Source organism: Crinia signifera, chromosome 7 (genome assembly GCF_055691185.1).
Source record: "Crinia signifera chromosome 7, ASM5569118v1, whole genome shotgun sequence".
Taxonomy (NCBI): Eukaryota; Metazoa; Chordata; class Amphibia; order Anura; family Myobatrachidae; genus Crinia; species Crinia signifera.
The window spans coordinates 38537413-38825770 of NC_139223.1; the positions used below are offsets into that span (position 1 = coordinate 38537413).

A 288358-nucleotide genomic window follows, 5' to 3' on the forward strand; every position below is an offset into this window, starting at 1 on the left:
TCTGCAACTAATACATATAAACAGCAATTGATTACTATGTCAAAACAAGGTTAAACAATCAAACATTAACATAAGTGATAGAGAATCTTCTCAGGGGTTAAGGCGGCTCCACGGTTCAATGCACAGAGGGTTGAGTGTGGGGGATTATGGGTGGCCGCGACCTTCACCGGTCCCTGCTCCGGTGCTGGGAGCAGGGAAGCTATCCCAGCACCGGGGCACACCCCTCCCTTCATCTTTGTCCTTCTTGGGGGTCCTGAGCCTGCCACTCACAGTCACAGGCTCCGACAACAGACTACCCAAGGAGCTGTTGATTCTGCATGAACCTGTTTGGTGCTGTCATTGTTCTATGATGGCTACTTGATGAGTAGCATCGATAAGTGTGTATACTTTATGTCACGATCCGGGTATCACAACAAACTTATTTACCGTCCAAATGCCTGAGAAGACTGGCGCTGCGCTCCAGACATGGTTTCCACTTGCTCCGTGTCTACGCTGCCTGCACTGTATAGCATCTGCGGATACCCGGTGCCGTGGTCTCTGCAATTGCGCTTCACTCCCTGCCTGTCACTCCCAAGGTTCAGCTTCAGCCTCCTGCGGCTTCCATGCCACCGCCATTACAGTAGCTCAGACCATGTACCAAACAAACAAGGCTTCCCGCCTTTCCCAGACATGGGAGCAGCCATGTCTTTCCTGTCACATGTTCCAGTCCCAGCCAATCCTGGCAATCCCTCAGTGTGGCTCAGTGCCCCACCTTTCCACTTCCACTGCTCCCTATAAATAAGCTGGGTGAAGTCAGAACAGGGCCAGTGCTACTGATCTTATCCTGAGGTTATTACCTGTTGGTGTGTTCTGTCTCCAAGCTGTGTTGCAGGTTCCAGTCACTGAGGATTCCACTCCTTCCAGGTTGTGTCATCTCCTGCAAGCAGCCGCCTGGCTTCAACATCGGTGCTCTGTCATCGTTCATCTCCAACATTGGTGCTCTGCTATCGTTCATCTCCAACATTGGTGCTCTGTCAGCGTTCCTCTGCAACATTGGTGCTCTGTCATCCTTCCTCTGCAACATCGGTGCTCTGTCATCCTTCCTCTGCAACATTGGTGCTCTGTCATCCTTCCTCTGCAACATCTGTGCTCTGTCATCGTTCCTCTGCAACATCGGTGCTCTGTCATCGTAGCACCAACTTCATCAGTGGGCTCTTTATCCTTCCACGTCACCATCGCTGTCATATCATCACAGCTGATCACACAGGTGCCTTCTACATCGATATTCACTGTCACGGACCCACCGGTCGCCTGCTCCGATACGTCAATCTGAGCAGCGCCGGCCGTGACTGGGGTTCACTCAGGACACTCGGGTCCTTTCCTTGAGGTACACTGCCACCAGCCAAAACCTGATTTTAGCGCCTGAAACTGCGCAAGGGGCGGCTTGGCTCGCCCCTGACCACACAATACAAGATAACAATGGTAACGTTTTCCAGCCTTTCTCTCCTGAGGCTAATGAGTCTTAAGAACACAGAACCAGAACTGGGAATATGTATTATTTATTCCTAGAAATACTACAGAGCTTTAAAACAAAATGGTTACAAGACATTACAATGATTTTAAAAGTACACACAACGATTTAATGCAAATTTCAGAAATAAAATAAAAAGGTAAAAAAGACAGAACCGTATCTTACAATCCTGAAGTGGGGGGGTTCTCCACAAGAAATCTCTCGTCGCCTACAGCCTACTTGCTAGACCACCAGGTAGTGACACTGACTATAGGGAGAAAGGTCTTAGTTATACCTTGCAGACTCCCTCATCCCTCCCACCCTTGGGATTCCACTCTTTCCATGCTGAAGGAGTGTTGAAGGTCCCTGGCAATGTATCTTCACAGTCTGCTGTTTTCAAAGTGATTGATCCTCCTTCCTTGCATAGCAGACCCACTGATAAGAGATGTGAAGGAAGGGGACAAACTCTAACCTCTTCTCCTGGACCATGGTTTATGAGGGGCTCAGATCTTATCTTACATCCTGACTCCGGAGGAGTCCACAGATGTCACACTGAGGAAATACAGGCCTCAAACTCAAACCAGGGTCACCTACAGTTTACATACAAGACATGTCCTGATTCCAATACTCCCAGGAGACATAACTATTACACCAATATCAGACATACATTCACTGGACAGATAATCATAACAGGAGGCATACGTTAATTTGATCGATCACCTGATCTGATCGTTACACCTCCCCCTTTTAAAATGGCGCACAGAGGCGGTGACCCACGTCACCGTCTCATCAGTGCGCTATTAACTACATCACCTGGACAGGTAGCAGTGGTCTCTGTGCTGAGACAGACTGCCACTGATTCTGCGGGATCTGTACTAACACTTCACTATACTTGACGTCTGTCATGGCACCACCTGACGCCATAGCCGTGGCTAGGGTGGGCAATGGGCATAGTCCCTGTCCCTCTCGCAGGAGATGGCAAACTAAAAGCACACAGGTGTCCTCGAACCCATAGTCTGTGAGCACACTGATATAGTGGGAGCTGTGTCCATCCCGGCTGGCAATGACACAGCCCACCACAGCTGTGCGTCCGACTCCTGGACACGGATTCTCCCCTGCAGCTGGCAGTTTGGCCTTACTCACTGAGATCAGTACCAGGCCATTCCTCCACACCCCAAACGGCCATCCCCCTGGGACTCGTAACTCGGCACGTTTAACTATACCACAGGTGTGGGGCATTCTCCCAGCACTATATACAGACTTAAAAATGTCTTCCCAGCACCTCTCCTGGGCTGACTGACCCCCCCTCCCCTTCACTGGGGGGAAGGTCCACTCACTCAACACCTCACACCTCATCCTTTTGTGAGGAGATTCGCCCTCTGTGTCTGTGTGTGTGAATTGTGAAGGGGGGCACGTTTCTGCAAGGGGGAATACCCGCAGGTCCTTGTCCCCTGTCTTGGGAACATCCCAGCTCAGCTTTTCTGAGGTTAATGGAGCTGAGTCTACCTGTGCTTCGCGGGCCCTCCCACCCTTCTGGTTGCACACAGCAGCTTCCCTACTAGCCACTGGCTCTATTCCTGAAACAACCCTCTCACTGTACCCAGGGGTATCTTTCCCACTTCCCAGGTATGGGGCAGCCTGTGCCGGGTTGATTCTCAGTTCTGCGTGGAAAGCCAAGCTTTCCATGTCAGTCCAGGACACCTTCCTGAGCCTGACCTTCCCTCCCAGACCCGCAGGTTCTGTGCCTGGGGTGGTGCCACTGAGGTTCTCAGGAGAGGCATCCGTTATCCAGTGATGCTGGAAAAATGCACTCTCTGGAGGATTCTCAGTGTCTGGAGGGGACCCCTGCTGTGTTCCTGTATCTGTGTTTGTGTGTCTACAGGAAGGAGGGGGGTTTGGGGGGAAAGCTGCAGTAAGGGACACTCTCTCCCTATCTGACAGGTCTACAGTGCACACAGGACCCACCGGGTCACTTATTATACCTGGTACCACATTTCCCACAGTAGCGCAAGACATCATAGTATCAACAGTAACATCAATATCATAACCTGGGGAGACATCCTGCAATACCTGCAAATTAGCCTGTGCATCTTCCACAACACATGGGGCCCATCCTGCTGGCTTACAATTGCACCGTGGCAAAAACTCTATATCTGGGTCCCATTGTCTCTGAGCAGGAATGGGGTTATCTGAGCATGTTGTCACCAGTAACTTATTGGCAGGTACATGCGCTGCCTGCAACCAACTCAGATCGGTCCCATTTGTGTAGTTAGCGTCCCCGGGCACCATGTCACAACCAGACATCACTGGAGGAACAGGGTTAACGTCTAGCACAGCAACCTTAATGACATCACCAGCAGCACTCCTACCACTGGTGAGTGAGGGTGTCTCATTCCCAACTAGATTAGGGCATTCATTTAACCCCACAAACTGGCAAGGATTACCCACTATACCTGTCTCTAACTCACCCTCCACCTCTACCGAAGGTACGGCACTATCACAGATCATCCCAGGGGCTTCACACAAAATAACAACATTGCAATGTTCAGAATGGTTACATACTACCTGAGATGCATCATATGGTTCAGAAGGGTTAGCGACAGATATGTGTGGAGTTAATAAAAGTCCCACATCAGTAGTCCCACACATACTTGTGTGCATACCGTCAGAAAGTCCCATTCCTATTTCCGACATAGTCTCTCCCCTGCATACTTTCACTATGCAGCCAGCCTCTCCCGGCAACAAATCTGGAGCAACGGGTGGGAACATGCTGCTCACATCTTCCAGCAGTTTAAACTGGGCCTTGTGATGTGAGGTCTCCTGAGCAGGTTCCATGACTGCTGTAGTAGGCAGAGGCACCTTGTCCTGGTAGGGCACCCCTGGTGAGAGCAAGCTGCTGACATCCTCAGATTCTGCTTCTCCCAACCGTTTAAACTGGAACTCTGCTTCCAGAGCTGGTAACAGCAGCTGTTCTAGGCGACGCCACTCCACACCTATCCGGCGGCACTGATCTCCCCAAAATGGGGTATCCAGCTTTCTCCAAGCATCGACCTCCTGCTGCGCAAATTTGTAACATTGTCCCAGTTCTCTCAGCAGCACCCAAGGAGACGCGGATGGACCCCAGAAACGAAATGCTGCACGATACTGGCTGAAGGCATTGCACTCATCGTCCCTGGCCTGGGTGAGCTGCGTGATCATCTCCCCACGAGTATGGTTGTGGCAGGAGATACCTTGCAGCTGGCATTCTTCCGTTAGTTCCTCTGTGCTCAGTAGGGTAAACATATCATCATCCTCCACTGGGTCAATATACCCACTGGGCTCTTCTGGTGCTGTAGGGGATTGGTACTCTGCAGTCTCCCTGACTGCCACACATCCTACAGTCTCCCTGGTGCTAGCAGAGATGTCACCTCTCTGAGCATCGGTTGTAGTGTCCAGGGCCAGCTCATTACTCACAACCAAGCTGACACTCACTTGGCTTCCTCTGTCTGCTTCCAAGACAGGGAACTGTGCATGACGCGGTCCGGTGAAATTCGCGTCAGCGGTCATTTGGGACCTCTGTCCCTTGTTAGGCTCCCCATGATTGATAACAGAGTCCACACCATGATCCAACACATTATTTACTTCCGCAGACAGTAAAAGTTCAGTACGAAGCCCATCTCCTGCTAACTCAGTAGCCACGGCAGATAAAGTCTCACGTAAAGGTTCGCCATCATGATGCCCTGTATCATCCTCCACTGGTTCACCAACAGCGATCAGCCCCCTGAGCCTCACCAGTTCCAACTGGTACTCACGCTGGGCCTGACGCTCTGCAGCCTCTCGTACGGCTTTGCGCTCCTCAGCCTCTCGTACGGCTTTGCGCTTCTCAGCCTCTCGTACGGCTTTGCAGAACTGCACCAGCTGCAAAGCGAATACGGGGTTCACATTCTCCAATTGCCTGCTAGCAGCTAGAAGGTCGCTCTGCAGTGTAGACTTGCTGGGTCCAGCAGAAGTGGTTGACCCTGGCGCGGAATCGTTTGTACTGTCCAGTGCTGACTGAGCCCCTGGGGTAGGATTGTCCATGGACTGGTTTCCTCCAGCAGCTAGAGTCTGATCGGCATCCACTAGTGCCTGAATCATACGTTTTCTACTCTGGCCAGACCAAGGGATATTCCTCTGCACACACACGACCGCCAGGTCATCTCTCCTCATCTGCTGGTAATCAGCCATCCTGAGTCTCACACTTGTCAAATAAAATGATAGGAAAGAAAAACAAGAGGAGGGAGGGAACAGAAATTGCACTCACTGTGTGACTTTTAAAACTATAGTAAAGCTCTGAGTTCTGATTCTGGTGATGTGGGTATTTCTCACAAAATTCTACCCACACTCACTTAAGTTCTTAAAGAGAAAAATGAATTCTCCACCCCACCGCTTGCCACCAAATGTCACGGACCCACCGGTCGCCTGCTCCGATACGTCAATCTGAGCAGCGCCGGCCGTGACTGGGGTTCACTCAGGACACTCGGGTCCTTTCCTTGAGGTACACTGCCACCAGCCAAAACCTGATTTTAGCGCCTGAAACTGCGCAAGGGGCGGCTTGGCTCGCCCCTGACCACACAATACAAGATAACAATGGTAACGTTTTCCAGCCTTTCTCTCCTGAGGCTAATGAGTCTTAAGAACACAGAACCAGAACTGGGAATATGTATTATTTATTCCTAGAAATACTACAGAGCTTTAAAACAAAATGGTTACAAGACATTACAATGATTTTAAAAGTACACACAACGATTTAATGCAAATTTCAGAAATAAAATAAAAAGGTAAAAAAGACAGAACCGTATCTTACAATCCTGAAGTGGGGGGGTTCTCCACAAGAAATCTCTCGTCGCCTACAGCCTACTTGCTAGACCCCCAGGTAGTGACACTGACTATAGGGAGAAAGGTCTTAGTTATACCTTGCAGACTCCCTCATCCCTCCCACCCTTGGGATTCCACTCTTTCCATGCTGAAGGAGTGTTGAAGGTCCCTGGCAATGTATCTTCACAGTCTGCTGTTTTCAAAGTGATTGATCCTCCTTCCTTGCATAGCAGACCCACTGATAAGAGATGTGAAGGAAGGGGACAAACTCTAACCTCTTCTCCTGGACCATGGTTTATGAGGGGCTCAGATCTTATCTTACATCCTGACTCCGGAGGAGTCCACAGATGTCACACTGAGGAAATACAGGCCTCAAACTCAAACCAGGGTCACCTACAGTTTACATACAAGACATGTCCTGATTCCAATACTCCCAGGAGACATAACTATTACACCAATATCAGACATACATTCACTGGACAGATAATCATAACAGGAGGCATACGTTAATTTGATCGATCACCTGATCTGATCGTTACATTCACCACCATCGATAAATCACATTGATTACTGCCATCATCGATGTTGCATCAGTGACTCTCTGTGCTTTCCAGTGACTGTTTGAGAAGTGCCCATTACCTTCAATACCTTCATCCCATGACCATCCTCCTTGGTATCCAGCTCCTCACAGTGGTCAGTAATCTTTACTATCTGCATTGCATATTAATCTGTGTTCTTACACAGCTCCTTCATATATGCTCTGGACTTCATCAGTGCGTTCAGCACTGCACCAGCTTCCTTCCATCTATGCTATATGTTAATGGTCTTCATCAGTGCGCAGCTAAATACCAATCTACCTATTGCCATTTATGCTTATTTATTACTGCCTGTGATCCTCTGTGATATCATTCCTCAAACTTACCAGTTGTTTATCTGCTATAGTCAATAAAGACTTTTACTTTTATCCTACAGATGTAGCCGGACACATTTGCAGGGGATGGTGATTCTACCGCCATCCCCCGCCAGTGGCCGGCTACCGCCGTGGCAACGGAGCTTGGCGGGGGTCCCCGCTGCTTCCCCCGCCGTCGCCACCGGTCCCCCTCGCACTTCCCAGTCTCTATCGCCGGCGCTCGCCAGTGCAAGGGATCTGGCGAGCGCTGACCAAAGACGAGCCCTGCTACATCTGTAAGTGGTCACGTCTGCTACTGTCCGAGGGTCCCTGGCATGCACCACACCCTCATCAAGGCTCCCAGGTTCCAATACCCATCAGCCCTTACGCCTGTGGTTACTCCCAGTCAAGATCTAACCACAGGCGTGACACTTTACTGTATATGTACTGTGTGCATTGTATATGTGGTGGGTGTGTGTACTGTGGGGACGATTCTGGTTGACATGCAACCTGCAAAATTCGCAGCTTTGCGTGTCATCTATGCGCCACTCACTAGAAGTCTGGACTCCTGCCAGCCGACTACCAAGCACAAGTCCGCCCCTCAGGCACTAGTGTAGGAGGTGTTCTGTAGCTGGAGTCAGTCCTCTTTCTTCAGGAGATGGATCCCTATCAGAAGATCCCCCTGTTCGGCGGCACGCTGCACACTTCTCTGCTCATGATAGGGGGGAATCCTAGTTACTGAAGCCTGGGAAAGGGCCTCACTGCGGTCTGACGTATCTGTTCAACATACCTCCAAACTGTTCAGATTTTCACGGGACTGTCCCTTTTTTTGGGATGGTCCTGCCCTGGGCTGGCAGTGTGCAGAGGTTAGGGGGTGGGGCAGCTGATAGTCCCCCCTGTACAGGCGCAGCGACAGGGGGGTCAAGGGGTACAACTGATGATCTTAGGGGCCCCATAGGCAGAGCATCGCTGTGGGCTGCGGCAGAAGTGATGTGGTGGTGTTGTGTTTGTGTGCAGGGTCAAGGGGGGCCCGCAGGGATGTCAGTGTACCGAGCACCAAGATCAGAGCAGCGGGGAATAGACTCTATACACATGCAGGGAGTCTGAGGGGCTGGGGGCAAGAAAGATGTCATCAGGAGGCATGGCTCATCGGAGCATCATCCCAACGAAGCCACCTTTTGCATAGGCCATGCCCCCTTACAAGATCAGTCTGATCTTGTGACACCCACCACCAGTGCGGGCTGGGCTGGGGGGCAGGGTGACATTGTGGTGTCAACATTCTCAATGTCGACCTAATGACTACTTACCATGGAAACCTCTTTTTCTGCTTATCAGCCCCCAATTGAGCAAATCGAGGCGCATCATAAGGGATTTTGAGACAAACAAACCCATATAGAAAATAACTGCTATATGTATGGTATACAGATGGAGCGCCTCTCAGCCGGGACTCGCCAGAATGCCCCTGCTGGCCAGCGGAGAAGCACTCCATCTGACTGGGGCGCGCGAACCCTGCCTGCCTCCACTTCAGGGAGATGGGCAGGGTTGGGGGGGGGGGGTGAGGGAAGTGGCGGGGAGCTCCGTCGGAATGGGATGCGTCTCATGCGCGCACATCCCCTTCCGGCGGCTGGCGATTGGCGATCCCACCGCCAGACCCCCGCTGATTGAGAGCGTCTCCATCTGTAAATGGTGCTTGCAAAATGAATCACCCCCTCACTGCCTACAGTATATGCATACCACGGGGGGTATTCAATGTTGGACGATATATCCGTTAGTCGGAAATATCGTCCAATACCTATTTGCTGCTGCAGATCCGACCTGTTCAAAAGTTGGATCTGCATTGTCGGAAACAGCCAAAAAGACGCAGGTTTGCCGATCCAGGACGGTTTTCGGAAAGTTTATAAAAGTCAGAAGATCAGAACAGACATTGAATTGGTTGAATTTACAAATGACCTACAGTATTTATAAATGACCTATTCACCTGGCATTGAATACCCCCAATAGGGATTACATTCAATGAAATTACGGCGATGCATTCCTAGCAAGTAGCAATCAAACACATTTGTTGAAATACATTTATACTTATTTAATTTCTGATCTCATTAATGTTTATTACTTTTGTTGTTTCTCCTGTAAAGCTGTGGACACACGAGTCGATCTGGCAGCCGTCGATTCGATATCAGGGGCAGGCGGAGTGCCTGCATCGGCTGGTGGGAAGGGAGTGAGGGTGCGGTAGGTGGAGCGGGGGCCATGCAGCTATCGTTCCGAGATACATAGTAGAAATACACTGACATCAGCGCCCGCCCCCAATTCAGCGTTCTGCCCGCCCCCTCCCCTCGGCCAGAATTCCGTATGCGAGGGGATGTGTTCGCATACGGAATTCTGGCCCGGGGGAGGGGGCGGGCGTCCAGTCACGCGGTGTTTACCTGTTCGCTAGGCTGTGATTACACGCAGCCTAGCAAACATTTCTGAATCAGGCCCTCTGTGACTATATTGTCAAACCATTGCAACCTATAAACATGCACCAGCCAATCAACTCCTAACTGTCATTTTTTAAACACAGTTGATTGGCTGGTGCTACTTTATTAGGCTTAATACATCTGCTCCAATATTTACTAATTGTGCTTTTAAAAAGAAACAAATGCAAAATATATAATTATTATTATTATTATTTGTATTGGGTTTCCATTATGCAGCAGCAGCAGCAGCAAGATCCAGCAAGGGTTTACCATAGATACATTTATACTGATGTATGTGATGTTATTTCAGGGAGAATTTGATAAGAGGACACACAGGCCTCCCTCCCTGAGTGCAGCCCAATTGCAAGCAGGCAATGGTTTTGCAGTGCAGGAGATGCTGGGAGTGAATCAGCTGTATTCATCTCTCTACCCATAATGCAGACAGCCTGACGTCAGATCAGCAGCAGCAGCAGCCTTGTCAGAGAGCAGGGAGGAGGGGAGGGGAGGGCAGAGCAGAGCCACTGCCAGCCTCCTATTCCCACACTTCCAGCAGATCTGGGAGGTACCGCTATCTGCCAGGAACCAGCATCACCTCTATAATGAGCTGGAGAGGCTCCTGTAACACCCCAGCAAGGCAGCATCATTAGAGGGATCACCCCAGGACCACTGCAGGTGTGTGCAATCCATTGTAGAACAAGCACCCTTTATCTAGGGTATCCCTGCAGGGTGGGGGAGGGAGGAATCAGGTGCATCACACAGAGTAGAAATGCATCCTTTGACTGAGGTCTGGCCAGCTTGAGAATGGATGATATTCCCCTCTAAGCTTCATCTCATGCACCGATAAGACAAGGGGAGAGCAGGATGTGTTAGAATTCATTGTGTATCAGATTGTAGTATTAATAGAATATATGTAAATAATGCCCCATTGCTTCATCAAGGTTGCATGGTGTTGCTGAGGATTCTGGGTGACTACAAGCACCGTACATAGGATACGTTTGCAGTTGTTACATCTTATTATTTACCTGCGCTAATTTGGCATGCTAACAAAAGCAAGGATGATCATAAATAATATTATACGTGTAGGAAGATACCGAGTGCTATAAAGGTCGGCTTAGACTGGGAATTCTTGCTTTTGCCCATGGGGAGAGGTGCTGCATTGCACTGGCACAAGTGTAGACTCACAAGGTGGCAGCAGAAGGCCAGATCCCCGGGCACATACACCTCTGTAAATAATGTACATGTACATTTATTATAAGCATTGCTGTAGAGCTAATCGGGAGTAAGTTCGTGCCCATGTGGTCCATACCAGACTAGTCATTTTAATGAAGAATTTAAACATTTAACGAACCCCAACAGTCTTAATATTGATGCACCTGATTCTTCCCGGTGTAGCCCGAGGACAGAGTCCCAATATTATTTAAACAGGAATTCCCAAGAAAAACAAATTGAAAGAGAACACTATAAAAGAGTAGTATCCCAGCTTTAGTGCCTGACATCCCCGGTGGGACCTGTCCTGCTGTCAAGATGATGGAGATACAGATTGACGATGGGGTGGTGTACCAGGACGACTATTGTTCTGGATCTGTTATGTCCGAACGGGTGTCGGGGCTGGCGAACGGTATCTACAGGGAGTTTGAGCGGCTGATCCAGTGCTACGATGAGGAGGTGGTGAAGGAGTTGATGCCATTGGTGGTCAATGTCCTGGAGAACCTTGATGCTGTGTTGACTGAGAATCAAGAACATGAGGTGGAGTTGGAGCTTCTGAAGGAAGATAATGAGCAGTTGCTGACTCAGTATGAAAGGGAAAAATCCCTTAGGAAACAAGCAGAGGAGGTGGGTACCAGAACTGTACATTGTCTACTTACTTGCTGAGTCGCTGACTCAAAGTTTACTCATGAGGCTATTGTATTGTATTGTGCTGGTTCCCAGCATTCCTTGCCACAGTATTGCTAGTAGGACATGCTAAAACTGTGGCAATGCATGCAGGGATGTGTAGTTTCACAACAGCTGGAGAGCCACAGGTTGGCCAGGCCTGAAATAGTGAGTCACTGGGTCACACAGCTCACACTCTACTCCTGAGAGGTCAAGTGTCAATTTGTAGGCAGTATAAGAAACTTTGCTTTTCAGAGTGCATTTCATAGGCAATATGTGTCTGGTGCTGGAGTAAAGCAGAGGGTCCCAAACTTGGTCCTCCAGGTACCCTAACAGTCTAGGTTTTAAGTCTATCCATGCTTGGCCACAGGTGACTTAATTATAGCACCTATACTGCTGAGCCATGGATATACAGAAAACCTGAAATGTTAAGCTAAGGACTGCATTTTGGAACCACTGGTCATTCTAGACTTTGTGTTCCTTATATGTCGATGTTCCGGCAGACTGTTGTGGCAGAATTCCTGGCGATTATTGTCTATTAGATAGATCACTATTATAAAACTTTGTTGTGCTTTTTACACCTCCTTTATACTTTGAACCCTGGGAACTGTCAAAACCCGGTCAGTGTTTAGGGTTTGCTGTGTTGGTATTGGCTTATTGGTTTCGTGTCTAAAGAAATGAGTCTTAAATAGAGATATACTAGGCCTCTGCACTGTTTAATAGTTCCTGAAGATCGGAACTTAGGGGCCAATGCAGACGCGTTCATTACGGGCCAAATTTGTCCCCGTCCCCAATGTTTGAGGTTTGTATGTGCGTATTTGTCACTACATACACACTGAAACATGTATAATATAATATTTTTTATATGTCATTTTAAACTATTTAGGAATTCTACCTAATGCTGAACAGAGAAGGGGCAATTCAGTTCCGGAGTTTCCAATCCTGCCTACTGGAAGTGCAAGTGTCCTCTTGCTTCTCAGGGAGGTGCAGGGGAAACTGGCAAAGGACAGGTTGCCCGAACTGGCTGAAATGCTTGTCGGCACATCTCCATGATTTCATTGGCCCAAAGAGGCATATGTCAAATAGCCTGCAAGATGAATGGAGATTAAGTAGATGGTGATAAAGGGGGTTATTCAGTCCTGATCATTGATCGATTTTCGAGCAACTGCGCGTGGGTATGGATTATAGCGCACATGCGCAAGGCGATATAGCGTCAAAAATCTAAATGCTGTTTTCTGGGAGTGTCCAGGAAAATGCAGGCAGACACGTCCCTTGCACAGACCGCGAAAATCATTTGATTTTCGAGTTGCAAATGGATTTGCGGATGCCCAACGATCTATTCGTAAGTCATTCTAAGGCTGGCGGGAATTAAGTCTATCTGATCGCAAGTATCTGCACATTCACACAGCAGTGATCTGGTCTGAATCAGACCCAAACTAACAGCCAACCCACTCCTTACTGTCATTTTTCAAACACATCCTGTAACATGGCAGCCAGGAGCTGATTGGCTGGTATATTATCTCTGTCCAATACATCGTAAATAGACCCCACTGTCTTTATACCTAAAAGAACAATTTTGTAAAAGGTAAAACTGTGTTGCGTTTACCGTTTTAAGAAATGATTTAGTAAATATATTTGCTAAATTGCTGAAATCTTGCGGTTGCCGCCATCTCACAGGTTATTATACATACCCCGATATACTGTATGTGCAATGAAAAAAAATAAAAAATAATAAGCTCTAAAACTTCTTCTAGAAGTTACATATTTTACTACTGCTATTTGAGGTTGGACTTAATTGATTGGAGCCAACCTGTTTATAATGAAAGTATTATAATTAATTGTAAGAAAGATATACATGCTTGGGTCATGTCTCACAGTTTAGTGCATTGCCCCCTAACCCCCCCCCCCCCCCCCAAAAAAAAAAAAAAAGCTTCATCGTGAAGATTTAATCCAATCAAGTCTAGGAAAATGTTATTGAAAAAGTATAAGGGCAAAGGTATGAGAAGATTTCAGACTTTTAATAGGCTCGTTATTGTTGTATAGTCTAACATAAATAGATACATTTGGAGGGGGTATATAAGGATGACCGGCGGTCAGAACACCAATGCCATCATCCTGAAGAAGGGAATCTCGGCATGGGACCCCCAACCCTCACTGCTAGTGGCTAACTCTAACCTACACCCCGCAGCCTAAACCTAACCTTCCCCTGCCTGCAGCCTAATCCTGTCACCCAACTAGTGCCTAATCCTAACTCTACCTTTCCCCAGCCTGACTCTAACCCACCACCCAAATTCAGCCTCCAAGATGCCGGATATCGGTATTCCGGCATCGGCATCCTAATAGTGTGTACACACGGTTCGATATGGCTTCCGATGTTGACGATATCGTCAACATCGGAAGCCATATCGCATACATATCGCATACTGATTGTATGCATTGTAAGGGCTTCCTAGCCCGATGCGCGCTCCCGTTTAAGGAGAGATCGGAGGGGAGATAGAGTGGGCAGCACACTCTATCTAGCACAAATCGCAAGCATATCGCATGCATCGTATGTGCCTTGCGATATGCTTAAGATGCGATGTGCTATACGATTTCCAGGGCCCTGTCAGTCATCCTGTTGTTAAGTCAAAATCGCTTAGTCAAAATCTTAAGCAAATCTTAAGGCACATAGGAAATCGCATAGTAAATCAAATAGGAAATCACATAGCAAATTGTATGGTAAAAAGTCAAAATCTTAAGCATATCTTAAGGCATATCTTAAGGAGTAGAGAAAAAAAAAAAAAAAGGGAAAAGTAAAAATCGGACAAAACATCGAATCGTACATCGGATCGCACAGAACATCGAACCGTGTGTACACACTCTAAGGCTTTCAAAGTTCTGGTGTGTATCTTCTGAAGGCAGCTGAGAGGAAGGCATCTGTATACTGAATGCCGGCATCCTGCTGACCGCATCTAATTTGGAGAATGTGGCATAACTGTGAATTTGTCTAGAACAGGTCAGGTCCCAAAACAGAGCATCTGCTATACAGAAGGGCACTTGGTAGGCAATGACCAACAGGCTCATGTTATCTCTCCCCGTTGGCCGATGACCAATACCATGGTATTCCGTGGTAGAGTTAGGAGAACCTCCTCTTGTTGGTTTTTCCATTGCTGCCTTTTCAAAACTATTGGAACATCTATTTTTACAGTAACCTCATAATTATGATGTAATGATACTATAGTTACAGGTTTAATCTTAGGGGCAGAGGACTTGGCTGCTCTGAGCTATTCAATAAAGTTTCGGGACCCGGCCAGTTATGGACCTTATTCTGATCCATGCGTAACGATGTGAATTTCGCAGCGTTACGTTTGGACCAAACGCCGCCCGCAGTGCCGGCCACCCCCACCCCCCCCCCCTCCTCGCCCGGGCCGATCTCTAGCATGGCTGCAAATGGATGATTTGCATTCGCAGCCTGGGAGAAGTCATTTCTCCGGCGCTCGCAGATCAGAGACAACTCTAGACCCACCACACACGCATCTCCTCCCGATTTACCATGGGAACGCCCAGCATTTTCATGGGAACGCCCATCAAACGCTGACTGATTGAAATGGATGGAATTAGAATAGGGTCCTACATGCATTCTATAGTGTGTGGTGAACCCACCACTTAGGGGGGTATTCAATGTTTTTCGTGCTCCCGCAGCCATCTCCCAACGGGCAAGATGGCTGCGGGGCCCTATTCAATGCTGTCTTCACCGACAGCACTGAACAGGGGTTCTCGGCAGAACGAGCCCGACATCACAAGCTGTCGGGCTCGTTTTGCCGAGAAAAGCCGGAAATAGGCGAGCTCCCGGCCGGAGCTCGTCTATTTCCGGCCTCAGCTCACAGGCCATGCCCCTTTCTCGCCGCTCGGCTGCCGGGACATTGAATCCCGACCCCGGAGCTCAAGTCGAGCAAGAATGGGACAGGGGCACGGCTGTCGAGCTTGCTCGACAGCCGTGCCCCTGACATTGAATACCCCCCTTAATCCAGAATCTATTGGTTAATGCACATTAGAATTGAATAGCTCAGAGTGTTCACCTACTGTAGGTGTGCTGTAAACAGCAGCTAATTGAATCTGCCCTTTAGGGGGGTATTCAATGTCAGGGGTACGGCTGTCGAGCAAGCTCGACCTCTGTGTCCCGTCCCGTTCTCGCTTTGCTTGACTTGAGATCGGCGGTTGGGATTCAATGTCCCGGCCGCCGAGCGTCAAGAAAGGGGCCTAGCCACGAGCTGAGGCCGGAAATAGACGAGCTCCGGCCGGGAGCTCGCCTATTTCCGGCTTTTCTCGGCAGAACGAGCCAGACAGCTTGTGATATCGGGCTCCTTCTGCCGAGAACCCCTGTTCAATGCTGTCGGGGAAGACAGCACTGAATAGTCAGGAGATGGCTGCGGGATCCCGACAAACATTGAATACCCCCCTTAATCTTTTAACAATAATACATAATTAGGAAAAAATAAGAACAAGTAGTAAAGCAAGGTATTGGTAATTAAAAACTGGAATAAAGGACAAAGGTGCCCTAGAAAGAAACATTGGGCCACCAATTATCAGTGGATCTATTTGAGTTTTGTTCTGAACGTTTCATCTCCTGAGGTGGAAGTTGTGCTGTGTTATCATTGGATAGTAATGAGTTGTTCTCTTCTGTGTCGCTTTGAAACAAGAATAGTTTGTCAGTCTTGCCAGAGATTTCACACAAATCTCCTCCAAAAGGCTAAAGCCCCCCTACACACTAGGCAACTCCCCGCCGACACCGATATTGGCTGCAGCAGGGACCTGGCAGGGGTGCCAGCACTATACACTTGCTGATAAAGAATGAAAGGGAGCAACGGCGGGGCGGGGGGGTAGGGGTGGGTGGGGGGTGGAGTGACGGTAACGATATATGGTCTAAGCCTATTACATAAATACACACCCGAGTTATTAATTTTCATTATTTTCACTAGTGGCATCTGACACAATTATCTGTAAAGACAGTATTTAGGACCTAATTCGGACATTTGTTCTGAAAGAAACAAAACCATGCTGCACTGCTGGTGGGTCAGATGTAACATGTGCAGAGAGATTTAGATTTTTTGTAAAAAGCAGCCGGTATTTACCCCGCACAGAAACAAAATAACTCTCCCAAATCTAACTCTCTCTGCACATGTTACATCTGCCCCCCTGCAGTGCAGCATGGTTTTGTCATTTTGAGAAAAAATTTGTCTTGCGATTACTGTCAAATTAGGGCCTTAGACAGGTGGGTTTTTCAAGTGCCACTATAGCCACTTTCCCATGAGCCTGTAGGCCAGAGTGCGTCAGCGCGTTGCGTTTATAGCAAGTGAATGCAAAGGGGTCAATGTAAAGTCCTTCACTAACCCTGTGTCTAACTGCAGGTGTGAGTGCTGCTTACAGTCTGTGGTGTTCGGTGTGCTGTGCTAGTGGCACTTTTATTAGCAAGGGAGATCCTCACAGCCCACAGTGCCGGTTCACAGTGGCTGTGCTGTCATCTCTCCCCACTGTTTGGCTCCTGGTCTCCTCTACAAAAGACTAACACTGCTCCTTACATCTATAGGGCTCAGCATGATGGAACCCCAGGTCCCATCACATCATTTCTCCTGCTAGTGGAGGCATGCGAGGGGGTGTGTTCTTGTATGCATGGTACCGATGGAATGTGGCGGTGGGTATCTGGCCAGGCGGCTTCTCAGGGGCTCAGTAAGCTGCGATGTTTGCAGCTTACTGAGCCAACATCCTATTCCTGTAACATTAGGACTCCATTTATTAAGGCAACACAACCCATAGTATCTGTGGTTACTGTCTATGGACTTATGTCATTTACACAAGCTTGTCCTGCTTTCCATTGACGTGTGTGTGTGTGTGTGTGTGTGTGTGCAGCACTGCAGAGTGGTGCAGATTTGGCATTCTTCCATTATGGATCACTAAGGAGACGCGGATCTGGCGAGGCTGAGTGACGGTTATCGGTACATGCCGTACCTTGGAGTTATCGTTCAGTAGAACCCACTCTGCGCTAGATTATGTGGAATACTTCTACCATTTGTGTGTGTTTATCATTATGTTTACTTTCCCCACAGGATTCTGCATTTAAATATTAATTGACTGGGAAATATTATGTAAATGCCTGGCAGTGCTCCAACTGTGGGGATTATGTGCTATCCTTGCTGACGTTTGGTTGGCCTTTTATGTACAGTATAACTGTTCCTATGACTTACACATTAGGATGTGACACACATACTTGTCACCTGGCTGTCCATGGCACGGGGACAGGGATCGCAGTTTTGTCATTGGCCTGTCTTTTGTGTTCATTTTCTGGGGATTTTGACTAAGGCGCACACTTGTTCCTGTCCTCAGGTCAGTAGAAGGCTGAGTATTATAGGAGTTGTGTGTATTGGGTTTATTTACTAAGAGGGGAATTCTATTGAAGGTGGGATGTTGTCTATAGCAACCAATGAGTATCTAAGTTTTATTTATTTAACACTTTCTAGAAGGTAATAGGTAACATCTGATTGGTTGGCCATAGCAACATTCCATCTACAATAGAACTCCCATCTTAGTAAATAACCCCCCCCCCCCCCCCCCCATTTTGCTTAACTGTATGTGTGTTCTACCAGAACTCTTGAAGTGACATCACTAACACATACTTGCCTACCCTTCCGGAATGGCCGGGAAGGTCCCGCAAACCCTCTCCTGGCCCCCTGGGAAGGTGGGCAAGTCTCTCGCATTATCGCCACAACCCCTGCTCACCCCTTTCCCCCGCGGTATAAAATTCCAAATTTCGCGGGTCCGCGGGCGGCGCAAAAATTACGCAAATCATGTCATTTTAGCCCCTTCCCCTATCCACGGACCTGCAAATTAATGCGGCTGCCTATCCTGGGGGGTGGGGCTTGGTGATGTCAGCCTTGCCCACCCCGAAAGGTAGCCTAGTCCCGCCCCCCTTTCACTCCTACTGTGAGAGGGGTCAGAGTTCACCCAAATGTCACTACATGACAACGTGATGACATAACGCAGTTATATTCAGCTTTATATGTACAGTAGTACATGGGCCTGGCGTATGCAGGGTAACATCGGCAGTGCCAACTTGTCACACCCATTCCTCATTTCACCCTGCTATATTTCACTGTGTGAGGTGCAATGGTCCTGCTCTTGGGATACAGTCACTAGATCTACAATAATTAGGTGGCCAAGCAATATGTCGACATGACTGAAGGTAGACATGACTGAAGGTCAACACAAGCAGTAGGTAGACATGGGGAAGGTCGACAGTCAAAAGGTCGACATGGGGTTTTTCACTTTTTTTTTAGCCGACATGTGCCGACAGGCAGTATTTCATGCCCTACCACCCACCTGGGCGTGGTGGGAGAATAAAATAGTGTGCCGAGCGTAGCGAGGGGACGCGGTGCTACGTTTCAGTGTCCATGTCGACTGTGTTGAAATTCAGGACATAAAAAAGTAAAAAAAAAAACATGTCGACCTTTTGGCTGATGACCATCCCCATTTTGACCTAATGCTTGTGTAGACCTAATGACTCTGTCGACCTTCAGTCATGTAGATCTTTCTGCGCGTCGAACTTCAGTCATGTCAACTTTCATGTATGTCAACCTAGTGGTGTCGACGTAATGCTTGTCGACCTAGTTGCTGTCTATCCAATGATCCCATTCCCTCCTCTTCAGCGTGTTCTCTCCAGTTGCTGCAGAGCATGCCCAGGTTCCCATTAAATATGTATGAGATGGGCAGACCGCTGCCATTTATTATTATACCATGCTGCAGAACCAAGGCAGCTGCCTAGGGTTCCAGAACAGAGGGGCACCTTTGACTCTATCACAAAATGGTACGTTTTCAGCGTAGCCCAACGGCTGCCTAGTGTAGTCAGCGTAGTGTCCCCGTCAGGCAGCTAGTCACCGTACTGTCCCTGGGAGCTGCAGCTCCACCCCCGGCATCCCTGGCAAGCCTAGTGAGCGCCTCTCACACAGCGCCGGTGCCCGCAGGATCCGAAGAGTGGATCGTGTGGGCGCCGGTGGAGAGGCGCTCCATCTGTCTGAGATGCAGGAGCGTCTCAGATGCTTGAGCATCTCAGTAAGTATTGCGTCAGGGTACGGTAACCCTGCCGACAGGATTAGGGGTTCGGTAGCGCTTGCATCAGGGTTAGGGGTTCGGTAGCGCGTGCGTCTCCTGCACAAAGGGGGTGAATTTCCGCAAGTGCATCTCATGCACAATAAAGGAGGCATTTGCCAGTGCTCCATGTTACATACTGGCAAAATGCGTTACGCATCCTCCCGACCTTTTTCATACCCCCACTATCCACGTTGGCGTGGAGTTGATTTTATAAAGTGTGACGAGCGCAGTGAGTCACCGAGCGAGGGGATGCAGATTTCTTTACATGTATTCCGCGTCCGCTCGCCCTGCTTCGAGCTCGGTGGCTCACCGCACTTTATTAAATCAACTTCACGCTGATGTGGATAGTGGGGGTATGAAAAGGTCAGGAGGACGCGCAACCAATGTTCCCTCTAATTTTACGAAGGCTGTGTGCGGCAAAAGATTTTGTTTGTGCAACTTTGGAAGGAAATTCTAATTTTTGTGTGTCACTTATATATAACTGGAAAATGACGCTCAGCATTTGGGTTAACTTTACTTCAAAATGGTATTAAACATTTAAAACACAGCCCACAATGTAGTTAATGGGCGGAACACACATTAATTGAATCCACAACTGCAAAAAGAGACCACTGCTGCTTTGTGCGCTCTATTGTAATGTCTGTGCGCACGCTCGTCGAGGGGCTCGCTACAATTCGGGCTGGCGAGGATAATGGTGGTGTTTCAGGAACACATTCACACCTGTCATATCAGCCAGGTTAAAATGGTCAATGGTTCCCACACAATGTAATAAGCGCTGACTGACTAAGCTAACTGTGTAACTCTGACTGACTACGCTAACTACTGTACGTAAGCTCTGATTGGCCGAGAATGGGCGGGAACACTAAACTATGCTGACTACACTGCCTACACTGGCCGTGGGAACATTATGCCTATTCTGACAGGGACGCTACGCTAACTGCGTAACGGGCGCCGTGATAATACACAAGTACCCACAAAATTAAATATGACTCTGGGAAAGCCATTGTTGAACATACAGTGATGTAACGCAAACACGACTGCCACACTTTCAACTAAGGTTCTGGAAAGTCGGTATTGGGGTGTAGGTGGTGGGAGCAGTAAGTCATACTTACCTACCCTCCGCGGTTATTCTATGAGGGGGCGTGTCTAAAATGACACAAATCACAGCAGCTTAGTCCTGCCCTTCCCCTGAAGAGACACGAAGCACAGCAATTACTGTAGTGGTGAATGTGGGCGGGGCTTGATATCAAGCCCCGACCCCAAAATCCTGCAGAGTCTCCTGTCTGGCTGCAGTAAATTGAAGCTTTGTCTAGGGGGGCAAAAAATGCTTGCACACAGTGTCTATCTCCTTCAGGCTAGGGGGACTCCCAACTGCACCCCCTCTGACTGCCCCAGGGTGGGACACGGGAATGTCCCCAAAAACTGTGACGTTCCCGTGGTAAGCGGGACAGTTGGGAGGATTATTTACCACACGGTATTGCAGTCAGGGGTAGATTTATGAAGCAGTAATAAGGTAGGAGAAGTGATACAGTGCCTGGTAATTTATCACCGGCCAATCAGCTTCTATTTAAACCCAACCTGTAACTTAACAAACAAAGTAAGAGCCATGGTGGGAATCTAACCCATGACCTCAAAACAGGAAAGTGAGCTACTCTGAGCTCAAAATCGCTTAGTGTGTATGTGCCTTAAGTGTCAGGAAGATGCCATTTTAATACTGGACCCCCCCCCCCCCCCCTCCTTCTGTTAGATAAAAAATGTCTCTATAAACCGTGGCAACGATGTAACTGAAGCGGACTCCGTAGCAAAATAGGCATAAATAGGCATAAATTACTTAAAAGGAACATAATAAAATATTGCATTTGCACACTTGTATGTCTGTTTTTTTATATTGTTATTTTTGAGGATTAAGCAATTCTTCTTATAAAACACTGCAAGGGATTACCAATATCGTTAGATTCATAGTAGGATTTGTAGAGCGCTGGTATATTGTTTTGTCACTACCCACATTATTGAAAAAAAAATTCTGAAGGGTACGGAAGTTTGTGGAACTGAAATCATACAGTCTGCGGCAAACGTGCGCATGCATTGCGACTGCAACCATCCAAAAATATACTGTAGGCTAATTGGCTCCCACCCAAAAAAAATAACCCTACAATGTCTGTGTGTGCGTGTACATGTGGTAGGGGAATATAGATTGTAAGCTCCACTGGGGCAGGGACTGATGTGAGTGTGCAAATATTCTCTGTAAAGCGCTGCGGAATATGTGTGTGCTATATAAGAAACTGTTACTAAATGATAAATAACTGATTACGCCCGTGAGTAAACTGTATGCAGGAGTGTACGCACCACCAACTAAACTTGTGGGGCACGGGTTTCAACGTAGTACATACAAATATTTGCAGAAATACCAATTGTGCCCGCTTGGCCTCAAATATTTGCAGTTGTGGTAGCACCTGTACCAGTGTAAAATGTAAGTAAAGCTTGACCCATACAGTATACACACAATTACTGTATACACACACTTACAGTATACACACACTTACACATACAAATGTGCTCACATACGCCTATTGCATATTGCGCCAAGTAGTTGTATTTGAAGCGCCATCGACGCCAAGCACCTCGCCACCCAGCTTTGTACGGCATATGCATGGCTTAAGCCGTGTACTCACAGCGCGGTGTGCTAGCTCATTGGTCGACAGGCCAAATGTCGACACACAAATAGGTTGATGTGCATTAGGTCGACATGAGCAAACGGTCGACATGAAAAGAGTCAACATGGTATTTCTACGATTTAAAAAAAAAAAAGTACTTGTTCATAATTTACCACCCCAATGGATATGAAGAGGGAATATATTTGTGGTACACTTATATGGTGTCCGTGTCGACATCGACATGTCAACCTTTTCCTTGTTTTGACCTAAGGCATGTCGACTTGTTTTTGTGTTTTGACCTTTGGCTTGTTGGCCAATAGTGATGAACCGAATGACTGTTGACCTTACTACTGTCGCCAAGTCGACCTATGCCAAAATTGCTTTGCCTGACTGCTATGTGCACACCTCTTTATTCACATCGCTATTGCAACACGATCACAATGCAGCTGCTGTGTGCAACTCGCACACTAAACTGATTCAAAAGGCAAAAGGCTAAGGACCCATATGAGTGAGCCACATGTTTACCTGCGACTTTACACCAACTCGCTTGTGACAAATATACTAATCCGGGTCACTGTCCGCAATTTCAGATACAGTTATGATGCGAATAATGGTGCCCATACACGGTACAATTATTGCATACAATTTTGACTAGATCACATCGTATCGCATAGGTTTTGCAATGCAATGAGATGAGATCTAGTACATAAAGTACGTGCAGCACATACTTGTGGAGCTGTGCGATAAGATGTGTGACGAGAGCGTGCATCGCACCCAGCAATTGTACCGCGTATGGCCACCTTAAAAGTCTGGAAATGGTGGCGCTTCTAAGGGGCATATTCAATCTCTGCCGATATTTCCGGTAGGCGGAAATATCAGCAGTTTCACCTATAATAGGTCGAATTTACAGTCAATGTATTGGCCATTATTCCAACAATCAAAAGATATGTGGATCGGGGAATCCACATCTTTTTAGTGAAAACGGACTCTCATTGGACAATTTATCAGGCGTTTTCGACAATGCAGATTAAAATTTTAACGAAGTCACATCTGCAGCAGCGATTCCAAGCCTAAAAACGGATGGGATTGAATAGGTCCTGTCTGATATTTCCAACTATCGGAAATATCGGCCAGGATTGAATATGCCCGAAAAACTGCACTGGGGATAACCTAAATATAAACTGAATTTATTATTCACTATAAACCACTGCCCAGTGATATTCCTAAAAAAAAAACAAAATAAAAAACAGAAAGAAACATAAATTAATGTAACAGGCAAGAAAAAAATAAAAATAACAGTTGTTCTTTTTGATTTTTTTTTATAAACCCATTCAATGGCTACTAACAATTGCTGCTTTTCAAATGATTGGATAATAAAAAAAAACGGATTTATTACATCCTCCATCAGGCATTTAAAAATCTGCTAACAAGATTAACCACAACTGTTATTTTTATTTCTTGCCTGTTACATTAATTTATGTTTCTATATGTTGTTTTTTTTTTTTTAAATATCACTGGCCAGTGGTTTATAGTGAATAATAAATAAAAAGTAATTAACAAATAATCATAAAAAGTGACTGTTTTTAAGAATAACTTTGATCTTTTAATTCTTGTTTTATAATACGCTGAAAACCTATTTGTCACAAACGTAAAGAATGCCAGTTATGACAATATTTTGTGAACTATACAAAATACAGACGTCCATTCATTGGCCCTTATTCTGGTTCACTTGCAAAGGCAAATTCCTTCTCAAATGGACAAAACCATGTGCACTGCAGGTGGGGCAGATGTAAACATGTTCAGAGAGATTTAGATTTGGGTGAGTTATTTTGTTTCTGTGCAGGGAAAATACTGACTGCTTTATTTTTACACTGCAATATAGATCTCACTTTGAAGTAAGACCCCACCCAAATCTATTTCTCTCTGCACAAGTTGCATCTGCCCCACCTGCAGTGCACATGGTTTTGTCCATTTGAGAAGGAATTTGCCTTTGCTAGTGAACCAGAATAAGGGCCATTGTTTCTGTCCTGACTAAGGCAGCGCGTGTAATTTAATAGAAGTGTTTTGCAGCAGAATTACACAAAGCCTCTCGTGTGGCAGAGCACTCTGGGAGTGAAAGGGTTACCGTGTGTGGGTGTGTGTGATGATGTAATATAATGCATGAAGGTCGATGGATCAGTCCCCAGAGAGACTAATATGGGCTTGGTTTGTACATTGATATCCTGGCTGTTAGCGTTTCAGGCAGTCAGCAATTATAGTGAGAAGACAGACAAGGAATAATAAATATACATTTATTTGGATTAAAAATTATGTATAATTGACTTTAAATGTACTGTAAACATAATGGGTTTAATAACACAAAACGTGTCCTCTACAGTATATGACAGCATGACAAAGGTGTTTTAGCCTTTGTGTGTTTGTGTTAATCATTTGTCTATATGTTGCAGAATTCTACTGAATTTGTTGTGGCAAAAAGTTGACATTTATCTGGTAACAAAAAACGGTACTTGTTTCCTAGCACGGCCACAATCGCGGGCATCGGGTGTCATTTTTAGTGGTCTGCGACGCGACCGACGCGATGCCCCCGATTTTCCCATTGAAATGCATTGAAAAAAGTCAATATCGCGTCGGTCGCGTCGTATGCGGCTAAAAAAGCCTTAAATGGTCCAGACGCGATGCCCCCGATTTCCCCATAGGGAACAATGTTAAATGCCTCAATTTAGCCGCGATGCCCCCGATTTCCCATAGGAATCAATGTTAAATGGCTCAATTTACCCAAATCATCATAGGGAACAATGGTAAATGGGCCAGAAAACCCAAAAAACACCCCTGAACAGTGAAATGTCCCCACAAAAGTAGTTGACGCCACCCCACGATCAACGCAAACCCGAAGCGTGGCGAGCGCAGTGAGCCCGCGAGGGGCGCCGGTACGCGTCCTCCGACCTTTTTATACCCCCACTATCCACGTCGGCGGATTTGTAGCCAGGGAGATGTAAAGTGATGGAAGTTGGAATTCATCCAAACTGGGATTTTTAAGGAGGTGGCGTTCCTCCAAGGTTTTATGTGTTACCCCAGTGGGTCCGAGTCCTGGAAGGATGGCTAGTGCCAGAGGAGTAGATGCAAACTCTGATTAGTGCTGGAGAGTCTTTAGAGGTGATAAGGCTATCCAGTTCCCAAAAATGGTCAGTGGGCAAACCGTGAGGCACCTACGCATTTCGTCGCCTCAAGCAGCTTTTTCAATTTGTTAAATTTTTATCTTTAACTTTAATTATGTTTTTATACTCATTAATTAAATGTATTTGATTTTATCATATTCTACGTGCCTGATATTAATTCTTAGCGCAGTTACCCTCTTCCTGATCCTTTCTATGGCTCCACAGACTGGATGTGTCAGTCGCAAAGCAGGCGCCATGTTCCTCTGAGTACACTAGGAACATATGCTAAAAACAAGGCTTGTTTAGCATTAATTTCTATTGCTGTTTTAAATACATTAGTCAAAACCACTGATAATTGATAACGTGCTCCTTAGTATATGTTATGACACGTATGCGTATGCACAAGTCCTCTGTTGCAGACCCCTAGCTGTCCTGATTGCCTCCTGCGAACTAAGGCTTCGACAATAACAGCTGGGTTCGAAGGGGTCGATTACTTCCAGCCCAACCCTGGTGCCGCCTGGTCTTATGGATGACAAGGCTGCTACAGGAGGCAGGGATACCGCAAGAGTAACTGGCTGGAGTACAACAAAATGCAACAATGCAGGAAGATGACCATAAAACACAAATGCTAGGTGTAACAATACACAAGATGGAAACGTGGACAGAAATACCAACAGATTTATAAATGCAACAATGCAATAAGATGGTACAAAAAATAATAAATAAATGCAATCAACCCCTGACTTATCTGGAAGATGGAAACGTGGACAGAAATACCAACAGATTTATAAATGCAACAATGCAATAAGATGGTACAAAAAATAATAAATAAATGCAATCAACCCCTGACTTATCTGGAAGATGGAAACCACAGGAAGCACAGAGGTTGAGCAGGCTGACAAGCTGTACCTGGAACCTGGAGCAAGCTGACTGAGGCACAGCACAAGGCAGGCACACAGGATGCAGAATACAGGATCCTGGAACCGGGAACACTCTGAGGCAGAAGACATGCAAGCAGAACTATAACCGGCGTCTGTTCCCAGCAGATGCCGGCCTTATATTCTAAATTGCTGCCCTGCGGCATGTGCCGTAAGCCGCAGCCCTCTGGTGTCGCACGGCTGCTTCGTGGGTCAGAAGTTCGGGACGTTGCCTAGCAACGAACCCGACACTTCCGTCCTGTCTGCCCGGCTGCAGCCGGAAGAAGATGGTTGCTGGCCGCCCTGACCCTCCAGCGATATCACGGACCGTAGTGCTGACGGAGGCAGGGGATGAGCGGCTGGAGGGGCGCCTGACATTATATCTATACCCAACGTCTGCTCTATCCCCAGAAGGGCGTCCATATATATAATCAGTTATTGTCCACAGATTTGATTGATTTTAGTCCGTGCTGACTCTATAAGACTACTGTTAAAATCTTATATCAGGGAGGTAAAATATTTTATGTTGAAGATAAATTCTACATTAACCCAACTTTTCATTTATTTATTTATTTTTCTGGTATATCAATTTGGTACCTATGTCGACATAATAACAAAAAACAAAAAAACATGTCAACCTTGTGACTGTAGATCACGGCTTGCGTGGCCCCCATCCACTAGTCAGATTTTTTACCTGTTTTCGTCAGATTCAAATGGATCTGACAGACCGATCTGATGAAAAAAGGCCAAATCTGAGCTTCCTCAGATCAGATGTGCGGCTGAGTCTCAGATCCATCTGACAAAAAAAATCCTTGATGCTGCATCAGAGATCCATCTGATCTGAAGCTGACGGGGGATTTAACATAGAACTGATCAGATGTATCTGACGTGAATAGAGTGAAAAAATTAGCCCAGGGTCAGATCAGATATCTGGGAGAGTTCAAGGGAAATCTGACGAGATTTGTAGCATCAGATATGTCTGCGAAGTGGATTGGAGGCTGTCGATCTAGACTATATCTAGTCATCTATCTTTAGGCATCTAACTAGACGCATTGGACAAAGAGTGGTCGATCTATTCTAGACCCTCCTCTATGGGATTTGATGACAAGTGATCGCATACATCACCAATGAGTGTCTTCGCCATCATTCTGGTAATCTGGAGGCAGATTACATAAAACTAAGATTATCCTCAACAGCGCTGGTACTGAGGCTCGCACTTTGTGAAACAAATAAAATAAGGTATTTTGCTGTCGACTTTAGACCAGGCATATCCAGCCTGTGACCCTCCAACTGTTGTGAAACTACACATCCCAGCATGCCTTGCCATAGTTTAAGCATTCCCTAACAGCAAAACTGTGGCAAGACATGTTGGGACTTTCACAACAGCTTAGAAGGCCGCAGGTTGTACATGCTTTAGAAGATGATGTGGTCTCCCTGGAGATGGTTACGGTTCTCCATTGCACAGAAGTACTGCTGTTTGCACATTTCAGCTAAGTACTGCTAGCTGAGCGCACAGATGCAAGTTAATTTGGCAGAGGCGATGTTAATAGCAGCACCTGATGGTCTGGAGTTAAAGTGCAGCCATCCGTCTGCTCTGGGAGAACTCGCAGCTTGGAGTAAGCAGTTGTGATGCATGTTCCCACTGTAAATTATTAATCGGAGGCAGTTCATATTACCTTAATGTGCATTCTCCATCACACTGAGGAATATGAGCACTGATGCTCTCGCACGTGCTGCCTAGTCATTTTTATTTATTTTATTTTATATCTACCTTTCAATTAAACTATGCAAATTAGGGTACAGATGGGAGTAAGCAAAAGTGTTTTTTAAATGAATACAAATATAAAACTGTTAAACAAAATCGCCCTTATGATAACATTGCAAAATGAAAGGTATATCTTGTCACAAATGGCCTGATTCAGGTATGTACACAAATGCCGACGCAGCTGCCATTTAGTAGGGTGGGCCTATGCAACAATATGCAAATGTCTTAGTCACCAGGATTGTATTGTGACGCTCACTGGAGATGTTTGGGATCTGCCCTTTGGGTACAGACACAGACTTTGGATGCACATTGTGAAGTCTGTCTGCTCTATAGTTCTTTGTGTTCCCAGAGATGGAGGTAGTGAGGCAGGGGTAGAAGTCCTGACAAGGAAACTAGGAGGGATTAGAAGGTATGCTTATGGTTGGTCAGACAGGAGTCAGCTGACTGCAAGTGTCATGGCAGCTCCCATACATCAGAGATGGCGGCATCACCTCAGAAACCTGCATGGGGACTGAGAGAGGTACCCACTGAGACAGGATTGCACCCCAACAAGCAGCAGCGAGCCACACAGTATTGGCCCATAGCCTGAAAAGGCTTTCTGACCGATTTATTTTACTATATCCTCTTGTGTGTGCACCCAAGATATGTCTTCTGAACATGCAGGTCAATTTGGCTGTATAGCCAATGATCAGCATGTTCAGAGTGTCCCGGTGAGGTCACTGAACGATATCGTTTACCAATATCGTTCAGTGTGTTTACTCAAAATCGGCGACCCGCGGAAAATATTTGTAACTATCGGCCGCAGCCAACATCCTATAGTGTGTATGAAGCTTTATATTTCGGAGGGGTGTGATCAAATGGAAATCTAAATTGCAGTGTTAAAATAAAGCGCACACATATTCCACATCGCTTTACAGAGAATATTTGAACATATATATATATATATATATATATATATATATATATATATATATATATATATATATATATATATATATATATATATATATATATATATATATATATATAGGAAAAGAAAGAAGGAGCGCACAAAAGAGCCAACAGTTAAGATTTTACAAAAAAATCTGTATCAATGCTCATACATCACAGTAAACATAGCCAGCATGAGAAGCATAATCACCGACAATTAATGCACGCTACGGGTACGGGATCTGGGGACTCCAGGTGTTCCGTCCAAGATATGCAGCGGCAGCAGCGTTCTCTGGATGAGAGACACGTGTGGCACGGGATCTGGGGACTCCAGCAACCTCCGACCAGGATGGACAAGCGGTGACAGCGTACTCGGTCACACCACGCTGAAGGTACGGGTATACACAATATATAAAGCAGTCTGCCTAGTGTGGAATGGATGTTAAGTCTAGCACAAGCTAGCAGAGCTGGGGGCTGCAGGTGGACGACCTACCACTTAGTCCACTTAGTACAGCTACTTCCTCCCCCAATCTTGTCATTATAAGAGAGTTGTTCCCATTTCAGATCTCCTGAGTCCTCTTAATGATTTCAGTGATACATTCTCAGTGCCCGTTACCGAGTGATTATTCATTTTATTTAATGATACATTTTTTTCTTGGCTACTCATCTGTCTTAATGGGTTGGGATCATTTGGTCTACAGCATGATGGTCGACACCATTAGGTCGACATGAAAAAAGGTCGGCATGGGCCTAGGTCGATATGGAAAATCGTCAACATGGTTCTAGGTCGAGAGGTCATTAGTTCGACAGGTCATTAGTTCGACAATGTCTATGTCGACAGTCAAAAGGTCAACATGGGGTTTTTCACAGTTTTTTTGACCTGCAACACAGTCAAAAAAGACACAGTTTCAAGTGCACCGCATCCCCTCGCTATGCGTCGGGCACGCCGCCACACACCTTACCATTCCCACACCGCCACACACTTTCCCATTCCACCACCGCCGCACACTTTACCATTCCCCCACCGCCACACACTTTCACATTCCCCCACCGCCGCACACTTTACCATTCCCCCACCGCCGCACACTTTACCATTCCCCCACCGCCGCACACTTTACCATTCCCCCACCGCTGCACACTATTTTATTCTCCCACCACACCCTAGTGGATGGTAGGGCATGAAATACCGCCTGTCGGCTCAAAAAACAGTGAAAACCCCCATGTCGACCTTTTGACTGTCGACCTAGACATTGTCGAACTAATGACCTTTCGACCTTTTCCCATGCCGACCTTTTTCACATGTCGACCGAATGGTGTCGACCTAATGACTGTCGACCATCATGCTGTAGACTAAATGACTGCATTCCATCTTCATATCCTCTGTAGTAAACAATAATTTGTATTTTCTTATTGTTTATCAATTCCTTCAGTCTGGAAATCCCTGTTGTAAATCACATTACAGGTCTTATTACTGTCATCAGTTATGAGTATGGTTTGGTTGGAACCATTACCAATATGGGAGTGACAGCGGCCGTTTAAGGGCCGCTGTCAGGAGGGGCCCTGTGTGCAGATGGGCCCCCTTCGACTCTGCGCTACAGTAGACACTGGCATTGTTCCAGAGTATACCATGCAAGTCTTCGTAAACATGGTGCCCGCCATGTCCCGGAGACTAAAATCAGTACTGCGCAAGTGTCCGGAAGCATTTCACAGATCACTCGATTACCTAGCGAAAGGATCCCTGAAACCTTATATTTAGGGGTTCTTTGATTTGGAGGATTATCCTGATATCACCTGTCCGTAGAAAACCTAGGCCTTGCCCTGAGACTATAGTCCAGGGGTGGCCAAACCGGTCCTCGAGATCTACCAACGGTCCACGTTTTCCAGGTCACCTAGCTGGTGCACAGCTGCTGTAGTCATTATTAACTGTCACATTTTCAAACCTGCTGCATTCATTCCTACTATAGATCCACAGGTTGCCTGGAAAACATGCACTGTTGGTAGATCTTGAAAACAGGTTTGGCCACCCCTACTATAGTCTATCTATGTAATGTCTATCTACCATCTGGATACCTCTAACATCTCCGTAGGGTAGTACACTTTCTGAGAGACAGCATTGATGCATTAACTTAAGATCAGAACATGTCTTGCTAGGAGGTAATCTGAAAATAACACATGTACCATCAATTTAAAATGTCAACGTTAGAGAGAAAATACCCCAGACATGTTCTTAAAGTAACTGAGCAAAATATATGGCCATGTATACTGTATTTACAGTGTTAAAATGACGTTACTGTCTACAGACATTGACAGTACAGACTCTCTACATAATCTACATAACTATAATTTAGTAATTTGTGTGTGTGTGGATGGATGTTCTACGATAACTCTCAAACGCTTTAACTAATTGTCTTCATACTTTGCACACTACCTTATTATCTTAAGACAGAGGTTCCCAATCTTTTTCGAATCATGGCACCCTAGAGTATCAGAATTTTTCCACGGCACCCCTAGGTCCCCAAAAAATATGTAAAATTAAGTAGATTGTGTTTATATGTGCTTCTTAGGTTCTGTTATGTGGCAAAGGGCAGGATTTGCTTCTGTTTGTACATATATTTTAAAATTGGTAGCCAACAGCACTGGTTTTGTCCATAAATAATTGATCATAAATAATTTAAATTGGTCCTGGACCACCAACCTGGGGCACCCCTGTAAGTGTCCCGAGGCACCCCTGGGAGCCACGGCACACAGTTTGGGAACCACTGTCTTAAGAAACAGTCTAAGTTCAAAGATGGGTTTAATCGGACGACCCCTTAAGGGTGCTGTCATAAGGGTCCATGCTATTTCTGTTGTTTTCATGCATTGTGATATGTCGTTGGAAAGCTTATGACTTTCTGAATACAACCAGGGCCGCTGAAAGTGCCGCAGTGCCACGGTAAAAAAGGAGCGTGATCAACGGGAGGGGCATGACCAATGGGAGGGGGTGTGGCAACACCCCTGTAAAAAAAGAAAACCACAATTTGCAGGGGGTGCTGTGTGCCGGCGCAGCTTCTGCAGCTGACTCTCTCCCCCGCTCAGTACACGGCACTGAGCAGCGTGTGCTAAGCGGGGGAGAGAGGCTGTGCTGCTGCGGCAGACTCTGCTCTCTACTCCCACTGCCCGGTCTGTGCAGTGGGGGAGCGGGACCCAGGCCCCTCTAACAGGCCCGGGTAAAGAGTACCCCCCCCCCACACCTGACGGCACTGAATACAACACAATAAACAGACTCCCTTGAGTGGACCCTTAACCCCTTAAGTTGTGGGGTTTCCTGGGGCAGGACAAACCTACCAGAGCAGGTTTGTCCTGCCCCAGAAAAACTCACCACAGAGGGGCAGCCGCTTCCTTCTGCAGCATCCCCTGCTCTTCTGGGGCTGCTGCTGCCGGCTTCGGCTGTTTGCCGCTGCTTGGAGAAGTTCGGGGGCCACTTGGTGGGGGTGCTCGGGTGTCCAACCATTCGTCTGTGTTTGGACACCCGAACACATGAACGGCCGAACCTCCCCAACCAACCCTGGTCTAGTGGTGATGGGGAGGATCAGCAATGGGGTGGGGGGTGGGGGGGGGGATCAGCAGCAGGGACGATGGTGGTGCACCAGTGGTTCACTGCTGGAGGCACCACTGGTGCACCCTTTCTTTACAGTGGTATGCACAAAAATATTTCAGCAGAACCCGCTCCTGCAGCTTAGCCTGAGAAATTTCCAGCCATACCACGAAGGGGTTAAAGGCCTGTAAGGGTCTATTAACTGGAAAAAAATTCACTTTACAAAACTGAGAATTGCATAAGCATAAACTTTCCCCTGGCCGTCGGACGGACCTTAAGACCCTTAGTATAAAATAAAGTCCCCAGTAGCTGCCTGTCTGTTCGGGCTTATCTTGAGCACCACTAGGAAAATGTAAGTCCATTTTTTTGAACAATTCTATAGAAAAATTGTGGATAAAGGTTTAGGTGTATGAAACATTAGCCTATGACAAAGGGGAGCCGAGCAGTGATGATTTTTGTACACCAGGTTAAAGAAAAAAACATCCTCCTGAGAACTTTTTGGCTTACAATAAACCATTTGAGATCTATAACCACAATGAACATTATTTCATACTATGTAGAGACTATGGGGGGTGTCCAATCTGTGACTATGGGAAATATCGGCATTCTCTGATTGCCCAAGTAATTGCACCCATTTTTATCTTAATAATTGTTATTTTTTACAATTTGATCATCAAAACATACACATGCGATGACTAGCAAACAAGAACAAGAAGTTGGACAGGCGTTATGGGAATATTGGGTGAGATTTAATGGGATGAGAGATTCAGAAAGTGAGAGATTTGGTGAGAAATCTCCAGGTTTTTTTAAGCGGCAATCATTTACACTGCTAAACCAGTTTGATTTTGCAGTGTGAATGATTGCCGCTTTAAAAAAACTGGAGATTTCTCGCCAAATCTCTCACTTTCTGAATCTCTCATCCTATTAAATCTCACCCCCTCGGTTCAGCGCCATAATAGGAATCAATGGCAGTGGTGTCCAAAAAGGTGGTGGAGGCAATGAAAGAGTTAACAGTAGAACTTGGTGAAGCAGACTGCATGATGCTGTTCATTGTGACAATAAACCAATTCAAATTGTATGTCAAATCTCATCCGAAAAAAATGTTTTTTTTTAAGGTATTTAGTGAGACACTGGGCTGATAGTTAGGGGTTGTACACACCCACACTGCATTGGCCACACCCACACAGTGCCACAAACACACAGCACTGGTCACACCCACATCAGTGACACACCCTCACTGTCCTGCCCCAGAAAAACTCACCACAGAGGGGCAGCCGCTTCCTTCTGCAGCATCCCCTGCTCTTCTGGGGCTGCTGCTGCCTGTGGTTGTGGCACTGTGTGGTCACATCCACACAGTGCCACAACCACAGAGCACTGGTCACACCCACATCAGTGACACACCCCCACTGCACTGGCCACAACCACAAAGCACTGGTCACACCAGCTTCACTTCTCACAAAAGGCCCTCATTTACAGGCCCAGGCCATGGACAGAATTTCATGACATGTAGTCTACAGCAACAAATACTTGAATGTAAGTATAGGGGGATAGCCTATTAGCAGCAGGGCTTCACCTCTGCTAATAGGCCAGAACTATTTTATTAGCTTCAGTGCTGATATCCCTTTTGCCCAATGCCAGCTGTTATCATACAAAGCATATTCCCCAATAAGTAGCCACTGGGACCCGCAATAACACATGGGGTTGGGGATTATGCCCAATCCGATATGTTTTCAGATGCTAATTGGATACTGCGATAATGACAATCGGTCATTCATCTCGATATCCATTTTTCTTCTCAAACTAAGGTAATGCGGGGCTAATAGGATGTCCGTCTATAAGTGGATCAGGGATGATCCAATTTTTCAAACTGATTCAAAATGTAAAAAGATTCAAATGGTTAGGATGTTGGTGAAATTTATGGTTCGGTTCTATTTGGTTAACACAGGTGCAGATACGTTTGTAGTTTAATCAATAAACAATGTTACAATAAAATAAAAAATATTTCTTGTTCTAGTTTAAATGTCAACATATTCATATTCAAACAGTGAACCTTACTTTATTCTAGTTTCAAGCAGGGCCGGACTGGCCATCTGCCAGATCCCAGAAGGTCCTATGGTTTGATGGGCGGTTCGGCTTAAAAGCCTGGCTGAGTTGCTCGGCTCGGCCTCATGGCACAAATAGAGATTATAGCTGGCGTAGCGATTTCACCTTCCGTCACTCTGCTAAGAATCAACATTTTTGTATAAAATAATGGTTCATCCTTCTTAGGAGTACATGAGGTACATTTCCTTTTAAAAGTGTGAAAGTATAACTCCAGTTATCCAACCCGGGTAACTCTAAAGCCATGTGGTCTGGTTGTCTCACAACATTATTGGCTGTTTCTCATTCTCCATATAAAAACTCAGTTGCTCTGCATAGCACGGTGCGCATGACCTCCCGACAGTCGGGATTCTGATGTCTGTATACTGACCGTCGGAACCCCAACTGTTGGGTCACCATACCACATCCAGATCGGGTGCCGGATGACCTCCCAATAGTCAGGATTTCATTGTCGGTATACTGACCACTGGAATCCTGACTTTCGGGCCACCACACCACACCCAGAACGGGTGCCGAATGCCCTCCCAACAGTTGGGATTTGGACGAGCAGTATACGGACATTGGAATCCCAACTGTTAAATGCGAGCCAACGAGGGACTTCAATGCACCCACCCCCTTATTGGAGTACCAACAGTCTGCTGTGTTATTAGAGGGTTTTTATAAGTCCTGTTACAGACACAGTGTTGTATTTGTCCGGTACACTTTCTGACCAGCATTTGTTTTGCACCAATTTCGATGTGTGCTGCTTGCAGAAATTTGAATCTTAAATGCTCTGCAAAATACTGTGGAGATTTGTGAGGGCTCATAAGGCATAAATGCCATCATTTATAACCGCTCCAAAAAGGGACATGGTGGAGGCACAGAGTGTAGCTACAGATGCGTATTGAACTGCCTCGCCTTTGTATTGCCTGTGCAGTGTTGACAGAACACATGGCATCCCATCCTTTGACCTGGTATGCCTCAGTGGCACCCAGGAATAGTGTTTCAGAAAACAAAATGGTGATTTGTATGGAGTTTTAAAATAAGAGTGGAGTTGCCCACATATATATATATATATATATATATATATATATATATATATATATATATATATATATATATATATATATATATATATATATATATATATATATATATATATATATATATATATATATATATATATACAGATTGATTTACCATGAAAAAATAGGACACTGAGCATCCCTATGAAAGTGACTGTGGTGACGCCATTTGTACAGTATCGAGCAGCATATTTGACCATGTGATCAATATATTGATATTACAGACTCATACTGCTAATACTGTATAACCTTTCTGTCAGTGGAGCGAGGGGAAACAGTTTCACCTATGCATGTTTGCTTTTTGTTTCCTGCAGAAATTCATTGAGTTTGAGGATGCGCTGGAGCAGGAGAAGAAAGATCTCCAGTACCAAGTGGAAAGCCTTGAATTTCAGTCCCGGCAGCTGGAGCTGAAGATCAGAAACTATGCTGACCAAAGTACGCTTTCTTATGTGTTGCTGTACAGTCCTTTCCTTCACCATCTATCTAGTCCTCTCACAATTTACCCATGTACTGTATGTACACCCACAATTTAGGTGATGGCAATTAAATGATCAGTTTCTTCAATGCTTGCCAAATTAAAATAGAATATGTGCTATTTGTAAATGTAAATCTTCCCATACCAAGGCAGATGTGTAAATCCACCTTTTATGGAGAATCCATTTTGTAGCTGTGTGAATGCAGCATTTGAATTCTGAAGTAAGGATGTCTCTAGTTCATAGTGAAATGTTATGCTTGGAACACACCACGTGATGCGTGTACCAAGCGACACCACGGCAGGGGGAGCGAACATTGACATTTGACAAGTACATACACACTTGCGAATGTTGGCAGCGCCGGGGCAGCATGGTCCTCTCTTGTGATGTTGTCCGTCTTGCCTGTACAGAGAAGGGAGGATGTCACTGACAATGCACAGGAGCATACATCATTGGTGACCTAGTGCCTAATGAATTGAACTGGTTCAGACCACAAAATGGCTGCCTCCACACTCTAGGCAACCAGTAACCCATTAGTCATTACTGTGGACACACATTCCAGCAAATCCAAAAGTTTCTTAAATAAATATTGAGGCGGGAGGGGGTTGATTTATCACAGCTAGGAGAGAGATAAAGTGGGGAAAGTGAACGTTCCAGCCACTCAACTTCTAACTAATTTTTTCGGCCCGTAACATGGAATTTTTACCCTTTCACTGGAGACTGATCCAAATTATTGCCAGGACCGACCCAGGTAGTCATTGGTAGTTTGCAGTGTGAAAGTATAACTCCAGTTATCCAACCCTGGTCACTCTAAAAGCAGCAGAGAGTCGGAACACAGGACCCTGGAGACTGTATCTCCAGGTTCCAAGTGGCAGCGAAAGGACGTCCCAGTATTAACAAAGGGGGTTATTTTGGTTAATTCGGAAGGCTGCCTTGCGAGTCCACCAAACACCCCCCCCCCGCAGTGTGTGTTCACACGTACTGGCTGCAAATGGATGTTTATCCTAAACATGGCAAAGTCCAGGAAACGCTGGGCGTTCCCATGGGTGTGTGTCCCGGCCCGCCCGCAATGCTGGATGCTTGCACCCGGCGAATAGTTTGTTTTCCAGGGCCGCACGCACCCTGTGTCTGCACATGCGCACAAATGTAAAACATCGGGCCCCATGCAAACGAAGGGGCTGATGAGAATGGACCAGAATAAAGTCCAAAGTCCCGTCTGAACACAGTTTTAAGCAGCTGTGACACATGTATTTTGTTAAATCATCAAGATTCAGTGCAGTATTCAATGAGAAAAATTTGCCGTGCATGGCGAGAGATTTTTTCTCTCGCCATGCACTCGCGCTGTTCCGGAGGGCTCGCTGCCACTCCTGCTCCCACTATTCAATGTGGTTAAGACTCGCCGCCACTCGCGGCGAGTCTTAACCCCTGCAGCGGACGAGCGTCCGCAGCAGGGAGCTGGCAGGGAGCCGGGGGACGGTGGCAGCCAGGGAGATTAAAGTCTCCCTGGCTGCCCCAGAACATATGTGGAGGGGAGGAGGGCTCCCCGGGACCCAGGCAGCACAAGCTGCCCCCCCCTATAGCCAGCGGGGGACCCAGTATTCACTGCACCCGATCGTGCATATGTAATGATCGGGTGCAGTGAATATATGAATATCTAATGAGCGGCTCGAGAGCTCCAGCCCCCTGCTGGCTGCACTGTGTAAAAAAAAAAAATATATATATATTTTTTAATTAAATATATATTCATGTGCTATAAGCACATGAATAAAAATAACATGCCCCTTCACAGAAAAAAAATCCTGATTTTTTTACACCAAAATTAAAAAAAAACAACTTTTAGTTTAAAAGTTCACATTTCAGTTCTCCATGAAAAGATGGAGAATTGCTACACGGAGAGACACGGCGAAAATCACTTAAAAAGATGGCGAAAATATCACATTGAATAGGGTGGTTCACTTTTGGAGAGCAAAATGCTCCTTCCAACGCGAAAATAGCACAAACTTGCCATAAAACACGGAGAATTTTTCTCATTGAATACTGCCCTCAGACCATATTATACAGTGGTTACATTTTTGGGAGGAAAAAGAAAAAAGGAAATACGAGATATATACAGTACATTCAAATGGTTTCCTCAATACCATTTCCCAACATTGGTTATTATAAGGCACAGTGTCCTTTCGTCAACAAGTATAGTAGATCTCACTACTGCTTTGGGGCTCATCTACATTTAGATGTAAGTCATTTGTTGACATGCCTCTTGGATGTAACAGTGCCCATCCATGCTTCTAGGTGCCACCTTCCAGGGCCTGCCCAAGAGCCCAGCGCAATTCTGGTGCCTCCTTTACAATGTCCATGAAATCATTTCTGAAAAGTAGCTAAGTATGGTTAAATTGCATTTGGAAGTTATTGCATAGGCATCACATTTATTATCACTTCTAATATGCTGAGTTACAAGAAACTATGTATCACTCCGGCCAAACGGGCCCCACATGACAGGGGGCACTGACACCTTGGGCCCCCTCACTTAATCTGACTCTGGTCCATATATGGAACTGGACACACCTTTTGGGTGGAGCTTGACACGCCCCCTCAATGGGGCACCATGCTAAATTCTAATACCAACTCTAATCTCCCTGAAACTAGTTTTCAAAAGTAGGCAAGTAAGCTTTACACATTGTCAAGTTTGTCATTGATTCTGAATAGTTCTGTCTGCAAACTTATCTCAGTTTCTAGACTAGAAGAGCGGGAATCGGATATGAAGAAAGAGTACAATGCCCTGCACCAGCGGCATACCGAGGTGAGTGAGGGCAACTGTGCTTTACAACTGCATGTTACATAATGAAAACAAAGTCATATTTTATTGCTTGCTGTACAGCACTTTGGGGTTTATTCTAGTTCATTCTTTCTGACAAAATCCTTCTTAGATGGACAAAACCATGTGCACTGCAGGGGGGCAGATGTAACATGTGCAGAGAGAATTAGATTTGGGTGAGTTATTTTGTTTCTGTGCAGGGAAAATACTGACTGCATGATTTTACACTTCAATATAGATCTCACTTTGAAGAAAAACCCCACCCAAATCTAATTCTCTCTGCACAAGTTACATCTGCCCCACCCGCAGTGCACATGGTTTTGTCCATCTAAGAAGGATTTTGTCAGAAAGAATGGACTAGAATAACCCCCTTTATCACTGCAGCGAGAAACCGCATCTGGTCAAGTGACTGACTTTTATGGCAAAGATACAGCTTCCCATAAATTGTATATTTCCTTGTAATTTCTCTTTAAAGACGAGATGTACTAAGCTTTGAAAAATGATAAACCGCCAACCAATCAGCTCCTTTCTTTCCTTTTTCAAACCCAGCCTGTAACATGGCAGTTAGTAGCTGATTGGCTGGTGGTTTATCACTCTCCATTTTATCACTTTTCAAGCTTAGTAAATCTGTCCCTAAGAAACGGAGGCGGAATGTGTTTCAGCATGTGCTTAATTATAATTATTCCTCAATTCCAGTACTTTTTGTCTAACAATGACTAAGGCAGCCATTTTGTTTACCTGTAGATGATCCAGACATACGTGGAGCACATTGAACGGTCTAAACTGCAGCAAGTAGCTGGAAATAGCCAATCCGATGGCGGCGTCACAGGCAGAAGGTGGGAATTTCACGAAGAGCTTAATATATATCTGTGTACAGTGTATGATCCGGATTGAACTTATTTTTTTTTTATTTTTTTTATTTTGTTGCTTGGAACACCATGCCTGTAAAATTAAAAATGCCATGTAAAAATAAAACCGCTTAGCGAGGCTCTGCAGAGTGATGTATTGGTGGTGGCACTTATTGGGTGTGGTATAGCGGCCCGACAGTCGGGATTGCGACTGTCAGTATACAGACCTTGGAATCTCGACTGCCAGTACTTCAACAGGGGTCAAGCTCATTGAAGCCCCTTGCGAGCTCGGCGGCTCGCCACTGATTCTATTCTCCCTCATGGGGGTCGTGGACCCCATGAGGGAGAATAGCCCCTGTAAGTTGGGATCCTGACGGTCGAGCATTTAACAGTCTGGATTCCAATGTCAGCAGTGTATGACCATCCGATCACCATTAAGCATGCGGTCCTTTCAGATGCAATGTATCGCATGAGACCCGTTCCCCACTGCAGGGAGGCCGTCCGGTGCTGCTGTTATACACGTGCATCTTGGTCGCACAAACCTGATTTGTAAAGCGATGCGATCTGATGTTTCTGTTGTCACGCTGGCTCGTGTTCTTTGTTTTGTGCATGCACTGCGCATCTAACCGCTGTTTTCTTGTCTTGCTTCATGTGCTGTGGCCGCTGTGTTTTGGGTGTGTTGTCTGTGAATTGTCACTGCAGTCACCGCCAGTCATGGAGGAAGAGGTAAATGTCTCTCTCGCCGTGTGAATAAGAGCAGCGGCTTATATGCCGGGGTATATCCAATGCTAATCGCAGGGTCAGTTGTGCTAAAGTTGCTCTTTTTAATCCCTTTTCGCATTCGGCAAGTACGATGCATTTATTTTAACTTGCTACTTAACCCTTTGAGTGCCAATGCTGCTGTGAGAGATCTTCAAAGTATTCATTAAAAAGCCGGCGCCGCTCACAGGGACTGTTCTCCGCTCACAGGGACTGTTCTCCGCTCACAGCGACTGTTCTCCGCTCACAGGGACTGTTCTCCGCTCACAGCGACTGTTCTCCGCTCACAGCGACTGTTCTCCGCTCACAGCGACTGTTCTCCGCTCACAGCGACTGTTCTCCGCTCACAGGGACTGTTCTCCGCTCACAGGGACTGTTCTCCGCTCACAGGGACTGTTCTCCGCTCACAGCGACTGTTCTTTTAGTATAATAAATACAAACGCAGCCAAAGTCAATTCATTGACGTTTAGTTAAATATCGCACCCCAAACAAAGAACAGTCGCTGTGAGCGGCGCCGGCATTTTTAATGAATACTTTGAGGATCTCTCAAAGCAACGTTGGCGCTCGAAGGGTTAACCGTGACCGGTAGAAAGACTGAAAGGATGGGGGTTCACGATAAATTACTCCTGCACTGAATTCCTCCGCTTTCACCCCAGGGTTATCAGCCGGGGATGGGTCATAGCGTCGACACTATGAAAGTTGACATGCCTTAGGTCGTCAGGGCTTCGGTCGACTTGGCTATGGTCAACACAAGCAGTAGGTCGACAATGGGAAGGCAAACAAAAAGTTGACGTGAGTTTTTTTACGTTTTTTTTTTCCCCCCGAATTTCTACAAAAGTCGACATGGATACCATATCAGTGTGCCATGTCCCCGCGCATTGGCAAGCTGCACTCGCCATGCCTCGGGCACACTATTATATATTCTGCGTCCATGCCCTAGTGCAAGGATGGGGAACCGTTGGCCCTCCAGCTTGAACTACGCATCCTATCATGCTGTAGCATGGCATGCTGGGATGCGTAGTTCAACAACAGCTGGAGGGCCAAAGGTTCCCCATCCCATACCTCCTAACTGTCCCGCTTATCGCGGGAACGTCCTGTTTTTTTGGGACATTCCCGCATCCCTCCTGCGGCCGTCAGTGTCCCACGGAAGGGTGGGGGGCAGTTGAGTGTGTCCCCCCCCCTAACACCCTGAATAGTATGCGCACAGCGTCTATTCCTGCAGCTTGGAGGGGCTGGAGACATAGCCCCTGAGCTGAGCTGCTGGGCATGCCCCCACAGCGGTGAAAATGGGGACATTTTCTACACACCTTTGGCAGGCTTATGACTGTCCCTCCTTTGGAAGGAATAAAGTTGGGAGGTATGCCATCCCTGCCCATGTGGATGGTAGGGTATGAAATACAGCATGTTGGCTCAATTAAAAAAAAAAAACCTCATATCGACCTTCCCATTGTTGACCTAATGCTTGGGTCGACCTTTCAATCCTGTCGACCTATTTCATGTGTCGACCATAAATGTGATTATATACCCCCAGCATGACCCCTTCCACCAGGTACAAAATGTTCTGCTCCTGGATTTACTCACTTTATACACATACCCTCCAACATGACCCATTCCATTCGGTACACAATGCTCTGTTCCTGGATTTACTCACTTTATACAGTCAATTCAATTAGGAGAGAGGGGCGAGTTGTCTTTGCAGCATAGAAAAACACCAGTGTCAGCAACGGGAAGTCGGGAACTTATTTGCGTACAACTGTGAATCGGGGCTTACAATCGCACTGCGTCAGGGGTTTCTAGGTACTGAGGGCCTTATTCTAGTTCACTCTTTCTGACAAAATCCTTCTTAGATGGACAAAACCATGTGCACTGCAGGTGGGGCAGATGTAAAATGTGCAAAGAGAATTAGATTTGAGTGAGTTACTTTGTTTCTGTACAGGGAAAATACCGGCTGCTTTATTTTTACACTGCAATATAGATCTCACTTTGAAGTAAAACCCCACCCAAATCTAATTCTAATTCTCTCTGCACAAGTAACATCTGCCCCACCTGCAGTGCACATGGCTCTGTCCATCTAAGAAGGATTTTGTCAGAAAGAGTGAACTAGAATAAGGCCCTGAGTCCAATTCCAAATCTTTTCTGTACAAGTTTTGCTTGTAAGATTTATTTGGCATTTGCTTATTACAGAATGGCAAATCCCTCTCTGCTTTTTTACCTCAGATTTGGAGCCATTTTGGCTTTTGTGGAACCCCAGGCTCCATTGACCACAATCAAGGGAGATGAATAGAGAGAGAGATAAAGTTGCCCAAAGCAACCAGTTAGGTTTTTTTACTTCAAAAACTTTTGTTTCAAGATGAATGAAGCGGATTGGCTGTTTTGGGCACCTCTTCAACTTTATCTCTCTCCTGGTTCTATATTTATGAAGCGCTTAAGCAGTGGGTTGAAGCTGAAGTTTTAAAGCTGAACTACCGTTAAGTGTGAAGCGTACCTGGCTTTATGTAATGTAGCACTTGTAGTGCTACATTTACCCTTGGAGTGCCAACTTTTCTGTGAGAGATGCGCACAATATCTGCTAGAAATGACAGCGTTGCTCAAATTTGTTATATCAATTCAAATACAAAAAATGGGGGGAAAAAATATATAGCACCTATATACAGTAAGATAACCTCTACAGGTCATTATGATGACTAAAAAGGATTGCTTGGCAATTTACATTCCTATTTTGACAAATTCCCTTGGCACTCAAAGGGTTAATTATACTGAGGCAGACTGAAGTGAAGTGATAAAGTGCCAATCAGCTCCTACAGTAACTGTCATTTTCATTAAACCCAGAAATGGAATTTACATTTAACTACTCTAAACAATAAAATGTATACACACGTATAGCTATAACTGCATGTAGGTGTAAAAGAGAGCGCCACACATCTGGAGAATTTATGAATAAAAATAAATGGATATATTTATTAGTTAGCTACTATGGTACTTGTTCCTGGTCGTGTCGGAAAAAATCGTGTCGGTCGCGTCGGGTGCATACCAAAACGCACACGACGCGACCGACGCGATGTACCCGATTTCTCCATAGGCTTCAATGTTAAAATAATTTAACATTGAAGCCTATGGAGAAATCGGGTCCATCGTGTCCATAGGCTTCAATGTTAAATTATTTTAACATTGAAGCCTATGGAGAAATCGGGTCCATCGTGTCCATAGGCTTCAATGTTAAATTATTTTAACATTGAAACTGAGTCCATTTAACATATAAAAAAATGGGAAAAGGCCGAATAAGGGCCATTTCTCATTGGGTATGGCCCGGTCATGTGTGTAAAAAATAATGGTCCCCCATTGTGGCCGCCACCCCCACGATCGACGCGAACCCGAAGCGTGGCGAGCGCAGCGAGCCCGCGAGGGGCTGCGGTGCGCGTCCTCCGACCTTTTCATTCCCCTACTATCCATGTCGGCATGGAGTTGAGAATAGATTAGTGTGGCGAGCGCAGCGAGCCACCGAGCCCGAAGTGTGGCGATACCTTCACAGATCCCTGCGTCCCCTCGCGGGCTTCACAGGTATCAGCGTCCCCTCGCGGGGCTCGCTGCGCTCGCCACGCTTCGGGCTCGGTGGCTCGCTGCGCTCGCCACACTAATCTATTCTCAACTCCACGCCGACGTGGATAGTAGGGGAATGAAAAGGTCGGAGGACGCGCACCGCCGCCCCTCGCGGGCTCGCTGCGCTCACCACGCTTCGGGTTCGCGTCGATCGTGGGGGTGGCGGCCACAATGGGGGACCATTATTTTTTACACACATGACGGGGCCATACCCAATGAGAAATGGCCCTTATTCGGCCTTTTCCCATTTTTTCATATGTTAAATGGACTCAGTTTCAATGTTAAAATAATTTAACATTGAAGCCTATGGACAAATCTGGTCCATCGCATAGGCTTCAATGTTAAATATTTTAACATTGAAGCCTATGGAGAAATCGGGGGCATCGCATCGGGTGCGCATAGGCTTCAATGTTAAAATATTTTAACATTGAAGCCTATGGGGAAATCGTGGGCATCGCGTCGGTCGCGTCGTGTGCCTTCTTAAGGCACACGACCGACGCAATGTACCGAGTACTGCTTTTTTCCAAGGAAATCGCGGGCATCGTGTGCCTTAAAGTTAAGGCACACGATGCCCGCGATTGTGGCCGTGATAGGAAACAAGTACCGCTACTATTCATTCTAAAAAAACAATATACATAAAAACTGAATAGTAAGATAAAATTGATAGTGCAACATATTAGCTCCTTAATAAATTGACAGCAATTGATATTCTTATGCTGTATTAGCTCCGGAGTGGTACCACCTTTTTAATTAATGAGTAAATGGAGTCTCTGAATACTCAAAGGGCATAGTATTAGATGGGCAGTTATTTGGGGATCCCGTAAGTTGAAAAATCAGGTGGAATGGTGGTTTAGCCCACCTGATGTGAGGTTATAAGCAATCCTCAGCTTTTTAATAGGGAGATAAATGAACAGCGGTAATACTTCTTACTGAATGAATCCAATCCTAAAAACGAGTGTCAGGTGCTGCTCAAGCTACACCCGCACAACGGTTTGCATAGAGCCGGCTGGCCGCTGTAGATGTTTGAGCAGGGAGCGAGCAGCACGAACCTGTGATGGAATGCAGGTATACTGTGAACGGCTCCGGAGGTTATTAGAATGGATAGTAGGTATCGGCAGAGTTCGGCAGTTGGGAAGAGGTACCGGCTGTTGTTTAGAAGGGGCAGGCAGTCCGGGTAGAAGATATACAGTGTGCCTGTAATGTAGGGTACACACCAGGACGACCCGCTCACGATGCACATCGTGAGCGGGTCGTCAGTGTCTCGTCCGACCCGCTCACGGTGACGCGGGGGGGCACGACCCGCTCACGATGTGCACCGTGAGCGGGTCCGATCCGATGGCGACCCGCACCCGGCTGTATGGTCGTCATTGAGATCCTACCTGCAGCAGGTAGGATCTCAATAACGACCGACCGACCCGCGGGACCGCGCATCGGATCGGTATCGGTCCACACCAGGACAGAAAAGGGCCCAATCACCACACAATCTACATCCAATTGATCGGAATTGGATCTAGATTGTGCGGATCGGGCCCTAGTCGTCCTGGTGTGTACCCAGCATTAGTCTGTTACACTATTGTTCATGTTACAGTACTTACTAATCCACTCAGAACCAATACCTCATAAATATGTCCAGTGTTATCAATACTATCATGGTCCCAGTGATGCCACTGGTTTTCAGCAGATCAAATCATGTCCACAAAATGGATGCCTTCACTATATATACTGTAAGATAGTTTATCAGCCAAAAACAGTGGCTTTGTAGAGGAGTTATTTGACCTCCTGAAGCCATGGAAAGCTGCCCTTTTGTGATGCCGGCACTTCCAGATTTCAGCCCCGGGAGTCCCTCTGCACATGCGGGGTATGCTGGGAGGGATCCAATAAGATCCCTCTCAGAACACACTGTAGAGAGAAGGTTATAGGCTTCTATAGTGTAAAGCCTGCAAAAGCTTCAGCACCAAAGCCCAGCATCACGTCCAAATCACGAAAACTGGCTTTTACTGTACCTGCATTTTCCCTTTAGTACATCCTGACCAGTGAGAGACAGACATTTCATGACTTGAACCATTATTCATGATACTATAACCCAAACATTAAACAGGAATCAATTAAACCACTGAGGCATAATGTACCTCACGCCTCAGTGATCCTTAGCAACTTTATAGCATGAACTCTCGTGAATTTTTATTCAATATACAAACTGGCTACTTCTGCTGAGTGATAGATACTCAGGGCCACATGTACTAAACTTTAAAAGTGATAAAATGGAGAGCGATAAACAGCCAGCCAATCAGCTCCTACCTGACATGTCACAGACTGTGTTTGAAAAATGTCAGACAGGAGCTGATTGGTTGATTTTTTATTACTCTCCATTTTATCACTTTTGAAGCTTAGTGCATCTGGCCCTCAGTCATTCAGTGTTTCCCCTTTGATGCTTATAAAGCACCTTTGTCAAAAGTTTTGTCCTATAGTTGTGTGTAGTAGTAGTAAGAAAGTTGTGTGTTGTAGTAGTAAGTATATAAATGGTATTGTGATGATATTATACCTCTAAAGTCCCTGACTGAGTTTTATTCTCTGTCTCTCAGCCGAAAGGAGCGACCAACTTCTCTCAACGTCTTTCCACTGGCAGACGGAATGGTACGTGGGCAGATGGGTGGCAAGATCACCCCAAGCTCGGACCACTGGCACCTGAGTGACCTCAGCCAGCTGAAGTCCAGTTTCCGCTACAAGGTTGGCTCAGACAGTCATGGGAACAGAGTTTCCGCCATGTGTCTTCATGATCAAATCCATCTCGCTTACCCTTGCAGTGGATATGAAAAGGTCATGTGACTGTATTATATAGTCCGTACAGAGGTTGACAAGATCCATCCGTTATTACATCCATGTTCTGTCATAGTGCGGTACTATACAACATACAACAAGCAGATCTGTTTCATACATCACATACATTTGGACCCACTTTACATCCACAAGTCAGCTTTTTAACATCTGTTATTTAGGACAAACATGTCAAACATACCCAGAATCCTTTGCAGTGCATCCCATTAGTCCTTGTTGTGCGGTGTAAACCACATTATTACATTTCTTTCCAGACTCATCGTGTTCATTACCTGTCTGTTTGGTGTCAAACCAACTGGGAAATGGTTGTGTCAAATTGCGTTTGTTGCCTATGCACATTAAAGGCAGCCATTTTTTGGGAAGAACCAATGTTCAAACATAGATCTTAAGGAAACGGAGTTCATTGGCTGACCTTGAATATTGGTTAAGTCCATGAAATGCCTACAAATCTTGGTGATGGGACTCAAACAATACTCCCCTCCATGACTACTGACCCCTGTTGTATTATTATTGTTTGTTCCACCTTTTGTCAGGATGAGATGTCTGAGTCTGGTCAGTCTTCGGTGGCCGCTACCCCGAGCACTACTGGTACAAAATCTAACACCCCCACCTCATCCGTCCCGTCGGCAGCTGTGACACCACTACACGATAGCCTCCATCCCCTACAGGACTATGGCATGACGGGCAAAAGCAAGAGGTCACGTGAAAAACGGAACAGCCATAACATGGAAGTTCAGGTTACCCAGGAGATGAGAAATGTTAGCATAGGTAAGACCATCATCTTTTAGATCTAGGCGATGTCTTCTTTTACCTGGCATGATCTCACGGGGTCAGTATGATTTACTGACGGAGGTTTGACCGACGGTCATTCTACCAACACCCATTGACCCACAGTAAACTGACACGGTGAATATAATGACATTCATTATACCGACATGTTCAAATGACCACCATGGTAAAAATACTGACATTTAACATGCCTACAGGTCGCCATGTGTTTCTATTGTTTTTTTGGTGTCCACGTAGGTCGACATAGACATCATCTAGTGTACCGGGTCCCCTTGCTGTACTCGACACACTATTATATTCCTCCTCCAGGTCTCTTTTGGGGCAATAATTGCTTGAAAACTCATGTCGAAATGTTGACCTGTTGGCATGTTGAATTTCTGTATTTTGGCCATGTCGGTCAATTGAACATGTCGGTATAATGAATGTTGGTATATTTACCGTGTCGGTCAATGGTTGTTGGCATAATGACCATGTCGGTCAATGGTTGTTGGTATAATGACCATGTCGGTCAATGGTTGTTGGTATAATGACCATGTCGGTCAATGGTTGTTGGTATAATGACCATGTCGGTCAATGGTTGTTGGTATAATGACCATGTCGGTCAATGGTTGTTGGTATAATGACCATGTCGGTCAATGCGTGTTGGTATGATGATCGTTGGTGAAACGTTCGTCGGTAAATTGACTGCCTCCCGATCTCCCCATCAAATTTACAGAGCACTATATTCAGATTATTGGTCATTTTAGGCATTTTTTTGTGCGTCATTTTAACAACAATAGAAATGAGGCTGACAGAGTTTTATGCATTCATTGATAACTCAAAAAGATGAACAAAAATGGGTCATTGGCTAGTCTTTCTCGATTTGCACAACAAGTGTGTTTTAGCCCATTGTCCAAGAGATGGTTCACGATAAGAAGTATTAGAATTGTTAATGTTCTCAGGTAAAGAAGTATTAGAATTGTTAATGTTCTCAGGTAATGTCATAGTTTAGGTTTTTACTAAAATATCATATCAAGCTTATGAATTGCTTATTGCACAGGTATGGGAAGCAGCGATGAGTGGTCCGATGTCCAAGACATCATTGATTCAACCCCAGAGGTGGACATGTGCCAGGACCCCAGGCTGGAACGCTCAGGGAACAGGTAAAAACTCAAACAGTGGATAGTTTAAAATAAGAACCTGGTAATAAATAGTGTTGTCTTGATATAGAATGTGAGGCTTTAGTTAATCCCATTGACGAAGAGTATTTCCAGTATACCTTTTTAATAAAGTTTTAATCTCCGAGAAAATTGTAGACCAGCGCGTTTTCAGTGATAGCCATTAAGGGCCTTATTCTGGTTGGAGCGGCCGGGCCGTACGCGCACGTCCCGGGGTTTTTAATAATCTGCGCATGCGTACATTCGCTAATGCGCAGGCGCGAACACTCCACAACGCTCACGGACGGGTCTCTACATGCGAAAAAACCTGTACGCGAGTGTACGGGCATTGGGGGCGGCATAGGGGCGTGATGAGGGGAGCGGCCGAAATAATGAGGGAAAATGGGCGTAAATATGGGCGTACACGGGGGTGTGCACCAAAAATGAGCGGTGCTACTACCGCACGATCGACTAAAGCACCGTTCATTTCGGACACAAAACAGGCGGCCGCCAACCGCCATCTCAAACCACCCCTACAGATACCGCATGCCAGCGTGCGCCTGGGTTAGCTAATTTACGCGGATTACTACCAAACACATACACCTGAATGTAATAACCAATGCTGCAGTCTATTAAGTCCAAACCATGATTTCACTACCTGCAAGCCACACACAGCACTCTAACACATTGGAAGCTTATCTTTCTATACTTCTCTACATTTAAAGGTTTGTTTAATTTAAGGTAAGAATCTTTGTAAGACCTGCTTATATATGCAAAGGTAGGTATTTGTTAAACAGTTATACACATTCACTACGTGCTTTCATAGACTTTACACAGTAGCACACTCAATCTACACAAGTCGACATGTGTCAACGTGTTCACTCTAATACAAACATAGGTTTTGTATTTATGATACAATAACATAAACCACATCTAACACCTACAAAGGATGTTTCAGCAATGTTTTAATCCCATGGCCACTATTTTGCACATTAATTAATTCAATTAATTAATTATTTTTCATAATTATAGTTGAAAGGGAAGATATGCTGGTCCATATATGTGAAGGGTATGTCAGCGTACACGGACGTACGCTCACTCTCACGAGCGGTGACATAAGCTGACTTTTCTATTGAAAACAATAGGGACCCGTCCGTGCAAGCTGGCGTACGCTCAGATAGCCGCAAGAAGTCGGTGGGAAGACGGCCGAGAGACGTCCGTAAACGGGGGCGTACGCTCAATTGTACGCCAGTTGTCGGAGTGTAAGGGCTGGCCCGTCCGTGTACGTTGGCGTACGCTCATTTGTACGCCACTCCCCTTCGACGTTGTTTCTGGCCGTACGTATGCGGCTGAGTTGTGGGTGGACTTAACCCCAACGGCCACGTGCGGATAGCGTACGTTAATAGCGAACGTACGCACGTTTGGCCACTCCGATCAGAATAAGGCCCTAAGAGTGGTAATCAATCCGGGATCCCGACTATAAGAACATCCCGACATTCGTAATTCCAGGCCGTTTTCGGTCTGTTCCACTGTAACTCAACAGTTAGAATTCAATGTTCTGGCTGTCGAGCGCCGGAAACTCTACAGATCAGAGAAAACGGCCACGGATTGTTGAAAAACGGCCATGACTCGACAATCTGTGTCCGTTTGTTTTAAAGTCGGATCTGTTTTGACAGAAACTGCCTTCAATGCTGTCTGTAACGGCAGCATTGAATAGTCGAGTGCCGCTATTTTTGCCAGCGGAAATATCGGCACAGATTGAATACCCCTCTTACATACTGATGTGTCCACAAACATTTAGCCTCCTTGCACGATAACCCTTTGAGTACCAAGTGAAATTGCCAAAATATATGTGAAAATTGCTAAGCAAACAGTTTTATTTATCATAATGTCCTGTAATGTTTACCTTATATAGGAAATATAACCTTTTTTTTTTTTTTACACTTTTTTATTATTTGAATTTATATAGCAAATGTGAGCGATGCTGGCATTTTTAGCGAGTATTTAGCACATCTCTAAAAAGAGAAGTGTGCATTCAAAGGTTCAACGACCCTTCTCTCAGCGGTGGATGGCGGAAACCCTGCACGTCTCCACTTCAGGGAGACGGGCAGGGTTAGGGGGGGAGGGGGTGTGGCGGGCTCCGTCAGAACGGGTCGTGCGAGCACCCCCTTCTGGTGGTTGTGAGCGGCGGCGGATGGCGATAGAATCGTCAGGAGCAGCTCTAATGGCGTCTTAAGTGGTAAGATGTCCATTTCAGACTTCTTTGACCTGCTGTTGTGTATGAAGATGCAGCATCAGATCAACCGCGTGACTATCGGACATCTGAGATGCAGCATCCAATCAAATGCGTTATCTGGTTAAATCACGAAGCTGTAGCCAATAAAATTGCACCGAAGGACGCATCCGCTGTCTTCGGCAATCCTAGAATACTGGTCCGACATGCAGACTGGCTGCAGGCTGTCACTCTTTTGACTTCTGCAGCTGCACTGCGTCCCTCTTTGCTAGTCCTGATCTGCATATGCACAGTGTGGCTCCTGCACATAGGCAGATGATTCACAATTGACAAACTACAAAAACATTGCTCCAGCATACAGCTCGGACTAAGACCTGAAGTCCAGTGTTGTCACATCTTCTCTTCGTATAGGGGTCGAGGTACAGGTACACTAAGCCTTGAAGAGTGTTAAAAAGTGGGGAGAGATAAGATGCCATGAGTTTTTGGTTAGTACTTTATCTCTCTCTCCCCACTTAATTGCTCTCTAATGCTTAGTACATGACAGGAAGGCGATGCTTATGTATAATTTGTTTAGCTGTCATTAGCTTAACTATACTTTTCTGTAATAAATCCTTATTTCCTTTCCGGTGTTTGATATTTTCACTATCATTTATTGGCCAGTCCGACTCAAGGAATTGTAAATAAAGCCTTTGGAATCAACACCGATTCTTTGTACCATGAATTGTCAACGGCAGGGTCGGAGGTTATCGGTGATGTTGATGAAGGAGCTGATCTACTTGGTAAGCAAAAAAGTGCGGTAATTACATATAAACATCATCTACTATGGGGGGGGGGGGGGGGGCGTTGTCACAGCTTGAAAAATCATCACAATGTGTTTTTTCTTGCCTTTGTAAAGAAACGCAGTGCTATTTTTCAGCCCATATTATTGGTAGATCTGATTTTTTCTGCACGGAGGAGAATTATTTTTCAATTTAATCAAACTCATTATAAGATTGCAGTCATTGCTCTTCTTTTGTTTGATTGCAATCTAAACGGTCATGACCGAACCTTTGGAACGCACCAACTGAAATAAAATGAGATATTTCCAGTTCCAGTCCGCTTGCGATTAGCTAGAACTAAAATGTATTAATTGCCTTAAAAACAATATTGGATCAACTCCCGGAAATCGGTGGAAAAAGGGGGGTGGGTGCTGATGTCATGTGACGTCAGCCACCGGCCAATGCAGGCATCGGGCGATGTGTTCCCAGAGGAATGGTCCATACTGCCTGCCAGCGGCATCCATAGCTGTGCCTACTGGTGTCTGGTGGAATCTATAGTAACGTTGTATTAAATGTTTCAGCTAGGTCGGCGACCATCGAATTATATTTTGCATGCAGTCCTTTAGCATTCGATATATTGCTTGCGATCCCAGCCAAGGCTCGGTCCCCGATATATCTATAGTGCAGCAATAATGATCTAGGGGCTCCGCAGGGGACCGCGCATCAGATCGGGTCTAAAACACATGCAATTTGCCACTTTTCTCCCGATTCCTCAGCCTGATGCATTGGAATCTGTTGAAATCGGGGAAAACCGCATAAGTGTCTGGCAAGCTTTAATTTAAAAAAAAAATTGGTCATCACAAATAAAAATTTCAGTCATGGAAATATAGTTTTTATTTAAATAAACATCAACATATCAATAAAATCATCCTCAGAAATATCATAGGTTCACTTTCAATGAGTGCTATTAACAAAAGCAACCGTTAATAAATATTATCATTTTTACTTTAACAGATAAACACCCAAACATAGGGCCTAATTCAGACTTGATCGCTGCACTGCAATAGGTAGTTTAGCCTCTATATCAAATGCAGTCTTGTTTTTTTTTTTTTATGGGATTTTAATTAATTGCAGTTTGATCAGGGACAGTAGAGGGCAGTAGAGAGACAAATAAAAGAACCCTTTTATGTTTTTAATATTTAATATTATTCAGTAGTATTTGAACCAAGCACGTCATTTGGTCGTATTAAAGGCATTCTATTAGCCATAACAGCATATTGAATCCAAAGCTTATAGTCCGTTATTGCACTTGCATTACATGTCACCCTGTGATCTGTGTTCTGATGTGAACGTTAAGGGGCATACACACGGTGCGATTCTGGTTATGACTGATTTTGGTTACGCAATTCCCCCTTTAGGTGCATGGAGCCGATTTTGACTACATGCACTTGACAAAGTAAAAATTGCCTTGCCTGCACAGTCTATTTTCCTTGCGGTCCACGCATCTGTATCGCAAGCAGGGTAAACACTGTGTGATTCTGGCTAATGTTTCATTTGATTTTGAATATGTAGTCAAAACTGTAAGCCAAAATCGCACCGTGGAGGTCATTCTGATCTGCATGCCTGCGGGGAAAATCTCCTGTGTATGCACCCTTACATACCCATGCACGCTCTACTTATTAAGCGTACTATTATTATTTTGTTGGTTGAAACCATTGACTGACCCAGTCTTCCCCTCTGTTTCCCTTTTCTCCCTCCCCCATCCCACATGTCACGCTGGACGGTCCTCGCAGGAGAATTCTCAGGTGTGTATATTCTATCATTGCACCTCCTTTCTGTTCACTCCTTGCTCTGTTCCCATCTTCCTCTTTACTCCTGAGTGAATGGCGTTTTCCTCTCCTGGCTGGTAAATCGCTGTTGTCTGCAATGCATCGGCTCTACAGAGGCTGTACTTACTAACTGGCGCCAGACCCATTCACATCAGCTGTAGCTATCTCACTGCTGGTTGAAGGCTTATTACCTTGTATCCATAGTCAGCCATCATTGTGCACGTATCATTGTGCACGCTGGGGTGTCCGTCTAATAGAACTCATTGATTAAAATGTGGCCTTTCCATTCGCTGGTGACAGGGTGGCTCCTGGTTTCTAGAAAACTATGGTTACCCCATTCTTGCACATAAGTTTAGGAACATTTTGGACATTTATTTCCCAACCTGTCCAGGTTTTACGAACATCCATGCTTGAGCACAGGTGACCTAGGGGGTCTATGTACAAAGCATTGGAGAGAGATAAAGTAGACCAAGGTAACATACCCACCAATCAGCTCATAACTGTCATGCTACAGTCTGCATTTGAAAAATGACAGTTGAGAGCTGATGATGTCTATGTACTACGCCTTGGATAAAGTACCAACCACACAGCTCCTAATTGTCACTTTCAGACACACCCTATGGCATGACAGTTAGGAGCTGATTGGATGTTGCTTTATCCATGGCAGTCCACTTTATCTGACGCACTATAGTGCTTAGGAAAGAGGGGGGGGGGACTGGACTGCACACCATATTTTTAAACATAATGAGAGGTGCTACCAAGTTAAGGCTTCTAGTACCATACAGGAAAAAAGAACAATACTGATGCACACTCTAGGTGCTAAGAACACTGATAGTAAAAATAATTTTGATAACTCTTACAATTAACATGGAGTATAATTGAAGTTCTTAGCACACATTTGCGCAAATATGTGGGCCCACCCACCGCGTCCAGGTGAACTTCATTAGATGGGTCCCTAACATTTCTAATACTAACACATTATATAAATTTATCTAGGTATTACCTTCAAATAGAGCCCATATTAACATGCAGTCTGCAATGTAGGAACATTAGAATAGAATCCCTTTATTCGTCTCACAATAGAGAAACATGTGCTAATTAAAACACCTGAGGGTAGATCGGAGGGGTGCCAGTGCCAGAATGAAGGAGCCTTATGCTGGGTACACACCAGGACGACTAGGGCCCGATCCGCACAATCTAGATCCAATTCCGATCAATTGGATGTAGATTGTGTGGTGATTGGGCCCTTTTCTGTCCTGGTGTGGACCGATACCGATCCGATGCGCGGTCCCGCGGGTCGGTCGGTCGTTATTGAGATCCTACCTGCTGCAGGTAGGATCTGAATGACGGCCATACAGCCGGGTGTGGGTCGCCATTGGATCGGACTCGCTCACGGTGCACATCGTGAGCGGGTCGTGCCCCCCCGCGTCACCGTGAGCGGGTCGGATGAGACACTGACGACCCGCTCACGATGTGCATCGTGAGCGGGTCGTCCTGGTGTGTACCCTACATTACCTTCAGTGTACAATATATACAGAAATATTTGGGAAAGAGGGGGGGACTGGACTGCACACCATATTTTTAAACATAATGAGAGGTGCTACCAAGTTAAGGCACTATAGTGCTTGCTGTATATGGTTACACACAGTGACACAAAGAAGATATGAGGGTCTTGGCGACAGTAGCCATAGTATTGCATGGCATTAGTTGCTATATCGGCTGGTCTACAATCACTTGCTAACAGCTGCTCTGTTTTTTTTCCACACTCTCTCTCTCTCTCTCTCTCTCTCTATGCCGCCTCCCTCTCTCCTCCCAATGTGGCTGCACTCCTAGTGAGGGATGATTTCTTTGGTAAGACCGAGGCTTGCGTTTTTCCTGTCAGTCCAGGCATCCTGTTTTTTTCTACGTTCTTTTTATGTTTCTGGTGATTTCTTTGGGGAAATTAATAGCAGACAAAGCTTTATCGTCCTGTTTATGTTGTGGGGAATTATAGTTTCTTTTCACCGCTTTAGAGTGCATATCGCTTTGAGGTTTCAAGATCGTATTTTGCATCCGTCACCTACTTACAGAGTAGGCAGCCATTTTGTGTCTGAACCAGCACAGATTACAATGCAGCCTCATCAGTGTAATGGATTTGATAGGCTACATACTGGTTTAGCACACAAAATGGCAGACAATCAGGTTTGTAGAGGAGGAGAACACTTTTGTTTCTTCGGCAATACAAATTTTGTTAAATCTTAAATAATTTACAGGGATTCTGGTGCGATTTTAACTTTTAAGCTCTGCACATATAATACTGGGTCTTAGAGGATTGCGGAACACTGCAACCCATATCACGTCATGCCCCATTTTTGTAATATCAGGATTGAATTTTAAAATGATATCCTCTCTTTCCCCCCTTTTTGTTTTTGTGTTTTGAGGACAAATTAGTAAAATTAATCTGCTATGGATTACCTTTAGCAACTGAGGTGGAGAATGGAGTTTATATAGAATGTTAGTTTGCTGAAGGTGCCCCTAAACACAGGTCCAACTTGTCTGAGGCAAAAGTTGGACCTGTTTTTTCCCTTAAACTCCCCAGGCAGTTTGTTGATAGGGCTTCCGGGGAGCAATCCCGGGATTCTGGATTATAAAATGCTCAATCCCAGGATTGAATCTCCCCCTCCCTAAAACGTCTGCCCTGCAGTTTTACTAACACGGGCTGGCCATCAGCAGCATGGTCTGCATAGGTGGATTTAGCGGGAGTGGGCAGTGATGGTCAGCGAGGTGCGGCGGTGGGTGGTGAGGATCAGCGAGGTGCTGCGGTGGGTGGTGAGGATCAGCGAGGTGCTGCGGGCAGTGAGGATCCACAAGGTGCGGCGGTGGAGCTGCGTGGTATGACCTCTGATGTCACGTCTCAATGTGCACAGCCGCGGAGCCACATGCTTAGGGTCAGGGGCAGCATATGAGCGGATGCTCATCACTGCTCGGCATTAGATTTGTGCATGCGCAGGTTAATCCCGGAATCACATCGATTTTGGGGCGAGATCCTGGGATCTAATGAGGCCTATGTAGTTCTGAGTGGGGCTAACCTACCTACTGTAGTTCAACCAGTAAAAATAATGCAATTATTCCAAATTAAACTCTATAATTGACTTGTCATCCCTTGATCCAGGCTAAATTTGGCCCAATACGGCATATATAAAACTCGCTCCCTTAATCATTATAACCCTCAGTTTCCCAAATGAGGTCCTCAGATGTTTTCAAAACTTCTTTCATCATGCATAGGTGATAAGGTACTGAGGGTCTCTCATTTATCAACCGGTAATAAAAATTCATTGATAAATGGCACCCCTGCCAATCAGCTCCTAACGATCATCCATGTGTTTAGAAAAATGACAGTCGGGATTTGATTGGCTGAAGCACCATTTATAGTTCACAGTTCTTTTTAACCCTCATTGATAAATGGGCTTCTTTGCCTTGAATAGTGTTAAGGCGGAGAGCAATAAAGTACCAGCCAATCAGGGCCTAACTTCCATGCTATAGGCTGTGTTTGGGGTAAAAAACGGGAGCCAATTGGCTGGTCCTTTTTTTCTCTCCACTTTATCCATCTCCACGCGTTAATGCATAGGTCATCTATACAGCATGTCTGGGTCAGTAATTTTCCATAGCAGTTTCCACAGACAGAAATCCTGAAAACATGAGCTGGATTCGTAAAGGTTTGTTTTTGTGAAACACTGGTGCAAACGCTCTTGAAATCTCAGTGATACGTTTATTTGGTTATTGGTTATCTTTAACTAATCTTTTTGTTACGTGCAGCTCTAAGGGGCCCATTTACCTACTGGATCGCATATGCAATGTGATCTGGGTGGGATTTACCGTCCAGGAGCCCGTCCCTGCGCTCGGCATGTGCAGTTAGCCCTGACCCAACCGGCAGTACAGTCTGTAGCCTACTATGGGCTACCTCCATCTCAGAATGGCGGTAGCTCTGGGCTCCACTGCAAGGCTGCCCGTTATAGATACATCAGGCAGCATCCCAGACAGAAAACCTATGGGTGATGCGGCTGGCGGTGGGGCATTAGCGATTGGAGATTCCTGCTGCATTCCCTCCTACATACATTCGGGGGATACTTAGTATTTGTGGCTAAAACCCGAAAACGGTTGTTTTCGAGGAAAGAGCCGCAAATGTTATATGATAAATGGGCCCCATAATCTGTCATTTTAAGATGGAGAATAAAAGAAGGCTTGGATATACTAGTTATATATTCAGAGCTGAGGTATTATCAATATTATATACCAGCTAAGTAATTGTGGTGCCCTGGGGCCTAATTTTATGCAATTCTTACAGGGATGGGAAAGGAAGTGGGCAATCTACTGTTAGAGAATTCCCAACTTCTTGAAACCAAGTAAGATTATTATTATTATTTTACTGTATTGTAAATATGCTACTTGCTTATTTCATCCATGTTGTGGTTTTTTTTAAGCATTTGAGGTGTTATTTATTATCATAGTGCCATAAAGGACATAAATACATTATACTTCGCAGCAACCAATCCGGCTGTGCTTCACATCAGTGCACCACATCTTAAACTAAAAGCAGATGTTTGATTGGTTACATATCCTGTATACTACTTTTTACAAATGTGTTGTGGTATTATTGTACTTCTTTGAAGGTATATGAGTGATTATTGGTCTTAATTTAGCTTTGTGTATCATTTTTGGACGAATCTCTCTACTCTTTATTTTATTCTTACCTGATCTCCGTAGGAATGCATTAAATGTGGTTAAAAATGACCTGATAGCCAAAGTGGATCAGCTGTCAGGGGAACAGGAGGTGCTGAAAGGGGAACTAGAGGTCACAAAACAGGCCAAGATCAAAATGGAGACCCGCATAAAAGAACTTGAGGAGGACCTGAAAAGGTATGTTGGATATATGTACTGCAAGCAGGGAGGGCCTGGGGATTTGAGGGCTGCACGGTGCCGTGTGTCTTCCTGATTATGTCGGCTCTCAGATTGTTCTTCTGCACCAGCTATAGCACTGGTGCCAGGGAACACTGACCGTTAACGACGACTATGAAACCAAGCGTTGGGTTAGAGGTGTTCCAGCCACAGGGAAAAATTTCCGTGGGAAATGCATTTCCGTGGGAAGAATAATGTCCACCTTGTGTTCAGCTGTGCATCAGGCCCTTAATGTACATAATGAGTGGTGCCTGTCAAAAAATGTCTGGCACCCCAACCAAATACATTTATTATAATTGTTTTACCTAAATGCTGGTTGCCAGGGGTTTCATGCTCGCTACCAGGGTTTACATGTTGCTAGGTGTTTAATTGCCAGGGGTTACAGGGATTTCTCATTCATTGACAGTGTTTTTTTGCTTGTTGCCAGAGGGTTACATTCTCATTGCCAGGGGGCAGCGGCGTAGCTACGTTTTGGGCGCCCCCCCCGCCGTTAGGGGGGGGGCGCCCCCCGCCACCCATTCAAACCCCCCCAATCCCCCGCAGCCTTACCTTTCACGCTGGTCCCGGCGGCTCCGTTCTTCTGCTGAGGACCACCACAAAATGGCCGCCCCCATACAGCAGACAGTTTCAGAGAACTGTGTGCTATATGGGGGCGGCCATTTTGTGGTGGTCCTCAGCAGAAGAACGGAGCCGCCGGGACCAGCGAAATAGGTAAGCCTGTGGGGGATTGGGGGGAGGTGTAACTATAGCACCGCAGCCCCCGGCGCCCCCATATGCACAGCGCCCCCCCACGGTAACGGGGGCTGCAGTGCTATAGTTACGCCACTGCCAGGGGGTTGCATTCTCATTGCCAGGGGTTTACATGCTCATTGCCAGGGACTTTATATATGTCTCCTCCATGACGGCAGCCATTTTTGGAGGGACATTTTCAGCAGATTCCATACGGACAGCTAGATCATGCACCCCCATGGCGCATAATAGGGTTCTTTGTACTTCTATTTACGGTAATCCACCTTTTAGTATATGGTTTATCCTCAGTACATAATAAATACTATTTTTTTCCCCAAAATTGATTTTAAGGATCAGATCTGAAGCCATCGTCGCCCTACAAGAACCTAAAGAGGAGGTTGACGAGGTAAGCACAGCTGGCACCCAAACATTGACGTATCATTGTCATTTGTACTGCTGATATCTTATTCTGTGTCCGGTAAGTAAAGGGAAGAGGTTTTCATGCATATGTTACCTACACACAACATAGGCATCCATTACAGTTTATCATCTCTCTGGAAAAATGGCCGCCTTCACCGCGTGTTGTTTGCGATACCTGTAAAAACCCAAGCCTTCAAGCATGCAAAAAGATTATATACAAAGGCTGTTCTAGAGTCCATTCATTATCATTATTCATTTATGCTGTAAATTAAATATAAAGCATTAGCAGAACTTTTCGGAAAAAAATTGAAAACTTCAATTTGAGGAGAGCGGATGTTCTAGAGCAGGGGTGGCCAAACCTGTCCTCAAGATCTACAAGCGGTGCATGTTTTCCAGGCAACCTGTGGATCTATAGTAGGAATGAATGCAGCAGGTTCAATATCACCCTTGATGTGGTTGCTCTGGGGCGACCTGTGGGGTCCTGCTTGTTAATTACTGTTCGTATGCCAAACCTGCGCTACAATCAGTAGGCTCGCTCAGAAAGATTATATACAAAGGCTGTTCTAGAGTCCATTCATTCTCATTATTCATTTATGCTGTAAATGAAATATAAAGCATTAGCAGAACTTTTCGGAAAAAAATTGAAAACTTCAATTTGAGGAGAGCGGATGTTCTAGAGCAGGGGTGGCCAAACCTGTCCTCAAGATCTACAAGCGGTGCATGTTTTCCAGGCAACCTGTGGATCTCTAGTAGGAATGAATGCAGCAGGTTCAATATCACCCTTGATGTGGTTGCTCTGGGGCGACCTGTGGAGTCCTGCTTGTTAATTACTCTTCGTATGCCAAACCTGCGCTACAATCAGTAGGCTCGTTAAGACAATAGCTACCAGTAAAAACCTACATGATCACTGTCACACCACTGCACTGAGCCACTACCAAGCCACAAAAACAGAGCCCCATTATTAGTAATGTTTGTACGTGGGAATTGGGTCCTTATATATGGATTTAATTGTCTCCGTTAGACCTCCTCGCCCCTGCAAGATAACATCCCTATCGCACAACGCCGGAGGTTCACACGTGTGGAGATGGCTCGTGTCCTAATGGAGAGGAACCAGTACAAGGAGAGGCTGATGGAGCTGCAGGAGGCTGTCCGGTGGACAGAGATGATCAGGTGATCACTAAGACCGTTTACTAAGGAGAAAGTCTTTTTCGTCATCACAATGCGGTCACTAGTTGGTGGTTTCTGTATAGGAAAAGACAATGGCTATTTTGTGTTTGGGATGGTTCTTCATACTTCTCTGTTCTCCCATTTTTATATATCGCTTCATGCTGTTCTTATGCTAAAGTGCCCAGGCTCATTATGGACCAGATGTACTAAGCTGGAAAAGTATAAACTAGAGAGTGATAACGTGCCAGCCAATCAGCTACTAACTGCCATACTACAGTCTTAGTTTGAAAAATGATAGGAGCTGATTGGTTGATGGTTTATCACTCTTTAGTCTATCACTTTTCAAGGCTTCGTACATCTCGCCCTTAAGGCCACAATATAACATCACTATTACAGAAGACCCGTAGGGGTCAGCTCCTTTCTGGACAAGTGATTTGTATCTTACATGTGATACCAATTAGGGGCAATACACTAGATTTAGTGCCCTGCATGGTAGTTCCAAAATCATATATTTTAATAGCACCTCTATGGGGCGCCAAACTAAATGTGCAATTTAAGGAAGAATTTGTCGCGCTATGGGGACCACTGGTGTTCCCTAATTGAATTGACTCCATAATGTACTCTGTCAGGAATTAAGGGCTCTATGTAATGATAGCAGGGGAGGTTGTGTTTGGGCAGTGGGCTAGGGAAGTTAGAGATAGGCTGTAGGGAGGAGTGGGTTAGGCTTAAGCAGTAGGAAGGAGGGGTTAAGAGGGGTCCCTGTATATTTACCAGACCCGTTTCGGGATTACCTCCATCAGGATGCCAGCTTCTGTATTCTAACCGGCGGTATCCCATCTGCCGGTCAGCTATACGTATTTCATTGCCCACTGTGTTTGAAAAATGTCAGGAGCTGGTTGGTTGGTCCTTTTACATCTCTTCACTTTATTTTTCTAGAAAAGCTAAGTACATATGGGTCTATTTACTAAGCTAAAATGAACTGCGATAAAGTACCAACAAACCCAGCCTGTTACATGACAGTTAGGAGCTGATTGGCTGCCACTTTGGGGCTCATTTGAGGCATGATCGCATGGCCGCCAATTGGCAGCGGTCAATATTCCCGTACAGTACATGCCGCCCCGCCAGAGGGAAATCCTGCCTTGTGAATGAATGTGCGCGCAGTGCGGATGGATGTGTACCGCTGCAAATCTGTTCACTATCACTTTTTCTTTTTGTCGTTTTCTGTTTACTCCTTTGTGAGTCACAATGTTTGCTTGTCCGTCAGTGACACCACTAAACACCTAATTGAGTTCAGATCACCGAATCAGGACTACGGATCCGTCCAGAACTGCTGACTAGCACTGTTTCTGTAACTTGTAATTACCGCTATTGGCACAAACGTCTGTCTCATTGCAGGGCCTCCCGGGAACATCCGTCCGTGCAGGAGAAAAAGAAATCTACGATCTGGCAGTTGTAAGTATGAATGTTTCTGGTACGTGTGTGGCAGTGTGACATGTATAAGTTCTGACAGCTTTGTGCACGACCTTCGGGCCTCAAGGGACGTGTTGAAACTTTCTGCTCCATCTGCAAACATATTTTTGACAGCGGTGCGACTCTAATTAGATGAGACGAGCGCAGATTTTGTAAGCCCGGAGATGCTTTTGTGATATATATATACCGCTTCTCGTCTGTACCCAGAATCCTTCTCTGCAGCTGCATGAATTGTACTGTAAATGTTTTGGTAAAGGTGAGGGCGGCGTTTCTACCATACGTTGCTGTAAAGTGCAGCCTTGCAAACAGTGTCGGACTGGGGTATAAAGGGCCCACCAGGGAAATCACTCATAGGGGCCCACCGAGAGGCGGGGTCATTTGCTTTAAGGGGTGTGGCTGCCAGACCAAAGGGGTGTGGCCTCCTGACCAGAGAGGTGCGTCTGCCCATGCATTTCCTGTATCCTAATGCACTTTAACATAATGCCACACACCATAATCCTCATTAAACATAATGCCACACACCGTAATGCCCTTTAACATAATGCCACACACCATAATCCTCATTAAACATAATGCCACACACTGTAATGCCCTTTAACATAATGCCACACACCGTAAAGCCCATTACAAATAATGACACAAATCATAATGCCTATTACATATTATGCCACATAACTTCCTCTTACCTACATGCTCGTTGTCAGAGGTATATTGCTCAGTGCCAGGGGATACATGCTTCTTGCTAGCGGTTTAATTCTCGTTGCCATGAGGGATTACATGCTCGTTGCCAGGGGGAGGGGGGACTTTACATGCTCATTGCTAGGGGAAATTACATGCATGTGGCTATGGAGGGTTACATGCTAGTCGCTAGGGGGATTTAGTGTATATGCTTTTGTCAGGGGCAAGGAGGGTTTGCATGCTCATTGCCAAGGGATTTTACATGTTTGCTCGTTGCCAAAGGGTTTTACATGCTTGTGGCCAAGGGGGCTTCCTTTCAAACAGCATGCCAGCTCTACCGGAATCTGCACTTCCGGGTAGCGCTGCGCTCCTCCGACAGGCACTAGAGGTATGGCAGTACAAGGCGGCGGACATTTTTGGAGGGGCATTCGCCATAGAGACTCAAAGAGAGGCCGGGAAGCCTGTGTGTTGTGGCCTGAAGCTATCGGTGGCAGCATGCACATTGTCCAGCGCCAGTGGCGTAACTTGAAATTTAGCTCCCCCAAGCCAAAAAAGTCGTCGTCGTCCCCCACCACCCACCCACACAAGCAATTTTTGGGTAACCAAGTCAAAATTTTTGTGCCCCTTGATGGGATAAACATTTTAAAGGGATAGCACATGCCGAAGGTAAAAGGAGTGTGGCCGCACAACGGTACCGCCAAAAGTACAGGGAGGCAGGGGTGACAGGGAGATAGTGGGTGACAGGGGAACCATATAGGCAGTGGCGTAACTATGGAGGGTGCAGGGGATGCAGCTGCTATGGGGCCCGGGCCCTTGGGGGGCCCCATAGCACAGCAGGCATCCCCTGCACCCTTTTTCTTTATTAGTGCCGCTCGCTTGAGAGTGTCAGTGGTGCCTCTGCCCCCTCCCCCGCTAGCGACGATGCGCTACATATGAAGGGGAATGTGATAGTCCGGCTGTTGCAGCCTTCCCCCCTCTCCCTTCTTTGATGCTGCCGGGGACTGACGTCACTACTATCTAGTGACCAGCCCCGGCGTGACACACGCTGTGCTGCTTGAAGTTGCCTGGCCCTGGGAAACAGGAGACACGGAGCTGTCAGTGCAGGAAGACTCGGCACTGACAGCATGAATTATACTGGTAAGGGGGGGACAGGGTTAACTGTGGGTCGGAGGGGAGAGGATGTGAATAGGAGAAACACTGTGTTTGTGTGTCTCTCTCTCTCTGTATGTCTGTCTCTCTGTCTCTCTCTGTCTGTGTGTGTCTCTCTCTCTCTGTATGTCTCTGTCTGTATGTCTCTCTCTCTGTCTGTCTCTCTCTCTCTCTCTCTGTATGTCTCTCTGTCTGTATGTCTCTCTCTGTCTGTATGTCTCTCTCTGTCTGTCTGTCTGTCTGTCTGTATGTCTCTCTCTGTCTGTCTCTGTCTGTCTCTCTCTCTGTCTGTCTCTCTCTGTCTCTCTCTCTGTCTCTCTCTCTCTGTCTGTATGTCTATCTCTCTCTGTCTCACTCTCTCTGTCTGTCTCTCTCTCTGTATGTCTATCCCTCTCTCTGCCTGTCTCTCTCTCTCTCTCTGTGTATGTCTTTCTCTCTCTCTCTCTCTCTGTATGTCTCTCTCTCTCTCTCTCTCTCTGTATCTCTCTCTCTGTATGTCTCTCTCTCTCTGTATGTATCCCTCTCTATTTGTCTGTCTCTCTCTGTCTATGTCTGTCTCTCTCCACCTCCTCTCATTTACTCCCTCCCCACCATGTCTCTCCTCTTTTTCTCCCTCTCTTCTGCTACAACCCCCCCCCCCTTACACCTCGGCCCCTTCCATATAATCTCTCTCTATCTCCCCCCCCCCCCCCCCCCCCCAAACACACACACCTGTCACCAGGGCCGGCGCCACCACTAGGCAAATCTAGGCATTTGCCTAGGGCGCTGGCCACTGGAGGGCGGTATTTTGCCCCCCCATGCCACCCGGGTACCTGTCCTGCGGCGTATATGTGCGTAAAAGCTGGCGGCAGCTGGGGGGTCCCTGCAGTCAATAAGAAATATTGAGCGCTATCCGCCGGGCTATGCGGAAGCGCTTCTGTTTTGGAAACACTGGCCGCACGCTGATTGGCTGAGATTCAGCCAATCAGCGTGCGCCGTGCAGCAAGTGTTTCCAAAACAGAAGCGCTTCCGCATAACCCGGCGGATAGCACTCGTTATTTCTTATTGACTGCAGGGACCCCCCGCTGCCGCCGCCAGCTTTACAGCGCCGCAGGACAGGTACCCGGGCAGCAGACACCGGGGCGCCCCCACCCGACTTGCCTGGGGCGCTCTGGTGCCTTGCACTGGCCCTGCCTGTCACCCTCTCCTCCTGTGGTGGGGGCCCTTTCAAAATTTTGCTATGGGGCCCAGAAGGTAGTAGTTACGCCTCTGCATATAGGGCAGGCATGTCCAAACTATGACCCTCCAGCTGTTGTGAAACTACAAGTCCAATCATGCCTTGCTACAGTTTTGCTATAAAGGAATGCTAAAACTATGGCAAGGCATGCTGGGATGTGTAGTTTCACAACAGCTGGAGGGCCACAGTTTGGACATGCCGGATATAGAGACTCTGGGGCACTAAACATGGAATAATAGAGTATTCTTTACAGTATATGCAGCAGCAGGTGGAATATGTGCAGTTCTGCTTCGGAGGTGCACAGCGTGATCACCCCACTATGTACGCAGCACCTGGGGTCTCAAAGTCTATACAAAATATATAGGGAAAGCTATATTGTTGCTATACACACACATATTCATATATAAAACAAGAACCACATTATATACATTGATGTAGCCAGATCCACATTGGAAAACCTATGTTCACCATGAATGAACCTCAATGGTATAATTATGTACCACTAGAAGGGAGACAACTTGAATACGAGAACATTTCTCTAACGCCTCATTGTGCAGTAATTTGCAATGCACTTATTTTTAATTTTAAAAAAAGTTGGTCACTCTAAAAAAACACATACCTATAGGGGGCAAATAGAAACTGGATTAATGAGGGTTTTTTGTCAGTATGGTATCACCAAGCTTGGCCCATCTCATCCATCAAACATGTGACTTCACTACTGATGCCCCAGATCCTAAGTATTGCTCATGCAGCATGAGAGTGACACTGTGCAATGTGCATGATGATACACCCTAACCCCCATCCATTGCTGCTATACCAGGGAATACATTCACTGGCAGTTAGGTCCACATACTGTAGTTCTGCAACTAAATCCAGAGTCAGCACTGCAGGGGCAACCCAGATTCTGCACATACAGTACCTGCGGATGCTCTCCCGGCGTCTGGCGCTGTGCTACAGGACATTTGTCAACGCTGGTCTGGGTGCCCGGAATTAGATCCTGGCATTAGATCCTTCCCTTGCCGAGCAGCAGCACAGCAGCAGCGGAGTGTGTCCGACAGCGAGCTGCTCCTCCTACTGACCTCTTCTCCTTCTTTTGTGTCCATAATTACCGGCTTGCTCTGGGACACAGAGAACTGCAACTTGTAGTGAAGTCCCGGACCTCCTGCATCTCACAGAAGCGGCTTCCGCTACCCTGCCTGGGCAGCTTCTGATTGGTTGGCAGATGACGCTGAGAACAGATGTAGCGGAGGGAAAGGATGGGAGGAGGATGGCTCCCTGCAGGATCTGGGCTCTCAGGATGCCGGCACTCTGCCTCTCACTTCTGACAGACCCCGCTGCCCGCTGCGCTCCCCCCCTGCTTCCGGTTTTTGTAGCGCGCCCCAATAGTTTTTTAGTGTGCACTAGTTACGTCACTGTAGGGCGCACTGCATATGGAGCCTCCTAGCTGCCCTCTCCGCCTCCTAGCTGCCCTCTCCACCTCCAGCTCACTGCCTCCGCCGGCAGGTGAGTCATCCGCTACTAGTAGCATAGTAGCGGTTAGCTATTGACTAACCAGCAGCGTATAATGTATAGTGTTAAGCCCCGCCTTGCTTTTAAAGTGGGCGGAGCTATAAATCAAAGGGGCCCACCGGGGAATCCCCCGGTTCCCCCCCTGGCCAGTCCGAGCCTGCTTGCAAATCACTGTAGATGACTGTAACGGAACACTGCTTTCCTACGCACATTGATGGAATGTGTGGAAAGAATAGCGATGCTGCGGTTTGCGGGGTGACTATGCCCCACTGGTTGTGAGGCACGATAGTCGAATCTGCCCCATCTGGGAGTATTACATGCACATGTGGATCTGCTTGTCAGGCCTTCCTAGCTGCGGGCCTATGGAACGAAACTTTTGATCACCCCCAGTAAAAGCAATTTGTGGCGGGCTATGAAATAAATCAAAGTCGAGTCTGCTTTGGCTTCCATTCATTTGAAATGTTCTCATTAAAAACTGTTGGGTTTATGGGGTATACACACAGGGCGATTTTCGCCCTATTTCTAAGCGATCTGTCAAGATCGCTTCTAAATTAAGCACGCATCACTCAGTTAGTAGTGTTCAATGCTCCGGCGTTCGCTGTGCATTCACTGTGCATTTTTTCTACCCCTCGCCATGCCTCCTGCTCACCCTATTCAACGTGTCAGCTGCTCACCGCCCCGGATGGCGAGCATTGACCAATGCGGTATACAAGGAGTTAATGGCTACTTTTGTAGGCAGTGTTGAAATATTGCAGATATATGCTGGAAAACGCAAATGAGCCTTAAAAAAATATATTCCAAAGCAGCTAAATCTGTGTGAAATGCTGTGTATTTCCAAACGAACGAGTGAGGAAACAGAGGTGAATCCTGGGTAAAATACACAGTGAGAAAAAATCATGGGGGGTGGGGAAAATTACCGCAAAAAAATGAAAATATATTAATGTGCCACTTCGAAAGTAAAAAAAATATATAGATCCTTCAAATAATAAAAAATATATATTTTTAAATAATTGTTATAATTTTAAATAATTTTTTTATAAGTACGTAAGTTCAGTTCACCTAAAGAAAAATGGCGACAGCAAAACGGAGAGGCAAGCCAAAAAACAGTGTACATCATTCTCCATTTTTGCATTGAATACACAAATGGGGAAGTACACAAATTTCCCATAAGAAAACAACGTTGAATATAGGCGATGACAAACGGTGAACAGGGCAAAGCTCTGTTTTTTTTGGGCAAACCGGAAGTGTTGAATAGGGCGAGGACCATTTTTGGAAAGAGGACTGCCCTTCTCGCCCAAAAAAAAGCAAACCTCGCCAGAAAAAAACACAAAATGGGAGCATTGAATACTGCCCAGCAAGGGTGTAACTACCATAGGTGCAGGGGGTGCAGCTGCTATGGGGCTCAGAGCTGAAGGGGGCCCATCTTTGCTGTCTATGTATATATTTTACATACATTTATCACCATCAGTTACTAAATAGGGGGCCCTTACAAACTTTTGCTATGGGCCCACGATTATCTAGGTACGCCCCAGTGTGTATGTCCCATAGACTAGATATTGACTACATGTATTCAAGATCTATCAGATTGCCAGTGTTCTAACCAGAGAACACTTATTAGCACAGATCGCCTATACACACATCGCTACGTGTGTATGGGCGATCTAGCCGCCAGGAAGCACAGGGACGATTTCATTAGCCTGTATCGCTCAGCATTCAGGCTAACAGAAATTGCCCTGTGTGTACAGGGCTTCAGCCTCTCCTGCTGCCTAAGTTAATCATGACAGCATTGAGGTATCAGGACTTGGATGACGGGCAATTGCTTCGTCCAGGGCTATCCAATTAGCCATCATAATGCTTATCAGGGATTTTGTTTCACCTGCCTCAGACAGATAAAAGCAGCCCCTTTCCATGTGAAAATGGGGCAGTAGCCGCCTATAACACACGTGCCACTGAAACTGTGTAATTTCGTAAGCAAATTAAAAAAATTTGGGTAGCCAAATTGGATTGTACGAAAAATAAATATCGGAAATACATCAAGAAATATCAAATTTTTAGCTCCAGATGTTTCTTCCGAGTTAATTGGATACCCCCTTTGACTTTAGCAGACCTTCTAATAACAACACATTATTTGCCTGTCCCTGTTTGCAGCTTCAGCAGGCTGTTCAGTTCTTCATCCAGTCCTCCCCCTGCAAAGAGAACATACCCACCTGTCAACATCCACTACAAGTCCCCTACTCCTGCCGGCTTCAGTCAACGGCGCAGCCATACAATGTGCCAGATATCCACTGGGGGGCGCACAATCGAATTCTTCCCTGATGAGTAAGTATAATGATCTTTTGCACAGATACAACCCCTTGAAAGTGGAGTCACACATTTCTGAATGTTATACAGTACATGGGTAGGGCAGTCTGGGGATGGAATCTCCTTTCATGCCCTTTGAGCATATATTATTGTGTATGTGTTTTTTTTTTCCATTTAGTGTTAAATACCCTTTTTTCCACTGCTGCATAACCTGGGTTGAGGCTCAGTGGAAAAGGGTACCAAAAAAATAACCCGGGTCCATTTACTCGGGAATACGACCCGGCGTGGACCAGGGTAAGCGTGCAACGTAAGCCTATGGAAAACCAGATCATTAGCTATTGGAGATTAAGGGGGGGTATTCAATCCCCGCCGCTATTTTCAACAGAGGAAATAGCAGAAAATAGCGGCGGCACCTATTCAATGTCTTTCCCGACAGTATTGAACAGGCAGATCGACAAAACGGGCCAGACTTTAAAAGCTGTCGGACCTGTTTTGTTGCGTCAGTTCACGGACAAATCTTGTCAATGCACGACCGTTTACGCGGACACGCCCCCTTTTCGATGATTGGCCGGCGGGACATTGAATCCAACCTGGCCGTAAACGGACCAGGGGCGTGGTTGTCGGGACGGATCGACAGCCGTGACCTGGGATTGAATACCACCCTATGTCATCTAAGACTGCACATGGGTGCAGTGTAAATGGGGCCGTCATGGGAGTAACCCCGGTCAACGCTGCGGTGTGATACAGGTCTGACCGGGTTGGATTCGTGTTACAAAATCTGGGTCAGACCCAGGATTTAGGTAAAAAAAAGGGTTATACTGGTTACCCAGGTGGACTATCCAGCCATACAGAAGATAGGGCAAAAGGGCCTCCATTATTTGATATGAGAATGAACCTTAAACCGCAAGATATAGATCCCGTGACGTTTAATATTTTAACTCGCCATGGAAGGGGCTTATTATTTTTATTTACTGCCCTATTTACTACCGCGTGATTTTCTTGTTATCACTCGTTACTAGTCTTAAATGGTGCGCCAACCAGTCTGCTCCTGTCATGTGTTTGAAAAATGACAGTTAGGGACTATTTGGTTGGAGCACCGTTCAAGATTCCTAACAAATGATAACAATAATATCACTCCTTATTAAATATGTCCCTTATTATAGATAACGCTATAAAGAAAAAAAATATTTGGACATCTGATTTAACTGTAAGAATATTTGTTTTAATGAATTGTCTTAGTGGAATACTGCAACATTATGATTTGCTTTAATTAACAAATTAAAATAAAACCTGTTTATACACTGGTAATTACATATTTCAATCTGAACTTTCCATCTCACTAATTACCCTATTATAATGCAGGCTTTAGCTTTTATCTTTGCATAAAATATTCTAATCTACTAATCTACTCATACCATTTTTTTAATTCCATATTAATGAATGCACATATTTATTATGTAATGGACTGAGATTATTCATATTAATTACTAATATAGGTTCATTTGTATCCATGGTAACAGTGTAAACTAGGCATCTGTAACCTGCTGCCCTCCAGCTGTTTGTAAAAATACAAGTCCCATCATGCCTTGCCACAGTTTTGCTAATAGGGCATTCTAAAACTATGGCAAGTCATGCTGGGATATGTAGTTTGACAACAGCTGGAGTGCCGCAGGTTGGCCATGCCTGGTGTAAACCTTTCTCAATGCCCACTGAGGATATATTTGGATCAGTACACAGCGATTGGAGCTTGCCACGGCGTCTGCGTACGCTCCACAAAGCTTTAGCCATTGCTCTTGCACACTGTTCCCTCTATGCCGACAAGTCGGAAAATTCCAGGGTTGCCTTGAACAGCAGACTCTCAGTTCTTCACTTTATCATATCATTTTCACTTTTCCAGATGGCGTAGCTTAGAAGGAACATTGCTCATGCATCGCCACTAACCCTAGCTGCTTTGCTTCATGCTGCTGACGCTCTGCTCCCCCCCCTATCCCTTTCTCTCTTTCTAGACTGAGGAGTAACACTGTGGCTTCTCTTCTCAGCGACTGCACTTCCACAGCTCGCCGTGAGCAGAAACGCGAGCAGTACCGCCAAGTGCGGGAACACGTGCGTAATGACGACGGGCGCCTGCAAGCCTGTGGGTGGAGCCTACCCGCTAAGTACAAGCAGGTTGGTGGCCCTAGTTAGTAAACTGGAAAAAACTATAAGTATTGAACCGAAGTTAGCCATGTCGTGGCTGCTATTAGCCACATAAATTCATAAGGAACGGGTGACATTGCTGAGGCGCGAGGCACAAAATGCCTCAGTGATATCACCAATTCCTCGATAATCGGTGAGTTGTTTTCTCATAAATATTGGATCTCTGTATGTGACTGTGTGTAGGCCACGGTACGCTATTCATGGCTGTAGCCACCTACAGTATGTTCGTATTTGAGAAGATTTTCACAGAACTCCTTTATGTGTGTGTTGTTTAATAACCTATCAGCTGAGTCCAAATGGAGGCCAAGAGGACAACCGCATGAAAAATGTCCCGGTGCCCGTCTACTGTAGACCACTGGTGGAAAAAGACCCTACTATGAAGGTAGCGTTACATCCCTCTGTTCATTCCATTCATTCAGCCTATAATGCCTCTAGCAGCTAGATAAAGATTCCTATGACCCTCCTCGCAGTTGTGGTGTGCGTCCGGAGTGGACTTAACGGGCTGGAAGCCATTAGATGAAGAGTCTGTTACCGGGATCAAATCCGTGTCTTGTCGGGATCCTCTGACTTCAGACCGTGAAGTGGAAGGCGAGAGTAAGAGCACACACACCTCTCCGGAGAAGAAAAAGGTGAGGGGGTAACGACAGCAGAACACCTACCTTGGTGTACTAATTTGTTCTATGTTCAGAGTATGGCCCTCGAGCTGTTATGAAACTACAAGTCCCATCAAGCCTTGCCAGAGTTGTACTATTAGGACATGCTAAAACTATGGCAAGGCATGCTGGGATGTGTAGTTTCACAACATCTGTAGCGCCACAGTTTGGTCATGCCTGGGTTAGGTGCAAGGTTCTGTCTTATGGGCCCTACACACAGAGCGATATTCAGCCATTACAAAATCGCTCAGAAAGTGGCTGACTATCACTGTGTGTGTAGCCCACACAGCGATAGGAATGCGCGGCCGTGCTGGTTATAGTTGCTCAGAAAGCCCACACGTCTCTGCTTATGTGGGATTGAAGCTGCCTGCTGCTGGGCATGATGTCGGGGGGCAGTACTGCTCGCCTGATGCCACTTTGCCCCCTGCGCTTTTCAGCTTACCAAGCACTTGCCGTGGCCAGGTGAAGGTTCCCGGCGGCATCAGGCAGGTGAAGGTTCCCGGCGGCATCAGGCAGGTGAAGGTTCCCAGCAGCGTTGGGCAGGTGAAGGTTCCCGGCGGCGTTGGGCAGGTGAAGGTTCCCGGTGGCGTCGAGCAGGTGAAGATTCCCGGCGGCATCGGGCAGGTGAAGGTTCCCGGAGATGAGTGCTGCTGCTGCCCGGCCCAGCCGCTCTCTCCTGGCAGACGTTCTGGCGGATGCTTTTGATTGCCACTGTGCAGTGGGACACAGGGGCACCACTCTGACCCCGTCCGGAGCCCACCACTGAGATGGGCAGCGTCAGAGATTGTTAGCAGGATACATCTATTAGTGATGCCGGTGATAGAGTTGCCTTCCTCTGATTGAGCTGGCATAGTTTTAGATACTACTACTGGTGGTGATTCATCCACCTAATGGGCTGTTATTTGGTTGGGGGAGGGGAGACACACTATGCCACCAATGTTTATTTTTTGGGGTGAGGGGTGGGCACTATGCCACCAACATTTATTTATTAAGGAAATTTATTTTATTACGTTTATTTAGGAAATTATTGTCTATACCATATAACATTATTTTTGTGATGAAGTGCAGTTTTCTACGTCACTTTCTGTGACAGTTGTGACAGATTTGAAATCTCCCATGCTGAATCTCCCGTTATGTATCTCTGACACAAATCTCTCTGTATGTGGCTCCGAGAGAGTGAAATCTCTCATGCTGAATCTCCCGTTATGAATCTCTGACAGAAATCTCTCTATATGTGGCTCTGAGAGAGTGAAATCTCTCATGCTGAATCTCCCGTTATGAATCTCTGACAGAAATCTCTCTATATGTGGCTCATTATCGTAGAGAGTGAAATCTCTCATGCTGAATCTCCCATTATGAATCTCTGGCACAAATCTCTGCATATGTAGGGCCCTTTAGCCTGGTCATAATGCAGGTAAGTCATGAGGCAAAGCCTCAGTTTTGCTTGCAGCTTTAAGAAAGGGAAAGTGTACCCTGCTGGCATAACCTGCATTATGGAGCTGATGGAACAGGTAACTCATTAAATTAGCCACATACAGTAGATATAAAAAGGTGGATGCTGACCTCTACTGGTAGTCTGTGAGCCATGTTTATATTAGGCATACCTCACACATATAGGAAATCCTCATATGACATCACTCATGTTTGCAGGTAGGTCCACTTACTATGCTGCCTTCATCTATAATGTGAATACTTTACCTCCCTATCTGCAGACCAAGGAGCTCCATGAAGCAGATGCCACTTCCAGCCGTGTATGGATCCTTACCAGCACGCTATCTACTAGCAAGGTTGTGATAATAGATGCCAACCAGCCGGGCACTCTGGTGGACCAGTTCACAGTTTGCAATGCCCATGTGCTCTGTATCTCCAGTATTCCAGGTAGGAGAGTGACCTAGAACCCTTCTACTGTGTACACAGGCTGTAACTTGTCATGTCCGTGTTGTGCAGCGCCAAGCATTGTGCAGTAATGTCCTAAACCTATACATGCAGACCTGTACAATAGAAAGCTTAGTTTTGTATATGACCTGCAGATTCTGTCTGACTGCACCCAGTATATGTGTGTGTGTGCAAACCTATTGGACAAGTCGCCATTGTTCACCCTGTCCTATGGAATGCAGCATATTCACTGGTATCCTGTCTCCCCTGAACTTAATGCAAGCAGTACAAGTTTACATAGAATCAGTGTGTAAAGGTGTCCCACCTCCTCTGTGTCCCACCTCCTCTGTGTCCCACCACCAATGCCCCCACTGCGAGGAGATGGAATAACCTTAGGAGGGGAGGACTTTCTGTCAGTGTAAGCAAGGAAGCTGGGGGTGTCAGCATGGCGTGGAACAGCGTGGTTTAAAGATGACGTACGATGTGGCGGAAGAGCAGGAGGTGGGTGTGGCCAGCCAGAAAGGGTGAAAAGCCAAGGAGGGGCGGACCCTTACATGACATGGCATAATATTGGGCCAGTTAGACTAGTCTGTATAATGCGGATTGCTAGTCCAAACCAGAGCAGCATTCAGAAACAAGGGACTAACAACATGGTAACACAAGTAAATGGTCAGGGCAAGTGGCTAAGGAACAAAACAGGCTCAGGGCTGGAGAATAACATGTAAACATGCTGGGGCCAATCAGAAGCATGGCTAGAATAAAAACAATACCAGACTATAACCAGTAAGCTGTGAGAGTTACGGGTCTGTATATAAAGCACATGTGCTCAGCCTCAGCTCTCCAGATAGAATCTAGCAAATATCACAGTGGCAGACAGGTAGCTGCATCAGGGAATGAGCACAGCGGGCAAAATGCAGGGTACAAAAAGTGCCCACACACCAGCAGTGTATTGGGGCAATCCCCTGGTCACATCGGGGGATTGGGGATTTTAAATGTTTAAAAATCCCGATTCCCCCCCCCCCCCCCCCCCCCACCCATCCTGGCGGGGAACACGGAATCAAAAAACCTTTTAACATGCCTTATATCACAGATCCCCCAACGGATCGTCAATCATAATTGGCCACAGATGACTGCATCCTGTCAGCGGACTGAGAGTGCCAGTGGATTGGGAGATTACGACTGTATGGGCGATTTAAGCCTTAAAAATCGATTTAACTAAGAAAAAGAAACAACAGATCCTAATTGTCATTTTTTAGTCACAGCCTATAACATGACAGTTAGGAACTGATTGGCTGGTACTTTGTCACTCTCAGCTTTATCACTTTCAAGGCATGGGGGGGGGGGGGGGTATTCAATCCCAGCCGATGTTTTTATCCTCAGAAATGTCATCCGTTTTTGCATAGAATAGATTGAATTCGCATTCGATCTATTCAATATTCTCCCTTTTTCCCCGACTTTCAGAAACATTCCGAAAGACGTGGATTGCCGAATCCGTGTCTTTCTCTGCAGAAATGGACGCTGATTCCCAAATTTAGCAGAAGGACATTCGGCTTTTCAAGGAGCCGAATTTGCCGAGACGAGACCTGGCCAAAAAAGTCCGGGTTTGAATATGTCCTGACCGATATTTTCACGGATCGGAAATATTGGCCAGACGGGAATACGCCCCTTAGTATATCTGGCCCACAATGAGTAATGAGATAATATTGTCCCTGAGCTCCTACGTCTGACAGCTGAATATCTGATCTGATTCTGGCTCAGGGGTTAGCTTTGAGAACCTCTAGTAAGATATGACCTATTCCGTAGCGAGGCTACATACTGGTCACTAGAACTGGACATCTAACTGGACACTGATTTATTGGCAAGGAAAGCATAAAGCATGTTGGAATAAGTAGCTTAGATCTTAGAGAGGGCGTACATACATGGAATAGGGATAGGTGGTGAGGAATAAGAGGTCTTATGGGTTTGCGGGCAAGATGCATCAACACCAAAAATGTGCCCATACCTCAGATGATGCAATTTTTTGAAGTTTGGCTACATTCCACATATGCACCAAGCTTCTTTTCAAGTGAAACTTTATGAATCCTGGGGCCATTCAGACCCGTTCGTTTCGGTCTGAATTCGGCCCCTTCCCCGATGCTTGGGGTCTGCGCATGTGCAAAACCAGGTTAGTTTCCGACAAGCCGTTTGCTCCAGACAGGGAGGGCAGCAGCAGAGGAACGCCCAGCGGTTTTTGGGCATCCTCATAAAAATGCTGAGCTTTTCCCTGAGAACACAAGCATGTTGATGCCTGCTCGGGGCGGGCAATTGACGTCAGCGGCCGCCCCGAATTCTGAGATCAGCGGCCATTTGAAAAGTATTGGCTTACTTTTACTTGGAGTAAAATAATACCCTGTAGTTGTGCAAATGAAAGGATAATAATTATCACCGTGTACTTTTGCTTTTACCATGTTCTCCTCATATGGAGCCTCACCCTGACATGTTGTGTTCCGCAGCTGCCAGTGACAGTGATTACCCACCGGGCGAGATTTTCCTGGAGGGCGATGTTAACCCAGAGGACACAGGTGACACTGACGGAGTCTTGGCGGGAATCACTATTGTAGGGTGCGCAACAAGATGCAACGTGCCGAGGAGCAATTGTTCTTCTCGTGGTGATACCCCGGTACTGGACAAGAGTCGAGGTTAGTTGTGCTAGTTCCCGGTGAAAGCAGACATTTTGTACCTGTGCCGCAGCTATTAATGCACTTGGAAGTAAAGACATCACCCAGACACTGGGTACTACTTACTAGTGTGCAGACCAGCTGCATTCTCATCAATGGTCATCTCCTCGAGTAGGAGCCGAGTTAATATGTTCACCAGGTTTGTCATCTTTTATTCAACAACTTTATTTAACTGACAGATGAACACATATCTTGTGGTCCTTAAATAACCTGTTGTTAAAGCTATGCATATTTCATTTCTATAAGTGCAGTCATAGTAAAACACTTCAATGCACTTTCAGGGGAGGTCTCTACGGTAAGTAATGGAAAACTCAACCAGCACCAATCAGCAGAAGAAGCTACGGAAGCCCTGGAGGTACCTGATTCCTCCACTAATGAAGCAGAGCCAACGCAGGTTCGACCGGGAGCCTTAACAGAACATGTCTTCACTGATACCGCCCCTGTAGCGAATGGCAGGCTCTGCAGGTACAGTCCTACTTAACGTAAGGTCTACACACAGCCACACAGGGCTACAGTGGGGTCCTAATAAAACTATGATGTTCGCTACTGTTTTGTACTAAGAATTACTCAAAGTGACACTTATTGTGTAATCTCTTTATCTTTGTGTTCCTGATACTAGCGAAAATGGTCACCTCAAGCCTGAAGTGAACACAGCACAACAAGAGATCGAGTCAAACAATGAGAGCCCAGCTGGTACTAGTGCTGCACCCACCATGTGGTTAGGAGCACAAAATGGCTGGTATGTCCTCCTGAACCCAGATCGTTTGTCCTGATATGATGCAGTTATTGTTGAATTCAACGCATTTCTCCGCGAGAGGGAAGGTCAATGCATTTCATGACATACATGACTTTTAAAAATATAAATAACTCATAGAACATTCAGTAAATATGAGCACTGAGTGAGTTGTGTAAAATCAAAAAATAAAAACAGATGACAGCCGTGCAGCTGAATGATGGATCTTGAAAAAGTGCGCTTGAAACGTGTGGATTCTCTCGAGTCCTGCAGAAGCCGCCGACAGTCACCCTTGTTTCCTCGACGGACCACTTGCCGCACCACCAGCAGAGGCCTCCAGCCGCTAAACACTTCACCGCTCCGTGCCACGAGCGGACACCAGCAACTGTGATCCATCATTTAGCCGCACGGCTGTCAGCGCCACACCCGCGGTCTCATGAAGGGCAGGAGGTTTCCTCCTACAGCGTCCGGCACCTTAGAGGTAGGGAAAGTGTAGTGTTGTCCCATCTCTGAGGACTACTTATCCCCACACAAGAGATCTGTATATATTGCTAACCCTTTTATCTTACAGGTGCCCTCTTTTCTATTCACATATTCATTATTAAAAAAAATATATATATTTTATTTTATATATTTTAGTTTTTTGTTTTGTTTTTATTTTACACAACTCTGCACTCATATTTACTGAATATTGTTATTAATTAACTGAGCTGCTATCCGTATCTTGAGCACAGTAGACCCATCTAATTTACAAACTCATAGAACATGTTCATCCTGTGACAGGAGGCCGCCATCTTTTCCTCTCATGGTAGTCACCACCTTCTGTGTAATATGTATATGCATAGATCAGTAATGCAGATGATGTCCTTATCCCTCAGGTTGTATGTTCACTCTGCTGTCTCCAACTGGAAGAAATGTCTACACTCTATAAAGCTAAAGGATTCCGTGTTGAGTCTTGTGTAAGTATTTTCCTTACCCGTCAAGTTGTCGCAGTTATTATTTTGTTATATCGAAAGGGATAAAATGGCAAGTGATAAACCACCAGCCAATCAGCTTCCAGCTGTCATGTCACAGGCCATGTTTGAAAAATGACAGGTAGGAGCTGATTGGCTGGTGGTTTATACTGTAACTCTCCATTTTATCACTTTCCAAGCTTTGTACATCTGGCGCTATAACATACATGTAACAGTAACATATCCAGAAAGTCCTGTAAATAATATCTTTATAAACAATTGGGGAATTTTATAAAGGGCGAAAGCTGATATACAGAATAAATACACATTTGGATACACTGTGCATGTTGCCGTGCCTAGAATTTCCCCAAGGTGCAGAGGATTGGACGTAGCAAAATGGCCGCTTTCTCAGAGGAGCAGAAACATTTACAGCCAGTGGGAAGGAGATGGTGGAAGACATTTTGACTGACACCCAAAACCGTTCCTCTTCATGTCACAGAGCACTGCAGAGAGGGACGTACATTTTGCAGAGCATATTGTAATGAGATGAAGGAGGGCGCGGAGCACATCTTCACAGACAAACTTTTATTTTGCTGTACAGATATCAATATTCCCCAAAATGAATCTGGTATCATCTCATACCATACACCATAAAAGCTGCACTGGCCCTTATTCAGATCTAATCGCAGTACAAATTTGTTCTCAAAATGGGCAAAACCATGTGCACAGCAGGTGGGGCAGATGTAACAAGTGCAGAGAGAGTTACATTTGGGTGGGGTGTGTTGAAACTGAAACCTAAATTGCAGTGTAAAAATAATGCAGCCAGTATTTACCCTGCACAGAAACAAAATAACTCACCCAAATCTAACTCTCTCTATACATGTTACATCTGCCCCACCTGCAGTGCACATGGTTTTGCCTATTTTGAGAACAAATTTGTTGATCTGAATAAGGGCCAATAAACAGCTGCACACACATAAAACTGGCAGATTCAAGACAATCTTCAAGCCCCCTCAGTCTCTTGATTTAGAGAAGCCATAATTAGGAGGCATGTATCCTTAAGTGTAATGGATGTAAGGTGTTCCTGTCCAAAATATAGCCTTCAATAGGAGAACCTGTGTATTAAAGGAGACTCCTTTTTGTCCCTGGTGTTAACTGGGTTTTTGTGAGTTTTTGTGTTCTCCCTACTCCTATTCGTACTTCTTACTATAGACCTGAATTATATATTTTTATGTGTAGATTTTTTTCTGTACGGGCAGTTTTAGCTAATTCTGAAGCCCGGGACCAGTTAAACAAACTGGCATGTACCAGGTCACAGGGAGCTGAACACTAGGCAGGCAATCGGCAGGGCGGTATTAACCTGTTTGCTAGGCTGCAAATACACGCAGGCCCTAGGTTCCAAGCTAAATTCTCCAGCATTCCTGCAGAGCACTTACCTACTGAGCAGCGCTGTGTTCCTTGAACATAAATCACATTGTGAATGAGCCATGTTACGGTGTGAGTAATGATTGTGGATGAGGAATATGACAGAGACCTGTGATATGCTGCATTGTGACTGATGCTCCAGATTCTAAGCTCCGGGTTGTCTTCTCAGGCACGTGAAAGGACGGGTGCTTGTAGCTTTGGCAGATGGAACGTTGGCGATTTTCCACAGAGGAGAAGGTAAGGACAGCTTGTACCTTTCAGCATTTTAAGTACTCATTAAATAATAATTATCTGCACATTCCGTTTTAATTGTTTTTAGTAGTTACTCACCCCATTTTGCATAATCAAAGTAGACATTGGGACTGATTCAGAGGGAGCTGCGGAGGCTTCTCTGTGTGGCGATGGTGGCAGCCTGCTTACTCAGGTCACTAATGTGAGAAGCCACCTGTGAGTTTTTAGAAATTAGAGACGTTGCCCATAGCAACCAGAAAGATTCTACTTATAATTTTCTTATCATAATCTACGGGATCATAGGTAGAATCTGGTTGGTTGCTATGGGCAACATCTCTCAGATGGTAAACACTAGCGATCTCTGATGGTGGATACCGGATAAAGCATACACGGATTGTGTGACTCCGACTCCATTATATGAATATAATCACAAGGCTCTGCACCAATAGTAATTATATCACAATGAATGATCGGGGGCTGATCCAGCTAGCCACAGGCCACGAGATATGCAATGAAATGGCATGGAAAGGCAGCAACGGCACATCAACAACCGCCCCCCCACACACACAAACAAACATACCTTGCCCCAGACTTGCAGATTTTGTAAGCAGCCCTGTGGCCCAAGAGAGAAAAAATTTTTTGCAAGTGAACCAGAATCAGGCCCAATGTGTATAAAATACTGCTGGAATAGTAAAGCTGTTAATGGCTCTAAATTGACGCATTGCAAACAAAGTATCCGCTAATTCAGTAGAAGGGACTGATCACTGGAGGCGGCATGCAAACGTCAGGGTGAGGGGCAGGAGAGCTGAAGGGAAAGATGCACAGTAGGTGGCTATTTAATTGCCTGTTTAAAGGATAGTAACAAATGCTTTATTTTGGAATTTAATCTGAATTATAGTTACTCTGTCTCAGGTTCTGTGAATTTCTGAATACATTTATTTTTCATTTTAAGACCGACAATGGGACCTCAGCAATTATCATTTGATGGACCTCGGGCACACTCATCACTCCATTCGCTGCATGGCCGTAGTCTATGACCGAGTGTGGTGCGGCTACAAGAACAAAATACATGTGATTCAACCTAAAACCATGCAAATAGAGGTAAGTGACCAGATCAGATGGATGGTTAAAGTGACGTTAGAGGACCACCTTACCTAAAAGCCAGCCACTCTTAGAAGAGCTACTAATAAGTCACTGACATAGGGTAACGGTTTCAGTTGGGCACCTGACATTTTCCCAACATTATTCACAACAGAAAAATCACTGGCAAAATGGCCACCACCCCATTTTCCTGGATACCGGCACATGTACAGTAGAATCTAGCACTGAGCAGGAGTCTACTAGTGCTCACTAGAGAGGTAACTGCACGTGGGCCCATTACTGATTTCCTCAAATATAAGACTATCTACAGTTCCACTCCTACTGCAATGCTTTGGACACTGCCCAACAAACATACATGTAGTTCCAATCTCTCATCTCTTCTCATGCCACCAATCCTAAGTGGCTTTTTAACACACTTAAGTCTCTTCTGTACCCTCCTCCTCCTCCCCCACCGGCTACCATCAGTGCACTAGAACTTGCCTCCTACTTTAAGGACAAGATTGATAACATCTGAGATTAAATCGTATGCTCTTCCACAACCTCTAACCCACTTTTTTCCCCACCTGAACCTTCTGGCACGTTCCCTTCATTTGAGCCCACAAATGAAACAGAAGTATCCGCACTCGTCTTATCCTCCTATTCTACTACCTCTCCTCTAGATCCTATACCTGTGCAAGTCATTAAAATTCTATCTCCTGTGCCTATCCCAACCTTAACTAGAATCTGCAATCTCTCGCTTGCTACTGGTTCTTTTCCTTCTCTGTTTAAACATGCAGTGATTACTCCCATTCTGAAAAAACACAATTCTGACCCTAACTCTATCTCTAACAACCATCCTATCTCTCAGCTCCCATGCCTCTCCAAGCTACTGGAGAGACTTATCTACTCTCACCTCACACACTTTCTTAACTCTCACACCCTATTAGACCCACTTCAGTCAGGCTTTCGTTCTCAACACTCCACTGAGACAGCACTGACTAAAGTGGTGAATGATCTGGTCACTGCTAAGTCTAAAGGCCATTACACACTACTCATTCTGCTAGATCTTTTTCCTGCATTTGACACTGTTGATCACACTCTTCTCATACAAAACTGCACTCCTTAGGTCTTAATGATACAGCCCTTTCCTGGTTCTCATCTGAGCTATCTGATCGCTCTTTCAGTGTTTGCTTCTCTGATTCTACCTCCTCTTCACTACCTCTGTCAGTTGGAGTTCCGCAAGGCTCAGCCTTAGGGACTCTGCTTTTCTCAATCTATCTCTTGGCAAACTAATTAGCACTTTGGGATTTCAGTATCACTTGTATGCGGATGATACTCAAATCTATCTGTCAACCCCAGAGTTGTCACCAGTGGTTTTAGGCCGAGTCTCTGAATGCCTATCTGCCATCTTATCTTGGATGTCTTCTCGCCACCTCAATCTCAATATTTCCAAAATGGAATTAATTATATTCCTGCCAGCCAAGAACAGTTACCATCCTGATATCTCCATAACTGTTGGCAACTCGACAATCTACCCTACCTCTCAAGCTCATTGCCTAGGGGTCATCCTCGACTCTGAAATTTCCTTTGTTCCCCACATTCAATCTAACTCCGAATCATGTTACATGCATCTAAGAAATATATCCAAAATAAGAACCTGTCTGACACAAGACACTACTAAATCTCTTATCCATGCCCTCATTATACCAACTCAACCACGGCTGCCCCCACCCTATGGAATGCCCTTCCACGCACAAAGGGACTCTCCACTAGCCTCCAAACTCTCAAGCGTTCCCTGAAAACTCACCTCTTCAGGCAAGCCTATCATATTTGAGTACCACACACATAACCCTCTGACGCACTTTTGTATTATATAGCTTTTCTTCTGGACTAGCAACTTGGTGGGACTGCTATGCTATTACTGATGCCTGTCCTTGTGTTTCCCTCCTATATCCCTATACATTGTAAGCTTCCAGCAGGGACCTCCTACCTACCGTACATGTCTGTCTGTTGTTACCCAGTTTTTTCTATCACTGTTGTACAATTGTAAAGCGCAACAGAAGCTGCTGCGCTATATAAGACTGTAAATAAATACATAAATAAATTACTCCCATAATGCACTCCTGCATGGCTGGCATCTAGGAAGTAATCTCAATAAAGCCAGCCTTTCAATCACCCATTGTGAAACATAGCTGACTACAGAGAGCAATCGCTTACACTTAACAGCACAGTACATGTAACTTTGATAAAACAGCAAATATAGTTTCTCTGTATGTACAAATGCACCTAATTGACTGTCTAGTTTGTGGTCTAGACTTACTCGATGCTGCAATCATCATAGGGAGATGGAGGCCGTTGTTGCCGTCAGCAGCCCTCCCTCCCAACGGCCGGGCATTGCCTGAGTTTTTAGGTGGCACTCCCAGAGTACGCTTGGTGGTGCCACCTTGAAACCCCCCTCCCCCCCTGGCTGTCAATCAACTTGGGTACATCCATCGCTGGCTGTGATCGCATGAAGGGCTGGCGCTTGCACACAGGGGACCATGCGGATAGCGGGACTTTGCTAATTGCTCGTGCTACGAATTTGCAGCCCAGCGAGCGGGGCTTAATTAGCCCCCATATTTGTATGATGTCGAATAACTGAAGCACAAATGTGATAATTATATGACTTTTATCCCTACATAACTTTCAGAAGTCATTTGATGCCCACCCCCGAAGAGAGAGCCAAGTGCGGCAGCTGGCATGGATTGGAGACGGGGTATGGGTATCCATCCGACTAGATTCCACGCTCCGGCTGTACCATGCCCATACCCATCAGCACCTCCAAGATGTAGATATTGAGCCTTATGTCAGTAAAATGTTAGGTGAGCAATGCTATACCCTAATTACACTCATGTATAAAAGTAAGCGGCACCCATGTGCCCAATGTTAGGGAGCAGTGACAATGACAGTTCAATTTGAGCAGTTAGAAAATTGAAATGTGAGCAAGGGACAGATTCCTGAGTGTAGAGGCGCAAGACTACTTCCACTCCACAAGAGATAAAGTCGGTGGAGACCCGTCTTGTCCTGTTCCAGCGGTACTGTGGCAGAGAAACATTATACTAGATGCATTGTCCATTGTAAAATCAAGCTTAAAGAAAAGTGACAGATGTAATAAAGATTGTCCTGTAGTCCTCAAATAAACCCATTGGGCTCATGACTTCAGTTCCTGACCTGGACCTTGTCTGTATGGAGTTTGTATGTTCTTCCAGTTTGGAATGGATTTCCTTGATGTACCCTGTATGGGTGTGAATGGCAAATATTCTGTCTATATACAATACTAAGCCTTAGGGACAGATGTATCAAGCTTCCAAAAGTGATACAATGGAGAGTGATAAACAACCAGCCAATCAGCAACTACCGGTCATTTTTCAAACGCAGCCTGTAACATGGCAGTCAGAAGCTGATTGGCTGGTTGTTTATCACTCTCCACTTTATTACTTTTTGAAGCTTGATACATCTGATAAAAGTGGCCGCAGAGACAACCAACTAGCTCCTAATGGTAATTTTTTAAATGACCACCTGTGATGTTACAGTTAGGAGCTGATTGGCTGGTGGTTTATCTGCATTCACTGTATCTTTCTCGAAGGCTTAGTACATAGGAGTCACAGAGTGGTAACCTCTGATGCTGTATTGATGCCCTAATAATTACCACTCAACTTTAACGGATTCTTTCTGATCTGCAGGCACTGGAAAGCTGGGCTTTTCATTTGTACGGATCACAGCGTTACTTATCGCCGGCAATCGGCTGTGGGTGGGAACTGGAAATGGTGTGGTCATCTCCATACCACTAACTGAAAGTAAGTTGTGGAAGATGCTGGGTACGGTGAGAAGCCACTGAAATGAGAGCTTTGCATGATTCAACCGCGTCCACACAATATGCTGGAACCATTTTCAATGCAACAGGGCAACAGACACGATGTATTTTTATTACTACACATGGGGGCAGATTTATTAAGCTTGGAGAAGAGATAAACTGGAGATAAAGCAGAGAAAAGGTAAAAGGAGATGAAGCACCAGCCAATGAACTGTGTTTGAAAAAGTCAGTTGGGAGCTGATTGGCTGGTGCTTTATCTCCTTTTACCTTTTCTCCACTTTATCTCCAGTTTATCTCTTCTCCAAGCTTAATAAATCTACCCCTATATCACATGTCTAGACAGCTGTTAGAAAAGTGGATGGGACAATATACTAAAGTTCTATAACCAAGAGTGGTGGACATATAAGTATTAGAGGATGGTAGACTAAGAGTAAAGCCATGAACAGACAGACGATGTGCATGCCTCATTACTAGCGGTCCATGTAGTAGTAGACTAGTACCTTAGATTAGTGATTCCGGGGCAGATGTATGAAGCGGTGATAAGGGAGGAGAAGTGAGCCAGAGAAGTGTCCCATGGCAACCAATGAGCACTGAAGTAACAACTATAACATGCATAATATAAAATTATACAGAGCAGCTGATTGGTTGCCATGGGCCACTTCTCCTCTGGCTCACTTCTCCTCCTTTATCACTTCTTCATACATGTCCCCCTCTGTTACACCCTTTATATCCATAATATACACATTGAGGACCTTCTTAGTCGTTGCATCATAACCGACCCCAAAATATAGATTTACCTCCCTGAAAATCCTGCCAATAATTTCTTATTTTTGTGTTCTTCATGCTTTATCCTTCTCCTTCCCGAACGCCTCCCTTCTCTTCCTTTTGATTGCTTCCAACCCTTCCACCTCTGCTAGCGGTAGTCCTACATCGGGGCCAGCTGCTGGGGCTGAGGGGTAAGTTCAGAACCAGTCTGTCTCACCTCATCCCATCTTTCCAACACATCCTGTCTCCATCCTCATCTTCTCATCAATCTGTGGTGTTCACTAAGCTACGGCTTCATCTCCCTCCCGTTTACTGGGAAGGGTGGTGGTATATATAAATGTGAGACTTACAGCGCTAATTAAAGACCATGTTTACAATTACAATATGTCACAATTTATAGTCATTGGCTTTCCCATAACCATGGCTAAAATTGGGGTCTCCTTTCGACTGTATTTAGAAAATGAGCACAATTATAGCTGAATATTCAGTTGCCTATCAAAACTGGGCCTGGAACAAGCACTGCAATCATATGTGGCTGTCCAACACTGATGACATCATTACAAAATGACATAATTTCCTCGAGGTTTGATTCTAATAATCCCATCTCTTGGCCAATGGATCTTTCTTAGTGAATACCAATCCCAGTTTTAAGTTTTACATACCATACAAGCATCTTCCAAAGAAGAGACCAGATTTTGTTGTTGGCTTGAGGACTCTAAATAAAGGAAGGTTGAACGGCATCTCCTATATGGTCCCATGTTCTCTGAGAACTGTTGACTTAAGCCCAATACACACTAGGCGATATTGACACTCCATGTCGTTATCGACCCCCTCCCTCGTCTGCACAAGTGAGTCCTCGTGCTGCAGCAGCATGACCGTTGCTCCCTCCGCCGTTGCTACCTGACATCCCCGGCATTGTGAAGTGTGTATGCACTTGCCAATGCTGACTCATTAAGTGTGTATGGGGCTTAACTAGACAAAGTTTCCTTGTTTCACAGATGAGAAATGCTATATAGTTTCATACAAATCTAATTGATGGGTCATGTAACATTTATTTTAAACAAATTGCCATGTATTATGATACCACAACATTTAGGTGTCCGCCTCCACTGTTGTCTGCAAAAAGTGGAGGCGGACATTTTGTGGGGTCATCAGAAATGCACCTTAAGTGTTTACTCGGAATGAGTGACGTCACCAAAGTGTATCATGACCAATATTCATAAGATATGATCAGTATTCGTGACATACAATCTTGGAATACTTGTTTGTAGTGAATCAAATATTGGTCTCGAAAATGAAAAAGTCTATATCCTGCAAGCCATGAACTATACCTGGGCTCCTCTCTATTTATGCTATATTTAGTCTTAGTAATGAGTAATGTACAGAATTATTTATTTTATCTTACAGCAATTATGTGTTTGGCTTTACCTTTTTTTTCTTGAACTCCAATATCTGATAAAAATCTTGACCACTTTCGCTATCTCCACATGGCTGTGGAAAGCAGCCATTTTGTGTTCTGTAATGTTTGGTTTGATAAAGCACAAAGCTTATGAACATTAGTTAAATGGGTCCCCTGATAACTATGAAGAAAAGAAAATCTTTATTGACCAATTAGACCTGTTTTTATTTTTAATGTGTGCTATAACAGTGACAGAATCTGATTGGTTGATATGGAAGCACTACTTTGTCTTTAGTCTGTGAAAGTTTCCATAAATGTTCTCCAGTGTATTCTGGGTATTATAAAATAGCTTGCCATGCGCCGGCAGCACAGTAGACTAATGGCTTAGTATTTCACATGGTTCTAAGCTTCTAATAACCTGTTTAATAGGAACTAACAATGGCAGATGGCTCCGGTATATAATCGTTTCATTGGCTGATTTTTAAGGCATATTGTTGATATTTTAAACAGTATAAAGCGTGAGTTTCTGCGGTATTTTAAATATGTCCTTTAAAAGCGGCCACAAAGTAGTTTGCAGTACTGTATATATAGTATCAGAGGGCTCTCTTACATGTATGATTAGTAAATAGCTTATCTACTAATCCCTATTTTTTTTACATTGTGCTCTTTACATTCAACAAAATGAAAGCTAGAATCTGATTTTTGGTTAACTTTTTCCCCTTTTCTCAAAACTTTTTAAGAAGACGGATGCAACAGATTCTAGCTTTCATTTATGTAGTAAATTCTATAAAATAAGAGACACAATCTGCTCAGTTGCTATGGGCAACACAACCATTTGACCTCATTAGAAAATTTTAGGAATGTCCCTTATAACAAATTACAGTATTGGACTCTCTCATCCTATATATACGGGACATTGGTATACTTTGGGATTCATAGGGCACTAAACTAGGAGCAGACACACAATTCAAAGTAAACTTGTTAGGCTCGCTCATTACCCTACATACATACATCAGACCAGGAACCCTCGGAAGTCCGCTTTTTAAGTTTTTATTTTCTTTTTAACCCCAAGGCTTAATAGAAATAATTAGTCATTTTTGATTTCACTAATTAGCATAATGGCATAATGAAACCTTGTTAAAGCGCGTATGTATGGGGGCTGCTACTTAGTTTGGACTAGGTGCATAACAATATACAGCTGGGTGTAGGCCATGTGTTTTTATTGTGCTAAAAATGGCTTAGAAAAGAAGGACAATCTCAGACAGTGTCAGCTTATCATACCCAAATCTGAGACAGGGGGTGGGGATGTAATGAAGTCCGAGTCCGGTAGCCATGCGGAATGCCGGTCCAACTCGGACGTTTTTATAAAGGGGCAATCACTTACAAGGCATGGTTTTGCCTTGTAAGTGGTTGCCCCTTTAAGAGAACATCCGAGTTTAGCTGGCATCCGGCATGGCTGCTGAACTTGGACATAGTTACACGCCGCCTCATGTGCCTGAAGGTTTCCTGAATGCGTATCTGTGTCTCCAGCCAACAAGACTTCTCCAACATCTTCTGGAGAGGGAACGCGGCCTGGGGGAGTCATCCATGTGTACAGTGATGAGAACAGCGACAAGACTGCAGGGAGCTTCATCCCGTACTGCTCCATGGCACAGGCCCAGCTCTGCTTCCACGGTCACCGTGATGCAGTCAAGTTCTTTGTGTCCGTGCCAGGTAAGTAGCGTAAACTGTTTTAGATCAGCGTTTATGTGGAGCATGGAGTCTGGAATCCTTAGTAATACTTGTTTTGCATACAGATTTCGCGATAGAAAATTGTCACGTGTTTGTTTGCAGGTAATGTGCTGGAAACTCTGAATGGCAGTGTGCTGGACAGTCCTTCGGAGAATCCGGGAACCCCATCCACAGAGAGCGAAGAACAAAAATTGAAGAATGTGCTAGTATTGAGTGGAGGAGAGGGGTACATAGACTTCCGCATTGGTGAGCCCTCTCTAAGAACGTATTTCCTTTTGTGCTGGTTTGATAATTTAGTTAAAACAATTGTGTCCAGCAGAAGTTTATGTTGTACTTATGTTGCGTCTACTTACAAATCTGGCATTAAAATAAGTCGGTCTAGATATAAGAATGATCTCATGACCTCTGGGCGTTGATAACCCCGATCTAGATATAAGAATGATCTTATGACCTCTTGGCGTTGATCACCCCAATCTTGATATAAGAATGGTCTTATGACCCCATGAGGTGGATAACCCCGATCTAGATATAAGAATGATCTTATGACCTCTTGGCGTTGATAACCCCGATCTAGATATAAGAATGATCTTATGACCTCTTGGCGTTGATCACCCCAATCTTGATATAAGAATGGTCTTATGACCCCTTGAGGTGGATAACCCCGATCTAGATATAAGAATGATCTTATGACCTCTTGGTGTTGATAACCCCAAACTAGATATAAGAATGATCATATATGACCTCTTGTGGTGGATAACCCTGATCTAGTTACAAGGATGATCTCATGACCTCTGTAGGATTCTTGAGGCTTGTCATTGGTAACCCTGATCTAGATATAAAAATGACCTCATTCAAGCAACATCCATGAGATATTGATCATGTAGACAGGTACAAAAAGTGGAATTGGAGTTTTATTTGGTCAATTTTCTGTATTTTAGGGGATGGGGAAGATGACGAAACAGAAGAACACTCTGGAGATGGTGAAAACCAGACCAAACCAGTGCTTTCTAAGGCTGAAAGGAGCCACATTATTGTCTGGCAGGTCTCCTACATCCTTGAATAACTGCATCTTTAGCCTTTTTCCCAGAATGCCAAGACCTCAGCTTCCCTGCACCCGCTGGAAAAACCAAACTGGAACGTGGACCCAACTCTGCGTAATAATTTCTCAGCCCATGCTATGCAGGTCTTCTCACCCTATATTTACCTTCTGATGTGCCCAGCATCTCCTGTAACTCTTTAGAAATTCTTCATATATATATGTATTTTTGCTGCATTCCAAACAAATTCTCGCATTACCTGTACAAAGCCTTACACAACGATAGTAATAAGAGTGAAAAACTGGGTTCTGGAGCATCTTCGACAGTGTGGCAGCATAGTCTTCTTGGCCCTTCTGGCATTGAAAAGTTCTGGTGGATTCCAAAAATATGAGCGTAGGATTAAAGGAACGATGAATCCATCACACTTCACAAAGGTTCAAGGTTAGCCTGCTCTGGGATGAAGCATCCAATTTTTTGGTTCTATGCCAAAGTCTTCTCCCCTATGATAGCTTATTCATATTTATGTAACTAGCACTGACATTTGATAAAGTATCTCCATTCCTGACACTACGGTTTGATCAGTATTAATTTTGCTTCTTTTAGAAAAAAATTGTAATGTTTGATAAATTGTTTTATTTTTTTTTTTACATTTTTTGCTCACAAAATAAAAGTGATCCAAATGCCGGGGAGATGTTACATCATTCAAACTTTTTGACAAGACTGCCAAAGTTGATACATTTGGGAGATTTAACTAAGCGCCAGATCCCGTAGGAGCCTGGCGCTGGGTGGTGGCCTGCACACATTTAGCGTTATTACGGTGCCAAAAACATCTGCCGTTTTTGTTTGCACCTCTACGAGGTGTAATCAGCATTGTTTCGTACCCGTCCTTTCCTTTCGAGGACGCATAGAACCAAGCTCCTTACAAGACCTTGCACTTAATCTCCCCAATTGCAGGCGGTAGCCTGTCTTTGTAGCACTCGCCGGTCGCCCTGCATTAATTGTGGAAATTTTAGACCAAGAATGCTCAACCAGTGGCTCTCTGACTATCGCAGAACCACACAAGTCTGGATGCTTGGTCAGCTGGAGGCTGAGATTTGCACAGCGGCAAACTACAAGTTCTAGACGAGCTACAGCAAAACTCTTGCAGTTTCAGCCATAGTTTTTGAATGACGAACATACATCTTCCAATAATGTTTTATATAACTTTAATATAAATGCAACAGAATTTTAAAATGTAATTGCCGACATTATCAAAAATGTTTTATTTGCTAAAAAGCCCAACCATATTGTTTTTTTTTGATCTATCGGCTGAAACATTACTGTTGTATTAAAATAAACTCTGGTGTCTTATGCATGAACGGTCCAAATGGCAAATTAAAAAACGCGGAGAAAGTTTAGGCATTGGAAACATGGGCGAATGGACTAACTGAACAGAACAGTGATTTATAACCTAAAGGCTTTGAAAGAACCTGCATTATAAGCTTGCAGTGCATACTCCATTGTAATACTCCTATTACCAACAGCAGTGCTGGGACTCAACCAATGAATTACTTCCTGCATGTGATCCTGCGGCTCCCCCCGCTGCCAGAGTGCCTACAATACCCTGTGTTGCAGGACTTTCTGGGAGTTCAGGGGTAAAAATAAAGAAGCACATACTGACCAGCCAGCAAACTACAGTATACAGTGCTTGGCGCTAACAGCTCATTCTACCTATGGTGGTGACGTATGTAAAGAAAGTGTCACAAGGGGGGGGCTCTCCGATGTGTCTCTACAAAGGCTTGTAAACTCCGCAGTGTGTGTCATTTGTCTTCTGGGTGGCATTATGTAAAGACAGCTGTATGAATAATGCTCTCCGCTTTCTCTCTATCTCCCTCTTGTGACATGAACACCATGTAATTGTTATGTATGTAATAAATATATTACAAAATGAAAAGCTGGATATTGTCATCGTGTCGCCTGGGATCGTTCATGAAATCCAGGGATCCTTTGTTTCCCAAAACCTGCCGGTGGCACTCCCAAATCCAGGATGGTGGCAGATCGGCATCACTGTCAGTGGTTGAAAGTCTGATGCCACTGAAGGGCAGAGACTGCCTCAATTTCTTGTTGAGGGGTAGGGACGATGCCAGGATCTCCGACAGATTTCCTGGCTGTCTTTGTAGTTGGTGCGTTGGCCAGCTTGCATGAACACATGGGTCCTAGGATGCAGCAAGGAAAAGACAGGACGCCACCTGCTGGCATTATAATAGTAATGATTCCATGTAAGCGGCGATCGCTACTCTCCACATGAGATTCTACATGTTTGCATTCTACTTAAGGAGGAACTATATTACCACAAAACTCCAATGATATAGAGCAAAGCAGTCACCCCGGTAATATTGAATCTCTAATAATAATCTATTGTAGGTTATAAACATTTACAATAATGCAAGCCTAAAGAAAAACAATACTGATACCCACAGAGCAAAACAAGAATTCTGCCCAGGATGACACAAATAGACCTTCACCCAGAAAAAGCCTCTGAATATACCAACAAACAAAATCTGTGTAGTGTCACCCACTGGCAAAATATTTTAGAATAAATATATAAAGTCCAAGAGTCTTTGATACAATAAATGTGTAAAGTCCAAAGTCCATTTCAACATCTTGACTGTCAAAGAGTGTGACTGTCAATATAAAAGGTTCATACACGTTTTCTAGATCACCTAGCTGGGGCACAGGTGCACTCATTACTCACTGACATCATGAATGATCCACAGGTTGAGCTAATTACTTCACTTGTGATTCTGTGAGGAGACCTGGAAAACATTAACTGTTGGTAGCTCTCGAGGACTGGAGTTGGCTACCCCTGGGCTAAGAAAAAAAAAAATAGTAGAAGGCTAGAGGTATGGATTAGGTTTAGGGCTGGGGTAGCCAACCCTAGTCCTCGAGAGCTACCAACAGTACATGTTTTGCAGGTCTCCTCACAGAATCACAAGTGAGCTAATTAGCTCCATCTGTGTATCTTTTAAAATGTGTCAGTGATTAAGGAGTGCAGCAGCTAGGTTGTCTGGAAAATGTGAACTGTTGGTAGCTCTCGAGGGCTAGGGTTGGCTACCACTGGTTTAGGGCAATAATACTTGCTGCACGTCTAAACCAGAAGCCATACTGGAGCCGTCAGGAGCAGGTAAGTCCCCATTGGGCTACTGTAACATGTAATTATTCCATCACTGTCTACACCAGTGGTTCTCAACCTTAGTCCTCAGGACCCCCCAACAATTCACGTTTTCTAGGTCACCCTGCAGGAGCACAGATGCACTCATTATTCATGGACACAAAGTTTAAAAGATGCACAGGTGGGGCTAATATTACTTCACTTGTGATTCTGTGTGGAGACCTGGAAACCGTGAACTGTTGGAGGGTCCTGAGGACAGAGGTTGAGGACCACTGGTCTACATGATGAATTTCAATATTATGACAGTGTCATGATATATTAACAAAATTATATCGCATTCTGTAATAAACATGGGGGTTCTAGGTCACAGAACACACAACCTGCAAAACAAAAACACACCTGCCATGCTCCATTTTGCCACCTCCTAACAAGCCCGTTATGTAGGTTAGTATGCAGTCAGGATTGGGTAGCGTGATGTTCCTTAGGAGATCATTATGAAGCTCTAGCTCAGAGATAGAGAATATTTGTCCCTCCAGCTGATATTGAACTACACATCCCAGCATGCCCTGCTACAGTTTTGCCATGCTAAAATGGCTGCAGGGCATGCTGGGATGTGTAGTTCAATAGCTGGAGGGCCAATGGTTCTCCATCCCTGCTCTAGATGTACCACACGATGGGCAGTCCATTTTTAAGCCTACAGCATAAATCCCAGGAAGATATTCAATGTACTTCCGACTTTACGAAACATTCAATTGTGCCCATGTAACCCTATCAGGCATGTTATGGGACCTTGGATATTGTACCAGCGCTACACCCCTCGTACTAGCTGCTGTGAGCAGCACACCTTCTCCATACCGCCTTCATGTTATAGGACCTCTCCACGATAACATTGGTGCATTGCTAATTTATAATGAATGGAGTCAAAAAGTTTTTTGGAACAGATTTTATTACAAAAAGGGACGGAAGGATTACAAAACACTGTTTGCGATCTCCACGCTGTAAACAGATTTTACATTCTCCGCAAGTGGTCTCATTACTTATGACAAGGATTTAAAAGTGTAAAACATTTGACTGGTTTCCAACTGCCCGCAGCTCTGTGTGTATTGTGCCTAACAGCCGTTGCGAGACCACCATCCTGTGGGCTGAAGCAATGATTCTCAGAAGACAGCCTATCACCCAAACAAAAACTAGTGACGTCACTCATTCCGCACTGGTAACTGGTCCTTCGTACATTCTCATTGTATTGGTTTAGTACACTCAAGAAAAAGGAAATCTAGGTTGTACAGAACATGTAGAGATTTCATTACTCAAAAGCTGGCCCATACATTACAGCAACGTCTCCAAGGGAAACAGTTGATGGCGACCTGCCCAGCAGCTTCCCGGACAGCAGGATCGCATACGATACACCATCTGTGGTCATTTTGCATACAATGTATCGTATGCAACCCCAAGTGCTGTCGGTGGCTGTTCAATTTAACAGATCCTATGTGTAGCACTTGCGGTCTAGCATATCTGATGCACACAGGATCGGCTCTAAAACACATGCGGTCGGCAACTTTACACCCAAAACGGCGTAAGTGTATGGCCAGCTCAACTGTGCATCAATCAGGCACTGTATACAGATAGTACAGTTATCATTGTGCTGGAGCCTCATACTTTACTTTTACCATCAGTCGTTGTCGCTGTCCAAGTATGGACGCACTTTTTACCATTGGGACAAAGCATTTTTTGTTTATTATATTTTATACAAATATACATTAAAACAATAAAAACGATTAAGTCCCAATGGCACATGCAACAGTTATGGCATGTCGGTATGAGCCACAACTTCCAATATTTGAAAAAGAGTTAAAGACCATGTATTCTTTCAGGACCTGGGACAGTTCCGCCTACATAACTGGAAATTCTAGCGGTTATGGAGTGCCAAGGTTCTCCATGATTGCGCTATATGTTATGCAGTTACAAAAAGCCCCACAGGTTTTATCCTATAACTGCGCTAATGTCAATGAATGATATGACAGAAGACTGATCCTCTCACATCACCAAAGGAGGATTTTAAAAATGACATTAAATAAATACATTCAATGTTTTGTCATCTCGGCAACTAGAAGTTTCAAGAATGTCATAAATGGATATATATCCCAAGTGGGACAGTGTAAAGCAGCGCTACCTTCTTCCCTTTAGGACGAGGGGGCTGTCAGAGCTGCAGCCCGGAGAGGAGACAGTACTTCTGCCAGTACAATATATTTGGAAGGTTCGGGGATCGGCGCATATACACATACGCTGAGGGCTGCATCAGCTGCAGCCCATAGTAACTGGAAAGGGCTGACTGTAAGGCAGGGAGCAGCTTCCTATTGGAAGTGTTCTCTCTGTTAATAGCGGACAGACTAGCAGGTGAGAAAACACTGCCCCCTGGCACCGTCAGTCTGGTGTTTGATTACCAGACAGCAGTTCCAACGGGAGCTTCCCTGCCACCTCTGTCCCACTGCCTTAGCCGCCTGTCACATTCAGCAGTGACGTCGGCGGCAGGCTGGGGGATGTTCGCGGCAGCTCGGGAGGACTCGGGTACCTGAGCGCTCCCGAGTCCTCCCGAGCCGCGCCGACCATACCCGAGCCTGCCGCCGACGTCACTGTAAAATGAGTGATGGCTGACTCGCGGGTCAGGGGAGCTCCGGCGTACCGATCGCCAGAGCAAAGGTGATGGGTGGGACGACGACACTACAAGGTTGTGACGGGGGGGTGGGTTCTAGAGGTGCTGCGCCAATTGTGCACGCCTGGACACCTCTGGCGCGCACCTACTGTATATTAGTGGCATGGCAGTAAATTTTCCGGGACAGCTCGCTGCGGCAGCGCAGCTGAGCCCGGAAAATTTACTGCCATGCCACTCAAGTGGTTAATAATGCTTAAAAAAAGAAATTCTGACCATTAGGAAGTTTTTCCCCTGTGGCTGTTGCAGTAAAAAAAATGTTTTATCCTTTATAAAAGAAAGGATTAAGTACTGAGAAGAAAAAAAAAACACACACACACACAAATGAATGCTATTTGGACAGAACGTGTGCTTGTTTCTACCTGATTAAATTGACATTGATCCCCCTTACATTCTGGTGTCCCTGAATCTTTGTAACTGTCCACGTGTGATCTGTAACAGCCCCATATCTCCCTGTAGTCTCAGCGCCTTATTCGTAGATCCAGCTCTCAGCATGATCATGCCAGCAGGTGACCTCATCAGGCTGGAACCAGAGAGAAATCTCGCGCTGAGCGCTCTCCCTGGAGTCGCTGCCATGGATCACGTTCCTGCAGAGAGAAACCGTGTAGTAAGGGTAGACAAAGACAGGGATGGGGAAATGTATCAAGCCTTGGAGAGCGAATGTAGAGAACTGGCCCAAAGCAACCAATCAGCTGCTGTCATTTAAAAGCCTTGTGCAAGACAAATATAGAATCTGATTGGTTGTTTTTGGCAATTTCTCCACACTCTGGGGTGAATTTATGAAGCTTGGAGAAGTGTTATCTATCCCCATAAAGAACGTTATGAGCAAGGTGATAATGGTTCAGCCAATCAGCTCTTACCTGTCAATTTACATATTGTAGCTGATTGGCTAAACCATTATCACCTTGCTCATAACGTTCTTTATGGGGATAGATAACACTTCTCCAAGCTTCATAAATTCACCCCTCTGTCCCTTGCAATATCTCCATAGCCTGGCCCGTACAAAGAGATAAAGTACCAAGCAATCCGGTCCTAACTGTCAGTAAAATGGCAGTTTGGAGTTGATTGGCTGGTACTCTCAATCCAATTTACCTCTCCCCAAGCTTTGATACACAAGCACCCGTGTCACAGGTATACAGTGTAGCTTTCCTTTTTTTGTGAGTTAATGGCAGGAGAATGCAGCACATTGGATTCACTCGGAACAGGCAACACAGAAATCCATTGAGAGAAGACATTTTGTGGTCCTGCCAACACTCAAATACCGCCTACATCATCACTAGAAACCACTGACATCACAAGCAATGTCATGCCCTAGTGATGTCATCACGCCATGTCCCAAGTGAGGGCAATGCTCTTGCTGGATTGACAAGGTACAATCCCAGCAATAGTGGTTCAAGCCACTAAATGTCTGTCTCCGTTGTGTTTAGGGACAATTTAAGATTGGTACAGTTAGTATGTATTATCTTATTTAGCCATTATAATGTGGCTTACATTATGTTCCCCCTAGAGATCACGGTAAACATTTCACTAAACAATGACCCCTCCTACTCATACAGAATTACACAGAATACATCTCTCGAAATGGCAGGTTTATATTCTTTAATATATGTTACGGTACTGCATATCGTACTATGCTGAACATATATTAAAGAAAAACAAAACTGCTACAGTACTTCTAGAAAACATTTTACTTTTAAACAGACAGAGTGGTTGTGAGAGTTAAAGTTGAATTCCCAGTCTACCTGCTGACATCCACACAGAAATCTCCCCGTATGGTCCCCGGCAGGGAGTCCGCTGGGTTGGTCTCTCCCAGCATAACCCGCGCCGTCTTCACCACATCCAAACCCTGCCAAACCTGCAAGAACAAAAGGTCCCGAGTTAGATAAAAGGCACAGGAACACATTGCACTGGCTTCACTGGCAGCGGCTTCCCAATGAAAGTGCTGTCTGCTAATTATATAGACCCTCGCCAAAAACAAGCCACCCTCTCCGCAGAAATCCCTTAGCTGGCGGCATTGAATACTGCCCAAATATGGTTTACAAAAGGAAAAAGTTAACACATAGGTGAACACATGAAAAAATATATATCTTTTGGACTATTTCCACGTGGATCCTGACTGGGAATGGTAAAGTGCCCACATGTAGCAGAGCGAGCCACCTTGGCTGGGGCATGGTGATCAAAGCAAGCCATAAGGGGGATACAATCGACTAATTTGGAGAACACATGATAAGATCTACAACCCATTGTACCATAACAAAATGGATCACTTTCCAAAACGGATACTAGGACATGTATGTGCATTGGAAGCTGATGCAGGTTAGGTCCCTTCACTTCCATACCAGACATCCCCTCCATCCTATAGTCCAGGATAGCTTCCCAAATGCGTATGGACCTTCAGCTGTTGCAAAACTACAAGTCCCATCATGCCTTGCCACAGTTTCGCTATTAGGGAATGCTAAAACTACGGGATGTGTAGTTTCACAGCATCTGGAGCGCCATCGTTTGGACATGCCTGTTTTAAGGGTACTCTGTATGTATTGAAGGAAGGGAGGCTGGGTTTACACCTGATGGAACGTGGGAGGCAGGTGCTTCCTGTGGTACGCTATTAGTACTGTATATATTATTTATACTGGGGAAGAAGGGAACACTCAAGCTCCAGAGCTTTAAAAGCAAACACTTAGAAATGTTAGTTGACATTGAGTCTGCTGATTTTTCCAACAAACACTGATCAGTCACACACTAAGGGCAGTATTCAATGAGAATATTCTCCGTGCATGGCGAGAGTTTTTTTTCTCTCGCCGTGTTTATGTGGAGATTCTCCATGTTTGGAGATTCTCCGTCACGGCACTTTAGAGAGTATTCAATGTGGCTGACACTCTCCGCCCCTCGCGGCGAGTCTCAGCCAATCCGGCGTATGAGGTGACGCCGCAGGGAGCCTGAGGAAGGCGGCAGGCAGGGAGATGGAAGTCTCCCTGCCTGCCCCAGAACATATGTGGGGGGGGGGGAGGAGGTGGGCTCCCTGGGAGAGCCAACAGGGGACTGGGTATTCACTGCACCCGATGGTGCATATGTAATGATCAGGTGCAGTGAATATATAATGAGCGGCTCTCGGCCCCCTGCTGGCTGCTCCTACACGGAGAGACACGGCGAAAATCACTAAGAAAGACGGTGAGAAGTGCACGTTGAATAGGGTTGCTCGCTTTTTGAGAGCAAAAGTCTCCGTCCAATGCGAGAAAAGCACAAACTCGCCATAAAACACGGCGAATTTTTCTCATTGAATACTGCCCTAATAGTGGCAGATGGGGATGCTCTGTGGTAGAAGTTCCTAAACCCTTTATAGTGAAATGAGATTTGTGGTGAGAATTGTTACTTGTCCTCTGTTTAGTTTTGTTACTGTAATGTAATATCGCGTTTATCCTGTGTTGTTCTTTGTGCTGTATGTAGAGTGCTGCAAACCACTTGTGGGGCCTTATAATAGCAATAGCGGGAAGGGGAGAGCATATTCCTCACCATGGCAACCACGGGTCCAGAACTCATGTACTTCACCAGCCGTTCATAGAAAGGCCTATCTCGCAAAGCAATGTAATGTTCCTTTAAGAGCCCCTCGGACGCCTGCGGAGAGAGACAGAGTTAAAAAGAGCCGTACATGTGCAAATCCACACAGCAACAATACACTCATTCTGCTAGTGTTACAGTGACCATAATGGAGAACCTGAGCTGGTGGTGTGAGGCCTGATAATCATAGACTGTATATAATGCAACATGTATGGAGATCTCTATTCATAGCCTGAAGTGGGGTGGATTGGGCAGGACTGGCGATACTGATCGAGTCTCAGGCCGTAAACAATCATCCAGTACAATATGCTGAATGATAATCTATTAGATAAGAGGTCTTGCATCAGTAGGGGCCCCAGCCGAGGGCTGCAGTGCAGTTCAAAATTTAAATAGTGGAGCCACACCACACCGACACCAACTGCCATTCCAACCTGTCTATGGCAGTTGGTGTTCCTCCCATATTTAAATTTTGAACGGTGCTGCAGCCCCTCCTCTGAAACCTCCACTGGCCATTCATCGAATGCAAAACCCTTTCAGGTCCAACGCCTAGTCAGACTCAACAGCCCTAGCGCTAGTAGCCGATCCAATGGCGAGCCACTATAAAATAAGAACATTAACATCGTTCAACATTCAATGTAGACCATTTTTGAATACAAAAAAAATAAAAAATACAATTCATTTAAACCAGACCGCTTGAATTGGGGGGAAAAAATTGGACTGCAAAGGGTTAAATGGCAACCTAAAGTTTTCTTCTTCATCGGTAATATAAAATACAAAAGGCATACTGCAACATTCTTTGCGCTTTTTTTTTTAAAATTAATTGCGCTTTATCTTGTTTAAATTTCCAGTAACCTTCCTCCCAGCAGCTGAAACATCCTTTATAGTACAAAACAAATACCAACTTTCCCAATTTTACCATTAGAGCTTGAAGAAAAAAAAATTAAACACACGCCCACCTGCATCATCTTCAGAGCAACCAGCCGGAAGCCCTTCCGCTCAAAGCGCCTGATAATCTCCCCAACCAGACGTCGCTGACACCCATCAGGTTTGATGGCTAAAAAGGTGCGTTCATTTACCCCTGTCCAAGCTGCAGAGAGGACAAGGATGGTAAGATAAAGTCACAGCCAGTCACGCATGTACTTAGTGGAGGGATAGGAGATCCAGGTGTAAGGTGGCACAGAAAGGGGGTTAAGGCAAGATGATCCCAATACAAAACATGGGTGTGGATTATTATGCGCCATACACAAGGGGCTACTGAACGTCTGTGCTTAGCGATGCAGTTGCGCACAGATCGCTCAGCGCACAAGGCTGCACCAGTGATGCATCACAGCCAGTGTTCTCTGATCGATTGTGTTTTGATGGATCAGGCAGGTCCAAACTATGGCCCACCAACTGTTGTGAAACTACAATTCCCATCATACCTTGCCACAATTTGATATTAGGGAACTATTGCAAGGCATGCTGGAGGGCCACAGTTTTGAACATGCCTGAGCTGACAGTCAATGGTCGACATGCGATAGGTCAACAAGTAAAGGTCGACAGGTTCAAAAAGTCAGCCTAAGTTTTACACATTTTTCTTGTCATAGTCGACATGAATCCCCAATTCGTTTATCGCTCGCCATGCTTCGGGCTTGGTGCCTGGCTATGTTCCGCACACTTTTCGCTCCAACATGAAGTGTGAAAAAAAAAAAAAAGGATCATTAAAAATTCATGCTGTGACCTAGCATGTCGACTTTGTGGTGTAGACCTATTGACTGTCTATATAGACACTGTAGCTCTATCAACCAGAACCACAAGAGCGTGCAGTTACACATCACATCAAAACAGAGCAAAGTGAATAAAATAATGCTCCATTTCACTTATTCCTTAAAATCAAATATACAGGTACACATGAGCCTGATACTACTGACAAAATGCCATGCAGAGGCTGGGATAGTGGCAGGACAAAGAGTCCTGAAGCACCCACAGAGCTGCCTTCTACATGGCCTCCAAAAACCAACAGAACTATAATCACAGGGTGATGCTGATTTATATATCAGCGAAGAGAAATAAAATAGATGATTGTTGAGGAGGATGGTGGAGAGTTACAAACCTGGTAATTACGTATATATCCGTGCCTAGTGGGGCAGTACAGATGGTGTAATGGTTAGCATTACTGCCTCACAGTGCTGAGGTCATGGGTTCCATTCCCACCATGGCTCTAAGTGTGTGTACACACGGGGCGATATGGCTTCCGATGTTGCTGATATAGTGAACATCGGAAGCCAGATCGCATGCTTTTTTAGGGCTTGCGAGCCCGATGCGCGCTCCCGTGTGAGTGCAAGTCGGCGGTCAGATAGAGAGGGCAAGCAAGACTATATAGTGCAGATATGCACTAAATAGTCTAAATTGTGCCACTGACTGCATGCGAGTCCCGATGCGATCTGATCGCATCGGGACTCGCATAGCACGGCAAAGCTACCGTGTGTACACACCATAACTGTGCGGTGTTTGTATATTCTCCCCGTACTCGTGTGGGTTTCCCCCGGGTACTCCGGTTTCCTCCCACAATCCAAAAATATACTGGTAGGTTAATTGGCTCCCAACAAAATGAACCCTAGAATGTCTGTGTGTGCGTGTACATGTGGTAGAGAACATAGATTGTAAGCTCCACTGCGGCAGGGACTGATGTTAATGTTCAACTATACTCTGTAAAGTGCTGCAGCATATGTGTGCGCTATATAAGAAACTGGTAATAAATGAATAAATAAAATAGTGGAGAAACCTCTTCTAGAGACTAGGGGAGAACAAACCCTGCTGTGCACAAGTGTCCTGCGTGAGCAGGTGGCAAAGGGAACAAGCTAAACGGGTCATGAAGGTCGGCCTCTGGTGGGGGGGCATGTCTGCCTTTCCTGGTCATAGAAAAGACACCAGCATAGGGCAATGCCAGGTCTCCTGGACAATGACGGGCATGGCACATGTGGATCAACGCCCTTCAGCCGATCATAACTGATACCAAAAAGTAAAAAATTGGGCTGCCAGATGCACAAAGAACAAGCCAGAGGTGGGTGCCAGTGTGGGGGGTGTCAGGTTACTACTGGTGATATGCAATGCAGGTGGACAGGTAGGGGCAGGTTGGTCCTCACTGCTCCCTCACAACGTGTTGCAGAGCGAAGAACAAAGCAGTGTATTCAATATATAGCACATCTGGTTGTGCATCCTGCAGAATGCAAAATATTATTATACAGTACACTCATATCCATCAATCTATATCTCCTCCTCCCTTTACCAGGGATGCCCAATGCCACTCAATGCATAAAACTACAGTGTATACCCCCTCCCCTCTCTGGTAACCCGAGCCCACGATCCCCAGTTACTCCCACTCGGCCCTTGCTCATCTGCCCCGGGGGCTCTCACCAGTAGGGAAAATGTGCGCAAAGATGGTCAGCACCAGACAAATCATGGCGAGAACAGCGGCGGCAATAGGATTCGGGAAGGCGCACGGAGCCGCGCACGCTACCGTAGCCGGCACACAGGCGGCGGAGGCGCGCACGTCACCAAAGCGAGCGCTCTGACAGGCCAGGGGGGGCGCGCACGCTGGCTTCCTTAAGGAGCCGCCCCCTTCCACGGCGCAGGTACCGGTAGTATAGTAGTGACCGGAGGTTTGGGAGAGGACCGGTGCAGCCCTGCGCTGGCCGTAGGTATCCTTTGGGCGGCGCTGTCCTAGACCGTTCTTATTTCTATCCTAGTGTACAGCAGCTGTCGTCAGTGTTCAGCACTGCCAGGCTGTGCATCCACAGTTGTTGTAGAACTACAAATCCCAGCAGACTGACAGCATACTTGGATTAGTGCCTTTGTAAAGTTGGCCATACTGTACAATGATATTAGGTCCGAATGCATAATTTTGATGGGTTGTGCGATCGATTGTGTGCACATCGTGTGGTATATCGGTACAATGCGTGGTCTCACCGGTCGAGAGGTCGCTCCTGAGTTCATACATGCTGCAGTCGGCTTTGCTTGTAGCCGTAAGCAGATCGTATGTGCTTTTAAAACACATATGATCGCTAGTTCGTATACTTTCGGCAGGGTTATATATGTTGAGCCCCTTCAATCCTGCCCTGTGAGTAGCAATAATCAAGAAGGCACCGCCAATGGCTGCATAGGATGTTTGTCCCCTAGCCAACATTTTTGTGTAACCCCTGTCCCCCCTGTCATGTCCTTATCTGTACTGTTACTTGTTTTTACCTATCTGACTGTTGCAGTGACCAAGTGGCGCTGCCTAGGTGCTGCGCAGCTCAGCAAATATATGTTCCCCTTGTTCATATCTTAACCCACATCTGTACGTGTTTTATACATATCTGTACTGTCACTGTTGAACTGTTACCTTCCTGGCTGTTACACAGCAATCCAAATCTAATTCCTAGTATACATAAGTATACCTGGCCAAATAAAGCTGATTCTTACGACATACAATCAGGTCGTTCCAGTGTACTGTAATGTCCAGCTCAACACCCAAAGGTTGTTTAAGCTTGCATGATGACTATAAGGTCCTATATGTGCAGCAATGACTTTGATGCTAATAATGTAACAATGGCGCCATTGGTTTGAGCTGTAAATTTATTTATTTACAGTTTCTTATATAGCGCAGCATATTCCGTTGCGCTTTACAATTGAATGTTGTGATTCCTGCTATTGGGGGTTATGGAGTTCTTGAAAGCTGTGTAAGGTGTACGCTGTTACGTTGCATATATATATATTAGCAGTTATAATTATGACATAATAGTACATAAATTACTACACACACACACACACACACACACACACACACACACACACACACACACACACACACACACACACTAGTGATTTGGACCTGCTTATACGGCATGCTCTTGCTGTCCCCACAGGCCGTTCCTCTACAATGGACTTCTCAAGGTTCCTAGCCGATGACTTTGAGGTGAAGGAGTGGGTAAATACTGCGTTTAAGTCTGTGCAGAAAGACGCGCCTGGGAAAGTAGATGCACATGCCGCAACCCTGGTTATGAAACTGCAGTTATTCATCCAGGAGGTGAACAACTCGGTGGAAGGTACGTAAGATTAGCGTTCTCTCTGAAGGAACAGCTATCTTATTGGTGTGGAAATGCGTTGGTGACCGCCATGTTTCCCCACAGAGAGTAGTCACCAGGCCCTGCAGAACATGCCCCGTGTGCTGCGTGACGTGGAAGCTCTGAGGCAGGAAGCAACGTTCTTGAAAGAGCAAATGATTCTGGTCAAGGAGGACATCAAGAAGTTTGAGCAGGACACGGCACAGTCTATGCAGGTGAGCAGCCAAATGTAGGCTTGGGGAATTTTGTGCGAGTTACATACTGTATATTTTAAATGGCAATCATTTACGCAGCAAAACAAGGTTGGTATAAATGATTTCTGGTTTATGGTAGTAGAGGTCTCGCTTCTATTACATTGTCTACTTGAGGGCCAGGTATAATGCATTTCATCCTGCAAGGCCGCCGGACTCGAAACATGTTATACCCAGCCTGAAATCTCTTGTGTTCTTTGACCAGGTCCTGGTGGAGATGGATAAGGTAAAGTCCCGCATGCAGCTGGCTTCAGACTCCCTTCAGGAAGCTGATAAATGGAGTACGCTTAGTGCAGACATTGAGGAAACCCTCAAATCACAGGTAGGTTCATTGTCGAGGCAAGGTGCAACTTTGGAGCTTGCCTCATTGCCCTCACTGAAGATATACACACACTGCTCATGTGTATCACATTGTTCATAACAGAGGTCCCAAAATTTAGTTCTCAAAGACCCCCCACAGCTTACGTTTTCTAGGTCTCCTCACATAATGACGAGCAAAATAATTAGCTCCACCTCTGAATCTTTTAAAATAGTAAGTAATGAGTGCACCTGTGTACCGGTTAGGTGACCTGGGAACCATAAACTAATGGGGGTCCTTGTGGATCAAGTTTGGGAACCATGGATTTAGAATATATTATATGGTGGAACACTAATCTACATTTTTAGTCCCACCCCATAACCTCTTTCTGCTACTGCCCCACCGCCTTCTTTGCCTTCTGCTCTGTCCCCTTTGCCCCCTACAGTGTTCCTGGAGGCGGCAGCCCTGGTTCTACTCTTCATACTATGAAACATGGGGTAAAGTAGACCAGTGGTGGAAAAATTCCTTTACACAATGGCTTTCTTCCATCTGCTGTCCGTATGTTAAATGTATGAGTGGGTATAGGAAACCTAATGGTAGTTCCACCTCTGAAGCCTTATTATATCTTCATGGGTTTGAATAGTGGGTTCTCTCTATTCCAGAACATCACTGTAATCTCTGAGAAGCTGACCGGTATGCAGGTGAGCCTTACAATGCTGGTGGATACTCCGGATTACTCCGAGAAATGTGTGTACCTAGAGGCTCTGAAGAACCGCTTGGAAGCTATGTGCAGTCCCCAGATAGTTGCTGCTTTCAACAGCCAATCTACAGGTAAGAATATAATGTGTATATAGGTTGGCTTCTGCTAAAATAGATTAAATGTTTTTTTTTGTTTTTTTTGTGTAGGGTTCTTATTACAGCTTCTACCGCTAAAAACAACTTAGGATAGACCACACAGTTGTCTGTATTAGCATTTACCCAGTGCCAGATCAATTTCTATAAAAAAAGTAACGGAATTACATGAGTGCGCATAGTTACTGTGCATGCATACAGCTCCAGTATTGGCGTAGGTAATGAGGTTGAATTGTAGATGGGACACTAAGGGCCAGAGGGCGATAATTGTGAGTGTTTGCATTCTAAAGGTGGCCATACACTACTGCGAGAAGTCGCAGCAGTGTATGGCCAGCCGATTCCCCCCCTTAAGCTGCCCGCAACCTTCCCGGGCAGCAGGATCGCATGAGATAAATCGCACGCGGTCCTTCTGTATGTGGCAGATCGCATGCAATCCTGTTACCCGCTGCAGGGAAGATTTGACCTCCGGGACCATGCACTGGATCGAATGTCAGACCCATCCGATTTGGCCTGTTTTCACCCATCTTCTCGGCCCGAATCGGATAAAAACAGGCCAGATTGGACTAGTGTATGGGGAATTCCTTCATAAATCACAAGAATAGGACCCTGAGGAATGTTATTCTTTCAAGTTTGTATGGTGGTTACTTTTTTTTTTTATAATTAAGATATTTGTCACAGTCACAACTTAAGTTTATGTGAAGGGGCAAAGTTCAATATCCCTAATTTCTAGTGTGGTATCCAAATAACTTATTTTGGTAGCACTGCGACTACGGGAACATTTTGAACCAAACTTGTTATGCATGGTGTGATAATTATAATTACTGTCTCACCACACTGAGGGCATGAGTTCAATTGCCACCATGGCTCTAATTGTGTGGAGTTTGTATGTTTTCCCCTTAATTGCATGGGTTTCCTCCGGGTACTCCTGATTCCTCCCACAATCTAAAGATATGCTGCTAAATTAATTGGTTCTCTAAAAATAATCATTGTGTGCGCATTTGCAAAGAAATGGGCAAAGTAATTATTATCTGCCTTCAAATTCCGTGTTTCCAAGATAGTCTATATACTGCCACCCCAATGCAGCGTTCCTTAAATAGCCACGTATAAAGTTTGGCAAATCTTGGAGTGAACCTGTTTCCCATGGCGGTCCTGTGCATTTGTAAATAAATTTGTGTCTCAAAAGAAAAATAATTATGATGCAAAATAAACCTCATGGAAGATAATAAAAAATTACTTGACGTCTCTAACAAATCTTCCGGTAAATAATATTCAATTACTGATCTCTCCAATTAATGTGGAATATTGGTATAAAAAGCGGTACTTGTTTCCTAGCACGGCGCTCATCGCATACCATAAGCCTTACAATGGTGAGCGCAACCTTTTCATACCTCCACCATCCACATCGGCTCGCCACGCTTCGGACTCGGTGGCTCGCTGCGCTCGCCACACTATATTAAAATCAACTCCACGCCGACGTGGATAGTGGGGGTATGAAAAGGTCAGACGACGCGTACCGCCACCCCTCGTGGGCTCGCCATGCTTCGGGTTGCATTTAACATTGTAAGCACCCATTATGGTGCTTATACAATTTAAAATTGTATAGGGGGCCATTTAACATTGAAAAAACCCATTAGGGTGCTTATACAATTTAAAATTGCATCACATGCGGGCATATGGCATGCGATGCGATACAATGAAAGAAATGCCATACGATTGAATATTGTGGGCGCCGTGCTAGGAAACAAGTACTTAAAAAGCTTTTACAAATTAAATGAATCTTTCCGTTCTATAGTAAAACCTTTTCGAAGAAAGTGCTTTGTATCTCAGATATAAGACTCTAAAGAATCACATAATTTTGTAGGTGAGAGCTTAAAAAATATGATAAATTTGTGGTCGTTGATCAAACACTTGAAATTATGATAATGTGGCTTGATGAATTGATTGTAAGATTACAAAAAGTTTTTTTGTTCTCATTCTCCCCAAATATACGGATTCATTTTCTACTATTTTTATATTTATTACTAGTACTTCTTACTTACTGGGGCTTAAATGAAGCTTTAAACCTTAATTGATAATTAAATTAGATCATGCGTCTTTTCCCTATAACCTTATGAATAAAATAATATGCAGATGTGAGAGTGTATAGCTTCATAATGTGATTTAAAAAAAACTGCAGGTTTTTAATAGTGTAGTGTGTGTCTTTTTTTTTTAATTATTATTATTTAGCACGAATGTAGATCACTTTGTATGTGCATCTTCCATTATACTGTCACATAGCGACATCTAGTGGCAATTAATGTTAATGGTCTTAATATTAATTTTGAATATTGGAATATAATATGGAGTAACCCTTAGAGTGTTTCAAGATGATAGCAGCAGCTCTATAAGTCCCCCCTGTTAGTGGAAGACGACAAATAGTTAGATTATATAGAAGTAATACAGTGCCCTGTATTAATACCACCTCCTTTTCAAGATGACGCCGCTTGTACATGGGGGAATTTAACACCTTTATTGCATAAGAATCACAATAATTATAAAAACAGTATTTTCTAAAACAATATAAAAATGATCTTTCCAATGAAGTTGATGCTTGAAACCCTACGCGTTTCATCTCAAAACGCGTAGGGTTTCAAGTATCAACTTCATTGGAAAGATCATTTCCAATGAATCTTCATCAGGGGAAGATTCAAAGCAAATAAATAGATTTAATGACTCCCTTCAAATAGGTTCTTCAGTGACCTAAAAGTCAGGAAAAAATCCCCAAAGGTTGAAAGACAAAAAGTATATGAAAACACTACAGGTTTTTTCAAGCAGGATGGAGCATTCTGGTGGAACTGGCACTCCTCAGTTTGAATCAGCTGCCTGGGTGCCTTTGTAATATAGACACAAAGCACTTAGGTAAGGAGAGAGCCACCTGCAGGGATTTCTCCCCTGCATGGATTTCTCCCCAAAAATGTATTTTGGATATTTACTGCATTTGGACAGTGTTCCTCATCATATCATTTAGGGGGGTAACTTACTGGCCACGGTAGTCATTATTAGACTTATAGCCCTTTTTCATGTGACAAATGTACCTGTTTTCACAAAAAACACATAGGATCCTCGAAAAGCTTGCAGACTGATGTGTTTTTGTCGAATACTTATCAAGGATTCGGTTTTACTTGCGCAAAGCAGATAAAATAAAATCCCAGAGAAGTGGTGGCCTCGGGGCTAATTGGATATCCCGGGTTAGTCAATTAGCCGAAGTGGTCTAATTGAATAATAGCAAATACCAAATTACTTAAATCTGCTACCTAGTTCTGTCGTAGAAGGTATAATTTTACTTTACCAGTCTTGAGATAAGTCTGAAGAGAAACAAAGTCTGCTGTAATGTGTTCCAGGTCAGCTAGTAGGATAAAGGCATAAACGCGACATTACAGAGTTTCACTGGTGATCCACCTCAACCCAGAACCTGCATACGGGGACAGACCTGGCTAACTTCAGGCACACAATAGGGTCAAGAGCTATTATTGTTATTAACGTTTATTTATAGGATGCCACAAAATGGCCGCAGCACCATACTCTTAAAACAAAATGACAGAAATATTGCAAAAATATAAAGACGATCTATAACTTAAACCAAAGTCAAGGGTATAGGAGACAGGAATGTAAGCAATCTCTCAGCAATCATTGAGTCTGAACTCACTTAATGGAAGGACAGAGAGTCACCAGTGGGTATCACGGAAATAGAGGGAGTAAACAGAAGGATGAACATTGAAGGAGGATGGGTGTACAGTCAGAGGTGATGATCACTTATAGGTTTGTAAAATAAATTATGGATGCTGGCCTGTAGAAAAACATAAACTTTAAAGGAGTGGAAGGTGGATGATTCTGATAGAGTGAGGGAGGGAATTCTAGAGTAGCCGGGAGACATGTGGGAGGAGTTTATACTGTATGTTGTGGTAGATGGGGAGCCAGTGCAGTCATTTTTAAAGGGGTGAGAAGGCAAACAGAAAATTAGCAAAAGTAGTAAATAAGCCAATGGAAGAGTTTGTGATAGCTTGAAGTTAGGAGATACAAGTAAATGGTTGAGTAGGAGGTCACATAGGACGAGCTTGCAGTAACCTAGAATGGTAAATGACAAGTGCATGGATGAGAGTTTGGTGACGAGCTTGCAGTAACCTAGAATGGTAAATGACAAGTGCATGGATGAGAGTTTGGTGACGTCTATGTATGGTATGATGTGAAGGTGGAAGCAGCAGGATAGTAAGGCATGTGGGGAGTGAAGGAGACGGTGGAGCTGAGGATGAGACAAGATGGGCAGTTGGAGAACAGAAGTGAATGTTGTGTTAGTGTAAGAGGGGGAGATAAAGGGAGTCCTAGATGGAGGAACACCGTTTGGTTTTAGTTCTAGCTTTATGAGCTGGTATATAGATAGAAAGAATAATTAAGGTGTGCTTACACATGATATGGGACACCATCAGCAGAATCCGAAGTTAGATGTGGCCTTTGGATATAGCAGAGACCACCATAGTCAATGCAGTATCCGAGGAGTGTTGAGAATGAAGGTCTGGTTGCAGAGGGCTTGCTAGATTGTGTAAGCAAGTGTAGGCTGTGGCTTACACAATGGGCCGTATTTAATGTGGCCAGCGAGGGGGTTAAACGGTGAGTATGGCCGAAAACAAGCGACTCTCGCCGTTTAACCCCCGTGATGGCCGCTCACCTAATTCTACATTCCGGGGGAGTCCTCGCTGTCAGAGGACGGCAAGGATTCCCCCAAACATCGAGGCTTGTGGCTAATGCAGAGAGCCTGCTGCATTTAGCCGCGACCTCGCTGTTTTAGCGGCTGCACACACTGTTTCCCTGTTGCTGCAAAAAACAGCGATGGAGAAATCAGCACTACTCGCTATAACTGCTTGTAAAAACCATTGAATACTGTCCAATGAGGGAAAGCCACCAGTGGGAATAGACGTTAGTTAGGGTAGGGATGGTATGCGCTGCTCACATGGGCTCTGATTAAGACCTGATCGCTGGGCTTCGAAATCCTGCCGCTGCACCGATCACCTTGCCTTCTCCCATGTGCTCAGCTGTGACTGCGATACCAGTCGTGCACATGAGGGGAAAACCATTCAACAGTACTCGCCATCTAATGGTTCCCCCTCGCGTCGCATCGGAGAGTAATCCCGGACTTACTCAGTACTGCGATGGCCGCGGGGAGATGGAGGCCCGGGTAATGTCGGCAGCCCTCCCGCCCAACAGCCTGAGAACACCTGTGTTGTCAATCACCCTGCGGGCTGCAGGCTCCTGTCAGATGAGTGGCTAGCGGATGACATACTGCGGGCCGTAGGCAAACATGGTAATTTGAAAATCTATTTCGGTTTGCGAGGGGAAGGAGAAGGGTCTGCGGGTCTCAGGAAGCAATTGAGCAGGTTTCTGCTTGTGAAAGGGGATACAATTCTTATCTTTTGATCTTCTTAAGTAGAGCATTTTGGTGCAGTGGCGGTAGATATAGAACAGTATTCAATGAGCATTTTGGCGATGTGCAGCGAATCCTGTTTAGGATTCGCTGCACATTCACCACTGCCCGCCGCGTTCCGGAGCCTCGCCGGGTCCAGTATTCAACGAGTCAGGGGCTCACTGCCCCTGACCGGCGAATTTTAACTCCTGCGGCGATGCCGCAGGGAGCCTGAGGACGGCGGCAGGCAGGGAGATGGAAGTCTCCTTGCCTGCCCCAGAAATGTTTGTGGGGGGGAGGTGGGCTCCCCGGGTGCCAGACAGCACAGGCTGCCCCCCGGGATAGCCAACAGGGGACCGGGTATTCACTACATCCGATCGTGCATATGTAATGATCGGGTGCAGTGAATATATGAATATCTAATGAGCGGCTGAATAAAAATAGCATGCCCCTCCTCAGAATAAAATTCCTGATTTTTTGACACCAAATGTAAAAAACAAAACACTTTATTTTAAAAGTTCACATTCCACTTCACCATAAAAAGATAGCGATTGCTACTCGGTGAATCATGGCGATAAAAACCTTGAAATGTATTCACCATCTGGTCATTGAATAGGGTGATTCACCGTTTTAGTAAAAAAATCGCCGTACAGCACGAAAATAGCACAAAATCGCCATAAAACATGGCGAATCAGCCTCATTGAATACTGCCCATAGGCTTTGATGTGTGAGGGTTTCGAAGAGATTTACATTTATTAAACAAGTTCTGATCAGAGGGGCATGGATCACTGGATAGACAGCAACTAGGTTGCCATGACTGAAGGTTGACACAGGCATTAGGTCGACATCAGGTTTTTCACGTTTTTTTTGTCCCAAATGTCGACACAGTTGGGCACACTATTTTGTTCTCCTACAAGTCAGTAGTTACAAGTTAGATAGGTTGAACTCGATGAACTAACGTCTTTTTCTTCTACGATCCCCATGGCAGCCATACTTAGGGATATTTCCCCTTTCCTCAGCTTAGACAGGGTGATTTTTTTCCACATAGGCTCCGCCCACCTCAGGTACATAGGCCTACTCCTCCCCTTCCTCTATGTCTTTTTTCCTGTCTCCTATTAGTTTAGACAGGGCAGGGTGTTATTTTAATTTTCAGGGCTCACCTAGCAGGGGGGAAGAAGAAGCTGCAGGGAGACCTGTTTTCAGCTCTACCCTGCACTTATGGATAGACGCAGCGGCGCATAGGAGAAATTCACCTGTCAGCGGCGATGGTTCTCCGGCTGTCACGGTAAGCTCCGGGTCAGCTGAGCGGCGAGTCACATCCCCGTTTCTGCGGCCAGCCTGTTGCAGAGTCTAGCGCGTCTCCTCTGGCGAAGCTCACAGGGAGATAGCGGTACATGCCGGCAGTGGTACACGCCGGAGCGCGTCTACCGGAAGTAGAAGTCCCGGATATTGCGGCTCTATGAGGGGCATTTTAACAGGTCTAGTGACCTGCGTTACAGAGTACTTCCGGGTATACAGCTGGGGATAAAAATCAGGCAGCCCATGCTGGTTTATTCAGTTGCACTGGTCTCTGTATGTACTGGAGTGTCTGCTGTTGCTGCGCATCATGGATCCTTCCCCCCATAAGACTGATACTGCTCTAGCGAGGTGAGTCTGCAGTTTGTTTTTTGTTCATTAGAAAGATATTTTATTTTTAGTCAGTAATAGATATATATATATATATATATATATATATATATATATATATATATATATATATATATATATATATATATATATATATATATATATATATATATATATATTGCAGTGTGCCTCCTTCTCCAAGCAAGAAATGTTCTTCCAAGAAGAAGCATACTACAATCAATTGTGTTACCGGGTTCCTACAAAGGCAACAAATGTGGAGAATGTACTAAAACTCTGACACAAGACAACCAATCAGAAATGTTATCCCAGCTGATGGATTGGATGAAGAAATCCTTTGTGACCAAAGAGGAGCTTACTCAGTTACAGTCTTCTAAGAGGTCAAGGTCTCAAACAAGTTTAGATTATGATAATAGATCTGAAGATAAACAAGAGGAGGTCTATGTTTCTTCAGGTGAAGAATCCGGGGAAATTAAAGAGGAAAGCTCTTTTAATTTGGAACTGGTTCAAAGCGTGTTAAAATACATACATAAAGCTATTGACTATAAGGAGCCTGATAAGCCTGTGGATAGTCAGGATATTCTGTTTGAAGACCGTACTAAGGCTGGCAGATTCTTTCCATTTCATCGGGTGATGAAGGAGCTGATTGCCAAAGAATGGTTGTCAGTGGATAGAAGATTGGGTAAGATACCCAGGATTGAAAAGATGTATCCGTTTAAGGATGAGCAGCTATTAAGCTGGTGCGAAGTTCCCAAAGTAGATGCTGCGGTGGCGGAAGTTACCTCTAAGACCACGATTCCTTTAGAGGATGGTGCTTCCTTTAAGGATACCATGGAGAAAAGAATTGAGAATTCATTGAAGAAAACACACATGGCATAATCCATTTCTATGAGAGCAGGCATAGCAGTGGCGTCGTCAGCTAGAGCGCTCAGATTATGGAGCACTGAAATGCACAAAGATATAGAAGAGAAAATATCTAGGCAGTACTTGTTGAAAAATCTGGAGATTATGCAAAAGACTATACAATATATATGTGAAGCTTCTCTAGACATAAATTCTTTCTCTGCTAAATCTGTGGGAGCAGGGGTAGTGGCTAGAAGAGCTCTCTGGTTGAAGAATTGGAGTGCGGATGCAAATTCAAAAAATCGACTAGCATCACTACCCTTTGAGGGAAATTTTTTGTTCGGGGCGAAATTGGATGCTATGATCCAAAGAATAACTGGAGGAAAATCTGTTCGCCTGCCCCAGGATAAGAAAAATAAATTTCCTATTCCTACTTCGTCTAGACAGCAATTCAGAGACGCCAGAAGTTACCGACCGGGGCGACAGTATAATAGAAGAGGAGGTGCTCTGTCACGTAGTTCCTTTCGAGGTGCGAACAGAGGAAATCCAAGACAATGACTATCGTCAATCAGGTCAGGTGGGGGCGAGACTCTTAGAATTCGCAAGCATTTGGGAAGAGTCTATCCACGACAAGTGGGTGATCACAGTTGTGAAACAGGGTTATCATTTAGAATTCCAAAGTTATCAACCAGCAAACAAGTTTATGAAGTCTCGTCCTCCAGAGAACAGGATGGAGAGAGTAGCTCTAACAAAGATAGTGGACCAACTGATGCAATCAAGAGCAATAGAAGCTGTACCAAGAGCACATTGGAAGAAAGGGTTTTACTCAAATCTTTTCTTAGTAAAAAAGCACTCAGGCGATTTCAGATCTATCCTAGATCTAAGAAGATTAAATATGTATCTGAAAAAGACAAGATTCAAGATGGAAACCCTAACATCCATACTGGTAGGGATCAAGAAAAACGATTTCTTAGTCTCTCTGGACTTAAAAGACGCCTACTACCACGTACCCATATATCAGTCAGACCGAAGGTTCCTCAGATTCTACCTGTTGGGTCATCATTTTCAATTCAGATGCCTCCCCTTTGGCCTCACTTCGTCGCCCAGAGTGTTCACAAAGATGCTGATTGTCCTAGTGGCACAATTGAGACTAAAAGGAATACAGATATGGCCCTATCTGGACGATCTTTTGATTGCAGGAAGTTCTGTCAATCAGACAAGACAAAGTTTGTCGATAGTGATACACTACCTGGAGAAACACGGCTGGGTTATAAACATCAAGAAGAGTCAACTACAGCCATCACAGAAAATACAGTTCCTTGGAGTGTTAATCGATACTGCTCAATTTCGAATCTCCTTGTCCAAGGAAAGGTGTGTAAAGATACAAACCTTGGCTGCAGAACTTCGGCACAAGAAATCGATCAATCTAGGCCTAGGCCTTCAATTGTTGGGAATGATGACCTCGGCGATAGGAACAGTGCCTTGGGCACAATGGAACATGCGTCCTCTTCAGTGGAAGCTCCTGCCGTATGTGAGGCTGTCAAAGAACAACCAAGAAAGAATTCTCTTGGGAAGGGAGGTAAAAGACTCCCTAAAATGGTGGATACAAACCTTGGCTGCAGAACTTCGGCACAAGAAATCGATCAATCTAGGCCTAGGCCTTCAATTGTTGGGAATGATGACCTCGGCGATAGGAACAGTGCCTTGGGCACAATGGAACATGCGTCCTCTTCAGTGGAAGCTCCTGCCGTATGTGAGGCTGTCAAAGAACAACCAAGAAAGAATTCTCTTGGGAAGGGAGGTAAAAGACTCCCTAAAATGGTGGACACAAGATCTAGAACTCAAGTCAACAGACCTTCAACTACCTCGGTTCATCAATCTTACTACAGATGCAAGCCTGGTGGGTTGGGGAGCGCATATTGCGGAACACAACATTCAAGGGAGGTGGTCTCAAGAAGAATCAGAGCTGACGTCGAACGTGAGAGAAGCCCTAGCAGTATGGCGAGCTATTTGTCAGTTCAAGTCCCTGATAGAAGGCAAGCATCTCAAGATCTTCTCGGACAATATATCGGTGGTAGCACACCTCAATCATCAAGGGGGTACGAGAAGCAGAGACTTGATGGACATTATGCAAAAGATAGTCCCTTGGGCGAGAAAGAACTTGATATCCCTTTCAGCACTGTATGTGCCAGGGAAGGAGAATATAGTGGCAGACTATTTAAGCAGGAAAGAAGTTCTACCTGGAGAATGGGCGCTGAAAACTTCAGTCTTCCAGAAGGTCGTAAAGAGGTTCGGGAAGCCAGATATAGACCTTATGGCCTCTCATATGAATCACAAGGTAGAGCGATTTTACTCAAGGTTCTATCTTCCAACAGCGACAGCAACAGATGCGTTCTCAGTCAAATGGGATTGTCAACTGGGCTATGTATTCCCACCGGTCCAGATGATAGGTCGAGTACTGAAGAAGGTGCAGGAAGACGGAGTGTCAGTAATAGCAATATTACCATTCTGGCCGAGAAGACCTTGGTTTCCTGCAATACTCAAACTAGCGATACAAGAATCTATGATTCTCCCAATATCTTCAGATCTCTTGAATCAGGGACCTTTACATCATCCCAATCCAGGGATATTCTGTCTCAGGGCTTGGAAGCTGAGAGGCAATTCCTGATGCAAAATGGCATGTCTGAGCAAGTTGCTGATGTTCTATTGAAGGCCAGGAAAGAAGTTTCTTCCTTGGCCTATTATAGGGTGTGGCGTAGATTCCTGCTATGGAAGAATGACTCCACTCTCATTTCACAGACTGATACAGCTCGGATCCTACAGTTCCTGTATGAGGGGTTCCAGATGGGCCTAGCAGTCTCCACACTGAAGTGTCAGATATCAGCCTTGAGCATATTGCTAGATCGCAAGTTGGCAAAAGAAGAGATAGTGATCAGATTCTGTAGGGCCATAAAGAAGATGCGGCCTCCCAGAAAATCTATGGTAGTACCTTGGGATCTCAACATTGTACTAAATGCTCTCATGCAAGCACCGTTTGAACCCTTGTCACAAGCAGAGCTTAAATATCTGTCCTGGAAAGTCGTTTTCTTGGTAGCGATAACATCGGCCAGAAGGATTAGTGAAATCCAAGCCTTATGGGCAGAGGAACCTTACCTGAGTATGTTTCCAAATAAGGTGGTGTTAAGAACACATCCAGACTTTCTTCCAAAAGTTGTATCCAGATTCCATTTGAATCAAGAGATTATATTACCAACATTCTATGATGATCCTACTAATCCTGAGGAAGAAGAATTGCATTCTTTAGATTTAGTACGAGCCATTTCGCTTTATCTACTAAGAGTTGAAGAAATTAGAAAAACAAAACATTTGTTTATTGTTACGGAAGGAACAAACAAGGGGTTTGTGCCTTCTAAACAAACCTTGGCAAGGTGGATTCGAAATCTCATCATCTTTGCCTACGAACAAGAAGGAAGAACTGTTCCACAGATCGTAAGAGCACACTCGACAAGAGCGATGGCTGCCTCATGGGCTAGGAAGGCTCAAGCTTCCCTCTCCGACATCTGTCAAGCCGCGACTTGGTCGTCTGTGCATACCTTCACTAGGCATTATGCCTTACACATTCCTTCCGCCCACTTTGGGGGAAAAGTGCCTTAAATAAATAATATTGCATTGATATGGTCTCCCGCCCTTTTTTGCTTTGGTATGTCCCTAAGTATGGCTGCCATGGGGATCGTAGAAGAAAACATCGAATTATACTCACCGATAATTCCTTTTCTTCTTAGAGATCCCATGGCAGCCACAAAAAAGATCCCTCCCTATGTATTGGATGATTTATTTCCGAGTGAGTAGGAGACATTCAAAAGACATAGAGGAAGGGGAGGAGTAGGCCTATGTACCTGAGGTGGGCGGAGCCTATGTGGAAAAAAATCACCCTGTCTAAGCTGAGGAAAGGGGAAATATCCCTAAGTATGGCTGCCATGGGATCTCTAAGAAGAAAAGGAATTATCGGTGAGTATAATTCGATGTTTTTTCAGCCTTTATTACTATGTTACTACGTCCTAGTAGAAGGGCATGAAATACCGCCTGTCGGTTCCAGAAAAAACGTGAAAAACCCCATGTCGTCCTTTTGACTGTCGACCTTCCTCATGTCGACATAATGCTTGTGTTGACCTAATGACCCTGTTGACCTAACACATGTTGACCTAATGCTTGTAGACCTAGTGACCGTATCCCGATCAGAGATAAGATGGGGAAGGTATAGCTGTTTAACAGTGTCTAGAGCATTTTGAAGAATGTCTAGCGTATTCTGAAGAATGCATATTTTTAGTGTGGCTGTGCCACATTGTCAAAGTCACGGGCATAACTAGTGCTGGTGGCTGCCATTCATAAAGCATGTGGACTTCACAATTTACTTCAACCTAGGGGCGCCATGAAAAGACATGCTGATACTCTCTGGTGCTGTGATTCATGAAGTTTGCAAACCACTGGTCTATTGCATAGAATTACAGTATAGTACAGTAGGTGGACAATACCAAGTGAAGTCACGGTCTGTGCAGAAGAGGGCGCTGTTGTACTTCAGAAAATTGCTGACCACTTTACATCATGTATAGAAGTGAATTTGTCCAAATCTTCTGTTTCCTAGGAATTCATCTTTTCTTTCATACAGTATATAATATACTTGTTTGCCAGGGACACTTACTAAATAAGTCCAATAACAAGTTCAGTGATTTTACCCTTGAGCTGTCAGTTTTAGGGGGGGCATGCAATCCCGGATCACAGTTGTCGATCCTTCCCAAAAGCCGTGACCCAGGCCCGTTTGTGGTTTGCCTACAGCAAATCGGCAGGCGGGATTCAATGTCCTGCCTGCCGATCGGCGAAAAAGAGGGCGCGTCCGTGAAACCGGCGGTGGATTGTCTATCTAAGGACGGGATCGCGACAATCCATGCCCGTTATCGGCAGAACAAGCCCGACTTTAGAAGGTGTCGGGCCCGTTCTGCCGTGATCCCTCTTCAATGTTGTCGGTAAAGAACGATATCGGTGAGATTTGCCATATTGGAAAGACAAATCATGCATATAGTCTATGTAGGCCGGATTAACCAAGCCTTAGATTGTGGCCTGTGGACCACTGGTATTTGATGGTCAGTCTGGCTAGGTGGAATGACAAGTTGAATCCACCAGACACCAGAGGAAGAAGCACCCTGCTCTTCTGAATATCTGTGAGAATAGGAAGGCTTTTCCCTAACCCAGGGGTTCCCAAAGTTTTTGAATTCCGGCACCCCAAAGCGTCAGAAATGTTTTCACGGCACCCTTAGGCTAAAGGTTTCTCATTAAGAAAGTCAGAAACAAATATTAAGTTAAATAAATGAATAGTGTTTATATCTCATCCTTAGGATCAGTTATGTGGTAATGGACATGATTCCCTTCTGTTTGTCCACAATTTGACTTAGAATGGACATAAAAACTTGAATTGGTCCTGGACCACCAACTCAGGGCACCCTTGCAAGTCTCCCAAGGCACCCCCAGGGTACCGCAGCACACAGTTTGGGAACCACTGCCCTAACCTGTTCCCCAGGATTCCTAGTTTGAATAGTACCAACGTACGGCCTGTCTACATCAAAGAGCCATGATGTCCTGTAGTCTGAACCTGTAGAGTCAAGAAATAAATAAATGTTTTGTTTACACCATATTTAACCCCTTCCCGACATTTGACGTACATTTACGTCATGGTCGGGATGTACTTCCCGACACATGGCATAAATGTACGTCATGACTGTAAACTGTCACCGCGTCTATAGACGCGGTGACAGAGGGACGATGGCTGCTGTCCCTGACAGCAGCCATCTTCCCTCGTGGCCCGGGGGGGCAGCGATGCCCCCCCCCCATCGGCGATCGCTGTGATTGGCTGTTCAAATGTGAACAGCCAATTACAGCGTTTTCTGTGTACCGGCGAATAACGTCGCTCGGTAACACAGGGATCGGTGGTGATTGGTGCTGTTAAGTACAGCACCAATCACCACCGGGTGTAAAGGGGTCACTGGTGGTCACCCCACCTGCCCCCAAGGCTGTGATTGGTCCGTCGGACCGACGGACCAATCACAGCCATTACACCTCACAGAAAATAACGGAGACAGCCCTGCAGCCGCCATTCCGGTCAGGAACAGCGTGCAGAGCGGTCTCATCTGTCCCCTTATACTGACCTGATCAGCGTTGGTGGCATCCGTGCTGCCAGCTGCTGGTGCTTCCTGGTTGCTGTTGCTTCCTGGTGCTTGTGCTGCTGCTGCTGCAGCGTCATTGTGTCATAGAACATAATATTGTATAATATAATTTTGTCTCTGCTGCCCCCTGCTGCCCCCCTTTTGTGCTGATCAGTATAAATTAACTGATCAGCAACTTTTTTGGGGTGCAGGTTTTTTTTTTATATATATACCCCGTCAGGTTGCACCAAAAGTTGTGTGCCTGCTGCCCCTCACTGCTAATCAGTGTTGCATCACTGATCAGCAGTTTTTTTTTTTTTTTTTTTTTTTTAGGGTGTTGTGGTTTTTTTTTTTTTTAGTTTTTTTTACACCCACGGTGATTTTGTGGGTGTCCTGTGGCCGCTGAGCGTTGATCAGTGACGTACATCACTGATCAGCATTTTTGGCACAGGGTTGATCTAATTTTTTTTTTTTTTTGGATCAAATTCCTGTTGCCTTTGACTGATCAGCAGTTTTTTTTATTTTTATTTTTTTTTAGGGTGCTGTGAGGTCTTTTTTTTTTAAATTTTTTTTACACCCACGGTGATTTTGTGGGTGTCCTGTGGCCGCTGAGCGCTGATCAGTGACGGACGTTACTGACCAACATCTGTGCTCAATTTTTGGCACAGGAGCTTTTTTTTTTTTTTCTTTGCACTTACACGTGTTAAAGCACTACATACACACTACATACCCCCCGTGTTGAAATAAAGTTTGTACCCCCCCCCTACACTATACACGTGTTGAAACACTACACTTACACAAAAATAATAAAAATGTCCCAATCATCGCAAAGACTGTTTTCAGCGGAGGAGGCATATGCCCTTATTGCCTCTGACACTGACACAGCCAGTGAAGTAAGCGATGAATTTGCATTTGTCTTAAGCTCCTCTTCCTCCTCTAGTGATGAGGGACCCCCTCAAAGACGCCCCCGTAGAGCAGCTGAGACCCCCCCCCCAATGATTGATCTCGTATGGACCCCACCACCAGACAATTTTGAGCCCCAGGTTCCTGAGTTTTTGGCCAACCCAGGAATCCAATTTGATACTACAGGCCTCAAAGAAATTGACTTTTTCAAAGTCTTTTTCTCTGATGATTTTATAAATTTAATGGTGGACCAAAGTAATTTATATGCCTAGCAGTTTATTGCCCAAAACCCCACGTCATCATTTGCTAGGTGGACCCCTGTAGATGCAGTAGAGATGATGACGTTTTGGGGTCTGGTGTTACATATGGGCATAGTTAAAAAGCCAGAAATTAGACAATATTGGAGTACAGATGTTCTGTACAGCACCCCACTTCATCGTATGGCCATGACCCGGACTCGTTTTGAGACGATCCTTAAATTTTTGCATTACAACGATAATGCACAGTGCCCACCCAGAGATGATCCCACCTTTGACCGGCTATTCAAAGTCAGGCCGGTCATTGATCATTTCAGCTCCAAATTTGCTGAGATGTACATCCCCGAAAAATTCATTTGTGTAGACGAGTCACTTATACATTTTAAAGGAAGGGTTAAATTCCGCCAGTACCTTCCCAATAAAAGGGCAAGGTATGGCATAAAAATGTATAAGCTGTGCGAAAGTACCTCAGGGTACACCCACAGGTTTAGGGTATATTTATTTATTTATTTATTTATTAGCAGTTTCTTATATAGCGCACACAGATTCCGCAGCGCTTTACAGAGAATATTTGACCATTCACATCAGTCCCTGCCCCAGTGGAGCTTACAATCTATATTCCCTACCACATGTACACGTACACACAGACATTCTAGGGTTAATTTTGTTGGGAGTCAAATTAGCCTAGCTGTATATTTTTGGATTGTGGGAGGAAACCGGAGTACCCGGAGGAAACCCACGCAAGTACGGGGAGAATATACAAACTCCGCACAGTTAGGGCCATGGTGGGTATTGAACCCATGACCTCAGTGCTGTGAGGCAGTAATGCTAACCATTACACCATCCGTACTGCCCGTGGTATATGAAGGGAAGGCCACAAGAATTGAACCGCCAGAATGTCCCCCCTCCCTCGTAGGTGTTAGTGGAAAGATTGTCTGGGATTTAGTGCACCCCTTCCTGGATAAGGGTTATCACCTCTATGTGGATAACTTTTACACCAGCATCCCCCTGTTTAAGGCCCTTGGTTCAAGAGGTACAGCAGCTTGCGGTACTGTGCGCAAGAACCAAAGAGGCCTCCCAAAAACGCACGTTGCCCAATTACTGAGAAAGGGTGAAAGCAGGGCACAATCCACCGAAAATATGTTGTTGGTCAAATATAAGGACAAGAGGGATGTCCTTATACTGACAACAATTCACGGAGACAGTACCACCTCCGTCCCTGTGCGAGGTACCAGTACGCACACCTCAAAACCTATTTGTATCCTAGATTACAATAAGTACATGGGCGGAGTGGATCTTTCAGATCAGGTACTGAAGCCGTACAGTGCCCTGCGGAAAACAAAAATATGGTATAAGAAGCTGGCCGTGTATATCATCCAGATGGCACTGTATAACACTTACGTACTATTCCGTTCTACCAGCCAGACGGGGACATTTATGCACTTTCAAGAGGAAGTCATAAAGGGCCTAATATTTGGGAACCAGCAGGCAGAGGGCCCCAGTACTTCTAGTACTGGCCCCAGTACTTCTCGTACTGGCCCCCGTATTGTATCAGGGCAGCATTTTCCTAACGAAATCCCCTCCACTGGAAAAAAGGGCAGGACACAAAAAAGGTGCAAAGTTTGCTATAAAAAGGGAATAAGAAAGCAAACTATTTTCCACTGTGAAACTTGCCCCGACAAACCCGGCCTATGTATGAAGGAGTGTTTTAAAATATACCACACATCTATGGATTATTAGGTTCATCATTTCACCGTGCTTCGGGGGTCTTGCTAATGCAACATAGCACCCACCATTCATTCCACCAGAATCTGTGCTGCAAAATCCAAATATCACTCCCTCCCTTCTGAGTCCTGCCATGCACCCAAATGGTATTTTTTGGTCACATATGAGGCATTGCCGTACTCGGGAGAAATTGCGGCACAGATTTTGGGGTGCTTTGTCTCCTTCATTCCTTGTGAAAATGAAAAATTTTGAGCCAGAACTGCATTTTTGTGTAAAAAAATGTAATTTTTCATTTTCACAGCCCAGTTGTACCAAAATTGGTGAAACCCCTGGGGGTTTGAAATGTACACTGTACCCCTAGATGAATTCCATGAGGGGTGTAGTTTGCAAAATGGGGTCACTTGTGGGGGGGTTCCTAACTTTTAGCATCTTATGGTGCCTAGAAACCTACATGGTGCCTAAAAAATAATCTCATAAAAAGGAGGCTCCAAAATCAAGTAGGTGCTCCTTCTATTATGAAGCCTGTGGTTTGGTCAACGTGCACACTAGGGCCACATATAGGATTTTTATGAAAACAAAAGAATTGGGGGAATCAATTTTTAGTCACATTTCTCTAGTAAAATCTACTGTGTTCCTTAGAAAAATGTATTAAAATTGAAAATCTGCAAAAAAAATTAAATTTCACCTACACTTTGTTTTAATTCCTGTGAAACACCTAAAGGGTTAACAAACTTCCAAAATGCTGTTTTGAATACTGTGAGGGGGTGCAGTTTTTGAAATGGCATCATTTATGGGGGTGTCTCACATACAAGTCCCTCAAAGTCACATCAGAGCTGAACTGGTCCCTAAAAAAATCAGTGTTTGAAATTTTCTTGAAAATTTGAGAATTTGCTATTCATATTTTAAGCCTCCTAGTGTCCAAAAAAATTAAAAGGAGGTTGAAATAATGATGGCAACATAAAGTAGACATATGGTCTTTGTTAGTTATTAACTATTTTGAGTGGTATGATTATTTGTCTCACAAGCAGAAAATTTAACATTTTGCAAATTGCAAAATTTTCAATTTTTTTACGACATTTTGGTATTTTTCACAAAAAAACACAGACTGTATCGACCAAAATTTACCACTAACTTGAAGTACAATGTGTCACGAGAAAACAATCTCAAAATCACTGGGATAAGTAAAAGCAAAAAAAAGTTATCCTCACATAAAGTGATACATGTCAGATTTGAAAAAAAGGGCTCTGTCAGGAAGGCAAAAACAGGCTGCGGCGGGAAGGGGTTAAAGTGTAATTCCATAAAAAATTAAAACAATGAGAACCCGATTAGGGGGGGTGTTGCTTGGCAACAGCGAAACCTGTGCATTAGAAGTATAAAGAACAGTCCAGGAAGCCGCTTTGTATGGTTAACCATTGGAGTGCCAACATCTCTGAGAGATGTTCAAAATATCCGCTAACAATGCCGGCGTCGCTCACATTTGTTATATAAATTCAAATAAAAAATGATGTGCAAAAAAAAGATGATATTTCCTACATCAGGTAATCATTACAGGTCATTATGGTGAATACAAATGTTTGCTTGACAATTTTTACACCTATTTTGAAAAAATGTATTTGGCACTCAAAGGGTTAATAAGACCGCCATATACTATGCAATTCACGTGCAATTTGGGCTCCTTTCCTGCGATTGCAGCAATCAATCGCAGGAAAAGAACCCACATTTCAGGTGAATGACAGCAGGTCCGATTCAATGCTCCCCTGTCTCTTGTATTTCTTCTTTCATCCACTAGGGGGCACACAGGCCCTGATAATAGCCTGGAATACCCAAAATTGTGTATTTTTGTTTTTTTGTGCCATTTAATGCTACTGTTATACTTTTTCTATCTATATCCGCTTATATTGTAGTATACCTATTACTTACAGTAGGATAAGTATTTTGACCAGGCTTAAGCCAGGGACATACTAGAGGATATAGCGTCCAATATGTTGTTCCAATCCACACCGGAACATCATGTTCTACCATATCGTCCAGTGTGCCCGTGCGATCCCTGGCTCCCGCGGGTCATTTCCATGGTCATTCCATTAGGTGTGCTGCACGCCCTACGGGACAATCCTTGATGCTAAATGTGAAAGATCTATTGCGCAAATGTGCAATATATTGCTCAGTGCGTATCGCACATCCGATATATCTCTATCCCAGTCGAGCTGTCGGCTAAGGTGCACCTTATGTAATGCGTACCCAGCATTAGGTGGCAACTTCTGTGGTGCCCTAAGTGGGGCTAGTTGATGTGATTGTGGCTAGGTATAAGGAACACATCTGTATCTCCAGAAAGAAACCACTAAAGACCAGCGGAAAGCCAAAAATAAGGTCATCCCCCTTCACAGTCAGTGGGGCAGATGTATTAAATCTTAAAAAGAGATAAACGCAAGGGTGCTAAAGAGTGATAAATGTCCAGCCAGTCAGCTCCTAACTGCCAGGTTACAGGCTGGGTTTGAAAAATGACAGGAGCTGATTGGCTGAACGTTTATCACTCTTAATTGCCTTCGTGCTTACCGTATATACTCGAGTATAAGTCGACCCGAATATAAGCCGAGGAACCTAATTTTACAACAAAAAACTGGGAAAACGTATTGACTCAAGTGGGACCCTCACTCGAGTATAAGCCGAGGGGGGCTTTTTCAGCATAAAAAATGTTCTGAAAAAGTAGGCTTATACTCGAGTATATATGGTATTTCTTTTTTTAAGGCTTCATACATCTGCCCGCATGTTCATTAAGGTAAAAGGGAACGGAGTTAGAGGCAGTATGTGAGACACGAATATCCCCTACATTGTTATTTCTGTGTTTTTCCAGTTGTTCTACCTGTGGAATTTTAACAGTCTTTGTATTCACAATGCATTGCTCTGCTCATACATATGGATACTTGCTGCACCCTTGTTTCCCCACTGTGTCTCTTATTTCCACAGACCAGGCTAAAATGTTTGTGAAGGTCTTCGGCGAGATTGACCGGATGCCCCAGTTACTGGCGTACTACTACAAATGTCATAAGGTATATTTCTTCACAAAAAATCTAAAAAGATTACCTAGCCTTAAGCTGGCCATACACTAGTGCTGGCCATACAACTCAGGCTACAACTGGCCATACAACTCAGGCTGAGAAATCGGTTGAACAGTAGCAAATCGTGTGCCTCCAATTCCGATCCGGTGGCGCTCCCGTGCAAATCGGATCAGAGCCAGAGATCGAAAGTGGGATTTATCGGAACCGTCAGCATGTTTTTGCCTTTTAAAATATTGCTGCTTTTAAATCTAGCGGCTGAAATAATGAGAACTCTAAGGGGGATATTCAATCGCCGTCAAGCATCTCCCGTGGGGGAGATGCTCGACGGGCCCTATTCAATGCTGTCTTCCCCGACAGCATTGAACAGGGTATCCTGGCAGAACGAGCCCGACATCTCTAGCTGTCGGGCTCGTTCTGCCGAGAACAGCCGGGAAGTGACGAGCTGCCGGCTGCATCTCGTCACTTCCCGGCCGCAACTCGCGGCCACGCCCCCCCTTCTCGTCCCGCAGCAGGCGGGACATTGAATCCCGCCTGCATGTTCTCGGTCGAGCTGACCGAGAACGGGACTGGGTCACGGCAGGCGAGCAAGCTCGTCTGCCGTGACCCGAAGATTGAATACCCCCCTAAAGCTGGGTACACATTAATAGCTATATCTGCAGACAGATCGGGCAGCGCGTTCTACATTCACACTGCCCGATCTGTCCGGAACTAACATCACAAGTGAATGGGCGCATTTGCATGCACCCGCCCACTGAGCTGTCAATCGCCCCCGGCTCCCAGCGCTGCTGTACTGACGGTAGGCGGATACACACAGCATGATGCCCGATTATGGGCGGTATTCAATGCCCCGGCGAGGGGGTTTTCTATGAAGAGGATGGCTTATTTTCGACGAGGAAAAGCCTTGCCTTCAAACCCCATCGCCGTATTCAATGTTTGGCCAGAATCCTCGCCGTCAGGACGACGAGGATCCCCTTAAACGACGAGATTCACCGTTTTATTGGCCACACTCGCCATTTCCACAACGCCAACCAGTGAGGTGGAAATGCGGAGTGAAGGCGAGGGAGTGGAATACTTGATGGCGAGCTAGTGGCACTTCTCGTTGTCATAGCTCGCCATCAGGGGCATTGAATCTCTAGATATATCAAGCATCGGCTATGTTGCAGAGCCCACGCGATTTATCTGTGAATGACTCCGTATCGATGTATTCAATCGAACGGCCAATATATCTGCCAGTGTGTATGCACCTTAACCCTATCAACATACTGTCTGACTATGTTTTGTTTGGCTCCGGTGGATAGGTCGATAATTGAAAGGTCAACCACTATTGGTCGACAGGAAATCAGTTAACATGCAATAGGTCGACATTGGGTGAAATGAACCCAAATCTGAGGTTTTTTTATGTGGTCGGATCCGATACGTGTTCACCTTAAACCCCCGGGATACGGTCCCGGGGGTTTAAGGTGATTTGGTACGGTCATTTGGTCTACAGTATGTTGGTTGACAAGCATTGGGTCGACACCATTAGGTCGACATGGGTCAAGGTCGACAGGTCATTAGGTTGACACAAGCATATTAGGTCGACCGTGCCTGGGTCGACAGTCAAAAGGTTGACACGCAGGTTTTCACTGTTTTTTGAGCCGACATGTGCCGACAGGCAGTATTTCATGCCCTACCATCCACTGGCGCGTCCACTTCAAACTGTGTCGACATCCGGGTAAAAAAAACTGTGAAAACCCCGATGTCGACCGAATGCTTGTGTCGACCTTGACCCATGTCGACCTAATGGTGTCAACCTAATGCTTGTCGACTCAACATACCGTAGACCAAACTACCCCAACCCCTCTTACATGTAAAAAAATGGTTCATCAAGTGCCAAGTCACAAGGAGCCCTCCCCGGGAGCTGAGGGGAAAACAGGTCTGACCTGTGCCTCAGACAAGTCGGACCTGTGTATGGGGGGCTTTAAACATGTGTGCCCTAGTTTTATTCTATTTGTTAGCACAGTGCCCATTCTTTTAGTAATAGCTGCATTGCTTCGCAGCGACAAAAGTCAGACAACATTGTGTCCCTATTACTTACCATTGTATCGTGATTTAAATTACGCAGACCACAATAAAGCATGATTGTCAGCCACCTTCCAGCGTGGGGTAACTGGTTGGAGCGAGTTACCCTTATCAGCGATGACTTGCAATATTCTTGCCTAGGCCCAGTTTTTAGAAGGGGCGTGTTGTGTCCCTGCTCTGTACAGTACCTGCCGTCCCGTAAAGATGTGAGCTCAGTGACGCACCGCTCCCCAGTGCCAGGTTACAGGTGTGTGTGCTAGAACGGTGACCTCTTCCCTGCTAAGCTGACCATACATTACCTATAACACTGAGATCTCTTATCCGTGCTTCCTATAAAACACTGGGCACGTTTCCTGCCCTGTGTGGTAAGGACATGACCAACCCTTGGATGCTTCCCAATACAGTACAATATGCTGCCGCAGCCAAGACCCCAGGGCGTTCCTTGTAAGTCACTATAGGCGTAGCTGAGTGATCAGTCTGTATTCGGGCAGCTGCTCCAGTTATTTTCTGATTTATTGCTTTTAATAGAAATCCAGTTTTATTCTAAAAAAATAATAATGTACATTGATTGGAGTTGCCGTTCAGAAGAATCCAAAAAACTTTGATGGTGGCTTTAGCTGCGACAGCTGGTGTCATAGGGTCCGGGCTGCCTATCGTATATTATTCTGGTTCATTTTCTCGGATGTGAATGTGCATCCTTGCGAGTGACCCAGATCCCGCCTTGCGAATGGTGGTACGCCGGCCCATCATTCGCAAGCCGCGTGCGTTCGCAATGGCTGAGAATGGATTTTTGCATAAACAGCCATACGCATGCCACTGGGACCGTCCCACATCTTTCGGTGGTCGCCGACCATCGAAAGATGTGGAAGGTGCGCGCATATGTAAGGTTGCTCTAGGCAACCTTCATATGCGTGTACGCTCAGGGGGAAGTGGGCCCCCCACATGTCTGTCAAAGCCGCATGAGAATGGGAGCACCCGAAACGCATTTATATCTGCTGATATACTCTGTGCTGCTTTGGGGTCCCTGCCCCTTCCACTGTATAACGCTCAGTTTGGGACTCCCTGATTGGCCTTGGTACTTAATATTTCTACTAGTGGGTGAAGGGTGGGGGTTGTCCGGTGTGGGGGCACGTGCCTAGGGTGTTATAGAGCTTTCTTCCTAACTTGCTTGTCATTTGTGCCTTTACCATTAGGTGCAGCTGGTGTCCGTGTGGCAGGAGCTTTGCCAGAGTGAGATGTCCCTTGACCGACAGCTGACAGAGTTCTATGACACCTTGCTGAGCACGTGGCACACACAGCTGCAGTGGGTCTCCCAGGTACGGTGCCAGTCCTCATTGAAACCATTCACACCCCCCGCATGCCCTTAAGCATTTACGCCACATAAACAACTTGTTGGCAGCACCAGCATTGATCCAGCTAGAAAGGTTTCTACATCAAACCAGACACATGTGTATTTGTAAATCGGGCTTCATATTAAGTAAAATGCAAATAAATTTTGTTAATGATTGAATTGCGTCAAGAACACTTAAACTAAAACTTACCCAACATGATAATATGCATCTCTTTTGAGTGCCAACATCTCTGAGAGATGTTCAAAATATGCGCTAAAAATGCCAGCGTCAGTCACGTTTGTTATATAAATTTAAATAAAGAATTTTGTGTAAAAAAAAATTATATTTCCTATATAAGGTAATCATTACAGGACATTATGATGAATGAGACCGTTTAATCGTGTTTTCAGTTGACCTGGCCCAGCCACTTTCACTAGTTAGATCTAATTTGGAAGATGTATCAATGCTTCTGAAGCAGGGCTTGACAAACCCTGGGGGCCAGGTCACCATGGTGGCCAGATTATGCTGCAGGGAGGTAGTATGCAGAATCTGGTTGTGAGCAGATCAGAGCAGGCAGCGGTGCCCGACCCGTCTCCCCCTCCTGAGAGACCAGCGGCAGCGGTGCCCGACCCGTCTTCCCCCTCCTGACAGACCAGCGGCAGCGGTGCCAGACCCGTCTCCCCCTCCTGACAGACCTGCTCTGAGTCTGAATACAGCCGAGCAGCCCACCGCTCTCTGCCTGGCTGTCACCGCCTTCAAATCTGCCCGGCTGGTGGCTGTTCTCCTTACCGCGAGCAGAAGCTTTTCACTCCCCACCCCCCTGTGGCAATGAGCATGTCACCACCACCCCCCCACATTAGATCACAGGGTAACATCTATAGATTTTCTCACGACATGAAGATAAACTGCAGTGGTTGGTGGGTAACCGGTTTGCCCACAAAATGTTACAGCAAATAAATTGTAAGCCAGATAAAATGTCAGTATGTCGGAGAGGGTTGGATTGGCCCTGGGAACGTGCATCTAATGCAAGTATTCCTGCTCCCGCTACGAGTCTCCCTTTGCTGCTCCACGGTCCCTGCCGATGTCACCAGATAAGTTTTATGACCGTCCTCTAGGCATTTGCTGTGTGAGCCAACTTTTCTAATAGATTCTTATTTCTGCTAACTGTGTGTTCCCTACTTATTCTGCAGGCACTTAAAGATTAAAGTTCCATGTGAACCCCATACCCTGTGTTCAGACTCACTGTAAATTATTTCATGTTGTTTTAATGATGCATCTCTGTCAGACCAGGTTTATGGTTGTAGTCTTTTGTATGAAAAGTACTTTCTCTGGTTTTATTTTTATTGTCTATGGGGCCTGACCTGAAAGATTGCTATCAGTATTACAGGAATGTAAAGCAGATATGAATCTATCTTTTGTCCTTCAGCCAACCTATAAGGAGAACAGCTGGCCTCCAACTTCAGAGACCAGGAAAATATTCGGTACTTGTGGAGTATCACGGCTCCCACGATGGCCATCGTACATGAAGAAATCGCATCGCATGCGATTTTTAACAGAAAAGCATCCAAATGTATTGAAATTAGTATGAAACCTGTTCAATGGCCCCCAAATGGCATTTTTGAGGCTGTACCACCCCCACTATCAACGCGAACCCGAAGCGTGGCGAGTGCAGCGAGCCCGCGAGGGGCGGCGGTACGCGTCCTACGACCTTTTCATACCCCCACTATCCACGTTGGCGTGGAGTTGAGAATAGTAAGTGTGGCGAGCGCAGCGAGCCCGAAGCGTGGCGAGCGCAGCGGATACCCGCGAGGTGACGCGGATACCTTCACAGGTATACGCGTCCCCTCGCGGGCTTCACAGGTGTCCACGTCCCCTCGCCGGGCTCGCTCTGCTCGCCACGCTTTGGGCTCGGTGGCTCCCTGCGCTCGCCACACTTTCTATTCTCAACTCCACGCCGACGTGGATAGTGGGGGTATGAAAAGGTCGTAGGACGCGTACCGCCGCCCCTCGCGGGCTCGCTGCTCTGGCCACGCTTCGGGTTCACGTTGATAGTGGGGGTGGTACAGCCTAAAAAATGCCATTTGGGGGCCATTGAACATGTTTCATACTAAATTCAATACATTTGGATGCTTTTCTGTTAAAAATCGCATGCGATCAAATCGCATGCGATTGCATGCAATTTTGTCAAAAACGGCAAAAATCGCATGCCACTATATATGGCATGCGATGGGAGCCGTGATAATCCACAAGTACCAAATATTCCACCCATGTCGTGGAAGCGATATGATTGGCTAGTTCCCCAAGCTGATGTGTGTCCATTATCTTTTAAATGCATTGCAGAAGATTGTTTATCTTAAGGCAGGCATGTCCAAACTATGGCCCTTCAGCTGTTGTGAAACTACAAGTCCCATCATGCCTTGCTACAGTTTTGCTATTAGGAAATGCTAAAACTATTACAAGGCATGCTGGGATGTGTAGTTTCACAAGAGCTGGAGGGCCATAGTTTGGACATGCCTGTCTTAAGGGGTTAAGGTGCCCATACACGTTACAATTATTGTATACAATATTGTATACAATATCGCATCTCATCCGATCTCAGTTTTGCGATGACATCAGATGAGATGAGATCTAGTACAAAAAGTATGTGCAGCACGTACTTTTTGTACTAGATCTTATCTCATCTGATGTCATCGCAAAACCGAGATCGGATGAGATGCGATATTGTATACAATATTGTATACAATAATTGTAACGTGTATGGGCACCTTTACACATGGTGAGATTTTGACTAGATAGTCAATATCTCCTAGAAAGTTAGCCAAAATCTCCCAGTTTTTCTCCTGCTTAGTCAATATTGTCTAGCATAGTGCAGGCAAGGCAATTTTGACTAGATCATAGATGATCATTAATAAGACAAAATCACTTTGTTAAAATCTCCAGTGCATCTAGCCAAAATTGCTTAGTCAAAATTGTCCATTAGCCTATATCTCACCGTGTGTACGAGGCTTTAGACACGTTGGAAGGAACTTATGACCTCTGAGGCAGGAGGCTTGGAGTCCTGCTTGCCTCCATAATGATAGCATTTGCTAGTGAGATGCTAGGCTGTGTTCTCATACTGTTTAGTGCTGCTTCAGAACACAAAAGGGGAAATATCGTCCCTCACCTATTCAATGCTGCTGTTACCGACAGCATTGAAGAGTGTCGGATCCGACCTCTTAAAAAGTCAGATCTGTTTTACCGCGGATTGACGCATCTGCAGCCACTTTTTGACGACACTCAACAGCCAGAATTGAATTCCAACTGTCGAGTTACAGTCGGAAGAAACAAAAATGGCCCAGGATTCTAACTGCTGGGACGTTCCGACAGTCTGAATCACTGAAACAGTCAAAAAATGTGAAAAATATAAAGTAGGTGCTATTCTCCCTCTGAATTTAAATGCCAGGGCGATTTGTAAGCTGAATGTCCTCATATGGTTATTCCCCGATTCCACGATCCTGCCGTAAACACCGACTGGCAGCCATCGATTAATTGTCAATCTGAGAATTGTGGAAATGGTACTTGTTTCCTAGAACGGCCACAATCGCGGCCATCATGTACCTTTTAAGTTAAGGTACACGATGGCCGCGATGGACACGATTTCCTTTGAAATCAGGTCCATTTTGCTGTCAAAGGGAAAATCGCGGGCATCGCGTCGGTCGGGACCATTAACATTGGCCCCAACGCGACCAACACGATGCCCCCGATTTTGCCATAGGCTTCAATGTTAAAATATTTTTTAACATTGAAATCGGGAGCATCGCGTCGGTCTTGTGCCATTAAAATGGCACAAGATGAGATGGACTTGATTAAGTCCATCTCACATAGTAAAAAATGTGAAATGGGCCAATATGACCCATTTCACATTATATATGGCCCCGTCGTCACCCCACAATTGACGTGAACCCGAAGCGTGGCGAGCGCAGCGTGCCCGCGAGGGGAGGCGGTGCGCGTCCTCCGGCCTTTTCATTCCCCTACTATCCACGTCGGTGTGGAGTTGAGAATATATAGTGTGGCAAGCGCAGCGAGCCACCGAGCCCGAAGCGTGGCGAGCACATGCGTATACCTGTGAAGTTATACGCGTCCCCTCGCGGGGCTCGCTACGCTCGCCACGCTTCGGGCTCGGTGGCTCGGTGGCTCGCTGTGCTCGCCACACTATATATTCTCAACTCCACGCCGAGGTGGATAGTAGGGGAATGAAAAGGTCGGAGGACGCGCACCGCCGCCCCTCGCGGGCTCGCTACGCTCGCCACGCTTCGGGTTCACGTCAATCGTGGGGTGGGGTTTACGCAGTAAAATTAGGGGTCTAGGGAATATTTAACATTGAATCCAATGTAAAATCGGGTCCCAGGGACCCTATTCACATTTGATTCAATAAAAAAATCGGGTCGGTCGCATCGCATGCGACCAAATCGCATGCGATGCTATCGACGCGATTTTTCCGACACGACCACCCCGATGGAAATTGGTGTGGCCGTGCTAGGAAACAAGTACCGTGGAAATTAACCATGTTAAAAATGCCCGATCCTGGCCATTTCCAGTAAGGATGGAAAAAGGGAAGTTTGAAAACAGTATATCTTAGATGTATGGGGGCTTTATGTCAGCTTTTTTCTTATGGCTCCCATGCATTCATGTCCTGATCCCCCAACGGCCCGCTCAGGGATTTAAGAATATTAAACATGATTTCTCTGTGGTCCATCCTGGTGACACAGCTAACCATGGGATGTAGGAGGGTCCGGAGGAGCAAGGCACCTATGCTGACTTCTTTGAGAGGCAGGCTCCTCCCTTCTGCATCCCAGAATTACTCAGTTCGTTTTAGGTGCCCACGGAGTGGGTGCTGTGCTGACTGGCTGTGTGCTGCAGCCATTTTGTGTTAGAGTAGCTAGGTGTTTGTTATTTTATTAATATCCACTAGTTAGTGCAGGCTTTCCAGTGTGTAACTTCCAGAGGACGTTTATGCAAACAGATAGCAGCAGAGGCTGACAGAAGTGCGTCCAGTCAGCTCTCTGTGTGCAGGAGGACACTGTCTGCCCTCTCTGCACAGTGCTTTAACCTCCAGGAAGAGAGGTTTCCTGGGCCCCGGGGTGAGTCCTGAACCGGCTCCCTGCTTAGGGAGGGATCTTGGGGGATGGATCTCTCGCTATGGCGGCTGCCATTTTGGGGGGTTTATAGGCTGAAATCCAGAAATGGAGTTGATGCCTATTACAGGAGTCCAGCGTAGCTGGAAACAATGGAGGTGAGGAGAAACACTTGGTAGGAGCGGCAAAAGGGGGAAAAGGCGCCAATAGGCTTCCTTCCCCGCTGAAGCAGAGACTTGGTCTCTTCCTGCTCTCTGTTCTGGCGCCTTTTCTCTTCACACTGTGGAGCTGAGGGAGGATTTACACTGCAGATCAGAGTGGAAGTTTCTCCTGGTGATCGCTGAGGATCCATTGCAGCAGCGCAGACAGATAAGTGCACGGTTACATTAGTCTGTGCAGACGCCTGACATTGTGCACTGTGCATATTATGACAGAAAGGTGTAGTGCTGCTGCTCTTGGGGAGGGAGCGCCTGCCATGTTAATTAACTGCAGATTTTGTGGTGTTAAATTAAATGTGATTAATTATTAAACAGATGGATCAGGGGGATTTGTGCCCCTCATGTGAGTGTGCCCAGTGGGGCTCAAGCCCAGAGGTCTGAGCAGCCTGAACCTGCGTGGGCGGCTGTCTTGGGGAGATCTATGAATGCTTTGGTGCAGGCTTTAAATAGGCAAAGGAATGATCTTGTAAAATCCCCTGGCCCTTTTCCCCACTCTCAACAGTCTGTGGGCTCTATTACCCCATCTCAGGGGACCCAGCTTTACTGCAGGTTATGCAGAACACTGTGTTCATAAAATGAATGCATTTATGGAACAGCTTGCCAAGACCCCTGAGGTTACTTCTCCCAGACACCCCCTTATCTACACCTCCCCTGTTGAATTTAGATTCTGATGATGAGGAAGGTGTGTGCGCTGAGGATGTCTTTTGGGACCAGAGGGAAGAAGATGAATCTTCTGTCCCTGGTATTGAGGATTTGATCCTTGCAGTTAAGCAGACTGAATCTATCAGATGAGGATAAAGTGCCAGCTCATTCTGTATTCAAGAAAATACGCAGAGATTCAGTTACTTTTCCCTCAGATGAGGGCATGATGGCTTTACTGGGAGAAGCACAGAAGACCCCTGATAAGAGGTTCCTTATGCCTAAAAGATTTCCAAACATGTATCCAAAGCCAGAGGAGCATGTCAAATTATGGGAAAAGACCCCTCTGGTGGATGCGCGTGTTGCCAGGTTGTCTATATCCATGGCTTTACCGGTTCAAGGGGGTGCTGCATTTAAAGAAGATTGAGGGCTGTCTTAAGGCTGTGTTTGAAGGTATGGGCTTTACCTTACGCCCTATTATTGCCTCTTCTTGGGTATCGAAGGCCATGATGAAATGGGCTGATGCCTTATGTAATCAACTGCAGCCTGACTCTGAAGCTTTTGCCTTGGCTGAAAAGCTTCAGTGTGCTGCAGAGTACGTTTGTGAAGCTGCGGAAGAAGGCACCAAGATGGCGTCAAAAGTGTCGGCCACATCTGTGACAGCGAGGAGACCTCTTGAGCTTAAAGCCTGTGAAGCAGACCGTGAATCCAAGAAGTCTCTAGAGTCTTTGGCTTTTAAGGGAGAACTTCTTTTTGGGGCAGAACTTGAGTCCATTATAAAAGCAGCCACAGGGGGGAAAGAGCACTTTCCTGCACACCACATCTAAGCACTCAGTGTCTAAGTTTGGGGCCTTTAGGCCGTCCTTTTGCTCCTCCTTTCGAGGGGGTGCGTCCAATAGAGGACAAGCAAGAAGAGGAAAGTTTTCCTCCAGCAAAAGGAGGGCACCCAGATCCCGTTTCGGGGCCTTTGCTAAGAAACACCCTTCCCAGAGTCAGGATAAATCCTCAGCATGACGGAGTGGGATCAGAGTTGGGGGTCGCCTCCTGCAGTTTCGGGATATGTGGAACATCTCCACCCCATACCATTGGGTTCTCTCCATCTTTTCTCAGGGTTACAGGATAAATATCAGGGGTTCTCCCCCAAAGTTATTTCTCCCAACACCCCTGCCGCGGGAGGTTCGCTTGCGGAAAGCTCTCTTGGGGGCGGCAACGTCTCTTCTTGAGAAGGGAGTGGTGGTTCCGGTACCACAGCAGGAAAGGAAGAAGGGATTTTATTCCATTCTTTTCTTGGTCCCCAAACCAGACGGGTCTTTCAGACCCATTCTAAAATTAAAGTCTTTAAACCTTCACCTGTGGGTGGACCATTTTGGATGGAATCTCTTCGATCAGTGCTTTTAAGCACCGGAGAATTTCTAGCATCAGTGAACATCCAGGATGCTTATCTTCTTGTGCCTATCTGCAGGGAACATCAGTCTTTACTGCGTTTCGCCATAGGAGAAACTCCTCTACAGTTCCAGGCCCTACCATTTGGCCTGGCCACAGCGCCGAGAGTCTTCACAAAAATGATGGCTGTCATGGCAGCGGCTCTCAGGTTAAGGGGAATAGTGATTATTCTGTACTTGGACGACCTCCTATTCAAGGTGAAGTCAGCGGAGAAGTTGCAGGAACATCTGACCATTGCAATGTAGTTTCTTCAAGACCATGAGTGATTTGTTAAATCTCCAGAAGTCTTATTTAACAACCACTCAGACGCTTCAGTCCAAAGTGGTGGACATTTGCCAGTTAGTCCTCTTGATTCTCCAGTCACCAAATTCATCATTTTAGCAGGGTGTGAAGCTGTTAGGCAAGATGGTGGCAACCTTTGAGACTCTGCAGTTTGCGAGGTTGTTTCAGCAGCTAATTACCATCGAGTTTGGAAAATTTATCAGATGGTGTGAACATCAGAAGGTACAAACCTCTAGGTTCAAGGTCACTAGACTCTTGGAGTTCCTCCAGGATGGTTTTTCAGCAGGGCTTAGCCTGCAGTCCTTAAAGGTACAGCTGTCGGCCTTATCCATATTCTTTCAGAAAAGAGTGGTACAGACAGCAGGGAGTTATGAGACTTAAACCCCCATATAGGCAGCCGGTTGCGCCTTGGGACCTGTCTGGTTTTGTCAGTTGTACAAAAACCTCAGTTTCAGCCTTTATCTTAAATATCTTTCTTGGAAACTTACCTTTTTATTGGCCATAGCCTCGGCTAGGCGAGTTTCAGAATTGGGGGCCTTGTCTTGCAAGTCTCCATTTTTTGTTTTCCATGATGACAGGGCTGTTCTTCGAACAGTGCCTAAGTTTCTATATAAGTATTGTCAAATTTTCATTTAAACCAGGAGATCGTGCTCCTGGTGTTTTTTCCTCCAGAGGAGGCCAGGAATAGGGACAAGTTGAAGAAATTGGATGTAGTTTGCTCTACATGTTTATTATCCTTAAGAAAAGACATATATGTCTTGAAACGTCGATATGACTAAATAAACATCACCATCTGTTTCACTACAAGCCCACCGAGTGCCGCCTGCAGTCCTTCCCAGTGAAGTACCCCTCTGTTTATGTGTGTGTGTGTGTGTGTGTGTGTGTGTGTGTAATAAAGCTCATGGACAGAGATGATAAACTGTTACATGAAGTAGATTATGTGGAGAATTAGACAAGTGGTCCTTGCTCTCTGTAGTACCCTCCTACATTGAAGCATCTCTAGCATTGGGATTAGGATGTTTCTTATAATATGTAAATGTTCCTAGTGAATGCTGGTGACCCTGGTTCCCCAACAAGTGTTTATACAATTGTTAACACTATATACACATTGCATGCATTTATTGCTTTTACAGGTATTTAAGAAGCCGCATGAGGTGGTGACTGTCCTGCTGATCCAGACCCTGGCTGCCATGGTCCCATCCATCCCGGTGTGCCTGAGCACTGCCATGGAGCGGGCCAGTCCCGAACACAAGCTCAGCACACTGCTGGAGCTCTACCAGACCACCAGTCACTTTGCGAAGGCTCTGGAGGCGGCGATCACCCCCAATATTGGTAAGAGACTTTTATGTTTTTTATTTTACTTCTCAAATCCAAATGAAATCATAGATCGCCATAGAAGATCATAGACCAGGGATTTCCAAACGTGGTCCTTGAGGCACACTAACCATCCATGTTGTAAGGATAGCCATGCTTGAGAACAGTACAGTACTTCAGTTATTTCAATGTAACCATCTGTGCTCAACCATGGATATCTTTGAAACCTGTTTTTTTTAGTGTGCGTTGAGGTGCAAAGTGTGGAAACACTGTCCTAGACCATAGGCCTTGAGCCATCATAGACAAATGGTCCATTGTAGACCATAGTCCATCCTAACCAATTGCTGTGATCCTCAACATGAAGACAGACTAATTCCTACACGGAGAATAGTCATGCAAGAGCATCATCCTGGTTATTATGGCTTATTGCTAACCCATTCATGACTCAATGCCTATAGAACGATTTGTAGACTCATTCCTCTAGAGCTGGCCATACATCTACAAATTGATTGTCAGATTGGGCTGGTTGGGACAAAAACCTGGTAATATCTGAGTGACCGTTTGGCAGTTTTCCAGCATTTCAAAGCAAATGGTCAACTGTCATTTGCTCTCATCCATTACCAGGTTTTTGTTCCAACCAGCCCAATATGACAATCTATCTGTAGATGTATGGCCACCTTAGGGTGGGATTTCTTTTTGTGCACTCAATGGATTGGGACAGAAATAGAATAGGCTGCAACCAATTGCTGTTTTATAATATCCACAATACAAGAACTTACCATGCTCTTTGCCATGTCCTTCACACAGTACCCATACTCTGCTTGAGAAGATTGCAGGAGGAAGGGATTCCTGCGGCAGCACTGTGGGTCAGCAGGGGGAGAATAGGCAAAATGGTTAAGGAAGATGGGGATAATTCCTAATGTGATCATGTTCACTGGCTGAGGGTCAGCTGCAGGGTCCCGGGTGTTGTTGCTAGTGTAGGGCCATCCTGAAATCCATAACATGCACAATCTGGGTCGAACACCAAAATGTAGGTAAACCCAATGTTTGTACACCAAGTTCTTAGATCTGAGCACCCACAGTGTGCGTATTCCTATCTGGGACAGTGCCTCAATTGCTGCAGCTTGATTGACATGCTGCTGGCTTGTTGGGGGTGCAGAAAAGGAGGTAGTACTAGCCCCTTTTTGTTGTGTGTGCCGAAGCCAGTGGCAGCCTCACTGAGCAGATCATGCCATGTGTAGTGGCGAAGTGCATCGTATCTAAACATGCCAAAACATGCCCAATTTACCTACAATCAACATACAATCGGTCAGAATTGGATTGAAATTGGGGGAAGTCAGCAGTAAATGAAAATATTTGTCTTATAATTATCGAGGACATTTCTAGATATATATTCATAAATTGGCGTAAGAAATGTATTGCTCACAAAGTAGAAAATCTTTCTTTACTGAAGAAACATAAGAACAAAGTGGGACCATGCCTGTCTTTTTTTTTTTTTTTTTTTTACCAAAAAAAACCCCTTTCGCAGTTAAAATACTGTTCCATGATAGCAGGGCCATTTTTTATGTTGCAGGTGCATGACACGTGTATAACTTCTATAGTTTTATTTAAAAAAAACACAAAAATACTTTTTTTGTGTTTCTATAAGCCCATCCTAGTTTAATAAAAATCCATTATATAAAATATTTAATTAGTCTATCATAATTTGTGCATGCAATGGTTCAAGCTTACCTGGCTCGATCCGTTAGAGTTGAATAGTAATTTTCTGACTCATGCAGTACAGACTTCTTTAAATGGATCATAAGCTAAATAAATTTTTTGATAACTCATAGTGTGATCTGTCAGAAAGTGAGTCACTTGGTAGTGCCATATTTGTGTAAAACTCACATTCCTCACTTCTTTTACATGTTTGCATATCACAACTAATAAAAAAATGGCAAAGTATTTTTATTGCACAAAATGTAGTTGGCTGCAGCACATTATCGCCCACTCAGCCAAAGCTGATGCTTGTGAACCTGAGGTTTTACTATATATAACCTGTTGCTTACTTTAACATGTATCAATAGATATAGATATTTGTTTTCACTGTTAGCAAATAGACCATGAATAAGTTGCAATTATAAATTCTTTTGTAATACAGTTTATAGGGACATTGTACAGTAAACTAACTGACCTTCAGATGCAGATATCACACTTTTTTTTATTTTTTTTTCAGTCTCTCTTTGTCTGACGGACTGTGTATCCGTCTCTCATAAAGGGGGTTATTCTGGTTCACTCGCAAAGGCAAATTCCTTCTCAAATGGACAAAACCATGTGCACTGCAGGGGGGGCAGGTGTAACGGATTTGGTATGAAATCCCGAAAGGGTCAAAATCCCGACAAGGACAAAATCCCGACATTTAAAATCCTGACAAGGTCAAAATACGACATATACAATGTACAGGTGAAACAGTCAACATGACTTTCGGTCCCCAGGTCGACATGGGTTTTTTCACAGTTTTTTTTACCCGAATGTCGACATGGACAAATTAATTTGGAAGTGAACCGCAGCCCCTTGCATTGCTCACTTCGCTCGCAATGCTTCGGGCATGGTGCCTCGGTGCGCTCGGCTCACTTTTTTATTCTCCCACCACGCCCTAGTGGATGGTAGGGCATGAAATACCGCCTGTCGGCACGTCGGGTCAAAAAACAGTGAAAAAACCCATGTCGACCTGTCGGGATTTGAAATGTCGGGATTTTGTCCTTGTCAGGATTTTAAATGTCGGGATTTTCTCCTTGTCGGGATTTTCTCCTTGTCGGTAATTTGATCCATTCGGGATTTTGACCCGGTCGGGATTTTGACTGCATCCCGCAGAGAGAATTGGATTTGGGTGGGGTTTTACTTCAAAGTGAGATCTATATTGCAGTGTAAAAATAAAGCAGTCAGTATTTACCCTGCACAGAAACAAAATAACTGGCCCAAATCTAAATCTCTCTGCACATGTTACATCTGCCCCCCTGCAGTGCAGCATGTTTTTTTCCCATTTGAGAAGGAATTTGCCTTTGCGATTGAACCAGAATAAGGGCCCAAACTATACTTCATAAACAAACAATAGGCCTAATTATATACTCTGGGTTCATTTCTGCATTATCATCTCTCCTGAATTTGCACAAATATGTCTTTATTCATGATCAGAGATAAAAGTATAGATTTACTGTATTAACCCTTTGCAGTCCAATTTGTTTTTCTTGCAATTCAACCAGTAGTTTAAACGTTTTTTTAATTAATTGTAATTGGTTATTTGTTTTTATTATTCAAAAATGGTCTACATTGTTCAACATTCAATGTCAATGTTCTCATTTTAAAGCGGCTCACCAATGGATCTGATACTAGCTCTAGCGCTGTTGAGCCTGACTAGACGTTGGACCTGAAAGGCTAGTTACACACACTCCGGTTTTGACCGGACGGCAAAAAGTCGGACACACTTTGTCCGGCTTTTTGCCTGACAGTTGTCTCTTTGGCTGGTTTCACACTGTCCGGCTCCTGCCGGACGGGAAATTACCGCACGGCTTAAAAGCCGTGCCGCCCCTACAGTGTGTAATGGACAGCTATGTGTCCATTCACACAGGACGGCCACGGCACGGTTACCGGGTAGCAGCCGGATCTTTCCACTGCAGTGTCCGGCTGCCGTGCCGTGGCCGTCCCGTCCTCACAGGTCAGTGTGTGCTGAGGGCGATGGGGGCCTTTCACACACACCGGTCATTTGGTGTCCGGTTTTAGCTCTCCACCGCCCCCAAACTGACGTCACTGCAGTTTTTACCCTCAAATTTACATAGCACTGGCTCACGGAGCCGGTGCATGTGAAAGAGACAACTGTCAGGCAAAAAGCCGGACAAAATGTGTCCGGCTTTTTGCCTTCCGGACAAAACCGGAGTGTGTGAAACCAGCCTAACACATGCACCGGCTCCGTGAGCCAGTGCTGTGTAAATTTGAGGGTAGAAACTGAAGTGACGTTTGGTGGCGGTGGAGAGCTAAAACCGGACACCAAATGACTGGTGTGTGTGAAAGGCCCCCATCGCCCTCAGCACACGCTGACCTGTGAGGACGGACGGCCACGGCACGGCAGCCGGACACTGCAGTGGTAAGATCCGGCTGCTACCCGGCAGCCGTGCCGTGACCGTCCCGTGTGAATAGACACATAGCTGTCCATTACACACTGCAGGGACGGTGCGGCTTTTAAGCCGTGTGGGATTTTGCCATCCGGCAGGAGCCGGACAGTGTGAAATAGCCCAAAGGGTTATAAATACAGAATTGTCTTTAAAGGGGTATTCTATCCCGAGTGAATTTTCCATTTTTTTTTTTTTTTTTTTTATTTTAGGCGAATTTGACTTGCCTTATTCAATCCCAGTGCTGATTTTTCATTTGGGCGTATTTTGCCGCCGCAAATGTCCGTGATTGAATACTGATTGGTGGATTATTGCTGATTTTTTTGCTTGGCCAGGAAATTTGTTCGAGATTGAATACCCCCATAATTCTCTTCAATTTGAGAAATATGTTTTTTTCCTACTTTGTTTAATTTTATACATTTTGTTTTCTGTTCGATTTGTTGTGTGTATGTTTTACTATTCCTAGGAGCAGAATCACTAACGTGTTCCTCCACATCACAGAGGACCCTATGGCACCCCAAGTTAAAGTCCATTGTGTGCACTAACTGTAATAAGTTTGTGTCCTGTAGCTGAATTGTTTAAGAATGAAAACTTGGGCCTCTTTGCTTATTGAAACTGTACTGTACGATGGTTTCCTTGTCAGGGGAGCACAATGTGGTGAAGGTGACGGAGCTGGTGGACGCAGTATACGGCGCATATAAACCTTTCCAGCAGAAGTATGGGGACCTGGAGGAATCTCACCTTCTGATACAGATCAGTGCTATACCTCTGGTAAGTACTTAGTGGGTGATTCAGACCTGATGGCTGTTGTGCGAGTTTTCTGTGAGGGCCTTTGGCATCTGCTTAGGCCCCGATCAGTCTGTTTCTATCGCAGAGCTGTGGAAGGTTCCGGGTTCTACACAGACACACACTGGTAAAAAGTGACAGTGAGTGAGTTGTGAATGGATTTGCAGCCGGTCGTCAATCAGCAATATTTTCACAAGCCGCTCGCAGACTTGTATGGAACAATAATTCACTCTGGGCAGCTGCAGTCCTGACTTGCAGAGTAGCGGTCAGGACTGAATCAGGCCCTTCATGCATTGTATGCTTGACTGGGGGAACTGGGATGTCTACCTGGTGAGCTGCAAGCATGGAAGGCAGTGGTGTTGCTGGCTCCTAGACAATGGTCCAGAGAATGGTTTCCAAACTGTATAGGAGACAGATGATCAATTGTATTTTCTATACTGTGACAGAGGACCCTGGGGCAGCCGCTGGGTGGGTGTGGCCCTGCGCCATGCATTGTTTTTTATTTTGGAATGGGAACTCCTCTGGCACCGAAAAGTAGCTGTTAGCTCCACAATTGTAGATAAAGCTGAATACACAGCTATGCAATCGTTGGTCTGATTACCCAATGTCATTTTGTATAGGTGTGTATGCATAAGAAACGTAGAATTTGACAGCAGATAAGAACCACTTGGCCCATCTAGTCTGCCCCTTTTTTAAACCCTACGTTACCTCAAACCATATTTGATCCTTATTTTTTTTATTTCTTTGTTAGGATATCAATATGCCTATGCCAAGCATGTTTAAATTGCTCTACTGTATTTGCCTATACCACCTCTGATGGGAGGCTATTCCACTTATCTACTACCCTTTCTGTGAAGTAGTTCTTCCTCACATTTCCCCTGAATCTTCCTCCCTCTAGTTTCAGTGCATGTCCTCGTGTTCTGCTGCTCCTCTTCCTGTGAAGAATGTCTCCCATCTGGACCTGGTTAAAACCCTTGATATATTTGAAAGTTTCTATCATGTCCCCCCTTTCCCTTCTCTGCTCTAAAGTATACATATTAAGATCTTTTAGTCTTTCCTGGTACTTTTTGTGATGTAGGCCATGCACCATTTTAGTTGCCCTTCTTTGTACAGTCTCTAATGTATTTATATCCTTCTGGAGATATGGCCTCCAGAACTGAACACAGTACTCTAGATGAGGTCGTACCAATGACCTATACAGTGGCATTATTACTTCTTTATTTCTACTGCTGATACCTCTCCCTATGCAAGCAAGCATCTGACTTGCCTTCCTCATTGCTTTGTTACATTGCCTACCTGCTTTTAAGTCCCCTGAAATAGTGACACCTAGATCCCTCTCTTCCTCAGTAGTTTCCATTATAGTGCCATCTCTTATATATTTAGCCAGATCTGTCAGTCAAGCAGTGTGGCAAACGGTGGGCGGGGTTTCACGGGTGATTGACAGGCCCATCCACCGTCAGCCACACTGCAAAAGCAAGGCACCTCCGTCCTACTGTTCTCCACAAGCACACACCCCTCCTCGCACACCACTCCCCATGTCTGCCCACTAACTCCATCCACGCCTGCTCACCACCCACAACCCCTCCCCTAACACACTAATCCCCTGCCCGCCCATAAGGCATCTACACCCCGCGCGGCGTCCCACCGCCCCACCGGACATTTCACCCGCCCCCTTTCTGCATACCCTCCAACTGTACCCTGTGAAAAAGTGCATTCCTTCTCCTCCTGGCTGCCGCTCGGCTCAGCAGTTCCTTGGCCCCGCTGCTTGCTGCCCTGTTTGGTTCGCCGGCTCTCCCCTCCCTCCGTTCCCATGAGTGCATTGCGGCGGCCATTGCATGACGTCGCCTGCCGCCAGCAACACACACTGCGCTCGCAGGGGAAGGATGAGAAACTCTGACCTCACTGTCTGCGCATGAGAAGTTAGGCCGCGAATCATGTGAGGCGGCCAGAGACGGTGCGGTGGCTAGCCGGGGTGAACATGAGGGGGGATCTCTCCAGGAGGACGAAGCAGCCGGGTCACCGTCCCGGTCCGGAGCCGCTGCCTGCCACAGCTGATCGATCATCCTCCAGAGTCTGCAGCAAGTAGGTGTAGGCTGCACTGTAATTATCACTGCAGCATCGTGTTACACCTGTTTCTGCAGAGCTCATGTTACATGGTGGCTTAGTAGTGGGCTGCTGGCATATTAAGTATATTAAATATGCTGATTTAATATGCCAGCAGCCCACCAAGCCACCATGTGACAGTCACACCCCTCACAGGGCCACTGTGTTACCTAACACTGTCTCGGTCCACAAGAAAAAATAATATGGGGGACAAAAACTGCCCAGTACACATTCGGGAAGGGGGCCTGACCACGCCCACTTTACCTGTGGTCACGCCCCCTTCCTAAATGTGTACCGATTTCTGCCCCTCAAATGTTGGAGGGTATGCTTCTGCCTCACACCTGCAGCAACATTACCACGCCCCCCCCCCTTCTGCCACAGCGGTCCCTGGCTAACACCGCACACCCACACGCTGATCTGGATCGGGCGACGGCTGGACCACGCCTGCGGCACATCATCATTATCCCACATTTCGCCCGCCCCCCTGCTGCCTCACACATGCAGCAACATTACCAGGCCCCCCCTTCTGCCACACCGGTCCCCGCCTAACCCCGCCCCCCGACACGCTGATCTTACCATGCCCCCCCCCTTCTGCCACACCGGTCCCCGGCTAACCCCGCCCCCCGACACGCTGATCTGGGGCGCTGCGGCACATCATCTTTATCAATGCCACAGCGCTCCCCGGCAAAGGCAGCTAAAAAAAACCCGCCCCCCACACACGCTGATCAGTGTCGGGCGACGGACGGTACACGGCTCCGGCACCAATAATAACACACAGTCGGAAAATGGCTGCCCCCATACAGCATTATGGGGGCAGCCATTTTCCGAGGGTCTGTTATTATATTACCACTGCACCCTGAGCCGGCTACCGCCCGTCACCAAATTAGATCTCACACTCACATATATTTCCACTTCAAATGGGGCGAAGCCCCTCACGACGGTGTGAAGAGCACCCGGAGGGCGCGATGAATCACCTAGTTTATACTATATTTAGTCTTTGGATTTCTGAGACCCAAGTGCATGATTTTGCATTTTTTGGCATTAAACTGTAGTTGCCATGCTCTTGACCATTCCTCTAATCTTTCTAGATCATCAATCATTTGTTTTACCCCTCCTGGTGTGTCTACCCTGTTGCATACCTTTGTGTCATCTGCAAAAAGGCACATTTTACCCTCCATTCCATTTGCAATATCACCAATAAAGATATTAAAAAGCACCGGTCCAAGTACAGATCCCTGGCAGCGGTGTAGCTAGGTGCCATGGTGCCCGGAGCAAGGGCATATTTCGCGCCCCCCCCCCCCGGTAATGATTTGGGGGCGTGGCTAACATGTGTTGGCATGTTACATTTGAAAAGAAAAAACTAAAAAAATAAGACAATATATAAGACACTGTAACAGGATCTGCTGCGCTATATAAGACACTAACGGAATCTGCTGCTCTATATAAGACACTGTAACGGAATCTGCTGCTCTATATAAGACGCTGTAACGGAATCTGCTGCGCTATATAAGATGCTGTAATGGGATCTGCTGCGTTAAATAAGACGCTGTAGCGGGATCTGCTGCGCTATATAAGACGCTGTTACGGAACCTGCTGCGCTATATAAGAAACTGTTAATATTTAATAAATAAATAATAAATAAATATAAGACACTGTAACAGAATCTGCTGCGCTATATAAGACGCTGTAACAGAATCTGCTGCACTATATAAGACACTGTAACAGAATCTGCTGCGCTATATAAGACACTGACGGAATTTTCTGCGTTATATAAGACGCTGTAAAGGAATCTGCTGCACTATATAAGACACTAACGCAATCTGCTGCGCTATATAAGACACTGACGGAATCTGCTGCACTATATAAGACACTGTAACGGAATATGCTGCGCTATATATGACGCTGTAACGGAATCTGCTGTGCTATATAAGACACTGTAACGGAATCTGCTGCGCTATATAAGATGCTGTACCGGAAACTGCTGCACTATATAAGACGCTGTAACGGAATCTGCTGCACTGTATAAGACACTGACGGAATCTGCTGCGCTATATAAGACGCTGTAAAGGAATCTGCTGCGCTATATAAGACGCTGTAACGGAATCTGCTGCGCTATATAAGACACTGTAACGGAATCTGCTGCGCTATATAAGACGCTGTAACGGAATCTGCTGCGCTATATAAGACGCTGTAACGGAATTCGCTGCGCTACATAAGACGCTGTAATGGAATCTGCTGTGCTATATAAGATGCTGTAACGGAATCTGCTGCGCTATATAAGATGCTGACAGCTGTAAATAAATATATATACAGATAATGATATATCCCCCAAACCCCAAGTTTTTACTATGTTTATTATGAACAACATTTATTAGCTGTATAAAAAAAATCCACCTTGAATAATTGGATAACAGGGCGGCACGGGCCGCAGCAGAACAACTTCTCCTCCTCCAGGCTACAGCCAGCGCTTGGGAAGGATGATGACGCTGCTGTAGCCAGGGGGGAGGGCGTGAGTCACTCTGCGTAGCAGAGGCAGGTGACTCTGGGAGAAGTCTTTAGTGCTTCTATGCTGCGCTGCCCGGAAGCCGAACCGAGCAGCAGCAGCAATTGAGGACAGAGAGGAGTGTCAGCCCGCCTTCTGGCCTCACCGTCCGTGACGCTTGGCGGCAGGGACAGGGGCGAGCAGGGCAGGGCAGCCGCCGGAGCATGCTGCCCGTTAGATAGTATTATACTTGAACTTGTGTCAATGGCGTAACTAGAAATTTTGTGCCCCCCTGCCAAAAAAAGTTTTGGGGCCCCCATACATTAATTATAATTTTTTTCATACATATCCTTCCTTTTCACCCATCACTACTTCCCCTCCTATAACAATTATCCCTCCTCCTGTCCCTCCCATCAAAGTTATCCCTCCTGTTCCCCCACTGAACATATAATCATAGAAGTTTCAGACCTGGTCCTGGGGTGGCAGGCAGGCAGGCAGGCTCCAGGTGCAGCTGTCCGGACTCCGGACACAGACAAGTTCATGTGATTGTTTGTTTCAGCTCACTCAGACTGTGGCAGCCTTTATAATCAATCTAAAGCCTCACTGTAATATGCTTTACTGTGAGGATTTAGGTTGATTGTAAAGCCTGCCACAGTCTATAAATCAAGTGAAGTGTGGCAGGCAGGACTGGAGTGAGAGCGAGATCGGAGGTCACAGAGACAGGCGCAGGCTGCTATGGGCAGTGACAGCACTGAGCGCACCTCATCTCAGCAAGGGAGCAGAGCAGGGAGAATTCCTCCTTGCTTCGCATACCTTGCTGAGCAGCTATCGCCGCCAAGGACTGAGCCCCGGCATTCTCCTCCTGCCTCTACAGGTACTGCTGCTGCACTCACTGACACTGCGCCCACGTATGGCTGACTCCCCCCCGCAAATGCTTGGGCTACGGAGTACAGAGCCTTATTTACGCCACCACTGACATGTGCAGGCAGGGATCATTTGCGGAGAGGGGAGGGGGGGGCGGGCCGGCGGCGCCATTTGACCAATCGCCGCCCGGAGCATGAGCTCCGGTGGCTCCGCCCTCCCTACGCCTCTGATCCCTGGGGTACCCCACTTGTAACCTTTCCCTCCTTTGACTGTACTCCGTTTACTACAACTCTCTGTTTTCTGTCCTGCAACCACGCTCTTATCCATTCAACTATCTTAGAATCCAATCCCAAGCTTTCAAGTTTATTTAACAGTCTGCGATGTGGGACAGTGTCAAAAGCCTTACTAAAGTCTAGATAAGCTACATCTACAGCCCCACCTTGATCTATTACTTTAGTCAGCCAGACCGCTGACTTGGACAACGTGGACCGGTGGTAGATCTCGAGGACTGGTTTGGCCACTTCTGCTTTAGAGCATCACAAATTGTAGGAATACCTTTTTGTTCTCGCTGAAATCTCTGTAGACAATTGATCCCTTATTCTGGAATTGCCTTTCAGGAACATGGTGAGGTTCTAGATTGTGTCCAGGAGCTCTCACAGTCGGTGTCTCGGCTCTTCAGCCTGGCTTCTGGTGCAGTGGAGCGATGTATGAAATTAACCGATGGACTGGGGGTGTGCGGTCTGCTACAGGCTCTACAGGCGCTGTTTAAAAAGTAAGTTTGGTTAATCCAGGCATTTTGAGCCACTTGTGCCAGACAGTGGCTGCTCCAGTGGAGGGGCTGAAGCACAGTTCAAAATTCAAATAGGGGAGACACACCAACTGGCATTCACAATTGACTCACTGGCAGTTGGTGTGGCTCCCCTATTTGAATTTTGAACTGTGCTACAGCCCACCACCCTCTGGAGCTAACACTGGCTACAGATGTTTGGGCACACACCTATCCTCAAAACACCCTGCGTCAGGGTGTCTTGTGCGGGTGAGCCATGCCTGGAGTTTTTTGCATCTTTTTGAAAGATTGCATGTTTTAATAGTAATTTGATATGCGCCCCTTGTATAACTGTGCCCGATGGTGTCTTAACCTGTATAGGAAGCACAATGGAACTTACCATGGAAAAAAGCTGCAGCCGCTGCATTGTAGAACGTTGTATACAGATTCAGACTGAGTCGCATACGGATATGTAAATGTCACATTATTCAGTTCAGTCTCAAGTGGTATCGTCAAATGACACCAAGACTAAGAAGCACATTCTGCACAGAAACTCAAGTTGTACAAGACCTGGCGCATCTGGGGGGGGGGGGGGGGGGGGGGGGGGGGGGGTGTTTGGCACAACGGCAGCAATAGTGTATGAGAACACATAGGGCCTTATTTTGGTTCATTCTTTCTGTCAAAATCCTTCTTAGATGGACAAAACCATGTGCACTGCAGGGGGGCAGATGTAACATGTGCAGAGAGAATTAGATTTGGGTGAGTAATTTTGTTTCTGTGCAGGGAAAATACTGACTGCTTTATTTTTACACTGCAATATAGATCTCACTTTGAAGTAAAACCCCACCCAAATCTAATTCTCTCTGCACATGTTACATCTGCCCCACCTGCAGTGCACATGGTTTTGCCCATCTAAGAAGGATTTTGTCAGAAAGAATGAACCAAAATAAGGCCCATAGAGACAAGTGTTCCCTATAGTTGTTCTTCTCAGCCTCCAGAAACCGCTCTGGCGTACAGTGATCTGTGTATTCTAGAAGGACATATGTGACGTTTGTCCAGACATTTCATTGTCATTGTTGTATCAGCACCATGTCCCAGTCCATTGTAAAATTTGGCTCCTTTACAATATGGGCCTGGAGCCAGGATCTGCAGCTGATCTATCGGGGGAACGTTTGTGGGTATCATTAGCACTTACTGGCATTGTGGTTGTTGTCAAACAAAGGTAAAGCCCATCTTTTGCTTACTTAGCGCCTGCTGGCAGGCAGCGTGAGTGACATACAGGTGTGCTAGATCAGTCACGCTGTGCTCCGCTATAACACCTTCTGCTTGTTGTACTTTTATATCACAGATATGTGTCGGATTTCACAAACACGCTACAGTCAATAAGGAAGAAGTACAAGCTGGACAGTGTCCCTGCTGATTCCTTATTCCTGGAAGATTGGACGGCGTTCCAGAACTCCATCAGGTGAATGTACCATGGGCCCAGGGCCCTTGTAATATGAAGCATAGATGGACAGGAAACCAACAACACCTTTTACCACATAAAGGGATATTCAATCCAAGTGATGATTTTTTTTCCAACCTATTCAATCCAAGTGTCGATTTATCCAACCTGTTCAATCCAAGTGATGTTTTTTTCCAACCTATTCAATCCAAGTGACAATTTTCCCACTGACTGTAAAATCGTCACAGTCAGAAAACACGTAGTTCGGCAAATTATTTGCCGATCCACTTGTTTTATTCGTAGATGCGACAGATTGTATCTACTTTCCAACTATGCAGATTCGACTTTTGACAAAAACTTATGCCAAGAACCTCAATTTTACTCCATGTTAATTTGAAGAGATTATTGTAGTTGTTCTGCTCTGCAGTGTTTTTAGGGTCCCCATATACAGGTCTGACTTGTACAAGGAACAAGTCGGACCTGGTTTCCCTTGAGCTCCCCCAGCAGCTCCCTGACAGGGCTCCATCTGATTGAATGTGATTTATTGCTTGTAAAAGAACTCCTGAGAGCTGTCTGGGGGAGATCAAGGGGAATTGAATGTTCTACAGTATACAATCCGCATGGGAACACGCATCGGATTGGATCTCATGTTAAATGCCTCTGGCCCAAATTCATCCGATATATCGGCCCAATCAGTCAGAATCGGATGAAGTCGGACCTGTGTATTGGGGACTTTACTTCAGCATGGTAGACAGCACGGAAGCAGGGCAATGCTCCGCATTTTATGGGAGAAGCCATGGAAACCCTGGGTATTCCCCTGCTTGGGTTGGGTGGTTGACATCACATGATGTCAACCTCTCAGCGCCCATCCCGACTTCGGCCATCTCCAGCCAGGATTACTCAGTCTAGACTGACTTTTAACTGCAAACTTTTATCTGCGAAAAATATCATTCGAGGGCAAGCAATCATCAAATGTTTTTTTTGCCCAGGCGGCTGCAAACGAGTGGATATGTAAGAGAACTTGTCATTGGCCCTTACCATTACTATGTAATAGATATTCATATGATCTACTGTACTATTATCTCGTAATGATCCTGCACAGGTTCCTATACTCACAAATGAGTTATGCAGGTATCCTCCTGAGAACCATGTATATAAAGTAAGGGTACATGAGCCGTGCATGCACGCAGTGTGTTAATAAGAGAATTGGTGCACTCCATGTAATAGCCAGTACTCTGTGGCTGTGTAACTAGTCATGTCTAAGTTTTTTTTCCACCAGCATTCAGAGAACTTACCACCCTCATCGCCATGCTCATATTCCTGTCTGTCGCCTCTAGGATCATTGCCACTTGCGGAGAGCTCTTACGGCAGTGCGGAGACTTTGAACAACAGCTGGCAAGCTGGTAAGCAGCGCGTTCCTTAATGTGGTTGACTTCTAATCCGTGCAGAGGGTCGGGGAACTGTTTGTGTATATGTCAAAATAAATCGTAAATCTCGTAAAGAGGTGCGGCAACGGCAGCTACAGCAGTAGGTGGAGGAGGAGAGATGGTGTTTGTACTTAAAAATAACTGACACTTCCAAGGGTACGAAACCAAGATAGCGGCATCAGTGGTGAATATTATATTTGATTTGGCCTCTTTGATTGCAGTGAGACCTCCACCTCCTAATGAAAATTACTAGTCCATAGACCATAAGCCCTGGACCATGCTTTGTAAATGACTGGCTCTTTAAAAAAAATAAAACCCTCCAAGTTCGGCCGAGATGCCGCCGGACTCGCACTGCATTATATCCGGCCTTTGGTGTGAACTACTGGTAATTTCATACGGATCATCAGAAGCACAACCAAATATGTGTCGCGGTAATGGGAACGATATCTGTTTTCATTCATCTCATTTCGCGAGAATGTGATGCATGAGCATGTGAAACGCTCGTGCTTCCCTGTCACGGCAAATGGCGCGCCGCGACGCCAAGACACAACTCACTGTCGGGATGAATGATAACAGTACCACCTGTACCTGCGATTGCGTCGATCACTCGCAGAAAAAGAGTCCGAATTATGAGTGGATGACAGCAGGTCCGATGTGATGCGCAGTCCTGTGGGGATAGCACAGGAAATCGTAATGTCACCAGGGATGTCCAAGAATGTAAGGATGGCCAGTTTGCCCAATGATGGCTGGAGCTTGAGCTACTGTCACATGCAGGGTACATAGAATATACGAGCGCCTGCCACATAATAGACCCGACACCAACTCCAAATTAAAGTAAAAGTATAAAAGATTTCCTGTTTTACATCTTTCATAAAGGTTATTTTTTACATGGAGACTATGGGTGGTATTCAATGCTGCTGGCGAGGGGGGGGTCTGCGTCGAGAGTGGCTTGTTTAAACAACATGGACACTAAACCAGTAGCATGGCACACTGTTTTATTCTCCCACCACTCCCTAGTGGATGGTAAGGCATTAAATACCGCCTGTCGGCTCAAAAAACAGTGAAAAACCCCATGTTGACCTTTGGACTGTCGACCTAGACCCATGTTGACTAAATGGTGTTGACCCAATGCTTGCCGACCTAATGACCATATCCCTAAAAGACTTTCTATTGCAGTGGTTGAACGTCTGTTGTAGCTGCTGTTTGCTGGGGTGATACAGTCCAGCAGCCATGAGCATATAGACTTACTGCATGCTTGGGGGGCCGGGGGTTCCTTCTAAGCAATTCATGACCTGGCATTGCATCTGCCATATAAAAATAACAATTAAATAGAAAACAAGTTTTGTTTTTTTGTTGTTTTTTTTAATATGGTCTTTAAAAAAAAATCTTCTATATAAATATAATGCATCATTTTTTTCTATGTGGCCATTGGGAATGTGTCATAGGATCGACACAGCTAAGGTCGACATGCATTGGGTCAACCACTGAAGGTCGACATGGGCTTAGGTTGACAGGGTCATTAAGTCGACACAAGCATTAGGTAAACATGTTTTTGTCCCAAGTGTCGACATGGGTTTTTCATGTGTTTTCTTTTTGTCCCAGGTGTCGACATTGACACTGTATCGGTGCACTGTGTCCCCTCGCATGGCTCGCTGCGCTCACCATGCTTCGGGCACAGTGGCTCACTACACTCGGCACACTATTTCATCCTCCCTCCACGCCCTAGAGCAGTGATTTTTCAACCTTTTTACCTTGCGGCACACTAAATTGCCAAGACCATGAGATCCCCACAGGAAAAAAACAAACCTATTGGCTCCCTATAAAAAACAATCACATTGGTCCCCAGAGGTAACAAAAATAAGATACATTGGCCCTTTACATGAAAAGAAGAGTCCAGTAAATAACAGTTGAACTGGTGGTGGCTGTAACTGGTTTGGGCCTCACTAGGGGCCTTATTTTGGTTCATTCTTTCTGACAAAATCCTTCTTAGATGGGCAAAACCATGTGCACTGCAGGTGGGGCAGATGTAACATGTGCAGAGAGAATTAGATTTGGGTGGGGTTTTACTTCAAAGTGAGATCTATATTGCAGTGTAAAAATAAAGCAGTCAGTATTTTCACAGAAACAAAATTACTCACCCAAATCTAATTTTCTCTGCACATGTTACATCTGCCCCCCCTGCAGTGCACATGGTTTTGTCCATCTAAGAAGGATTTTGTCAGAAAGAATGAACCAAAATAAGGCCCTAGATCTGGGGGCACACTGGAGAACAGATCAAGGCACACTAGTGTGCCACGATACAGTGGTTGAAGATCACTGCCATATTGGATGGTATGGCATGAAATACTGCCTTTTGGCACATGTCGGCTTAAAAAAACCCCATGAAAAACACATGTCGACCTTTTTACTTTCGACCTTGCCCATGTCGACATAGCAGTGCCGATCGCTTGACAACCCAGCTCGCGGGTCAGTATTCAACTGACCCCCCTTTTTTTCGCTGGGGTTTTCCCAGTGAGGTGGAAATGGCGAGGCTCGTGGCTAAATGCAGCAGGCTTGATGCATTAGCAGTGAACCTCAGGGCATGAGGGCGGCGAGGAGTCCCCTGGAACGTTGAATGGGGCAAGCGGCCCTGCGGGGGGGGGGTTAAACGGCGAAGATGGCTTGTTTTCGGCAATCCTCACCAAAAATAAGCCACCCTTGCTGCAGTCACGCCCTCGCCGGCAGCATTAAATACCGCCTATTGTCTGGTCACAAACACAAGAACCTGGCTCTGAAGGTGTTAAGACACCAATACCGAATTGAAAACCGTTTTATATTTCTGTAAGGTGCTGTGACTACAGATTGCTTTCATCATATCAGTGTTTCCAGTTATATCAATGTCACAGTGCGGTTTTGTTGTGTCAATATTTTCCCTACACAATCTATTGCTATTCTACTAGTGTTTTGTATAGCTGTGCTGTTTGTTCTTGCCAGACACCATTGTGCAATATAATGCAGCACTTTGGGAGGCTGTGTGGTGGTTTGCTGTACGCCTTCATCCTTTATGTCCTGGAACTTGGAGAATCGGTTTCAGCTACCTGTAAGAGGGCACATTCACAGAGCTACGTGGCTGCAGGAATACCCCATGTGTAGGGTCATTTAATGTGACCTGTGCTAGCTGGTTTCCTAGTAGATTTGCAGCAGCTATGCTTGGTTACTCTCTCACCTTTTTTAAACCCATAAGTCCTGATCCAGCCTAGCAAACAGGTAAGCGCCACCCCAAACATCGGGGAAGCGGACTAATTCGTCCCGCTACAATCTGGCTCTGAATCTGCCCACACTACAATTGGATTTAGTATATGATGAACCAAAACTGTTAATCACGCAAGGACGCCAACGTTTCAGTGATTTATTTCGGCAGGACAGAAATAACAGAGAATATACACTCACCATTTAAAGTGCCGGCCATCACCACCTTGTTTGTCTGGGCGCCGCCTTCCAACTGTTGTGAGTCCCGTCTAGATGTCATCACTGCGTGCTCCCATCACCACCATGTTGGTTACTGGCAAGAATACATAGAATGGGATGTATTGTATAATACATAGGGGGAAATTCACTAAGCAAAATACGGTAGGAATTGGCGTATCCGGGCACATATTGGTATTTGTGTCATTTACGAAGGTGAAATAACGTTAGTATTTTACGACCGTAACAACTTGTCGTATTCGTATTTTTACAATAATCCGAATTAATACGCCATCGAAAGAATACGCTTTGAATTTTACATTACTCCAATGTCATTTTGAAATTGACTATCTAGTCCTATATCAAATACGAACATATACTAGGCGTATTCTAGTACAAGTTGTAAAAAAATACAACTCCATATGACATGGAAAAACACGAATCTCAAAAATACGACACCTTTGTAAATGATGCTCCGGAATACGAATGTGGAAATGAAATACTCAACCAATAACAGTCGTATACAAAATACGAATATGACTGAGACATAGTCGTATTCTTAGTAAACCGCTTACTACTCCTCACCTATATGAGGTAAAGTACCACCACTGACCACTAGAGGACACTCAATGGAGTAATATCTCCTTTGTGCACTAAAAGATGTCAGAACAGAAAGTGAAAGCACATTTTGCAGGGACACTGATCTGTTTCAAACTTGATGGATATGGAGAGAGGGAGCTGTGAAGACAAGAGATTGGAGGCAGGAGCAGATAGGGACTGGGGGTGGAGAGGAGAGTTTGTGGGCTACAACTGTCAGAGCTGAAAGTGAAAGTACATTGCAGAAGCCGCCATTTTGACTGGCTTTTAACTAGTATAAAATAGAGAGACTTTTTCTTTTGTTAAATGATGTCAGTAAACGGGTTGTGAATAGATGATATTTGTAGACATAACAGCAGTCTTTTGTGTGGCATTATTTTGTGTTCTAGGATCCTGTCCACAGCAGGGAAGCACCTGTCTGAGTCTTACAGCCCCCGCAGCCTCAGCGGCATGCAGGACTTCAGTGCCGCTGAGCGGAAGAGCAGCAGGAACCCCTGGCAGGAGTACAATTACCTGCAGAAGGGTGACCCGGTGGAGTATGGCAGCCTGATGGAGACACTGTACATGCTGAAGGTGAAGTGGGCCTTTTTCTCCTTTTGCTTTTTGAGGCCCCTATAAGCTACCTGATTTGGGCCCGATTCCGGCGGATTGGGTCGAGAAATCAGGGGTGGAATCGGCCCAAATACAGTAGCATGTGTCTTTAGTCACCTTCAGTGTGAAAAGCCAACATCTAACCAGGACAATGGTTCCCTGATCAGATCTGTAGTTTCTTACACAATGATTACTGTTATGACAGGGCTTCGTCTCCACATGGTCATGCAGATGTATCTTCTTTCATTAAATAATGCTCTTTCCATTGCCAGGAACCTTGTGTCTCCCTAGCAATTACCGGGAACAGTTCTAAAACATCAATATAATGTTTATCATCTGTACAGACTGTTCTGCTGCACATTGCCGAAGTTTACTGCAGCTGGCGGGAGCTTTATTTACCTGCTGTAATTCTCCACTATGCCCACACGTATTCCCTGTCATTGCACTTAGGTGACAGACCTACAGTAGGTGTAGAGGGCACTTTATCACTGTTCAGAATGACTATGGATACAGTCCATGTTTAAGGATCCACGTATTTACTGGATGTGAATTCCCATTTCAGTTTGAAATCAGCCGATTTATCTATTTAGGTTTATTGTTACGAATGACAATCTCCAGTACATCAATTACGACCTTAAATTATAGTTTTTGATTCCCCCTCCCCCTTCCGCCAAATCCCCTTGGTACCATGCAAGAGAATGAGTAGGCGAACACATCCCATCGCTGACCATCGAATGATTTATCTCCCCTTTGGTAATAAGTCAGTCTATGCTGACTTTTATTGCTGTTCGCTGAAGACGGGACGGTCGCTGATGTCATGTGACTGCTGCTGCCCCCTACACGCCCCCAGCCCTCTATCACCGCAGCACACGGCTTCGGAGAGTGTGTAACTTGCCAAAGCCGTTTACTGCCGGGGTGTGCAGAAATGCACAAGGACAAACCCTGACCATCAGGGCAGGGGCTGCAATCGGATCGCAACGAGCGATCCTGAATTGGCCCCTTAATCTTTTGAGTCTGTGGTTTAGGTCGGCATCCTAGCATAGCGTTATCAGTAGGTTACACATACGCCTGCTTGGTTCCTGCCGTCAGTTAAGTAGTTATCAGCGGTTCTATTGTGTAGCTGTGCTTATATTAGTAAGTATGGTAATATGATGTTCTAGTAATAATATAATGTGTTACAGGGAGCTCATTTGGGACCAAAGAAATGTCGTTTTAAGTGAAACGATTGCATATGATGAGAAGAGGCTAAAACGCATGGCTTAGTGTGTAAAAAGTGTAAAAAAGTATAACCTATCACAGTGTTGTCCCACCACTCCGTTACAGACTGCTGCGGCCACCTGAAATATTATTAGGACATTGACCTTGTAGGATCTTATCTAGAACCACGAGGCTGCAGTCACTTTAGCTGCTGTAACATTGCTGTTCCTGTATAAGTCTTAACGAGGCTTTACTAAAAAACATGTTTGCAATGTTGCAGAAGTGAAGGAGAGCAGGAAGGACATTTAATTCTATTCCAATATATTATAGTGTATTATTCAGCTCCATACAAGATCAGTATGCGGAAATGTCAAATAGTGGCTTCAGTTGCCCATTCTAGCCTACCCGTCGTCTATATGTGGTCAAGACAGCCCTTTAATCATCTAGGCCAATATTCAGGAGAACAAATGCTTTCCTTTCTATAGAAACCAGTACCTCGCCCTTCATTCACCTCACTGGCTCCTTGTACATGCATAGAGGTGTAGTCAATGGTTTTTGCAAGCGGTCACAGCTCGCAGGGTCAGTATATAACTGACCCCTGCACACGCTGTTTCCACGTTGCTAGGTTTTTACAGTGACGGGGAAACGGCGTGTTTGGGCCGCTAAAACAGCTAGGCTCACCGCTAAATGCAGTGAGCTCCCTGCAATAGCCGCACGCCTCGCTGTTTGGGGGAATTCTCTGACAGTGAGGATTCCCCCGGAACGTAGAATAGGGTGAGCGGCCGGCGTGGGGGTTAAACGGCAAGGGTCGCTTGTTTTTGGCGATCCCCGCTGTTTAACCCCCTCACCGGCCACATTGAATATGGGCCCTAGGCTACTCCTCAATGAATGTACATGATGGCGAGATATCTGCTCGGTATGATTCAGTGACTGATTACAGTATATTTTTGCATGTTCTGGACCTCTATGGAATTACCTCAGAATTTCTTAAGCCCCGTACACACGGGGGGATATATCGCTCAGTGTCCCGTTTGCATCAGCGACCAGAGATGGTCGCTGATGAAAAAGAAACTGCCGGGGCAGTGGAAATCAGCTGGTCGCAGGAGCATGTTCCTGCGACCAGCGATCGCTACGGGGGAGAAAATGGGAGTGCGCACCCGGCGATATATCGCCGGTGCACACTCCCATCTTGGGCAATATGGACGCTCAGCGACCATATTGCCCGCGATATTAGACAAAATCACCCCCATGTGTACACAGCCTTATCCAAAGAGTCTATTGATGTCCAATTCTCGGTATACACCTCTTTCAGGAGAAGGGAGCAGTCAACACCAGTCTTCTTTCTGCCGCCCGCACTTCCCTCACGCGTCAGAATCAGGTGGCTCACCAACTGGCGTTTGACTCGGTCTTTCTGAAGATAAAGCAGCAACTTCTCCTGGTGCCCAAGATGGAGGTAAGGGCTGAGTTCTACGTTCCCTTTGGGGGAGCGATCAATGTTGCAGTGTTTAGAAGGTGTGGATTTGTGGTAAAATGTGTGCACATAACCACACCTGATTGTTCCAAGACAGGCCCAGATTAGCCACACATGAGGGGAGATCTATATTAAACTTTCAAAAGAGGAAGATGCATCGTTGTGTGGAAAAGATTTTGGGAAGAGATGTTTGGTGCAGATGTAACAGTAGTGTACGGAAACGCATCTTTTTTTCCCATGAGCTTATCGGTAGATGAAGAATTTATTACAGGTAGGGAGCTAGTGATGACATGCAGCCAATCAGACAGGAGGGTGGAGAAATAAATCCTATTATTGTGTATATGCACTGATAGATGGATGCATGCCTTTATGTATTACACATGAGATCAGTTTATTTATAATAATAATATCCGTATGAACAATAAAGGCCAAAGTCATGTTTGTACTTTATGCTGATGTTCACGCCATTTTCATTAGTCTGTGCACAAGCTGCGATCGCACCAAGGCACCTTTGCAATGCCGCTCATAGGGGGTTATTCTGGTTGATTCGCTCAGATGCGAATTCGCACCCTTGTAAATCAACCAAACCTCACCTTGCGCACGGGCGCCTCGCTCGCAGAGGCCTGCTAGTGGATGTTACACAGTAACATCCATCTGCAGGGCAGGGGGAACCTCCCACATTTTTCAATGGTCGCCGACCAATGAAAGATGTATTCATATGTAAGGTTGCTCTGAGCAACCTTACATATGCTTGCACGTTCAGGGAGAAGTGGGCGGGCAGCTGATATCCGGTGATGTTAGCTGCCCGCCCCCCGCCTGTCTGTCATGCCCACATTGGCATGAGAACGCCCAGTGGTCTCATGGGAAAGCCCATGAAACGCTGGGTGTTCCTATATGGTAAAGGGGCTGGCCGGCGCCCCCCGCCAGCTGTGGTGGGTGGGTGCGTTCGCTGTGGGTGCGCACACCCTGCGTATGCACATGCGCACTAACACTACATCGGTTCCCGTGCGAATGCAGCCGTGCTGCGAAGAAACCTGAATAAGGTCCATAGTGAGCATTTAAATGTAGCGATTGGCAGAAAGTGACAGTGTTGGGGGGGGGGGTACTAAGGGCTGGCTGTGCAAATGCGTGTGTCATGGCTGTTTTCGGTAAGTATCTACTTTCAGCTGCAATCATGTATGCAGAAAAAACTTGTGTAACCACAGACTCGGGGAGTAGATGTTTTTCATTGATGCTGCGTATATGTACGCAGTTGCCGAGTTCGTTACGATGGCGCTGATGGGGGGCGACTATTATTCACAAGTCCGGTTGCCATGGATATGTGGGGAATGTACAGATACGGTTTCATTCCATTGCTTCTGACGCTGTGCACCTTTTCTCACCAGAGCTGGGGCTATGAAGAATCCGGGGAAACGCTGACAGAAGACCTGCCCACATTTAGCCTCACTCCCCTGGAATACATCAGCAACGTAAGTGTGTAACGGAAGCAGCTGGTTGTATTACGCATTCCAGATTATAGAGACAGACATTTCAGAGGCAACAACGCTCTCGCCAATTACATATCCTCCTCCGTGTGCAATAGGCACCCATAGCAATTATTGCTATTAAAATCATTCCGATACCCACCATGAGGTCCGCTTCCAGCTGTCTGTACAAGGTGGTTAATGTTGCCCTTGTATTTTTAGATTGGCCAATACCTCATGTCTCTGCCGCTACACCTGGAACCCTTTGTAACCCCAGAAGACTCCACTCTGGAACTAGCGTTGCATGCTGGGAAACTGCCCTATCCTCCTGAACAAGGTGAGTGCTCCGTAAGTGCAACTAAGCCAGGTATGTCCAAGCTGTTGTGAAACTACACATCCCAGCATGCCTTGCAATCCTTTTAGCATTCCCTAATAGCAAAACTGTGGCATGGCATGATGGGACTTGTAGTTTCACAACTGCTGGAGGGCCATAGTTTGGACATGCCTGACCTAAGCGGTTGAGAGCGGTCATTTAGCTGGATGATTTATAGGTCTAATACACCTGCGCCCATTCACCTCTTAATGGCTTTCAGCTGCCAAGATGTTTGTAATATTAGCAGCCAAATAAACATACTGTACAGTCTCCCGGAGCGGATACACCCAGAGAACATGCAAATATTAGCACTTTCCAGAGAAATCAGAATCTCCCTGCTCCACAATGTTATCAAAGGTGCACTCACCAGGTATGTTATGGTTGTGTTCAGCAGCAAGGTGTGGAATTCTATTTGGGTTACTTAGATAAACATACATACATAAAAACAGTTTTGGGACCACTGTGTGTGTAGTTTGTGTGTTTTCTACATGTTTTTATGGGATTCCTCCTGTGTACTGCAGTTTCCTCCCAAGTCCAGAATCATCACCAGTATATGTTTGAGTATGTGTTAGGGGATGACGATTGTTTGCACCACCGGTGCAGGCAGAGGCGGATCAAGGGAGGGGTGATCCCAGTGTGCAGCCTCCTTACAGGCTCCACCCCTCTCTTGCTGCCAGATTTCCTCAGTAGACTCGGCAACCTGTGCGTGGCCTCTGGGAAAATGGTACAGGCACCCTTTTTCTAATGAATTCTGTAGTGTGCCTGCACAGATCTCCAGAAACATGGCTTGTAAACGATTACACTTTATCTGTAAAACTACACTATGTGTAACATGTATGCGCTATACAATTAAAGGCTAATCCAATATTAAGTGCAGCGGAAATTATTTTGCGTACATTGCAGGGGAAGAGACCCCGGAACTGGACAACATGGCCGATTATTGGCTGGGATCACTGGCGAGAGCCACTATGCAGACGTACTGTGATGTCATCCTGCAGGTGTCCGTGCTGACACCACATTCCAGCAAGCAGCTTGCCACCGATATAGGTGAGACTGCTCTGTCTATATTACACTTCCCTGACACAGACCCTTGTATATCGCTATGGAATTTCCCTTTTTATTCTGTACCTTCTTCCATACTAATGATGCAGCTCCTAACCTTCTCTCCATTATACATTCCTAGATTATCTGATTAACGTCATGGATGCCTTGGGCCTGCAGCCCACACGCACTTTGCAGAACATCGTCACTCTGGTTAAGACCAAACCTGAAGATTACAGACAAGCCGCAAAGGCCTTCCCCAGGAAACTTTCCTCATGCATTGCAGCAATGAGAAGCATTGAGTACTGACCTGGCAGTGACCCACAGTCGTACACACACGTCATGCCTGGTTATGTGGTAACAAATCTACAATCTAGCATTCAACGGACTGCGGTAGTCGGAGATGTAGCCTCTCTATCAGACAAATCAAAGTACTGTCATCTTTACTGCCAATCACCAATAAATATATTATTAGGGACTTGTATAGAAAAAAAAAATCCTTTTGAGTATATTTCCACACAAAGTCTATCTATACATGTGAGCCACATTACCAGACTACCACCCTTTTTTACATGGATTTATATTACATAACAAATCCACTCTCATAATGGGATGTAGTTGGCATCCTTCCCAATCCAATGGATGGGATCCAGGCAGTCAGAATACCAGCACCAGAATCCCAACCGCAGGAATCTTGAATGCAAGTAGAAGGGGAAAGATAGGGTCAGTTGAATGCACCTGTTAGGATTTTAGGCAGTTGGAATGCTGGTGTAGGCGGCATCCTAACTGCCGGTATCATATACACCAACCCCTTATAATACCCCCCACAACCATGTGCCTGTGAGTGTCTATCACCTTGGCCCAAATGTATTTGCCTTTATACAAAAAATATATATATATATATTTACTGTTTGAAATCTAGAGGCTATATTGCAGAAATCTTACTGCTGCCAGAAACTCTCAGGTAATTAGATTTGGGCTTCTCCACTGCTCCAGAAAGCTTTCTACGAACATCCTCTTCATTGCTTTCCTGGCCAAGAGGCTCACTGTCCGTAGCATTTGGAACAGAGGCCCTGATTCATTATAGATCACTAGTTAGAGAAAAAGCAGTTGCCTGCGATCAAAAAGTCATCGCCCATACAGAAAGAAAAGACGCAAGATTGTGAGGGCATCGCAAATAGCGATGTACTGGCAGATCCATTTACAAAAAAAGAGATCCACCCAACAATCTGAGTATCTACGTCTAGGGCTTCCAGTAATCTGCTCAAGAGCTAGGCAGGAAGTGGTCGTCAATTTTTTTTTCCCTTTCAAAATCAATTGGAAAATGTCTTTTGTAAGAATAAAAGGAAAGTCGAATAGACACAAATTAATCTATAATAGTCACAATGATGATGCAACACTGTCAGCTGGATGGGGCAGCACACAGCCAATCAGAATGCACACATATCATGGCACAGAAGATGTATGGTTTCTCCTACACTGTCCACCGGTTCTCAAACTGTGGGTCCTGACCCCAAAGTGGTTCCCGACCTTCTCAGCATGGGGTCATGACTCCATGTTGCTGACCCATCAGGCTGATGACTCTTCTAATCTCAGTCATTGATTCAAAGAGTCTAAAAACTGTTATGTTAGACTCCTCACATCGTTGAGTTCCTCCACGATATTGCCATGTATGTGCTGTCTGCTGACCACACATGTGATGTGATGACCTTCTGCAGTCACTTTCTGGGGTCCCGTAATTATTTTTATTGTTTGTTGGTGTCCCATATCAAATAGTTTGATGACCCCTGCTTTAATTAAATTGCATTGTATGCTCTCGCAAACCTGGACCCTTTTTACCATTTGTGACAATTTGTATAGGACAATACAAATGTGTTTCTACTCTACAGAATATTGTTCTTGGAAATAGATTATATTCAAATAAATTCTTATTTTTAGGTTTGTATTTATATTTCTTACAGCGGTTATGTTATGGGTTTTCCAATGTACTCGGTGAAGTTAATGGTAGTCTTTAGCAGCGCTACCCAGGGTATGGATCATTTGGTCTACAAGAAGTTGGTCGACAAGCATTGTGTCAACACCTTTAGGTCGACATGGGTCTAGGTTGACAGGTCATTAGGTCGACATGTGGTTTTGCACTGATTTTTTAACCGAATGTGGACATGGACACAGGTTAAAGTGCACCGCTTCGCTATGTTCGGCATGAAATACCGCCTGTCGGCTCAGAAAACAGTGAGAAACCCCATGACAACCTTTTGACTGTCAACCTTGCCCATGTTGACCTAATGCTTGTGTTGATCTAATGACCTGTCGACCTAATGGTGTAGACCCAATGCTTGTCGACCATCATGTTGTAGACCAAATGACCGTATCCCACTACCTCAGCCATGTTTTCTGCACCATTTTATTGTGTATTATACACTGTTGCCACCAGTGATATAAGGTTCTAGGAATAAGCCAGGTTTGCACCAATACACATTTATGCTTTGTGCAGCTCTAAATGAGTCAGGACACAAACCCACTGTTTTGTGTTCCACCCATAAACTGCCAAGGAAAAACTGTCTTTTTATGTCCAGAACGAACATCTACATAAGTATAATTGAACAATTGTGTGTGTGTGTGTGTGTGTGTGTGTGTGTGTGTGTGTGTGTGGGGATGGATGGATGTTCCACGATAACTCTCGAACGCTTTAACTAATCATCTTCAAACTTTGCACACTACCTTATCATCTTAAGGGACAATCTAAAAAATGGGTTTAATCGGATGACTTCTTAAGGATGCGGTCATAAGGGTCCATGCTATTTCTGTTGTTTTCAAGCATTGTGATAGGTAGTTGGAAAGCTTATGACTGTCTGAATACAACACAATAAACAGACTCCCTTAGGTGGACCCTTAAAGGCCTATAAGGGTCCATTAAATGAAAAACATTTTCACTTTACAAAACTTTTGACAAACTGAAACTAATAAGAGACTCATTGGCAGAGTGGTCTGTGAATCGAACACTAGATATCGTTGTGAACTCCATGTGAGATCAATCCCCAGTCCATTCTTTTTTTTCTCTTGATTGTTTGCTTATTCATTGAGGGTTTTCGGGATCTTCTGTACCTGCTGCAGCAGCTCCCCTCCTTGGAAGGTGGGTGGTTCTGGCCGCTGCAGAAGCTCCTGCCCTTCTGTGGTTGGGAAGGGGGTTGTAGACTTGCTCTGGCCACTGCAACAGCTCCTGCCCTGCTGTGGTTGGGAAGGGTAGGAGACTTGCTCTGGCTGTGCAGCAGCTTCTGCCCTGCTGTGGTTGGGAATGGTAGGTGGATAGTTGGAGACTTGCTCTGGCTGTGCAGCAGCTTCTGCCCTACTGTGGTTGGGAAGGGTAGGTGGATGGTTGGAGACTTGCTCTGGCCACTGCAGCAGCTCCTGCCCTGCTGTGGTTGGGAAGGGTAGGTGGATGGTTGGACACTTGCTCTGGCTGTGCAGCAGCTTCTGCCCTGCTGTGGTTGGGAAGGGTAGGTGGATAGTTGGAGACCTGCTCTGGTTGCTGCGAGAAAACAAGAAATGGATAAAGTTCAAGTAATGCAAATTACACAACCAAACCCAAGCAACACTGGGTACCTCAGCTAGTATATATAAAATACTCCTTCACCACTGTGGTGAAGTACCACCAGTGACCACTCGAGGCCACTTGATGGTTCAAGTTACTCCGTAACAGAAAGTGAAACCAACATAATGGGTTTCAAACTTACTGGATATGGAGAGAGAGATTGGAGGTAGGAGCCAGTGTATACATTGGTGGCCAGTGTCTGCATTCATGCGTTGTCTGATATACATACTTTTCTGGTGCCACAATCCGATCAAACCACTGTCTTCTCTCTCCTGCTGCCGTCCCTCGTGCTCACTCTTGCTGCTTACTCCGGCTGCTCCAGCACATCACAGGCGATATATCAAGGGAACAAAAAGCACTCCTTTTTCCAACCAACGATAAATCACCTGTGCGGTCCGACCAACCTAGAGGCTCCTATCCGACTCTCACGGGACTGCGCATCGCATCGGATGGAAAACACAGAAGATGTTGCACTTTTCAGACGATATATCGACCCGAATGGCCAATATAGTGCAAAATTGTTCTAATGTAAGGGGGCCTTAAGCTGTTATTTTGACATTTTGAATAGAAAAGGAAAAATGCTGATCAGACCCTTGCAATAATGCAATAAAATGTTATAGGGGATATTTACTAAAAATGATGATTACTGCTGATCCGGTATACAACCAGGATCGGGCATAATCAAGCCGAATGGAGACTACAGCTAGTTTACAAAGCTGCCACATTCTCCGATCCGTATTCTCCCCACAAGGTATCCTCACACAGGGCCAGATTCTCTAAGCTTCAAAAGTGATAAAATCGAGAGTGATACACAACCAGCCAATCAACTCCTGCCTGACATTTTTTAAACACAGTCTGTGACATGGCAGTTAGGAGCTGATTGGCTGGCTGTTTATCACTCTCCATTTTATCACTTTTGAAGCTTAGAGAATCTAGCCCAGGCTTTCCTAACCACGGTCCTCAAGGCACACCAACAGTGCAGGTTTTAGTGATATCCAGGCTTGAGCACAGGTGACTTATGCAGCCCATACACGGTACGTTTTCGCCGGCTCCGTTTAGTACTATGCGATGCGTGCTCCCGCGCATCACATAGTACGGTACAAAAAGTATGTGCTGCACATACTTTTTGTACTAGGTACACATCGCATCGGATCACAGTGCATGCACAAGGCATGCACTAGGGATGTGATCCGATGCGATGCGATGCGTGCTAATTAAGTGCCGAACGGATCCGTTAAACGGACCGTGTATGGGCACCTTAAATTAGTACCTGAGTGATTCTGATTAAACCATCTGTGCTGCAGCCTGGATATCACTAAAACCTGCACTGTTGGTGTGCCTTGAGGACCTTGGTTGGGAATGCCTGATCTAGCCCATAGTAGGGTGACACCAAAATGCTGGGACTTGGGTGCTGCACAGTGACATTACCATGCAGCACTCAGCTTTTGTCACTAAGGAGAAGCCAAGAAACAAAACAATTGTCCAGATGTGTGCGCAACAAAATCAGTGTGCAGCTATTCTCTAGTTCAGAAGGTAGAAACACCTTAAACTACCCAAGATACAGGTGCACAAAGAGAAAAAGTGGATCAGAAATGATAGCGCTCACAGATAACCATGCAACAAGGTATTCAAAACCTTGCTTAGATATACAAAACCAGATTGAACTTGGCAAGGTTCACAGGTGTATTGTCAAGAATGATCCAAATATATCAATCTTTCTCCGAATTCTCCCCTAGTACAAACACAGGGGAGACCTAGTAGAAGGCAACATAGTGCAGATCAGTAAAATCGAAAAAAAATTTAAAGTGTCAGATACACTTACAATAAAATGACTTGATATAAAAGCATAGACAATGTGTCCCCAGGCAAAACAGCATGCAGATAGTGTCCACTGTATCCTCCCTCAGGCTGGGTCCCTTGATCCGGACACAAGGGGGGCTCAGTTAAGGTCTCACCGCTCCAGCACAGCTGTATCCACAGGTCCACAGATTGACTAATACATGCAGTCACGCTTAAATGCGTTTTCGGAATGAATCCTTCATCAGAAGCGTGAAGGGCATGTCCAGACCAGGGTGTATATATACCACAGTAAATAAAAAAATACAGGTGTACAATTTGGCGCTAATCGGCATCCAGCGTCCGGCCTCCACGTGAAAACAATATGGCGGTGCGTTAAAAAAAACAGCGTCACCGCATGCATCCCCTTGTGTCCGGATCAAGGGACCCAGCCTGAGGGAGGATACCGTGGACACCATCTGCATGCTGTTTTGCCTGGAGACACATTGTCTATGCTTTTATATCAAGTCATTTTATTGTAAGTGTATCTGACACATTAAAAAAATTGTTTGATTTTACTGATCTGCACTATGTTGCCTTCTACTAGGTCTCCCCTGTGTTTGTACTAGGGGAGAATTCAGAGAAAGATTGATATATTTGGATCATTCTTGACAATACACCTGTGAACCTTGCCAAGTTCAATCTGGTTTTGTATATCTAAGCAAGGTTTTGAATACCTTGTTGCATGGTTATCTGTGAGCGCTATTATTTCTGATTCACTTTTTCACTAAGGAGGAGCCGACACTGCACGTAGGGTCTATAGGGGCAGCCTGGTATCTCCAGGAATACTGCGCATGCTGCCAGAGCGACCATGCCCCTTCCTCATAGGGCCACACCCCTTTTCAGGCAATCATGCCTTCAGCACGCGGATGGTCACAAGTTGGGGTTTAGTTACACAACAATACGCACCCTCATTCAGCGAGACCAGGACAAGACGGAAACTTTTGACAAAATTTGGTAATGGGGAAATGTTTGGTCATCCACTGTCTTTTTCAGACCTCGCACCAAGTAATTTCCAACTGTTTCCAGTGCTTAAAGGAGCTGTGTGTCACAAAAGTTTCAACAGCAACGCTGAGGTAAAGCCATGGCTCAGATCCAAGGGCACGTTTTACAACACTACTGATATTGACAGACTGATGTTATGTTACAAGTGTTTTAATCTTAACGGTATTGAGAAGCAGCTTAAATGTAGGCAAATAAAATAAATGATTTTCATAACTCCTTGTTTTCATTTTTCGTTCCTGGGATAGGGGAACTTACTTTTGGCATCCTATTGTACAAACTGCACACATTTATCGGGGTCTCATATTACATACATCCCATAATCACGTTGCTTTTGACTACTTTATTAAACACATTCCATAAACACATAGATAATGAAGCAGGTTTTCAGTAGCCGGATAGCTATTCTAATAAGAATTACCACATTTATTTCCTAGAATACAAAGCAGACCTCCAAGCTGATGGGTAGTTTATAAAGGGGGCCTAGGATACAAATCAGACCTCCAATCCGATGCCTAGAATGCAAAGCAGACCTCCAATCCGCTGCTTTAATTAAAAAGCAGACCTCCAATCAGATGCCTAGATTCGAAAGCAGACCTCCAATCTGATGGCTAGTTTATAAAACAAGCCTAGGATACAAAGGAGACCTCCAATCAGCTGCCTGGAGTGTTAAGCAGACCTCAAATCAGCTGCCTAGGGTCAAACGCAGACCTCAAATCAGCTGCCTAGGGTTAAACGCAGACCTCCAATCAGCTGCCTTGTATACAAAGCAGGAACCCGATCTGATGGGTAGTTTATAAAGCAGGCCTTAAATACAAAGGAGACCTCCAATCAGATGCCTATATTACAATGCAGACCTCCAATCTGATGGCTAGTTTATAAAGCAGGCCTAAAATACAGGAGATCTCCAATCAGCTGCCTAGAATGCGAACCAGACCTCCAATCAGCTGCCTAGGATAAAATGCAGACCACCAATCAGCTGCCTTGGATACAAAGCGGGCCCCCAATCTGCTGCCTAATATATAAAGAATGCCCCCAATCTACTGCCTGATACATAAAGAAGACCCTCAATCTGCTCATACAGTATATAGAGCAGGCATCCATAGAAGACTCTTATCCGTGTTGTACTGTAAATGTAGCACAGAGAATATAAAATAGGAGACCAAGTATTGAGACAGATGTGTGGAATAGAGTCCGAATCACAGACTGAGCTAGAGCCACAGAATCCAAGTAGGCAGCATAAAAGAGAGAGACATAAGCATTGACGTACAGGGTCAGGGCAGGTTGCAGACACAAAATATAGTCAGAATCCATTTACAATTTCAACCACAAGGTCTGACAGGCAACACAGCAGTCATCAATTATCAGTGCCGCCTGCTGTTTCAAGGAGTGCCATTTGTACTCACCACCTGTTCCGAGTAGTGTGGCCTTCACATTTTGGTAGCGCAACAGTACAATAAGACGTGCACTGCTCATTACTAGATTGCAACAATACACGGCACAGAATGATAAAGCGTACGAGAAACATGTGTTAGGTGCCCCGCGTGCAATCTTGTCAAAAAGCAATAAAGTTACTACAAAAATAGTAACCAAAATCATTTAAGAGTCACCTTGGAATGAATAGAAAAATCCCACCCTGGATATAAATTCCATCCAGCATAAAGTTCTTGTTGGGTAAGTCATAAAACATTTCTCATAATACATAATGCTTTCCAGTCCGCATGATCTTGCCTTGTTAAGGAACTATTCGGGTGTTCGGTCACCCTTTTTTTTTTAGAAGTATTTACACTCTTCTCTTTCCGTTCACTTGGGTATAAATTTTAATGAAATTTTTTGCTTACACAAATGATAATGGCCTGGCAGGTTTCTGATAAATGATAATACAGACTTAACTGTGTCCCCTAAAACATTCTCGTTTGCATGTTCACCTTCATTTCATGTTAGATTAATACTGAAAATGCCCCGGTACTCCTCTTCTTTTTCTCCAAAAACACATAAGATTACTTTATTCCTATCCTATAATTTAGGCTTATAACATATGATTAACAGTCTGTGCAGATGTTCATTAGAATATAAACTGATTGATTGATAAAATAATAGATGTTAGTTGTAATGAATAATCTTAAAGTTGTGTTAGTCCTCATCACTGGATAAGGCCTCAATGGCGTCTACCTCTTGCACCCGTAGGGAGTCGTACTTCGGAGGTGGGGTGCCTGGTATTGGCATATTGATATGGTCTACAACGTCTGGGTGGAAGCCGACATTGCTATAGGACTCTACCAGCTCAGATATTGTAGGTGGGGGTTCCGCGTAATCGGGACGGCGTCTCTTCTCTTTCCTCGCTCTCCTCCAGGCAAGCACCTTGAGTATGGTTATCCAGATGCAGTCTATGATGATCTCCCCAAACTCAATGATGCAGAGGACCGAGCCGCCCATCCAGAATCCAAACTGACCTCCCAGATTTGATAGAAGCCACACCACCTGTGGAGTGATGGATAGATCTGAGAATACGAGGGCTAGATTTATGCAACTAGACATGGTGGCAATCCTACAAAAATGGAGGCTTGGGCTCTTTAAGAAGGAGATGCCTTAACAGATATCAGACCAACCATCGCTGCTGCAATCTCCATAGTCATATCTAACGGATATAATAATGCACCGCCTGCCAAGCTCTCAAAAGCTCAACTTTTGGGCAGGGGTGTAACTCCAATAACAATATATTGAAGGGGCACCCAATAATTGTTGGTAGACACCTCTCCGCAGCAGTTATTCATTTTATGCCGCATAGTTGTACCCAAGTTCGTTTTCTGGACCATAGTAGTGCCCTAAGTTTATGTTATGAACCATTATACTGTAGATCCTTAGTTTACATGATGTCACATAATAGGGCTGCCACCACAGTATCCCCAATTCACATTATGGCATTGTGTCCCCAGCTCATATTATGCCACACTATAGTGCCTCATTACAGTGACCCAGTTCTAATTATGTTCTAGTGCCCTCCACATTACAATGAGAAGATCAAATTATGACCTGTTACAGTGCCAATAGGTGTTACTACAGTACATCTTTCACCTACCGCAGTGGTTCCCACCCTGGTTCTCAAGTACCCCCAACAGTGCACGTTTTCCAGGTCACCCGGCAGGTGCACTCATTATTCAGGCACGTTTGAAAAGATCCACAGGTGGAGCTAATTATAGCACTTGTGATTCTGTGAGACCTGGAAAACGTGCACTGTTGGGGGTACTTGAGGACCAGGGTTGGGAACCACTGACCTACCGCATAAACATACATGTACTGCATTTAACAGCACCAAATTGTTTGATAAATACCCTTAATGGCTTCAGTAACAGCCAAGAAGACTGAAAAAGATTTGTAGAACGCACTATTTGCCTGATTCGGGCCAGTTCGCTATGCTGCATATACTCGCAGCCTAGCCAAAAGGTCAGCGCCGCCCTGCCCCTGTACGAGAACACATCCCCCTCTCATGTGGCTGAATGGGAGAAAAATCATTCAATGGTCGACAACCATAACAATGACTTATTTCTGCCATAGATATCCGCAAAAGGGGACGGGCAGCCACCCATCCTGAGCAGACATCGATGTGCCTGCGTTCCCCTGCCCCAGATCCCTGTCCACCCCATCTGGAGCCAACGGCCCATCGAGTGTGAAACTCGTGGAAGCCATTCGCTCTAGGGGTAGCCACAACCCCCCCCCCCCCCCCCCCCGGCCATCATCATAGATGGGCCCAAACCAACGTGCCTGAATCGCTATGGTATCTACAGAGAGATTCGGAGATAGATTTCCATTACTTAGAACCCCCCCTCCGCCATAAGTTTGGTGGCTTCCACAAAAGGTGTTCTTATGACAGATGTATACTCACATTGGTGGTCGCTGACTCTGAAATAGTGCGGTAATTAAATTCTTGGAAGTAGATGTTCAGCAAGAGGATGCCGTCTCTGAGGATAAAGACATTCAAAAGTGATCACTTTTACCGTTACTGTTTGCTTTTCATGTTTGCTTACGTTTCTTTTATTCAATACAGGCAACAAAGAGATTCAGCACTTCACATTCTGGCCGGCGTGCACAATCACTGGTGTCCAATCAGATACACCCTGAGCGGTGCATGTATTCATATTAGACACAAGCCATACTTTGGGTCTGATTCAGACCTGTCGCTATACTTGCAGCCTAGCGAACTGGTAAGTGCCGCCCCGCTGACGGCCCTCACCTCCTGCCACCAGAATCCCCTCTCTAGCATGCAGCCACCTGGATGAAAAAAAAATTCTCTGTTTTTGGATAAAAGAAAAAGTCAATACTTACTTTTATCCTGGAGTGGAGATGGCCAAAAAGGGGGCAGGCGCCGACGTCATGTGATGACGCCCATAAAACACTGGGCGTTTCCCCACTGTCCGGAGCAAACGGCTCACCAAGTGGGAAACTCCCCAAAGCCGTTCGCTCCTGGGGATTGCGCCTGCGCATATTCACACATGCACAGACCCCAAACAACAGGGAAGGGGCTGAATTCAGACCCAAATGAACAGGTCTGAATCCTCCTCTTTATTCTTCCGGACCACACCCAGTTCATCTGAAGCCACAACCTCATTAGAAGAGACGACAGAAACGACTGAGCAGCTTTGTACACAGGGCCGTATGAATCTGTATACCTGTTAACAGTGATGTCTCGGCTAAAGTCTTTCTCAAACGAAAGGACGTGAAAAATCCAGTCCTGGAAGTAAAACAGAAAATTAAATAATATCAAAGGGGCCACACTGTAATATAAAAATTAGCCTTGGGGAATGTGCAGAAAATGCAGCCACTGGGACAAGTAAAGGTTCTTCTCCCTATGATAAAGTGGTCCCTAAGTGCCCGGGGGATCTTGGCCAAGGGCCCGGCGCCGGGGGATCTTGGCCAAGGGCCCGGCGCCGGGGGATCTTGGCCAAGGGCCCGGCGCCGGGGGATCTTGGCCAAGGGCCCGGCGCCGGGGGATCTTGGCCAAGGGCCCGGCGCCGGGGGATCTTGGCCAAGGGCCCGGCGCCGGGGGATCTTGGCCAAGGGCCCGGCGCCGGGGGATCTTGGCCAAGGGCCCGGCGCCGGGGGATCTTGGCCAAGGGCCCGGCGCCGGGAGATCTTGGCTAAGGATCCAGCATGGAGATTCTTGGCTAATGTACTAGCTATGGAAAATCTTGGCTAAGGGCCGGGCCCCAGGCGTTGTTGGCTAAGGACCTGGCACTGCAAGCTTTATGTACACATATTGAAGTTATTGGTGGTCCTTTGAGGACAGCATGCTAAGATTGTTGCCTTACCTCTGCTGCAGCAGACGGCCAGTCAGCCATAGAGATGGTCATTTTGTAGTTACTGTCACTGCAATACAGAAATACCAGGTGAACACCGCATATTACTCATCTGCTCACCCTCTAATAACGTACAGACATCTTCCATGAAAGAACAAATGATGACGGACTCTCTAAATATAGATCTTCATGCATAGCTCTGAAATGTGATCTAATGCAGTTTCCTCGTGTTAAGGTTCTTTACTGGATTTTCTTTGATAATGAACAGGAAGGGGAAATAAAGGAAGAAGTATCTATATGGGGGGGGGGGGGTACAGCACATCAGCGAGTATCACAGGGTGATTAATACATATAACACAGCGGGTTTGATGCAGGCTTGATTGGGCGCTGTAAATTCTGCAAATATGCGCTATACTTGTGTAATCCAAGTATACTAAGTAAATGTACACCTGAACTCAGAGGAAGGCATGATTCCTATGCTGTATACAGACTGATTATTTACAGGTTCCTCACGGCTGCTGGTCCTCGCTAGCCACGGTCATGGCAAGGGGGCGTGGCTGGGCAGCACAGGGGTGTGGCCTGTACTTCCGATGTTGCAAAACAGCCCTATTGCGTTACTTTTCAGTGTCACAACCACCCTAGCACTACTGCTATGCACCAATCGGAGAGAAGCGACTTACTTGCAAGGCTGCTTACAGAGATCAATGCAGCCTTCTCTCACAGTTACCGAGTCCTTCATATGGTAATAGCAGGATACTGCGAATAGAGACAGGGAGAGACCGTTAGCTATTCTTTACACACAATTCACAGAGCATGGTCACTGGTATGTATTGCAAACGTGTCTACTGTCCCGGGAGGTTCTCAGGGATTCACAGGCCCGCAGGCCAACTTCTTTCTCTTGTGAAGTGCAATCCTTGCCACAACTGAAATGCATCATTGTGCCTCAATGGATCACAGTAAATTGCCCCTTGGACTTTCATTGGCTGATCTCTCAGAGAGGAGGTGCAAAAAGTAGGCGTGTATTATGTATAATTTACTACACCCATTTTCCTCGGTTTGTGTATGAAATTGGCAGCAATCATATACTTTTTTTTTTCCCAGACAACCAAATCTTTACCCGTGTCTGGTACAACAAACATGTGATCAGGAGTTATGAAATCTGTATGTTATTATCAGTAGCCTGCATTGATCCAGACCCAGTTACTCTGCCTATTCTATATTAACAATGTACAGCACATTTACCTACCCCAGTCCGGATCATCCTGGTTATTACAGTAACTGGCCCCATCCGGTAGCGGGTACAGGTAATGCGCACAATTACATTGTTCCACCATCCTTTCTTGAAAACAGGATCGCATGCAGGACTGGGAAAGAGTAAGATAAGTCATGGTTATATTAATAGATATAGGAAAGGGCCAGTGCACCCTAAGTGTCAAAAACTATCATCCACTTCAAAGGCATAGTAATAAAATTTGAGAGCAATCCTAGCGCCCATGAAAATACAATTAGTAATAATAAAGTTAGACACCAATATCAAAAGGCTGGCATTAAAAGGCCTATTTTATTTATTTATTTGTTTCCAGTTATTTATATAATGCACACATATTCCGCAGCGCTTTACAGAGAATATTTGAACATTTACATCAGCCCCTGCCCCAGTAGACCTTACAATCTACTGTATATTCCCTACCACATGTACACGCACACACATTCAATGTAGTGTGGGAGGAAACCGGAGTACCGGGAGGAAACCCACGCAAGTACGGGGAGAATATACAAACTCCGCACAGTTAGGGCCATGGTGGGAATAGAACCCATGACCTCAGTGCTCTGAGGCCTATTAAAATATACAATGCCTGGTCTCGGTTCATACTGTCTGCTCCAATACACTCCTGATTTGTACATGCTACATCTCATGCTGGGCCACACAGAGCCGTGATTTTCTGTTCTGCTGATGCCAATCCGATGATCGTCTATGAAAACCGGCGATCAGCGGACATCGATGATCAGCTATTGGTTGCGAATCTGCAAAATCCTGCATGTTAAAATCCCTAACTCACCAATCACAATAACTTTTTGAGTGAAATAAGCTAGTCCAAACTTTTTGTAACATATTGGATTTCCCTGATGCCCCCAACCAGGCAACAGGAGAACAGAGATTTGTCCCAATTCTACCCAGATGTACAAGTTTCATACGGACTGGAAAATATAAAGTCACTGACACTGCATGACGATCACCAAAAACTGGTCTAAAAGTACAAAATATAATTTAAATAAAAAGATCTTAAAAGATTTAAAAAAAAAATAATAATAATTACCGAAAAACTATTACTTTTAATTTCTGAATCACAATGAACCCCGTATAAATATCCCATTAGCTTAGTTTATATTGATTAACTAAAAATAAAACAAATTATCGCTTTTAAACAGTTTTGTTTATTTGGCTGCTATACAGTGGGGAACGTGAGAACATATTTAACCCTTTAAAGTGGCAATAGCTCTGTGAGAGCTGTGCAAAATATCAGCTAAAAATGCCAGCGTCGCTCACATTTGTTATATAAATTCAAATGAAAACTGTAAAAAAAAAGATTATATTTCCTATACAAGACAAACATAACATTTTATTATGAGGAATATAAATGTTTGCTTGGCAATTTTCACAACAATTTTGATAAAGTCACATGGCACTCAAAGGGTTACGAGACATAGCACCAGCATATTTTTATTGGATTTCCGGTTTCTACTTGTTAATGACAATTAAAAAAATTCTATTGGCTCAGAATGTCCAAATTAAAGGTATTGCAATATACATATATACAGGTCGGTTCTCCCTTATCCGTGTATTCCAAAACCCAAAATATTCCAAAAACCGTAATTTTTCAGCTTTTTTGTGGAGGGGAGGGAGGTTTTTTTTTCATACTTACCTCGTCCCGATGGCCTTCAGGCCTGGGACCGGATATGCCCCTGAAGGCCACCGTGGATGTCGGGGGACCAGCGGGGCACCACCATGGGACCAGATAAGTATGGGTTAAAAAAAAATCCAAAATCGGGAAAAATACCTTATACAAAATGCTTGCAGTCCCGAGCTTTTCGGATAAGGGATACTCAACCTGTATTGGCGTTCGTTGACCTTTCATGTTTAAACGTTGTTGTCTCTTTAATATAGGTCTCAGGATCTGTCGAATGCCTCACTGTTAGTATTGCCGCTCTTGCAGCACTATAATTTGGCTGGCATGGAAGACCGATCACAGAGTAAAATGGGCATCATTACAAATATTTGTCTGTGCTCTTTGCCAGGTCTGAACACATCATTGAACTCTTTTGGATCGCATTCACTTACACCAGGATTTATGTACGGTACATTGTGTTCTTGTGCGAATCCCCTGTGGCTTGACAAGAGCTTCTACAATATGTCTCATTATTTTAATTATTTTCAACACAAGAGCATCTATTAAGACTATTTCAATGATCTGGTTTGTCACCATTTTACATAGCGGAGTATTAGCCCCAATAGTTGGCAAGCACCGCAAGCAAAAAGGTCAGTATAAACCAAACATCCAGCGTCATGTGTAAAAGATGGGGCAGCGAGAACAGCCGGCAGAGGGGTTACACCCAAATCATAGACAGCTACTCATAGAACATTTCAGCATTAAGTAAAAAAAAAAAAAAAAAAATCCGTAAGTTATTTTAAAAGGTGCTTATATTATTAATATACTGTATATTATATCGTTTGTTTAGTTATTTTTTTTATATGTTTAGGATGCCACTAGTTTAAAACCAAATCTGGAGCCGAATTAGTTAAATGTTCTTCTACTGAATTGTCTTGACTGAACAATATTTTGCTGTTACATTTTTTTTGTTCATCAATTTTTATCATTTTGTGTCACTTCAGTACAGAATGTGACAATAAAAGAGAAAGTCATTTGCAAGTGATGAAAGAATTATTTGTTTCAGTTTCCATAAAACCTGCAATCTCGGCCCTGGCTGAGCTGGGGTCAGCTTTTTATAGAATAAATTAGGTAAAAGTATGTCTAAAGTGACGGCTTCTGCAATGTACTTTTACTTTGAACTGTGACAGTTTTTAGCCCACAAACTCCTCCCCACCCCCAAGACCCTATCTGCTCCTTCCTCCAATCTCTGTCTTCACAGCTCCCTCTCTCCATATCCAGCACGTCTGAAACAGATCAGTGCCCCTGGACAGCAGCGGAGGCTGTGCACTCCCCCCCCCCCCCCCCCCATCCAACCTCCATGTTGACCGCAGGATGCTGTGGTCCGGAGGTTGGGCTTCTCCCATTGCTGTAAACGGGAGCTGGGTCGGATGACCCGGCGTACCCATTTGCACTGCCCTCTACCCAGGTCCTGCCCGTTTTCTACCCTGGTCAGGACCTGGTTAGAAGTCCCGTGTAAAGGGACACGGGTTAACCCCTTTTACACCGTCGCTGACCCGGGTCCACAAGAGGAAAACCCGGGTTTTTGTGGCAGTGTAAAAGGGGTATTTATGTGATTTGCTGGATGGTTACAAAATAAAACAGAAAGACTTCCAGTAGCTGTTTCAGAACATAATAATAATTAAAAAAAGAAAAAAAGAAATAATGGGCGGCCCAAGATGTCCTCTGCTGGTTCAGCTATGTACTATCCAATCGGCCGTGAATGCCAGCTGCCCTGAGCACTGAACGGTTTGTGTACTCAGGTAACATTATAGTATCGCTCTAATGGATAACTGATTACATAACATGATAACATGTTCCTCTAATTAAAGGGAATTCATTATAAAGGAATAGAACCAACTAAGTGGGTTCTAGAAAGTGTAAATGCAGCAGATCCATTCTTAAAATTCTACCCCTACCCTACTATTGGCACCACCTACTCCTTCACCTCAATCCTAAATCCTTGGGTGGGGGGAATTTACTACATTGCTATGGGCAACCAATCAGAATCTACTTATTTATTTAGCACCTTCTAGAACATTATAGTATCCAATTGGTGGCCCATAGCAACATCCCATCTGAAATAGTACACCCGTAGTCAATTTCTCCCCTTGTCTCTTCCTTCCCTCCCGTCCTTGCTCTGCTCTCTCCCCGTCCTCTTCCCACAAACTTCATATTTGTTTCACACATTTGTTTAGAAAACGTACTGGCCTGGACTAATAAGGGTAAGTGGACTTGCGGACTATGTAGTTCGACTAAAGCCTAGTTATGGAGTTTAACCCTTAGAGTGCCAAAGTTGTTCAAAATATCTGCATGAAATCCCAGCAACTGTTTTTTTTTTTTTTGCTGCAATGAAAACTGACAATTAGAAAATGGCTGCCCCCATACTTCAGACAGTTTTCTGTCTGCAGTATGGGGGCAGCCATTTTCTAAGAGTCCGTTTTCATTGTAGCAGCAGGAGCCGGCCGGGACCGTGACGTCAGGAAGGTCCCGACAGAGAGCCGGGCGAGACGACGCAGACCGCGGGTAAGAAGGGGGGGGGGGGCAGGTTAGGTGGGGGGCGCCAAATAAACGTGCGGCGGGGGGGGCGCTGAATAGTTAGTTACGCCCCTGGGCACTCATAGGGTTAAACTTCTCTAATGTGGAAACAAAAATTAAATATATTGTGGCAGAAACAGCATCTCTACAGAAGAGAGTAATGTGGAGGATCCAGACCAGGTTTTGGAGCAGTGGCAGAAGCAAGGTTGGGTAGTCAGCAGCACCTACAGATCTGATATAAGTGTTTCCAGGGAAAGGGAAAATGCTCTTGATGAAGGATTAGCTGCCCAAGCGATAGGCTGGGGTGTGGGCTATGGTGGGGACCACTGGGGCTTTGCAAGAGTCTGTTCTATGCTGGACTACCTATATGCTGCTGCCTGTAACTACGCTTGCCTATGGAATTAATCTGGTACGCTGTGACCTGCTTTATAAAAAATATATTTTTAAAACTAATACTGCACTTTTCGAACAGATGCAATAAGTGCATTTAAAAATAAATAAAATAATGTATCTTAAAACTTGTCTCAGTACCTGGATTGAATATGAACTGTTGTATTTTTCATATAGATTCGCCACAGGAATATCAGAGCCATTTACTGTGCACGCAGAGTACGGAGCCTCTAAATGTTGCGTTTGGTCCTGCAAAGATGAAGACAGTGGTAAAGTAGTTACAAGATTGACCAATCAAGTTAAGGAACGGGAGTGCTGAGAACCAAGGTGGTGTTTTTTGAGCAGCTCACCCGATCCAATCAGAAGAGATTGTTTGATCGGCCCCCCAGTGTATTCACACCGGGGACCGATGTTTTAGTTTTGGGCATGCACATATGGGCCACTTTGCAGACGCTAACACGATCGCACGGGGGTGGGGGTGGGATGGAAGCGGTCAGGGGGATGGAATACGCTGGGCATTCACATGGGTACTCAGGCGGGCCGATGCATGCTGGGGGGGCAGGTGGATGACATCACAGAACATTCAGGACTGACATTTATGAACTGGGGAAAAATCATTTGATGTGGAGTCGACCATAGAATGACTTTGCCCCCGTACACTCCCCCACGAATGGATGTTTTTGCTAAACATCTATACGCAATGCAGTGGGGATATTCGCATGGTGGCGTGGGGCTGACATTCGCACACCCGGCAGGAGGTGTTCGATGGCTCGCTAAGTAGCAAATTTACGCTGCTTAGCAAGCAAACCTGAATCAGGCCATAGTGCGTACCAAGCTCAAGGATCGTGAAGCAAATACATTTTCTGTTGTGGTGGATTAAATCTAAACCAGATAAAATTCAGTTAAGAAGGAATACTTGGGCTGACACACGCACAAACACACAATTCAGAGGTTGCCCAATTTTGTTGCAAACTACAAAATCAGGAAAAAAACACAATTGTGCTGCCCCAAACATGGTACCAATAACTCCAATGGCTCTTGGGGGAAAAAAAAATCAGCTTTTTTGCTATAACGTAGTATAATTCCTATAGCAAATACAATTTGGAAATTATAATTTGAAGGGTTAAAATAATGACACTTAATTTTGGAAATCCGCATAAGCAAAAATATTTCCCTTTTTTTTTTTTTTTTTTTGTGATGCATCTCTTTATCTTAACATCTGTTAGATTGATACTCTTTACTCAGCACGGCACCCATCGCGGCCATCGCGGGCATTGAATGCACTAAAAAATCGGGTGCGACGCGACCGACGCGATGCCCGCGATTTCCCATAGGGAACAATGTTAAATGTCTCAATTGACCCGATTTTCCTGTTCAATGCCTCAATTGACCCGATTTTTCCATAGGAAACAATGTTAAATGGCCCACAGAGGCCAAATAGGCACCCTGAAGTGTGAAATGGCCCCCACAATTGTTAACGCCACCCCACGATCAACGTGAACCCGAAGCGTGGCGAGCGCAGCAAGCCCCCGAGGGGCAGCGGTACGCGTCCTACGACCTTTTCATACCCCCACTATCCACATCGGCGTGGAGTTGAGAATAGAATAGTGTGGCGAGCGCAGCGAGCCACCGAGCCCGAAGCGTGGCGAGCGGACGCGGATACCTGTGAAGCCCGCGAAAGGACGCGTTTACCTGTGAAGGTATCCGCGTCCCCTCGCTGCGCTCGCCACACTATTCTATTCTCAACTCCACGCCGACGTGGATAGTGGGGGTATGAAAAGGTCGTAGGACGCGTACCGCTGCGCTCGCCATGCTTCGGGTTGACGTTGATCGTGGGGTGGCGTTAACATTTGTGGGGGCCATTTCACACTTCAGGGTGGCTATTTGGCCTCTGTGGGCCATTTAACATTGTTTCCTATGGAAAAATCGGGTCAATTGAGGCATTGAACATGAAAATCGGGTCAATTGAGACATTTAACATTGTTCCCTATGGGAAATCGCGGGCATTGCGTCGGTCGCGTCGCACCCGATTTTTAGTGCATTCAATGCCCGCGATTTTTTTACCTGCGATGCCCACGATCAAAATCGTGGGCGCCGTGCTAGGTAAAGAGTACCGTTAGATTTTAGGGACTTTGTGTTGTGTGATATCGAAGGTTTTCTGTTGTGTGATTTATTTATCTGGCAAAAAATAGGATTTATGGTCTTACCTTGATAAATCCCTTTCTTTGAGTCCATAGGGGGCACAGGAGTTCACGCTGGGTATGAGAGGTGAGGTAGCAGAGCGTGCACCAAAGGGTTACAAAAATGTACCCAGCATGCTCCCTGTCTCCCTTATAACCCGCCCCCTGACCCTGGGTCACCAGTTTCGTTAGCAAGCCCAAGGTAGGAGCAGAGCCAGAGAAGAAGGAAGAGCAAACGCACACCCACATAGCATACAGGCCCTAAAGCCATGGAACTTTCCTACATAGGAAGCCCCGCTACCAGGTGCATCTGGGAGGGCGTCCTGTGCCCCCTATGGACTCAAAGAAAGGGATTTATCAAGGTAAGACCATAAATCCTATTTTCTTTTTCGTCCACTAGGGGGCACAGAAAGTTCACGCTGGGACGTCCGAAAGCTGTCCCCTCACGGGTGGGGGACGCTCCTGGACTGCGGAAAGCACATGTCTACCAAACTGTGCATTAGCCGATGCAAAGGTATCAAATGCATAAAACTTGATAAAGGTCTGGGAAGAGGACCAAGTAGCCGCCTTACAGAGCTGTTCAGCCCAGGCGCCTCGATTAGCGGCCCAGGATGTACCCACAGACCTGGTAGAATGTGCAGTAATCCCCTCCGGGGGAGTAATCAGTGTGGAAAGATACGCTTGGCGAACCACTGATCTGAGCCATCTCGCCAAGGACTGTTTGGAAGCGGGCTAGCCCCTCTTATTGGCCCTATAAAGCACAAACAGTGAACCCGACTTAAAAGTTGACTTAGTCCTGCGAAGATAAATCTGCAACGCACGGACTACATCAAGAGAAGCTTCAGCTTCAGAAGAACCTGGAAAAGAAGGCACCACTATTTCCTGGTTAAGGTGAAACTCAGACACCACCTTTGGATGAAAATCCAGTTTGGTACAAAGAACCGCCCTGTCCGGGTGAAATACCAGAAAAGACGGTTTCCATGATAATGCACTCATGTCAGACCCCCTTCGTGCTGAGGAAATAGCCAACAAGAAGCCACCTTCCAGGATAGCCATTTCAGATCCACCTCCTCCAGAGGCTCGAAAGGAGACTATTGAAGTGCCCGGAAAACCTCTAAAGAGGGACACCTCAACAGCCAGCCCGTCAAAGCCAGGCCACTAAAGTCCGGGTGTCGGAATGGCCCCTGTGAAATCAGGTCTGGACGCAGAGATAGACTCAGAGGAGAGGCTACCAACAGGTTCCATAGAACCGCGTACCAACCTCGACGGGGCCAATCTGGGGCCACTAGGATCATCATTCCTCCCTCCTTCCTGAACTTCCACAGAAGGCGAAGTAGGAGTTGAAACAGGGGGAATGCGTACACTATCTTGCCGACTTAAAAAGTCTGCCTCAAAATTGAGAACCCCTGGGATGAAGACTGCAGAGATTGCAGAAATCTGCTTCTCCGCCCACCTGAATATCTAGGAGACTTCTTTTATCGCTCCTTTGCTGCATGTCCCGCCCTGCCTGTTGATAAAGGCCACAGGCGTGGTGCTGTCGGACCGGATCTTTACAGGGCACCCTCGGATGAGGGACCCCAACCTCTGAAGAGCCAGAAGGATTGCTCTCAATTCCTGGAGATTGATCAGAAGGTGACACTCCTGAGCCGTCCAGCGACCCTGAAAAGATTGAGAATTGCAAACCGCTCCCCAGCCCCGTAGGCTGGCATCCGTGGTAAGCAAGACTCAGGTTGGAATCCAAAACAGGCGGCCCTGAGACAAGTTGTCTGTCTTTAACCACCATGTGAGAGACAGGCGAACCTTCGGGGGCAGTGTGATCAATTGACTCCTTAGACGAGTATGATCTCCTGTCCACTGGCTGAGAGTGTAAAGCCGAAGTGGGCGCGAGTGAAACTGTGTATACTCTACCATGTCGAAGACACCACCATACACTTGTGTACTGAGACCCTTCTGTGACCTATAAGGGAATGAATCTTCCTCTGAAGGGAGTGGATCTTATCCTCTGGAAGATATACTCTCTACAACCGAGTGCCCAGCCGAGCTCCCAAGTGAAGTGTCCTTTGGGAAGGAGTAAGAAACGATTTCTTCCAGGTTATCCTCCAACCGTGAGATAACAGAAGTGTAATCACGACCTGCAAATGACTCCGTAGTAGGTCTGGGGACTTTCCAAAATCAGTGGGCCGTCCAGGTATGGAATCATCCGAACCCCCAGCCGGTGCAGGTGTGCAGCCCTGACCGCCATCACCTTGGTGAACACCCTGGGAGCCGTAGATAGACCAAAAGGTAGCGCCCTGAACTGGAAGTGTTCGAACCGAAGGGCGAACCTCAAAGTGCTGATGTTCCTGTCGGATGGGGATGTGAAGTATATCTAGCGAGGCCATGAAGTCCCCTGGCTCCAGTGAGAGAATGATCGAACGCAGGGACTCCATGTGAAACTTCGGCACTCGCAGAAAAATAGTGAGCGACTTCAGATTCAGGATAGGACGGTGAGAACCATCCAGTTTGTGAATCAAGAATAGGGTGGAGAAGAACCCCTGACCCCTCTGCTCCTGAGGAACTGGAACAATGACGTTCGAGTCCAAAAGAGAGCAGATGGAAAGCTGTAGCACTTGTCGTTTCGCTGGGTCCTTTGGAAGACCCGTGCAAAAATAACACTGAGGAGGGGGGAACCGGAATGTCAGGACACCTCCCTGACCTGTTTAGCCACTGGACGTCTGGTAGCCCAGGGCTGCTTGGTGCAGGGCTTGGCTCCCTTAGTGGATGAGGAAAATCTAGAGGAAGGACTAGTGCCGTCGGACAAACCTCTCTCCACCTTGCCCGCCCACTCAGACACTGCCTTGGAAAACCCATGACGTGGCAAGCGTGGTACACCTAATGGCCCCTGCCTGTGAAAAGCAGTCCTGAGGAAATTCTCAGAAGGGTCCTTCAAAGATGAAGAATCCGAAATGGGCAGTACTGAAGCGCGAGCTAATCGCGCAACATGATCATCCGCCAGGGGAGGATTTTCCCACTTAGCCCTCTCTGTGGGAGGAACAGGTTAAAAAGTAGTAAGTCGCTTGGAAAGCTGGAACCTTCTAAACGGTTGAGACCACGCAGTCTCCAATAAATCCTCCATGAGGGCCGAAGGCGGGAGCTGGGCCGATACTTTCTTAAGACGCTTAAAAAGCAGGTCTTTACTTTTAGGGGCAGGAGCCTCATCCTCCCTCTGGAGGACTGCCTTAACCTCCTGCATCAGAGACTCTACCTCCACTCAGGACAAAGTGTCATCGGCCCCTGCGGATTTCGCCACTAAGCTGGAATCCGAATCGGAACGCGGAGAACCCGCATCGGGACTCTGCTGCCTACACTGCCTCCTCGAATCCCTGCCCGCCCGAGTAGCCGTCAACCCCTGCACAGATTGTGCAAAGGATTGCCACCAAGGGGGCTCTACATAAGCAGGAGCTGCCCCAACACTGGTGCTGGCCACTGCCACAGGGGGCATGGGCACAGGGGGCAGGGGCGCAGGAGGTAAGGAGTTGACAAGCGGTCAATATGTCAATATCTGAGTCAAGGTCGAAGCCCAGGCCGGTTCCTGCTGTGAAGGCAGCAGAAGATCTGCTTCAAGGGCCAAACACCTGGAACAGATATCCTCCTCCTGCTGAGAGAGTATGTCCACACATACCCTACAGGTACGCTGCATCGGAGATGGAGTCTCCTTGCCAGGTTTCTCCTTAGGCATACTGTCCATGATAAAAGACAAAAAACACCAGCAGTTACAACACTGACACCCAAGCAACACACTTGCAGCCTTACCCACAAAGCTTTAGCAAAGCCATTTGGTATGGGCAGATAAACTCAACAATTCAGCAAGCTGAAAAGGAGACACCGTATATGCAAAGCCAATACTATGAATGGTGACAGTGTTTCAAACTTTCATCTCTTCCAATGATATTGGAAGGAAGAGAGCATCAGAGTACCAGCCGCAGGAGAGGATAAATACCACAAACACCAGGCTCCAGAAGCAGGGTGTGGGGGAGAATCCCAGCAGCCTCCATCTCTAAACCCAGCAAGTGCCAGAATGGCTGCTGATTAGGACCTTAACGAGGAGCTGGGACACCTGGGGCAAAAATATATATATTTTTTTTTTGGATTGTGGGAGGAAACCGGAGTGCCCGGAGGAAACCCACTCAAGTACGGGGAGAATATACAAACTCCGCACAGTTAGGACCATGGTGGGAATCGAACCCAGGACCTCAGTGCTGTGAGGCAGTAATGCTAACCATTACACCCTCCGTACTCCTACAGCACCTGGTGTTCCTATGTGGTCACCCACTCAAGTACTTACCAGGCCCAATATACAGCATTAGCTGTAGATCCCAGGCTGTCTTCAAGCTTCCAATGATATTGGAAAGAAGACATCAGCAAAGCTCAACAATCCAGCCAGCAGCAGGAGAGGAGAAATACCACACACACACACACACCAGGCTCCAGGAGCAGGGTGTGGGGGAGAATCCCAGCAGCCTCCGTCTCTAAACCCAGCAAGTGCCAGAATGGCTGCTGATTAGGACCTTAATGAGGAGCTGGGACACCTGGGGCAATCCTACATCACCTGGTGTTCCTATGTGGTCACCCACTCAAGTACTAACCAGGCCCAATATACAGCATTAGCTGTAGATCCCAGGCTGTCTTCAAGCTTCCAATGATATTGGAAAGAAGACTTCAGCAAAGCTCAACAATCCAGCCAGCAGCAGGAGAGGAGAAATACTACACACACACCTGGCTTCCAGGAGCAGGGTGTGGGGGAGAATCCCAGCAGCCTCTATCTCTAAACCCAGCAAGTGCCAGAATGGCTGCTGATTAGGACCTAAACGAGGAGCTGGGACACCTGGGGCAATCAGAGAGCAAGCCTCAGCACTTCCCCAGGGGTGGAGGAGGGACTAACCTACAGCACCTGGTGTTCCTATATGGTCTCCCACTCAAGTACTAACCAGGCCCAATATACAACATTCCAATGTGTATGGGTCTTGTCCCATCCTTGCTGGCGGGTCGCCATGGCGTCTGCGCTGGCGACCCGCCAGCAGCCACGCCAGCGAGGAGACTGAGACGCGCGTGCGTCTCACGCGCACGCGCGTCTCAGTCTCCGACGCTGGCGCGACGGAAACCCTGTCCGTCTCCGCCTCAGGGAGACGTACAGGGTTAGGGGGGGGGTTAGGGGGGGTGCGGGCAGTCGGCGGGGACCCCGGGTTACCGCCGGCAAGCCGGCGGGGACCCGGGGAAACGTATGGAAGCGCCGTCGGAAGGGGACGCGCGCGCCTCTCGTGCGCGCGTGTCCCCTTCTCACGATCGCCATGGCGCTGGCGGGGGATGGCGGCTGGCGACGCCAGCGCCATCCCCTGCCAAGATGGGAAAAGACCCATCTGTAGCCTGACTAATTATCCCTGGTGATCTAGTGGAAAGGTGGAGCAGTCCAGACCCCCACTGCCTGCCCCCCCGCTGACTCCCATACAAACGGGGGGGGGGATCACTGCTAGACGCGACTCCCTGCAAGCAGGGAACCGCCGCTTACCTGCCCGGGGACGGAGTGCAGCATGCGGGAGCCTCCGAGAGAGGGTCCCGCAACGGAAGTCCCCAGCCCAGTCGCCAGCGCTGCCGTCGCCGCCGCCGCCGCCGAGTGATGGAGCTGCGCTGCCGGTGATTCACTAAAAGAGCACCCGCCGCAGCAGCTCTAACCCATGGCTGTTCTAACAGCCGCGATAATGGTGCTGCTCTCTCCTTGGCACCAAAGAAAAAACTGGTGACCCAGGGTCAGGGGGCGGGTTATGAGGGAGAAGGGAGGCAGGGAGCATGCTGGGTACATTTTTGTAACCCTTTGGTGCACGCTCTGCTACCTCACCTCTCATACCCAGCGTGAACTCCTGTGCCCCCTAGTGGACGAAAAAGAAAGTGCAACTGTGTGGGACAAACGCAATTTAATTTCAGTTTAATCGTCTGGAAATTAAAATATCTGAAAGGAAGTTACTGAATAAATCTATACTTCAGCCTTGTAATAAATAATTAAAGTCATGTAAGTAGTATTATTAATAACTGAATTTATTTTAATTAGAGATGTACAGGTTCTGATTTACTCTGATTTCAAAAAGCAGGATCTTATTGGCTATCCCAAACCCCATGACAGTTGTTGACAGTGGATAGCCAATAAGATCCTGCTTTGAAATCAGAGTAAATCAGAGCATGCACATCCCTAATTTTTATTTAATCCCTTGTAATCCTTAAACGTTGTTGATCTCGATCAATAGGCTACTTCTTGCAAAGCACCTTCTTTTGCCCGTACATAAATGCAAGAATGCACCCCCCCCCCCCTCCGCTCCCCAGGAGGTTGAGAACTTAACAGTGAAAACATAAGATAACATCCACTTAAGTAAGGGACATTGTTACAACAACAGCAGCCATAAACTATTATGAGGCTGTTGCATTGTGGATTCACCCAGTTTTAACCAAACCAGGAGCTGGCCGGTGTCCCATCAGATAGCATTGTTCTGTGTGTACTTTCTCACCAACATACCACGAGAACGGCCACAGAGGTCTCGGTCCCAGGCATGGCATAAATCCCCAGATCCTTCAGGAACGGAAAGCTTCTCTGCTGGTGCAAAATCAGTCTGGCAGCAGCTGTAGTCTGGAGAAAGGGGATGTATTCCTCCTGATTAAGGTCTATAACCATCCTCAGCCCTATGGAGAAACAAAAGGGAGATTCACCTTAAATACAATGCACTCATGGCTACTGTAGGGTGAAGGTCACACTACTTTTCCTTCTGTAGCTAAACTTGTAGGGCTGAGAGACATCATACTATAGAATCTAGATGGCCAACGAGGTTAAGAGTCAGAGGAACTGTTTAGGAAGGTAGAGAACATTCCTCCTACCAAATATAACAGTGTTTTCGGAAAGATATCTGAAATACAGGAAGCATTTTTTTCTTTGGATGCAGTGGTCTCCTGGATTCTGTTGTCTCCCTTAAAGGAAAATGGACTAATCCTCAAGCCTTAGTAAATTGCCAATGGACCCTTAGGATCTCATTGGGAGGACTTGCATGCTCCCATCTACAGTATCACAGCAAATCCATGGCTACATGGTTAGAAGACAGGGGGCCAGATGTATCAAGCTTCAAAAAGTGATCAAATGGAGAGTGATAAACAACCAGCCAATCAGCTACTAACTGTCATGTCACAGGCTGAGTTAAAAAAAATGGCAGGTAGGAGCTGGTTGTTTATCTCTATCAACTGTATCACTTTTTGAAGCTTGAAACATCTGGCCCAGGGAGAGTCAATAAGTGAGTCAATTAAATGTAAACTAGGGTAGGTACACCTTCCTATAATCAGCTCACCTGGAACTTGCTATGGTCCATAACAGGATTATTGGCCAGTAGCCTTCCAATGAGGATATCACATTATTGGGACTTATTTAGCCATAGATGGTTTCACAGGGAAGGAGAATGACTATGCCATGCTCTCTATGATGACGTTAAGAGGTACACGGTAGCGGATAGTACCAATCTTATAGCCATTTTGTAACTTTTGAGTGAAGATAGGTGCTGCTACAATGTTATTGGTTGCAACGGGCAACACCACCTTTTTTTTTAAGAAGTTTTAGTAAATCTTCCCTATATAGATATTAACTAAACTTACGTGTAGTACAAGTTACCATTTGGCTGCCCCACAACTGCGGATTGTACGAGACCTTTGGATTGTTATATCCTTTCCCCGTCTACCTAAACTGCTTTTTGAAAAAAATTAAGGGGCAGATTTATTAAGCTTGGAGAAGAGATAAACTGGAGATAAAGTGGAGAAAAGGTAAAAGGAGATAAAGCATCAGCCAATCAGCTCCCAACTGTCTTTTTCAAACACAGCTGATTGGCTGGTGCTTTATCTCCTTTTGCCTTTTCTCCGCTTTATCTCCAGTTTATCTCTTCTCCAAGCTTAATAAATCTGCCCCTAAATCTTCCAGCACCAATTAATTGTCCATATGTTTAATTTCATCAATGTTCCCCGTAACATCCTTATGTTCCCTTTATGTGCAGTCTTTGTCCTCTGAAACCAAGCGCCTGGACATGAGAAATGAAAAATAATAATCCGATAACCATAAGAAGCGATATATGCTATGAGCATAAGCTACACTGTGGGGGTTATTTTGGTTCACTCTGACAATTTCCTTCTTAGATGGACAAAACCATGTGCACTGCAGGTGGGGCAGATGTTACTTGTGCAGAGAGAATTAGATTTGGGTGGGGTTTTACTTCAAAGTGAGATCTATCTTGCAGTGTAAAAATAAAGCAGCCAGTATTTACCCTGCACAGAAACAATATAACTCACCCAAATCTAATTCTCTCTGCACTTTTTACATCTGCCCCCCCTGCAGTGCACATGGTTTTGTCCATCCAAGAAGGATTTTGTCAGAAAGAGTGAACCAAAATAACCCCGTGTGAGATTAGCTTCTCTCCAGTCATTAGGGTGAGGGCAATCTTAACGTATGGGTTCACCGGGCAGCTGCCCAGGGCGCCACAGTTCTAGGGGTATTTGAGGACTGGGCAAGGGGCGTCCAGAGCTTCTTGGGAGCCTGCAGCCAGAAAGTGAATGACGTCAGCATGCTGATTGGCCGATGGCTTGAATTATCCACCAATAAGGGTGGATTATAGTAATTCACTGTACAGAACCATGTGGAGAGTACCTGCAGTAGGGGCAAGCAACCCCAGTGCATTACATTGCTACAATGCTATTAAAACCCTGATTAAGGGTGTCACCTTATTTTACCTCTCTGTTTACTAGTAACAACACTCGGTGCTAAAGTATTCCTAGGATGTCAGGACATAGATCAGAAGAATATTTATTTTCCCCAGACAAGTTGGCAAATCTCAAGAGCCAAAAGATGCACACGGGGGCGGAGAGGGGACTTATAAGGCTCCTCACTGCTATTCCAATAATAGGTACAGTCTGTGGGAAGGGTACTTGTTTAGTTTCACGGTGGCAGCTCATGCCACTCTAGCTATGAATCTTGGCAGCTTGCCAGACTGCCTTAAGCTATGCTATGAGCGTAGCGACTGTTTGAATTCTGTCAGCTTGCCAGGTGCTTACTTGTTTAGTTTCAGGGCGGCAGCACGTACCACCTTACTTCTGTAATGTACGTTATCAGCATCGTACGCTGACTCCTCCAAGGCAGCCCAGCGCTGGTACTCCTAAGCTCCTGTGAAGCCTAGTGTGCGCCTCTAACACAGCGCTGGCAACCGCATGATATCCTCTCTCCTGTGGAGAGCGGATCATGCGGGCGCCGGCGGAGAGGCGCTCCATCTGTGTGAGACGTAGAAGCGTCTCAGACGCTCCAGCATTGAGACGCTCCTGCGTCTGAGTAGCGTGTGCCTCTCCTGTCCTAAGAGCGGGTGTGGATGCAATTGCGTATCATGCACAATGAAGGAGGCATTTGCCAGTGCTCCATGTTACATACTGGCAAATGCCTCCATTTCATAAACCCAACTATCCACGCCATCCCGAAGCGTGACGAGTGCAGCGAGCCCCGCGAGGGGACGTGGAATACATGTGAAGTTATCCGCGTCCGCTCGCCACGGTTCGGCGGCTCACTGCGCTCCCACACTATATAAAGTCAACTCCACGCCGACGTGGATAGTGGGGATCTGAAAAGGAGGGAGGACACGTAACACGTAGCTTAAGGCAGTCTGGCAAGCTGCCAAGATTCATAGCTAGAGCGGCAGGAGCTGCCGCCGTGAAACTAAACAAGTACCGTGGGATGCTTCTAACTATATGGCCCCAATACTGATCCTTGAACCAGATACTTTTTGGATTGCTACCTGCCAGACCTCTTTGTACCCAGACTACTACTGGCCCTCACCCTAAAATTAAACACCAAGCTTCCTTGAGGCAGCATGACTACAGCACTGACAGGGGACTTGTTCTGTTTAAATACCTGCATTTCCTGCTCCCATCTCAGTATAACTTTTTTAGCGTCCCCTATAAATCAAGTGCCAGGGTCCGTTCCACCATCAGCTGTTATTACTACATGCCATACCCATGTAGGGTTGGGCCCCTGCTGTTCCAAGGGAATGAGGACTGAAAAAAGGTAAAAACCAGGGGTAGCCTGGTTATGGGGCTCATCATGATCTAAAAGAAGCACTTGTGTAACACTTGGAGAGAGACCTTGCTGAAACAGACACGAATCAGACCGCTTTCACGTAGCATTACCTCTTGGAAGACATTTTTGTTTGCCAAACAAACTCAATGTTTAGAACAAGGAAACTATCAAAACACTGTGGTTTCTTGTCCTAGAAGATATGTCCGATATATACTTAAGGGTAATTAATTATAATAACAATAACAAAAGAGACTTGCCACTGTTTAAAGTATAAATAAAAACCTGCTGTAATTGATTATCCAGGGTGGCGGTCAAAAGCTCTCTCTCTCTTTCATATTTGATCTTTTTGGAGGGGTCATTGTTGAGCTGCCGATACCAGAACAGGAGAACAAATGTCTAAAAGCACTTTATAAAGACCCAGCTTTCTTTGTATGTCATATGAGATTCTGTTTGTTAACTTACAAACAGTGAGGACATTGATATTGGTCTGGGCGTTGGTTCCGGATGGCGGTAGCAGGGAGATAAAACCTTGTTTTATGGACAACTATTTCTGGATTCTGCTCAGTGAGGATATTTTATTCCCAGATATTCAGAAATTGAGCAGGTGCTGATAGTAACATATCTGGGATGTGATGACTGACTCATTGGTTAGGTATAAAAAAAAAAATAAAAAAAAATATGGTCAACATTTTAAAAAAAAATTACAAAAATATTGGTTTGAAAGCATAACTGCCACTGATTTAAAGCATAGACCAGTAGTTCTCAAACAGAGTTCCGTAGCACCCTGTGGTGCCCCGGGACACTTGGCAGGGTTCACTGGGTTGGTGGTCCAGGATCAATTCAAATGATTAATGGCCACCTGCACTGGTTTTGCCTATCAGATCCTACCTGATTGTAGGAGGGGGCTGTCGCTAGCCGTGATGCCGGCACCACCCACCGCTGCCACTCACCTGCTCCCTGCCACGGTCCCACTGCCTGCATAATGTAGACAACAGGCACCGGGACAGGCGCATGCACAATATCAACCTCTCTACTGTGCATTCGTATCCCCCCAGCTTCTATGAGCTGTTCAGTTGAGAATGACACAAATATTACATTTTTATACCATCTGCTACCTCAGTTTTTATGATGGTAATATGCATATACTGCAGAATGTCATGAAGAGTGATCAGATTTATTGCAATGTCCCTCTTTGCCATGACAATGAACATTACTGTTTACCTAGAACGGCGCCCATTGCGGGCATCGCATGTATATTGCATGCCATTATAATGGCATGCGATGCGACCGATGCGATGCCCGCAATTTCACATAGAAATGCATGTTAAATTGTAAATCGCGTCGGTCGCATCGCATGCGACCAAAAATCGCATGCGATGCGACCGACGCGATTACCGATTTTACATAGGGAACAATGTTAAAATGGCCCAATTGACCCGATTTTACATAGGGAACAATGTTAAATGGCCCACAGAGCCCAAATAGCCACCCTCAAGTGTGAAATGCCCCCCCAATTGTTAACGCCACCCCACGATCAACATGAACCCGAAGCGTGGCGAGCGCAGCGAGCCCGCGAGGGGCGGCGGTACGCGCCCTCCGACCTTTTAACACACCCACTATCCACGTCGGCGTGGAGTTGAGAATAGAAAGCGGATACCTGTGGAGCCCGCGAGGGGACGCGGATACCTGTGAAGGTATCCGCGTCCGCTCGCCTCGCTTGCGCTCGCCACACTTTCTATTCTCACTCCACGGCGACGTGGATAGTGGGGGTATGAAAAGGTCGGAGGACACGTACCGCCGCCGCTCGCCACGCTTCGGGTTGACGTTGATCGTGGGGTGGCCTTAACAATTGGGGGGGCCATTTCACACTTGAGGGCGGCTATTTGGACTCTGTGGGCCATTTAACATTGTTCCCTATGTAAAATCGGGTCAATTGGCCCATTTAACATTGTTCCCTATGTAAAATCGCGGTAATCGCGTCGGTCGAATCGCATGCGATTTTTTGGACGCAATTTTTTTACCTTGCGATGCCCAAGATCCAAATCTTGGGCGCCGTTCTAGGTAAAGAGTACCCAATGAACAAACAGTACTCCCAAAAACTAAATTTTCACTGCATTTCAGCCCTCCCACAAAAGGACCAGCTGTCTCGATAACACAGGTGAGAGTGTTGATGAGGACAAGGCCTGAGCTCACTCTGTTATGCTGATTGAGTCAGAACAAAAGATTGGAAGCTTTAAAAGGAGGGTGGCGCTTGAAATCATTGCTTTTTCTCTGTTAACCATGGTTACCTCAAATATGCTAAGAAGAGGGGAGTTGTACTGGATAGTCACACAAGGATAGGTAATTAAAACTTCACCTTTAAATCAATTCTTTGTTAAAACATCCTTTGTCTGATTTCATTTGTCGAAGATCATAGGGGAGGAGAGGTTGATGAAGTGAAATATAGAGGATAAACCACACATAGCCGTACACACGTATATAGGCCCTTATTCTGGATGACTCCCTCGGGTGCGAATTTGCGCACTTGCAAGTCAACCAAAGCCCTCCCTGCGAATGGTGGTACGCCCAACCCCCCTTCGCATGCCGGGTTCGTTCGCCTGGCATGTGAATGGATGTTTTACATAAACATCCATTCGCATGCCAGTGGGAACCTCCCCCATCTTTCGATGGTCGCCGACCATCGAATGATGCTGAAAGCACACATATGTAAGGGTGGTCCATCCGGTTATGGGAACGCCCATGAAACGCAGGGCGTTCCCATATGCTAATGGCCCAGGCCCCTTTACACCCCTGTTTAAAAGGCAGGGAGCGTGCACCCAGCAAATCGTTTTCTTTCGTGGAGTTCACACGCACACACATGCGCAAAAATGCTGCGGCGCATGCACAACACATCGAGCCCCCGTGCGAATTCGCCCCCGAGCCAGTCAACCAGAATAAGGGGCATAATGCGTTCTAGATAAGGGTCATAGAAAAACACTGATAAAGGTGCCCGTCTACGTATTGCTGTTTACTGTATTTATAGTGGTCAGTTGCTCTTTCTATATTACATTAGTATATAAGGGCCCAGCTCACTATTTCTGTTTTTTAAATTCACAGATAAAGGATGTGTCTGGGCATTGTAGTCCTATATTTGCCCAATGTAACGGACCTTGTTTCGTTGTCTCAGCTCCTAACTTTCAAATACATATAAAAGGAGTCTGTTTAGTGGTATAGTGTAGGTGTCTGCTTAGATTACACATCGCATAGGTAGGTACAGTATGTTCTAGGCACCGTGACTTACATTCAGTATTTCTGTTAATGACCTGTTTTCTAGAATATAGGGTGGTATCCAGATACTGCGGACTGAGTAATAGTGATTGAACAGGACCGTCTCCTAAAGTGGATTCAGCTGCGGGATCGGGGAACCACCAGTGAAGAGCTTGCTCAGGAATGGCAGCAGGCAGGTTGGAGAGCCTCTGCGAGCACAGTGAGGTGAAGACTTTTGGAGGATGGCCTGATGTCAAGAATGGCAACAGGAAACACATCAGGGACAGACTGATATTCTGCAAAAGGTTCAGGGATTGGACTGCTAAGGACTGGGGTAAAGTCATGAATCCCTGTTTCTGTTTGTTTGGTGCATCTGGAAAATGTTTGTCCGAAGAAGTCCTGAGTCTGCCAGCAGTAAAGCATCCTGAGACCATTCATGGGTTGGGTTACAGATGGAGCAGCTCCCGCTGGAAGGGGGCTCGCGTGCCCTGTTCCGACGGAGCCCGACACCCTCCTTCCCCCGATCCATGTCCTTCCCCCTGGAGTGGACACGGGCAGGGAAAGCGCTCCCTGATGCCGTGTTGATGGGGATGCACATCCCAGTGAGATGGAGCGCCTCTCCGCCAGGGAATCTGGCGCTGGTTTAGAGGCGCTACATCTGTAGCTCTCAGGCAAGGGAATGGGCTCACTCACAACATTGCCTAAGATCAAAGCCATGAATACAGAATAGCAGGAAAACATCTCCCAAGGGCAACTTTACCCAACCATCCAAGTACAGTTTGGGATGAGCAGTGCCTTTTCCAGCATGATGGGCACCTTGGCATAAAGCAAGAGTGATAACGAAGAGAACAAAACATCAACATTTTTCTCCATGACCAGTAAACTCCCCAAACCTTAATCCCATTGGAAACTTGTGGTCATTCCTCAGAGGACAAACAAAACCCACAAATTCTGACACACTCCCAGCAGATATGGGCAGCCATTAGCCAATATGGGGCCCAGAAGGTGATTGACAGCTGCCAGGGCAAATAGCAGAGGTCTTGAAAAAGAAGGTTGAACACTGCAAACAGTGACTCCTCGCATAAACTTAATGTAATTGGCAATAAAAGACTTTGACACTTAATACTTGGAATGTTACTTCAGTATAGTAAAGTAACACCTGACGAAGAGGTCTAAAAACACTGAGGCGCCACTGGTTATTACACAAAGGGAGAACTGTCGAACTCTCAGAACTGGAGCACGCTGCCTCATCTAAGATCAAAAATGCTGAAGCCAGAATGATGTCATCGCCAGGTCATCATTTCATTACTCAGGAAAATAATCATGTACCAGCACAGTCTGTAATTAGTGCTACAAGAAGCCCACAGGTGACGGTGACTCAATGGAAGACCGGAATAGTTTATAGTCTACAGTATGCTTGTCAGTAGAACAGGATTTTACAGATGTCTGTATGGGGCACTATAAAGTGATTGGCCAAAGCAGCCTGACAGTTATACACCTAGCAAAAAATGCAACACAATTGTAATCTCTAAATGGCTTTGATGTGAACTGCACTCCTGGTTAGATTTCAAGATGTCATCTTTATAGCAGAGACTGGCCATGTGTGGTTCATTACTGCCACAACCCTAATGGCAGTAAATGCCGGTCCGGTGTGCTAGTGGAATTAAGAGCAGCCGAAACGCACAGAGCTGTATATCAACCCAATACATTCAATAAATCTTCTTCTACTATGAATGGACCCATTTCATTTAGATAAATAACGTTCTTATGATATGGCTTTTGATCAATACGTAATACGTATGTTTGATCCATGCAAAATCGTTTAGATCAGAAGGACTCGCCTACCAAAATCAGCTCCTGGATTTGCAGACTCCATCAGCACTTGATCTTCCTGGCCCCAGTTGAAGATGTAACAGTTACCATAGTCCTGGTCATAAATATGGGTGAAATTTCTGCAACAAAGAAGTCCTCAATTACTTGATGGGGCTGATTAAAAAAAACAAAAAAGGGTTACTCTGAAGAATACACAAGCACTAGGAAGCACTAGGATTTCACTATATACATAGTACAAACTAAATGTAGTATATACCATATATAAAAATAGGTACATACAAATAATCACACGCACACAATGCTCAAAGTGGAAATTTAGAAGCGGGCATATGCAAATTTCAATAGAATGCCATCTTGGGACACCCATCAATTTTCGGGAATTTAATAATATGATATTCATTATATATTATTTTCAATACTATGTAGTATGATATAGAAAATATTCTTGCTTTCCTCTCTCTATCCCTGCACTTGTCACTCCCTGCTTCCCCATTTCCTCCCTGCATCTGTCACTCCCTGCTTCCATCTCTTCTCCCTGCACCCTGCTTCCATCTCTCCTCCTTGCACCCCTCTCCTCCCTGCACCTATCACTCCCTGCTTCCCTCTCTCTTCCCTGCACCTGTCACTCCCAACTTACCTCTCCTCCCTGCACCTGTCACTCCCTGCTTTCATCTCTCCTCCATGCACCTGTCACTCCCCGCTTCCCTCTCTCCTCCATGCACCTGTCACTCCTGCTTCCCTCTCTCCTCCCAGCACCTGTCACTGGTGATGGGACAGGTGCTTCCCTCTCTCCTCCCTGCACCTGTCACTCCCCGCTTCCCTCTCTCCTCTCAGCACCTGTCACTCCCTGCTTTCATCTCTCCTCCAGGCACCTGTCACTCCCTGCTTCCCTCTCTGTCTCCCTGTAACTGGTACTCTGTGCTTCTCTCTCTAATACCCTCACCTCACACTCTTATCCCCTACAACTTTCACTCATTGTCTCTCTCAATCATAACACCTTACTGCCTTCTTCTCTCAGTTATACTCTACCACTCTCGTTCCCTGCTTTTGTTTGATATCCTGTACTTTTCACTCCCTCCTTCCCTCTACCACTCTCTGCACCTCACTCCCTGCACCACTCACTGTTTCCCTCTATCACTCCTTGTCTCCCTCTATCATTTCCTGAACCTCGCACTCCCTGCTTCCCTCTATCACACCCTACACATCTAATTGCTGCTTTTCTCTGTCATTCCTTACGTCTCTCACTGCTTCTCTTTCATCTCCTGCACCTCTAACTCATTGCTTCCCTCGACCTTTCCTGCACCCTTCACTCCCGGCTTCCCCCTCTCATTCCCTGCTTCCCTCTCTCATCCCCTGAACCTTTCACTGTCTGATTCTCTCTACCATCCCCTGAATGCATGTGCTTGGAGCTACAACTGTCACCCCCACCCTTCTTATGGCTCACCAGCCACTTCTGTATTTCCATCTCCCCAGTGTATTGTCAACTCCAGCACCCTTCTGTTTCTTCAGCCTGCTATTGTCTCTCCAGTTTACCAGTATATCTCCAGCTCCGCCCCTCTTCTGTCTCTGCAGCCTTCCAGTCTACCGTCAGCTCCACCACCCTTTTGTGTCTGCAGCTGCCCCTGGGTCTCTCCAGCTTCCCAGTGTATCTCAAGCTCCAGCATCCTTCTGCCTCTCAAGCCCTCCAGTGTATATCCAGCTCCATTACCCTTCTGTCTCTGTAGCCTTCAAGTGTAGCTCAAGCTTCCTTCTAAGTCTCCACATAAACGGTGTATCTTCTGCTCTAGCCTCAGTCTGTCTTACCAGTACTTCAGTGTACCTCCAGTTTTAGAACTTTTTTCTCTCCAGCCCTCCAGTGTATCTCCAGCACCCTTCTGTCACCAGGTCCCCAGTGTATCTCCAGCATCACACCCTTCTTTCTTTCCAACCCTGCAGTGTATCTTCAACCCCTTCTGTCTCTCCATCCCTCCAGTGACCCCAGCCCACACTCAATTACTTCATGATGTGCCTCCTAGCTGCTCCTCTGCTTCTCAGTAGTGTGGTGTGACTTCATGATGCCACGTGTCCTACACCGCAATACACATACAGAAAAACTTTGTGGCACTAGTTGGAAGAAGAACAAAGGACTTCCCATACTCTCTTTCATACAACATACACACACACATACACAGAGTGTGGCATGTTTGTGAATGTTTGGTCATGTGTGGGAGTGGAGAACTTTGCACTGTCTGTCTGACGTATCTGGGCTGTACAAGTATTAGAGAACCTTATTAGCAGAAGTCTGTCTTGTCTCTGTACCTGTAACTGCAGGCCTGTCCTCCGAACATGCAGGTGAGAATCAGGTCTTCAGCCCTGTATCCCATTTCAATCTTCTTATCTAATGGTATTTTGGAGAAGATGCTGGAGAACTGCAGAAGGTACCATTCACGTATGGCTTGAATGCCACTGGTAAAATTCCGGTAGCTACATTCTGTCAGGTTATTGGTACACTGTGGAGTAGACAACATCAAGACCATGCTTAAGGTGACTTTACAGGAAATGCCAGTTATTAATGATTAATTATGGAATTGTACATTTCAAAGACAACAAACGTCACCTATACCCCAACACTCCTGTTTATAGCTGTGCATATATAGGCTCCCATTGGGCGAGATGTACTAACCCTTAAAGAGTGATAAACCTCCAACCAATCAACTCCTACCTGTTATTTTTCAAACCCAGCCTGTGAAATGATAGTTAGGAACTGATTGGTTGTTTATCACTCCCCATTTTATCACTTTTCAAGCTTAGTACATCTGTCCCATTAACTGCGTCAAAGCAGACACTACAAAGCAGGCAATAAAGTGGCTGGGGATACAATAAACAGGACAGTCATTGTTACTATGAGATCTTTCCCTAGCCCCAGGCTGGGTGCATGATACCGGTCTGAAACAGGTGTGCTTTCTCCCTGTGCATGCCCGCAACTCGAGATTCAGCAAAGATCCGATCCAAGCGGTTCTGCTTGCTTGACGGTACATCCTCAGTACCACAGTGGAGGCAGGAAAGGGGGAAGTAATGTAATTGTATTACTTCTCAGTGGTCATCAGGATGAACTGCTATAAATAAATAAATAGCGATTCCTTATTGCCACTAATTGCAGCGATAAGGAATATTTAACTTTGGGTGCTACCAGCAGTTGATGAGAAACCGTTTTATTTTGACAAATATTGCACTTCCTTAAAACAAGTACTGCCTTTCTTTAATCAGATAAGACACAACTATTCTTTCATCAGATAAAACACAACTATTCTTTCATCAGATAAGACACAACAGCAGAGCTGAAGCTCAATATAAACACGCTCTGATGTGCCCCAATCTGCTACTGCTATCATACATTCCAGGACTTTTAAGCTTGGGAGGCCTACCATGGGGGCTTGTGAGAAAGGACAACAGTCAGCATGGGCTGTAGCAAATCAATATGAAAGCAGTAGAGAGAGATATGTCCTAGTTCTGCGCCCCCCTCGGTCCTTGGTGCCTCCCTGACAGCTAGGGGCTGGTGCTTCCTCTGCTACTGGGAGTTATAACCAAGCCCTGCCCCCATCCCTGTAAATGCAGGGATTTGCGGCTCTTCAGGGAGGGGATGGTACTTAATGACACAATTTTCGTCATTTTAGCCTCGCTCCCTACCCAAAGAGCTGTGAGTGTTTTGCCGGCAGGGTTTGGAGGTGCGGGGGCTGAAGCGAGAGAACCACTAAATGTGGGAGGCTTGCCCCCCCCTCCAGGGGGCCAGGAGGCGGATTCAATTTTCGGGACCCTCCCAGCCATTCCGGGAGAGTAGGTAAGTACTTACTTTGCAACATGGTTTGTACAGATGTGAAGTTATTTGCTCTTTTTTGTTTTACTCCCACCTCAGATTCAGGCCCAATAAATCCCAGTATATAAAAGTTAAAAAAAAAATTTTTTATAAAATATTATTATTATTATTATTATTATTATTATTAATGGCGAGCTTAACCTGGGTTTTTTCCATGATCTTTCCATGATACTTGTTTGTTTTTACATCTTGATGCATTATAATGGGTAAATTGTATATCCCACTTTCTGTTTCATATAAATATATTTTGTCCCTATTAATACGCTGCACGGTGTATGGTCCATTATCTACATAAAAGAAACCTCTACAGGAGGATACTCTGCTGGATTATGTAAGCATACCTGAGAGCATATTGATAAAAGATACCTTGATGTGTTTGCCGATTGCAAGATGAACGTAATCTTACTGCAAGCATCCATTCTTACGACTGACACAGAGGCTGACCCCATAAGGATTTAATTCATCATCCCATATCGAGTAGGACATCTTTTTTGGGGATTTCCTAAGAAATATCTTTATGTTTAGGACCTATTACACTATAACACCTCTGGTGGTTTTCTTTATATGTGAGATATTTGAAGACCCTGCAGACCACCAGTAAAAGACGTCTATTCAAATAATTGAACTATTCTGAATTGGTCACTTTTCACCTGATTCGGACAGATCGGACCCAGATATGGGGTGAAAATTGGGTGAATCGTATGCGTTTGACATCCGATGTGTGGTCCTGTGTGCATCGGAGTTGGATGTCGGACCTGCACATCCAACCTCCGACTCTGCACCCCTCCCAGCAGCGGGGAGTGGGATCACATGCGATTTGTCTCATGCAGAAGGACTGCACGCAATCCTGCCACCTGGGAAAGTCCTGGGTGGCTTCAAAGGGAATTGGATGGCCGTACACTGCTGTGACTTCTCGCAGTAGAGTATGGCCACTTTTAGTGCTGGGCCACACATAGCATCTAAGCAGGTTCCATTCAGCAAGAACCGCGTGGCCGCAAGGAGACTTTGTGTGGTCACACACAGCAGTGTGGCCGCATCCTGCAGAACAGAATTTCCCCGGATTTCTAGTGTTACAGTTTGGGCACAGCCGCATTGTGTGAACACATACATTGTAATGTAATGCTGCTGCCCCACAGCTAATGTGTGGGCAGCCAGATAGGAGCCTGTGTGCAAGCTCCTATCGTTAGGCTGGAGCCTGGCCCCAGCCTAACGCTACTACTCACGTCTATTGTGTGCGAAAGCCACTAGATGGCGCCTGACATTGCTCCGTTCGGGCACACACCCCCCTACAAACACATACCCCTTATTCCTACACACCTCAGCATGATAGAGCCCCAGTGCTCTATCATCTCAAAGGGAGGGTGACTAAATAATACACAATTTTACCAGCTATTCCCAATAAGCCTCTGAGGGCAGTTGTTTGATTATGGGCTTCGGAAATGCTATATTGTGAGACTTCAATGAATTAGCAGCAATGAATTTTAGAGGAACACAGAGGCAAAAAAAATCTTAATGTAATAGAAATATTCCAAAGTAAAATCATTAAGGCTCTACTGAGGTAGTGTGGGAGAAAAAACAGTTTTTATTAATTAATTCCCATGCACACTGTACACTGTGCGCATGTACAGGATGATTCACACCCTGCAGGCGGACCTTTGACATCACCAGCGGCCTCCTTCTCCCCGCGGCCTTCGCAGTGCCAAGTGAGTTCTGGCTCCCTCAGCACTGCAAGCATTCAATGGTGAATGATTTACCCCCAGTGTGCACAGCTGCATATGCGTTTGCAGACGTGCACCAGGGGCACAACCTCCTCGCTGGGCCCAGCAAGCAGGACTGAATTGGGCCACCAACCTCGCGTGCACACAGGGCCGGATGCATCAAGCTTCAAATGTGATAAAATGGAGAGTGATAAACAACCAGCCAATCAGCTCCTACCTGCCATGTTACAGGCTGGGTTTGAAAAATGACAGATAGGAGCTGATTGGCTGGCTGTTTATCGCTCTCCACTTTGTCATTTTTTGAAGCTTGATAAATTTAGCCCATAGGGAGCACAATACAAAGCTTAGTGGACAAATAGAAGGATTTCTGCAGAGAAATAAACCTCTGTGCATCCAATCCTAAATGCTTACTGTGAGCAGGGAGCGACAGGCCCAGCTATGTGAAAGGCCGGCGGCAGTTAGTGCATCTTGTTAACTGAAGCAACACAATAGAGATTTTACAAGGACAATTACACAAGCTTTATAAACCCACTATGAGCTTGTAAGAAGCAATAACCTATACCAAGTTATGGTAGCAAACAGTGCACACATTAACGTCAGGTGAGAAGCTTCTACCGATCCTGTTTTTGCCGGTATGGCGGTTATCATAACCTGGAATACAGTGACCAAACTGTTCTATTGTTACATCAATCCCATAATAACCAATGTACTGTAGTGCAGGAAGCCAATCTATAAAGGATTATATATAGCATTCCCTATGGGAGAACGTCTGACCCGATTGCTACATACGTCGTCATATAATGACGAGCGGCAAGGTTTGTGTTCTATGTAGGTGAGTGGAATACACATGGAAATGTTCGCCTCAAAACCTTTGGGTATCGGGGACATATCCACCTCATGGGCAGAATGGCACTTGCCAGGGGGACTGTCCGGTCAACCCGAAACCACTGAATCGTCTGGCTCATACGGCAGCCAGATCCGGAGTTGTAAGGGTTAAATTATACCTAATATTTCCGTAGTAAAAAATCTCTGAAAAGGCTTCCATAAAAAAAAAAAATACAGTGTCTAATATATACCTCACTGTCGTTAAAGTACGAGTTCCTCGCTGTGTCGGTTGCATTTTCTATTGCACATTTCCTAATCAATGGCTTCCTGTGTGCTGAATTATAACACTGCTTATGGCTGGGACAGCCATCTCCAGTCCTCGAGAGCTACCAACAGTTGATGTTTTCCAGATCTCCTCACAGAATCACAAGTGGAGTAATTAGCTCCACCTGTGGATCTTTGAAAATGTTTCAGCTAGTAATGAGTGCACCTTTGCAGCATCTAGGTGGTCTGGAAAATGTGCACTGTTGGTAGCTCTCGAGGACTGTAGTTGTCTACCACTGGTTTATGGTAATTCCCAACATTCTTGAAAATCAGGGTAAAGGCGGCCATGTTCCTTACCCACTAAAACCTTATCAATGCCACATCTTTTCAAGACAAACCTCGATCTCCTCTGATGAAACCACATAATGAAACGCACCAAAAGGATCGCAGAATTTCTGAGAAAGTATACTAAATATAACAATTAATGTTTACAGGTATCGCTTTTGGTGGCCTTGAGCATAGCTACATACAATAATGACCAGAAAAGCCTTTATGTGAGCAAAATTAAGAATAAAAATATTTTCTTGATCAGAACACAAAGAAAAATGGAGTCAACTTTATATAGCAGCTGCAAAGCCAAGAATTTATATAAACGTTATGAACTAACCGCTTCAGCTTACAGACATACAGATGGAGCCGGCTCCATCTTTGGCCGGTGCTCACCAGATGCCTTTCACTGGCGAGTGCCGGCGATAGAGACTGGGACGCGCGTGTGTCTCACGCGCATCCCAGGATTACGGCGGCGAGGGGGAACGGTGGCGACGGCGAGGGAAGCAGCGGGGACCCCAGCCAAGCTCCATCGCCACGGGGCGTGCGAGCGCCGCTGGTGGTAGCCGGCCGCTGGCGGCGGATGGCGGTAGAATCGCCATCCACTGCAAAGATGGAGCTGGCTCCATCTACCAGTCACAACGTGGAAGTAGAACGGAATTCTGGAAGTCATGAAGTGTAAGAATATTGACCCTTTGAGTGCCAACGTTGCTGTGAGAGATCCTCAAAATAGGACTAGATGGTCCTCAAAATAACCGCTAAAAATGCCCGCGCCGCTCACAGCGACTGTACTTTTTTGGGTGCAATATTTAACTAAACTTCAATAATTGTATTTATTTATATTAACAGAACAGTCGCTGTGAGCGGCGCCGGCATTTTTAGCGCATATTTTGAGGATCTCACAGCAACGTTGGCACTCAAAGGGTTAAAAATGTGTCTGATGACAGTTTAACCTTTTACAAGGGGACACATCAAGCAAGCAAAACTTTTCTTGGATTGAAGTGCTTGGAACTGGCTGAATGGCTGGTTTTGACCATACAATAGACGTGTGCTAAAAATAGAGGCATTTCCAATAAATAAAACACAAGGCAAACAGAATGGCCTCTCACCTGAGAGGTGATCTCATTGCAGCTAGGTTTCCACATGGAAGGTTGAGGACAGGTGCAAATAGGAGACTTCTAGCTGTTACTCGCTGGAAATATTTAGTGCGGTGGTTCTCAAGACCCCCAACAGTTTACGGTTTCCAGGTCTCCACACAGAATCAAAAGTGAAGTAATTAGCTCCACCTGTGGACCTTTTAAAATGTGTCAGTGAATAATGAGTACACGTGTGTATATGTATGGTGACCTGGAATATGTGAACTGTTGGGGGGTCCTAAGGACCGAAGATGAGAGCCACTGATTTAGAGGGTGAGAGATGAAGGGGGTAATTCAGTCCTAATTTGTCACCAGCCATCGCAGGCTCACAGTAGCCAGAGATTTACTAAGCGGCTGTGATGAAAACAGGCAAATCTGGCCTGGAGCGGACGTCACACCCCCCCCCCCCCCCCCCCCCGATGCCTGCTTCCTGTCAACCACCTTGCATACGGCCAGCGATCCAAAAAAGTAGAAGGCTTTCATCGCTGGACGGCCGCACTGCTCTGATGCAGGCCCCCCCCTCCTCCACTGCCGCAGCCGCTGTGCTCCCCGCTGCTGCCAGTCCCCTGCACTGGACCAGCGCACAGTAACTTCATACATACTGCGCATGCGCTGGCCCAAGCTTCCATGGGCTGCCTTTGCATATTCAGGTTCCCGGGTCCGGCGAATGCACAGTATCGTCCGTGGAACTACCCATGCACAGAACCCATATTTGGGGCTGCCGCGCAGTTGCGCACTAAGGGGCATGGGAACACCTCCCGATGGGACTGCCTTGAGTGACTGGCAGGTCAGACTTCCAATAGGAAGTCACTGCCAGTCACACTGAAGCCAGAGCAGCCTCACAGACTGCAGCTGGCATCACTTAGGCAGAGAACATTGGTGGAATTTACCTGGGGGCGCTGCCGCCCCGCAGCCCATAGGTAAAAACTGCCACTGGTCATTAGGTCAACAGGGTCATTAGGTCGACATGGGGTTTTTTAAGCTGACATGTGCTGACAGGCGGTATTTCATTTAGTTGAAAACAAAAAGGAAAAAGAAACTCGGGTGGGGTGCACTCTTATTCCCCAATCTAAGATTGCTCAGCTGCTCGAAAAAAGTTTTTTTAAATTTTTATGAATGTTTTTTATATATATGCCAAGTGAAATAATTTTTATTTATGTTATGTACTTTAAAGTCATAATGTGCAGAAAATTAATAAATTTTTCACAAAATCAATGAATATATTAATTTATGCTGCGCAAGCAATTTTTATGAATAAATACAGCAAAAGATTTTTTTGTGTGTTTTTATTTTTATTTTACAAGTTTACTTCAATCGGAATATTTAATGGAAAATACCGATATTATTGCCTCTGTTTGCGAATTATCTGTAGACAATTATGATGGGGCTGGTACAAAAAGATTGGTGCAATAAACTCCCGTATGTGTATCACTACATAGAATGCACCAGATCTATGTAAGGCTGACCTTCATAAATCCTCAATGCCTTTGCCACATTGGCATTATAGAGTTTTTCTCAATTAAATGAGATAAGGATTATAATCATCAGTCAGCAAATTAAATCCGAAAACCAAATAAAGTATATGCAATACACAATATTTACACTTGTACACATGCATTAATTCCCTTCATGGTAGTCTGGCTTTTATGAGACTATAACCCCTTCCCGACATTTGACGTACATTTACGTCATGGTCGGGATGTACTTCCCGACGCATGGCATAAATGTACGTCATGCATTTAAAGTGTCACCGCGTCTATAGACGCGGTGACAGAGGGGAGATGGCTGCTGTCCCTGACAGCAGACATCTTCCCTCATTGCCCAGGGGGGGCAGCGATGCCCCCCCCCCCATCGGCGATCGCTGCGATTGGCTGTTCAAATGTGAACAGCCAATTGCAGCGTTTTCTGTGTACCGGCGAATAACGGCGCTCGGTAACACAGGGATCGGTGGTGATTGGTGCTGTTAAGTACAGCACCAATCACCACTGGGTGTAAAGGGGTCACTGGTGGTCACCCCACCTCACCCCACCTGCCCCCAAGGCTGTGATTGGTCCGTCGGACCGACGGACCAATCACAGCCATTACACCTCAGAGAAAATAACGGAGACAGCCCTGCAGCCGCCATTCCGGTCAGGAACGGCGTGCAGAGCGGTCTCCGTGCCCATCTGTCCTCTTATGACCTGATCAGCGTTGGTGGTGTGGTGGCATCCGTGCTGCCTGCTGCTGGTGCTTCCTGGTTGCTGTGCTGCTGCTGCAGCGTCATTGTGTAATATAATTTTGTGCTGCTGCAGCGTCATTGTGTAATATAATTTTGTCTCTGCTGCCCCCTGCTGCCCCCCTTTTGTGCTGATCAGTATAAATTAACTGATCAGCAACTTTTTTGGGGTGCAGGTTTTTTTTTTATATATATACCCCGTCAGGTTGCACCAAAAGTGGTGCGCCTGCTGCCCCTCACTGCTAATCAGTGTTGCATCACTGATCAGCAGTTTTTTTTTATTTTTATTTTTTGGAGGGTGCTGTGGGGTCTTTTTAAAAAAAAATTTTTACACCCACGGTGATTTTGTGGGTGTCCTGTGGCCGCTGAGCGCTGATCAGTGACGTACATCACTGATCAGCATTTTTGGCACAGGGTTGATCTAATTTTTTTTTTTGGGGATCAAATTCCTGTTGCCTTTGACTGATCAGCAGTTTTTTTTAATTTTTTTTTTTTTTGGAGGGTGCTGTGGGGTCTTTTTTTTATTTTTTTTACACCCACGGTGATTTTGTGGGTGTCCTGTGGCCGCTGAGCGCTGATCAGTGACGGACGTTACTGACCAACATCTGTGCTCAATTTTTGGCGCAGGAGCTTTTTTTTTTTTCTTTTAACCCCTTCAAGGTTGTACCAAAAGCTGCCTTGAAGCTGCTGCCCCTTAAGTGCACTTACACGTGTTAAAGTACTACATACACACTACATACCCCCCGTGTTGAAATAAAGTTTGTACCCCCCCTACACTATACACGTGTTGAAACACTACACTTACACAAACACAAAAATAATAAATATGTCCCAATCATCCCAAAGACTGTTTTCAGCGGAGGAGGCATATGCCCTTATTGCCTCTGACACTGACACAGCCAGTGATGTAAGCGATGAATTTGCATTCGTCTTAAGCTCCTCTTCCTCCTCTAGTGATGAGGGACCCCCTCAAAGACGCCCCCGTAGAGCAGCTGAGACCCCCCCCCCCAAATGATTGATCCCGTATGGACCCCACCACCAGACAATTTTGAGCCCCAGGTTCCTGAGTTTTTGGCCAACCCAGGAATCCAATTTGATACTACAGGCCTCAAAGAAATTGACTTTTTCAAAGTATTTTTCTCTGATGATTTTATAAATTTAATGGTGGACCAAAGTAATTTATATGCCCAGCAGTTTATTGCTCAAAACCCCACGTCATCATTTGCTAGGTGGACCCCTGTAGATGCAGTAGAGATGATGACGTTTTGGGGTCTGGTGTTACATATGGGCATAGTTAAAAAGCCAGAAATTAGACAATATTGGAGTACAGATGTTCTGTACAGCACCCCACTTCATCATATGGCCATGACCCGGACTCGTTTTGAGACGATCCTTAAATTTTTGCATTACAACGATAATGCACAGTGCCCACCCAGAGATGATCCCACCTTTGACCGGCTATTCAAAGTCAGGCCGGTCATTGATCATTTCAGCGCCAAATTTGCTGAGATGTACATCCCCGAAAAATTCATTTGTGTAGACGAGTCACTTATACATTTTAAAGGAAGGGTTAAATTCCGCCAGTACCTTCCCAATAAGAGGACAAGGTATGGCATAAAAATGTATAAGCTGTGCGAAAGTACCTCAGGGTACACCCACAGGTTTAGGGTATATGAAGGGAAGGACACAATAATTGAACCGCCAGAATGCCCCCCCTCCCTCGTAGGTGTTAGTGGAAAGATTGTCTGGGATTTAGTGCACCCCTTCCTGGATAAGGGTTATCACCTCTATGTGGATAACTTTTACACCAGCATCCCCCTGTTTAAGGCCCTTGGTTCAAGAGGTACAGCAGCTTGCGGTACTGTGCGCAAGAACCAAAGAGGCCTCCCAAAAACGCACGTTGCCCAATTACTGAGAAAGGGTGAAAGCAGGGCACAATCCACCGAAAATATGTTGTTGGTCAAATATAAGGACAAGAGGGATGTCCTTATACTGACAACAATTCACGGAGACAGTACCACCTCCGTCCCTGTACGAGGTACCAGTACCCACACCTCAAAAACTATTTGTATCCTAGATTACAATAAGTACATGGGCGGAGTGGATCTTTCAGATCAGGTACTGAAGCCGTACAGTGCCCTGCGGAAAACAAAAATATGGTATAAGAAGCTGGCCGTGTATATCATCCAGATGGCACTGTATAACGCTTACGTACTATTCTGTTCTAGCAGCCAGACGGGGACATTTGTGCACTTTCAAGAGGAAGTCATAAAGGGCCTAATATTTGGGAACCAGCAGGCAGAGGGCCCCAGTACTTCTAGTACTGGCCCCAGTACTTCTAGTACTGGCCCCCGTACTTCTAGTACTGGCCCCCGTATTGTATCAGGGCAGCATTTTCCTAACGAAATCCCCCCCCACTGGAAAAAAGGGCAGGACACAAAAAAGGTGCAAAGTTTGCTATAAAAAGGGAATAAGAAAGCAAACTATTTTCCACTGTGAAACTTGCCCCGACAAACCCGGCCTATGTATGAAGGAGTGTTTTAAAATATACCACACATCTATGGATTATTAGGTTCATCATTTCACCGTGCTTCGGGGGTCTTGCTAATGCGACATAGCACCCACCATTCATTCCACCAGAATCTGTGCTGCAAAATACAAATATCACTCCTTCCCTTCTGAGTCCTGCCATGCACCCAAATGGTATTTTTTGGTCACATATGAGGCATTGCCGTACTCGGGAGAAATTGCGGCACAGATTTTGGGGTGCTTTGTCTCCTTCATTCCTTGTGAAAATGAAAAATTTTGAGCCAGAACTGCATTTTTGTGTAAAAAAATTTAATTTTTCATTTTCACAGCCCAGTTGTACCAAAATTGGTGAAACCCCTGGGGGTTTGAAATGTACACTATACCCCTAGATGAATTCCCTGAGGGGTGTAGTTTGCAAAATGGGGTCACTTGTGGGGGGGTTCCACTGTATTGGTGCTTCGGGGGTCTTGCTAATGCGACATAGCACCCACCATTCATTCCACCAGAATCTGTGCTGCAAAATACAAATATCACTCCTTCCCTTCTGAGTCCTGCCATGCACCCAAATGGTATTTTTTGGTCACATATGAGGCATTGCCGTACTCGGGAGAAATTGGGGCACAGATTTTGGGGTGCTTTGTCTCCTTCATTCCTTGTGAAAATGAAAAATTTTGAGCCAGAACTGCATTTTTGTGTAAAAAAATGTAATTTTTCATTTTCACAGCCCAGTTGTACCACAATTGGTGAAACCCCTGGGGGTTTGAAATGTACACTATACCCCTAGATGAATTCCCTGAGGGGTGTAGTTTGCAAAATGGGGTCACTTGTGGGGGGTTCCTAACTTTTAGCATCTTATGGTGCCTAGAAACCTACATGGTGCCTAAAAAATAATCTCATAAAAAGGAGGCTCCAAAATCAAGTAGGTGCTCCTTCTATTATGAAGCCTGTGGTTTGGTCAACGTGCACACTAGGGCCACATATAGGATATTTATGAAAACAAAAGAATTGGGGGAATCAATTTTTAGTCACATTTCTCTAGTAAAATCTACTGTGTTCCTTAGAAAAATGTATTAAATTTGAAAATCTGCAAAAAAAATGAAATTTTGAAATTTCACCTACACTTTGTTTTAATTCCTGTGAAACACCTAAAGGGTTAACAAACTTCCAAAATGCTGTTTTGAATACTGTGAGGGGTGCAGTTTTTGAAATGGCATCATTTATGGGGGTGTCTCACATACAAGTCCCTCAAAATCACATCAGAACTGAACTGGTCCCTAAAAAAATCAGTGTTTGAAATTTTCTTGAAAATTTGAGAATTTGCTATTCATATTTTAAGCCTCCTAGTGTCCAAAAAAATTAAAAGGAGGTTGAAATAATGATGGCAACATAAAGTAGACATATGGTCTTTGTTAGTTATTAACTATTTTGAGTGGTATGATTATTTGTCTCACAAGCAGAAAATTTAACATTTTGCAAATTGCTAAATTTTCAATTTTTTTACGACATTTTGGTATTTTTCACAAAAAAACACAGACTGTATCGACCAAAATTTACCACTAACTTGAAGTACAATGTGTCACGAGAAAACAATCTCAAAATCACTGGGATAAGTAAAAGCAATAAAAAGTTATCCCCACATAAAGTGATACATGTCAGATTTGAAAAAAAGGGATCTGTCAGGAAGGCAAAAACAGGCTGCGGCGGTAAGGGGATAATTTAGTAAACTTTCCCAGCAGCGTTTATAAACACAATTTTTATCGAAAAAGCGAAATACCCCTTTCACATCGCACTTTTAAAACAGTATATTGCCGTTTTTTTTCCATTTTAAAACGTTTAAGGCTGCAATGTGAAAGTGCCAGAGTTGATTTACCGGTTAAAGTTAACCGGTATTTCAACACGTTTAAAAAGCAGAGTCCTACACGTTTTGAAGCCCTTTTTTTGGCAGTTTGAACAGCTCTATTTCAATGACTGGAAATGTTCCTTGGGGGTTAAACGGGTTGAATGTTTGAATGGTATTAAATGATTTTTAAAACGGCTTTTTAAAAGGCTGCTTATAAGAAAAGTGACTTTCGGAAAATGGCTACCCCCACACGAAAGACAGTTTTTTAAAATGGATTTTCCTATGGGGCAGACATTTTCCGAAAGTCACTTTTTTTTATAAGCGCATCAGTCCTTACTACTGCCGGGATCTGCAACCGAACTCAGGTACTGGCTGCACGGAGGGGAGGGGGGAGCTGAACGGAGGGGAGGGGGGGGGGAGGGAGGCGGCGCTGAAGGCTGCACTGGCTTTGAACCTGTATTTGGAAAGTTTCCAAAAACGGGTCTGCCAGTGTCAAAAAATCGGCACTTAAAACGGTGATATACCGTTTAAGAGGTGCGGTGTGAAAGGGGTTTTACCTGGCAGACCCGTTTTTGGAAACGTTTTCAAATACAGGGTCAAAGCCAGTTATGCGGTCTGAAAGCAGCATTAGTTGCACAGTCAGGCTTTGATTGTAATATCATAGTCTTGCAACAATATATTCACTCAGACATAAACCCAATCAGTCCTACACATATGTCACCGATGATGTTTCTTTCATGCAATCCAAAAGCACAGCTAAAGAGCACCATTTAAGCTGAGAAAAAATTTTAATGAATCAATGAAGCACTAAAATGGAAAAAGTGTTATTGTTCAAGTGCAACAATTACTAATTATCAATTATATGCACATATGTCAGCTGCATCTGCCTCAATGCAGAGCGGCATGTGACTATGAATCCTTTAAGCAATTATTGTATCCTGCAAACACTAGATTATATATGAGATGAAAGGACAACCACTGTTGTCACTATTATTATATGCAGGATTCACATATGAACAATCTGAAAGAGGCTTGAAAAAACTTCAAAGGTGAATACTGAGACGGAGTAATGCCGCAAATTCAAAGGATACAATAGTGTTTAAGATGAGTATCAAGTTATACCATGTAAGGGAAAGAAGATCAAGTGCACAATTTTAGGCTTGAAATAAATAAGAAAAAGGGAGAGACCGATTGTCTGTAGCAAAATCTGAGCCGGCACCAATGGCGCACAGCCGCTTTACAGGCAGAGGTCTACGTTACCAGCCCCGGATCTCTTGGGCGCAGGGACACGTAGGAGCGCTTGTCTCTTGTTGAAGCTCCGATCTGGAAGCCGCTCCAGCGGTCACGTGTGCACACATGACCACGTCCTTGTCTGTCTAGGGGACGTACGTTTCGCAAAGCTTGATCATCCGGCAGCGTACCTGAGCTGCCTGGCTGTGACTTCTTATGCTTATGCACAGCCAATAAAAATCGTTTATAATTAATTGCTCTTGCTCCAGCAGCCTTATTCATTGATTTACTTAGGCTGGTTTTGAATTTATATTTTAGCACCTATTTAACCATTTCATTTGCATGGACTTACAAAAGGTGTATCACCACTTGAAATTACATGAGTAAAGGGGGGAGGGGGGGGGAAAGACTTTGTAATCCAAGAAATACATTTTTATTTATTTAAAATGAGATATATGCATTTTTTTTAGGAATTTTGTGTATACACTATTTTTATTTTATTAAGATTTTAATTTCATTACAGTTGTCTACTGATGCTATTACTATTAATAATAACGATTGAACCTTGTCTGCTCACTTAGTCTGTATCAAATATACCATAACTATCCTATATATTTTTTGTTTTGTTTTTATTGATTATTTTTAATGATTAAATATTTCTATGTAATCTACATAATCTTAATGAATTTTTTATGAATTTTTTATATCATGACCATTCTTATTTCTCAACTACATTATTTATGATATTGCTATATTTATATAATTGCGGATTTTTAATTTCTTATTTTATCTTATTATTATCTTATTTCTTATTATTTTATCTTGGATTTTTTATCTTACATTTTTTTATATCTATTTTTTATGCATATTTTTTATTTTTTTTGTGTATCTAATATATATATATATATATATATATATATATATATATATATATATATATATATATATATATATATATATATATATATATATATATATATATATCTATCTATATAATAAGTTGAAGAGTCTGTGTGCGTGTGTGTGTGCGTGTCCGTTGCATTGCGGACACACCGTGGCACTCAGAGACACCAAATTTGGCAACAAGATACCTCTGGACCCGGTGGTGTGCACCTCGAAGCCGTTTTTGGGAAATTTCACTTAGAATTTTAAAAAACACCAAGTTTTAATTTTCCTTCATTGATGATCTGGGGAAAAGATCGACGATCTGGGAAACCGTGGACGAAGGAACAACTCCACACCTGATTTCATTGCTGTCATTGAGTATGACAGACACATTCTAACATTATGGTGAAGGCTTTAAACAATTAGGAAATAATTGAGGATATACATAGACCACACATAACACACAAACACGTACACATTGTACACGCACACACACACACAGTACACCACATACGCACACATAGCACACAATACACACATTTATACGTAGAGCACCTCACACACTTAAGCTGTGTACACACGGGGGAGATAGGGGCTGAAATCGCTGGAAACACACCGCATGCAGTACAATACAAATCCATACACACTACAACACACGCCCAAAAACAGTACAACAAACACACAACTCCTGGCTTCAACCAATTCTATGGAGACGGACCACGATAAAATGGCCGCCCCATAAAGCAGACAGTTCTCTGAAACTTTATCGTGGTCCGTCTGCATAGAATTATTAATTGAAGCCAGGAGGGGAGCCGGGACGCGCAGACAGGTAAGCCTGCGGCGATGGGGGGGGTGGCACCGGCGGCCGGGGTGGGGAGGGGGGGAGGCGCCCCCCCATTAACGGCGGGGGTGGGGAGGCCGGCGGGGAGGGGGGGGAGGCGCACACTTGCCAGGATAAAAAATATGTGTACATAGAAGTACAATCAAGAAATGAAAGTAGGATTAAAAAATAAGTTATGATTCAAACTGATAATTGTTTGGATGGCGGTGGGTTGCGAAACAAATCTATAGGTGGAGGGGGTATGGATATTGTGGGCATAATTGGTGTTTGGTACACTTACAGGGGGTATCCAGATGATGAGAAATTTTCACTACAGTGTCACCGTAGGGGGATTTCCAATTGGGGTTCAGGTGGTCTTTTAGGGACCCCTTTACAATTCCGTTGGTCTCTTCTCCTGGAGCCTATGGTCTCCCTCAGTGATTGACTATCATTAAGCGAGACCGTAAGCTCAAGGAGAAGAGACCTACAGGATTGTAAAGGGTCCCTAAAAGACCACCTGGACCCCAATTGGGAATCCCCCTATGGTGACAATGTGACCGTGACACTGTAGTGAAAATCCCATCAATTGAGGGCCCCATGTAGGTGTAACAAACACCAATTATGCCCACAATATCCATACCCCCACCTATAGATTTGTTTCACAACCCACCCCATCCAAACAATTATCAGTTTGAATCAGAACTTATTTTTTAATCCTACTTTCATTTCTTGATTGTACTTCTATGTACACTTACATTTTTTTCACGATTTATTGAGTAAATTGTACACTTTGTAACATGGCAATTCTTTTTCTCAGTCTTATTCTTCAACTTCTTACACTCAAACCTTATCAATGCACCCATTGATGATTGTGATGGCTGGATCAGTGGATTGGCTCGGCGGGTGTAGGGAAGAATTTGGCCCATTGCACCCATTCCCAGTGGGGCATTACAGTGGTGCGGGTAGCGTGCGTCGCGTCATGACATCATGTGGCCAGGCCCGTGGACCTTCTCCCACACTCAGGGGCTGCCCACTGTTTGGTAGAAATGCCCGGTGCATGTGCTTTTTAGATCCCCAGACCTCAGAGACTGCTGCAGGTTCAGTGAGGGGAGTGGCAGTGGCAGGGAGCAGTGAATTTTTAATTAATTATGGCGGGGTAAGTAACGCCCACCCCGGTCCCTTCGCACTCAGCGCCTGTAATTACATACCCTAGAAACTGTACAATTTGAAAGTATAGAAATGGAGGTGTGGCCACGTCCCTTTCTGATTTTGTACCGATTTCTGCCCCTCAGATGTTGGAGGATATGTCATACAGTAGGTGCTAAATCTCAGGAGTGGATATGGAATTCATCAACACATACAAGTTATCAACTCAGGAGCGTTGTGTTTCAAACAACAACACCACACCTGATTTCATTGCCATCATTGAGTATCAATGCAAACACATTCTAACATTATGGTGGAATCTATAACAAATTACAATCTTAGGTCTTTGGCACAGCATATTGTAAGATGACATTTTTCAGCAATTTTGGAAATAAAGAAACCCCAAGGGTTTCCCGGGCAACGCCGGGCGGGTCAGCTAGTATATAAATATATATGAGTATCAGTTAATCAGACTCTTACCCCCCACTGCGTATCTAATAGTAAAAAGAAAACCTGCAGTAATTATTGATAATAATAATAATAAAAACAAAGGGATGCTATATAAAGAGTGCATATATAAATAGTTAAGAAAACAGTGAGGTGCTGACATGATGGGCAATATACTATATTGCCAGATATGTGACAAATACTAGAAGAAAATATTGTTTTGAAAAAAAAAAACAATTTGAAATTTTTTTTTTGTATTAAGGGGACATCCACGCCCATTCTTTGTGAATATATATACCGGGGAAAAAGATGTCTATTGAGGAAAAAGCCCATACTTAGTGAATGGATTAGGTGAATATGATTGTGGGGAAGGGGAGGAAAGGGTAGAACCCTGATACTTTGGTCATGATCATGTCTATAGGTCTTTGCCATACAATATGTCATGGCTGGCAAAGATTGGAGTGATGTTATGCTTGAATTAAGTAAAGAGCTACAAAGAATCATGAGAAGTGTAGAGTGGGAGTTTTAGACAGGAGAGATAGATTTAGGATATCAATTGGTGCTACTCTGATATACGGGGGTCTAGGCAAGAAAAACTCCATAGTTTATATATTCGTTCATGCCATCAGGACTCACAGTCCCCAACTCGAATGTCCATCTACTCTCTTTCTTGAGTAAGACTTCAGTAAGATCACCCCCTCTAATGCCTAAACTGGCTTTCTCCAGACCGCACACTTGGAAATCTTTGAGGGAACCACCATGTTTTGTCATGAAGTGTCTTGCGACAGATGTTAACTTCTTATGGTTTTGTAGATCCATTGCCCCATTTCGGATAGTCCCTACATGTTCAAGCACTCGTTGCTTGAGGGGGCGTGTCGTCATCCCGACATATTTCTGGTAACACCCACAGAAGATACAATAAACCACGCCTTCGGTTTTGCAATTAATATAATTTTTGAGTTCAAATATCTTGCCAAATCTGTCTTTGATGTTAACCTTGGTTGTCATGTATTGGCAAGCCTTGCATTGTCCGCATGGATGAGTCCCTTTTAGGCGGTTTGCTGATGGTGTATTTCTTACAAATTGGCTATTGACCAGTTGATCTTTTAGGTTTCTAGCTCTGCGCCAACTCATAGAAACTGTAGGGCCAAGTCTTTTAGCTAGCGTTGGGTCTAGGAGCAGAGTGGACCAATGTCTCTGTATGATACCTTTGATGGTCTGCCATTCTTGACAAAAATCGCCCACAAAGCGTATGGTCTGGTCTTTTGCTGGTTTGTTTTTGGTTTTAAATATTAGGGATTCACAATCCAATTTCATGGCGTTTCTCATGGCTTTTTTGGTGGAAGTGTGACTGTACCCCCTTTCTCGTAGGTGTTGGGTAAGTTCTTGACTTTGGATCTTGAATTCTTGTTCCCCCAACAGTTTCTTCTAAGTCGCAGGAATTCCCCTTTGGGGATGTTCTCGACTATAGGTGGAAAGTGTGTGCTTGTTTGATGTAATAAGGTATTGGTGGCGGTGTCTTTGCGATATAGTTGGGTAGCCAGGTGGTTATTCTTATTCTTGTAAATTTTAAGGTCCAAAAATGCAAGTTCTTGTTTGCTGATGGTAGGAGTGAAGTGGAGATTGAGATTATTGATGTTCAACTGTTGTATGAACTGAAGGAGTAGTGTCTCATCTCCTTCCCATATAAGGAAAATGTCGTCGATATACCTCAACCACATCGCGACATGTGAGGTAAATCGATCATTGGCCTCATTGAACACTACTTCCTGTTCCCATTTACCCAGGAATAGGTTTGCATAGGTGGGGGCACACGCCGCCCCCATAGCTGTGCCCCTCACCTGCAAATAGAACCGGTCATTAAATGTAAAGACATTATGATGGAGTATGAATTTTAATAACCTTATGAGGAATTGCTGAAATGGTTCGTGTTTCTCAGCATCCATAAAGTATCTGACCGCCTCGATACCTTGGTCATGGTTAATCGATACCTTGGTCATGGTTAATTATAGGGCCTCTACATCAAGTGACACAAGGAGTTCATTGTCTTCCAGGCATATGTCATGGAGTCTTCGTAGCACATCGGAGGTGTCTTGTACGAATGAAGGCAAATTAAAAACAAAATGCCTGAGGTGCAGGTCAAGGAAGGTGCATGCCTTTTCGGTAAGGCCGCCTTTGCCTGACACGATCGGCCTTCCTGGTGGATCATCAAGTCTCTTATGCACCTTTGGCAACATGTAAAAGGTTGGCATTACTGGGTTGTTACTTTGTAAATATTTGTATTCATTGGCAGTAATGGTGCCAACTGATTTAGCTTCATCAAGAATTCTGCGATATTGTTCCCTGTAGTTTGCCATAGGATTGAATAGTGAGGACTTATAACAATTCGCATCATTTAGTTGATGATGAGCTTCCTTCAAATATTTATCTTTAGACCATATTACGAGGTTGCCGCCTTTATCACTAGGTTTTACTAGTACGTCCTGCCATTCCTGTATTTGCCTAATGGCCTCTCTTTCTTGTACACTGATGTTTGATTTCTTGAAGAATCGATGTTGTATACAATGAAGGTGGTCAAATTCAAGAGAAACTGCCATCATGAAGATCTGAATTTCAGGGCTACTGGTGTCTAGGGGAAAGAAAGTTGACTTGGGTTTTACTTGTGGTCTACTGATGCTCACCATTGACACTGGCGAGTCGGGCCTAGTTTCTGAGTCTAATTCTTCCAGTGCCAATAAAGCTTCTTGTTCTTCTTCGCTCATCTCTTGGTGTGGGGATGGGCGATCCTCCATCGTGTCACTTTTATCATACATTTTAGTTAGCATTAATTTCCTGCCGAACAGCTTCAAATCTCGTTCCTACTTGAATCTTTCAAAATGTTGTGTAGGGGAAAAGGACAGTCCTTTGCCCAGAATATCTGTTTGAGTTTGATTGAGTATGTGTTATGAGAGATTAATCACTTTCAATTTATGCATGCCCGAACCCTGCATGCATTGATTATCTGGGTCTCCTTCGGAATGTGGGTTGTCTTCCATCGGTGTTATGGGGATGATGTCTGAGGTTAACGACTCCCTGTAGTTCTCACGGGATAGCGCTGCTGTGGTGTTGACTCCCATTGCTGCTGATTTCTTGAGTCTCACACTCCCGCGCCTCGTCTTCCTCTTCCTCGTTTTTGTTTGGACCTTCCCACCGGGTTGTCCTCTAAAAAAACGCTGGTTGTATGTTGAACCTACTCTCTGATACCTCTCCCCTTGCTGTTCTCTTTCGAAGTCGCTGCTATCTCCTGCTGTGGTGTCAAGTTCAGATGAAGATTACTGTTCCTGCGTCCTAGTTCCGGCTTGGGTTCGTGGTCTTATATTCCACTTAAAGATTCGCCCAGAAGAAAAGTCTTTCATGTCTCTTGCAAATTTATTTATTTTGCGATCGATAATTATTTGTTCATAATTTTTAAGATCTTTATTTTTCTCAAAACATTTTTGAAACTGGCTGTCCTCCCAAGTTTTTTACTCAGTTCTTCCAATTCTTCCTCGCACTCTTCCAAGACTAAGTTGTCATGTTTCACCAATATATGCATTAGCTCCATAGAGCATTTGAGCAATGAGTTCTCCCACTCAGTTTTCAAATTCTCACTTATAAGATTGAATGCAGGAAAGACTCTCGGACGCAAGCCTCTTGGTATGATTTTATTTTTTATATAATTCTCCAAAGTTGTTAGGTCCCATGAGGTCCTAGTTTTTTTTTGTAGAGTCACTTTGAGTTTCGAATAATCATTTTCCCAATTCGTATGTGGATCACTGTTTTGGATCTCACTTGGGAAAATGTCTTCCAAATTTTCTCTGGCTTGCCTCCTGGAGGTCCTGTCTTAGATTAAAGCTCATTTTTCTTGATGATACAGGGGTATTTTAGATCACTTGTTTATACAGTATGTTGAAGACCTATTGCCCTCAAGAGAGAAAGCACATAGGTACCTCTATATTGCCCAATGTCTGTGCTAGATATCCCCCCAGAAAGCTGGTGTCCCAGCCACTAATATTGGATGAAAGAGAATTGGGTGGGAGAAGCCTGCACTAGGAATTGGAAATAATTATTAAAGAGATAAGAAAATTGGGTAAAAAAACTGACTATAATTGATAATAAATATCAATGGTAGGGTATTTCATGCCCTACCATCCTCTAGGGGCAGTGGGAGAATAAAATAGCGTGCCGAGCGCAGCGAGGCAAAGTGCCCGAAGCATGGCGAGCGCAGCAAACCATGTGAGGGGACGCGGTGCACTTTAACCTGTGTCCATGTCGACACTTGGGTAAAAAAACAGTGAAAAACCCCATGTCGACCTAATGACCATGTCGACATGTCGACCTAGACGCATGTCGACCTTCCTGTATGTCAAACTAGACACAGACCTAAATGTATGTCTACCAAATGGTGTCGACCTAACTTGCTGGTGACCAACTGATCCACACCCCTGATTTGTATTACCCTATTTCATATTACGCCTTTGATTCACATAATAAAACACAAAGCGTTAAAAAAACCCAGGCTTAAAATATTTTCGGGACATGAATAAAACCTACTAATATTACAGTAACGCTACAGTGACTCAAATTACAGGTGTTCTTCAAAATAATAAAATGAAACCGTAAATGAAAAGAACAATTGGGTTAAGAAACGTCTTTTGTGGGACTTTGGACAGTCTCTTTGTAAGTTCCAGTTGTAATCATATGTATACCCCATCTTCCCTGAGGCCCAGAAGAAATCTACCTCAATAGTATACTCTTACTGTATATTGCAACAAAAAAGGCCAGTTTCAACATACAGTATGTGCTATGTTGCACTGTATGCACAGTTTTTGTTTTTTATATGTTTATCTTAAGTAATTAGTCTGTTGCTACGGTTATAAATCAAGGTAACAATATTTAAAAATAGCAGAGTGTGTGCAGGGGAACCGACAGGTCAGCCGGGCCCCAGTAAAATGGTGGGGGTGTAGTCACCGGGCAGGGGGGTGGGGTGGCCACCAGGAGGGGCGGGGCCTCACCCCTATGGAAAAAAAAAATGGTAATTTGTGCGGGATCCTCTTCTCCCCTCAGACACACAGAGGGAGAGCAGAGTGTGCTGAGCAGGGGAGAGAGGCTGTGATGCGGCGACAGCCTGTCATCTCTCTCCACACTGCCCAGCTCCCTGCAACAGGGGAGGGGGGAGCTGGACTCAGGCCTCTACAGCAGACCCAGTTTAAAAGTACCCACTCCCCCCCACCCTCTCGACGCCACTGAGTGTGAGAAGCAGTGAGCTGTAGCAGAGTGTGAGCGGCAGCGAGTTGTTGCAATAAAGTTTTACTATTGACAGTTTCATGGTTTTTTTCCCCCTCCAGTTACCAATTCTATTTACCACAAAACATGAATCATAGATCTGATGTGTAACCTGTAAGCCTCCAACAAGATAAACTTAATAGCAGGATGATTAATCCTTTCATAAGACAACCAAGCATCACCTGTCCATTTTCAAACACAGCCTGTAACATGGCAAGTTAGAGGTTGGTTGATTGACACGTTACCATTCTCCTCAGATATGCTTACCAGCTGAATAGCGATTTTGTATCTCTCGGCGTAAGTCGTTTCGTTGCCCAAGGTGGCATTGCCCTGAGTATAATCTTGGCTGTCAAAGATGTCATAGATTACTGGATTGTTAGGGTCGTTTTCATCTATGACAACTAGGGGCATATTGTTCCACATTCCGGGGTCATAGGTCATATTCAGGCTAGTACTATTCCAAGCGGCGGCACTGGAGTCCATTTGGCTGTAAGCCTGGATCCGATCCAAAGCTGTGGCGACTAGATTATCCAAATCCTCCAAGTGAGACTTTACGCGGGAGTATCTGTAATACAGAACAAATACGTTGCAATAAAGTAGATCGGATCTTTGAGCAACATTTACAGTCAGTAAATCACTGAGAGTCAGGATTCCAATTGCAGAAAAGGATAAAAAGTTACATTGAGGTTTCAGGTGAATCACTGGCGAACCTCCTTAGAAGGGGGTTATTTACTAAGGTGGCAGTTCGATTGGAGATGGGATGTTGCTATTGGCAACCAATCAGTTTCTATTATATTCTAGAAGGTGCTAAATAAACAAGCAGATTTTGATTGGTTCTTATGGGCAACATCCCATCTTCAATATAACTACAATCTTAGTAAATAAACCCCTCTACCCACAGCCTAACCCTAACCTCCCTTTCTGCAGCCTAACCCTAATTGTAGTAAATGAGGATGCACCGGGAGACTCTGCTGATTAGTTTGATAGGTCACACTGGTATATGTGAATGAGTCTCTGAATCTGCATACAAAGTACCAAGATGCAGCAAGACTTTTTTTCATGTAAAGTTCTGCTGTGCTTTATATGCAGACTCAGTCGCACACAGATATACAAGTGTCACGCATCAAACTAGTCAGTACAGTGCATCCTAGTCGTTCCTTGTGACTAAGGTGCATTTGCATAAAAAAAAAAGATGCCAGGCACTAGCGTAATCATGCAAGACCCGGCTGCTCATTCACACCAGGCATCTATAGGGGTGTAGTGTATTGAGGCTAGATGTATGAGAACACATTTGTAATCCCGACTGATTAATGTCTAAGTACAGAAATAAGTTAAGTGGATAATTATTTTTTTTTATAATTTACCTATAATAGTAACTCAGACTGTACTGGGAAGATTTGGTTTGGTTTAGTAAATGGTGAGTAATTCCCATTGCGGATAATCCTTCAGAAACCACTGCAGAAAAGATGTATTTGTGTCTACGAGGAAGACTATGGTATTTCATAGTGCGGCAAGCTGACGGTGATCCTGCGATTTCAATCTATAAACATCTACCACCCTGGTCTATAATAAACTTAAAAAGTAAATGACACCAAGTATGCTCCCAAAAAGTATTCTAAAACATTTTATAACTGTGCGATACTCGTCTGCTGTAATGTAAAATATGTTGACGATATATTTAAATGCAATAATTATAGAAAGATTCCAAAGATTATATGATGCACTTTAATGACGACTGGCTTATAAAATGAATAGTTCTTCATTTCTTAATTAAACGTAATAATGGGAATGAACTGTAAAAGGTTCATTAAATTACGCCTCAGATATATAGTCACGTGTCTAACTCTCAGCCGGGAGGCCTCGTCACCAGCTTCCTTCTTCAGTGTCTCACATTTAAATACCATAACTTAACCACTTGTAGACGTATGGCAAGTGACCACAGCCAGGAGTGCGTTACCTGTCTAGGTAACATCCCATAAGTCATTGCTGCCCAGTTGCTATGGAGGAAATCTGTTCTGCACTGCCTCCTGCTGTAGTGGTCCCCTTGGGAGTGATGTCCCTGCCTGTGACCGCCAACATAACCCCTGTAACCGTGTCCCAAAATGTCGTGTGAGCTGCATTCCAGGGTGCAAATGCCTGAACTAGAAGTGCTAGGTGGGAAACATGGTTCACCCCCAGAGCAATATACTAATATCTGCACAGAGATGATTATCAGAATGTGGGCTCCTCCTTTGGCAGGGACAGTCTGAACGGTAGGGGTATTATGAAGAGGTTGGTTACTATTTAATATAACCCTCCACCAAGAAAAAGAGTCCCAAGGTGACTATGGAATCAGATTATACTTCCGATGATCTGCAAATCCTACTTGGGGGGGGGGGGGGGGGAGTGTCTAATGCACCCAGTACCCATAGTGTATGTGCCACAGTAAGGACTCAGCATCTATTTCCAAATACAGGTTGACCACAGTTTTTCCAGATTATCCATCTTGCCGTATTATTGCTGGTAAGTACCAGGGACGTGCAGTCAGGGTAGGCAGGGGAGGCAGTGCTTCCCCTGTCAATTTGTTTTAAAATAATACAAAGAATATACCTATGACACATATTCTGTGTCAATAGTATTTTCTTTATATTATTTTACTGGTTTGAATGATTTATTCTAGTTTGGGAGGCACCGACAAGCGTGCCTCCCACACAGAACTGCAAGGGGACGAAGCGGGGGGCGGGGTTGAGGCAGGGCTAAGCAGTGGGCTAAAAAGCTCATTAAAAAATTAAAAATAACACTAAAAGCGGCACTTCTAGAAGTGCCTAATTGACAGGGGCTGCTGTGATTGGACAGCAGATCCAGCTGCTGTCCAATCACAGCAGCCCCTGTCATGTAAGCCTCTGGCAGTGCCGCATTTTCTCCCTTCTCCCCTGCTCCCCATGCAGTGACCTGTGCCAGCTCCCTAGTCCCGGTTCCCTGCCTGTGTGGCTGCTGCTCCCCTCTCCCCTGCCCAGTGAGTTACCTTTTTTTTTTCGGGGGGGGGGGGGGGGGGGGGGGCAGTGGGGGGGGGGGGGGAGACGGAGGTTTGCGGCAGGGGGCGGCAGCCAGGAGGGGAGGGGTGGGGGGTTGCGGTGTGATGCGGTGGTGGCTGTGACAGTGCCTTTCCGTTCACAGCCACCACCACACGTCACTGGTAAGTACAGCGGCATCTAAACCGTCCGCAGCTTAACTCTACCCCTTGGACTAACTAAGCCCTACCACAGCCTCCCTCAGCCTATCAGATACAACCCACAGTCTAACTTTCCCTGCGGCCTTAATTCCTGCTGGCACCTGATGTGTACGGATTAATAGAGCTGCCGGACCATCAGGTGTCGGAAAATCGGTGGTCAACCTGTACAACAAAGGGACCATATTTTGTATCAATGACACAACACATTTGTTGGCAAGCTGCTCAATCAGATTGTGAGGTCACTCAGGTGCCAAAAGGAAGGGGTAATTCTGGTTAGGAAAAAACATTTTGTATCCCAATTGCACACTGAGTGTGAAATATACACATAATAATCAGATAGTATAGAGATCTTGATTATTATGTAGTTATGTCTCGCTCAGTGTGCAATTGGGATACAAAATGTTTTTTGTATCAATGAGTAGGGAGCAGATTTATTAAACTTGGAGAAGAGATAAACTGGAGATAAGCGGAGAAAAGGTAAAAGGAGATAAAGCACCAGCCAATCAGCTCCCAACTGTCTTTCAAAAACAGCTGATTGGCTGGTGCTTTATCTCCTTTTACCTTTTCTCCGCTTTATCTCCAGTTTATCTCTTCTCCAAGCTTAATAAATCTGCCCCTAAAGCCCTTACTCTGGCTGACGCCGCCCGCTCGCCTTCGTATACCACGAATGGATGATTTGCATAAGCCTTGGGTGCTGGGGAGAAATTATTTGATGGACAGCGACCACCGAATAATTTCTCTAGCGCTTGCAGATCTGAGACACCTCTCTGGCCCAGCGTTTTCATGGGAATGCCCATGAAACGCTGGGTGTTCCTATGGGCGAATCCCCCAACCAGCCACCACACGCCCAACAGCTGGAATTCTAAATGCAATCGCTGCAGCCGCTCGCACACAGCAGCCGGGGACCGGTTCATTCAGAATCACCCCCTAAATGTGAGTCTCAATTAAACCATTTCCCACATTTCTATAACTACTTCGGTCCAGCATGTGGCCACACAATACTCTGGGGCTCTCTCGTCCGCCATACTCACTTATAGGGGTTGGCATTGCAGACGGTTACTGCTGGGAACACCACGGTGTTGAAGCCTATAGAGAGAGACACACTGACGCCATACGAGAGGTAGGTTTGTATGACAACACCCCACTGCCAGAACACAAGAGATGCAAAAAACAGGGTCAAAAGGAACCACATAACTCTCTTCTTCGGCCCTTCAGAGACAATACGTTTCGGGCCATGTGTGTTGGTGTTATTGCAGAACCAGACGAGCAGCTCCTTGTAGGTGTAACCAGGACCCTTCTGAATCCGGTGGAGCGCCCTTGTGAAATAGCGCTTAAGTCTGTTCATCTTCACCTGCAAGAAATACAAGAATTGCGATCATCCAACAATGTTTTCCACATTTATATTTGATATATATTATCAGCACAAGAACCAAACCGAATAACTGCCACACCCAGTACCTCTTCATTCAACGGGAAAACTTGGATCTTAAAATGAGACTTGTATTAGTTTAGTGATATGACACTCAGCGTACACCGGTCTTTAACCATACCCGGCAATCGAGTAGGCTTAGCAGGCTTTCAGAACATTTCCGAGGGGCAGGGACGAACGCTGGGCTTTAGAAAGTTATTGCTTGCCATATCTCCTGCGGGCAAGAAGAACATTTTACAAGAGTGGATACCCTAACCCGCACTCATTTTTAATTCTACAGGGAGAAACGTAATTTTATTTTTCAGATAGATTGGTTGGAAGAATTGTTTAATAAGGAAAAAAAATGTTTTTCCCCATTTTGACACATGGGCAAGCGGATTACCACTTTACCAATCTTAAGACAATCCCAAATTTATCATTGAATGCACCAGACCCAATGGTATGAAACTTGAACCCCGTTGGGTGATCCTCCCATTACATTTCTCAGTGGGTGAGTGCCAAACACCCTTCTTTCTTTTTTTTGGTACTTGTGTATTTTGGCGGCGCCCCCGATTTCCATCGCGCAATGTTTTAATCGCATCGCATGCCATGCACGCGATGGCATGCGATGCGACGCGATTTTTGCCCCTATACGATGAAAGATTATATAAGCACCCTAAAGGGTGCTTACAATGTTAAATGCACCCGCACGCCCCCCCCCCCCCCACTATAAACGTGAACCCGAAGCGTGGCGAGCCCGCGAGGGGCGGCGGTACGCGTCCTCCGACCTTTTCATACCCCCACTTTCCACGTCAGCGTGGAGTTGAGAATAGAAAGTGTGGCGAGCGCAGCATGCCACCAAACCCGCAGCGTGGCGAGCGCAGCGTGGCGAGCGGGCGCGGATACCTTCACAGGTATCGGAGTCCCCTCGCGGCCTTCACAGGTATCCGCGTCCCCTCGCCACGCTTCGGGCTCGGTGGCTCGCTGCGCTCGCCACACTTTCTATTCTCAACTCCACGCCGACGTGTATAGTGGGGGTATGAAAAGGTCGGAGGACGCGTACCGCTGCGCTCGCCACGCTTCAGGTTCACGTTTATAGTGGGGGGGGGTGGCGGGGGGGTGCATTTAACATTGTAAGCACCCATTAGGGTGCTTATACAATGTTTAATCGCATCGGATTGTATGGCATTGTATGCCATATACAAGGTCATACAATTTTAAAATTGTATGGCATTGTACAATATCACGCGATATCGCGGCCCATCGCATACCCTCGTATGCCTTATGGTATGCGATGAGATGGGCGCCGCCAAACTACACAAGTACCTTTTTTTTTGTCATTTAATTGTGTATTTTATTGTATAGATAAATTATTAATTTATAAGTAATATTTATTTAAGTAATATTATTACTTTCCCTGCAAAGTTACGCAATACTTCTACTTTTATGTAATTAGGGAGAAATTCGGGGATGATCACGTAGGGGGGTGTATAGGTCCACAGGACACTGACTCCACCCATGCACTGGCCACACCTCTTCTGCTTCTATCTTTATACTAAATAAAGTTAAAACTCAATTTGTTGCTAACTCTCATTTTTCAGGATTTTTTTATTTTAAATGGAGCGGATTGGTTGTTTCTATTCCTCTCTTCACTTTATTTCAACTCAACCTGATAATTTTCTACACTAAACTAGAAAAACCTGTGCACTTTACAAATTCACCCATGTGACAACATCAAAAGGACACACGTCACATGTCTTTGCTAATAGAAGTAATTTTCTCCGCCTCCGTCAAAACTATTAAACAATGAATCATCTCCTCTGGTGGACACCCGTCACCCACACACAGAGGAGCACGCCAAGTCCTGCCCTTAAATACATCATGACCAATATACCTTAGGCGTGACTAATATTCATCAGACAGAACTAATCTATCTGCCAACTGTCCTGATTTAAGTAACAGAAACCAAATGGGACCATATCACGTTTAGGAACTACAGTGAGTTTGGTGACTGAGATGGTGAGAGCAGTAGGGGTGGAGGATGAATAAGATTTCAGACTTTATTTACAAAGCTTCCCGAGGTGGCGAGACCACCAAATCCTGGGTGGCTGTTAGAATGGATTCTATACATCTTAGACAAAATGTGTCCTTTAACATATCTGACTGTGAGGTCTTGTTGGAACAAATCAAATGGCGGTGCAGCCTGTATCCACCACACACTTCCCATGTTATTGTTATGGTGGAAGGAAGAGTTATAGTGGGGTCCCCAACATAAGTTGTATGCTTCCCCCCCCCATCTTTTTTTTACTGAGTAAATATTTGAACATGCTCAACTCTATGTCTTTATATGAGGCTGGTATGATATATAAAGCCCCTCAATGACGGCTTCTGCAATGTACTTTCACTTAGCCCACAAACTCTCCACCTCACCACCAGTCCCTATCTGCTCCTACCTCCAATCTCTGTCTTCCCAGCTCCCTCTCTCCATATCCAGCTATTTTGAAACAGATCAGTGTCCCTGCAAAAATTGCTTTCACAAAGGAGTAATTTGGTCAGTTGAGTGGCCCCTAGTGGTTAGTGGTGGTGCTTCACCTCATAGAGGTGAGGAGTATATATATATATCTATCTATCTATCTATCTAGTGTCCATGAGTATCCAAAACACTGCCATCTGCTGGCAAGAGTGAAATTACATGCACAAACACAGAAGGTAGCAGACTAGATTTAAAAGCTTTTGCTTCGAGCGGGATATAATATAATATAATATAATATAATATAATATAATATATATATATATATTAAACGGCAAGCATCAGCCAAAATGCAGCTTCGGGGTTCCTAATACCATTTCAGCCAGCAACATTCCAAGTAAGGCAAGTAAACATCACACAAATGCAAGAATAACTGTTTTTGCGCTGTCCGCCAACCATAGACAAACAATTTTATATTCCTTTTACTACGGTACATGTATGTCATTAAGGTTTTCTATTTCACCTTTATTTCAGTTCTATACAATGGAAACTGTAGCTGTAATGACAAACATGGGTTATATTTCTCATGATCAGCCAAAATGCAGAACATTTACAGATCCATAGGGGGCATGCAATTAGCTGTTTAATTGGAACCTTCTGAACTAATATAATGTGGGTTATTACCCAGAAAGGAAACCTTGCTCGTTACTGAATCACAGAGGTGTGACCAAAAAACCAGCTAAGTTTTCCTCCCGTAAATACCCTCAATAGGAGAAATGTACACTAATGCATTAATTTGTGTAATGTTGCCGACAGCACAATTGAACTGCTCCATGTTAGGCGCCCTCTAGTGGCGTGCGCCTATTTAAAAAAAAACTCCCTCCAAGCTGCAATCCTTTTCGCAGCGGATGTGCACAAATATGCTAATGCTGCCACCGCATTATTATAATTCCAACGGACAGCATTGCAAGTCCTAGCAAATACACAGCGGCAGTCGCACATTGTTCCATAAACAACTCTCTTGAGTAACCCTATGGCTGGGGAAGCGATGGCCATGCTGCAGCTGCAGCATGGCCATCGTTAACAAGGACCACCCTCATCTGAACATGCAGAACGAGGGAGGAGGTGATTATTGATGTGCGGCAGCATTGACAAAATTGAGTGTTCGCACTAGACAATATTGTGAACAATATCGTTCAGAAATCACGATATTGAGAGCAGTATCGATTGGCATGAGCGCAGTGCGACCATGATGAAGGCGCAATCAGACAATCAACCATCGCATACATCTCAGAGTCAGATCCAATGTGAGTAGTTGCACATCTCGCAAGGTTCCAACGGAACCTTAATGAGCATTATCCCTTCATTATGACAGCTGTCTCCCGGGTTACTGTTGAATTCTCAGAAATGTACAGTTCCTAAACTCATAAACCTTGTGTTATGACACAACCTCTTTACTGTGCAAACGATTCATTCTTTAGTGACCAGTTTAAGAACAAACTGGAAGTACCCGCTTCTCATATTCAGGCTGGGGAGAGAATCTGACACTTCAACAACCATAAACTGCAATAAATTGTAAAAACAAGTCTTGTGCTTTGTTGACAAAACTTGCAGATAAGTGAATACGACCGACCACAGCGCGGACATTTCCCACAGTAGCAAATGTTATGTTGTCAAAACATTTACATTTACACAATATACGGAAGTTTTAAAAGGCAGTAATGACCCTCAGATAAGAAACAATTAAAATGGAACTCATTTTGTGTGCGTAATAAAGGGTGGCATTCACTAGAACGCAGGATTATACGGAGAGGTAATATCTATGTATCACGCACATGTAAAAACAGGTAGCTCTAAAAGCCCCACAATACTAGTCCCATAAACATAGATTTGTCAGAATGTATTAAAAAGAAAATCAGACTTTTTTTTAGCTTTATGTTTGTGTGCAAAATACAAAATTTGATGACAAAATAAATTTGATGTGATACATACTTCTTCCCGTAGTCATACCCTAATTCTCTCCTTCTGTAGCCTAACCGTAACCCTCTCCTACCGTAGCCTCAATCTAACCCTCTCCTTCTGTAGCCTAACCGTTACACTCTCCATACCTAGCCTAACCGTTACCCTCTCCATACCTAGCCTAACCGTTACCATCTCCACCCCTAGCCTAACCGTTACCATCTCCACCCCTAGCCTAACCGTTACCCTCTCCACCCCTAGCCTAACCGTTACCCTCTCCACCCCTAGCCTAACCGTTACCCTCTCCACCCCTAGCCTAACCGTTACCCTCTCCACCCCTAGCCTAACCGTTACCCTCTCCACCCCTAGCCTAACCGTTACCCTCTCCACCCCTAGCCTAACCGTTACCCTCTCCACCCCTAGCCTAACCGTTACCCTTTACACCCCTAGCCTAACCGTTACCCTCTCCACCCCTAGCCTAACCGTTACCCTCTCCACCCCTAGCCTAACCCGTTACCCTCTCCACCCCTAGCCTAACCGTTACCCTCTCCACCCCTAGCCTAACCGTTACCCTCTCCTCCTGTAGCCTAACTGTGACCCTCTCCACCCCTAGCCTAACAGTTACCCTCTCCTCCCGTAGCCTCAAATCTAACCCTCTCCTCCCGTAGCCTAACCCCCGCCTACTGTAGCCTCAATATAACCCTCTCCTCCAGCTGGCCTCACCCTAACCCCCTCCTCCTGTAGCCTAACCCTAACCCCCTCCTCCCATAGCCTGATCCTAACCCCCTCCTCCCATAGCCTGATCCTAACCCCCTCCTCCTGTAGCCTGATCCTAACCCCCTCCTCCCGTAGCCTGATCCTAAAGCTGGGTACACAATGGAGTGACAGGCATTTTATTTCAACATGAATGCTCTTGAGCCCAGATTATGAGGTTTATTTACTAACATGGGAGTTCTATTGAAGTTGGGATGTTTCCCTTAACAACCAATCAGAATCTACTTCTTATCTAGCACCTTCTAGAAGATAAAAAGGTATAATCTGATTGGTAGCCCAACATCCCATCTTCAATAGAATTCCCATCTTAGTAAATATAAATAAGAACAATCCTGTTTTATCCTTCAAAAGCATACAAAAGTACACTAGCTATATCGCTACGTTTAATGTGCAGCATAGCAAACCTAGCGCCCTCCACTAGCGACTGCAGGGGCGCGCAATCATCCGTATATACTGAGCAATGTAGATGATTTGTATAGCACCAGGAAGCAGCTCCCAGACCTATTCAATATAGTGTGCTGCTATGGCTGACGGGGGGGTTTCCGTTCACAGCCCTCCATGCGTACGAGAAGGAATCCAACAAAAATAGGTCCGCAATGCTGGCATGTGCCCGAGCACAGCACAAATAGTATTGCAGCGACAAACTTAAGTTGGAGAATGCTGGATCTTGCGACTAAACACCCAGTATCTTCCAAAATAGCAATGCGTGGAATTGCACAGTTCCAGGAGCTCCTCCCTGGTGGAGCCACTTGTACCAGGTACTAAATTTTTAGGAGCCTTGGACCCTTTGGCAATTGCAGGAGACTAGTGCCATTCAATGAGAGGGAGCCCAGCATGCAGGTGGCACAATAAAGTTTTCGCTGGCGCAGAGCATGTGACATCATAGCAGAGGAGCCGTCCATGAAAATGGAAAATGGAAGCAACCGCGGCATGCAATAGGTAGGTAAGTGTGGGCTGGGGTTGGCTGGGGAGACACAGTTCGGTGGGACTGGGAGTAACATAAAGCAGTGGTCCCCAAACTCGGTCCTGAAATACCCCTAACAATTCAGGTTTGAGCGACACAGTGGGGTAGCAGACTTGCAAATAACTCCTAGTCATGCAAACAGGTACAATGAGAGGTTTTAGGATATAAAAAAAAATGGGCTGCGATTCAAGTGAAAGAACTTCAGAAATCACTAGGGTCGCTGCTGACTAAAGAAGTCAAGCCTGTGGCCCTTATTCTGATTGAGTCGGATGGCTCCGAGTGCGGACGGACAGCCGATGGTTGGTTTTTGCGCATGTGCGAATGCCTAACACATACGAACATGGCGTGAGGTCCGGGCGTTCTGCGGCCATGATGCACGTGTGGGGGTGGACAGCTGATATAGCCAGATGTCTGCTGCTCGCCATATCCCTGCTTTCATACGGAAAAATGTCTGAGTGGTCGGCCCACAGACTAATCAAAGAAAATGGATGACCATCAATATGTAAAAACATCGATGGTCATCCATTGAATAGTACTACACTATCGATGGCCTTTGCACTTTTGCCATCAATGTCAACCATAGATGGCCATTCCTGCTACAATGGTGGTATGAGAGAAATTCTTCATTACATTTCTGTAATCTCAGTAGCTATAATATTCTTTAACACATACATTAAAAAACCACTGAAGGCCACTCCTCCACACCTGCACAGGATGATGTTGACATAACAAAAATACAACTTATGGCAGTACAAGCTAAAGACATTCCAATTATGCAGGGCATTCCTCCCAGAAAGGAGAAACAGGAGGAACCAGATCTAGAGGTGTAGTTCAAGATCTCCTAGTGTCTAATGCCAAATGGAAATTTCATAGAGCATAAACAGAAAATGAAGTCCTGAAGAATCCGAATGGTTTGGTCTGGAAAGGAAAAACAAAGCACACTTACAGATGGAGCCTCTCTCACTCAGGCAGGGCCTGGCGGTAGATTCGCCAGGGGATACACGCACACGAGACACACGCGCATCCCCTTCAACCGGAGCTCCCCCCAGGTCCCCACCGCCTTGTCGCCGTCCTCCATCGCCATCCTCCACCTTTTTCTGGGAGTGTAATAGAAAATGCAGATGTGCCCAGATGTTTTCAAGGAGTGTCTGTGGTGTCGGCTCCACCCCCGATCAACCTGATTCTATCGCACTAGACAAGTCAGCCTAATGCAGGGCGGGGTGTCCAAACTTTTAGTGACAAGAGCCAGATTTGGTGAAGTGTAAATGTGTGGGGGCCGACCAATCAGCCTGACATTCTTTGAATCATTAATCACATCAGAATGGTCCCCCACTCTACCTCCATTCACTCTATGTCCCCCAGCCTGCCCGTCCTTCACTGTATGTACCCCATTCACTGTATGTTCCCCACCCTGCCCCCATTCACTGTATGTCCCCAAGCCTGACCCTCCTTCACTGTATGACTCCCATTCACCCCAAGCCTGACCCTCCTTCACTGTATGACTCCCATTCACTGTATGACCCCCATTCACTATGTACCCCACTCTGACCCCATTCACTGTATGTCCCCCAGCCTGCCCCTGCTCCCCCTTCTCTGAATGGCCATCACTGCCTCCATTCACTGTATGTCCCCCACTCTGCAGCAGGGGTAAGACGCCAAACACATCTGACTGTGGCGGCCGGCACCTCCTCACTGCAGCAGACAGCAAGGTAAAGGCGCGCTCGCCGGGGCCCCACCTTTAGTGTCCTGTGCTTCCCACGTCTGATGCTCTGCCCGCTGGAGGCTGCGGGCCGCTTGAAATGAAAGCACGGGCTGCAATTGGCCCCCAGGCCTGACTTTGGACATGCCTGGCCTATTGTATAGGGCCTTTATACAATACAAATTGAGTGTGTGGAAAATGCTCTTTGAAAGCAAGATAGAGCTCTTAAACAAGGGGAAATTACTGACGTTTTTTAAATGTCATGTTTTTTTTTGTTGATTATGTATGCGGTACAACAGTATTCAAAGGTCAACTGGGTGATTTTTTTTTCCTACTCTAAAATAAGGTACCATGCTGATTTTTTTGTGGCAGTAATATATGCCTTTGTTAAGCACCGACAAAAAATGTGGGGGTCTAATGTCGATTTAGCCTAGCGTTTTAATGGTGTAATACAAAACGTGAGGCAGATAAAATAAAGTAAAACTGTGGCCCTCCAGCTGTTGTGAAACTACACATCCCAGCATGCCTTGCCATACTTTTAGCATTCCCTAATAGCAAGACTGTGTCAAGGCATGATGGGACTTGTAGTTTCACAACAGCTGGAGGGCCATAGTTTGGACATGCCTGTCTAAGGGGTCCAAATATCCTGGCGATTCCCTAATAAACACCCGCGATACTTCTAATAAAGCTGATAAAGATGCCGCGATTAGTAAATAATGAAATAAATTGAAAAAAATCGATATTTTAGAAACTTATTGTTGACAGTCATATATTTGGCACAAATAGTTGACCTCAACGGGTGTGGTATGACGCTCCGACAGTCGGGATTTCGACAGTAGGGCGATGGCAGAAAAGCCCCTTGCGGACACGATCACCACAGGTTCTATTCTCGCTCTATGGGGGTCGTGGACCTCCATGAGGGAGAACAGCCCCTGTCAGTCGGGATCCCAACGGGATTCGGTGACGGTATACTGGCTGTTGGAATCCCGACTTTCTGAGCTTTATTCGGCCCACCTGAAAATGACCCAGCAGCAGATTGAAAGGTGTTTCAGGCAAAGATTATGTGCAATTCCTATGTCCCTGTTTAAAGGGATATTCTAGCAACTCTGGTTATTCCAGAAATACTCAAATTCAGGGTCAAGATAGAGGTCAGTTTACCAAAAAGTCAATTAGGAATACAAAAGCAAGCGCTGACACTTTCCAAAATGCTAAGAACGCTTTGACATCCTCTATTAACTAAAAAAATAATAGTAAAAATCAGAGATGGGTGGTGGACATTTCATTTTTGATGCGGAATGACCCTGTTTCAACCTGGGTTACTGTCGTTTTAATACGGGTTGCGGCTCAGTGTGAAAGTGCCCCGAGAAAAAAAAAAGAGCCCTCTGAAAGGGATGCGGTCAAAATCCCGGCGCCGGAATACCGACCGCCGCAATGCAGGCATTTTGTCCCTCTATGGGTCCATGGCACCCATAGAGGGGGAATAAAATAGTATGCCGAGCGCAGCGAGCCCACAAGGGGGGGGGGGTGATCCACGGCCCCCCCTTGTCGGCATTGCGGTGGTCTGGATTCTGGCGTCAGTATTTCAACAGCCGGGCAAGAGATAAATTGGAGAGAGATAAAGTACCATCTAAGTAGGGATGCCAATCCCGGGGCATTTTTTCAATCCCGGGAATCGGGATTGAAAAATGCTCAATCCCGGGATTCCCGGGATCCCGGGATTGGCATGCCTAAAAAAAAAATGCCCCTGTGCCACACTAACTGACTCTTGGGGAAGGGGGCAGGTGGCAGCGGTGCGTGATGCGGGTGGCCTGGCGGCAAGCAGGTGCCGGGGCCACACACTTACTTTTGGTGAGTGCCAAGCGAGGGAAGCAGGCGGCTTCGGTGAAGAGGCAGGCAACTGGGGGAGGCCCGGCGGCTAGCAGATCCGACGGTGGGGGTGTAGTGCTACTGCCTGCGCAGCGTGACCTGTGACCTAATCACGCTGCGCAGGCCACACGCCGGGACGGGGATAGCCGGGCAGCTCAGACGCTGCCCGGCATTAGACTGCGCATGCGTCGTCTAATCCCGAAATCCCGGGATTGGATACTCCAATCCCGGGATTGAAATCCCGGTCATTTTGGGGCCAAATCCCAGGATCCCGCCGATCCCGATCCCGGGATTGGCCACCCTACATCTAAGCATCTCCTAGCTGTCATTATACAGTGCGTGTTTGACAAATGACAGGAGCTGATTGGTTGGTAGTTTCTCTCACCAAGATTTGCTAAATCTGCCCTTGAGGCAGTGGTATTTCAACCTCAGTTCACAAGTACCCCCAAAAATTCACATTTTCCAGGTCTCCACACAGAATCCCAAGTGTGGATCTTTTAAAAATGTCAGTGAATAACGAGTGCACCTGCTGGGTGACCTCAATAAGGTGAAAATACCTTTTAGGAAGCCAACGCTGGAGAGGATAAGTCGAGAATATTTACTAGAATCTGTTTCAACTTGAAAAATTATCTGTTGTTCTAAAGGCCCCCATACACTTTGCGATTTGCACCGATATCACCCAATTCTGAAGGATCGGGCCAAGAAATAGGGTGAAACTGGCACAAAATGCATGTGTCAGACATCCCATCCCATCCGATATGCCGTCCTGTGCGTAACGCATCTGAGGTCAGACTTGCTACACGTTCGACCTCTGACTCGGACCCCCTCCTGGCGGCGGGGAACAGTGTCACATGCGATACATCACATGCAGGAGGACAGCGTTTTGGTGGCATTGGGGACCTGGCGGGGGCAGGCATCAGCAAGTGCATACACACTTCCCGATGCCACCTCTGAGGTGAGTGACGGTAGGGGACGCAGCGGGGGCAGCCGCAGACATGGTTTATGATAACCTCTTGCCCAGACATGCTGGACAAGGGAGGGGGTCGTTAGCGAGTGTACACAGGGAGTGTACACATTAGGCGATATTGTCTACAATATTGCTTAGAAAGCAATGTCTGAGCAATATGGACAACAATATCGTCTAGGGTGTATGGGGCTTCAATCTACAGATGGGGCTCGCCAGAACCTCCCCCTCTGGCAAATTGGCACTCCAACACACACGCACACGCATTCCCAGTTTCCTTTCGGCGGGGGATGCGAACCCTGCCTGTCTCCACTTCAAGGAGACGGGCAGGGTTAGGGGGGGGTGAGCGGGGAGGTGGGATCGGGCGGCAGGGACCAGTGGGGAGCTCCGTAGTAGGGGGTGTGCACACGTCTCCTTCTGGCGGATGGCAATCTACCACCGGCCACTGCAAGAATGATAGGCGCTACATCTGTAGTCATCACCTGTGTTCTCTCAATTGAGCCACTGGCCATGACAGATCGCTCAGCACACATCACTGGTGCAGCCATGTGTGCTGAGCGATCTGTGCGTAACTACATCTCTCAGTACAAAGGCTGATGTGTGTACGGAGGAATATATTAACCTTTACATCTCTGTGTCATCAATTGTTTTTGTTGCTATATATAGCAGAGATACTCTGGGCAGTATTCAATGCCGATTTTCGGCTTGTGCAGCGAATCCTGTTTCGGATTCGCTGCACATTCGCCGCGTTCCGGAGGGCTGGAGCATTCGCTGCCAGCCCTCCATGTCGCCCTATTCAACGCCGCAGGGACTCGGCATACTCCCTTCACAGAAATAAATTACTGATTTTTTTACACCAAAAAAAATAAAATAAATAAACTTTATTTTAAAAGATAACATTCCAGTTCACCTTAAAAAGATGGCGACTGCTACACAGTGAAAATCACGCTGAAAGCAATTCGCTATCCTAACATTGAATACACCCATGGCGAATGTAAGTGAAAATCCCACTAGAAAACAACAGCGACTTGCGGCGAGCATGAAACGGAGAACTGGCCGCCATTCACTGTTCGCTTTCGGCGAACAGTGAACATTGAATAGGGTGAATCAGATTTTCAGTGAAAAAGATTCACCGCTAGGAGTGAAAACAGCCCGGTTCACCGATAGAAACGGTGAATCGGGAGCATTGAATACAGGCCTATAAGTGAAGCCATTGTCCCCACAAGCTGATACACAAGCCCCTACATTTTGTCCATGGCTAACTCCACTGTCCTTCAAAACAGAGTTGGAATTCACATGAATCATTCAACGAAGCTTGTCAGCTATGGGTGTGTCCTATCAACTGCGGTCTTTTGTTGCATAAAATAAACAGGCTTTGATCGCAATGGTCATTGGGGGGTATTCTGGTCTGTTCGCACAGGGACAGATATTTGGCGTATGCGCAGCCAAAGTTCTGCGCATGTGCATACGCCAGGTGCGTGAAGCCACGGCGAACAAACTATTTGGCGGGTGCACGCACCCAACATTGCGAACGGAGGCATGGGGTGGATAGTTGCGCCCATGGGATCACCCAATCACCTGGTGATGTGGATCATCACTGGATGTCAGCTGCCCGCCCACTTCCTTCTGAATGCCCACGCACATCTAAGGTTACCTCAGAGTAACCGAAGAGGTGCGTGGTACCTTCCATATTATTCAATGGTCAGCAACCACCGAATGATGTGGGTGTTCCCCCACAGCCTGCGAATGGATGTTTATGTTAAGCATCCATTTGCAGCGCATGCGTACGAACGCAGCGTGCGAGGTGGGGGCATGCATAAAGGCATTCGCAGGGAGGCATCTGGTGGACTCGCAATGGCTGCGAATTTTCAGTCTTGCAAATCAACCACAATAACTCACCATTATCGGCTACACAATTACAGTCATTTTTTGGTGCAACCAATTACTTGTTTTCACATGGAAACACATACGATCTATAAATGCTGCTGACCTATTTGTTTCTGTGGCAGCTTGTTGGGGAAAAATATGTTACCTATTGGGGAATTAGTTTTTCCCGCTTGCGGCAGGTGAAATTAAATCCCCAATAAGCGACGGCTAATAGGATAGTCCAGAACTAGTCAGTTAGACAGTGTAAATTACAATGGCTAAAGCCCTATACATACCAGCCCATCTGGCAGATGTCGATCTAGTTAACTCTATCGGCCGCAACCGCGGGCGACCGATATTGTGCACACTGAATGATATTGATAACCAGGACCCGCTAAAGTTTTCCTATTTTTTTTAATAATCACATGGCAAAATCAACCTGGTTTTTCAGTGTAAATTATTACACCCTTTTTTGCGCAAACATCTTCAGCCTGGCCACGCATGCGCGGAAGCACTGCAACATTGATGGCTGGTGGGCGGGACCATCTGAACAGCATTGAATGTTTACCATTCGATGACTGCAAACATCGGAATGCCGTAATTGAATTGTAAAAATACTACCATCGAAACAAAAACATCGATGGTAGTGAAAAATCGCAATACAATGTCCATCCCTACTTTGAGCAGCTGTACACATGGTAGGAGCAACAGCAATGGAGTGGTGACGGAAACACCCACAGAGCCCTGTGCGGCAGCCCTGATTTGCACACCTCTAGTCACAGCCCTGCCAAACAGTTCATGTTTTCCAGGGTTCCTCACAGGATCCCAAGTGAAATCATTTGCTTCACCTGTGGATCTTTTAAAATGTATCAGTGAGTAATGAGTGCACCTGTGTACCTGCTGGGTGACGTGGAAAACACGAACTGGTTGGGGAGATAAGGATCGGGATTAAGAACCATTGGAATTGATGCTATGTATGGACACGGATTTATATTTCCCAAATCCCATTTATATGTCCCATATAGAACTTTACATGGTAAAACAGTATAATGTTACAGGGCACCAGGAATAGGACCCATGCAATACCCTCTAGCAGTATCTCAGATTTTTAATCTATATATTATAAAATAAAAACTTTAGACAAAACATTCATCTTCATCAGTGTCCTAGCAATAATAAACACAGACTGAGTATAATACACACAAATCAGCAACAAATCATAGAAGTGATTGTATACATATCACACAGACCTATACACAGCAGCTCTTATTTACACACATCATATACATCCAGAACTTAGTTATAGAGGGAAAGCAGTACCTGTGTGTAGCTCCAGTGTCAGGTGGCACAGTGGTGGGTGCAGCACAGCGCCCGGGCTGGTGAGTACAGTGCAGAGCAGCACAGCGCCCGGACTGGTGGGTAGAGGGGGTGCAGCAGCACTAGTTCCAGCGGTGACAGGGAGAGCAGCGGCGGCGCAGCACTGGGTCAGGTGGACACGGCCAGGGCAGGTTTGGTCAGGCGGGCAGGTTCGGCTGTACAGCAGCTGCTGTACTCCGGGTCAGGCTTCCTGGCTGATGCAGTGGTTGGGAGTTAGGACACCGGCGGCAGGTGCAGCAGGATGATGGATCCGCCCACCTGCGCTGTATCTCCAGTGCTTCCATGTGTGTGTATGTATCACTCTCCCCAGTGCTTCCATGTGTGTATATGTATCACTCTCTCCATTGCTTCCATGTGCGTGTATGTATCACTCTCCCCATTGCTTCCATGTGTGTGTATATGTATCACTCTCCCCAGTGCTTCCATGTGTGTGTATATGTATCACTCTCCCCAGTGCTTCCATGTGTGTGTATATGTATCACTCTCCCCATTGCTTCCATGTGTGTGTATGTATCACTCTCCCCATTGCTTCCATGTGTGTGTGTGTATCACTCTCCCCAGTGCTTCCATGTGTGTGTATGTATCACTCTCCCCAGTGCTTCCATGTGTGTGTATGTATCACTCTTCCCAGTGCTTCCATGTGTGTGTATGTATCACTCTCCCCAGTGCTTCCATGTGTGTGTATGTATCACTCTCCCCAGTGCTTCCATGTGTGTGTATGTATCACTCTCCCCAGTGCTTCCATGTGTGTATATGTATCACTCTCCCCAGTGCTTCCATGTGTGTGTATGTATCACTCTTCCCAGTGCTTCCATGTGTGTGTGTGTATCACTCTTCCCAGTGCTTCCATGTGTGTGTGTGTGTGTGTGTGTGTATCACTCTCCCCAGTGCTTCCATGTGTGTGTATGTATCACTCTCCCCATTGCTTCCATGTGTGTGTGTGTGTATCACTCTCCCCAGTGCTTCCATGTGTGTGTGTGTGTGTGTGTGTGTGTGTGTGTGTGTGTGTGTCACTCTCCCCAGTGCTTCCATGTGTGTGTATGTATCACTCTCCCCATTGCTTCCATGTGTGTGTGTGTGTGTGTGTGTATCACTCTCCCCAGTGCTTCCATGTGTGTGTGTGTATCACTCTCCCCAGTGCTTCCATGTGTGTGTATGTATCACTCTCCCCAGTGCTTCCATGTGTGTGTATGTATCACTCTCCCCATTGCTTCCATGTGTGTGTGTGTATCACTCTCCCCAGTGCTTCCATGTGTGTGTGTGTGTATCACTCTCCCCAGTGCTTCCATGTGTGTGTGTGTGTATCACTCTCCCCAGTGCTTCCATGTGTGTGTATGTATCACTCTCCCCATTGCTTCCATGTGTGTGTGTATCACTCTCCCCAGTGCTTCCATGTGTGTGTATATGTATCACTCTCCCCAGTGCTTCCATGTGTGTGTATATGTATCACTCTCCCCATTGCTTCCATGTGTGTGTATGTATCACTCTCCCCATTGCTTCTATGTGTGTGTGTGTGTGTGTGTGTGTGTGTATGTATCACTCTCCCCATTGCTTCCATGTGTGTGTGTGTGTGTGTGTATCACTCTCCCCAGTGCTTCCATGTGTGTGTGTGTATCACTCTCCCCAGTGCTTCCATGTGTGTGTATGTATCACTCTCCCCAGTGCTTCCATGTGTGTGTATGTATCACTCTTCCCAGTGCTTCCATGTGTGTGTGTATGTATCACTCTCCCCAGTGCTTCCATGTGTGTGTATGTATCACTCTTCCCAGTGCTTCCATGTGTGTGTATGTATCACTCTTCCCAGTGCTTCCGTGTGTGTGTGTGTGTGTGTGTGTGTGTGTGTATCACTCTCCCCAGTGCTTCCATGTGTGTGTGTGTGTATGTATCACTCTCCCCAGTGCTTCCATGTGTGTGTGTGTGTGTATGTATCACTCTCCCCATTGCTTCCATGTGTGTGTATATATCACTCTCCCCAGTGCTTCCATGTGTGTATATGTATCACTCTCCCCAGTGCTTCCATGTGTGTGTATGTATCACTCTTCCCAGTGCTTCCATGTGTGTGTATGTATCACTCTCCCCATTGCTTCCATGTGTGTGTATGTATCACTCTCCCCAGTGCTTCCATGTGTGTGTGTGTGTATGTATCACTCATCCCGAGTGCTTCCATGTGTGTGTGTATGTATCACTCTCCCCAGTGCTTCCATGTGTGTGTATGTATCACTCTCCCCATTGCTTCCATGTGTGTGTATGTATCACTCTCCCCATTGCTTCCATGTGTGTGTGTGTGTGTATCACTAACCCCAGTGCTTCCATGTGTGTGTGTGTGTGTGTGTGTATCACTCTCCCCAGTGCTTCCATGTGTGTGTGTGTGTGTATGTATCACTCTCCCCAGTGCTTCCGTGTGTGTGTGTGTGTGTATGTATCACTCTCCCCAGTGCTTCCATGTGTGTGTGTATATATCACTCTCCCCAGTGCTTTCATGTGTGTGTACGTATCACTCTCCCCAGTGCTTCCATGTATGTGTATGTATCACTCTTTCCAGTGCTTCCATGTGTGTATATGTATAACTGACCCTGTGCTTCCATGTATGTGTATGTATCACTCTTTCCAGTGCTTGCATATGTGTAGATGTATCACTCTCCCCAGTGCTTCCATGTATGTGTATGTATCACTCTCCCCATTGCTTCCATGTGTGTATATGTATCACTGTCCCCAGAGCTTCCGTGTGTGTGTGTGTGTGTGTGTGTGTGTGTGTGTGTATATATAATCACTTACCCAGTGCTTCCATATGTGTATGTACCACTTTCCCCAGTGCTTCCATGTGTGTATATGTATCGCTTTCCCCAGTGCTTCCATGTGTGTATATGTATCACTTTCCCCAGTGCTTCCATGTGTGTATATGTATCACTTTCCCAAGTGCTTCCATGTGTGTATATGTATCACTTTCCCCAGTGCTTCCATGTGTGTATACAGTATGTATCACTTTCCCCAGTGCTTCCATGTGTGTGTATATGTATCACTGTCCCCAGAGCTTCCATGTGTTTGTATATATATCACTAACCCAGTGCTTCCATATATGTATATGTACCACTTTCCCCAGTGCTTCCAAGTGTGTAGATGTATCAGATGTACCTCCCAACTGTCCCGTTAACCTCAGAAGGTCCCGGTTTTTAGGGACATTCCCGCTGCCCGCCCAGGGCCGCCAGTGTCCTGCAGCAGTGAGGACAGTTGGGAGTCCCCTCTGCCACCCACTTGTCAGCGGGGAATAGACACTATACGTACAGCATCTATTCCCTGCTGGCAGAGGGGCAGCGGCGGCAAAATGGGGGAGTGTCCTCGTATGAGTGAAGCGCTTTGAAGGCCATGCCCCCCTCACCGTGAGGCCACACCCCAAAATTTAAGGCAAGTGGCTATGCTGCATGCGAAAGTCTCGCTACCCCACCAATGAAAGTTGGGAGGTATGCTCTTCCCAGTGCTTGCATGTGTGTATATGTATCACTTTCCCCAGTGCTTGCATGTGTGTATATGTATCACTTTCCCCAGTGCTTCCATGTGTGTATATGTATCACTTTCCCCAGTGCTTCCATGTGTGTATATGTATGACTTTCCCCAGTGCTTCCATGTATGTATACTGTATGTATCACTCTCCCCAGTGCTTCCATGTGTGTGTATATGTATCACTTTCCCCAGTGCTTCCATGTATGTATCACTCTCCCCAGTGCTTCCATGTGTGTGTATATGTATCACTTTCCCCAGTGCTTCCATGTATGTATACTGTATTTATCACTGACCCAGTGCTTCCATGTGTAGGGTGTGGATTGTTAGGTCGACACCAACTAGGTCGACAGGCAGCAAGGTCGACATGTGTCTAGGTTGACAGGACATTAGGTCGACACAAGCATTAGGTCGACAGTCAAAAAGTTGACATGGGATTTTTCACTGTTTTTTTTTTACCCGAATGTTGACACAGTCAACATGGACACAGTTTGAAGTGCACCGCACCGCTTTGCTCGGCATGCTTCGGGCACACTATTTTATTCTCCCACCACACCTAAGGCCAGTATTCAATGCCTCTGATTCGCCATATTTTCTGGGGAATCAGGCAATTCGCCGGGTTTACAGGGAATTTTCTCACAGAAAAATCATTTCGCCCTATTCAATGGACACAATTCTCTGCAAATGAAGAGCGAATGTCTGGTTATTCTCTGTTTGTGATTCTCCGGGATTCGCCAGTGTTTTTCAATGGGGTTTTTAGTGGAATTCGCCGGGAGTGTATTCAATGCTGAAATGGAGAACTGCTTTCTCCAGTGATTTTCGCCATGATTCTCCAATTTGCATTCGGCATCTTTTTTTGGGGAACTGTTATGTGTTCTTTTTAAATAAAGGTTTTTGTTTTTTTGGTCTCAAAAAATCATTAAATTGTATTATGTAAATGGTCTTGCTATTTATTTTACTGGTCAACGCACACAAATATATTTGTATTTCTTTTTGATTTTTTTTTAAACATAACATATGCAGGGGGGGCACTGCTGATTACATACACTTACATTTTGCAGGGGGGCTCCGCTGATCTCACATAAGGGCTGCACCTGCCCGCTGGTGGGTGGCATGCAGCGGGGTCTGGCAGCGCAGGGTCATGTCAAGTAGCGCTGGCGGGCAGGAGGTGGGAACTAGTGGTTCTTGTCCACTGCAGGGACCCCGCCGCTGATCTCACACGCAGGGACCTCCTGCCAGACCCTGCTGCATGCCACCCACCAGCGGCCAGGGGGTCCACCATCACCGACACGCCGCCCGCTCTGCTCCCCGACCCCAGAAGGGAAAAAGGTGGGACACTCAGCAGCTGTCAGCAGGGAGAGACCTATCCAGGAGCAGCAGTCACAGTCCTCCGGCTCCGGCAGCAGCTGTCACTAGGGAGAGATGGGTCCAGCAGCAGTCGCAGTCCTCCAGCTCCGGCAGCAGCTGTCACTAGGGAGAGATGGGTCCAGCAGCAATCGCAGTCCTCCGGCTCCGGCAGCAGCTGTCACTAGGGAGAGACGGGTCCAGCAGCAGTTGCAGTCCTCTGAAAGCCCCAGCGCTGTGATAGCAGATGTCAGCGCAGGGGCTGCTGGAGCCGGAGGTCTGCTGCTGCTGCTGGACCCATCCTCAGGCTGTGTGGCATCAGTGTGCGCCCCCGCTGGGACTCCGCTCTATCCCCTGCAGTGGCAGTGTAGCCGCAGGAGCAGGGGAGAGAGCCAGGAGCACAATTCGACATAGGGGATAATTTTCGCCGTCAGGGGCTGAGAGCCCCTGACGCGTTGAATACTGCGGATGGGCGGCTGCCGCCGAATCTCCCAGCAGGGAGAATCACGGCGAAAGTGCAGCGAATCCTACACAGGATTCGCTGCCGCCCGCCACCCCAGGCCATTGAATACTGGCCTAAGTGGATGGTAGGGCATGAAATACCACCTGCTGGCACATGTTGGCTCAAAAAACAGTTAAAAACCCCCATGTTGACCTTTTGACTGTCGACCTAGCCCATGTCGATTTAATGCTTGTGTAGACCTAATGACCTGTAGACCTAGACCCATGTCGACCTAAACCCATGTTGACCTTGCTGCCTGTCAACCTAGTTGGTGTAGATCTAATGACCGTATATGTATCACTCTCCCCAGTGCTTCCATGTGTGTGTGTGTGTGTGTGTGTGTGTATGTGTATGTATCACTTTCCCCAGTGCTTTCGTGTGTGTATGTGTGTATGTGTATGTATCACTTTCCCCAGTGCTTCCATGTGTGTGTGTGTGTGTGTGTGTATCACTCTCCCCAGTGCTTCCATGTGTGTGTATATGTATCACTCTCCCCAGTGCTTCCATGTGTGTATATGTATCACTCTCCCCAGTGCTTCCATGTGTGTATATGTATCACTCTCCCCAGTGCTTCCATGTGTGTATATGTATCACTCTCCCCAGTGCTTCCATGTGTGTATATGTATCACTCTCCCCAGTGCTTCCATGTGTGTGTGTGTGTGTGTGTGTGTGTGTGTGTGTGTGTGTGTATGTATCGCTCTCCCCAGTGCTTCCATGTGTGTATATGTATCACTCTCCCCAGTGCTTCCGTGTGTGTGTGTATGTATCACTCTCCCCAGTGCTTCCACGTGTGTGTGTGTGTGTGTGTGTGTGTGTGTGTGTGTGTGTATCACTCTCCCCAGTGCTTCCATGTGTGTATATGTATCACTCTCCCCAGTGCTTCCATGTGTGTGTATATGTATCACTCTCCCCAGTGCTTCCATGTTTGTGTATATGTATCACTCTCCCCAGTGCTTCCATGTGTGTATATGTATCACTCTCCCCAGAGCTTCCATGTGTGTATATGTATCACTCTCCCCAGTGCTTCCATGTGTGTATATCACTCTCCCCAGTGCTTCCATGTGTGTGTATATGTATCACTCTCCCCAGAGCTTCCATGTGTGTGTATATGTATCACTCTCCCCAGTGCTTCGATGTGTGTGTGTGTGTATGTATCACTTTCCCCAGTGCTTCCATGTGTGTGTGTGTGTGTATGTATCACTCTCCCCAGTGCTTCCATGTGTGTGTGTGCCTGTGTGTGTGTGTGTATGTGTATGTATCACTTTCCCCAGTGCTTCCATGTGTGTGTGTGTGTGTGTGTGTGTGTGTGTGTGTGTGTATCACTCTCCGCAGTGCTTCCATGTGTGTGTATATGTATCACTCTCCCCAGTGCTTCCATGTGTGTATATGTATCACTCTCCCCAGTGCTTCCATGTGTGTATATGTATCACTCTCCCCAGTGCTTCCATGTGTGTATATGTATCACTCTCCCCAGTGCTTCCATGTGTGTGTGTGTGTGTGTGTGTGTATGTATCGCTCTCCCCAGTGCTTCCATGTGTGTATATGTATCACTCTCCCCAGTGCTTCCGTGTGTGTGTGTGTATGTATCACTCTCCCCAGTGCTTCCACGTGTGTGTGTGTGTATCACTCTCCCCAGTGCTTCCATGTGTGTATATGTATCACTCTCCCCAGTGCTTCCATGTGTGTGTATATGTATCACTCTCCCCAGTGCTTCCATGTGTGTGTATATGTATCACTCTCCCCAGTGCTTCCATGTGTGTATATGTATCACTCTCCCCAGTGCTTCCATGTGTGTATATGTATCACTCTCCCCAGAGCTTCCATGTGTGTGTATATGTATCACTCTCCCCAGTGCTTCCATGTGTGTGTATATGTATCACTCTCCCCAGTGCTTCGATGTGTGTGTGTGTGTGTGTGTGTGTGTGTGTGTATGTATCACTTTCCCCAGTGCTTCCATGTGTGTGTGTGTGTGTGTGTGTGTGTGTATGTATCACTCTCCCCAGTGCTTCCATCTGTGTGTGTGTGTATATATCACTCTCCCCAGTGCTTCCATCTGTGTGTGTGTGTGTGTATCACTCTCCCCAGTGCTTCCATGTGTGTGTATATGTATCACTCTCCCCAGTGCTTCCATGTGTGTGTATATGTATCACTCTCCCCAGTGCTTCCATGTGTGTGTATATGTATCACTCTCCCCAGTGCTTCCATGTGTGTGTATATGTATTACTCTCCCCAGTGCTTCCATGTGTGTATATGTATCACTCTCCCCAGTGCTTCGATGTGTGTGTATATGTATCACTCTCCCCAGTGCTTCGATGTGTGTGTATATGTATCACTCTCCCCAGTGCTTCGATGTGTGTGTGTATGTATCACTCTCCCCAGTGCTTCCATGTGTGTGTGTGTGTATGTATCACTCTCCCCAGTGCTTCCATGTGTGTGTATGTATCACTCTCCCCAGTGCTTCCATGTGTGTGTGTGTGTGTGTGTGTGTGTGTGTGTGTATGTATCACTCTCCCCAGTGCTTCCATGTGTATGTATATGTATCACTCTCCCCAGTGCTTCCATGTGTGTATATGTATCACTCTCCCCAGTGCTTCCATGTGTGTGTATGTATCACTCTCCCCAGTGCTTCCATGTGTGTATATGTATCACTCTCCCCAGTGCTTCCATGTGTGTATATGTATCACTCTCCCCAGTGCTTCCATGTGTGAATATGTATCACTCTCCCCAGTGCTTCCATGTGTGTATATGTATCACTCTCCCCAGTGCTTCCATGTGTGTGTATTGTTAAATCCCATTATTTAGGAAACCGATGAACAATAAGTCAGTTTCGCATGTTTTCGCCAAACTGTTACCCTTTATTCCTAACTACAGGCGTACCTAAGCATAGTGCCGCGTAGAGTACCTTATCAGCGCCTGTGACGTTAGCAACAACAATGCACTTACTCAGACCTCAATATATATCAGTAGGCACTTCTATTGTTCCCTCACATTTCAATAAATAATTTACACTAGACTGTTGTATAAAATGAGGTTTAGGGTACAAATCCCTAACCGTATGTATTTAATCCCTAGCAGACACAAAGGGATAACCATTTATAATATTACAAGATATACAGCACAGACACAATCTTACACAATCAGCTATAATACAACCACACTAATAAAAAAGTAACAGTTAACATTATCAATTTGCAGGTCCTTCCTGGACCAGGAAACTGTAGCCAGTGATTGAACACAGTGTAATGAGTTCCTGGCCCAGGTATCAGCAAGGTCTTCCAATGGTCAAGGGGTCAGCTTTCACTTCTTCTGATTGGCTCTGTCCAAATGCACAGCTTGTTTTTTTTTTCTATGCTCGTCATCATGTCTCCCTAGGTGTCTCTCTGTGCAGCTGGTTCAAGCTGGTCTACATTTGTCCCTTTTCCATGTGGCAATACCTTTATTGTTATCTCTATAGTTCATAACTTGCAAATGATTTATGCTCTTTCCAATCCATCACCAGATCGCTGCGAGTGAGATGCTAATCCGACAGATACCAAACACGAAGGGGAAAGAATGTGTTTTAACATGAAAGTATGTGTAGTGCTTTTTTAGCTAAATGACTTTTTTATTATTATGCGCATATGAGTATGAAACTATGGCCCTTATTCTGCTTGACTCACTCAGGCATGAATTTGCACCCTTGTGAGTCATCCAGAACCCACTCGGCGAATGGTGGTACGCCCACCCCATTTGCACGCCGTGTTCGTTCGTCCGACACGCAAATGGATGTTTTACATAAACAACCATTCGCATTCCAGTGGGAACTCCACCATCTTTCAATGGTCGCCGACCATCGAATGATGGTAAAAGCACACGCATATGTACGGGTGGTCCAGACCACGTGTACATATGAACGAAGAAATGCAGTGATATGGGCGGGCAGCTGACATCCGGTTATGTCAACTGCCTGCCCGCCGCATGTTATGACTGCATTACCATATGTACGCCCTGCTTTTACTTGGGAACACCCTGGAACGGAAAGCAGAACAGAGGTCAAGGACAGTCAAATGGGTACAATGGGATGGAATTTGTCACAACGGGAAATTGGCTCTTAACTACCTTGTTTACCCCTCTTAAATCCTGCATAGTTTTTAGCCCTCCCTCCTCTCTTTTTTCACAGGAAAGATGGGACTATTGGCCGTGCTAGAGGTTCGAACTAGGATTTGCTGTTGTACCAATCGTATCACCAGGTATACACCCAGCTCGACCTCCGGTTTTAAGGGCTACTGTGATATTTTAGGCGCTACCCTGTCCACTCTTAAATGGATTTCTACTGGTGCTACATTTGCCATCAATCCAGCATCCTGTCCGTCTTTAGTCCATAGTAAACTCGGTATTTGTGCCATAATTTTGTCTACTTTAGATGGACTTGTATCTATAATAGTAGAGTGCAACATTACTCTTTGAGGAGTGTCCATCATGTCTTGCACTCCTTGTGCAAGATTCCCAGGGGGTGCATAGGATGACACAGCCCATTTTACATAGCATGTCTCTACCTAGGAGGTTGGTCGGGCCGCTGCAGCCAATAGGAAAGAATGTTTGGTATGCAATGGCCATATAGCAACCTCTGCTGGTTTCATCAATGGGTAATGATGCACCTTTCCACTGCTGCTTCCATGTTCTTCGTGTAATCTAAATTGAGAGGAGAGTTCAGAACAGACATGGCCGCCCTTGTATCAACCAGAAAGGTTTTCTCCACCCCAGCTACATCAACTCGCACCTGAGGTTCTTCTCTAAGGTGGTGAGTCAACCTAACCGGTTGTAGAATACAGGTGTGACCCACTTCCTATTGGTGTGACTAACCCATCCTTAAGATTGTGTCAGTCACAAGATGAGGTGGGGGCATGTATCCTGTCTGGCTCCTCCCATTCCCTTCTAGGTGGGTACCTACTTGTCTCTCCTCTATGTGGCTCCCAGTTCCTTTTGTGTGTGTAATTTCTCCTAGGGATCCCTGTCATTGTACAATTTCTGGCTATGTGTCCCTCTTTATTGCATTTAAAGCACACCATAGGCTTTCTGTTGGCCTCCCGGTGTGCTGCATTGTGTGTACTCTTGGATGGAGCACTACTGAAAACTTGGATGCTAACTGTCATCAACTTTTCTGCCTGTGACTCCCTGTGTTTCCTAATGTTTTTATCGTGGTTGACAGCAGGCTTCCTCAAGGCATCTACTGTCATGCCTATCCAGTTAGGAAAAGAAGTCTATATTCTGATCTTCAAGTTTTCCTTAAGACCTTCCACCAGCACAGAGACAACCATTTCCCTATGATGTGTGTTATCTTTGGGGTGTGTGATACCAGTGTGATTTGACACCATTTATAAGCCTCGATTGAAGTATTCACTCACCGATTCACTATCTCTCTGCTTGATAGTGAATATCTTGTTATTCTGAACATTTTCTGGAAAATGTACACCCAATTGCAGATTGATAAATTGTATATTTTCCTGGTTATCCGCATCAGTCAAAGTCCTGTCTTCCCCCACTGTACAATCCCGAATTAATTTTTGCATGTCAATGTGGGATGGAAGACAAGCTCTCAAGACAGTCTGCCAATCTTTATTGGTGGGTTCGTCTGAGTTTCACAGATCCTTTACAAATTTCTGACAACCAGCCTGATCTTTCCTAGGATCTGGGAAATCTTCCAACATAGACCAGGGACTGTGCATGTTAATTTGCCTTACAGGTATCACCCCATCTCTAGCTGCCTTCCCATAGGGAACATCTAAAGTGCGTAGAGGGTACGTCCGTACCACCTCTGTGCCGTCAGATAGGTCTTTGGGGACTATTGACTCTGTGCTGTGTAGTGTACCATTCTTACCTGCATCTCCTGTTGCGTCACTGACACCAGCCGTATCCACCACCTGAGAAGCAGCACCACCTCTGACTGGCTCACTCTTTCCTTCATTCAGGTTAATCGCATAGGAGATGGCTGAGGTCAGGATTATTTAGTCTTCACCTACAGTTTCCTTAAAGGGAGTTAACACCAGATATAGGTTAGATGGTTTTACAATTTTGCCTGTTTCCCCTTTGACGGCAACTGCCCCCCTCTTGTACAAATGGAGGGGGTGGTGCAGTTGCATTTTTTAAACCGATTGCACTTACATTGGCTAGACAATTGTTTTCCGTTTGAGCTTGACCTTCCTGTTGCAACAAATTTATACAATCATTATATTTTACTTTTGCCTTGCTGACATACCTTGTCTCTAACTGCATATAAGACATCCGTGTTGTAACTGCCAACACTAGAAAATTCTAATTTGCTGCCTTTGGTCATTTTATCCCGTTCATCCACATGAGCAACTGCATACTTGCCATAAACACCAGCAGTGGCTCCCTTTCCTGCAGACACCGTGGCGTGGAACTCAGCCCAGGGAGGGCCCAACTCCAGCCCCAGGCCTCACTGACTCTGCCCAGGCCTCAGTGACTCTCTCTCCACCATCCCCACCAACTCCAGCCCCAGGCCTCACTGACTCTGCCCAGGCCTCAGCGTCTCTCTTCCCCCACCCACGCCTCTCCCTGCTTAGATTGTTACCCACCTGGCTGCTGCATCGACCAGTGGTGCCGCTGATGGCTGCCTAGGAGTTGTGCAGCTTGGCGGGCATGTGCCCCCCGCATGTAACGTCTTAATGTAACGTATGTTATGCCCCCCCTTCATCCCTGCTTGATGCTGCACTGTAATCCACAAAAAAATCCTAGTGTGTGCAAGCACACATGGCCAATAAAGTTGATTCTATTCTATTTCATCTTCATTATGAACCCCAAAGACACTTTGGGTCCGTCCAGATTCTGCTCCCTACATAACACAGCCTCCCTGCGTGAGCCTCTATTTCCATTGTAGCGAAAAATTAGATGTTCACCGCTAGCAGAGACTGGTGAGTGATTCCAGAGGACACCCAAAAACTACTTCTCCATCGTTGACAACAAGTGGTACTCACTGATGTGGGACATAAATCAATAAGGGGCAACAGTTGGTTGGATGCCAGCAAGGGGTGCGAGAAGATGCACCGGATGCGTTAACTATAAATATGTACTCACAGGCAGTAGCTGGCAGCATCCACAGAGTGGCCAAGAATACCAACTTAAGAACCGTATGGGCTGCACCACTAAGTTTACGGTATATGTGATCCAATGTCCCAGTAAGAAAATGTATGTGGGAAAGACTGTCTTTATGTTGAAGGAACGCATCAATAAAGAAAGCGCTGAATCATATTGATGGCAACACCCCTCCAGTAGCGCGTCATTTTGCGAACAGTGGCCACTCCATGAAGGACCTTTACCTTTTGATTACATGTCACCCCTCCGTAGAGGAGGTGACTGGCACAAATTGCTATTACATATGGAAAGTTATTGGACCTACACGCTACAGGCTATGACACCTGTGGGACTTGATGTGGATCTCAATTGGTCCATATTTCTTTAGAGTGAAGTTAATGTGCCAGTATTTTATTATTAGTGAATATTATATTATTGGATTATGAATAATAAATCAGCATGTAATGCCTTATTTACATATTTATTTATTTTTGTATGTTGCCATGGCAGCGTTGCATTAATATGGAGGATTAGTTATAATAATATGACCTGGGGATTATCCGTAGTTATGGAATCTTATTTAGGCAGAATATTTAATGTGAATCTGTATCCTGCGGCTACTTGCTTATATAACTGCTTTTGGTTGCCGCGCTGCCATGGTTACCAGCACTTCCGGGACACGGGAACCCTGTTTCTGCTCCCCCGCAACTAGGATGTTTGAGATTGGTGCCGGATGAAGTCACTTCAGGGACGCTGCCATCATGTGTCTCACGCAGATGGCAATACATTCAAGTGATAGCAGCATTTTACAATACTATCCTGGCCGACAATATTCCGCCCAAACGCATTGTAAATACGATCCTCCGTAAATGAGCCCCAGAGTCTACTACTTTGCCAGCTAGAAAGGGGACTAAGAAGGAACTGGTCCGGACCCCGGACCAGACAGTAAACTCTGCATTCTGGAGCTTGTAGTGTCCGGTCCGGGGGGTTTCCCCTCCTGCAGTTGTCCTGTCCAGGCCTGTGATAGCTTCCACTATGGTTTTGGGAAAGTGGAGATTACAGCCTTCTCGTATTTTCAGGACCATTCCCATTTTTTACTATTTAACGGACCATACATGGAGGCTTTATTCTCTCCCTGGTGACAGTTGTCACAGGCAGCCCCACCAGACAGGACAGGCACCCCCCGGACCGGACACTACAAGCTCCGGAATGACAAAGATTGATGAATGGAGCGTTACGGTTTTTACCCATACCCGCTAGACAGGAGGGGTCCACCTCCACCTACCTGTGCAACATAATTTACACCACCTGATGGTGGGAGGACGGCAGATCCATGGGATGTGCACTGCGCATGTGCAGATTCCCCAAGTCGCAGTATGATTGATATGCTGTGACGTTGGGGGCTGGAAAGGGGGGGGGGGCAGATTTGGGGCATCTCAGGGCAATGTACCTTCAAACGAGGCCATGACACCCCTGTTTTCCAGGGGCAACAAGGGTTTGCGTGGCTGCATGCAAATTTCCTGGCCAGGACCCAGCAATACTAAGTAGGCCTCAGCTTGTGCAGCCTGGCCAAACCAACAGCTGCAAAGGTGATCCGGGCAGGGCCTGCAGACACTGGAGGTTATTCTGATCGTAGCGGCCAAACGTGCGTACGTTCGCTATTAACGTACGCTATCCGTACGCGGCCGTTGGGGTTAAGTCCACCCACAACTCAGCCGCATACGTACGGCCAGAAACAACGGCAAAGGGGAGTGGCGTACAATTGAGCGTACGCCAACGTACACGGACGGGCCAGCCCTTACACTCCGACAACTGGCGTACAATTGAGCGTACACCACCGTTTACGGACGTCTCTCGTCCGTCTTACCACCGACTTCTTGCGGCTATCTGAGCGTACGCCAGCTTGCACGGACGGGTCCCTATTGTTTTCAATAGAAAACTCAGCTTATGTCACCGCTCGTGAGAGTGAGCGTACGTCCGTGTACGCTGGCATACCCTTCACATATATGGACCTGCAAATCTTGCCTTTCAACTATAATTATGAAAATTAATTAATTAATTGATTGAATTAATTAATGTGCAAAATAGTGGCCATGGGCTTAAAACATTGCTGAAACATCCTTTGTAGGTGTTAGATGTGGTTTATGTTATTGTATCATAAATACAAAACCTATGTTTGTATTAGAGTGAACACGTTGACACATGTCGACTTGTGTAGATTGAGTGTGCTACTGTGTAAAGTCTATGAAAGCACGTAGTGAATGTGTCTAACTGTTTAACAAATACCTACCTTAGCATATATAAGCAGGTCTTACAAAGATTCTTACCTTAAATTAAACAAACCTTTAAATGTAGAGAAGTATAGAAAGATAAGCTTCCAATGTGTTTGAGTGCTGTGTGTGGCTTGCAGGTAGTGAAATCATGGTTTGGACTTAATAGACTGCAGCATTGGTTATTACATTCAGGTGTATGTGTTTGGTAGTAATCAGCGTAAATTAGCAAACCCAGGCGCACGCTGGCATGCGGTATCTGTAGGGGTGGTCTGAGATGGCGGTTGGCGGCCGCCTGTTTTGTGTCCGAAATGAACGGTGCTTTAGTCGATCGTGCGGTAGTAGCACCGCTCATTTTTGGTGCACACCCCCGTGTACGCCCATATTTACGCCCATTTTCCCTCATTATTTCGGCCGCTCCCCTCATCACGCCCCTATGCCGCCCCCAATGCCCGTACACTCACGTATAGGTTTTTTCGCACGTAGAGACCCGTCCGTAAGCGTTGTGGAGTGTTCGCGCCTGCGCATTAGCGAATGTACGCATGCGCAGATCATAAAAAACCCCGGGACGTACGCGTACGGCCCGGCCGCACCAACCAGAATAAGGCCCACTGTACTCCAAATGCATTGCAAAAATCCCCCGCCCAGACTGAAAGAATAAACACACATTGCAAAATTGCGAATGCATTGCATTCGCAGATCCATTCACAAATCCCAGAACATCGCATAGTGCTTGCCGTCTGAGCACATGTAGAGTAAGTCTGAGGCTACCCACTGTGACTGTGGTCCAGTGGCAGATGCAGGGGAGCCATACCTAATGCCAGCCAGTCATGGACTACGCTGTCTGGAAGGGATTGAGTGTGTTGGTGTGGCTCCGCTATTTGAATTTTGAAGCCTCACCTCTGCAGCCGCCCCTGGAAAGGAATTCCAGGAGCAGAGCATTTTGTTCCCTTTGGAATGAGTCATCTTGGGAGGTATGAGAACATGTCTTGAGATGTTGCTCGCAGACCCCTATCAGCCGCAGCTGGATGATTGACAAGCTGTAGCATTTGAGTGGGCGGCACCTACCATCTTCACGGGCACATCACTTAGAAGTGCCGCTTCTACAACAAACAGTCTGTATATCAAACAAGTCCACAGACTCACCGGTCTTCCACCACCGCATACAGGGTTGAGCCACTGATTGGTTGACCTCCCCACCCTCCCACGTCAATACCATCAACCACAGAGGGTGAGATATACAATTAACACCATATTCCGATATCAGTGTACTATTGCCTAACAAACTGCTTCATGCGTGTCTGCTTTACACGCTAACTGGCTTTGTGCATTGGCCAAGTTATCACGGGTGTGGGCTGCCTAAACTAATAGGGGTAAATTTACCAAGATGGGAGTTCTATTGAAGATGAGATGTTGCCCATAGCAAAAAATCAGATTCTATCTCTTATCTTCTTGAAGCTGCTAAATAAATAAGAAGTATAATGTGATTGGTTGCTATAAGCAACATCCTATCAGCAACAGAACTCCCAATTTATTCCATAGAGTGAGTAAGGTGGGCAGGGTCAGAATAACAAAATGTTCAAATTGTCCACTATGACGCTGATGATGAGCGCTACCAACGCGTTTCATCACAATGACTTCATCAGGGGCGTCACATCTTGCTTTTGCGAGAGCTTGCCTGTGAGCATATTTTATGGTGTTTTTCAATACATTTTTAAATTTAACAGTATTACACTAGTTGGTTATTTTCTATTATAGTGACCATTTTGACATTTTTTTTTCTGATGCAGTGTACCCGGGTTAGGATCATTTGGTTGGTCGACAGTCATTAGGTCGGCATAGGAAAAGGTCGACATGAGATTAAGTCGACGGGTAAATAGGTCGACACAAGCATTAGGTCGACAATTTTTTTGGAAAAATTGGGATATAGACAAACTGGCGCAATGAAATACTTGAGGTTTTACGTTCAAGATCCTCCTTCTACGGTATGGAATTTCCCTCAGGCGGATATTGGTTATCAGGCCATATTGAATCGTGAAAGGAAAAAAAAATGAATAAACAATAATTAAAATACAAATACTGTGTAAGTGTCTCTTATTATAAACCCCCTACTGGGTGGTATATGCAAATGTGAGGATGAATTTGGTTCCACAAGGCGTACCGAGACTCACGTTGGATTTAGGTGGTATTCCTCTTATAAAGGTTTCTTTGGTATGGCCTTAGGGAACTCAACTTCTCCACACAGGTGGACGTTTTCTTATTGTGTATGAAGACGAAATGTTTTTACAAGTGCTCAGAAAAAAAGAAAAATAGTGTCTAAGACTATGATGTGACCTTATATTTTTTTAAGAAAGTGGGCAGCTGAAAAAAAATAATGGGTTTTGACAGCATACCTCACTTACATTTCAATTGGGCGAAGAACACATAAAGGTTTCTTTTTTGGTGAAAAAGAAGGGCGTACCCCTACTCACGATGTTATCTGGGGTTTTCAAACCTATCAAGGTTTCTTTGTATATGCTCCTCCTTGGTGCAGGTAGAATAATTAAGTGATTCTATACATCGACTGTGCCCTTATAGACCCGATAGCTCCAATAATCCGGGGTACATAAAACATAAGAGATTTCCCAATTAAATTAAGTAAAGCAGGATTATGATTTCCTCGGAGATTAGATGGAGCGCACGCCATGTGATGCGCTGTAATGATTCCGACTTCTGGTTGGATGATTTGCAAAAGTCTTCCAGATTTGCCCCCGGTTTTCCACGGCAACCGGATGTTTCTATAGAAAAATCAAAACAAATCAGAATCCCTTAGTAGCATTGCGCCACGTATTACCTGTCAATTTCTTCTGTACATTAGGTCGAGAGTGTCTAAGTCGACATGGGGTTTTTCACTTTTTTTTACCCGAATGTCGACATGGACACAGTTTCCATTGCACCGTATCTGCCCGCTATGCTTCGGGCACGGTGCCTCGCTGAGCTCGGCACACTATTTTATTCTCATACCACGCCCTAGTGGATGGTAGGGCATGAAATACCACCTGTCAGCACATATCGGGTCAAAAAACTGTGAAAAAACCCATGTCGACCTTTTGACTGTTGACCTAAACCCATGTCGACCTAATGATTGTCGAACAAATGACCGTATCCCGTGTACCCCTGAGTAATTACATATTTTAGATAAGTTGGCCTTTATGTTTCAAAAGTTGTGTGCAGAATTATTATTTTTGTTGCAATGTATTTAAATGACTCGTGTTTTTGTCAGAAGGTGGTGTGCTCCCGTATACACTTCTCTCTTCAGTAGTGACCCCAGCAGGATGACATCACTGCTTATGATTGACCTGGCGTAGACCGCTGTGTAAAAATGGCACAGTACTACACACATATGCAGTACTTCTCTCCTCCAGGTGAGACCCGTTACCGCTGCCACACCAATTACCATTAGCGCACCATTGTTACCAATAAACCTGCAAGCCTTCTGTATGCACTAACCTCAGGTTTACAGTTTACTGGTAAGTATTGGAATCATCCAGATCCTTACAACGATAGGTCATAACCGTAGGTTATAGGCCCAGTACCCCAATTGCGAAGATGACTTAAAAGCCTGTTTATGTGGATTATGCCAAAAATGCTCAATGCAGCTGCTAGTATGACCTTAAAAGCATTGTGAGGTTCAGAGAATGTGTATTCCATCATTCATGAGATGTCATCATCTGACACGTGGAGAGCCCTGTAGGTATGAAGACAAAGGTATGAGTGCACACAGAGACAAGTGAGTACAAAGTAATTATTCTTGCTTTTAGATTATATAATGAGGTGCCACATATAACTGTAATAGTAGTAGTAGTACGTTTATTTATAAGGCGCCGCAAAGTGTCCGCAGCGCCGTACATAGCAAACAAATGACAAGGTAACGTACAGGGTGTGTTGAAAAATACAGCATAAATAGGGGTATAGCTGGTAGAAATAAAATCAGCATCAGTTCAGAAGTAGGTGTCAAAATTGTCGAGGAGACTGAAGATGAAGTAGAGGAAGGGAAGGACAGGAGCACAGGTGAGGTAAAGAGGTAGGGTGAGTACGTGAGGCAGGAGGACCCTACTCATAAGAGTTAACATACTAAAAATAGGTGGGTGGACGAACGAAATACAATAGGATAAGTAGGAACGGAGGCAGGATAGGAGGATCAAAAGAGGTAAGGAGGAGGGATAGGCTAGTCGAAAAAAGTGGGTTTTGAGGGAGCGCTTGAAGGAGGTAAGGGAATCAGAAAGCCTGATGGGTGGCGGGAGGTTGTTCCAGTGCAGGGGGGCAGCGCGAGAGAAGTCTTGGACACGGGAGTGGGAGGAGGTGATTAGGTGAGAGGTCAGTCGGCGGTCAGCGATGGAGCGAAGAGGACGGGAGGGAGTGTGGATAGAGATCAGTGAAGAGAGGTAAGGAGCGGTGGAGGAGGAGAGAGCCTTGTAGGTGGTGGTGAGGAGTTTAAAGAGAACTCGGCAAGGAATGGGGAGCCAGTGAAGAGATAGAGGGGGGAGGCGGAGGTAGAGCGGCGGGAGAGGAAGATGAGCCTAGCAGCAGCGTTAAGAATGGTTTGGAGAGGTGCGAGGCGGGTGAGAGGTAGCCCAGAGAGAAGGATGTTGCAGTAGTCAAGGCGGGAGATGACAAGAGAGTGAATGAGAATTTTGGTCGCGTCAGTGGAGAGGAATGGTCTGATGCGTGAGATGTTGCGTAGGTGAAAGCGGTGAGACTGTGAGAGAGCACGAATGTGGGAGGTGAAAGAGAGGGAGGAGTCAATGATGACACAGAGGCAGCGCGTTTGGTCGGTGGAGGTGATCTCGGTTTCACCAATGCTGATGGAGATAGTGGGAGAAGAGGGGATGTTCGGGGGATGGAAGATTAGAAGTTCAGTTTTAGCCATGTTTAGTTTCAGGAAGCGTTGGGTCATCCAGGCTGAGATGGCCGTGAGGCATTCGGAGACCTTGGACAGGAGTGATGGGGATAGGTTGGGGGAGGAGAGATAGATTAGGGTATCATCAGCATAAAGGTGGTAATGAAAACCATAGGAGCTGATGAGGGTTCCCAGAGAGGTGGTGTAGAGGGAGAAGAGGAGAGGGCCAAGGACTGACCCTTGGGGAACACCGACTGGCTGCGGGGTAGTAGGAGAGGAGGAGCTCGGAGTGGAGACGTAGAAGGAGCGATCGGAGAGGTATGAGGTGAACCAGGAGAAGACCGTACCAGTGATGCCAAAGGAGAGGAGGGTGTTGAGCAGGAGAGGGTGGTCAACAGTGTCAAAGGCAGCCGACAGATCAAGCTGGATGAGGATAGAGAAGAGGCCTTTGGATTTAGCCGATAGTAAATCAGTAGTGACTTTGGTCAGGGCAGTTTCAGTGGAATGTAAAGGGCAGAACCCGGATTGGAGGGGGTCTAGAATGGAGTTAGCAGTAAGGTGGCTTAGGAGACGATTATAGGTCAGACGTTCTAGGAGCTTGGAGGCAAAAGGGAGGAGGGAGATGGGCCTGTAGTTGGATGGAGAGTTGGGGTCCAGATTTGTTTTTTTGAGAATTGGGGAGACGAGCATGTTTGAAGGAGGAAGGGAAGATCCTAGAGGATAGGGAAAGATTAAAGAGGTGAGCCAGGTGAGAGCAGACTGACGGACTGAGAAGACGGATAATATTGGAGGGGATAGTAATACTTTATATGCAACATAAGAAAAAGAAGAATTGTACAGTAGATGCACTCGAGTCCTGAGAGTACATACTGTACAACTCTTACAATATGCCCATATCTCCTTAAATAACATCTGTAGCAGACCAGGCGGAGAATGAGGAAGTTGCAAATGTGATTCTGTAGAACCTGAATCTGATTTCTTAGTGATAGCTTTGTGTGACTCAACAGAGACAGTGATGGCTAAACTGCTGCAGTTCCAGGGAAGCATACGGGTTTGGACAAATTTTGAGAGCTCTGTTGAACTCACAAAGAATACTAAGACCAAAAGGCCTGTATGTGTCATTTATATAACAAGTGGGACATTTGGAATGTTGATTGAAAGACTCAAGCGATGTGTGGGGAAAAGTGTGATAAAATAAACCAGCAAACTTCGAATGTCACAGACAGTGGCATTAAGGATTGTTGGTACAATGACTAAGGAGCTATGAGGCATTTCTGTTGCAATCAGAATCCGCCTGTAATCCTGTGATAGTCAATGGGATTGGAGAAAGGGTCCTACAGCTACAAAAGTCAGGATAATCACAATGTGTCTGAAATTAAAGGTGAAAGAATACTCACAGACATCCAGGATATATTATTCATTAAAATTTGGGGGCCAACCTAGGCATGGCTATCGACCATCTATAATAAGAAACCTAAATTTATGGTCACCAGCTAGTATTAAATAGTTTTGCCAGTCAATGATGGAGATACAGATTGCTTGCCATCATCATGGTTTTTTACACACGCAGACAGAGTGCTGCACATATTTACAAAAAAGAGAGAAAGGTGTGTCGCTGGGTGATGCATCACCCAGCGACACACCTTTCTCTCTTTTTTTGTAAATTTGTGTCTTTTGGTGTCGAGTGATAGCACACCCTCTCTCATCTAAGAAATATTTCAGAAAATAATATATGAGGGTCCAATAACAAAACTTAAACTTTATATATCCCTGTGCGACCTTTTCACCCCCTTTTTCCAATAGAGTGCTGCACATACAGATGGAGCCCCTGCCCTCCCCACTGGCGAGCACCGGCGGCAGGGGCTTCACTGAATGGTACGCGCGTGCGTCTCATGCGCACACGCATCCCAGTCTCTCGGCGGGGACGCTGCGTGTCCCTGCCCGTCTCTGCTTCAGGGAGATGGGCAGGGTTAGGGGGCAGTCGGGGCGGTGATGGCAGGGGAGGCGGAGGGGACCGGAGATAGGCTCTGTTGTCCAGGGGGCGCGCGATGGCGGGGCTGGCGTTAGAAACGCCAGCCCTGCAAGGATGAAGCCAGCCCCATCTGTAGCTACAGAGCTGCTGCCAGCCAGCGGTGCTTACATACACATACACCATAGTATGGCCTAGCCTGCTCCGCTGACTTGACCGGCTGAGCTTAACTGCTAGTTAGCAGCCTACGCCCGCTCCTGATCACAGCTCATACAGTGTGCAAGCAGCCGGGGTGGACGCAAATCCATTCTGAGTATGTGCAAACCACCAATGGTTATAATACAATATCACACATTGTCCTACCATCGGTGGCTCACACTACCATCACCATTGATGGCAACCATCGATTGGGTCCACAACGATGGCCATCTCTAGACCAAACTCATTGACCTAAGTGTCCCAAAATAGAAACTACAATATTCAAGTCTTCAGAGGACAATGACCAGAAGCTCCTCAATAGTTTGGTGAGAGGCAGGAGCTGATTGGGAAATAAAAGTATCCTCACATGGACAGCACTAGAGAGGTAGCATGTAGCCATGGCAGCTGAATTTTTTACTCCGAAAAACGGCTAATTCGCATTTTTCCGTGAATTTGCATATTTAATGTGATTCGAAAAGGTCCCTAAATCGCATATTTTTTGCGATAAGTCATGCGTACTGAAAGTGCGGTAAAAATTCGCACTTTTATCGCATCCAGATGTTTTCCAATAGAAAAGTATACAATTCGCTTATTTAATGGAATGGGATTTCGCAAATCGCACTTTTAAGGTGTCTAATAATCGCCATTTTTTCAGACCAGGTTCTGTTGGGCGATTTGGGCCAGAACTCAATTTGGTCAAGTGCACACATGGTTAATGTCATCACAGGTGTCCTTAATTTTTCTCATAAACACTCCTACATATACCCCCACATCATTAAGGACACCTGTGAGGGTTTGAGACATGGAGATTGTGCAGAGTGGATTTGAGTTGCTCATTTTGGATTTGGCCCATTTGGAGGAGCTGGGCAGGAGGGAGGAAGCTGCGCACCAGAACCAGGTACCACCCCAAATAGTGCGTACCCCACGCATGTATCGTGCTAGGCTGTACCTGGACTCCCTCTCGGATCAACAGGTTGTGGGGATGTTTAGGCTAAACCGCAATAATTTGTTGAACTTATATGAGCAGGTGAGAGATGATTTGGACCCTTTGGGGGGGGGGGGGGGCAACTATGCAGTGTCTGGGCTGCAGAAATTAATGTGTACCCTCTACTATTTGGCCACTGGCTCCACTCCACTGGGGGTATCACAAGCCACTTTCTCAAAGCATTTTACTCAAGTGTTACTTGCTTTTAAGAAGTTGTGGCGGACATACATCAGATTCCCCAGTTCTGAGTCAGAGTGGCAGGACCACAAGGTTGCTTTCTATAGACTCTCAGCATTCCCTCACGTGCTGGGAGCTATAGACTGCACACACATTGGGATTAGGGCACCGCACGTGCGGGGCCACGTCTATGTCAATAGGCGTGGGCGGCACTCCCTGAACGTGCAGGTTGTATGTGATGCTCATCTGAAAATCCTAAGTGTGGTTGCAGGCTTCCCTGGGAACTGCCATGACGCCTATATTCTGAGACACTCCGGCCTCTGGAACCGATTTACCCAACAACAAATGCCAGAGGGCTGGCTACTTGGTAAGTACATTTTTACATATTACCCTCTCTATTCGTCTTTGTACCTGCTGAAATGTGTGTGTGTGTTTCAATTTTCACCAGCCTACTACTCTTGTCCAAGTAAATACTATTTGCCCACTGCACATACCTTACCATATAAGGCAATAACTTCCTTTCTTTGGTTTAGGTGACTCAGGATATGGGTGTCTTTCCTGGCTCATGACACCTTTGCGCACCCCCCGATGGCCCTGCACAGCACCGGTATAATGAAGCCCATATTGCAACCCGCAATGTGGTGCAGCGTACGTTTGGAGTGTTGAAAAGTAGATTCCGGTGTTTGTACCGGTCATCTGGTTTGCTGCTTTACCACCCTGCAAAAGTAGTGATGATCGTCCAGGCTTGCTGCATGTTGCACAACATAGCCCTATACCAACCAGCCTATGTGGAGGAGGATCATGCAGCAGTCGTGCAGGAAGCCCAACCTACCACACCTCGGGTAGTGAGGGGTACGCAGAGGGGGAATCTGGTGCGTACAGACATCATCAGGCACTACTTTTCTGGTAAGCACATGTGCCCTCTATTCCTACATGTACCTTTGCTGGAAGTGAACTCACCTACATTACATTTATCACTAACATCTTTTTGCCCCCACATTTAGGCCAATAGACACAGTCCAAGGGTACAGTTGGTGGTGCAGACCTATCCCTTGCTGTAAAAAACCTTGTAAGTATATTCACAACATGTATGTGATTTTTGTGCAATCAACTATGGCTCACCTGTTGTTGTGGAACTACATGGCCCAGCATGCCCTGACACACTGTAAGCATGACAGCTCAAAACATGACTGCCACAGCTTGCTGAAATATGTAGTTCCACAACCTCGGACGGGCCAGATTTGAGACAACAGCATCTTCCACCAATACCTTGCCCATATATCATTACATTATGGAACAGATCACACAACAAATGTTTGAAGAATAACACACAGACAAAATGGTATGCGTTGTGACATTTTTACTACAGTATATTATATCATACATAACCTGCATTTGGCAGTCGCAAACAATAGAAATGTGTATTAATGTCACAAAAATGCAAGCATAGTACATGCATTATCAATTTATTTTATGTAAAATAATTATTTTTTCCCTCCATCAGGCCGTGCACTACCACCTCTTGACCCTGCGCACACGCCACCCCGGGTCCTAATACTCCGACGGGGTGGGGAAGTTGGTGAGCCACTTACTGGTGTGCTAGATACACTACTAATTGTAGATGTAGTTGCACCTATGACACCTGACACCTCCATTTGATGGATTTGATGATTGAACATTTACCTGCTTCCACAGATGCGGCACCATGGGAGCTTCTTCTCTTGGATGCTTGATCACTTCGGGACGGACAATCTGTGAAAGGAAAGATCGGCAGACTTTATGTACCGAGCAGTGGAGATGCTTTTGTGCAAAATCATCAAATAAATTACAATAATGGACAAATTAACCTTTGGTTTAGGGCTATATTATTTACTATTCATATTTTTACATTGATGTTTTGCACCTGTAGTCAGGCAAAAAAATTAAAACACTGCTTGACACATTGGGGGACATTTACCAAAATGGATTCGTAGAAAAAAGGTGTATTCGTAGGCAGAAATACACCTTTTTTTTACGAATTTGTATTTTCGGGATTTACAATCCCAAAAATACAACAATTCGTAGTCCTAAAGATGGAACATTCGTATTTGTATTTACAAATACGAATGTCTACACCATCGATAGGATACGACAGAAATCACCATTCAAAAGAATGGTGGTTTCTGATTTACTAAGCAGCCGTATGGATAATACGGCTGCTAAGTGGTGTGAAACACCCACGCAAATACGACAGGAAAATAGAACACCATTTTCCTGTCGTATTTGCTTTAAGCCTGCACGGATCAGTCAAATCTGTGCAGGCTTCAGTGTAAAAAAATAGAAAAAAAATTAAATATAAAAAAAAAACGGCGTGGGGTCCCCCCCACAGCCGTAACCAGCACCAGGCTGACGGAGCCTGGAGCCGGTAATTAAAAATCAGGGAACCCGACAAATAGGGGTTCCCCGATTTTTAACAACCAGCCCCAGGCTCCTGCTCTGGGGCTGGTTCCCAAAATACGGGGGACAAAATGACTAGGGGTCCCCCGTATTTTTTTTTTTCAAAACAATTTTCCTTTATTTTGTCAAATTTCAGTCTTACATGACATTGTTTCATTACAGACTTCCACAATAGTAATGGACATTCCATGTTCGACAATTTTGAAAAAGAATAGATGAGTGCATATCTATGTTTAACTTCAGCATTAGTTATGATCTGGTATTGATCTTACAATTTCTCATCTCTTCCCTAATGGATGGGTTATTGCCATTACTTAGATTGTCAGTTTAATTCAAATTTGGTCATTTGTCACGTTTCAAACATATTAGCATACTATTAATTATCCTACTGCAACTACCTATCCCTCCCCAACTTTTAACCCCCTCCCCCTCCCTTCCCCTCCCCCTTCCCCGAAAGGCTACTTGGTATGATTAATCAATTCGAGAGTGATCTATGTAGGTACCATGTGGTGTCTGTAAATAATTTATATATGTGTGTCTGTGTGGGTTGTGGTAGGTAGTCAACATATACCCCCCATTTCTCAAAGAATTTCTTTGCCCCGTTTTCCACATCTGGGAGCGTGTCTCTTCTGTCCATATACAGGGTCTGTATTAGCGTCTGTTTTACTGCTGACAAAAATGGGGGGGATGATACTGTCCAATTTCTGAGAATTACTTTCTTTGCCACCGTTATGACCATAACCACAAAAGGGGTCAGGGCCCGTTTTCTGCCCTGAAAATCCCAGTTGCGGAAGTTCGCCAAAAGCATGGCCGATGGGTCCTTGACTAACTTCAGGTGACATACCTCATTAATAAAACACATAACTTTGTCCCAGAATTTCCTGAGTCTGCCACAATCCCACATATTGTGAAAGAATGAAGCGCATGAGCTTTTGCATTTTAAACATAACCCCAGATCCCCTGGTATGAAGTGTCTCCTTTGAGATTGTGAAATGTACGCCTGGTGGATCGTTTTGAGATGCACCTCTTGCAGCATAGCAGATTTCAGCGTCTTAAGCGTTTTTTCTATGGGTTTCACTAAGTACTCTGCTGAAGTAACTTGTGGGATGTCTTTTTCCCATCTTGCCGCTATTTTAGACCAGATATTTTCGTTAGACATAGGTAATAGCTCCGCATAAATATACCTGATTTTAAATGGTCCTGTCTGGCTCAGCACAAATATGGAATGTAGAGGGTCGGGGGTATCTGGGGCCTTCATAATTGGTGGCAAAGTTTGGGCATAATGCCTAGCTTGCAAATACATAAAGAATTCTCCTCTATTTATCTCAAATTTTCCAGCTAGTTCTTGAAAAGATAATATATTTCCCCCTGGGTCAAAGATGTCCCGTATTGCCAAAATTCCCTTCGCCTTCCATCGTAGGAAGCCTGAGTTCATCAAGCTAGGTTGGAAAGTTGGATTACCCCATAGGGGGGCATGTTTTGTCGTTCGGTGTTCCCTTCCCAGTTTTTTGTTAACCGCTAACCATGCCAAGTAGGCATCTCTGAATAAGATGTTATTAATTATCTGCGGGGGTAGGTCTGAGCGTGGAGCATGCAAGAGGGCCGCCGGTGAATAAGGGGCAAATATCGCCTCTTCCGTGTTTCTGTGGGTGTAGCTTTCCGTGCCCAATAACCAGTCTAGGTTGTATCTCATTAGTACTGACTGTGTGAATGCTAGGATATTTGGTATACCCAGGCCTCCTTCACTTTTTTTAGAATATAGCTTGTGTCTCGAGATTCTCGGTTTCTTCCCCTGCCATAAGAAGGTGAAGAAAGCTGCAGTGAGTTTTTTCATATCTGCCTTAGAAAGGCTAATTGGCAACATTTGAATCCCATAGGATATTTTGGGAAATATAATTGCTTGCAGTACTGCTGCCCTTCCCAGTAGCGATAGGGGGAGAGACCTCCATGCCTCCAGCTGCGTCACCACCTTGTTTATAATAGGTTTGTAATTAAGAGGGTAAAGGTCCTCTATGGAGCCAGGAATGAATACTCCCAAGTATTTCACAGATTGAGACTTAACTTTAAATTGGCTTAGCAATTGTTGCGGAACCGACGCAAGGGAGCAGCCCGACACCTTCAACAACTCTGACTTGTGTATATTTACCCTGTATCCTGCAAAGGAACCAAACATCTCTAGCGTGTCTAAAATGCTCGGTAATGAGTGGGCTAGGTTGGAAACAAAAAGCATCATGTCATCTGCAAATAGGCAGATTTTTAGCGTTGTTGGACCAATATTGATGCCTGAGAAGGATTTTTCGGATCGCAGTGCAATAGCCAGTGGCTCCAAGGCCAAAGCAAACAGGAGAGGCGAGAGTGGGCATCCCTGGCGTGTGCCTTTTTGAATCGGAAAGGTCTGAGAGAGGTGTCCATTGCATGCGATTTGGGTGAGAGGATTTCGGTATAGATTTTGCAATAGGCCCGTAAAGGTCTCCGGTAGACCAAATCTATGTATTGTTTCAAATAGATGGTCCCAGATGACCAGGTCAAACGCCTTTTCTGCGTCCATGGATATTATTGCCTGGTCATCCGGGGTCATCCCTCTCTCTATGTGTTGGACTGCAGCCAGCACCTTCCTAACATTAACCACCGAATGGCGTCCTAGGATGAAACCAGTCTGGTCTGGGCTAATTATGGCGGGCAGTATGTATTTTAATCTATCTGCCATTATCTTGGTTAGTAATTTGTAATCTACGTTTAGTAGCGATATAGGGCGGTAAGATCCCGGATCCTCTGGGTCCCTATCTGGCTTGGGGAGGACTTTAATCACTGCTGTATTGAAGTGAGGTGGAATCTGTTCCCCTTTAAGGATGGCATTAAACATGTCAGTAAGGGTGTTACTAATTTTATCCACTAGAATTTTATAAAATTCCCCTGAGTATCCATCAGGGCCGGGGGCTTTCAATGGTTTCAATTTTTTAATTGCAGATTTAACCTCTTCTATGGATATAGGTGCCATAAGGCTTTCTCTACTGGACTCAGAAACCTGTGGTAGTTCATGGGAGGCCCAGAACTGCCTTTTTTTTTCTAAATTTAGGGTTCCCTGCTTATATAGTTCTGTGTAATAGTTTTGAAAAATTTTAATAATGTCAGGTCCCTTGTTGACTCTTTTTCCATCAGGGGTTTTTAGAATGGGTATAAAGGCTGATGGCCTTGTTCCCCGGATCAGGTTTGAAAGAAGACGGCCGTTTTTGTTCCCCTGTTTGTAAAACTGAAAATTAACATTATTTATGTGCTGAATAGTCTGTTTATCTAGAAGGGAGTCATACACCAACTTAGCCTGTATGTATGTTTCTTTGTTTGTTGGGGAAGGGGAGGCCTGAAACGCTGCGTATGTGTCTGTCAGTTTATTTTGAGCTTTCAGTAAATCCGCTGTCCGATCTCTTTTGTTTTTTGAGACATATGAAATAATTTCCCCCCTTAGCACTGCCTTTGCCGTTTGCCATAAGAGCATGGGGTTATCCTCATGGGGTTGGTTATCCTGCATATATTCTGCCCATCTCGCCTCCAAAGCCCGCCTAAAACCAATGGAGTTGGCCAAGTGTGAAGGAAATCTCCACTGCCTATGCGATCCAACATCTACTGAGGTAGCCAATGTACACCAGACCACAGCATGATCTGATATGCCTATCGGTTCCATTTGTGCATCAATTAATTTAGGGAACAGGGTAGCCGACACAAGCAGGTAGTCGATGCGTGACAAGGTGCCGTGCGCCGCCGAAAGACAAGAGTACTCTCTGTCTGTCGGGTGTAGCACTCTCCAGCAATCTAAAAGGTGCAGTTGTTCGGAGAGACAGGATATGCCTATCGTCGGGGGGGTGGGATTGCGCTTGGGCCGTGAAGATTTATCTAAGGCAGGCTGGGCCACCATGTTAAAATCTCCCCCGAGGATTACCTGTGAATCTGTTAGTGGGCACAATCTAGATATCAATTTACTGAAAAATACTCTGGAGTATTTGTTTGGCGCATATACATTGCATACCACGTATGTTTCCTGCAGTACTGAGATTTCAGCCAATACATAGCGCCCCAATGGGTCAGCATATAACAATTTAGATGCAGAGGTTAACCCCCTTCTCGCCAGGATCGCTACTCCCCTGGCCTTGGACGAGTAAGAAGCACTGGCCACTACTTCAAAGCCCATCTGTCCCAACTTTGCATGCTCCACCCCAGTCAGATGTGTTTCCTGAAGAAGGATTATATCTGCTTTCTGTTTCCTGAGGTAGAGGAGAATCTTTTTACGCTTTATTGGGGAATTAATTCCCCCCACATTCCACGAACATATTTTAATTTGTGCCATCACGCTGTTTTAGTTTTGAATACCAGCATATAATCGCCTTCCAAAGTAGCCTCTCTCTCCCTCCCCTATAATGCATCCCTCCCCCCACCCTTCCCCAACCTGCAATCTTTAAACCAGTTAACCTCACTTCCCCTCCATCAGATATAGAACAAAGACATACAAGACAAACAAACAGATAACACATAAACTGTAAAACAGTATTTGGAAGGAATCTTCCAAAGCGAATCATCGCTAACCTTTGAACTTCCGTATTAACTTCACTAGCCAAATGGCTCTAATGCATTTCTCAGGCAACATTTCTGGGCCGGCACCCCTTATATACCTAACTAACCTAACTGAATATAAATGACATTCAATTAATAACAACCGTTCCCAGGCGGGAAGGATACCAGGAAAGAGAAATAGAACTGTTATTGAGGTAATATATCAGTCCGCCTGCAAACCAATTTCGTTATAATCCCCGACGGGAGGATAGAGTTTATCCATTAACTACTAGTTTTTTCCCCGTGAGGGCTTCGGGGTTACATCAACCTTCCCCATTGCCATTCACCGACTGCGTCTCCAGATATGCCCTGGCATCTCCCGGGGTGGAAAAGTCCCTGCAGGTATCTCCCTCAAAAAGGCGCAACCTCGCTGGGTACATCAGAGCGAACTTACGGCCGTCTTCAATCAGTTTGGCGCATATTGTGGAAAAGTCTTTCCTGGCCCTAGTGACCTCAGAGGAGTAATCTTGGAATAGATGAAGTCTATGGGATTCCCATTGTAGTGTCTTCTTCTTCCGTGATGCATTCCATATCAATTCCTTATGCAAATAATTTAAACATCTGAATATCGTGACTCTGGGGCGGGAATTAGTCTCTCTTCGGTCAGGGCCTAGGCGATGTGCCCGTTCGATTACCATGTCCCTGCAATCTTCCTCCACTCCCAAAAGGCCAGGGAGAGTGTTTTTTATAAAGTGGTGTAATGCTGGCCCTTTTACATGTTCTGGAAGGCCTACCAGCCGAAGGTTGTTCCTTCTTGACCTGTTTTCCAGGTCGTCAACCTTGTTTGTTAGAGCCTGTACTGTTTTCTGTAGTGTGGAGTGCTCAGATTTCAGCTCCTGTACATCATGAAATACTGCCCCCAAGTGATTTTCAGCTTTAGAAACTCTGCCTGTGAGCTGGGAGAGATGATCCTTTAGCTCAGTAATGGAGCTTTTAAAGGTGTCAGCCTGCCTCTCAAATAGAGGCTCTATGGTAGCCTTAATCGCTTTAATCATTGCCTGGTATTGATCATCAGGCTGTGGGGAGTCTGTCAAGTCAGCCAGGGGGTCTGCAGGGCTGCCCGAGGGTGATACACTGACCTCTGTCTCCTTCTGTGAGGCAGGCTGCCCTTTCTGCTGCCGCGCTGGTGTTGCGCCCGCCATCTTGGATTTTTTCTGCGTCTTAGATAACGATCTCCCTCTTCTCGACATAGGAGAGAGAAACCTCTCCATGCAGCGCTGTGGGTTGCCGGAGGTGCGGGCAAGGTCTCCCGTCAGAATGGACCGCGTTGCGGTGAGTTAGGGGTGCCGTCCTGCTAACTCGCCACGGAGCCCTTCTGTCCTGTGTCTCCTCACATAGACGCCGGAACCGGAAGTCTCTGGTCCCCCGTATTTTAAGAACCAGCCCCAGGCAAAACCAGCCAGCAGGGTAATGCCACAGCTGGGGGGAGACTTTTTATGCAAGTCTCCCCTAGCGGCCAATCAGGAGCCGCAAGGCCGCAAGGCGGCCAATAGCGGCATTCGGAAGGCGGAGCCGCACGATGTAAACAAACACTGTGCGTCTCCGTGTCCGCTTGGTTTCGGGCTGTCGGTTTGTTTTTTTGCCAAGACACTTACCTGGACTACGTCGCGCTGGGACAGGTGAGTATGGTTTCCTTCCACAGCTTCCCAAATGGATTTCGTCGGATCCGGACGGCGACAGCGACGGTCGACATGGAGGAAGAAGACGACACAGGACCAGAAGACAACGACACAGGACCAGGGATACCTACAGAAAGAAGATAGGTAAGTATTAGTATGTGTGGGCTTTGTATGTAATAAAATTTTATTTTAAAAGTGTGTCAGTGTGTTTTGTGCACTATTTTTTTAACTGTGGAACTACAAGTGCCAGCGGGCCCTTTAATGCCCAGCAGGCTGGGACTTGTGGTTCTCCAAGTCCCAGCTTGCTGGGGAGGCTTGCTGGCACTTGTAGTGCCACAGTAAAAAACAATAGGTTCATCTTTTTTTTTACACGATAATCAGCTTGATGCCCACCGCCCAGGGGCATCGAGGACAGCACCAGGCTTCAGCCTGGTCAGGTAAGTCCTGGAGGGGGGGGACCCCTTTATTGGGGGGGTCCCCACTCCCCCAGGGCCCCTGGCCAGGCTGACTGGTCGGTAGGGTTAATGCTTTGGCCGGGGGGACTTGCATAAAAAGTCTCCCCCCGGCTGTGGCATTACCCTGCTGGCTGGTTTGGCCTGGGGCTGGTTCTTGAAATACGGGGGACCCCTAGTCATTTTGTCCCCCGTATTTTGGGAACCAGCCCCGGACCTGGAGCCTGGGGCTGGTTGTTAAAAATCGGGGAACCCCTATTTGTCGGGTTCCCTGATTTTTAATTACCGGCCCCGGCTCCTTCAGCCTGGTGCTGGTTACAGCTGTGGGGGGGACCCCACGCCGTTTTTTTTTTTCTATTTTTTTTTACACCTTGCAGCCTGCACGGATCTGACTGATCCGTGCAGACTGCTAGAAATAATTCGTATTAGCGGCCGTATATACGGCCGCTAATACGAATCATTACACCATCGGAGGGTTACTAAGCAGTCGTATCTGACTGATTTGTAACTGATCCTCCGGAACACGACTTTGCATACGACTTAAACAGTCGTATGCAGTCGTAGGGAAAATACCAATACGAAAAACTAGGTTTTTCATATTGGTAAATTTCCCCCATTACAACTGTTGGCAAATCTGTGGTATGTAGGCGTGACTGCTAAACCACCAGAACACCAATGTTTTTGGGCCACATACATATGAAGCTGGTAGAAAAAATGTTACAGTGTGGAACAATAGATGTGCAGTTGTGGAACTACAAGGCCCAGAATTCTGATCATTTTTAAAGTAGGTGTAAACTATTGCCATTGACAGACCTTGCTGGGCTATGTAGTTCCACAGCACCACATTAATTAGTATAACAATACAAAATAACATTGCAGTTTAAATACATTGGCATGTATGTTTCATATTGCCAAGAAAATATAGAAAGTGTGGGGTGCGCAATTAGCAGCAGCCGGTACTGGGGATTGTCAGTCCCTAATATTTATGGCAAGCAAAGAAAAAGGGTTTGTACCGGCGCTGGCTGAAACATACACTTGAGACGGTATATTGTTATAAATTTTACTAGTTAAATCACAATATTTTACAAATAAATAAAAAGATATACATTTATAATAAAATTTTAAAAAGATGACTAATTTGTAGGGCTCAGTCTCTTCATACAAATTGGTGGTATATAAGGAATGAGAAAGTTATAACCAGCTGAATAAGGTAAGATATATTACCATCCTTGTAGATATAATTTGTATTTTGTATTCCAAGGGTTAATTTTGACCAATTATTCCCAGTGCTCTGAATTTCAATGAGCTCAGGATTCCCTTATGGCTCACCTAGGTATCCAATTCAGGGATTATACTGAATCCCACAGCCGCAGCTTGATTCCTGGATCCAAATATGTGGTGTGCTGGTAGCAGGGATGGTTGGTGTAGGTCTCTGGGATGGGTTACCCCTTAGCTGGTCAATTGCTGGTGCTCAACGCGTTTCCCCGGTAAAGTAAATATCTGGCTTCCTCAGGAGCAAAGCAAAATGTTTCATATTGCATGTGGTGACACTTACCAGCTCGGGGTGGGCTTGCCGGCCTATCGGTATCCGCAATGTGCATCCCAGGCAGGACCTCAGGGGGGATAATTATTTGGAGCTTTACCTCATATGATGTGTAGGTTATTGTGGTGGGGCTTCCTCCGCCAGTCTTGGTGGCCTCCTCCATCTCCATGGCCATTTTCTTTTTCAGCTTCCGCTTGATGTCGTTAAACCGCTTTTTAATGTTTTTGCTTAGCCTCTTGCGGTGACTGACAGCGTTGACCGCCTGGGTGATGTCCTTCCACATACCACGTTTACGATGTGAGGTGGTCTTGTGCTGGTTTTTCCCCAGTAAGCGGTCATACAGGGGTATGATGGCCCGGACAAGCGCCACATTCTCCTCATAGCTGAATCGGACCTTTCTCCCACTTTTGGTGCAGCCAGCTTCACCCTCCTCCTCATCCTCTATATCTTCCACATGCATGTCAAAATCCTCCTCCATGCCAGTGTCTTCCTCCTCCTCCTCACCACCATCTTCCTCCATCTCGGACATGTGGCCCTCCTGCAGCTGCTGTGGGGTATGGGCAAGGTCCTGGCTACAGGATGGGGATGCCAGCGGATCCTCCACCTCCTCCTGCTGGGCCTGGTCCGCCAGGGCCTGGTCTGGGGCTGCCCTTGCAGTGGCTGCCACACTGCTGCCACTCCCTGTAATGGAGGTTGACCTCACCAGTCCTCTGCTGCCTCTCCCACTGGCTCCTCTTGCCTGGCTGCTGCCACTGCTCCCTCTGCCACTGGCCCCTCTTCCTCTGGTCACACTGCCGCTGCTCCCTCTGCCACTCCTCACTCTGCCACCAACACCTCTTCCTCTTCTCACACTGCCACTGCTCCTCTCCATGCTCCTTACTTCCTATCAAAGAGTGAAATGGCGCTAATGCCCCTTTATATAGGGTGTGTGATGCAGAATGGAGGGGACCTAGGTGGCCCAATAGGTTAGGGGGTTATTTGTCATGTGGAGACAGTCTTGTAAATCGCACTCCGGTTGGTCTAAAATGCACACATGACCGGCGGAAGAAATCACACTTTTTAGTGACATAATTTCGCACCAATTTGCCGCAAATCGCACTACATCGCACTTTTTATCCTCTAATGCGCATCCCATTAAATATGCGAATTATGACAAAAAAATGCGATTTCAGAAAGTGCGAAGAGCGGCGATGTGGAGTGCGAAAAATATATGCGCTTTTCTCTCAGCCCATAGAATGTCACCCGTGGTGTTCAGTGACACCTTATGAGAAGCATGACACATTTGTGATGCTGGATATACCAACAGCTGTAAATGTGGTAGAGAGTCCCAGCATGGACATCCAATCAAACAGCAGGAGTGAAAAGCAATAAAAGGAGAGAAAAAAAGTTTCCCAAATGCTGTCATTTTAGTCCAGGTTTTAAGGACCCTCCATTGTTGAGGTACTAATTAAGACACCTATGCTCAAGCATAGATATCCCTAAAAACTGGACTGTAATGAGAGTTTGGGATACACTTCCCTATTCAACTCCCACATAGATTATTGCAATAATCTATTAACTGGTCTTCCCCAGCACAGACTCTCACCACTACAGTCCATCATGAATGCAACTGCAGCTGATCTTCCTCACCAGATGTTCATCTTCTGCAAAGCTACTCATTCACTTCATTGGTTACCTGTATTCTACCATATTCAATATAAAGTACTTTCACTTACACACAAGGCCATAAACCAAACTACACCAAGTGACATCTCTTCACTTATCTCAAAATATCTTCCAACCCAACCTCTTCGCTCCTCACAAGATCTACGTCTCTCATCCATACTCATTACTTGCTCCCAATCCTGATTGCAGGACTTTCTTAGGGCTGCACCACTCTGTGGAATGCTTTCTCAAGCACAATAAGACTCTCCTCCAGTCTCCAAAACTACAAGCGTTCCCTGAAAACTCACCTCTTCAGTCAAGCGTAACAAATTCCAGAACCATACATAAACCTCTACAATCCAATGACATCCCCACTGTAGAGCCCATGCAAATGCTCTCTTACTTTATCTTTCACAAGTGCAATGGATTTTGCTGTGCTATATAAGAAACTGTTAATAAATAGATACATTATATTATATATAAATTATGAGGGGTTTTTGTAAATATCCAAATAAAAAAAAAAAAAAGAGAGCGCTCAAATAATTTCATAAATGCGTGCGTGTCTGTGTCGCATTGCAGACACACCTTGGCACTCAGAGCCACCAAATTCAGCATCAAGATACCTCTGGACCCGCTGGTGTTCACCTCAAAGGCATTTTTGGGAAATTCCACTTAGAAATTTAAAAAACACCAAGTTTTAATTTGCCTTCATTGATGATCTGGGAAAAAGTTTGACGATTTGGGAAACCATGGACAAAGGAACAACTCCACACCTGATTTCATTGCTGTCATTGAGCATGAATTTATTATTTATTTATTAACAGTTTCTTATATAGCGCACACAGATTCCGCAGCGCTTTACAAAGCATAATTAGGAGCAAAAACATATATCAAATTACAGTACAAGACAGTTTAGGACAAGTACATGGTAAATATGGATAGTTGCATCAGGGGACAGGACACTGAAGCAATCATCAGGGTGGCAGAGGTTTATATATTCTAAGAAAGGCACAAGAGGAGAGAGGGCCCTGCCCGTGAGAGCTTACACACATTCTAACATTATGGTGAAGACTTTAAACAATGATGAATTGCTTGTATTCTACCACTTAGGGGGGTATGCAATGTGTGTCGACCTCCCGCAGCCATCTCTCGACGGGGGAGATGGCTGCGGGGCCCTATTCTTCCCCCGACAGCATTGAACAGGGGTTCGCTGCAGAACGAGCCCGATATCACAAGCTGTCGGGCTTGTTCTGCCGAGAAAAGCTGGAAATAGGCGAGCTCCCGGTCAGAGCTCGTCTATTTCCGTCCTCAACTCGCGGCCACGCCCCCTTCTCGCCGCTCGGCGGCTGGGACATTAAATACCGACCGCCGAGCTCACGTCGAGCAAAGCGAGAACGGGACAGGGGCACGGCTGTCGAGCTTGCTGACATTGAATACCCCCCTGTGTCTCTCTCGATTTGTCATACTTCTATGATTGTTGGTTTGTTACTGTAAGTGGAAAATGTATGTTGTGTTTAAAACCTCCACGCTGTTATGTAAGGTATACCGATGTTAATAAGTTTACTGCTTTGGAAATATGTTATTTGTGAAATATTTCTATCTGAGTAATGATCGCCAGTAGTAGGCAGAGTTGTATCCACAATGGAGTATTTACAGATGGAAAGGCAGATATGTACTTACCTGACTTGATCAGCTTGTGCTTCAAGATGCCTGGAAAGTGCTGATATAGCGTGTACCACGCAGGGTGCAGGATAACCCGGCAATAACCTCGCGTGTGACCGTCGGCTGGTGCAGCAGTGTGGCGCTGAGCAGAAAAACTGGGGAACACTCTAAAAAATGTTGAAGGAATGGGGAGAGACCCTTTTAGATACTAAAATAGTAATAATTTTCAGTGGGCTTTTATCACTGGCTTTAATAACGCCCACTGTAATGTTGAAAAAACTATGGGTAAACACTGGCACATACTGAAAAAAAGATCCAGTAATAGGAGATAAGGGGTCAGATGTATCAAGCTTCAAAAGTGATAAAGTGAAGAGTGTTAAACAGCCAACCAATCAGCTCCTACCTGTTATTTTTCAAACCCAGCCTATAACATGGCAACTGATTGGCTGGCTGTTTATCACTCTCTATTTTGTCACTTTTGAAGCTTGATACATCTGGCCCTTAGTCCTGGAGAACCCCACATGTATCTATCGAAAGGCCAAAAACCTTAAAACCCCTCTAGATTCAAGTAGATTGAAACCTACAGAAAGAAGTGGATGGAAAAGGTTTCTATAGATGTGGGCTTTGTTTAGGATGCCGACACAGACATAGAGGGGGAAATTTACTAATATGAATTCGTAAAAAATAGGTGTATTCGTAGGCAGAAATACACCTATTTTTTACACATTTGTATTTTTGGGATTTACTATCCCAAAAATACAGCAATTCGTATTCCTAAAGATGGGACATTCGTATTTGTATTTACAAATACGAATGTCTACACCATCGATAGAATACGACAGGAATCACCATTCAAAAGAATGGTGGTTCCTGATTTACTAAGCAGCCCTATTCAAAATACAGCTGCTAATTAGTGTAAAACAGGCACGAAAATACAAAAGGAAAATACACCTTCATTGTCCTGTCGTATTTGCCTTTAGCCTGCACGGATCAGTCAGATCCGTGCAGGCTTTAGTGTAAAAAAATGGAGAAGTAAATAAATTTAAAAAAAAAAAACAGCGTGGGGTCCCCCCACGGCTGTAACCAGCACCAGGCTGAAAGAGCCGGGGCCGGTAATTAAAAATCAGGGAACCCGACAAATAGGGGTTCCCCGATTTTTAACAACCAGCCCCAGGCTCCAGGGCTGGTTCCCAAAATACGGGGGACACAATGACTAGGAGTCCCCCGTATTTTAAGAACCAGCCCCAAGCCAAACCAGCCAGCAGGGTAATGCCACAGCCGGGGAGAGACTTTTTATACAAGTAAACCCGGCCAAAGCATTAACCCTACCGACCAGTCAGCTTGGCCAGGGGCCCTGGGGGAGTGGGAACCCCCCAATAAAGGGGTCCCCCCTCCAGGACTTACCTGACCAGGCTGAAGCCTGGTGCTGTCCTCGATGCCCCTGGGCGGTGGGCATCGAGCTGATAGTGGTGTAAAAAAATAGATGAATTTAAAACAGTTTAAAACAATTGGCCAATCAGGAGCCAAGAAAGTCAGCTCCTGATTGGCCAGAGTCCGGATGACACACTTCTGGTAGACACTCCCGAGAAGCATAGTTGCCTACGGTCCTGCATTCTGCAGGAGACCTCCCTGAAATAGCAGCAATCTCCCTCTCTCCCTCATTAGTCACATAGCCCACATTACACTTACATTTTTTGTGAATAAGAGATAGATACATTTACATTGAATCATCAGCACCATTTCCAAGCACTTTACCAAGTATAGTAGCTCTTACTTACTGAATTGGGGCTCATCTACATTTGGATATACAGTAAGTCTTTTTAAATTACACACCCACGCTTCTTGGTGCCATCTTCCCAATCTCTATATATATGGGACTAGACACACCCTTTGGGTGGAGCAGGATACGCCCTCAATGGGGCGCTGCACAAAATTCTACTACCAACTATAATTTCCCTGAAACTAGTTTTCAAATGTAGGTAAGTATGCCGAGAAGTTATGTGCATATGTTAAGTGGATTTTTCACCAGTAAGGGATGGCTTCCTGTTGGGCCTGTAGTGAACATAGAGCACCGGACCAGCATTTCGTTTTCTGTTTGTTTCCGCCATGACGAACACCGGTCCGCCATCTTGGTTAAGGGCACTTGCAGTAAACCCCATGTTCAGGACAAACTACAGAATCCTGTGGCTCTATTATAACTAGCGCTTCCACCTGAAGGCAGTACCATTTGAATTGTAAATAAGAATTTGAATGTTTTATCTTAAAATTGCTTGTAAAGGAACAGGAAGTGTGATGTACTTCCTGTTTCTATCAATATGTGGGGGTATAAATATCTAGCACCAGCAGTCATCTGTACACCTTGAGAAAGAACCATTTACGTTAGAAACACATTGGTCTGTACAGAGGCGGTGCCCTATGGTCTACAAATATCCATCTTCAGGAGGAACATCAACTTGTCACTCAGCGGCCGTGGACTTTGGAAAATCCTGAATTCCATCTCCAGGTCGTTATCTTTCATATTCTAGTGACATTGCCGTTTTGTTTCCTGTATATACACATAGGGTCACCTGCCATCTCTTCCTTTCTTTTTTTGCATTTTATGTTTTTGGAGGTATGCTCCAATAAAGTCTGTTTTTAAGAAAATTTGACTCGTCCATCCTAAAAATACCTTTCCACACGCATCTACTCACTATTCCATCATATCCATACGAAACATAGGTGGGGTTCCGTGGCATATATGTGATGCTTTGAACAGACTACACCATTGGTATTCCTTTTGTTTTTTCATTACACCCCTCTTCTGAGAAAACATAGAATGCAGGAATGTATCTCTTCGGTGGACACTTACCAACATCCATTATCTAAGGAGAGTCATTTTGTGCATTTTACTTCCAAATTGTATAGAATATAGCACCGGTGTGTATCCCACTATTCCTTGTTGTCTCACATTATGTTTGGAAAGTGACCTTCATTTAGTGGTTGATACATATTGGCTGCTGAGCTCGAGAGTAATCCACCCCAACCCCATTTTTGCTGTCTCCTGTAGCGCCTGTCTTTGCACAGTGTTACTGATAACATATACTCGATATTGTCAGTTGTAAAGAAACTTTTTTTATATGACTATCCCTATTGTCAAGTTACCCAAAGGTCATAATTCAGCACACTCTCCTCAGGCTGGCCCAAGGCCAACAATACTTAGGGCAGTCCTGGCTACCAGGCGGTGGTCCATAGGATGGTAGCCAGGACCTCCACTGCACTTGAAGGCAGCCTCAAAGGCCTGGGTATCTTCTTCTTGTCTCACCATCCTCCCTCCCTCATAAATGAGAACGGGTCTTACTAGGTCGTAGAATCACCTCTTGAAGCTGGCCTAGCAGGATGGACACAAAACATCTGCTGAGATCTCACATCAAATATGGGGGTCTAGGTACTATGCCTTGACTAAAAGCTGATTTAAAGTACCAGCTAGGGTTGCCAATCCCGGGATCGGCGGGATCCTGGGATTTTGCCCCTAAAACGCCAGGATTGCATGCGCAATCTAGTGCCAGACAGAGTCTGGGCAGTTGCTCAGACGCTGCCCGACTTTTCCCGTCCCCGGCAGTGCAGCTCTTTGCAGATTAGAGGTCACGCTGCGCAAGCCGCACCGCCCACCTTATCCTGGGCGCACTGCGCTCCCGTCTCTTCATTCAGCCCGCCCATCCTCCTGGCCGCACCACACATGTAAGTTAATATGCAGGGTGGGATTTTTTTTAATAGGGAAGCCAATCTCGGGATCCTTAGAATCCTGGGATCAGGCATTTTTAAATCCCGATTTCCGGGATTAAAAAAATGCCCTGGGATTGGCATCACTTGTACCAACCAATCAGCTCCTGTAATTTTTAAAACCCAGCCTGTGGCATTACAGTTAGGAGCCACATCCTGCACATTCTTAGTATACTTCTCACTAGGCATAAGACACAGTTGCCAAATCCTGATCTCGCACCTTAAGCCTCCCAGATTCTCCCAACGATTGGTAATACAGTTATGTTTGTGCCAACAATTATGGAACAGATAATTACTATCATCAACTTGCTGTGGAATGTAATAATATACATAGAGTGTTGCTCAATGGCCATTGATTGAGTGACATAATACTGACTCATCTCCTGTTATGTTTTTATAATTGGATGTATAGATTTAGCCAGTTTTTTCCTAACATGAAACCACATTCATTGTATTACCATAGATGTAATGGATAAAATCTGCTAATTTTAGCATCACATGGAAAATAATTATCTATGTTCTTGTCAGTGCACTGCAAATACAGGTACATATTTCATGCACGGCTGTAAAGTCATATAACCCACTCCCTGAGACAATAGGCAGACGGCTGGTGATCAGCACCATAGTCCAGCAATAGTAGCCAGCTGCCCGCATATACTGCCAGTCCCTGGCTACCACTGCTTCCTGCACTTCCCGTTAGCACCCAATCACTGCTGCCTGCAACCTTGCACCGATTACCCAGAGGGCAGTAGCCTGATCAAACTCTGGCCCATCATTGTGTACCAACACCCAACCAGCACCCACCCCCATACACAGCGGTGGATTTATAAGGGGAGGGGGGGCAGGCACAAGTCAACAACTGCCCCCTGTAATTTTTGGGCTTTTAAAAAAAATTGCTCTATTCTTGCTGAGGTGAGAGGAGAGGACGGCACTAGGAACTGGGATGTCTGCACTATAGAGTCACCTCTATCAGCCTTCTTGGAAAGACAACATGTTCTGACTCTACCCTGTTCTGAAATCCCTGGTACCATCCCCACCAATCTACTGCAGGAGGGTGGGGATCAAAGGCAGTGGGCAGGTGGCTGGTCATCAGTACCATATTACAGCCGAAGAAGCCAGCTGCCAACATCTGGCCACCACTGACTCCTGTACCCCCCTGTTAGCACTGAACCACTGCTTCCACCTTGCACAGAGTAAGTACCCAGAAGGCAGTAGCCGGATCAACCACAGTGGGGACACCATCTAGAATAGCGGCCTGGGCACCATACTGTCTGTTACCCACTGCCTCCATATCAACCATGCCTCTGTCATCCATTGCCTCCATGTAACTCATGCCTAGGACATCCATGGTCTCCATGTCATCCCTGCCTATGTCACTCACGGCCTCCATGACACCCCAGTCCGTCTGGGGAATCATCCTGAACCAGTATCTCTTAATTTGCATCTTCAGCTCTGGTCCAGTCAGCCTGGTGAATGTCCCAGATTCTATATCTCTTCACCTTTGTCTCCAAATCCGGTACATTCAGCCCAATAGCCTTTTTGGCCTAGCACACCACAGCTTCTTCAGATCCCTTCCTTTGAACTCACACTACAATTCTCTTAAGCCAGTGAGTCCTCAACATGGGCTGTGACCTGCATACCAGGGCAGCTACTGTAAGTCCAGCCCTCCTTGCTGCAGTTCTTGGTGCAGACCATCTGGTGTATTACACTCGGCACCTTGGGGTAAAATTAATCCCTGGATATCACTCCTAGTCTAAGCGCAATAACTACGCCCTGCCAGCAAATCTACAAGTTTTGTCTTCAGGTGAAACATGCAATTGTTTGGCTTTTTGTAGAGCTTTAGACATGATTTACGACTGTGTGACTGGATGGACAGAATAAGGGCTGGAATGGGCATTTGGCAGTTACAGCCAAAGAGCGTGTGTGAGCATGTACTCATTAATTACAACTACATTATGGGGGTTATTCTGCTCGCTACGGTGGGACCGTATATGGGCGGATCAGGTTTTTTTTTCATCTGCGCATGCGTAGCTTTCGCAATGCGCAGGTGTGGCGACCTCACACCGCTCACGGACGGGTCTGTCCGTGCGAAAAAACCTGTCCGCAAGAGTACGGTCATTGTGGGCGGCATGGGGTGTTTTTAGGGGAGCGGCCGGAATAATGAGGAAAACTGGGCGTGAACATGGGCGTACACGGGGGTGTGCACCAAAAATGTATGGTGCTACAACCGCTCGATCAGCGAACGCACCGTGCATTTTGGCCCAAAAACAGGCGGATGCCAAAGATAGCTCCAGACCACCCCTAGCGATACCGTATGAGAGCGGACGCCTGGGTCTGCTAATTAACGCTGATTACTACTCAAACACATACACCTGAATAGAGATAGGGTGGGCGACCCGCACCATATATTATTGGCTCTTTATATAGATTTGAATGGAAAGCATATCCACCAATGGGGAATTTTTTTATATATAACTCTTCCCCCACTGGTTGAGGGTGCTGTCAACTGATTTGAACTGTATACAATATGCAAAAAAAAGAGAAAAGAAATCAGTTTCCTAGGACGCACTCCTTATTCTCGGCGTCTCAAATGACTTAAAAATAAAATTGTGTCAAATCTTTAATACGTGTATAAGTGTTTAAATGTTTTTAACATACACCTGAATGTAATAAGCAGTGCTGCAGCCTATTAAGTGAAAACCATGATTTCACTACCTGCAAGCCACACACAGCCCTCAAACACATTGGAAGCATATCTTTGAACACTTCTCTACATGTAAAGGTTGGTTTAATTGTAGATAATATTCATTCTAAAGGTGCCCATACACGTTACAATTATTGTATACAATATTGTATACAATATCGCATCTCATCCGATCTCAGTTTTGCGATGACATCAGATGAGATGAGATCTAGCACAAAAAGTATGTGCAGCACGTACTTTTTGTACTAGATCTCATCTCATCTGATGTCATCGCAAAACCGAGGTCGGATGAGATGCGATATTGTATACAATATTGTATACAATAATTGTAACGTGTATGGGCACCTTTAGACCTGCTTATATATGGCAAGGTAGTTAGTTTATAACCATCTACACCTATTCAGAAAGTGTTTTGGTATACTTTAAAAAGAAGGACACTCAATTCACAGAAGTCAACACGTGTCAACTTTTTCACTGTAACACCAACATAACTTTATTTAAAAGTAAAACCAATGTGGGGACACATAGATAGTGATTAAAATGCCACATTAGAACATAACAAATATACATGTAATGAGGGTTAAAATGTTGTTTTATTAGGGTCTTTATTAAGGTAGACAATTGAGTTAATATCAAACAATTATTGAATAACAATTAGAATAATTAATCAATTGTCTTAATTATAGTTGAAAGTCAAGATTTCCAGTGCCATATATGTGAAGGGTATGTCACCGTGCACGGACGTACGCTCACTGTCACGATCGGTGACACACACTGAGTTTTCCATTGAAAAAAAGCCAGACCCGTCCGTGTACGGTGGCGTACGCTCAAGTGTACGCCACTCCCCATTGTCGGTGTTTGTGACCGTCCATATGCGGATGTTTTGTGGGCGGACTTACGCTCACTGTCCGCGTATGGGAAACGTACGGTGAAACGGACCGTACGTACGTTGCACCGACCGAATCAGAATAAGGCCCTATATGTGATCACATTTGCATTGAGTGGTCTGACTTGCTAGTGCTAGATCCCTAGTGTATATTGCATACTGATGATGATGGCTGCAGCCTTCGTCTGATTGGATGATAACATCCTTAGCACACCCATTTAAGTAAATGCATTGAAACTTCTGCTTTAGTATGTACAAGTAAAAATACAAAGCACTTAACATGCATCTTACACAAATACAGTATGCTGCATACTCTGTTGGTGAACGTGAAGGCACCATATATGCATATACTGTACATGTTCATTTAAAAAAGTATACTTGCATCTGTTTGTATAGACAAACTGATGCTTCCAGACATTTGTGTAGTTATTATCTGACATATATGGCCAATGGTTACATAAAGAGAAGGAGGGTATTGGAAAACGGAATCGGTACATCTGTCAGAATGAACTTAGGTATACAGTCATTAGGTCGACCCCACTAGGTCGACTGGCAGGAAGGTCGACCTGACTTAAGGTCGACATGGGCCAAGGTCGACATGACTTAAGGTCGAATTTGCATAAAGGTCGACATGAGGAAGGTCGACTGTTCATAAGGTCGACATGGGTTTTTCGCTGTTTTTTTATCCGAATGTCGACACAGTCGACATGGACACAGTTGGCAATGAAAATCGGACCCTCGCATTGCTCGCTTCACTCGCAATGCTTCGGGCACGGTGGCTCGCTTCGCTCGCCACAGCTTTAATAACCTCCTCCACGCCCTAGTGGATGGTAGGGCATGAAATACCGCCTGTCGGCACATGTCGGCTCAAAAAACAGTGAAAAACCCCATGTCGACATTATGACCAGTCGACCTTCCTCGTGTCGACCTTTATGCAAATTCGACCTTAAGTCATGTCGACATTGGCCCATGTCGACCTTAAGTCAGGTCGACCTTCCTGCCAGTCGACCTAGTGGGGTCGACCTAATGACTGTAGACCTAAGTTCATTCTAATAGATGACCGCATCCCTGGAAAACTGGGAGGAAATGAGAGCTTTAGGACGAGATGTATCAAATGTAAAATGCGGTAAAACCCCGGTTTTACTGCATTTTCCAATGTATCAAAAATTATACCGCACTGAAGGGTATCGCCACCTTTGGGTGGCGATACCCTATAGAAGCCTATGGGCTTCTTTTCGCCGCCCGCCGACGCAAACCCGCCGCCTCGCCGACCCCCCCTCTGGCTAACCTTCCTGAAGGGTCCTCCTGGACCCTGGAAGGTAAACCCCTCCTCCCCCTAGTGAAGCAGCCGGACAAGGGCGGCGATGTATTTTAATACATCCCGCCCTTAAAGTGATACTGTTCGGAGTAAGGTGGCCAGTCCCGGATCGGATCGGGATTTTGCCCCAAAATTGGATCAGAGTTTCCAGTCCTAGAATTTTGGGATTAGACTGCGCATGCAGTCCTGACCTGGGTAGAGGACCCTTGTAAATGGACACGGCTTGACCCCATTTACAACGCCGAAGATCTGAAGGTCTGACCCGCGGCTGACCCGGATTTTTCGGCGGTGTAAAAAGGGTATAAGTGGTTGGCCAGCCAAACTTAAGAAAATCTGCATCTGATTATGTTCTTACATACCCGGCCAATCACCCCAAAACCCCCCCCCCCCACCATATTCTCCTCTGTCTTGATAATTCTGGAATTCCTTATGAAAATTCTGCTAGCACATGTACCTCTCTATGTGGGCAGCTGAGCAGAGGGATCTTTTGAATACTTTGCCAGTTCATTTGATGTCCATTGCAGGAACTGTGCTAATGTTATGGACCAGCTGCACTTGAACCCGGAATAAAAATCTTAACGTGCATACACACTGGGGCGTTTTTATTCAAACGATATTGCTCATTGTGGCTGTTCTATGCAATATTGTTTAAAATATCGCCCAGTGTGTATGGTATAAATAACAAATGATGCGCGATACCGAGAGTAGTTAAACGACTGCATGCACAACAGGCGAACATAGTGACATTGTTCCGTATGTATGCACTAAATCGTTCACCTGGCACCAATACCGATATCGTAACGATATAGGCGGTGCTGGGAATCGCCCATGTGGATGCACCTTTAGTGTTAGCACTTTAATAAATTGTTGTAAAATAATGCTCTAAGTCGTAACTATGAGCCTGATTCAAACATGTTCGCTAGGCTGCATATACTCGCAGCCTAGAGAACAGGTCAGCTCTGACCACTGCAAATTCACCCATGCGCATACCCAAACAGTCAGTTTTTAGCCTGAATTAGGCCCTATGTGCTGAAATAGAGAAATGTGAATTTTTGGGGCAGGATTTAATATTTTGATAAATCGGACCCTAACCAGGGCCGGCGCAGCGCCACTACTAATCTGCTTTAGGCATTTGCCTAGGGCGCCAGCCACTTGAGGGCGGTAGTGAGCTGCCTGCAGCCACCCGTCAAGTGAGCAGCAGCGCTGCTCCCAGAAGAAAAGTACCAGGCCAGCAGGGAGCAGGTGAGCCGCGAGCGTATACCGCCCCCCCCCCCCGGAGCCCACCCGTGGAGTTAATCTGCGGGTGGCACCCGCTGCCCCCCCACCCTGCTTGGTTGTCAGTGCTGGCCCCACTTACCCGCCCGTGGATATGCGCCCCCGCCCCCCCGGTAAGAAAGAGGAAATCTGCAGGTAGCGCCCGTACCCCCCTAGAGCACGCCGCACGCTGCCCCCCACTAGTCAGCCGCAGCGGCAATCTGTGGGTAGCGCCCGCACCCCGCCTGGAGTGCAGTGCTTTTTCACTTTAGGGGTGGGCAGCGACCCCCGCCCCCACACCAGTGGGGAGGGGGGCGGCAAGTTTGGGTTTGTTTGCCTAGGGTGCCTACAATTCTTGCACCGGCCCTGCCCCTAACTGCCTTATAGCACACACTTCAGGTACAGTATACAGAACAAATCCTTGGGAAGTTTGTGAACATCTCATGTAACCTCCAGGCCGGTAACCTGCACGCTGTGACCTAAAAGAAATGTAATCAGAAAAAACCATTAACTTATGTCCAGGCAAAATCCCTCTATGATTTATTACCACCATGTCATCTAGCTTTTCTTCAGGCCCAACATTATACCAATAAGATAATACCATTTTTTAAGTGACCTTGATTGGGATAACCAACTTGATAAAGCTTTTTTAAATGTATGTTACTCTAGGAGAGCCATAACTTACTTTTACCAAATACCAAGAGAACCTCATTATAATGGTCAATTCCAAACAGGTATCACGAAGTGGCGGACACACTTCCCCAACCTAGACGAAAAGACTATTCTCTAAAGACCTTATTGTACTCTACGAAAACGATATCGGCAACTTCTTACAAAGATATGTTTTTTAAAAATATTTTATAGGGGGTATTTATCTCCT

The 288358-nt window shown here is 45.6% G+C and overlaps 4 protein-coding genes across 16 annotated transcripts; 2 read left to right on the plus strand and 2 right to left on the minus strand.

The window, feature by feature from the left end:
• Positions 1 to 10150: 10150 nt before the first annotated feature.
• On the plus strand, positions 10151 to 92046 carry MAPK8IP3 (mitogen-activated protein kinase 8 interacting protein 3). 11 transcript variants are annotated; one of them, XM_083152846.1, is made up of 33 exons: positions 10151 to 11503; positions 36137 to 36257; positions 39022 to 39092; positions 39852 to 39943; positions 40658 to 40681; positions 46894 to 47038; positions 47680 to 47914; positions 48975 to 49077; positions 51965 to 52083; positions 53856 to 53867; positions 55725 to 55742; positions 58216 to 58273; positions 58635 to 58787; positions 59907 to 59961; positions 60997 to 61145; positions 62538 to 62594; positions 69313 to 69483; positions 71472 to 71631; positions 71948 to 72043; positions 72132 to 72290; positions 74027 to 74192; positions 76682 to 76867; positions 77188 to 77371; positions 77526 to 77645; positions 78518 to 78598; positions 80187 to 80254; positions 81201 to 81349; positions 84018 to 84189; positions 85051 to 85164; positions 86099 to 86137; positions 88876 to 89058; positions 89179 to 89322; positions 90015 to 92046. In XM_083152846.1, exons 1-33 carry the CDS (start codon positions 11195 to 11197, stop codon positions 90137 to 90139), a joined length of 4038 nt encoding a protein of 1345 aa, XP_083008972.1. In that variant the 5' UTR covers positions 10151 to 11194; the 3' UTR covers positions 90140 to 92046. The 11 variants fall into 11 exon arrangements, with proteins under 11 accessions (XP_083008972.1, XP_083008976.1, XP_083008977.1 ...); XM_083152850.1 differs by having other exon boundaries at positions 71505 to 71631; XM_083152852.1 differs by having other exon boundaries at positions 10152 to 11503; positions 46894 to 46945.
• A 3843-nt stretch (positions 92047 to 95889) lies between these two features.
• NME3 (NME/NM23 nucleoside diphosphate kinase 3) lies at positions 95890 to 103063 on the minus strand. The gene is made up of 5 exons (XM_083152861.1): positions 102923 to 103063; positions 100483 to 100613; positions 99482 to 99583; positions 97714 to 97826; positions 95890 to 96558 (listed from the first exon to the last, which is right to left on the minus strand). Exons 1-5 carry the CDS (start codon positions 102966 to 102968, stop codon positions 96441 to 96443), a joined length of 510 nt encoding a protein of 169 aa, XP_083008987.1. The 5' UTR covers positions 102969 to 103063; the 3' UTR covers positions 95890 to 96440.
• Positions 103020 to 164600, plus strand: COG7 (component of oligomeric golgi complex 7). Of its 3 annotated transcripts, none has more exons than XM_083152860.1 (18): positions 103020 to 103140; positions 104413 to 104592; positions 104677 to 104825; positions 105067 to 105183; positions 105822 to 105990; positions 125976 to 126058; positions 129322 to 129444; positions 138289 to 138487; positions 143258 to 143385; positions 149467 to 149621; positions 150964 to 151080; positions 152397 to 152462; positions 156917 to 157100; positions 159628 to 159768; positions 161172 to 161255; positions 161472 to 161586; positions 162526 to 162669; positions 162806 to 164600. In XM_083152860.1, exons 2-18 carry the CDS (start codon positions 104427 to 104429, stop codon positions 162970 to 162972), a joined length of 2307 nt encoding a protein of 768 aa, XP_083008986.1. In that variant the 5' UTR covers positions 103020 to 103140; positions 104413 to 104426; the 3' UTR covers positions 162973 to 164600. The 3 variants fall into 3 exon arrangements, with proteins under 3 accessions (XP_083008986.1, XP_083008985.1, XP_083008984.1); XM_083152859.1 differs by having other exon boundaries at positions 103097 to 103206; XM_083152858.1 differs by having other exon boundaries at positions 103101 to 103202.
• Positions 164601 to 170895: 6295 nt separating this feature from the next.
• SCNN1B (sodium channel epithelial 1 subunit beta) lies at positions 170896 to 241019 on the minus strand. Its single transcript, XM_083152863.1, has 13 exons — positions 240653 to 241019; positions 226394 to 226713; positions 222419 to 222716; positions 199911 to 200101; positions 197625 to 197731; positions 188964 to 189127; positions 180384 to 180491; positions 175634 to 175751; positions 175068 to 175143; positions 174400 to 174457; positions 173761 to 173822; positions 172977 to 173052; positions 170896 to 171574 (listed from the first exon to the last, which is right to left on the minus strand). Exons 2-13 carry the CDS (start codon positions 226705 to 226707, stop codon positions 171227 to 171229), a joined length of 1920 nt encoding a protein of 639 aa, XP_083008989.1. The 5' UTR covers positions 226708 to 226713; positions 240653 to 241019; the 3' UTR covers positions 170896 to 171226.
• Positions 241020 to 288358: the final 47339 nt, after the last annotated feature.

Excerpts from the sequence above, each read along its gene's own strand:
- MAPK8IP3 (XM_083152846.1), top strand. The coding sequence starts at position 11,195 with ATGATGGAGATACAGATTGACGATGGGGTGGTGTACCAGGACGACTAT. Across the intron at positions 11,504-36,136 it reads TTAGGAAACAAGCAGAGGAG|AAATTCATTGAGTTTGAGGA; the intron begins GTGGGTACCAGA and ends TGTTTCCTGCAG. Across the intron at positions 81,350-84,017 it reads CTAAAACCATGCAAATAGAG|AAGTCATTTGATGCCCACCC; the intron begins GTAAGTGACCAG and ends CATAACTTTCAG.
- NME3 (XM_083152861.1), bottom strand. The coding sequence starts at position 102,968 with ATGATTTGTCTGGTGCTGACCATCTTTGCGCACATTTTCCCTACTG. Across the intron at positions 100,614-102,922 it reads TGCGCACATTTTCCCTACTG|CTTGGACAGGGGTAAATGAA; the intron begins GTGAGAGCCCCC and ends TCCTCTCTGCAG. Across the intron at positions 99,584-100,482 it reads TTGCTCTGAAGATGATGCAG|GCGTCCGAGGGGCTCTTAAA; the intron begins GTGGGCGTGTGT and ends CTCTCTCCGCAG.
- COG7 (XM_083152860.1), top strand. The coding sequence starts at position 104,427 with ATGGACTTCTCAAGGTTCCTAGCCGATGACTTTGAGGTGAAGGAGTGG. Across the intron at positions 105,991-125,975 it reads TTTCAACAGCCAATCTACAG|ACCAGGCTAAAATGTTTGTG; the intron begins GTAAGAATATAA and ends TTATTTCCACAG. Across the intron at positions 126,059-129,321 it reads ACTACTACAAATGTCATAAG|GTGCAGCTGGTGTCCGTGTG; the intron begins GTATATTTCTTC and ends CTTTACCATTAG.
- SCNN1B (XM_083152863.1), bottom strand. The coding sequence starts at position 226,707 with ATGAACAGACTTAAGCGCTATTTCACAAGGGCGCTCCACCGGATTCAG. Across the intron at positions 175,752-180,383 it reads ACAGTTCATATTCAATCCAG|TCCTGCATGCGATCCTGTTT; the intron begins GTACTGAGACAA and ends ACTCTTTCCCAG. Across the intron at positions 173,823-174,399 it reads GGCCGTCTGCTGCAGCAGAG|GACTGGATTTTTCACGTCCT; the intron begins GTAAGGCAACAA and ends TTTTACTTCCAG.